This window comes from Saccopteryx leptura, chromosome 13, assembly GCF_036850995.1.
Source record: "Saccopteryx leptura isolate mSacLep1 chromosome 13, mSacLep1_pri_phased_curated, whole genome shotgun sequence".
NCBI classification, from domain to species: Eukaryota; Metazoa; Chordata; class Mammalia; order Chiroptera; family Emballonuridae; genus Saccopteryx; species Saccopteryx leptura.
Genome location: NC_089515.1, coordinates 29,224,951 through 29,448,463, shown reverse-complemented (window position 1 = coordinate 29,448,463; position 223,513 = coordinate 29,224,951). Strand labels below are relative to the sequence as shown.

The 223,513-nt window shown below is 44.4% G+C and overlaps 2 protein-coding genes and 1 non-coding gene across 5 annotated transcripts; 2 read left to right on the top strand and 1 right to left on the bottom strand.

Annotated features, from left to right (window-relative positions):
• Positions 1–92,982: 92,982 nt before the first annotated feature.
• Positions 92,983–196,333, top strand: R3HCC1L (R3H domain and coiled-coil containing 1 like). Of its 2 annotated transcripts, none has more exons than XM_066355300.1 (7): positions 92,983–93,068; positions 157,384–159,179; positions 178,541–178,716; positions 185,386–185,456; positions 186,590–186,685; positions 187,193–187,333; positions 195,552–196,333. In XM_066355300.1, the coding sequence occupies exons 2-7, from the start codon at positions 157,398–157,400 to the stop codon at positions 195,617–195,619; spliced, it is 2,334 nt and encodes a 777-aa protein (XP_066211397.1). In that variant the 5' UTR covers positions 92,983–93,068; positions 157,384–157,397; the 3' UTR covers positions 195,620–196,333. The 2 variants fall into 2 exon arrangements, with proteins under 2 accessions (XP_066211397.1, XP_066211399.1); XM_066355302.1 differs by lacking the exon at positions 92,983–93,068 and adding an exon at positions 93,270–93,395.
• On the top strand, positions 163,145–163,220 carry TRNAP-GGG (transfer RNA proline (anticodon GGG)). The gene has a single exon. It is a non-coding gene; the product is annotated as a tRNA-Pro (tRNA).
• A 2,800-nt stretch (positions 196,334–199,133) lies between the features above and the next one.
• LOXL4 (lysyl oxidase like 4) lies at positions 199,134–221,930 on the bottom strand. 2 transcript variants are annotated; one of them, XM_066355304.1, is made up of 15 exons: positions 221,777–221,930; positions 216,381–216,689; positions 215,625–215,803; positions 214,555–214,760; positions 212,773–212,811; positions 212,399–212,618; positions 211,046–211,229; positions 210,733–210,887; positions 210,034–210,201; positions 208,229–208,391; positions 205,427–205,670; positions 204,110–204,225; positions 203,292–203,428; positions 202,798–202,909; positions 199,134–200,774 (listed from the first exon to the last, which is right to left on the bottom strand). In XM_066355304.1, the coding sequence occupies exons 2-15, from the start codon at positions 216,655–216,657 to the stop codon at positions 200,704–200,706; spliced, it is 2,271 nt and encodes a 756-aa protein (XP_066211401.1). In that variant the 5' UTR covers positions 216,658–216,689; positions 221,777–221,930; the 3' UTR covers positions 199,134–200,703. The 2 variants fall into 2 exon arrangements, with proteins under 2 accessions (XP_066211401.1, XP_066211402.1); XM_066355305.1 differs by lacking the exon at positions 221,777–221,930 and adding an exon at positions 221,371–221,444.
• Positions 221,931–223,513: the final 1,583 nt, after the last annotated feature.

Sequence of the window (223,513 nt, the reverse complement as noted above, 5' to 3'; positions counted from 1 at the left end):
CTCTCCCTAATTTCCTTAGCTGGGGATCACTGAGCACCTCCTTCCCCATCCCCCCGCCCCCACTGTCTCTGCACATCTTGGTTTTTCCCTGGTTTGCCCTAAACTCCACCCTCATCTTGACACCAAATTCCATTAAAGATAGAATGGATTTCTCACAGGTTCAGCTTCCGAGTCTGGAGGGATTGTTGTGCTCTGCCGGACGCAAGGATAAGATGGAGATAAGGAAACCCACTTATGGCTCTTCTAAGGAACACGGGAGATAATGTATGCACAGCACTCAGCAGGGCGCCTGGTACGTAGTGAGTGTTCCACAAATGTCATTCTTCTTTTCCCTCCGATCTCTGTTCCTAACCTGCCACCTCCACCTGCCTGTCCTTCCTTTGAAATACCACTCACTTTCATCTCTTTCTCTTTACTTCCAGACCTTTAGCTCCCGGAAGTTGTATGTCTTCAATGGCAGATCTGTAGCCCCCCCCCCCCACCTTCATATCCTCCTCACCCTGATCTATAGCAATCCTTTCATTTGTGTAGCATTTAACATATTTTGAAAAACATCATAAATGAAGTCTCAGAAAGGTGGCTTGCCCAACATGACACAGCTAATAAAAAGCAGAGCTGGGACCCAGATTTAAGTCTGGGCATTGCCCACTGACCACAAAGTCAAGTAATTGCTTCTTTCTTGGGGATATTCCTGAGGATAGACACCTGGCTTTATATTTCCTATAAATATCTTTAGGGTCTGAGCCACAGGAGGCCCTCACCCAGTGTCAGCTGATTCACTTCTTCCAGGCACCCAAAGAAGGGCAGGATCACCCCGGCCTCGGCCCCGCCTCGGCCCCGCCTCCGTGGTGGGAGGGTCCGGGGGCTTCAGGGTTGCTCTGCTCAGGCCTCTGAGGCAGGACCCAGCCCTGCCCCAGGGCTGTGCACGTGGCCGATGAAGGCTGACCAGAGCAAAGCCAACATTCCATCCTATAGTAAGCAGGGAGAAAATCACAAGGAATTATGGCTTGTTTAAGTGTAGCTCAAACTGGTCGAGAATAAAAGCAACTCTATGCTCATAGCAACAGAAAGGAATTGAGATTTCATGAAAGGAAGGCTTTCTTCTCCGTGAGAGTTGTGAGATGTTAGAACCAGATTCCTGCAGAGGTTGTAGAAACTGCTCCCCTGGAGGTCTTTAAGAGCCGGAGCACAATCCGCTTTTCAGCGCGAGGTGGATGTAATGGTTGCAAGTGCAGAGCTGGGGCACCGGCAAGGGGGCGGGGGTGTAGGAGACCTTGGGAGGCAGGCGGGAGCTCAACAGCAGGGCCAGTGCTTGGGACAGGGAGGGGAGGGCAGGCCCCAGGGACACAGGGGGTCAGGGTCAGGCAGCAAGAACAGAGTTCTGAGAAGAGATCCCACAGGCAGATTGTTGTCTGATCTGTTCAATTCCTGCCAGCTGGCTGGGGCTGCGAGCACTGCGGCTGGCTGGCGTGCCAGCCCGGAGCTCATTCTGGACCCTCGGGGGCCAATGGGACCCTAACAGTCAAAGCTAAGTCGTTTTCCATACACGGAACCTCAGTACAAAGCTAAGCAGGGCACAGAGGCTGGCCCAGCAAATATCAGATACAAATAACTGAGCCCAAAGAGCCTCTTTCATTGTGTTCCTTAAACAGGGGTGATTGGGAAGGACTCCAGGTCCACGGACCACCCCAGGTGAAAGTGCCACATCTTCCTGGAGTACCCACTTTTACTAGATGTGTTAGGGCTGGGAGGCAAGGGAGGGAGTGGTAGGCAATTTCACAGGTAAGAAATTGAAAATGCCCTTTTCATCTCAATAAATCTGGATGTATCATGGAGTCAAATACAAAATGGTGCATGTGTATTTTAGGCAAAGCATGAGCCTTTAAAAGACCTTCTCAGCTTCCTGCTGGGTCAGAGGTCCCCCCCAGCCCATTCCTCACGGGCCCCTGGGGTGAGGGTGTGTGATGACCTCCTCCTGCTTTTAGAGCACTTGAGTAGAAAAGTTTGACCAGGCTGTTTGAGTATTTACACAGCATTGTCTCGTGCACTGTTTCATCGGGTTATTCGGCAAACATTTAAGCACTCTTTGTCGGTCAGACACAATGTCCTTCGTGACAAAGAAGTGAATATTTATATTTTCCCTGTAGTGGAGTTGAGGAAACAGGCCCAGCAAGATGGAGTGACCCCTCCTTGGCAACAAAATTCACAGGTGGCGAAACAGGGTCAGGGCTGTGGGTGCCCTTTTTTTTTTTTTTCTTTTTTTCTTTCTTTTTAAAAAATTGAAGCTGGAAACGGAGAGAGACAGCCAGACAGACTCCCGCATGCGCCCGACCGGGATCCACCTGGCACGCCCACCGGGGGCGACGCTCTGCCCACGCTCTGCCCCTCCGGGACGTCACCCTGCGGCGACCAGAGCCACTCCAGCGCCTGGGGCAGAGGCCAAGGAGCCATCCCCAGCACCCGGGCCATCCTCGCTCCAATGGAGCCTTGGCTGTGGGAGGGGAAGAGAGAGACAGAGAGGAAGGGGGGGGGGTGGAGAAGCAAATGGGCGCCCCTCCCATGTGCCCCGGCTGGGAACCGAACCCGGGTCTCCCGCATGCCAGGCCGACACTCCACCGCTGAGCCAACCGGCCAGGGCCTGTGGGTGCCCTTTTGCAGCGTGCTGGGCTTATTGCATCATGCCTGCGCCCTTCCCCCTCTGCGGTCCCCCCCCACACTCGTTTTCTTCTGCTACACGACATTCATTGCCATGTGCCCCCTCCTAGGAGCCTTCAAGGCAAGAGGGACAGGTCCAGGGCAAACGGGAGGCCAGGACATCCAGCTGGTGCCCTGGCCTTTTCTCCTGCTGGTAGTGTTGACTTGCTCCGCACACATTTATAGATAAGGACGTTAGCACCGGGCCACCAACCTCCCCAGGTCACAGGCAGGGTTGGGCTGGCAGAGCTCTGGCTCAGTGCACAGCCCAGGGGCGTCTGGGATGTGATCAGTTCTCAGCATGGCCAAGGATAGATGGGTCACCAGCCAGCATTTATCCAGGGCTTGTTAGGGGTGGGCTCTGTGTTAGGCCAATGGGGGAACAAAGATGAATAAGACCTTCTCTGCCTTCAAGGAGCATACAGTACAGCAGGGGATCGATGCCCAACTCCTCAGAAAGAGGGAAGCACAGGAACGGGCTGGAGAGATAAGGCCAGTAAGCGATGTCCCTCCTGCATCCTGTTCCCTCCACCTGGGAACAGGGGCAGGGGCCGGGGCAGAAATGTTTCCCTGACTTGCTTCTCTGGCTCCACGTGCTTATTCATGATAAGCTCATTCTCTGTCAACCATTCTCCTTCCTCTGCAGTCCCCCAACCAGAGCCACCAAGGCCTGTGTCACAAGCTGACCCACCTGACCGATGCTTTGCCTGTGCCAACAGCACACACTCAGGCAGTGAGTACCTGTGCTCGGTGCTGTTCACCTGCTTTAACTACGTTATTCATCCCACAAGGGTATGACTCTATTATTGTATCCATTTTAGAGATGAAAGAAGCTGAGGGGATGTGAACAGCAAGTATGTAGCAAAGCTGGAACTGTCACTCAGGTACACTCTGGACAGCCTCTAGCCATCCACACACAGCCTTATTTGGGCCTCACAATGATACCATGATGTAGGTCAGAGATCCCCAAACTTTTTACACAGGGGGCCAGTTCACTGTCCCTCAGACCGTTGGAGGGCCGGACTATAAAAAAAACTATGAACAAATCCCTATGCACATTGCACATATCTTATTTTAAAGTAAAAAGACAAAACGGGAACAAATACAATATTTAAAATAAAGAACAAGTAAATTTAAATCAACAAACTGACCAGTATTTCAATGGGAACTATGCTCCTCTCACTGACCACCAGTGAAAGAGGTGCCCCTTCCGGAAGTGCAGTGGGGGCCGGATAAATGGCCTCAGGGGGCAGCAAGCGGCCCGCGGGCCATAGTTTGGGGACCCCTAATGTAGGTAGATGGGGAAATTGGGGTCCAGATGGATCAAATGCATTGCCACACTCGATGGTAAAGTGGCGGCTGGAATCTAGGTCCAATCCTAGTCTGTTCTGTTACATTTTGTTGCTGGAATCAGAAAATATTTCCTGTATATTTACAGTAACCCTGTACCCAACCAATCTTTGGAGAATTGGGTCTTTGTTCCTTCCGATTGTGTGAAAACACAGACAGAACGGTCACTAGAAAAGCTTGAAAGCCTGCCACCTGGTGGCTTCCCCAGTGGCGGTGGCAGAAACTGGGCCCAGGGCCTGTGAGCACTGGCCTTGGGAGTCCATGACAGGAAGTTCGTAATAGAAGTTGGAACTTACTGTGTGCTAGGCGCTCCACCAAGTTCTTCAAATGTCTCTCCTCTTATATTTTCCCCACATTAACCATGTGAGGTTGGTCCTTTTATCAGCATCCCCATTTCAAAGATGAGGAAGCTGAGGTTCAGAGGTTACGTAACCCATCCAAGCCCTCCCCGTTGTTAAATTTTAAAACGGAGATTAAATCCCAGGTTTGTATGACCCCAGGAGCTGCTTCCACTTCACACTCCTAACACTGCCTCCCGACACCTTATGCCATCAGGCCGCTGCATACCTCGCCCATCTCATCCCACAGCTCATTGCTGGCTTCTGAAGCTCAGAGAGGTCGCCTCCTCAACCATCCATCCAAGGAGCTCCTACGCCAGCCCAGGTCTCCACTGTCCCGTTAACTTACTGCGTCGCCTTCTTAGGGCTTAGCACTCCCTGAGGTAGTCTTATTTAGCTGTGTGTGTGCTTGTTTGGTATCCGTTCCCCACTGGGAATGTCAGCTCCACGGGAACAGAGACTGCTGTACCCGGTACCGCGTACAATGCTTGTGAAGCTACTCCATAAATATTTACTGGGTGAGTGATTGGAGTGGCAGGGGAGAACAGCCCCTTCAACGGGTATTTTATGCGTTTAACTCACAGGACTTCTTATCCCTCCTGTGGTTTCCTGTCATCCTTGCCTCCTTCCTCTTTGGACCACTCCCTTACACATCCCAGACCAGAGGCAAACTTAGGCCAGAGCTAGGACTTGGTTTAATTTGATAGATAAGCATTAAAATGCCAGAACGCATTAAAAACAAGATGCTTTGTATTTCTTGTCCTCGGTATTTGATACAGTTGAAGTGTCTGGGTTTTTCTGGTAGTGGTTGTTGTTAATTCTTGTAATTAGCTCGTACCTTATAGATATTGCACTTGGTCATTTAAAAAGAGGTTTAATTGTTCATTCAGGCCTGGAAACTATTCTGTTCTCCAACTTTATTACTTCCACCACCACATCCAGAACCTGGAAAGGTAGATTAGCATCTCGGGATTATAAACTGCCTGTTCTCACTCAGCCACATTTGGATGTGCTCCAGAAAACAGACTCTGGTTTGTGAATTTGAATTTAGAGTCCTGTACTTGTAATGAGAAGCCCAGACCCAGGCACAATTCCTAAAGATCTGCTGAAAATATACTGCTCACAAAAATTAGGGGATGTTTCAAAATGAATATAAAGTGATTAAAAAAAAAACACTTGATTTTTTTTATTAAACAGGAACATTAGAAAAGCAAATGACAAGTCAAAGAAAGTTGTTTATTATGCAAATGAGATGCAAAACCAACTTGTATTTCTTTTTTTTTTTTTTTCTCCGAAGCAGGAAACGGGAGTTTCCTGCATGAGACAGACTCCCGCATGCGCCTGACCGGGATCCACCCGGCATGCCCACCAGGGGGCGATGCTCTGCCCCTCTGGGGCGTTGCTCTGTTGCATCCAGAGCCATTCTAACACCTGAGGCAGAGGCCACAGAGCCGTCCTCAGTGCCCAGGCCATCTTTGCTCCAATGGAGCCTTGGCTGCGGGAGGGGAAGAGAGAGACAGAGAGGAAGGAGAGGGGGAGGGGTGGAGAAGCAGATGGACGCTTCTCCTGTGTGCCCTGGCCGGGAATCGAACCCGGGACTCCTGCACGCCAGGCTGACGCTCTACCGCTGAGCCAACCGGCCAGGGCCACCAACTTGTATTTCATTGGTGAAAATGCACTGTACAAAAGGCTGAAACGTACCGGAGTATCTGCACGTTCCCTGTCCCCTAATTTTTGTGAGCAGTGTATAAAGCTGAGTACAAATACTTACAGATGAGTTTATAGCCAAAGACATGAGCGACCTCAGAAGGGAAAAACCACAGTGGCTAATGGTCATTAGAGCTTCACTGATGTAATTTCAAAGAGTGGGGACAGCAACAATCCCAATTAAATACAACCAGGAAAATTGAGCTCTGTGCCAACAGCCCCACTGTGGTGATATGGTGGCAGGGCAGCGTTGGGGGTGAGCACGGACTTGGAGCGGGCCCCCTGACCTCTCGTCTGGCCCCGTCTCTGTCTCGCTGTATGTCCTTTCTTCACCGGAAAAATAAGACAGAGCTGGCTGGTCTTTCAGATTCCCTGCAGTTCTGCTGTTCCAGGCCTTTACTGGAGGGTGGGGGGGGGGAAGGACTGAATTCCTACTTGACATCAGGTACTGGCTAGGCATGGCAGCATCCGGTCCTCACAGTGGCCCCACAAGCACGGTCACTATTTGCAGATGAGAAGGGGGGGAAGAGAGGTTAAGTGATATGCCTGAAGTGACACTGCTGGAACATGATGGAGCTTCGCCACGGGCATCTGGCAATTACAAACCGTCTTCACCGGTGCTCCAGAATATCTAATTCCTAGAAGTAGCACTCACCTCCTAAGAAGCAGCACTTGGGTCTGCACAGTGACCGGGGAAAAAGAGGAGCGCAGCTGGGGTTGTCAGATTTCTTGGTTTATTTCAACACCATTCTCTGGCTCCTAATTAGGCAGCTCAGGGGTGAGATGCTAACGTGGATGTAAGTAATGAGCAGCAGACCTTGTGTCACAGGCTGACCCTGGATACAGGACACAGAATGATTCTGTAATTACACCAGCCAGGGTTTATCGGGGACCTCTTCTGTGCCAAATACTGACAACACAACAAAAACAATAGCAACAATAGCAGCAGCAGCAGCAGCAGCAGCTGGGGGCTCAGTGTGCACTAGGCAGAGTGACGGACTCTTCAACCTGTCTCCTGTGGGGGGAGTAAGACCACTCTCCCTTTTTGCTGGTTAGGGAGATCAAGTCTCAGTCTCTAAGAGTTGAAACAAGTACCCCAAGGTCGAATAACCAGGATCACCGCGTTTCTGGTTCTGGATGATGAAGAAGCTGATAACTCACCAAGTAAGCCAAGGAGCCGTATTTTCTGAGTGAACAATTAGAGCACGTGATCTGATGTCTGGTGACATCAGGCTGGTGAGGAGCAGGCTCTTTGAGAAGTGCAGGGGCAGTGGCTATCAGTATGGTTCTCAGCATAGTTCCTTGCCTCTTGGGGCTCCCTCTGTTCCATGCCGACCACTCTACTCTCTGGCTGTCCAAAGCCCTCCCGCAAAGGCTCATCACTCTGACCTCCCTCCTCCAGAGTCTCCTGTGCTCCAAAGTTATGATTTCTAATATATGTATACAATAAAATGGACTGTTCTCAGGTTAAGCAATCCTCCCATTTTGTGGGAGGAGACAGAACAGGAAAGTGATGATTAGTGTAATTCAGGGGTCCCCAAACTTTTTACACAGGGGGCCAGTTCACTGTCCCTCAGACCATTGGAGGGCCGGACTATAAAAAAAAACTATGAACAAATCCCTATGCACACTGCACATATCTTATTTTAAAGTAAAAAAACAAAACGGGAACAAATACAATATTTAAAATAAAGAACAAGTAAATTTAAATCAAGAAACTGACCAGTATTTCAATAGGAACTATGGGCCTGCTTTTGGCTAATGAGTTAGTCAATGTGCTCCTTTCATTGACCACCAATGAAAGAGGTGCCCCTTCCGGAAGTATAGCGGAGGCCGGATAAATGGCCTCAGGGGGCCGCATGTGGCCCGCGGGCCGTAGTTTGGGGACCCCTGGTGTAATTCATACTAAGGTGTGAATGACTAACTTTACATGGAGTTTTTCATTCTTTTAAAAAGAATCTGGTTTATTCACAAACAGCTCTCTCTGATAGAATCCAAGCTGCCTGGCATTCCAGGCTCTGTGGGGGCAGGTGGAGAGAGTACCCCTCCCCAAGGGGCTGTATTCTGAAAGGAGCTTTTTATATCCTCCTCCTTATCTCCGAACCAAGCTTAGTAGCACAGGGGAGCTCTTGGAAAACCCTAAAGGCAAAGCACCTATCCCATTGGCATCGTCTCACCTTTTGAGACCCCTTCTTTGGTGAAAAACCGTTTTAATAAGGCTGTAATTTTGTTACAGAATTTTGTAATTAAATATCCTTAAAAATAATGAGGTTGCAGGCCCCTATCTCCCAATTTATCATAGACTTAATGCCTTAAGTTACACAGTGTTTAATCAAGAAGGTATCCCCATTGTAACTCTGTGCAGGCCTTAGAGATAGGGAGTGCTCTAAATTTATCATGAAGGTTGCTTTCTGCTCTTGAGATGTTATTCTGTTTAACAAGTTGCAAAATAAATGGTGGCTTCTTAGTCAGAAAGAACAGTCTCTCTCTCATTCTGGCCTTCATCCCAGGCCCATGGGCCTCTCTCATCCTCAGGTAAATCCATCTATCAGCTCCCTGCAGGTTCAGAATTGGCTTCTTCTTTGAAGGAGCAAACGTGCTCCCCCTGCTGGCTGAGGGCAGCCAATACAGCAGTGTGTTGCAAAATCACAACAATCTTAGGTTTTCCTTCAAACCACAGGATGAGCACCTACTATGTGCTGAGTGCAGTGTTAAGGGATATAAAGATGAGAAAGACCAGGCCCCTGTCCTTACAGAGCTTACAGAGCTTAGCGTCTTGTACATAATACATAAAACAACCTATTACTTGCCTCCTGAAAAAGTCAGATTTCAGAAAGTAAAACGCAAGAGAATGGTCGATGTAAGGAGTCCTAGAATGTTAGGGTGAAGGAGACCCAAAGAATCACGTACTTGAATCTCCTTTTATAAGCGAGGAGGAAGGAGCTCAGAGAGATCACATGCCCTAGGTGTGCGAGACAGAACGGCGATCTGGGCTCGCCAAGAATTACAGGCTGAGGAGGAGCGCGGGGCCGGTGGGAGGGGCCGGATATGTCAGGGAAATAGAGAAAGAAGTCTGAGTCGCTGCCACAAGAAATCCAGCCTCATTTACAGAGGAAGTGAAATGGTCTGGTTAATTTAATTTCCTAATTAGATGAAAATTCAGCAAAAAGCCTGCATTGTTAGAAATGTTGATTTTAAAACTTCCTGAAATGTTTTCCACTTTTCTGCCTTAATGAGCAAAGTAAGGTAACAGATTGTTCGTTGATCATTCCGGAGCTGGCAGGATCTCGCAATATTTTAGATATAGAGGGTAAACAAGATTAGAGATATAGACCCTTTCAGGGGTTCTTTACATCTTTAGAAGCAACATACGTGCCAGCCATTTCCCCCTTTATCATCAACCACCGTATTCAAATTTATTTATCAGAGTGAGGAAGTTGCATACAGAAAACATATAATTAAGTGAGGATTCTGGCTCACTTTTCTCTGGTTAGCTGAGGCTTTGCTGGGTTGTTTAGAGCGGTCCCTGGCGAGCCTCCTGCACAGCCCTGACCTCACCCTGGCAGGGCTGCAGTGGGCACCGGGGTTCCAGTGAGGAGCCATGCAGAATTTCTGGGCTTGCTTCGGAAAGGTGCAAGTAGGACATTCCACTGATGAGTCTGGCTGGCTTATGCCCAAACTCTCCCTGCTGAGACACCCCCCTTCCCCAGAAATTTTCTGAGCAGTGACTTTGTCTAAATGGGGGCCTCGTGGGATTTGATTCCAGCCTGCGTATGATAACCAGCCTCCCAGATAGCCCTCAATGCTCCCCGCCTCCCAACATTCACACCCTGTGTAGCTCACTCATACATTACACCAGGACTGATCTGTACAACCAATAAAATACGCCAGAAGTGATAGAATGGCACTTCCTAGGTTAGGTGATAAAAAGATGTTGTAGCTTTCATCTTGGTGACTCTCTATCTCAGACCTTTTGCTCTGGGGGACACCAGCTGCCGTGGCCTGAGCATCACTGTGAGGAAACCCAGGATGTGGACAAGGAACTGGGGCCTCCAGTCCACAGCCCTGTGAGTGAGCTCGGAAGCACACCTTCCAGCCGCCACCAAGCGTTCAGGGGACTGCCACTCTGGCCTACATCTGGGCTACAACCTTATGACAGAGCCTGAGCCAGAACTACCCAGATTGCCCACCCTCGGAAACTGTGTGAAGTAATAAACTCTTATTGTTTTAAGTTGCTAATATGTAGGCTAATTTTTTTTGCACAATAATAGAGAACTAATAACATCCAGGGGTTCTCAAACTTTTTATAAAAACCGCCCACTTTTGCAGTGCTGGTCAACCTGGTCCCTACCGTGCAACCAAACAGCGCCGCGATTGGCCCATCATGAAAGCTGGAACGCCCACTAGTGAGCGGTAGGGACCAGGTCGACCAGCACTGCAAAAGTGGGCGGTTTTTATAAAAAGTTTGACAACCCCTGACAGGGAACCCTAAGGCACTGCTCTTTCTAGGAGCCCTATCTGAGTGGCTTGAGGAAGATTGGTATCCTGGAATTTTAAATCCAGAAGGCGCCTGGGAGCTTGGCTAGTCCAGTTCCCTCATTTTACAGATAAAAAAGGAGGATCCAAACAGGAAGGGGCTTTGTGTGGAGCCATGCTGCGGCAAAAACTCGGGTCTCCTGATTTGGGGTATAGCCCCTTCTTCCCCTGTTCCCATTTCCAGCACAAAGTCAGCTTCCCAGTTTATCTTTTATTTACCAAATATATATAAAATACCTACTGTGAGCTAGGTATTGTACAGGCCCGGAACATTGTTGAGGGCCTGGACATATGTGGAATTACTGGTCAAAAGTTATTGGAATGTCACACAATTATTATAATACGTAGATATGTGTTAAGCAAATGAATGATTGAATGTGTAAATGAATGAAAAAGACTGGATTACAATCAAGAGACCCACGTGCTAGTCCTTCCTCTGGTGAATGTCCTGGGTCTCCTTTGTAGTTTTCTGTAAATAAAAGCTCCAGGCTGATGTGCAAGACAAATACTTAGATTAAGATATAGAGTCTTAGGGCCCTGGCCGGTTGGCTCAGTGGTAGAGCGTCGGCCTGGCGTGCAGAAGTCCCAGGTTCGATTCCCGGCCAGGGCACACAGGAGAAGCGCTCATCTGCTTCTCCACCCCTCCCCCTCTCCTTCCTCTCTGTCTCTCTCTTCCCCTCCCGCAGCCGAGGCTCCATTGGAGCAAAGATGGCCTGGGCGCTGGGGATGGCTCCTTGGCCTCTGCCCCAGGCGCTAGAGTGGCTCTGGTCGCAGCAGAGCGATGCCCCAAGATGGGCAGAGCATCGCCCCCTGGTGGGCAGAGCGTGGCCCCTGGTGGGCATGCTGGGTGGATCCTGGTCGGGTGCATGCGGGAGTCTGTCTGACTGTCTCTCCCCGTTTCCAGCTTCAGAAAAATACCAAAAAAAAAAAAAAAAAAAAAAAAAAAGATATAGAGTCTTAGAATTCTAGAACTAGAAAGTCCTTGGCAGGTGAGTCTGGAAATTCTAAAGGAATAGCGGATCTTTCGGACAATCAGATGAATTTATGTTCCCCTTTAACCACATTTATAAAACGTTACAGAAACATTTGGGGGGGTTCCTAGAACATTTGCAGTGCATCTATAGATTTTCTAGGGATCCATAGGCCAAGAACCGCTGATCTGGTCAAACTTCTATTATTTTAGATAAGAAAACTGAGACCCAGAGAAGGGAAATAACTTGCCCTACATCACACAGCAATTCAGTAGTAATACTTCAACCAGGTCTTCTGAGATCCGGTCCAGCTCTTTCCCCCTACATCACACAGCAATTCAGTAGTAATACTACTTCAACCAGGTCTTCTGAGATCTGGTCCAGCTCTTTCCCCCTACATCACACAGCAATTCAGTAGTAATACTACTTCAACCAGGTCTTCTGAGATCCGGTCCAGCTCTTTCCCCCTACATCACACAGCAATTCAGTAGTAATACTACTTCAACCAGGTCTTCTGAGATCCGGTCCAGCTCTCTCCCCCAAAGAGCCCTGACTTACGGGAATCACACCATCATCAGGAAACCAGCCCCAGCCCCTGAAATATAGAACTTCAGGAAATCACACACTGGTATTTGTTTTCTGTTAATATCTCATGGAGACAGACTGAGTGGCTCAAATGACCAACTCTGTCTCCAGCACTAGGCTAAGTGGCATCACTGGATAGTTCTTAAAATTGAGCAATTGGAAAGCACTAGAGACAGGAACAATGGACCCAGTGAGTGTCAAGGATGAGCAAAACTGGAGCAAAGTCTTGTGCCATGGGTGTTCAGCGGCGAAGCCCCAAGGTCAGGCAGTTTCGCTCTGCCCAGTGGCCAGTCCCAGGTGGTCAGGGGGTACCCCTACTATGGAGCAGACAATCCATGTTTAGACAAGACCTGGTTTCTCACGATCACATAAAGAAGCAACTTAGCACAATGTCAAAGAGCAGAGCTCTGGCACCAGCCTGCCTGGGTGCAAAGTCACGTGTTACTGCTTTTTGGCTGGGCCGTCTTGGGCCACTAGCGAACCTCTCTTCCAGGTCTGTGAAATGGGGACTGTGATAACCCTGTCACAGGCTTGTTGTCAGGATCAACTGAGTGTAAAGTGCTCAGAGCAGAGCCTGACTTATAAGTGCCATATAAATGTGATAATTAAGGGCATAAAATGCATATTTTTTCCAGGCATTAGTTTTTGTCTGCCACTAAACTTTTTTTTAAAAAAGGCACAGTCTAAAATTCAACTTTATTGGAGTATAAATTGTCTACAGTAACATGTACCTGTTGAAAGTAGGCGTTCAGACGGATGAGTTCTGACACACTTATATACTTGTGTAACCACCATAACCAACATATATGTTTCCATCTCCCCCTAAAGTTTCCTTGTTCCTCCCCCTTGTCGCCCCTTCAGCCCAGCCCCAAGTAATCATGGTCTTTTGCTACCAAAGGTTATCACGACCCATCTCGATTAGTAAGCAGGTGTGGGCAGCCAAAATATGTGGATACAGTTATTTATATATTGCATATGTCCTGCTGTCAATCTGTGTTGCGCTAGCACTGCTTGATTTCTGTTTTATTTTTTTTTAGATTTAAAAAGATCGAGAGAAATATTAAGCAAAGGTACGAAACGTGAACAATTAGTGAATCTGGCTAAGGAGAGTTGAGAGCTGTCTTATAAAGTTCTGGAAACATTTCTGTAAATGTGACATTATCTCAAAATAAAAAAAAAATCATATACAAATAAAATAAACATAAGTAGCAGCCGGAGACAGAGCTGCGGTTGAATACTTGGAGCACCGTTCTTTGTCGGAGGCCCCTGGAGAGTTTCCCAAGTCTGCCAAAGCCCCAGCCTCCTCCAGCTCAAAGGAACCAGAGCCCCAAGGGTGAGGCTGGGCATCTGTTTGGCACCCAGCGACGGGGGCCAGGGCTCCTCAGGGTCATGGGGCCTTTGCCAGGAGAGCGCCCCTCCAAGCTGGCTGAGTCCACACTGGTTTTGGGGGTAAAATGGGCCAAGCTTGAGTTTGGCGGGCAAAAAGCTGGCTCAAGTTGGCAGGACAGATGGGTTTGTGAGATGCTTTGTATCCATAAAGCGCACAAGGGCTTAAAGCATCCACATCCTTTAAGAATGAGGCAGCTTAAAAGTGAATAAATATGATATAAACATGATATAAAGCATCAGCTAATTATAGCTGCTGCTGCTGCTGCTGCTGCTACCAGCAAGGGTGACTAACTGTCTTAGATGCCTGAGACTGTCCCAGTTTTAGGACTAAAAACCCTGTGCACTGGGAAACCACTCAGTTCTGGGTAAGTGGGGATGGTTGGTCACCCTAGAGCCTATTACTAGTTTTCTCATTGCCAAGATTGCTTCACTCACCACTGTTTAATCTGCTCTGGCTGCTCTAAGAAAATACCATAGACTAGGTGGCTGAAACAACGCATTTATTCTCTCACAGTTCTGGAGGATGAAAGTCCAAGGTCAAAGGGAGAGCTTGCTTTCTGCAGACCTCCTTGCTGTGTTCTCACATGGCCTTTCTTCTGTGTGTGTGTATGGGGGAGGGGGGTTTGTGTCTCCTTCTATAGTGTGTCCGTAAAGTCATGGTGCACTTTTGACCGGTCACATGAAAGCAACAAAAGACACTAGAAATGTGAAATCTGCACCAAATAAAAGGAAAACTCTCCCAGTTTCAGACCTATTCAGTGCAGTTCGATGTGGGCTCATGCACAGATTTTTTAGGGCTCCTTAGGTAGCTATCCCGTATAGCCTCTACAGACTCATCACTGACTGATGGCCTACCAGAACGGGGTTTCTCCACCAAACTGCCGGTTTCCTTCAACTGCTTATCCCACCGAGTAATGTTATTCCTACGTGGTGGCGCTTCATTATAAATGTGCCGATATTCACGTTGCACTTTGGTCACGGATTCTAATATAGCGAGCCACAGAACACACTGAACTTTCCTCTGTACCGTCCACATCTCGACTGGCATGGCCGTGGGTTGCTCCGCTGTATACGCGGTGTTACGTCATCATCTGCGCATGCGCACATGCTGCCACATCATCCTACAGAAACTGGGAGGGTTTCCCTTTTATTTGGTGCAGATTTCACATTTCTATCATCTTTTATTGCTTTCCTGTGACCAGTCAAAAGTGTACCATGACTTTATAGACACACTGTATTATAAGGACACCTATTCCATCAGGTTAGGGCCACACTTCCTTTTATAGAAATTAAATTTAATGGGGTGACATTGAACAATAAGAGTACATAGGTTTCAGGTGAACATCTCTATAGCATTTGAACTGTTGATTGTGTTGTGTACCCATCACCCAAAGTCAAATCATTTTCTGTCACTGTATATATTTGTCCCTCTTTATTCCCATCCCCCATCCTTTCCCCCTGGTAACCACTTTACTTTTATCTGTGTCCATGAGTCTCAGTTTTTTATCCCACCTTATGTGTGAAATCATATAATTCTTAGCTTTTTCTGATTCTCTTATTTCACTCAGTATAATGTTCTTAAGGTCCATCCAGGTTGTCGTAAATGGCACTACGTCATCATTTCTTATGGCTGAGTAGTATTCCACTGTATATATGTACCACATCTTCCTTATCCAACCCTCATCAATGGACACTTTGGTTGTTTCCATGTCTTGCCCACTGTGAATAATGCTGCAATGAACATGGGGGTGCACATGTCTTTGTGTACCAATGTCATTGAGTTTTTTGGATAAATACCCAGTAGAGGGATTGCTGGTAGTTCTTTCTATTCTTAATTTTTTGAAGAACCACCATAGTGGTTGTACCAGTTTACATTCCCACCAGCAGTGAATGAGGGTTCCTTTTTCTCCACAGCCTCTCCAACACTTGTTATTACCTGTCTTGTTGATAATAGGTGTGAGGTGGTATCTCATTGTGGTTTTGATTTGCATTTTCCTAATAGCTAGTGAAGATAAGCATCTTCTTCTTGAGAGAAGGGGCTGTTTAGGTCCTCTCCCCATTTTTTAATTGGACTGTTTGCTTGTTTGTTGCTGAGCTTAGTGAGTTCTTTATATATTTTGAATATTAACCTCTTATCAGAATTGTTGTTTGTAAATATTATCTCCCATTTGATTGGCTTTCTGTTTTATTGTTTCTTTATTTTTTGCTGTGCAGAAACTTTTTAGTTTGATATAGTCCTATTCATTTATTTTTGCTTTATTTTCCTTGCCTTTGAGGTCACATTCTTAAAATGCTCTCTATAGGGTCGCAATCTTATGACCTCACTTAACTTTAATTACTTCTGTGAGGTGAGGGCTTCAGTGCATTCTGAGGGCACCATCCAACATCCAGTGAGACTGGATATAATCACAGTTATAGCAATGTAACCAATCCCTCCCCCTCTCGGCTCTGCCTTCAGCCATACCTGTCTTCTCCTGGGGCAGCCCCCCACCCCTGGCAACCCCTTGCCTTCACTCCCTTCCATTGCTATCCCCTCTGCCTTCAGCTCTTAGCACATTGCCGCTCCCAGGGGGCATTCTGTCTCTTTGAAGATGCCTTCACTCAGTTGTTGGTCTTGGCCAAGAGAGAGCCAGGTGCCTGATTCTCATAGGAGCTGGCTCTGGAGCCCAGAAGGGAGTCCCCAAGAACCTTTTCCTACCAGAAGCCTCTCGCCCTGAGATGATTCCCCAGCCTCCCCATTCTCCTGGGCTCATCATGACAATGGTCATCCCAGCAGCTGCATGAGAGCTGCATGGGGGGGGGGGCTCATGAAGGTTAATGAGGCCCGGGCTGCTGCTCCTACTGGAGGTCACCATCACCTGGAGTGCCCCGGAGCCCCTGTGCTGGCCTCTTCCTGTCGCCAGGACATCATTAGAAATGTTAATTATTAATTATCACTAAAAGCTCTTTTTGCTGCATTGCTGATCTCAGTTGCACTCACTATCTCTCTTTTCTCCCCCCCCCCCCCGTAACTGGACCCTGGTCCCTGCATCTCCCGTTTTTCTTTCAGTCCTTTTTCTCTGACCACCTGTCACCTGCAGGCTGGGAGTTGGGGTATCGTGGGGCAAGGATCAGCCAGCAAGAGGCACCTGGACACACCCTTTTGCTGTGTTATTCTGGTCAGAGCACCCACTTCCTTCTTTCTTTCAAGGCACTGAGGACTTAAGGGGGTGAAAACTGGGCAGAGCCTGAGCAAGAGCTGGGTTCTGATGTGAAGTATACTTGGGGAATCTACAATCTCCCATTCCCTTCATCTTCTCTGTACCTTCACCTGAGGTGCTGAGGCCCAGTTTTGTCGTTGAACTCGGAAAGCCACCTAATGAGATGTAATTTAAGGAATCCCTGGAAGGATCGCTTCTCCAAAAATGTCCCCTTCACTCTACTATGGTGCCATCCTTCTACCTTTGGGGAGGCAGTTTGGGGAAGGGAGATTTCTGGGAAAGTCAGGTGGTTGCTCACGCCCCAGAGTTGTCACTACCGGCTCCTAGAGCTTAGGTCTCCTCTTTCCAGGCCACACGAGTCAGCGAAAAGAAGAGGGTTTTGAAACCAGGAGAATTGACTTTGAATCCCTGCCCTGCCATGTACTTGCTGTGTGGCCTTAGATAAGTTAAGTGACCTCTCTGAGCCTCTTCTTTAAAACATAGTGGTAATCTCTCCTTCTCTGGGTTATTGGGGAATTTAATGAGATCATGGCCTCTATTTCTGAGTTTGACATTTGAAAGGCTTAATAAATGTTCATGTCTTACTTAAAGAAAACAAAAGGAGAAAAGAATCCCGGCTGGATTAACTCAGTTAGTTAGAGCATCTTCCAGATACACCAAGGTTTCAGACAGGGCTGAACCAACCAATGATGCATAAATAAGTGGAACAACAAATTCATGCCTCTCTCTCTCTTTCTCCCTCTCCCCCCGCCCCCTTCCTCTCTTTCTGAGTCAATTTTAAAATAAATAAATAAACAAATAAATAAAGAGGGATGAAAACTCCTGCTTTTCCTATGTGACAGAGCCAGAAGGGTTGAATTTCTGAGCACCTGCTTTGTGCCAGCCACACTTCGATGTACTCTATGCATATTAACTCACTTTCTCCTCACAACAAATCTGTGAGGGAGACACCATTATTATCATCACTAGTTAGGAAGGAGGCAAGTTAGATACAGGAAGTTAAATCGCTTGCCTGAGGTCATGTGCTAGCAAGCAGAAAAGCTAAGAAGTTTCTAGATAGGTTAGGGACTAGAATTGTGTTGTCCAATGATGCAGCCACTTGCCTAGATATGGTTACTGTGCTCTTGCTGTGTGTAGTCAGTCTAAATTGAGATGTAATTTAATTGTAACTTATAACCCCTATTTCAAAGACAGAATAAGGAGAGAGAGAGAGAATGTAAAATAGTTCATTAATAATTTGTAATATCAATTACATGTTAAAATGGTAGTATTTTGGCTATCTATTGAGTTAAATAAGATATGTTATTAAAACTAACTTTACTTTTCTCTATTTTTAATGTGGCTACTAGAAAGTGTTAAATGAGACAGGTAGCTCACATTGTATTTCTGCTAGACTGTGTAGCTTAGAACCTTCGCTCATAACCACCCTCCAGCAGTGAGGACTTGTAAATACACAGCGCTAGGTTATGACATGATGAGAAACTCACCATCGGATCCTAATGACAGATTCATAGGGTTTTGCTAATATTGGTCAATAGAAGAGGTGTCCCTTACTAAGGCATAGACACCTCCGAGAGAAAGGATGCTCTGAGCCTTAACCAAGCTGGGGAAGGAGTGGCCTAGCAGAGACCAAGCCTTTGACCTGGAGCCTTTACCCACCTCCCTGCCACCCAAATTGGAGGCAGCAGAGACAGAAAAGGAGATTGTGTAAGACAAATTATGCTTCTTAGTTCTGCCCCAGGGTGGGGTAAGGCTCACATCTAATTCAGCTGACATCCCCCCCAGCAGCTTAGAGCCCCCAATGGTGGGAGCAGGAGGTCCAGCTGGTGCCTGCACTCCTGGGGGTGACCACTGACCCGCCCTGCCTGCAGGTCCTCGTGTGAGTACCCCCACTCACAACGAGGGAGCTCAGTGCTCCTGGCTGCCCACTGATGACATTTCTACTTTTTCGACAACTCTGCTTTTTACTGAACCTCCCTTCATAGAGTGCTTCACTTCCATAAATTCCTCGTTCTGTTTTCTGGAGCTGCACTTCTCAAAGTTCCAGAAAATGTGACACACAGCCCATTGCCCCCAAAGATCACAGAGTCAGAATCTCCAAGGGTAAGGCCCAGGAATTTCATCTGTCTCTCCCCCTTCGCTCCCCACTGTTTCTGTTCCTTTCTCTCTCTCCCTCTCTTTCTTCCCTTTCCCTTTTCCTCTCTCCACCTCCTCTTCCCCCTACTCCCTGCCTGTCTTTCTCTCTAACACACTCACACACACACTCACACACACACACACACACACACTCACACACACTCACACACACACACACACACTCACACACACACTCACACACACACACACACACACACTCTCTCTCTCTCTCTCACACACACACACACACACACACACACACACACACACACAGCTATAAGAACCAGACTCACAAGCAAGGCTCTCAGCGTGGAGTCACTGTGCCCAACAGTGGGATCAGTTGTGACATATGCTGTCAGTAATTTTTCCTAAAAATAAAATGGCTAAGCTTGCAAATTATTTACCTCTTAAATTAAATTGTGTGGGTTCAAGATTACTCTTAGAATAGTGTCACTTTTACTGCCATGCGTTCCCGGACATTTTCTTAATTAGAAGAGAAGAGTGTGGTGTTACTGCCATGTGGTGAGCAGAGGACACACCCATCCCCTGCCTTATCTCTGCCCAGAGTGGTCCGTAATTGAGGAGAGGGAGGGATGGGTCAACAACTGTGCTAATATTAACACTCACCTGTGACTGACGGTGTGTTAAGAACTCTATGTGTATTATCCCATCTGATCCTTACACTAATCCTTGGAGGTAAGAACCATTATTAGCTCCGTTGTACAAATGAGGAAACCAAAAAGAGAGGTTAGGTAACTTGCTCCAAGTAACCCTGCTGACAAACAGGCAGGTTCCTGAAGAGCTACGCAGGTCTGTCTTTCTTGGTAGACTTTTTTTTTTTTTTTTTTTTTTTTTTTTTTGTATTTTTCTGAAGCTGGAAACGGGGAGAGACAGACAGACTCCCGCATGCGCCGACCGGGATCCACCCGGCACGCCCACCAGGGGGCGACGCTCTGCCCACCAGGGGGCGATGCTCTGCCCCTCCGGGGCGTCGCGCTGTTGCATCCAGAGCCACTCTAGCGCCTGGGGCAGAGGCCAAGGAGCCATCCCCAGCGCCCGGGCCATCTTTGCTCCAATGGAGCCTCGGCTGTGGGAGGGGAAGAGAGAGACAGAGAGGAAGGAGAGGGGGAGGGGTGGAGAAGCAGATGGGCGCTTCTCCTGTGTGCCCTGGCCGGGAATCGAACCCGGGACTTCTGCACGCCAGGCCGACGTTCTACCACTGAGCCAACCAGCCAGGGCCTCTTGGTAGACTTTAATTGTCCTGTGACAGTTAGGGATGCTGGAGAGACTTGTATAATCCTTGTCTAGGAATCCAAATAAGGGAATTCTGCCATGTCTCCGTGAGATGTCCCCAGAATCTTAGAGCACAGGGAACATGGGAAGGCTATTATTACCCTTGGTACTGCAGCCACAGCCACCAATGTGGGGTGCCAGTGAGCCGTGCTGGACCCTTTGGAGAACCTCAGTGAGGACCGCCTAAAACCAAAGCCAGCCAAAAGGCCCACTCCGCCAACTTCCATGCTCAAAAGTTTACCCAATTCTTGGCTTATGTATAACATTTCAATTCAAGGAAAGGTCATACTTGCCAACAAGAAATAGATGAAAGCACAGAAGCCCAAGCATTTCTGTGGGTTTATTTATTCCCATCCCATTCGGGCTTTACTCCTAGTCAGCATCCTCAGACCCGGTGTAGAACGCTCTTCCTCCTGGGGTAGAGGGGACAGGAAGAGAAGCTGTGACATTTCCTCAACGACCAGACACTTGCTGGAACCCAAGTCACCATGACTAATGCAACTTTGATGGTTGTGACAATGACAAGTTATTGTAAGTTCTTTATATTCCTGCAGGCGTGGGTGGGCAGTCTGAAAATGAGAGTGACACGGGAATGTGCCTGTCCCGTGTGTCCCAGCAGATAAACACAGCCTGGAGGTGTCCACTGAGGAAATCCACTCCCGCTTCCACATGACAAGCCAGCACTGCTTGAAGCACCACTCATGTGCCTCTTGGTTCACTCCTACTCCTGGTCCAAAGTTTTCTTGCTCCCTCAAGACTTCTTTATGGACACAATTTTCAGCTTCTGCACCATCTGGCTGCTGTTCTCAGGATGTGCCTCAATTTCTCAATGTCCTTCTTCTTCTCTGGTGCTCAGGGTTGAGTGTGGTGCTCCAAACAGGATTGAGCAGTTCTGTGCTCGCTGAGGCCGTGTTATGATCTAGACCAGACACCCTACCTCCCTTAATGCAGCCAAGATTGTGCTCACTCTATGTATCATGTATCAACCACATAACACAGTTGTTCCAGGCTGAGCTAGCGACCAATTTATAGAATAGCAAACAAATAGGTCATTTTCACGTGGACCACTGCCAAACCAGGTCTACCCCATCCTGTACTTGTGCAATTAATTTTTAACCTAAATGCAGAACTTTTGCATTTCTCTCTTCTCATCCCATCATGTTGGTTTCAGCCCTGTGTTCCTTCCTGTTGAGGTCATTTCTTATTTCCACTCTGTCATCTGTGGTGGTAACTGTGCTTCCCAGCTTTTGTGTCTGCTGCAGACTTGATTAGAACACCTTGTAGGTTGTCTTCTGAGTCACAGGTAACAAAGCCAATGAGGTCAGCGCCAAGGGCAGAGCTCTATGACATGCCACTAGAGACCTCCTTTGGGTTGACACAGAAAAACTAATCAACATTCTTGGACTGTGGTTGCTCATCCAGCTATGACTCCACTTCCTGTCCTCTGACCCAATTCTCATTTCCCCATCACATCCTCAAGGGCACCAGGTAGAGTATTTGTCAAACGCCACGTGGAAATCAAGATGCATTGGGTCCATATCATTGCCTTGATTTGCTGCCTGAATGAGTAGAATTGCTGCTGACATGCGACGAGCAAGACATTTATCTGTCTGGGGGGGTGAAAAAGAAAAATAAGTGTGTTGATGACCGAGAAGATAGGGATCGCTGTAAAAAATGTAGGGAAGCTCTTTTAAACTGAAATGTTAGTATAGAGACCTCTCCTACCAGTATGCACCGTCTTGCTCCCTCAAATGTTCATATTGTTTTATTGTAACAATCTCTCGTGTATGGCAATTATTGCATACATTCTTATCTCTTTCATGACCCTCTGAAGTTTTCTCTTTTTTTTCTTCGCTCAAGCTAGTTTTATATATTTTGTTACCAAATATTTCTAAAACTACACAACTTAAGCCCGAGATTATCTTACGCATAGAATAAGACTATATGAAAAGCACCCAGACCTGAACTTGGCCCAATGTAAGAGCTCAGAAAATATTGGTTCCCATGGTATACCCACAGCATTGTAGCTCAGGGCCTTATGTTCAGTAGGCACTCAGTGAATGTGTGAAGGGATGCCCCCATGTAACTGAACAGCTCTCTCCGATTTCCCTGGCATTCAGACTTACATAGTAAGGCGTGGGAGTGATCACACCAGGAGACCTGGTACTCAGGTTTATAGTTGAGCTGAGTCAAATCAGTGTGTGTTTGACTCATGCCAATTAAGCCAACTTTGCAAGAGGCTGATGGTTAAGCCAGAATGCAGCGTGTTAATTTGCTCTTTGAGGGGAGAGGCGAGTGCTTGGCTGGAGAACGTTGACCAAATAGGCTTGATCCAGTCCTGAGAGCTCAAAGAGGGCCAGAGCAAGAACAGAGGCCAAGCATAAAAGGATCTGAAAGAAGCCAGGACTCCAAAGGAGGTAAAGTTCAGTTGGTCATCTGGACTGAGGGGCAGAGAGAGAGACAGAGCTTCGTGTGGGAGATAAACCAAGGGATCAGATGTCAAATAAGTGCTAGAAAAATCAATGAGTGAGAGTGGGCATGTTCTGAGAGGGTCCGGGGCTGCTGCAGTGACTGTGGATGGTATGCCCAGAGCTTGCTGTGACTGGGGCCAGCTGCATGGGGCTTGGGGGGTTCGCCTGCTTGAAAGACCTAGGTTGGGGCAGGCTATTATGACAGTAAAGCATATCTAAATACACCTTTTTTCCTGCTTTATATTGGAGAAATGCCAATATAATTACACTATCCAAATGCTCCATATATATATATATATATATATATATATATATATATATTTTTTTTTTTTTTTTTTTTTTTTTTTTTTTCCCCTGAAGCTGGAAACGAGGAGGCAGTCAGACAGACTCCCGCATGCGCCCAACCGGGATCCACCCGGCACGCCCACCAGGGGGCGATGCTCTGCCCATCGGGGCGTCGCTCTGTTGTGACCAGAGCCACTTTAGCGCCTGGGGCAGAGGCCATGGAGCCATCCCCAGCGCCCGGGCCATCTTTTGCTTCAATGGAGCCTCGGCTGAGGGGGGGGGGAAGAGAGAGACAGAGAGGAAGGAGAAGGGGGAGGGGTGGAGAAGCAGATGGGCACTTCTCCTGTGTGCCCTGGCCGGGAATCGAACCCGGGACTTCCGCATGCCAGGCCAACGCTCTACCACTGAGCCAACCGGCCAGGGCCCAAATGCTCCTTTTAAGCAAAATCTTTTTCTTTGTTAACCGAACAGTCCTATTATTACAAAAACGCTTGTTCTGTATTCCAGAGGCCCCTTACACGTCCAGGATGGGCTTTGTACTCAAGCAGTCTTGGGTTCAGATCCCAGCTTTGTCACTGATAGCTGTGTGGTCTTGGGTAAGTTATGCAGTTTTGCAAGCCTCAGTTTCCCCTTCTGCACACTGGGAATAATAATAATGTCTACCTTATGGTACTGTTGGGAAATTAGATTTTACATATCTAAAATGCCTGGCAGGCAGTTGTAGTTCACTATAGCTATCGGTAGTAACCGTATACCCTTGGGGAAATGTCACCTAACTCCTCTGAGACTCCTTTTCGTCATGAGCATAATGGCTGTAAGAACTGTGAGAATATGGAACAGAAAATATTTGGTAAAGTGTGGAATACTCAATAAATGTAAAAGTTCATATGACTTCCAGGTTGCTTAGGAAAGCCTTGCTCATCTGTATACCCACTGATCCTAAAGATGTGCCCTGAGTTAGGGATCCAGAGACAGTCTTCAAAGAGGACTGTGATACCTTCAGAACGGTTAGAAGAATGTTGTGAACACTATATGCAACATATGCTCCTGGGGGGTGGAGCCCATTGCTGTAATTATATTTTCAAAGGGTCCACAGTATCCAAATAGTCAAGAAACACTGCCCTGGGGTCGCAAAACTATAGTTTCCCAATATCACAATTATATGTGAGTGTGCGGAATTCCTTCGAGTGTGGAGGAGAGAGAATAGTCAGCACTATGACCATCTGGGACAATTCCAGGTATGGACCCATTTCCCTTGACTTTTTCTCCAGCACCCAGGAATCTGAGGTCCTGCCCTGCTTGCCCCATTTGTTTCTGGAAGCACTGCCTATGCCAGCTATTCATTCAGTCTAAATAGCCCTTCCCACCTGCAAAGACCTTTCATGCCATTCGCAGAGTCATTCTAAACAACCCTGTGAGTTCATTGAGAATTATGACCCCCATTTTGTCAGTAGTGAGAAAGGCTCAGCGGCGCTCAGGACAGGGACCAACAGAGCTGATGTGCAGAGTGAAATCAGCATTATAGGCAGGCAGGAGTTAGAGGGTCTGAGTTATAGACCAGGTCTGCCTTGATATGGCTGATGGAACAGGTCTGTTTGGCTACTACAGAGACTTGGAGAAGCAGCAGAAGGGCAGTTGGGGTGAAGCCCCTTGTCAGATATGTATCTTATCCTGGTCACCTCACTTTTCCCCCTACTCCTGAGGATGGGGAAGTTGGGTTATAGTCTCATTCCAACGACCCGTGGGAGAAGACACTGTAATCTCTCTCTCTCCATTTCTCTCTAACTACATCACACTTGAGGTTACTCCCCAGACCTGAAAAGCCTTAGGGAGGAGGCTTAGACAGCTTCACACTGGGCATCTGGGATGAGCCCCCTCTCTTGCTCTCTCATCCTTCCTCTGGCTTGATGCGACCTTGTATCCCATCAGAGAATCATACTCTTAGACCTGAGTTTAGATGTTGAAGGGAATAAATGGTCTCCTTTGGTATCAGGAAAGAGCATCCTTGCACAGTCCAGCCTACTGGGATATGAGTTCAGAGCTCCACCTCAGCACGGCAATAATAGCTAACACTTATGTAGTACGGTGCCCAGTATTAAATGCATTTAATTCTCCCAACAACCTAGCGAGTAAATCCTATTATAATCCTTTTCAGAGAGAAGGAAACTGAGGCATGAGGAAGGAAAGCAAGTGACCTCCCCAAGGTCACACAGCTAGTAAGGATTCAAATCCAGCAAGTCTGGCCCCATAGTTCATGCGCTTACCCACTGCACCATGTTGCCTCTCTCGGAGGAAAGTACGTTCCCCGGCCCTGCCTCATCTGTGCATATGACTCTATCAGGGTCTTGCTGAAAGGAGGCATGCCTGGGCCAAGGCAGAATTTAAAACGTTGTGGTTTGAATGTTGGATCTGGCCTCAGTTTCCTCCTTTGTAAAGTGGGGTTGTCCATGCCCTATTTACACAATTATTATGTGTATCCAATGGGTCCCAATGCAAGGGCTTTGCAAACACTGAGCATTGCCTAATAAAAGGCATTGCCATTATCATTATTGGTTGAGCGGCTCAAAGTGTCCCAGCTGCCTAGAGGCAATGCTATGATTCTGCTGCAGTTGGTGACTACAGATCTCTCCACCTGATTCTCTAAAGTATCAGCCCCCAACCCACCCTGCTTTCCCCGGTTTTCTCTTAGAGGAGTTTGGAGGAGGCATTTTGTTCTCCAGCCCAGAACGCAACCCAGGTCCCAGGAGAAGGCACGCCGAGACGCTGCCCTGTTTTCCAGCGCATTCATTCGCCCAGGTGTTCTGGTCAGCTCCCAACCCTGGCAGTCAATCATCACCAGCCTCCACCAGCCACGCGCTGCGGTTTTGTCACCCTTGTTCTAATTTGTCCTTTATGCATCCTGCCACATAGCACCATTGTCTGTCATAAATAGGTGCTGTGTTGTACTTCTGAGAAGACCAAAGTCCAAGTTCCGGGACATGGGATACAGGGGAAACGAGTGAAGAAGAAAGGAGAATGGGTGGCCTGTGTCATGTTCCTAAGATTGTCCTTCCTGCCCACTTTCCACTCTTTGCAGCGACATTTTCAATTGAGCACATACTTGTTTGGCTAACAAGTCTAATGGCAACATGAAGGAAGGCTCCAGAATTTGCAGAGGGTCCGCCTTATCCCCAGGCACGTCACTCACTCTGAGCTGGTTTGTGTCTAGAGGGAGAGTGGTTCCATTTGATTGAAGTTTAAAGCAGGGGTCCCCAAACTACGGCCCCGCGGGCTGCATGCGGCCCCCTGAGGCCATTTATCCGGCCCCCGCCGCACTTCTGGAAGGGGCACCTCTTTCATTGGTGGTCAGTGAGAGGAGCATAGTTCCCATGGAAATACTGGTCAGTTTGTTGATTTAAATTTACTTGTTCTTTATTTTAAATATTGTATTTATTTCAGTTTTGTCTTTTTACTTTAAAATAAGATATGTGCAGTGTGCATAGGGATTTGTTCATAGTTTTTTTTATAGTCCGGCCCTCCAACGGTCTGAGGCACAGTGAACTGGCCCCCTGTGAAAAAAGTTTGGGGATCCCTGGTTTAAAGGATGGCAGGAAGAAATAGTTTGGGTGGAGGAGGGGATGTGTAGGAGAGGAAACTGATGGATGGAATAGATCTGGGAGTCAGGCTGGCTTGGCTGGGGGAAGGTGAGCACAACAGAGATAGGAAGACTGATCTGGAACTGGGACTATACAGAATGGGTGTTCCAAGAGCTCCTCATTTTACAGATGGGGAAACTGAGACCCAAATAGGTGAAATGGCTTGGCCAAAGTGGCATAGGCAGCAGCAGAACTAAGACTAGAACAGGTTTTCAAATCAGATCTGAGAATAACTCCCAAATCTGATGCTTATCAACTGTGTGACCTTGGACACATTACTATACCCTCTGAACCTCAATTTTCCCCATCCATAAAATGGGATGATAACATGGACCTCGCAGTACTGTTCTGAGGCCTGAGTGAGGCAACCCAGGTGTACTCCATCCTGTCCTTTCTGTTGCACGAGTGGATCTTCCAGGCTGGGCAGCCTTGGCATTGGAGGGACCAGAGCCTTAAAGAATTTGTAATCCGGGTCATTTTGACAGTGGATTTTGGTGAGTGTTTAGGTAACAGAGAAGATGCAATGCTCAAGGGACAGAGATGGGTCAGAGAAGCAAAAGGTAAATGTGGACCTTCCCTGTTACTGGGTGCACTTTGCTCCCCCTTTTAGGGTCTCCCTCTGGCCAGCATCTTTTTTTAATTAATTTTAATGGGGTGACATTGATAAATCAGGGTACATATGTTCAGAGAAAACATCTCTAGGTTATTTTGACATTTGATTATGCTGCATTCCATCACCCAAAGTCCAATTGTCTTCCGTCACTTTCTAACTGGTTTTCTTTGTGTCTCTCCCTTCCCCAACCCTCCTCCTCCCCCACACCCTGTAACCCCCACACTCTTGTCCATGTCTCTGAGTCTCATTTTTATGTCCCACCTATGTATGGAATCATATAGTTCTTAGTTTTTTCTGATTTACTTATTTCGCTCAGTATAATGTTATCAAGGTCCATCCATGTTGTTGTGAATGATCCGATGTCATCATTTCTTATGGCTGAGTAGTATTCCATAGTATATAGGTACCGAAGCTTTTTAATCCACTCGTCCTCTGACGGACACTTGGGCTATTTCCAGATCTTCGCTATTGTGAACAATGCTGTCTGGCCAGCATCTTGATGACCTCCTCTCCTGTGTACCCTTCCATGACAGTTTCACTTTAGCCACAAAAAAGAAGTACACTCCTCATTATTTTGTTTTTAATGAATAATACACTACAGCTCTTTGATCTTAACTTTAAAATCATACCTCTTTCCCTTTGTCAATTTATTTCATATTCATTCAGTAACTGAGCATCTGCTGTGTGCCAGTCACTGTGCCAGGAGATGGGGATATAGCAGTGAACAAAGTAGTTTAAATTCCCTACCCACCTCCACCCACACCCCTCACTTAATATATCTTTCCATGTTTATCACTTTTCTTTGTTGGCTGGTATTTTTTGTGAGTCAGTGGTCCTCCATATAGAATAGGCCCCATCATGGCTGAAATCCATGGTCTGTTTAGTTATAGACTTGGTTATAAACCAGCATGCAAAGGAAAACAGACAAGTGGCAAAGCAAATAGCACCTCCTCTCCAGGTCACATGCTCCAACCACTGTGCTGCTTCCCAGGATGTGGAGTAGCAATTGGCTGCCCACGTGGCTCTTTCTTCTGTTGTTCTGAAGAGTGACTGAGGCAGCTCTGTGCGCTCCATGGATAACATAGAACCAGGCATGTAGGTGGGGGGATCAGAAAGATTTACCAAAGAAATGTGGGTAGACGGGTAAATGAATGATCATAGCTTCTTGAATTGTCTTGGTGAAGACAGAACCATTGATCTAGTGATCTGCTTTGATGGGGGTATCTGACCACAGCAAGGCTTTAACCAAGAGTAAACCTAATCTTTGGGGGGGGGGGGCAGAGGCGGACAGAACAGAGCGTGAGCTTCTTCCTCCTAAGAACCTCGTTGTTAGCCTTCTCTGCAGCTGCTGAGGTTTACAAAGTCTGTTTAGTAGTGTCTGGGTAGGAAGGTTCTGCCTACCCAGAAATGCTATTCGCGAGAGCAACCCAGAACAAGGGAAAGGAAGGCTGTCTGTTGCTTGTGCAGTAAGCGCCTATAATCTGTTCAGGGAGGCGAACCAGGGCCGTATCCCTCTGAGCAGGAGATTAAAGGCCTGAACTTGTGATTGCTGCTCGGCTGGGGACCTCTGCTGTTCACCAACAGGGAGCCCGGGAGCACAGAGAACACAGCTGCCACTGGAGAAAGTCAGCGTGGGGGACCGCCAGTGGCGGGCTGTTGAAAACAAATGGGGCAAAGAAATGATTCTGATGCTATCGATTGGAGCTGATGTTTGCAGAACAGCCGGAAATGACTTACTTGCCTTCAAAACCAATAGGGAAACTGAAGTCAATGAGCCTAGGATAGACCTTGCTGAACTCTGCAGAGGGTTTTCATATTGCCAGTCCTTCTCTCCTCCCTCCCAGAAATACCCGCACATCAACCCACCCACCACCACATCACCGAAACAGGGCCTCGGAGGTGAGATGTGTACTCCCTGCTGCCCCTTCTCATTCTTCCCACTCTTATCCTCAGATGGCCTCCAGCAGTAATGTCTTTCTCAGCTTCCAACCAGGCTGGCTGCTGCCACCATCACATCTGGCCCCTGATCTCCCCTTGCCACTGTCATCAAAGCTTCTGCTGTGTGCGTGTCAGGATGTGGATGAGTGCCTTCCCTCCTTCAGTTAGCTGAGACAGCACTGGAGCTTTTGTTGTTTACTTAAAAGGAACTCCACTAGTAAATTACCAAAACAAATCAAGAAAACAAAGTACAAAAGCCTAGAAATGGGTGAGTCTGCAGAGTAAGGACCCTTCAACCCAAGATAATTTAAGATTAGCCCAGTGAACATAGCCTACTGGAAGCCCAGGTCCCTTCTTCCCTTCCCTTCCCTTCCCTTCCCTTCCCTTCCCTTCCCTTCCCTTCCCTTCCCTTCCCTTCCCCAAGCCCAGGTCCCTACTTCCCTTCCCTTCCCTTCCCTTCCCTTCCCTTCCCTTCCCTTCCCTTCCCTTCCCTTCCCTTCCTCTTGTCTCTTTTCTTCCTTCCTTCCTCTTTTCATTCTCCTACCCCACCTCACCTTGTATTAGTCTAGGTCCGTGATGGCGAACCTTTTTATAAAAACCGCCCACTTTTGCAGTGCTGGTCAACCTGGTCCCTCCTGCCCACTAGTGGGAGTTCTGGCTTTTTTGGTGGGCGGTAATGGAGCAACCAAACGGCGTCGTGATTGGCCCACCATGAAAACTAGAATGCCCACTAGTGGGCGGGAGGGACCAAGTTGATCAGCACTGCAAAAGTGGGCGGTTTTTATAAAAAGGTTCGCCATCACGGGTCTAGGTCTTCAAAGAAGCAGATGCCAAGATAGGATTAAAAGAGCATCAATTCTATTGGGGAACATCTGAATGAAAGAAAATGGGGAGGGAGCTTTAAAAAGTCTGGAGGAAGCCTGGCCCTGAGTGCAGGAAGGAAGATAGAGCAACAGCATGTTGCCTGTAACATCCTTGAGCAGAGTTGGCTGTCCGAGGAGGGCGCTGTCTCTGGGGCATGGGCCAGCTGAACATCCTAACTGTGCTCTCCCGGGCTAGAGCAGCCCGTAGGAAGCAGGGCTTTGATGGGAACTGGGTGATGGGTTTCAGAGTCTGGCCAATGGTCAGTCCTGTCACTACAGTTGGCAATCTGTCAGGCATGTCCTCATGGCTTCCATGACCTTCTGGTTGGGCATGCTGGCAGCCAAGTCACAGACTGATTCTGCCCTTCAATGGACTCTGACTCCTTCTCTAGTCTTCCTCTTGATATCTATGTGACTTACTTCATGACAGCCTTCTCTGCAATGCTTTTCCTGGCTATCGCATTTAGAATTTCAACTTTCTGTCTGACACCCCCTAGCCTCCTTCCCTGTTTCATTTTTCTCCCTGGCTCTTTTTTTTTTTTTTTTTTTCTGAAGCTGGAAACGGGGAGAGACAATCAGACAGACTCCCGCATGCGCCCGACCGGGATCCACCCGGCACGCCCACCAGGGGGCGACACTCTGCCCACCAGGGGACGACGCTCTGCCCCTCCGGGGCGTCACCCTGCGGCGACCAGAGCCACTCCAGCGCCTGGGGCAGAGGCCAAGGAGCCATCCCCAGCGCCCGGGCCATCTTTGCTCCAATGGAGCCTCGGCTGCGGGAGGGGAAGAGAGAGACAGAGAGGAAGGAGGGGGTGGGGGTGGAGAAGCAAATGGGCTCCTCTCCTATGTGCCCTGGCCAGGAATCGAACCTGGGTCCCCTGCACTCCAGGCCAACGCTCTACCGCTGAGCCAACCGGCCAGGGCCTCTCCCTGGCTCTTATCACTATCGAACCTATTATCTATTTTTCTTACCTTCAATGGACTCTGACTCATGTTTATTGTCTCTCACCCCTACTAGGATATAAGTTTCATGAGGGCAGGGATTTTTGTCTGTCTTGTTTAGTGTTGCACACCCAAAGCCAAACAGTGCCTGGACTTAAAGAATATTTGTTGAATGAATACATGAGTGTCTATTGTTCAAAGCAACTTTGAACTCAGTATCTGCTGCAGCTGTGTGGATTGCGGGGAAAGGGCTGCCTCGTTTTAGAGCTTGAGATCTTCACGTCCCCTCCCAGGTGCTGCAGCTCAGGGATTAGGAGCATGGGGTTTGGCTTTGGACAGACTCAGGTACTGGTCCTAGCTCTATCACCAGCTATGTGACCTTGAGCAAGGCACTTAACTTCTCTGAGCCATAGCTCCCTTGTGGGTGAAAAGAGGACAATGATATACCAATGTTAGGCTGGTTTTAAGGATGAGAGAGTTCTGACTACCCCAACTAGGTCTTGAAGACTTTTTCTACTTAAAAGTCAGCATCATTAATCATTTATCAACAAACTATTTTTCCTTTGAAAAAATCAAAGCTCAGCTCACTTCCCCAGGTCTTTGGAGGGAGTTTCTCATGTTCCCTCCTACTGTCACTCCCTCCTCCCCAAAGAACAGTAAGGTTTTAAGATTTCTACGTTTCTATCATTACTAATGACTATCATTTCCTATGGGCAATTATTTTTTCATACACTATCATATGACTTAAATAATTAGGACTCTGTGATGATAGGGACCATATCTCTAGTTCCTTGCCATTCCCCTGGAGTCTGGCTTTGAGTAGGTGCTCAGTAAATATTTGTTAAATCATCAGAGCCAACTCAAAGAATGGTATCATCATCTGTATTTTACAAATATGGAGACTAAGGTTTGCCCACAGTCACAGAGCAAATAAGTGATAGAGCCAACTCTTAAACCTAGACCTGTCTCATCTCCAAACCTGAGAGTTTTCAATTCTATGGCGCAGTTTACATAATTCCCCAAGGAAGAGCCCAGGATGCAGGTATGGACTCATGATGGTCTAAAGACTCAACCAGCCCCTGGTTATTATAGAAAGTATTGGGGAACTCCAGTTCAGTTTTGGAGGACATCATGGCCTCACGAACGCCTTGCCTTTACCCCTTGACTCTATTGCCAGCACATTATTTTCTAGGTTGAGTGACTCATTCTTGGCTGGCAGATAGACCTCTCCATTTTTTTTTCTTTCTTTTTTTTTTTTTTTAGCTGCTCCAGAATTCTTGACATTGTTGAGTCATTCCTTGGCGGGACATTGCCAGTGATGTGGCATTTGGGACAATTGATGTAGGCCAAATAGCTTAGTTAGCTAGCCTATTGGGTTTCTTTCAACGTGGTGCAGAGTTTAGCCCTGTTTTGGGGAGTCTAGAAAAAGCGGTGGCAGTCCTTCAATCCCACCGAGCTCTTTTAAAGTCGTAAGGGTAGGTGAAGGTAGTTGGAAGGTGGAGGGGCTATATTTGTACCTCTACACATGATGAAGTCTCTTAATGATTCAAGCTGAGATGCTAGTGCTTGAAATAAGACACAGGCATACTCACAAATACACAAACACCCTGTGATGAAAAACCTGGGTCTTTATTGTACAAACAGCTGTGTTTGCCTTTAAATGATGAAATTAAAATACCTACAAGTAGAGTGTGGCATTACTTAGGGTCAGCTCTTTGAGGATCAGAGGAAGAGCTCCTGATAAGATATGGTATTTGAGAGGCACCTCAAAGGCTGTTCTTTCTCAGAATTCACCCACCCCTGTTCTGCTTTAAGGGTTGTGATTTTTCACCATTGGTCATTGATTGGAAGAATGTGTGATATTGGGCTTTTCATTAAAGAGCAAGTATACAAATATGTGGTGAGAAAGTGGTAACCCATTGACACCCTGGTGCACAGTCACACTTCAGTCATGTTAAGTGTCATGCTATCTGGCTGATGGCTTGGATAACCAGGGAGAGTACAGTTAAGAAGAAGATATGATTTGGTTATGGAGTAGGTACTTGTTTTGCCTGCCCAGCATCTCTTTTCTAGACATAGAATCCCACTTTTCCTTTGGGGAATTATCCCTTCTCTAATCTTTGTCCGTGGAGTTTCAGTGGGTGTGTGACCCAGGCTTGGACAATCAGAGCACTGCAATCTCCTGGCCACTCTAATTGGTTCAAGAAGAGGCATGTGACTTGAATCAAGCCAATAGGAGGCCTACCCTACCTGTGCTGGAACTATGCGACCCGAGTTATATTCTTGGGGGTTGCTAAACTATTAGAGTGTACTGTAACAGACCATGTTACATTTCAATTTTTTTTATTTTTTTTATTTTTTTTTATTTTTCCAAAGCTAGAAACGGGGAGAGACAGTCAGACAGACTCCCGCATGCACCCAACCGGGATCCACCCAGCACGCCCACCAGGGGGCGATGCTCTGCCCCTCCGGGGCGTCGCTCTGCTGCGACCAGAGCCACTCCAGCGCCTGGGGCAGAGGCCAAGGAGCCATCCCCAGCACCCGGGCCATCTTTGCTCCCATGGAGCCTTGGCTGCGGGAGGGGAAGAGAGAGACAGAGAGGAAGGAGAGGGGGAGGGGTGGAGAAGCAGATGGGCGCTTCTCCTGTGTGCCCTGGCCGGGAATCGAACCCGGGACTTCTGCACGCCAGGCCGACACTCTACCACTGAGCCAACCGGCCAGGGCCCCATGTTACATTTCAAATGAGCTCAGGACACCTGGTTTCCACACACTGCTGACCCCGGGGCTACTTTTCCACCAGCAGACTCTGGAAGGGTTCTCACGTCTCTATCTTGGAGCAGTGCTTCTGAACAGAGGCAGGGAAAGCTGTCCTCATGGCTGAGGTAAGTTGAACACTAAGGAAAACTGAGCCTCCAGAGTTTCTGGGGGGTGATGGAAAAGGGACTAGCAATCCATGATTATCCTGTTTAGAATTCCTAACCACATTCCACAGGGGGTTTTGTTCAGCCTCTTTCCTTCTCCATCCTGTGGCTCCACCAAATCCTTACTTGGGCACCAATCAGAAGCCGCGTGGTAGAGGTTGAGTCAGTACAGTCTTTTCCTATCTTCAGATCCTGGGCGTCCTGGCTCCAAGGTCTCCTCTGCATGGTGCCACTGTGGGAAAGGGCTGTGTGGCAGATTTAGAAGGTGACATTATGTATTAGGAGGCCTGAATTCTAATTTCAGCTCTTCTAGACCTGTATTCCTTGGCACTGGGAAAGAGTCTTCCCTCTCTGAGACTTAGTGGCTTGTTGATTCTGTAATTCTGGAAACTGATAAAGCAAAACTCCCCTCCTCCTCTTTCTCTCTCATCTGGGAAGGCTGAGCACTTGGCCTCTGTGTCTGGGTCTCGCCTGGTAAGATGCTTACAGTTTCTTTGGGCTGACCCTGCTATTCACACAAATCCTCTCAGCCCCACCTTTCAGTACATGCCTGGATTTTTTAGTTGGGAAATCTAAAGTTGGCAATAACTTTAGAGGAGACCAAAATATTGGGTCACCAGAGACCACAACAGGGGTTTCAATAAGTGAAACTTCAGCATTTAAAATATTCAAGTTCAATTCCCTGACAATAAAGAGTATCTACTTAAACACCCAAAGATAGCATTTACGAAAAAGGCACTTTGCAGGGAAATCAATCTTAATGTTGCTTCACAATTCCAAATCCCTTATGCTCTATTAAGAAGTGGCCCCTTCACCTTGCTTGGGTCTCTATTCACCAGCACTCTCCCCAGGTGGACCCACTTCTGCTTGGGGTTTTTCTTTTTTTTCTGTAGTGACGGTGATGGGAAAACTGGAGGATTAGTTGTGGTATAGCCACCCTTAGCTGAGCACTGATATCAGGAAGGACCCTGGTCATTTGGTGCCCCTCTTCAAGCAATTACAGATGGAAGGAAAGGTAGTAAGATGAGTGTACAACCAACTCGGGGATTTTCCTCTTATGCAGAGAATGGTCTTTTAGAATCCTTTGCTTGCTGCTCATGCACATGTTTCTGAGTTTCTCAAGAAAAAGGAAGAAAAACCTTCTTATTGTTTTTGGATTAAAAAAATTTTTTTTTGTAGTTTACAAGTTAGGAAAATATCAAGTGATAAAGTGAACAATGATATTCCTCTTATCTAAGATCAGTTATTTCATTATAGCAGCATTTATATCCACTTGAAAAATTGTAAGACATACGTATGAGAGGCATATTATTTATCCATTCTATAGATTTTACTTGGTTGTCATGCAGCCTTTGAGTTTCCCTATAATAATTCTGGGGCCTCATTAGGATCTATTGTCCACAGATTGGAAACTGCTGTTCTAGAACAGCAGCAAAAAGTATTGATACCATATATTGAGTGTTTCCTACATGTCTGTCGCTATCCTAAGTGCTTTGCATACATTCCATTTGATTTTCATGACAGCCTTATAAAATAGATACTTATATTATCTCCATTTTGTAGATGAGAAAACATAGGCTTAGAGCAGTAAAGTAATTTACTCAGAGCCACATAGACACTAAGTGGCAGAGTCAGGATTTAGATCCACATATTACTGACTTCAAGCCCATGTTCTTAATCACAGAACTAGGATATGGCATATATTGCTATATATCTTTTGTAACCGACTACTTTGAATTTAGCTCTTTGTATCTTGTGTGGATTCTGGCTCACAGAAAAAGCTCAATAAATGCTTTTTAATTAATTGATTAGCAGTGAGGGTTTAAAAAAATTTTTTTTTAACTCTTATGATTATACTGCTTATTCTCAAATAGTGGCATTTTAACCTTCTTGAGTATAGGCCTTGGGTGGCCTTGGTTGACAAGTATCATTTTAAGTCTTGAATTCCAAAAGAGCAATTAACAGATAGATGTCAGAAAAAGAACTGAACTTGGAGCTCTGACTCTCGATCTAATTAGGGAGTTTGATAAAGATTATTTTATTTTCAAACCATGAGTCATCTATCCTATTTCCCAACGCATTCAGATAGTGTCATCATCATCACCACCACCAACATCATTACCATAACCATTGCCATTTATATATATTTTCAGAGTTCCTTATTCTTACAGGGGAATTTTCTAGATTCTGAAAATAGATGTGTAGAGGTATGATAGAGGTCAGGGATCCCCAAACTACAGCCTGCGGGCCGCATGCGGCCCCCTGAGGCCATTTATCCGGCCCCCGCCTCACTTCCGGAAGGGGCACCTCTTTCATTGGTGATCAGTGAGAAGAGCACATTGACCATCTCATTAGCCAAAAGCAGGCCCATAGTTCCCACTGAAATACTCGTCAGTTTGTTGATTTAAATTTACTTGTTCTTTATTTTAAATATTGTATTTGTTCCCATTTTGTTTTTTTACTTTAAAATAAGATATGTGCAGTGTGCATAGGGATTTGTTCATAGTTTTTTTTATAGTCTGGCCCTCCAATGGTCTGAGGGTCAGTGAACTGGCCCCCTGTGTAAAAAGTTTGGGGACCCCTGATATAGGTCCTGTCCTTGAGGAGCTTACAACCCAATGGGGAAAACAGGCAAAGCTTCCACATGGAGGTACATTTAACCTGGGCCTTCAGAGGGGGGGCAGAGTTAGGACTTGTACTATTCTAGACAGAGGAAACAATGTAAATGAAGGCAGAGAGAGTTGAAAGTACATGTTTAAAGAAATGTAAACAATAAAATGGAGGCTGTTTAAGAGTTGTAACCCATTTGGAATATATTTTACATGGTGTGAGGTAGGGATTTGACTTTATTTTCCATAAGGATGATTAATTGTCTCAACACTATTTAATGGATTGTTAATCCTTTCCCCACTAATTAAAAATAATGTCTCTTTCTTAGACTAAATTTCCTGAAATACTTGGGTCTGTTTCTGGAATCTGTTCTGTGTCATTATCTTCTTTCTCTGTACCTGAGCCAGTACCACATTATTTAAATTCATATAGCTTTGTAATATGACTTGACATCTGGTAAGACAAGTTCCTCTCTTTGTCCTATTTCAAAATAGTTATGACTTTTCTTGCACATTGACTCTTCTGTATGAATTCTAGAAGTTGCTAGTCAAATTCTCTGAAAAATCATAGGGGGCATTATGGAAATGCCATTAGGCATAGAGGGAATGTAATGAACCATGAGGCTGGTAAAGCAGTTTGAAGGTCAACTAATAGAGGCTTAGATTGTCAAACCAAAATGTTCAGAGTCTACAACACTTCTGGGTATTTCTGAAGAAGCTAAGATAACTCTGGCATCCTGGCCCCTCCATTAAGAACCTTGTCTGCAACCCTTTGCACATAGATTGCTACAGGCTGGCCAGAACACCCATGTCCCCAGAGCCCTCTATGTGAGGCTGAAGAGCGATCTCAGGCTGTGTTGGAAGACCAAAGAAAGGCTTGTCCATGTCCTTTATTCAGAACTCAGAAGTGACCTGAATTTGAAACCCCGAAGCAGCTCCTTTCTCTCTGCTTTGGTGTTTTCATTGCCTCTGCCCCTTTTCACAAGCAGCCCTCCCTGGCTGCCATCTGTCACAGTTACAGATGATTGGACAAGGATAAGAAGGGAGAGTCAGCTGCCCATTGTGTCTTCCCCTGAAGACTAATGTCAACCCTGGATCAGAAATCACGGGAAGCAGCCCTGGCCCTTGAGCGAAAGGAGGGAGCAAGAGGGCCCTTCAGACAAGCCTCTGAGGACACGCTGCCCTCTCATCCATCCCATTCCATTAGCCACAAGACAGAGACGTGTGTGCAGGGAGGTGCCTCTCTTCTGTTTGCCTCTCCACTTTTCTTCGGTTTTTATTCATTTCTTCATTCAACAAGTATTTGTTGAATACGTTCTATGTGTCAGATGTTGGGGAAACAATGTGAACAAAATTGACTTGGTTTTTGTCCTCATGGAGTTTATAGTCCAGTGGGGAAGTCAGCCAGCAATAAGCTAGCTAGCATACATATAGGTGTTTTCTTTACTCTTTCTTCCTCCAAGCAGTTTTCCCTCAGGAAGCTTCTGCCAGAGATGAGTAGAGGTAAGTGGGGGTGTTACATCCATATAAAAGGGCATGCCAACCTGGGTGTTAAAGTGGGAGAATAATGAGTAATTTCTATGTGTGAAGGGCAGTCTGAAAGGGTCCTGGAAATCTTACCTAGGTTCACATTTTTCTGACCTTGCCAGGTGATTCTTATCTCCCTTTTTGAGAGTAAGATATACATCCCATGTCTAAATAACCCCTTCCAGAGGTTGAAATAAACGGTAGGGGGATGGGAGAGTTTTTCTGCTCTATGCAAGGGAGAGGAGAATGGTGAATAACTCCACATCCACAAGTGATGGTGAGGAGGACAGGATATTCTGGGAGGGGAAGCCTGACTTCTTAGAGTCACTTGATAAAACATGTTCCCTCAGAGGAGTTCCTGGAGCTGGTGACCATGATATTATGCATATGATTTGCGCCAGCTTTGCAGTCAGACTAATCAGAGAGAAAGAAATACATAAAGGGAAAGAGAAGTGGTGTGGCCTTGAACATAAAGCACAGGTGATCTGGAAAAGCTGGAGGGGAAAAGGAATGATATAGACCCGTGGGCCGCATGCGGCCCCCTGAGGCCATTTATCCGCCCCCGCTGCACTTCTGGAAGGGGCACCTCTTTCATTGGTGGTCAGTGAGAGGAGCATAGTTCCCAGTGAAATACTGGTCAGTTTGTTGATTTAAATTTACTTGTTCTTTATTTTAAATATTGTATTTGTTCCCGTTTTGTTTTTTTACTTTAAAATAAGATATGTGCAGTGTGCATAGGGATTTGTTTATAGTTTTTTTTTATAGTCCGGCCCTCCAACGGTCTGAGGGACAGTGAACTGGCCCCCTGTGTAAAAAGTTTGGGGACCCCTGATATAGACCCAATGGCAAGGAGTACCAAACGGCTCTTGACCAGAGGGAAAAGTATGAAGAACGTTGGATGGAAAGATTTTAATACTTGAATATATGGAATTTGTTTAAGAACAAATAACAAACTAGAAATGAGGCCTTGGAAAAGTCATGGGCCATCAGTTTCTGTATTTATGAATAAATTGTGACTGGAAAGGTGGAATGGAGTGCCAAGAATGATACTTAATGACATCTAAGGTTTTTTCCATCTTTAGTATCATGTGATTCTGTTTTTATCTCTATGGAGCTGATACCATGTTGTATAGACATGTGTAGAGGAAAGGTTTTGTTTTTGTACATTTACTTTTGGGAGTCACTAGATAACTCTTAGCACAGGAATGTGCATAAAATTTTGTTGGATGAATGAAGAAAATATACAACATATGAAAAGTTCCCTTTTTACCAAAGAGCCTACTTCTGGGTTAAAGAGACCAATTAATACACTTGAAATAGTTAAAGAAGTCTACTAGACAATCCATACTTAAGTTTTAAATTCTGATTTAACTCCCTGGTTCCAGAGAGTACTGTGGACAGTTCCATGGTGCTGAAAGAAGAACTATTCTGGGGTGAATGCACTTTCCAATTCAGTTTCTCTTACTCATTCATTCCACAAAACAGCAGCTGGGGGCCTGTAATGCATAGGCAGCTCCAGGTAAAGTAGGCAAGAAGAAGTCTTTGAATATTTTTAAAGTTGAAGATAACAGAGGAAATGAACAAAAACTATTACAACATAGTTTCAATAAGAAAGGAAACACAAGAGAAAGAAAATTTCAGTTTAGAAACTTGAATTCAGAAATATTAGCATGCTGGTTGGTTGGCTCAACTGTAGAGTGTCAACCCAGCATGTGGATGTCCTGGGTTTGATTCCAGTCAGGGCACACAGAAGAAGCAACCATCTGCTTCTTCCCCCCTCCTTCCTCCTTTCTCTCTTTCTCTCTCATTTCCTCTCACAGCCATGGCTTGGTTGGAACAAGTTGACCCCAGCTGATGAGGATGGCTTCATGGCCTCATCTCAGGTGCTACAATACCTGGTTCATGAACAATGGAGCAACAGCCCAAGCATCACCCCATAGGGAGCTTGCCAGGTAGATCCCAGTCAGGGCACATGCAGGAGTCTCTCTGCTTCCCTGTTTCTCACTTAAAAAACAAAAAAGAAATATTATATTAAAAAACTTTTTATTTATTATTTATTTATTTATTTATTTATTTATTTATTTATTTATTTAGTGGCAGACAAGAGTCAGACAGAGGGACAGATAGGGACAGACAGCCAGGAAGGGAGAGAGATGAGAGGCATCAATTCTTCACTGTGGCACTTTAGTTGTTCATTGATTGTTTTCTCATATGTGCCCTGACCAGGGGGCTACAGCAGACTGAGTAACCCCTTGCTCAAGCCAGTGACCGTAGGCTCAAGCTGGTGAGCCTTGCTCAAATCAGATGCGCCTGTGCTCAAGCTGGCAACCCGGGGTCTTGAACCTGGGTCCTGTGCATCTCAGTTTGACGCTCTATCCTCTACACCACCGCCTGGTCAGGCTAGAAAGCTTTTTATACTAGGTACCCTTTATTGAGATTCTACTATAAGCCAGCCTTCGTATATACGATTTTTCTAAGTAATTTTACAAGACAGGAACTCAGAGAAAGTGTGGGTTCGAAATCACATGGCTTACAAGTGGAGCAGGACCAAAGCTTATGTTTGCTTCCCTCCAAAACCTGGGGTCTTTTTAAATCCTCATGACTCCCCCCATAAGTTTACCATGGAAATAAGAAATGTAGTCTGCACACAGTTTGTGTGAGCTTATAGGGGGAAAGACCAGCTCCTCTGTTCCCCTTCCTCTTCTAAGTGTTTCTTTGTTGGCTTGGACCTGGGACAGCGCCAATCAACCGATGGTGAGAGGGAGCAGGGAGTCTCCAGAACTATTTGAGGTGTATTAGGCAGAGATCTTTCAGTAGGATAATATTTTCTCCAACTCAAATAAGCTTAATTTAAAAAGTAGGCAATTTGGTCCTGGCCGGTTGGCTCAGCGGTAGGGCGTCGGCCTGGCGTGTGGTGGACCCTGGTTCGATTCCCGGTCAGGGCACACAGGAGAAGCGCCCATTTGCCTCTCCACCCCCCCTCCTTCCTCTCTGTCTCTCTCTTCCCCTCCCGCAGCCAAGGCTCCATTGGAGCAAAGATGGCCCGGGCGCTGGGGATGGCTCCTTGGCCTCTGCCCCAGGCACTAGAGTGGCTCTGGTCGTGGCAGAGCGACGCCCCGGAGGGGCAGAGCATCGCCCCTGGTGGGTGTACCGGGTGGATCCTGGTCGGGCGCATGCGGGAGTCTGTCTGACTGTCTCTCCCCGTTTCCAGCTTCAGAAAAATACAAAAATAATAATAATAATAAAAAAAATGATAAAAATAAAAAAATAAAAAGTAGGCAATTAACTTACAAGATTAGAAAATCTAGGTATAAATCAACTTCAGATATGCTGATCTTGGAGAGGAGGAGAAAAGGAGAGTCGTGTGTGTGTCACATGATGTTATCCTGACTCTGCCCCTTCCTTCAGCCTTCGTTGGCTGCTTTGCTTTATTCTGGAGGTAGAATCTCATCACGTGATGAAAAGATGGCTACCAGGTATCCCAGAATCACACCTTCTCTGATTCGCAACACCAGCAGAGAAGTGCCTTGTCTGTCCTAATTTCCAGGCATCAGTCACAGAAAGCATTCTTATTGGTCCTGGGTAGGTCGTGTGCACCTGCTCTGATTGATCAGCCTGAGTCTCATGGTTTCACGTGGTGGGGAGGGAGGGCCCGCAATGCATAGGAATGATGGTTCAAGTGCCATCACCTGAAGTGAGGGAGGGCCTTTCTTTGAAGGAAAGATGATGGGGAGTCAGACTGGACAAATAAAAATGTTAAATACTCTGGAGCCTGTAGCAGAAACACACAGCCTGAGGGCGGTAGGCCAGGGGCTCCCTAGATTGGTCTTATCTCCTGAGATGGAGAGGGGAGGCTGCTGACTCAGGCCCAGGGAAGGTGAGCAGCCCTGCTCAGAGGGCTCTTCCAGACTAAAAGCAGTTCTGGTTCCTGGGGTGTTTTTTTTTGTTTGTTTGTTTTTAAATTTTTTTTTTCTTTCATTTTTCTGAAGCTGGAAACAGGGAGAGACAGTCAGACAGACTCCCGCATGCGCCCGACCGGGATCCACCCGGCACGCCCACCAGGGGCGACGCTCTTCCCACCAGGGGGCGATGCTCTGCCCATCCTGGGCGTCGCCATGTTGCGACCAGAGCCACTCTAGCGCCTGAGGCAGAGGCCACAGAGCCATCCCCAGCGCCCAGGCCATCTTTGCTCCAATGGAGCCTTGGCTGCGGGAGGGGAAGAGAGAGACAGAGAGGAAAGCGCGGCGGAGGGGTGGAGAAGCAAATGGGTGCTTCTCCTGTGTGCCCTGGCCGGGAATCGAACCCGGGTCCTCCGCACGCTAGGCCGACGCTCTACCGCTGAGCCAACCGGCCAGGGCTGTTTTTAAATTTTATTTATTCATTTTTTAGAGATCAGAGAGAGAGAGAGAGGAGAGACAGAGAGAGAGAAGGGGGGGAGGAGCTGGAAGCATCAACTCCCATATGTGTCTTGACCAGGCAAGCCCAGGGTTTCGAACCGGCGACCTCAGCATTTCCAGGTCGACGCTTTATCCACTGCGCCACCACAGCTCAGGCCTGGTTCCTGGATTTACCTGCAGAGTTCACCTTCTTAAGGCAGAAGATCAAGCCTATCCACACGAACAGTGACCCTTCTCTCTATGCAGTTCCCCGCCGTTCACCGAAGACTGTCTCCCTGTCTCCTCCTCAGGGCCTAAACCACTCTGGCCGGCAGGAAGGCAGGTGGTACTTCCCTATTTCACAGGTGAGGAAACTGAGGCTCTGAGATGCTAAGTGACCTGCTCAAGGTCACTCGGTGAAGTTGCAGAGCTGTTACTATCAACCAGCTCTCCAGCATACAGAATTAATTAAGGGCCTATGAAAAAAAACTCCAACACGATCAAGATCGGTAAGTGGTGAGGAGCAATCTCATTGGCCAGACAAAAAGCTGCAGAGAGAACAGATCTGCCAGTTGGAAAGGCAAAAACAGGAAGCTTGGCCCAATTGCCCAAGAAGAGAACAAAGAAATAGCCAGAATTTATAGGTGTGAGAGGAGAAAAATCAAAGAAAGAAATGAGATGCACCCTGCAAAACACATAAAAGGAAATAGAAAAACATTCTTTAAAATACACTAGGAACAAGAGGAAGATAAGGGGGAATGTTTCTTCCTAATAGATGATGAGAGAGAGCTGATAATAGATGGTGCCAGAAGTGCATAGGTTTTTAATGCTTCATTTCTCAGGTCGCTGGAACAAACTGCACACAAACTAGAAGGCAAGGAAAATACTGGAGGCGGGGAGGTAGAGGGAAGGCTCCTTCAGGGAATGGAAGATCTGGGGTTACTGGTGACAGGGGACCCTAGAATATCAAGGCTGGAGGGATTCTGATGTCTGCTGGCCCCACCCCTCACTTAACAGACAATGAGGCTGACCATCAGTGATAGGGAGTGAGCTGCCCAAGGTCATTATAAGAACCAGGCTTCTGGCTCTTGGTTCAGTATGTTTCTGTTTTTCTGGCACCTTTGGGAGATGGAGAGAAGGGGAAAGACAGGAGGGGATAAACCAAGACATAAAATCTAGTATGGGAATTAGGCGAATATACTAATAGCCTCGATTGAAGGCAGGGCGAGGGCAGGATTGGGGAGCCTCAGGGGTATACGGTAAGCTGCCTGGACATCGAAGTTCAGGTCTGGCTGTTGCTCTGGCCTCCAGTCTTCTGCCAGTCTGCTTTCTCAGGTTTTCCAGTTGTTAGAATCCCTCAGATCTGCGGTCTCCGGATCCCTGAGCGTTGTCTGGTGCTTGGATGCTGCCTGTCTTGCTTTGTCTCTTGAATCAGCTTTCTTTAGCCATAATAACGCTGTCTAAGAAATCACCCCGACATTCAGAGACTTAAAACAATATGCATTTATTTAGCTAGCTCTGCGTTGATCATTGAAGCTGGGCTCAGCTGAGAGATTTTCCCGTAACGGCTGGATTCTTTCACCTTTGTGGAGTGGTTGGTTTGCTGCTGGCTGATCAAGGCTGTCTGCCCCTGGATGGGTTGGATGACTGGGGTGTACAGAATGACTCAGCTCTCCGCCAAGTGACTAGCAGGCTAGCCCATACATACTCTCATGGCATGGCAGAAGTTCACGGCTAACAACCTCCACCATACAAGGGATGGAAACACACAAGTACCTTGAAAGTTTTTCTTGCAAACACGTTTGCAAACATTTTGTTGGCCAACTCAAATGGCATGGTTGAGTCCAGAATCAGAGTGGACAGGACTGAAAAATTACAGTGTAAAGGGTGTAATTCAGTGAGGTTATCAACTGAAGCCATTAGCGCAGGGGTCCCCACACTTTTTACACAGGGGGCCAGTTCACTGTCCCTCAGACTGTTGGAGAGCTGGACTATAAAAAAACCTATGAACAAATCCCTATGCACACTGCACATATCTTATTTTAAAGTAAAAAAACAAAACAGGAACAAATACAATATTTAAAATAAAAAACAAGTAAATTTAAATCAACAAACTGACCAGTATTTCAATGGGAACTATGGGCCTGCTTTTGGCTAATGAGATGGTCAATGTGCTCCTCTCACTGACCACCAATGAAAGAGGTGCCCCTTCTGGAAGTGCGGCGGGGGCTGGATAAATGGCCTCAGGGGGCCGCATGTGGCCCGTGGGCCGTAGTTTGGGGAACCCTGCATTAGCGTGATTGGTCTACCACCCGGCCTCCATTCCCAGGCTCTGCTGCCTTCCTCTAATTCCCACCACCTTGATCCTGCTGAGTGAGAAGTTTTTCGTAGACAGTTCTCTACTGCCTGGAGTCCCTCAGCCCACTGGCCGGTGAGACAGCAAGCTGAGCCCCACACCTTGCTTCCGCCCTAGTAGACTTTTGCCTTCCCCATCTCATCTGAGTTGCCTTTCCCAGGACAGTGAGGAAGGTACTGCAGGCTCAGAACTGGTCTGCTGCTGCCACAGCTGCAGAAGCAGCACTCCGCAAAACTCTTTAACTGGAAACTCCTGAACCTGCAGGCACTTACCAGCTGTTTCCTTCCAAGGCCTCTCTGCCCATGGACGCGTATCAAGGAGAAGCGAGGAGGCCCTTTCTCCTGTGCCCACGCTGTTCCAGACTCTGTCCTCTGAAGGGCTCTGATGGGTTGAATTCTGGCCCATGGACGCGTATCAAGGAGAAGCGAGGAGGCCCTTTCTCCTGTGCCCACGCTGTTCCAGACTCTGTCCTCTGAAGGGCTCTGATGGGTTGAATTCTGGCCTTCCCAAAATTCATAGATTGAAGTCCGAATCCCCAGTGCCTCATAATGTGACTGTTTTTAGACGCAGGATCTTTAAAGTGGTAACCAAGTTAAAATGAGGTTATTGGAATGGGCCCTAATCCAATTGATGGGTGTCCTTATAAGAAGAAGAAGCCATAATGACAGACAACTGTGAGTGCATAGGGACTGTGTGAAGACACAGCAAGAAGGTGGCTGTCTACACGCCAAGGAGACAGGCCTCGGAAGAAACCAACCCTGCCGATGTCTTAATCTCAGACTTTTGGCTCCAGGACTGTGACAAGACAGATTTCTGCTTTTTAATGCACCCAGTCTGTGGTGCTTTGTTATGGCAGCCCGAGCAAACTGATACAGAGGGAGAAACCCAGTGTTGGATGTTTGACTAAAGACATCGGGAGAGTTGGAGATAATCCTCCCTTCAGCACCGCAGCTCCAGAGCTCAAGACAGGGAAGCACTCAGTGGAGACACTAATCCTGATTTCTGTGAAGCTGCCTTCTGGTTTATATTCTGAAGACTGCACGTGTCCTGACATCTCCTCACTTGATGAGCCCCAGGTCAGAGTGGACCTCTGCTTCCCGCAGACAAGACTAAGTTTCTCTCAGTTCTGGCTTCTCTACCTTCTTGTGTCTGGCCCTGTATCCCCCTTATGTATGATTCTTCCTTATCGACATCAGGCCAGTTCAAGGAGTTCATTTCCTGGCCTGGGACCCTGCTGCAGGGAGACCCGGTCTGGATTTTCATGAATTTAGGATGTCAAAGCCCAGTCTCCCCTTTCTATCATCCTCAATAACATATACTATTCGATTTTTTTTTTTTTGCAAGAAAAAAATTAATGCCCCTATAATTTGAGAAAGGAGGGACAGCATGTTTCATACAAGGCAATAAAGAAGGACCTGTGTTAAGTTCAGAAGCAGAATAGCCAGTTAAAGGAAGCACGCTTTAGTTCGCATGGGATGAACTGGAGGCTGGGAACGCGCCAGGTGGCCATTGCACTGGTGGAGTGAAAGCGCCCTGGGCCAGCAGTCAGACGACCCATACTCAGTGGCTACTGTCCTGTCAGTCAAGCCTTGTACCTAGAGCAGGGTACCATGTGCCACTTTGCCAGGCGCTGGGAGTGCGGAGTTGAATTCGGCAGGCGTGGACCCTGCCTTCACGGGCGTTGACTCTCTCTTGGCGTGACACTGGCTGTTAGTTCACATTTGAGCCTCAGTGTCCCAGCTCTGAAATGAGGAACTTAGACCATGATTTCTGGTGTTCTTTTCTGCTCTAAGCATTCCGTAAGGGCTGCCCTCGGGTATGAGGTGTTGGGGCCTTGATTCTGACAGTAGCACCTCTAAAAATGGCAAGGGAGGAATGAAGCCAGAAACATTTCCAAGAATGACTTGACTCCTTGGCTAAGGGGAAGGAGTGAATCTGAAGAGGCAAAAGCTATTCAGATTTGTAACCTGAAGTTGTCATTGACAAAGAAAATAGGAATTGAAAAAGCCATGAAGGTCACTGCTGGCCCAAATTAGATTATTGTTTTTGGGGTAATAATGCGGGTAAATGGATCAACACGGTGTGTTTCTTTTCTCCAAAGAGGAAAAAGTAAACTTTATAAGTGAAAAGGTGTGCGTGGAGGTGAGGGAAATACTCGGTGGCTACATATGTGTATAGATGGAAAAGTTCTTGAGGTCCTAGTAGAAATCGGTACTGCTGTCGGAGACAGCCACAAATGGCAGTGTGACTGCAGATGGGATTGCACACATAGGGGCTGTTCTCCGTGTGCTGGAGGCCACGGGGCTGGAGAGGAAAATTGCATGCTCATTGCTCCATCCTTGGGGGATTGTGAACCCAAAGCAATATCCTTCTGAACAACATAATGTTTCACCTTTTTAGGGAGCTGAGTGCCTGGTAAACCAGCCAGACCACAGTGGCCACCTTTTAGTCAATGTTATTGTACTACCCTCCATGTTCCAGGCAACAAGCTCAGTGAGGATGCAGAGATGAATAAGAGAAGGTTCCTGTTTATAAAATTAGAGTAGGGGTGGGGTAGGGAAATGGATACATCTAATGCAGGCAGCCTGTGAGTTGTGTTTATAACACTGTTGTATCCAAAGTGCTGGTGATTAATTCTGGTGGCTGAGCTCTGGGAAGACTTCATGGAGGAGGTGGCATTTGAGTCGGGCCTTATGTGTCATCAATATTGGAAGAGGGAAGGTACACGAAGGGACTTGTGGAAGCACTATCTGTAAACTTTGGCAGGAGGAGAAGGTAGAAGGTAGCATGGAATGTTCTAGACCATTAAATTTGGAGGTGACTCTGGTGGGGAGGGGTCTCTCTTAATATGACCTGGATATCTAAGCACCCACACAAGACAGAACCAGATACACTGATTTAATTCAAACCTAAGTGGGGTCACCATCCAAAGGAAAGTAGCTACTTTTAGTAAGGGAGTGGGGGAGAGTCAGAAACAGGGAAACAGGGAAGCAGGGAAGAGGCAGTTACAAGCTGACGGGAGGATGTGGGAGTTTCAGACAAGGCTGCTCTTTAGGAAGGGTGAAACAGACAAATGCGGCAAAGGCCTGGAAGACTCCAGAGCCTGAGGGACCGCACGCTGATGAGCTGCTTGGTCAGTGAAGCAAGAAGAGAGCTGGGATGGCAGCTGAACAGATCCGTGGGGTCAGAGGAGGAGGGAGGCAGGAAGCGGCCTGGGAGTTCCCGGCTCCTACCTGCACCGCCCTGCCTGAGCCTGGGGCCGGAGGTGAGCGGGCTGCAGGCTTGCCAGGCTCTGCAGGGCGGGGCTGCGGACCAGCTGGAGGCCGCTGAGCAGCGTGGGGAGCGATCAGACTACAGAGCGCGCACGCACAGCTGAGCCTCAGCGGCAGTGCGCCTGACCAGATGCAGACTGCTTACGTGGCGGGTATCGCAGACAGGGAACAGGTGCGAGCCCAGACCCCCGTTCTGCTCCCACTGCTTCCTCCCTTGGAGTCTGCCTTCCTTTTCCTCCTCTCTGCCTTTCTTCCCTCTCATCCTCCCTATCACCTCCTGCCTTTCCACAAAAAATGTATTAAGAATTTATTACAGGCCCTTGCCGGGTTGCTCAATGAATAAGAGTGTCGTTCTGCGCACTTAAGTCACAGGTTCGATCCCAGGTCGGGTCACCTATGAGAAGCATCCAATGAGTGCACAACCAAATGGAACAGCTAAGTAGAACAATGAGTTGATGCTTGTCTCTCTCTCTCCCTCTTCCTTCCCCCTTCTCCCTCAAATCAATGGAAAATATTTTTAAAATCAAAAAAGAATTTATTACATGTATACTAAACATTTTTCTGCATCAAGGCTTAGAGAACCTTTTAAAGAGGAAAAACCCAGGCTCAGTTACAGTTATACCCACCTGGCTCCCACCCCAGAACCTACGTGGCCAAGCAGTTTCAATTTTGTTGGCTGCTCTATTCTTGTGCCCACCCCCCCCCAACTGATGGTTTGCCAAATGGGGTTTAGGGTAGGGCTCTCAAGTTCTTGGTAAAGTCTACCCCCTACACAAGCCTGTATTCTTCTCAGCTATAGTTATCTTCCTAATGTCAGTCTTACCTTCTTTCTCTTAGTGTGCTTTCATTTCATTCCTGGCCTTCTTTCAAGGTTCTGAGAGAAAGCTGGTGGGGTCAGCTGGGAGGATTAATAATATTCATGCTACCACTTATCGAACAGTTATTATCACATCAGGCATTAAGTTAAACAAGTAACTTTACTTAATCCTTACAACAACTCAGTAAGGTAGATGTTATTTTCCTCATTTTCCCAGAATACCACACTGAGGCTCAGAGAGGTTAAGTAACCTGCACAATGTCACACAGCTACCTGATTCGGAACCTGCACTAATAAACACCACTTTAGATTGTCTCTTGTGTGGGTTGAAAGACCAGATGGCCCTTTTCCTTCAGACCCATCGCCCCACCCCCTGTGAGTCCAGCCCCCTTTAGTTCCAGCACAGTCCACACCCTTTATGCATCCTGTGTGGCTGTGTTACTGACATAGTGGGGTCATTTTACCACCAGCTTTTCAGAGTGAGGGGAGCAAAGGGAATCTGGCAGTAAAAAGGACAGCTCAGATGCATAGAACACCCAAGGACAAGGGCAAGGGAAGGAGTCAGTTCCATTTTTCAATTCTGGTGACTTTATTGGCAGGACAAGGTAACCAAGCGTTGCCAAAGCTAGTTCATCAACCTCTCCAGCCGGAGCGGACACTCCCATCCTGATCCTGGCTGGTTGCTGTCCCAGGGGCGGCTGCTGGCTCTTGTCGTGAGTCTGTGTGCTACTTCATTTTCCTCCAGGGGTCTGATAGCCTTCCTTGATAATCCAGAGATGACGGTAATTATGATACGTATAGCAGTCTAACGCTTAAAATGCGATTTTCACAGGCACCATCTCATCTCCACCCTAGTAACGAGGCCCTGTTCCAAGAAGTGTTTTGGGGGGAGAGGCCTAGACTACTTTCTGAAATACTGCTCCCCAGCTCTTTTCCTAGAAACAAGTCTTCATCTCTCTCCTTAGACAGGTTTGAACTCCAAACTCTAGTTCTTTCCCAAATATATAGACTCTACTGTTATCTTGAAGGGAAATGGTGCTACTTCTATTGAAGATATGGAGAGACTGAGACCCAGTAAGGGTATGTCTTGAATCCAGGTGCGCAGCTAATAAGGAGAGAAGCCAAGATTCAAGCCTGTGACTCTGTCTACTATACTGCGCGGCCTCCATCCCTTCAGGGGACCTCCTGGGGGCGATGTTTGAAATAGGCCATGATGCATAAGCAGGATTTTGATGGTGAGGGTGGCAGTTTGAAAGGCATTAAGGTGGGACAGTGCATGGCAAGGGTTTTTATGTAGCCGAGGACAGATAGGGGTGGAGGCGTGGTGGGGGTGTGGGGCCCCACTTCAAAGGCCTTCTCTGTCATGTTAATGACTTTGAACCTCATTAAAATGATGGCCAATAGGGAATCATTGGAATTCAGAGGTGGGAAGTAGGACTATCTAATCTGGACTTTAAGAGAGAAATATGTGACACTTCAAGGAAACAGCTGACACCGGTTCTTGGTGAATCCGATGAAAGGAGTGAAGTTGAGTCTAGTGGTTTTGTCCTGTGAGTATATCACTGGAGCTGGGGTGAGTCTGAGGCTTCTAGGTCAGCAGTAGGGGAGGCAGCAGAAGACTCACATGTCCCAGGTGGCCCTCAAAGCTGTCTTTGGAGGGCTGAGTTAGAGAACCTTTATTCCATGGCCTGCTATCTAGGCCACAAGCCAGGGCTTCAGTGCAGCAGCATCCTGTCTACTTGCTCACTTTCTTTCTTTTTCTCTCTCTCTTTTTTTATTCAGTGAGAGGAGGGGAGGCACAGACAGACTCCCGTATGTGCCCCGACCGGGATCCACCTGGCAAGCTCTCTAGGGGATGATGCTCTGCTCATCTGGGGCATTGCTCTGTTGCTCAACAACCAAGCTCTTCTTAGCACCTGAGGCAGAGGCCATGGAGCCATCCTCAGTGCTCAGGGCCAACTTGTTCTAATCAAGCCATGACTGCAGGAGGAGAAGAGAGAGAGACAGAAGTGAGGAGAGAGGTAGAGTAGCAGATGGGCACTTCTTCTGTGTGCCCTGACCGGGAACCAAACCCAGGACCTCCATATACCAGGCCAACACTCTACCACTGAGCCAAATGTCCAGGGCCCTATATATCTTTATCATAGAATCTTCTTGTAGTTTGCAACTGATAGGTGTATGTGTGCATGTGTGTGTGTGTATAGTTTTGCTTCACATCTGTCTCATCCGCTAGATTGTGGGCTTTCTGGGGGCAGCCATGAAGCCTGGGGTGCTCACTGGTATCTCCTGCATCGGGCATATCGGGCATCTCAGGAGGGTGATGCTCCCTGGGGTCAGCATTTCTTGCCTCTGCACCAAATCAGACATCAGCCTACTCTGTGCCAACATATTAGCCTTGGATTTGGGAGTCTGGCAGGGCCAGGGTCTCAGGCATCGGGGGCTGGCAGGGCCACCACAGCCCTGACACAGTGTGAAGGTCCCTCAGGGGCAACTTCAAGGCATTCTAGGTAGATTTACTCATTTAAGAGACTGGTCCTTCTTAAGCACACTTCTGCCACGCTTATCCTCCAACCAACGAAAACCCTTTCTGCAGATTTTCTCCTGTAATATCATCCGATAAGAGCACTATAAGATGTTGTGATTTTTTATATCAAGATTGTAGAGAGGTTCTGAGTTTTCCAGAAACTCTAGAGCCTTCCTCGCCTGTGACACAGAAACCCACGAGGCAGGCAGGGCAAGCCCAGCATCTGCATTTGATAGGGTGGGGGGGGGGCAGAGAGGAAGTAGTGTGCCTTGCCCTTGTCACAGGGTCGTAGAGAGCAAGTCTCTAACCTTGGTTTCCTGACTCCTGGGGCACAGCCCCTTCCCCTGTGCCCATGGTGGCTTCCCTGGAAGTGGCCACCATCAGGACACAGTTCTCCCTTCCTCAGGCTCCCAGCCTAGTTCTGCTTTGGGTCCAGGGCACCTCTTCTTGTTCAACAATAGAACGAGAGACGAAGAGAGGGGTGAATTCCACTTGCAATCTTTTGTCCACCCACCCCAGTGAAACTAACCTCCTTGGTGCACTCCCTGTGTGATGGGCACAGTGCTGGGGCTGCCATCTCTGTTCCTCCAACAATCGCATGAGATAGGGCTGACGCTGGAAACTGGAAACAGGTTACGGAGATGAGAAAGCTGATGCTTAATGGGAGTAAGTGACTTGCCCAAGGTCACACTGTTGGCAGTAGAGCTGCTGATTTGATTCTAAAGGCCAGGGGCTTTCCACATCCTCACATTGCTTCTCATTACCTTGTTCTCTAGGAAGAACCTGAAAGTCAGAACGCAAATGATGGGTAATGGCTGTCTTTTACCGGAGGCAGCAGTCAGCTGTTCTGAGAGGTGTGACTCATGCCTTCATCCTCTAGACGGGTTTGCAGATGAACTGAATGAAGAGGATTCTTCCTCAGTCTGTTACCTAACTCCACCCAGTACAGGGCAGGCTGTCCCCAGTGACCAGAAAGTTTATTTAGAGGCTTCAAGCATCTCTGCCCCCCAGACAGATACAAACAAGTGATGGGGCTGTTTGTCAAGGGGGAAAATCAGGAAAGAAGAACAAAGAGAAGTCAGTGGGAAGCAGAGAGAGGAAATAAGAGTCAAGGGGATGGTGGGCCACGGAGAAAGACAAAATGACTCAAGAAGAGGGATGGGTGCCCTGGGGGAGGGCTTGAGAACAGGACTGGATTGGTGAGCTGCAATTTGTGAAGTTTACAGATAAATCTTGGTCCTTTCAGCAAAGCTTATCTGTAATGGGCTCGGCTTGCTGAGGCCCCGTCTCCTGTAGACATAAATCATTTTCTAATTTATAACATGAATAATTGATTTTGCCTCTGTAGCCTCAACAATAAATCTCCCGATCACACATGCATAAGAAAATAATAATAATGAAAGCGATCAGGATATGCTGCCATCGATTAACTGTGAGAGGGGCCACTTGACTCGCAATTCATGTTTTAAGTATTCTAGGTGGCACCATGCCCACAAGCCACTTCTGCCCCTTGCCCCTGGGCTCTGCCTGTCACTAGTGGGGAGTGGAGGGGAGGGAAAGCAGAGTCTGGCCATGATTGGCCACAGACAGGATCAATTCAAACGTTTCCTCAATGGTTATCATTCATTCATTTAGCAAATATTTAACTGAGCATCTTTTGTCTAGAAGGTCCTGGGACAGGTGTTTTCCAGGGAAAAGCAACACCTGGTATTGGCTTCAAGGAGCCTCTGCTCCAATGAATGAGCAAGGCATGGAACACATGGTTTGGTGTTCAGGAGGAACTGAAGGGGAAAGAGGCCTTCACTGTTCTGTTCCAAGCCAGGAACCTGGAGTCCTCCCCATTCCTCTTTCTCTCTCTTCCTCCCCACCAGGTCCTGCAGATTCTGTCTCCACAAGGCCCTGGAGCCCATCCACTCCTCTCCACTCTCCGCTCCCACCTCCACCCTTTCTCCTGGTGCCACAATAACCTCCTACGTGGTTGCTCTACATCCTTCGTTCCCCCTCTCCTCATCCGTTCTTCTGTAGCCAGGGTTTATCTTTAAACTGGCAAGTGGGCTTTCCCACAGGCCCTTGGGCAAACCTCCCCCTCACCCCTGCCCTTCGCTTCTCCAGCCTCATCTACCAGGATTCCCCTCCACCCTAAGCTTGAGCCATCTTCAACTTTTTAAAGAATTCCAAAGGTGTCCTGTTCCTCTTTCCAGCCTCAGAGCTCTTTATATGTCTGTCTAGAATGCTTCCTCGGCACCGCTGTACCTCGTGTTCCCATCCTGAGGTCCCAGTGGACACGTCACAACTCCCCCAGACTGGATGAGACTCCCTGCTAAGCCCCTCCCACCCTGTACTTCACATCACACATCACTTTGGTCATTTCCTGTTCAGTGTGTTCCCTTTCTGCTGCTGATAAATTTCAGGAGGTCAAGATCTATATCTTTGTTTGCCACTTGTTTCCTCAGAACCTCTCATGTGCCTGGCACATAACAGGTGCTCAATAAATGTTTGTTGCATGAATACATAAATGATGTCCCTGCCTTTGGCCTAGTTCCTCTCTGGATCATCTCACACAGAATGACTTTTTTTTTTTTTTTGGTAAACACCATGGTCTAGTTATTCTTTTGTTTAAAAATCTTCATTAGTTTCCAGTGCCTGTGTATGAAGTCCAAATATTCTAGCCTGGCCCTGACAGTGGCAACCTGTCCTATTCAGTCATCCCAGCTTCATGGAACATGAGTCCTCTCAGTGGGCTCTCAGCTCATTTTCTGAAAAACTTGGCTCAAAAATGCCAACTCTACTACAGCACTTACTTCCTTGTTTAAGCTCGCTGATGGTCCCCCTATGCTATGGGGTGGATGGGGAGATATTAAAGGGTTTTAAGTGGAAGAGTGATATGGCCTGATTTGGGCTTGGGGTTGATTTGTCCCTAAAACTTGGGCGGGGGGGATCTGAGCAGGGAAGGGAGGCAGGCTTTTCGCTCTGAACATGACCCTAGCCCAGCACCTCGGATCCATGGAGCAAGGGCTCACTAAGGCCTTCACAGTGAGCCATCGTCAGACTTAGATTTATACCCGGTCAGTGCCATGCTGCTGCCATTTTGTCCGCTCAGTTATTCTGCTGGTCTGGCCCTTGGGACTGTGGTTTCTTAGCTCCTTGGATCCCTGGCCTGAATCCCAGGGTCTCCCTTACAATGGAACTTAAAAATAGAAGCTGCTTTCATAGTGTAAGGGAGGAGGCAAAGGACCTACGCAGGGTTTGAATAGACAGCCGTGAGAGCTGGAGGGCTCTCCAGGGAGCACGAGGACTAGCCCAGGAGGCTCTGAGTACGAAGAGGGGGCAGAGGCCAGGCCTCCTGGCAGGAAACAAAGAATCCCTGGCGGCATCTGGGACGGCTTGGCTTCCCTCCCCTCACCCGCTCACAACCTCTGTCCCTGTGCCTTTCCTGGCTCTGAGCCTATGCCTTGCCCTGCGCTCCATCCTCATCCCCAGGGAGGGCTGGCAGAGCCATCACACCAGTACAGGAACATTAGAGAGAGCGAAGGAGCCATCCAACCAAAGCGAAACAAGGAGGAAGTTGGGACTGTGGCAGGGGCAGGGAAGGGCAAGGACGAAGACGGGGCCTTGGGTGTCTGAAGTGACCAATGACCATCTGGAGCAACCTGCAGCTCTGACTGGATGGTGATCCCTGGACATTACTGCTCCCCCCACAAAGGCCACTGAAGGTGCCCTAGAAGAACCCCCGTGCCAGGAGGACTGAATCGCCAAGCCCTTGGAAGGCTTCCGATCCTGGCAGTCTGATCTAGACAAGTTCTCTTCCAGAAGCATAGTTTCCTCATATTCACAATGTCAATTTCTTAAAATTGGAGGGTTTTAATATATATATATATATATATATATATATATATATATATATATATATATATATAAAACACCTGAAGTATAATTTCCGTATCACACAAATCTTAATTGTCCAGCTGGTGACGTTTTTCATATGTGTATCCCTGCGTCACCATCACCCAGGTCAAGGTGCAGTGCATGGTCAACACTGCACAGGGCTCCCTGCCCCAGCCATACCCACCGTCCACTCCATCCTAGTCCTGATTTCTATTATTATAGATTCTCCACTGCTATCTCTGACTTCTATTATCATAGATTATGTAGGCATTTTTTTTTTTTGTATTTTTCTGAAGTTGGAAACGGGGAGAGACAGTCAGACAGACTCCCGCATGCGCCCGACCAGGATCCACCCGGCACGCCCACCAGGGGCGACACTCTGCCCACCAGAGGGCGATGCTCTGCCCCTCCAAGGCGTCGCTCTGCCGTGACCAGAGCCACTCTAGCACCTGGGGTAGAGGCCAAGGAGCCATCCCCAGCACCTGGGCCATCTTTGCTCCAATGGAGCCTTGGCTGCGGGAGGGGAAGAGAGAGACAGAGAGGAAGGAAGGGGGGGTGGAGAAGCAAATGGGCGCTTCTCCTATGTGCCCTGGCCGGGAATCAAACCCGGGTCCTCCGCACGCCAGGCTGATGCTCTACCGCTGAGCCAACCGGCCAGGGCTGTAGGCATATTTTTGAAATTTATATAAAATCATCTTGTATGCAGTCTTTGGTGCCTGGGTTCTCTTCCTTGGGGAGAGGGTTTTGTAATGATCCAAAAAAGTAGTTCATATCCTAGTCCCTGTATGGCTTCTCACACACAGTAGGCACTCCAAGGAGGTGTGGGATGGTTTGACTGAGAGAGACCTGGCTTCAATACAATCTCCATACCTTGACAGCTTTGTAGCATTCTGAGCCTCAATCATCCCATCTGTATAAGGGGGTAATAACTGCTACCTCATGGGGCTGTCATGGGCATTAGATGAAAATAAGAAGGCATAGCACCTCCTGAAATGTCCACTGTGTGCCCCCTTCCCACTGTGGTGCTGAAATCAAAGCCTCAGACTTTGTTCTAGAGAGCCAGTTACCTTGCTGTGTTTCAGTGGTTTTCAAATGGCATTTCCTTGGACCTCAGGATCCTGCAGTCATGAATCAGAGGCTGAGGGAGAGGGATAGAAGAACAAAGGAAGAAAGGAGAACGCTTAGCAGATAGGGTTTGACTTTTCTACCCCAGGCCAATGCGAGCAGCTCTGCTGTCATCTTCTTGAGAAGTTGGGGGGATGGCATTTGTAAAAAGAGTGCTGTTTCTAAAAGGGGCTCAAAACTATTCTTCTATTCTATAACCACAGAGTGTTGCCCAACATGCCAGCCAGATGTTGTATAAAGGGGAGAACAAATGAGAACATATCTATGCTAATTGGTTAGACCTTTCTGAAAACCTCTCCAGAAAAATGCCCTACACTTCAGCGCAAGGACACTATAAGAAGCAACCAGAAATGAATAAAGCAATTTCTTTAAAAAAAAATTTTGTTCAACTATCAACTGCTTTTGAGGGACATCTACAGTTCTATTTATTTTATAAACTGTAATGTAATAATAAGATAAAAATTTTAGAAGAATATCTTTTATGATTGCATCACCTTAAGATAGTGGCAATGAAACCCATTTAAAAAAGAACCACAGTGCACCTCTGTTGTTTTTGTCTGCCAACCAAGCAATTGCCCCTTCTCTGCTCCTAGCACCTCATTTTCCCTTTGTGAAGCCATCCCTTTCCCACTCACTCATAGACATGACCCCATGGTTGCTGGCTTGAAGCCCAAGGTTGCTGGCTTAAACCCAAGACCTTGAGAAAGGGGTCACTGGCTTAGCTGGGGCCCTTTGGTCAAAGCACATATGAGAAAGTAATCAATGAACAACTAAGGTGCCGCAACTGAGTTGATGCTTCTCATCTCTCTCCCTTCCTGTCTGTCTCTCTTTCTCGCTAAAAAAAAAAAAAAAAAAGAATGCACATGTGACCCAGGCCTCGTCACACAAGGAATTCCATCCACTTGGCCATGGTGATGTTTAGGAAGGGCATCATACAAGCCAGGCCATTAAGGGCCCATTCTGGAGCTTTTGTTGAAACTGGTAGGAAAGTGAAGTACTCTTTTCCATTGGATTTGAATTTTGAGCTGCTGGGGGCCACTATGTTTGGAAGTTTTGTCTGAGAACAAGAAGAAAACACAGGAAAAGAGCTGAGAAGTAAAAAAAAGGCCAGGTCCTGAATGTATTTCAGCTCCTGGATCCAGCTCTGCCTGAGACAAGAACTAACTGTGGGTGTTTCAATTACCGAGACAATAAATTATTTTCCCTTCTTAAGGATTTCTTTCACCCACCACCAAAAAGGTCCTGTTTAACATACAAGTCAGTCAAAGCTTAATCATGTAAGTGCATTCGCCTTCAAAGCTGTCACCTTGGGAAGCAACACTTATTCCAAACTAATTTTTAAACCTCCTCATTGAGATGATCCTTAGTACCAATGAACAATAAAGCCTATCCTTATTTACACCATCGCAAGGGGGAAGAGGACTGTGTCCGATCACTGAGTTTGTTTACCAGACTTACCTCTGATTGACTATATTTAAAACCCAACTCTACCCTCAGAAGTTGGAGACTTGCTGACTGGGATGCCAGCTGAGAACGGGCTGCAGTCATATCTGTGAATTGGTATGTCGCTTTTCAGGGTGAATGGGGGAAAGTTAATTTGCATAGGTGTATTGTACTATGAATCATCAACCTCATTATCTTTAGTCTTACCTCAAAACTAATAAGCAGTGCTTGTTCCCCAGGCCGCTATTGCTCAGTGAACCATACGGACCTCATCTCCCTCTGGTCCTGCAGAGAGCACTCCTATTCCCATTTCACAAATAAGCAAATCAAGACCAATTTCAGGCCCTGGCCGGTTGGCTCAGCGGTAGAGCGTTGGCCTGGTGTGCGGGGGACCCGGGTTCGATTCCTGGCCAGGGCACATAGGAGAAGTGCCCATTTGCTTCTCCACCCCTTTCCCCTCCTTCCTCTCTGTCTCTCTCTTCCCCTCCTGCAGCCAAGGCTCCATTGGAGCAAAGATGGCCCGGGCGCTGGGGATGGCTCCTTGGCCTCTGCCCCAGGCGCTGGAGTGGCTCTGGTCGCGGCAGAGCGATGCCCCGGAGGGGCAGAGCATCGCCCCCTGGTGGGCAGAGCATGGCCCCTGGTGGGCGTGCCGGGTGGATCCCGGTTGGGCACATGCGGGAGTCTGTCTGACTGTCTCTCCCCGTTTCCAGCTTCAGAAAAATACAAAAAAAAAAAAAAAAAAGACCAATTTCAGTTCAGGATAAGGATTCTTATGAAGCCATGTGTGTATTAGGATCCAGAATACTAAATGGAATCACTCAACAAAGAGACCATCAGGAGGCAGGGTTAGAGCATGGATGTTGGGATCTGGGCAGAGACAGAAGGGGCCAACAGGAAGCAAGATGAGGAACATGGGAGGGGACAATCAAGCACAGACAGTCACTCAGCAGGAGCAGGCTGAGACCAGGTAAGACCAGAGGAGACACCTAGCACAGTCCGTGCTCCCTGCAGGGTTCTTGTCAGAATGTGTATGACCTGAGGAGAGAGCCAGGAGGAACTCCAGGGCTCCCGGCTTCCACGCTCTGCCCAAGAAGAGGCATCCTGCAGAGAGGTTTTACTGCATCCAAGCGATTTAATCCTCCCAAGCAGTTGGGCAGACTAGGGAGATAATAAAGAAAAAAGGTAACACAGTGGATCTGCAAAGCCTTTAAGACACAGCTTTAAAAGGTAATGAGAAAATCAATGGGACTATACAACAGGGTCACCCCAACTGCCAGCAGTGTTGTCATTAATGGGACAGTAGGTGCTCCAGCCATGGCAAGGCTGCTGCTGCGCAGGGCTCCGGAATCAGGGCCCTAGCTCGACCTCTTCAGAGCTCAGATGGCTTCAGGAACTCTCAGACTTCCTCCTTGAATCGGAACACTAGGGGACAGCCTTCTTTTCTTTTATGGGCACACCCTGCTCCCTTCACCCAGGCCAAGTGACTCAATAATAGCTACCATTTATTAATCACTTTCTATGGGCCAGGCTCTAGGCTAGAAGCTCTCTGAATTGTAGCATTTAATCCATATAACAACTCAATAAATTAGCTACTCTTACCATAGTTTCCATTTCATATGTAAGTAAAGTAAGGTCCAGAGAGAGACACGTGTCCTTGATCATTTGCTAGGTGAGAGGTTGGGTGGATTAGTACAGATCGCCTGATCCCTCAGGATAGAGAAGTGAAGTGACTTACTTGCCCTGAGTCACACAGCTGCTGAGTAGAAAATGTGAGATTCCAAAGCAGGCATCCTACCTTTTAGTCCTGTATTCTTTGTCCCCATTATATGAACTGATCATTTCTGTCCACAAAGCGCACACTCCGCTGGCTTTGGACTTTGGAGTCATTCGTTGTAATTAAAGGGATGGTCATTTAGGAATTGTTTCAATTCAATGCCAAATTACTAAAGCCACTCACTGAGTTCCGGGGGAAAGGGATGGCAAGGAGCAAGAAGGTCTGGTTATTGTTCTTAAACATCGATGGCATCTGGCTGGGGAGAGAAAAACACACAGACCTGAAACAGCCTTAGAATAATTCTAAAACAACAAGCAAGTACGTGTGAAGGTGTGTGAGGCCAACCACACATGCTGAACATTAGGGAATTAAAAGTACTGGAAAGAAGCCCTGGCCTCAGTGATAGAGCGTCGGCCTGGCGTGCAGGGGTCCCGGGTTCGATTCCCGGCCAGGGCACACAGGAGAAGCGCCCATCTGCTTCTCCACCCCTCCCCCTCTCCTTCCTCTCTGTCTCTCTCTTCCCCTCCCGCAGCCGAGGCTCCATTGGAGCAAAGATGGACCAGGTGCTGGGGATGGCTCCTTGGCCTCTGCCCCAGGCGCTAGAGTGTCTCTGGTCGCAGCAGAGCGACACCCCGGAGGGGCAGAGCTTCAGAAAAATACAAAAAAAAAAAAAGTACTGGGAAGTAGGCTCAGCGGAGGAGGTTTTATGGCGGTGAAGAGTTTGGAACTGGGCTGGGAATGGAAGGAAAGGTTGAGATGAGAGAACATGAGAGGCGAGGTCTTCTTCGGTGGCAGAAATCGCATGAACAAAGGCTCAGCGGCTGCAAAGTATACTCTGCTGGACCGACAGGAAAGGCGAGTTACTTCCGCTGACGCGGGGAGACGTGGGTTGGAATGGCCGGAGAGTTCGGCTCAGTGTGGAAGGCAGCGTTGAGCCAATGCCGACGGTTAAGCAAGGTAATGCAAGGCGACAGCAGCGGGTTTAGGAAGATGTCACTGACACTGCCATCCTAGAATACTGGAAAGTTGGAGGGCTGAGTTTTCGCTAGGAAAGTAATGAAGGGAGGCTTTCTAGGCATGAAGTGGGAGAGGTAGCGGAGGCTGGAGTGGGGGCTGCAGTGTAAGGGCCGGAGGGGAAGGGTGTCCAGTGGGACTTACGTGTTACAGGCTGCAAAGCCGGGGACGGGGATGGCAAGCTGGGTAGTGTAGAATCGAGTTAAGGGGTGTGGGGTGGAGCGAAGAGAGAGAGAGAGATGGGGAGGAGGTATAGCAGATTAAACGTAAGAAGTCCTAGGGAAAGGAAGACAATTGGGAAACATCTTTCTTCTGAAGATCTTTCCTTTGGACTTGTTATGGGAAGAGAAGTTTCCATAAAAGAAATGTCCCAAATGTTTTCTCTTTGGTCTATCTCTAGTGTGCTTGTTGTGTGAGGGGCATGGAGCAGGGACGGGAGATGGGGTCGGGAGACTGTCAGCTCGGGCCTGGGTCCCTGCTCTGCCTTAACCAGCCTGGAGCACCGGGTCACTTACTATCGGTACAGGGAATAATAAGACCCACCTCACAGTGTGGCTGGGGGATTAGATGAGCGTCATGCAAAGGGCTCACCTGAATGCTTTACACACATATGCTCAATACGTGTTAGATTACAAGCTGACTTTAAAATACCGTACCATTCAAGGTCCCCAACCACCAACCTGGCTCAGAACTTGTGTAGAGTGTTGGAAACGGGTGGAGTTGGAGGAGAGGCTCTCGGATAAGATGCACAGGTGAGCCTGGGGCAGCAGCTTGTCAGAGCTCACCCCTGCGTTTCTCGGAGTGGCCGACAGCCGCCTGCCCGGTTTCCCTGCAGAAACAGCAATGCTCTGGCCCTCTGGGGGCCCAAAGAGCCAAGTTCAGGGGCTAGGCTTGGAGCTAGGTTTTTAATAAGCTCCACAGGTGATTCCAAAATAAACTGAAGTCTGAGAGCCACATTTTATCTGCTAACAGGATTGTCCTTGGCAATATCTCCCACCTATCTGATCACCACCAAGGCGACGGGATCTCACTCCCCCATTGGCCAGCGCACCCATCTTTTTGGAGTAAGTTTCCTGTTAATAAGTTTCCTCCGAGCCTCATGACCTTCTCAGATAAATGACAGGCAAGGCAGGGAAGAAAAAGAAAGTGGAATCTGGCAGCAGGGACATGAGAGAGACTGAGGAAAAGGGAAGGAACCGGAGCCGGGGGCAGAGGGCCGCGGGCCACCCGGGTGAGGAGAAGGCAGCGCCGAGCGGGCTCCCGCCGCAGAGCGGGCGTGCTGGGTTATTACAGGAAAGAAGAATGAGCCTCTATCTCTGCAGAGCAGGGCAAGAGTCATTAGCAGACGTTATTAAAATCCTTTCCTCACCAGTGAAAGACCCTTATCGCTCTTCATCAGCAAAGCTCTCTTTTTTTTTTTTTGGAAAGGAAAATCAACTTAACAGATGGGGACTGTCCTTTTACTTCTCCTGTGAAAGAGACCGAGGCTGTCTCCTGAGAGCCCCCAAACTCGTGCGGAGCTCACAGAGCACCCCCAGAAAAGGCAGGAGAGGGGCTTTGGGCCCTAGATGCCTTGGTATCCTATTCCCAAGGGGGACTTGTCCCCTGCTGCAGGGACCGTGCGGACGGCAGTGGCAGCAACACCCGGGTGTCCTGGGTATCCGTGAGGACCCTGCTGCAGAGGGGCCCTGGCTCCCTAAACAAGAAATCGTTTAGAAGGAGCGCCGCGGCGTGGCGGCAGGGGAGAGGGCCCGGTCTGAGGCACAGCCACCTCCCTGGCCTCCCTGCACTGTCTCTCACCCCCTTCCTTCTGTCCTCTGTCCCATCAGAGGCATCTTTCCAGGGCATGTCACTTCCTTGCTGACAAGAGCTCAGAAATTGCTCACTGCGGCAGGAATCCAATCACACGCACGTAGCCCGGGCCCTTAGCTTGAGGCTCTTCCCAGCGTGGCCCCAAATGACCCTCCAGCCCTCTACCCACCTCACCCTGCCAGGCTGCAGGCAAGCCGCACTCCTCACTACTGTTCCCAAACCCACGCAGCTCTTGCATGCCTCCCTGCTTTTGCTCAATGCGGTTGCTCTGCCTATGACGCCTTTCTCTCTCTTCTCTGCCAAGTGATCTGTTTAATGGCCCAGCTCAAATGTCCCCTCCTCTGGGAAGCCCTCCTTGACCTCTCCAGGCAGAACTAATTATTTCCTCTTCCAGGCTCCCATAGCAGGCCTGCTACTGTTTGAACAGTTATCACACTATATTCTAGTTGATCATAATCCTTGTTTTTATCTGTCCTTTCTCATTACAAGGAAAAGGGGTGGAGGGGATCTTGCTTCTCTGTATCCTCCACGGAACTAGGCAGAATTCTTAACAAAATTCCAGCTAAGTTGTACTGAAGCACTCTGAAGGTCTTTTCTATGCCTTATTTAATGTAATCTTCCAGGACCAGGTGATTAAACGATTTCACAAATGAGGAAACTGAGGCTTGGGGAAAAGAAGTGACCTGTCCAAGGACACGTGCTTAATATATGACAGAGCAGGAATTAGAAACTGGGACTGACCCTGGCTGGTTGGCTCAGCGGTAGAGCGTCGGCCTGGCGTGCGGGGGACCCGGGTTCGATTCCCGGCCAGGGCACATAGGAGGAGCGCCCATTTGCTTCTCCACCCCCCCCCTCCTTCCTCTCTGTCTCTCTCTTCCCCTCCCGCAGCCAAGGCTCCATTGGAGCAAAGATGGCCCGGGCGCTGGGGATGGCTCCTTGGCCTCTGCCCCAGGCTCTAGAGTGGCTCTGGTCGAGGCAGAGCAACGCCCGGAGGGGCAGAGCATCGCCCCTTGGTGGGCAGAGCGTCGCCCCCTGGTGGGCAGAGCGTCACCCCTGGTGGGCGTGCCGGGTGGATCCCGGTCGGGCGCATGCGGGAGTCTGTCTGACTGTCTCTCCCCGTTTCCAGCTTCAGAACTTAAAAAAAAAAAAAAGGAAACCGGGACTGTCTGAGCTCCGTGAAGGTGTGTTAACTGAATGAACCCCACCCACCTTAACCCTGGTGCCAGCAGCCCCTTAGGCGGACTGGCAGAGGGACTTGTGGTACTGCCCAACTCCTGAGCCAGCTCCCATGGATCCATCTCCTTCCCCCTCTCTGTGAGCTCAGGCTTTCTCGGCATCCAGGGCATCGCACTGCTTGCTCTGAAGTCCTTTGTCCATTTTCTCCCAACAAGGTGAGGCCCTAGAGCAGGGTCCCCAAACTATAGCCCGCGGGCCACATGCGGCCCCCTGAGGCCATTTATCCGGCCCCCACCGCACTTCCGGAAGGGGCACCTCTTTCATTGGTGGTCGGTGAGAGGAGCATAGTTCCCATTGAAATACTGGTCAGTTTGTTGATTTAAATTTACTTGTTCTTTATTTTAAATACTGTATTTGTTCTCATTTTGTTTTTTTACTTTAAAATAAGATATGTGCAGTGTGCATAGGGATTTGTTCATAGTTTTTTTTATAGTCTGGCCCTCTAACTGTCTGAGGGACAGTGAACTGGCCCCCTGTGTAAAAAGTTTGGGGACCCCTGCCCTAGAGAAAGGTCACTGCCACCTTCCCAGAACTAGCCCCCATTACTCAACCACTTTCACTATCACTATCCCCAATCCAGCAAATGCTTCAGCCATCACCACCCCAAACCCCTCCCCAGTTCCCTCCTCAAGCGCTGCTCTGCATTCAGCGTGTCAGCTTCTCTCCTCTCCAGCATGCTAGTCCCCGGTGCTTTCCTGGCCTCCAGCTAAGCCCCGGAAGAAGACACAGCACTGTGTCCGTGCTTCTGCCCCCAGGTTTCAGAAAACTCTGGAGGGGGACAGAGCCCTGAGCAGTTGTCACAGCGTCTTCCTTCGCTGGGCCATTCAGGAGTAGCTTCTTTCTTCTTATGCCCCAGTTTTCAAGACCAACTTCAATTTTACAACTTTGTAAGTTTTTCTGAGAAAAGCGGCTGAGTTCTTCCGTCTCTGTAGGTCCCACATTCCCTAGTCCGGAGCTGGGCCCTAGTTGATGACCAGTAAATGGCTTCTTGGAAAACACTAAGAACATTCCATGAATACATTCTCAAATGCAACACCCCCCATCGTAATTAATATATCCCAGGCCGGCATCAGTCTTCTTGTTCCCTCTGGTTCTAAAAAGGATGGTGTCTCTTCTCTGTAAACTCAACCCCACCATCATTGTTGTGGTCACCTCTTTGGCCTGCAACTCTTCAGCTGCTCGAGGTCAGGCCAGGAGCTCCGATGCCCTCCCTTTCATGTGCTTCTGGGGCTCTAGCATACTGAAGGGACCCTGCCTTAAAAGACCAACAGAATTCATCTCATTTCTATATTCGTTTAACAAAAGGTAACTGAAAACTTAACATATACTAGGATCTGCAATAGAGAGGACACGTGGTTCAGGACCACCCAGTAGGATGCAGTCCCTGCTGGGCAAATCACATCGTTTTGTTCTCTGTTGGTTCCCTAGTGCCTAGAACAGGGGTCCCCAAACTTTTTACACAGGGGGCCAGTTCACTGTCCCTCAGACCATTGGAGGGTCAGACTATAAAAAAAACTATGAACAAATCCCTATGTACACTGCACATATCTTATTTTAAAGTAAAAAAACAAAACGGGAACAAATTCAATATTTAAAATAAAGAACAAGTAAATTTAAATCAACAAACTGACCAGTATTTCAATGGGAACTATGCTCCTCTCACTGACCACCAATGAAAGAGGTGCCTCTTCTGGAAGTGCGGCGGGGGCCGGATAAATGGCCTCAGGGGGCCGCATGCGACCTGCGGGCCGTAGTTTGGGGACCCCTGGCCTAGAACAATGCCTGGTACAGAGTCGGCACTCAATAAGTATGTTGGGTGAACAAATGAATGAATGGCTCTAGTGTTTACTAACTTTCTATTCATTACAGATATTTTAATGTACTATTACTATCCTTCAGCCTCTTTTACTCCTGGGACCTCTCTCCACCCTCCCCCTCAACCATCACTCAATTATTTCTCACCTTCTCATCATCCATGGTCCCAGTTCTGTAACACCTCTCTGAGCACCTAAGCTCCCACTCCTTCATTTCCGTTAGCATAGCTCTTCACCTCCCTCTCCTCTCCACCTTCTTTCCACTCTCTCGCCTCCTCCCAATTTCCTTAGTCCCCTGATCTGTTCTGTCTTTGTTCATCTCCCTACAAATCCTGGACCACCATGACCCATTTCAGCAAAGAAGTTGGCCATCTCTTGATGACCCCTGCCTCCTGATCCACCACCTTGCCAATCTTTTGCTCTGAATGTCTGTACTCTCTCTTTCTTTCTTCCTTTCTCTCTCTCTTTCTCTCTCTCTCTCTCTCTCTCTGCAAAGGGAGATTACCCAAGAGCCCTGCAGATCAGCTTTATTACAAATGCATGCTGACTTGCTTCAGCTGTTTGGCAACTCTTTAAAAAAATGTGTATTTAAACAATTTTCTAAAGGGGAAAAAACTCTCTTCACCTTCTCACACCAACTGTTTACATAATTCAGTGACCTTTTATAAACCCCATCATTGTATAAACATCATTTTTCAGGGTAGAAATCAACTTATCCATCCTATTTCATACCCTACCTTGTTCACCTAACATTTTTCTGTGTGCACTTTCTCATGTATTGACAGAGAACTCCTATTTATCATTTGAAATGGTTATATAATATTCCATCACATTAATGTGCCACAGTCTGCTTAGCCATTCCCCAATTGGAGAGCATTTGGGCGCTTTCCAGGATTTTCCTGTTATGAACAGGGCAACAATAAACATCTTTCTGCAAATAGCTTATATTTCCTTTTCAGTTACTTTCATGGTATATATTACCAAAAGAGGGATTATTGGGTCAAAGGCTAGAAACCCTTTTATGGCTTTTGTTGCAAGGTGTCAGACTGCTCTCTAGAAACGCTGTACTCACTGCAGTTCTCCAATCCTTTTATTCATGCATTGTAGTCTCCTAGTGAATTTCTCCAGCAGTTTTTTTTTCCAAATGCTCTGGGCTCTCCTGGGGCACCCGGCCACTCTCACCTCCCAGAAGTGATTTTTCTGAGAAAGTTACAGGCACACGTCCCTGAATTTCCTTAACTTTCTTCCACATCAACATGTTTCTTTTCACCCTAGCTCCCCTCTTTGGCCAATCTCTGATGAAGAGGTGTCCAATTTCCTTGCCGAACAAAACTCTCTGCCTAGGTATTCGACCTCACTCTCCCCTGTCTGTTCAAAACCATGCTGCGTTAGTTATACCACTCTTCGTGTCATCCATCTCTCCGCTTTCTCCTGCTCTTCCCCCACAGCCTGCAAATATCCCCAAGTCTCTTTTCCTAAAAGCAACAAGCAATTTTCCCTTCTACCCCTGAACTACTACTCTCTCTTTTCCTGTCACCATCCATCTTCCTGAAAGAATAGTCTCAACGTCATCTTCTCATCTTCCAGTTCCTTTTTGGTCTGTTGCTCTTCCCCTAAAGACCAACTCTCAACTAAAGCGGCCATCTCAAGACCACATGTAATTTTCTTAATCACACAATGGGCTTTTATCTGTTTTTATCCCCAACACCTTGTTGGCTATTGTATTCTCATTGAAATTTTCTCCTGTTTGGGGTTCCATGGCCGTGCAATGTCCATAGAACCCTTATCTTACCAATGTTGTAGCTCTAGAACAGGGGTCCCCAAATTACAGCCTGCGGGCCGCATGAGGCTCTCTGAGGCCATTTATCCGGCCCCCGCTGCACTTCCGGAAGGGGCACCTCTTTCTTTAATTTTAAGTTTTTTTTTTTTTTATTCATTTTATTTTTAAGAGAGAGAGAGAGAGAGAGAGAGGAGAGACAGAGAGAGAAGGGGGGGAGGAGCTGGAAGCATCAACTCCCATATGTGCCTTGACCAGGCAAGCCCAGGGTTTCGAACCAGCAACCTCAGCATTTCCAGGTCGACGCTTTATCCACTGCGCCACCACAGGTCAGGCAGGGGCACCTCTTTCATTGGTGGTCAGTGAGAGCACGGTGTCGTTCATGTACAGTACTACTTTCGTTTTTTTTTTTACTTTAAAATAAGATATGTGCAGTGTGCATAGGGATTTGTTCATAGTTTTTTTTATAGTCCGGCCCTCCAACAGTCTGAGGGACAGTGAACTGGCCCCCTGTGTAAAAAGTTTGGGGACCCCTACTATGGAAGAATCGATTTTTGAGCCTTTTAGTGAACTTTAAATGATCTCTATCCTCCATTGTATAACAGACAGGAGGGTTGGGTGGAATTGATCCCACCTCCAGCTCTGGTGGTAAGCTATGACTAAGGCCATTAGTATAAACCCAGTCCTCCTATCACAGTGATGGCTCAGGGAAAAGCAAACGAGAACAATAAGTATGTGTTATTTACGTGTGACCTATGGTGATTCAATCAGAGCAAAGCTCAAAACTTTGCATAGTTGAGGGAAGATAGTTTTTTCTTCCTTCTCGAGTATGAATGATAAAACATATAAACCTCATTGCTGTGGGCCACCATCTTACAACCTTGAAGGAATCTAGTTTGAAGATGAGGTCAAAATGCAGAATAGAACAGAGCTTAGAGAACTGAAGCATAATAGATCCAGGTCCCTAATTGAACCATGCCTGAGGCCCACTCCACTTGATTTTTCAGTTGCATGAGTCAATCAATTGCTTGGATTATTTAAATCAGAAAGTATAGGTATTTCTGTTATTTGTAATTGAAACATATAACTACTATAGACTTGCTCACTCTTCTTCCTTTAAACTCTCTATCTCATTGCTTTCACCCATTCCAGTAGTTTCCATGATCACATCTATGTAGGTGATTCCTCTACATGTCTAGCTAACATTTATCTCCTCTCCTCCAACTCCAGCAATGCAAGCTCTTTGTTGAGTGGCTAATGCCTGTATGTGGTCTGTGAAGCTGTAATCTTAGCATTTAACACAACAATCTCCCTCCCCCCAGGAACAGAGAGACAGTCAGAGAGAGTGATAGATAGGGACAGACAGACAGGAACGGAGAGAGATGAGAAGCATCAATCATCAGTTTTTTGTTGCGGCACTTTAGTTGTTCATTGATTGCTTTCTCATATATGCCTTGACTGCGGGCCTTCAGCAGACCAAGTAACCCCTTGCTCGAGCCAGTGACCTTGGGTCCAAGCTGGTGAGCTTTTTTTTTTTTAACTCAAGCCAGATGAGCCCGCGCTCAAGCTGGCGACCTCGGGGTTTCGAACCTAGGTCCTTCCGCATCCCAGTCCAATGCTCTATCCTATGTGCCACCGCCTGGTCAGGCTAACACCACAATTTTTACCACCACCAAATCCACCTTGCTTCCCAACTTCCCCATATTTGATTTATTCAGTTGCCCAAGTTTGAAACTTCCACATACTTCTCTCCTTTATATCCTACAGTCAATCAGTCACCGTGATTTCACTCTTTTGCCTCTGGCTGCATCCTGACCTTCATTACTTCTCTCTCAAATTGATTATCTTCCCAGAAACACCTTTACCAGAAACATTTTCCTAAAACAGCAAGCAATCAAACATTTTAAGGACTTCTTAATATGTTTCAGATTTAACCCAAAATTTTAATCCTAAATCTAAGTCTTCTACAACTGGGTCTTTTCATTGTCTTTTAGTCTTATAATCTCACTACTCTCTCATTGATGCCCAAGCTACAGCCAGACTGGGCTATTTACTATGTCTTCCACACCTTGCTGTCAATTAGTTGAATTCCACCTGGACCACCTTTCCTTCATATTTCATCTATTGAAATCCTACTCGTCAGTTAAGACTCATCTTAAAAGACATCTCAATAATGTATACTCTGACTTTGGTTTCCCTAGATAAATAAGTATTTCCTTTTTTGAACCTGTACAATGTGTCACTCATCAAAATAGAAAAATTGACTTTTATTTTTGTAGCCATTAAGCACACAGCACAGAACCTTGAAAATAGTAGGTACTCAATAAGTGCTCACTAAATTAGTCTGAATCAAGAGCAATTTTATGGAGATAAGATGATACAAGAAGATGCCCGAGAGTCTTATTGTTTTACCTGGATATTCAGTAGAACCTCTTTTTCCTTTTTTATATTCCAGCTAGGGATTTATCAAGTTGACAGATATCTAGTGATAACTACATGCAACTTAACACTGGAATCTGAGAGAAGCTAGCTCTGAAATCTTATATCCTGGGATGACTCAGAGTTGTGGTTCTCAGAGCATTGTCCATATGGATGTGCCTGGAAACTGAGGGTTGATCTTCCTTCTGTTATATAATATTTACAGCAAACTCTGAGCTGTATAGTTATTTAGTCTAGTGGGGAAAAAGCAGTGGACTAAGAGTCCATAGACCTGAGTTCTGCATCTGGATCTTTTATTTTATTTTTATTTTATTTTATTTTTTTTGTATTTTTCTGAAGCTGGAAACAGGGAGAGACAGTCAGACAGACTCCCGCATGCGCCCGACCGGGATCCACCCGGCACGCCCACCAGGGGCGACGCTCTGCCCACCAGGGGGCGATGCTCTGCCCCTCTGGGGGGTCGCTCTGCCTTGACCAGAGCCACTCTAGCGCCTGGGGCAGAGGCCAAGGAGCCATCCCCAGCGCCCGGGCCATCTTTACTCCAATGGAGCCTTGGCCGCGGGAAGGGAAGAGAGAGACAGAGAGGAAGGAGGGGGTGGGGGTGGAGAAGCAAATGGGCGCTTCTCCTATGTGCCCTGGCCGGGAATCAAACCCGGGTCCCCCGCACGCCAGGCCGACGCTCTACCGCTGAGCCAACCGGCCAGGGCTGGATCTTTTATTAACTAGCCGTGTGACATTGAAAAACTTTTTTAGGCCCTGGCTGGTGGCTCAGTGGATAGAGTGTATGCCTGGTGTATAGACATCCTGGGTTCATTTCCCAGTCAGGGCACACAAGAGAGGTGACCATCCGCTTCTCTCCCCCGCCCTCTTCCCCTTCCTTTTCTCTCCCCTTTCCCGCAGCCAGTGGTTCAATAGGCTTGAGCATTGCCCCGGGCACTGAGGCTAGTTTTGTTGGTCCAAGTGCATCAGCTTCAGGCACTAAAAATAGCTCAACTGATTTCAAGCATTGGTCCATGACTGGGATTGCCAGGAAAATCCTAGTCAAGGTGCATATGGGAGTCTGTCTCTCTATCTCCCCTCCTCTCACTTAAAAAATTTAATTAAAAAAAAAAAAGGAAAAAATCTTTTACCCTTTGTGGGACTCTATTGCTTATTTATATGTGAAACAGTACAGTTAGGCTGCAATGTTTCTCAAAGTGCAGTCCTCAGAACACTTGCATCAGATTTACCCAAATGATTTTTAAAAATGAAAACTCCTTGGCCAAACACCAGACCTATTAAAAAAGCATCTTTGGGGATAGGGTTTAGGGGTCTACATTTGAGCAAGGCCCCCAGAGGATTCTTATTCCCACTCAGGTTAAAAACTTTGGAATTTTAAGTTACAAGTTTTCTTCTGTTCTAAGATGTTACTGAATTAAGTAACAATTTGAGTTATTTTGCAGTGATAAGTAGAATAAATGGGTGAAAAATCAATCCAGAGAGTACTTGCCCTAACAAAGTGTCTATAGAAACAAAGGTTAGAGAGCCCTTATTCTATGGCCTGCTAACTATGCCAAAAACCAGGGCTATGCTGCAGCAGCATCCTGTCTGCTTGCTCGCCTTCTTTCTCTCTCTCTCTCTCTCTCTCTCTCTCTCTCTCTTTTTATTCAGTGAGAGGAGGGAAGGCAAGCCCACTAGGGGGTGATGTTCTGTTGCTTAGCAATCAAGCTCTGCCTTAGTGCTGGAGGCAGAGGCCAGGGAGCCATCCTCAGTACCCCAGATCAACTTGCTCCAATTGAGCCATGACTACAGGAGAAGAGAGAGAGAGAAGCAAAAGGGGGAGAGATGGAGAAGCAGATGAGCACTTCTCCTGTGTGCCCTGACCGAGAATCAAACCTGGGTTATCCACATGCTGGGCTGACACTCTACCACTAAGCCATCTGGTCAGGACCTCACCTTCTTTCTTATTCCTCCCTCCTTCTCTCCCTTTCCTTCGTCCTTTTCCTTTCTTTTCATTCCTCTCTTCCCTTCCCCTTCCTATTCCTTTCTCATCCCTCCCTCCCTCCTTCCCTTCCTCCCTCCCTCCCTCCCTTCCTTCTTTCCTTCCTTCCTTCCTTCCTTCCTTTTTTTGTGGGTTTTTTTTTTTTGTATTTTTCTGAAGTTAGAAACGGGGAGGTAGTCAGACAGACTCCCATATGCGCCCGACCGTGATCCACTCAGCACACCCACCAGGGGGCGATGCTCTGCCCATCTGGAGCATCGCTCTGTTGCAACCAGAGCCATTCTAGCGCCTGAGGCAGAGGCCACAGAGCCATCCTCAGCGCCCGGGCCAACCTCGCTCCAATGGAGCCTTGGCTGCGAGAGGGGAAGAGAGAGACAGAGAGCAAGGAGAGGGGGAGGTGTGGAGAAGCAGATGGGCACTTCTCCTGTGTGCCCTGGCTGGGAATAGAACCCAGGACTCCTGCACGCCAGGCCGACGCTTTACCACTGAGCCAACCGGCCAGGGCCTTTTTTTTTTTATTATTATTCTTTCCAAAACCCCATCAGCACCTGGGTAAATACATCATTAACAGTCCATTCATTTTTACTCACCTAATACACTTTTTAAAAGACAAAGTCTTTCCGGCTCTCTCCATCAGATATGAGCATTTCCTGCTCAGAACTCTCACAACACGTTGAACCTCTTTATGCCATTAATCATACTTTGCCATGTAATATTTCTCGGTCTACTCTATTGTATGCCCCTGAGGAAAAAGACTATCTTATTCATTTTTATTCCCCTTTTTACAGTGCCTAGTGTGGTGCTTTGTACCTGTTGATACTATTTTACATTTATGTCACATATACTGGTTTAATAAGTATTTTTACGGACATTTGTGAATAAATAAGTATATGCTGAATGGATTCACGACAAATTTCTCCATCTTCCTTATCCTATTCTTGAGCTTGTCTTATCTGCTGTCCCAGAGGCAGGATTGTACAGTGGCAAGTTCCACTGACCTTGGAACCATAGGCTTGAGTTTAAAATCTTGTCCTACCTCTTCATAGTTGGGTAGTCTTGGACAAGTAGTTAGCCTCTCTGATCCATGACTTTATCTATAAAATACACATACTAATACCTTGTTTTCAGGGTTGGTGATGATTAACTGCAATTACTTGTGAAAACATCTGGCACACAGCAGATAATTTAAAAATACTAGTTAAATGAAGTTCTTCCCTGCCCCCAAACCTTTACCTTCATTAGAATGTCCCTTAGGACACACACTGGCTTGCAAATTCTTTCTCTCCAGATTTGTATGCTGTGTCTTGATGCGGTGCATACAAAGACGTGCAGAATACATTTTGTGGTCTCTTAAAAATAGTCAATGTCATAAGGTGAAACACATATGGAGAACGCTCAAACTGAAATGAACAGACTGTTTTTGTCAGGATTCTTTGTTGCGAGGGCCATAAACCTAATTCAAACAAGCTTAAGGGGAAAATAATGTACTGACTCCCGTAATGAGGAAGATCTAGAGTGGGTCTGGGTTTAAACACAGCTGCATCCAGAAGTAAAAATGCTGCAGTCAGGATGCTGTTTCCTTTCCTCCAGCTCTGGGCCCTGCCCTATGGCTGTGTTCTCAGGCACCATCTCTCCACTGGTGGGAAGGGTGACTACTGGCTTGCAAACCAAAAGGGAGAGAGGCACTTTCTCTCTTGGTGTCCACGTGCAAATCTCACAGCAGGGTTCTCATGGACCCTGCTTCAGTCTTGTGCCCACATCCGGTCAAGTCAGTGAATCCAAAGGATGTGGCCAGCCTGGGTCACATTCCCACCCCTGCGGTCCGTAGGCCAGGACACAGCACAAGAATGAGGGAGAAGTAGCTCCTTCAAAAGAAAGGGTGTTGACAGGAAAAACCAACATGTTCAGTGCACAGGTAGAAAGTACACCATTTCCCATAAAATACTTTATGCTTAAAACTACCTACTTTGCATGAATTAAAAGGGCCAGCTTCATTTATTCATTGATTTTATTTAGTCACTGTTGTGGAGAAAACAAAACCATTTTGAGCGTGGTCTAAACCTCAGGCCCTGAACCAAGGTTTGGGATAAAGCAGTGACTGTGACGAGAACAAACACAGGCTTCCTCTCATAGAGTTTCCAGTCCAACGGGGGCTCTATAACCTCTCACCGCATCCTGCTGCAGTTTCTAAATATTCTTCACTAATTGTGACCCATGGCTTCTGGGAACAATTTCCAGATTTCCTGTATGGTGTATTTACTGGGAGGAGCAGCCCTTCATCTGATGATCACCTCTTTAGCAAGCTCAGTTTGTTGGCTGAACCAGCCTGTCCTGGCAGAGCTCATAGACTCAGAGATGGTGAGATAAGAAAACATGCAAGGCCAGCTCCCTGCAAAAGCTTGCGCTCAGGCCCTGGCCGGTTGGCTCAGCGGTAGAGCGTCGGCCTGGCGTGCGGGGGACCCGGGTTCGATTCCCGGCCAGGGCACATAGAAGAAGCGCCCATTTGCTTCTCCACCCCCCCTCCTTCCTCTCTGTCTCTCTCTTCCCCGCCCGCAGCCAAGGCTCCATTGGAGCAAAGATGGCCCGGGTGCTGGGGATGGCTCCTTGGCCTCTGCCCCAGGTGCTAGAGTGGCTCTGGTCGCGGCAGAGCGACGCCCCGGAGGGGCAGAGCATCGCCCCCTGGTGGGCAGAGCATCGCCCCTGGTGGGTGTGCCGGGTGGATCCCAGTCGGGCGCATGCGGGAGTCTGTCTGACTGTCTCTCCCCATTTCCAGCTTCAGAAAAATGCAAAAAAAAAAAAAAAAAAAAGAAAAAGAAAAAAAGCTTGCGCTCAGTTCTAGAGCATGGAACCAGGGGAAGATTTTCTGTTTCTTGTTTTAGTATTGGTTCTTTAAAAAAATTTAAATTCGGCCTAGCGTGCGGAGGACCCAGGTTCGATTCCCGGCCAGGGCACACAGGAGAAGCGCCCATTTGCTTCTCCTCCCCTCCGCCGCGCCTTCCTCTCTGTCTCTCTCTTCCCCTCCCGCAGCCAAGGCTCCACTGGAGCAAAGATGGCCCGGGCACTGGGGATGGCTCCTTTGCCTCTGCCCCAGGCGCTAGAGTGGCTCTGGTCGCAACATGGCGACGCCCAGGATGGGCAGAGCATCGCCCCCTGGTGGGCAGAGCGTCGTCCCTGGTGGGCGTGCCGGGTGGATCCCGGTCGGGCGCATGCGGGAGTCTGTCTGACTGTCTCTCCCTGTTTCCAGCTTCAGAAAAATGCAAAAAAATAAATAAATAAATAAATAAATAAAAAAATAAAAAATAAAAAAATTTAAATTGTAGTAAAATATAGAAGGTATACAATTTGCCGTTTTAGCCATTTTTAAGTATATAGTTCAATAGCGTTCAGTGCATTCCATTGTGTAAGCAATCTCCAGAACTTCTTCATCTTGCAGAACTAGAGCTCTGTACCCATCAAACAACTCTCCACCCCCCTTCTCTAGCCCCTAGTAACTACCATTCTACTTTCTGTCTATGATTTTTTTTTGTACTTTTCTGAAGCTGGAAACGGGGAGAGACAGTCAGACAGACTCCTGCATGTGCCCCACCGGGATCCACCCGGCACACCCACCAGGGGGCGATGCTCTGCCCACCAGGGGGCGATGCTCTGCCCCTCCAGGGCGTCGCTCTGCCGTGACCAGAGCCACTCCAGTGCCTGGGGCAGAGGCCAAGGAGCCATCCCCAGCGCCCGGGGCCATCTTTGCTCCAATGGAGCCTTGGCTGCGGGAGGGGAAGAGAGAGACAGAGAGGAAGGAGGGGGAGGGGGTGGCGAAGCAAATGGGCGCTTCTCCTATGTGCCCTGGCCGGGAATCGAACCCGGGTCCCCCGCACACCAGGCCGACGCTCTACCGCTGAGCCAACCGGCCAGGGCCCTGTCTATGAATTTGACTACTCTAGGTACTTCATATCAGTGGAATACACAGTAATTGTCCTTTTGTGACTGGCTGATTTCACTTAGCATCATGTCCTCAAGGTCCATCCATGTTGTGGCATGTGTCAGAATGTCTTTTTTTAAGACTTATACTATTCCATTGGGTGTATTTGCCACATTATGTTTATCCATGTATCCATGGATGGACACTTGGGTAGCTTCCACATTTTTGGTTATTGTCAATAATGCTGCTACGAACATGGTGGGGGAGATCAGTTTTGACGGCAGGAAACTGAGTGTTCTGGAGCTTAGCAGAATTCACATGAAGTAGGACCTAAGTAGAACTCTCAACACACCCTGCGTTCTCAAGGGCAGCACAAGGGCTCAGGGCGCCCTCTCCTGGCCTAGGGGGAGAGTGTCCTGGGCCGGAGGAGGTGTGTCCATGTTTCAGGGATAGGATCCAGAAGGAAGGGGAATGCTAAACTTTGTCTTCCTCACAATCTGTCCAGCCCGGGCTCTGATTTCCCACTTTGTTGACCAATCTTCAGAACTCTTGTCAGGTCATTAGAGGTGACCTTCACACGACAGCACTGTACTAATTACGTACTTTAGGAGAGCTCTTTACTCAGTCTTGAAGGCTGGCCTCCTTCCTCCACTGAGCCTTCCATCCAGGCACTCTCAGCAGCTGCTGGCCCCACCCAGCCCACCCCTGCAGAGCTCCGTCCTCTCTCCTCTGCCATTACCCAGTTTCACTTTTCTTTGCCGTCATTGCCTGTGTCAGAGTTGGTAATTTATTTGTTTCTCTGTTGTCTACACCAGGCTGAGGTTTATTTTTTATTTTTATTTTTATTTTTTTGTATTTTTCCGAAGCTGGAAACGGGGAGGCAATCAGACAAACACCCGCATGCGCCCGACCGGGATCCACCTGGCATGCCCACCAGGGGGCGATGCTCTGCCCATCTTGGGGCGTCACTCTGCCGCAATCAGAGCCATTCTAGCACATGAGGCAGAGGCCACAGAGCCATCCTCAGCGCCTGGGCAAACTTTGCTCCAGTGGAGCCTTGACTGCGGGAGGGGAAGAGAGAGACAGAGAGGAAGGAGAGGGGGAGGGGTGGAGAAGCAGATTGGCGCTTCTCCTGTGTGCCCTGGCCGGGAATCGAACCTGGGACTCCTGCACGCCAGACCGACGCTCTACCACTGAGCCAACTGGCCAGGGCCAGGCTGAGGTTTAAAGTCAGCCTTAGGCTGAGGGCCCAGTGCTGTTCCTGGCACTGTAGAGGTAAATGTTCAATGTGGCTTTCTTTGAAGGTGGAAAAGAAGAGTGACACTGATTAAATGGGGAGGGAGTGCTCAGTGGTGCTCAGCATCGGTAGCTTGTTAGCTACCAGTTGAGCCAAATAGAAGTAGAGTGTCCAGGGGACTTTGAAATGGCTGCCGAAGACAAGGGAATTGCTTGTGGGAACTGGGTGACCCAAGAGGGGGTTTCATGGTGCAGTAGATCAATACTGTTCCTTCTAAGGAAACAAACAGAATCAATGCCAGCTGACCCAGGTCTCCAAGCAGCTCTGAAAGCCACAGGGCACATGGATGGATGCTTTACAGACTGCAGCAATGCGTCCTCTGTTTGGGAAACTGGAAGATACTTTACTGTATTTTATACCTGCAATTGTACCTGGGCCACCAAAGGTCCCCTAGACAAACATATAGCAGCAGAGGAGCCTGCAGTGAAGGATTGAAAGAGTCCGGAGATATTGGGGCTGCCGTTCTTGCTGCCCTTCCCTAGTCCTCTGCCCACAGCAGACATTGCCCGTTGACATCCACATGCTTGCTTGACGAGAAGAGAATCAGCCTTAAAATGTTCTCACCAGTATTTCAGGCAGGCCCTGCCCACCATTCATGGCTGAGACTTAATGGGAAAGCTTTCGCCTCTCCTGAGCTAATCCAATATACCTTATTCCAGTAGGATTCCTTTCGATGGCTTTCTGGAAGGCTGCTCTAGAGGCTTTGTGAGCCTGTTTCATTGTTGAATGGCTTGAATTGTTAAACCTCCAATTCAATTAAAACACACTGTGTTTCCACTGCAGGGGCTAGGTGTTACAAAGATGCTTCCTTAAGCAGGTCAGAAATCTTCTCCTTGTGATTTCTTCCATTGGTTCTACATTGCCTCTGGATAGTAAAAATGTCCCTATGTCCTGTGACACAGCCCCTTCACTACCTGAAGATGGCTGTTGTGCCTCCCATACCCTACCCTCCCACCTTAGTCTTGTTTTATTCCAGAGGAAATCTAAGTGTTTGCAGCCATTTCTTTTCTTTTCTTTTTTTTTTTTTTTTTTTTGTATTTTTCTGAAGCTGGAAACGGGGAGAGACAGTCAGACAGACTCCCGCATGCGCCCGACCGGGATCCACCCGGCACGCCCACCAGGGGTGATGCTCTGCCCACCAGGGGGCGATGCTCTGCCCCTCCGGGGCGTCGCTCTGCCGCGACCAGAGCCACTCTAGCGCCTGGGGCAGAGGCCAAGGAGCCATCCCCAGCGCCCGGGCCATCTTTGCTCCAATGGAGCTTTGGCTGCGGGAGGGGAAGAGAGAGACAGAGAGGAAGGGGGGGTGGAGAAGCAAATGGGCGCTTCTCCTATGTGCCCTGGCCAGGAATCGAATTCGGGTCCCCCGCACGCCAGGCCGACGCTCTACCGCTGAGCCAACCGGCCAGGGCCTTCAGCCATTTCTGAATAGTATTTTTTTTTTTTGCAGACTCCTAAACTATCTGGTTAGCCTCCTGTAATTATGCCCCAATCTGTCTACATTCCTTTTAAATTGTATTGCCCAGTATGCACACAATACTTCATAGGTGATTCTACTAATTTAGAATGCAAGCAAACACAAAGGGACACTCAGGTGAGTCTCAGAAGGTGAGAAAGAGCCCATCAAGTTGACAAAGTGCATCCAGGTGTCTCCAGGCATGGTGAACCTCTGTGAAAATGTGAACATGACCTTTTGGGGTAGATCATCTAGTATTGACCAAGTTCTATTATTTTTCATGACTTAACAATTATTCTTAGAATGATAAGAACTCAGAATTCCAAACTTAAAAGGCACAAGCATCCTTCTGATGATTCAATTGCCAGCTACAGCATCCCTTGCAAAAGATTGGAGGTCTCAAGTATCTTTTTTGTTTTTGTTTTTGAAGGCAGGTCATTCCATTCTTTTAACCTTTGTTCAAAAGTTTCTCCTTTACATTTTAACCCCGCCTCATTGTTGTGTTGGTCATTTTTCAGAGTTATTGAGTGTTTCATTGCTCAGCACTATCCGAGGTGTTGTGTGTGCCAGGAGACATGAGTTCTCCGTAGGAACCATCACGGTGCAGGGACAAGGACAAATAAGCTCAGATTTTTGTTTTGAAAGAAACCACACTCCAGTGTTGGGGGAGGGGAGGGAATAAAATAGTACAACAAATGCTCTCATAGAGAATGGGCTAAATATTGTGGAATTATATATATAGGGAAAGGTAGTTACTTCCAATAAAGAGAACAGAGATAACTTGTGTCTAGACCAGGGGTCCCCAAACTACGGCCCGCGGGCCGCATGCGGCCCCCTGAGGCCATTTATCCGGCCCCGCCACACTTCTGGAAGGGGCACCTCTTTCATTGGTGGTCAGTGAGAGGAGCATAGTTCCCATTGAAATACTGGTCAGTTTGTTGATTTAAATTTACTTGTTCTTTATTTTAAATATTGTATTTGTTCCCGTTTTTTTTTTTTTACTTTAAAATAAGATATGTGCAGTGTGCATAGGGATTTGTTCATAGTTTTTTTTTATAGTCCGGCCCTCCAACGGTCTGAGGGACAGTGAACTGGCCCCCTGTGTAAAAAGTTTGGGGACCCCTGTTCTAAACAATAGCCAGAGTTATCTCTTAAAAACAAAATCAGATCACATTATTCTCCTGCTCAAAGCCCTCTGCGACTTTCCAGCACACTGAGATATGAATCCAAGGTCCTTAGAGTGACACGTAGGATCCTACAGGGCCTGGCACCTGGCCACCTCCCATCGCCCACATAAACTCTTGCACTTTCCACTCTGATCACACAGACCTCCTTGGTGCCCCTGGAACCTGCCAGGTTCCTCCATTAGGGCTTCTCTGCTGTGTGTATTTCCTCAGGGCTCCATGACTTGTTCCCTCATTTCATTTGGTCTCTGCTCAAATGTCAGTTGGACAGAGAGACCTAAAATCTACCCCCCCCCCCCCGCTTTGACTTGTCACTCACTATCCTCTTACCCTCACCTTATTTAATCACATTTATTACTGCCTGAAATTATTTTTACATTTATTTATTTTTTTTTAATTTTTTATTTTATTTATTCATTTTTAGAGAGGAAGAGAGAGGATAGAGAGACAGAGAGAGAGAGAAGGGGGGAGGAGCTGGAAGCATCAACTCCCATATGTGCCTTGACCAGGCAAGCCCAGGGTTTCGAACCAGCGACCTCAACATTTCCAGGTTGACGCTTTATCCACTGTGCCACCACAGGTCAGGCTACATTTATTTATTAATTGACAGTGTTTCAGTAGAATGCAAGCTCTATGAAGGCCTGGGTTTTATCTGTTTTTTCCTGCTGTATCCCCAGTGCCAAGAATCGGGCCCCTGGTGCATAATGGATAACAAATAAATATTTGTGGACTGAATGAATGAGTTAATCTTCTTGATAGCCTATTCTTAAATTATAGCAGATGTTAACATTTGGTGTACTTGACTATAGTTTGTAGAAACAAGCTGAATCTCTTTGAAAATGAGCCCAAGTGTGGTACTTCCTACTTTTCAAGATTTGTCCAAGATTTTTGACTGTGGGTCTGAGAACTGCAAATTCTTTCAACTGCCTGGGAGATTTTCAACCTAGGTCTAGGGACCTGGACAAATTGCATGCACTGAAGATTCACACCTAGCCCTAAGGGTTACATTCTCAAGTCAACACTGAAAGCTAAAAGTGGCATATTACCAAACTTTTCTTTGATGCCCTTAGCATGACAACAAATCACTAATTCTTAGTTGTGCACCCAAGGAACTGGTTTGCTTGCAGTAGGAGTCCCGCAGCATGAAAAACATGGATCTCTGAACGTCCAAATCACTCTTAGCTGCTTTTCCTACAGGGTGCATTCTGGAACTGCCTCTAGTGGGTACTGGGTCCAGACTGTCTAATTTTGAATCCTGGGTCCACCACTTACTGCATCAGTTTCTTTATCTATAAAATGCGATCAGAATACTACCTGCCTCGTACAGTTATATTTAGGACCAAATTCATGAATTCATGAAGGTCCTTAGACTAGCACCTAAGGACCTTCATGGAATAAGAAGTATTTCCATCGCTAGAACCAATTACTTTATTATCTCTTATCTCATGTTCATACTGGGGCATATGCTCAGTGGGTGAAAAGCCAGGTAGATTGTTCTAGACCAGTAGTCCCCAACCGGTTTTGGGCCACGGACCGGTTTAATGTCAGAAAATATTTTCATGGACCGGCCTTTAGGGTGGGATGGATAAATGTATCACGTGACTGAGACAAGTGTCAAGAGTGAGTCTTAGGCGGATGTAACAGAGGGAATCTGGTCATTTTTAAAAAATAAAACATAGTTCAGACTTAAATATAAATAAAACAGAAATAATGTAAGTTATTTATTCTTTCTCTGCGGACCGGTACCAAATGGCCCACGGACCGGTACCGGTCTGTGGCCCGGGGTTGGGGACCACTGTTCTAGACTACTTAAATTGTAGTGGCTTGCTCCTTCTGTCTCGCTCTCTTTGTTTCTCTCTTTCCCCAAATGCCAGCAGTTGAATGTGTATGATGTGACCTCATTGCAAATTGCTCAGGTACTTTCCTTCTGCTGGAATTCTACCGCTCCTTAGATTGATTTTCATACAATTTCTAGTTTGAACACCTTTGCAAAGATTAAAGAACGTGAGAGAAAAAAAACCCCACGTGGAATCGTTTGACCTCCTTGCCCAGCTCACGCACACACTGGCCACACTTTCCACAGACAAAGGGTTTGGCCTTTTCTTGACGTTCCTCTTGGAATATCACTATCAAATCCCTTCCGTTGCTTTTAGCTCTTCATGCGGCGCTGGCTTCTCTGGCTTCATCTCTTTGGACACTATTCTTACAGATCCATGCTTTTCCCTTTCTTTTCGCACCGAGAAAGGAAAAACTCAGGGAGAAAAGCAACACTGCAGAAAATTCATGAAATATAGCCAGCCACGGTTTAATTTTTTTTTTTTTTTTTATGTGAAGAACAGAAAAGAGAAAGGAGGCCTGAGGAGCTGGCACGGGGAGAAAGTAGCATTTGCTGTTATATACGGCAGGAGCGCTGTCCTGTCCGAAGTGATGAATTTCCCGAGGCCAGGCCTGCAGGAGACGTGCGGGATCTCGGGAGCAGTCTGCTGAAATGCCAGCTCACTGCTGGGGTAGGAAGCAACTTTTGACCACATTTGGAAAGTTCAGTTATTTCAGGTATTTGTTTTACGTCAAAACCCTGGGACAGGCCCTGGCCAGTTGGCTCAACGGTAGAGCGTCAGCCTAGTGTGCGGGGGACCCGGGTTCGATTCCCAGCCAGGGCACATAGGAGAAGCGCCCATTTGCTTCTCCACCCCCCCTCCTTCCTCTCTGTCTCTCTCTTCCCCTCCCGCAGCCAAGGCTCCATTGGAGCAAAGATGGCCCCGGGCACTGGGGATGGCTCCTTGGCCTCTGCCCCAGGCGCTAGAGTGGCTCTGGTCTCGGCAGAGTGACGTCCCGGAGGGGCAGAGCATCGCCCCCTGGTGGGCAGAGCGTCGCCCCTGGTGGGCGTGCCAGGTGGATCCTGGTCCGGCGCATGCGGGAGTCTGTCTGACTGTCTCTCCCCGTTTCCAGCTTCAGAAAAATACAAAAAAAACACAACAACCCTGGGACAGAATTCCTTGGTTCTAGGCTGATATTGAGAATAGTGAGGGAAACCTTATAGGAGAACTCAACAAGTGTCAGATATTATTGTTAATGTCATCCTTGGACTCAATACTCCATATTCATTCATTCATTCATTCATTCATTCATTCAACAAATGTTTACTGTGTTCATATGTTCCAGGTTTGATGCAAAACACTGAGGATAAAAAGATGAAGTAGATTAGACACAGTCTCTTCCCTTAAGTAGCTTATGTCTAGTAAAAATTAGAGGCACAGATAACTCCCATACAGCAAGGTCAGTGCAGAGGCCAGGTGCCTCCAGAGTGGTCCCCAGGCAGTGACCCCAGGAAGTGCCCGAGAGGATTGAGAAGCTGAGGCAGAGAAGGAAAAGAAACCAAAACAGGGTGTGTTAATGAGCAGGTTATTGCTGTGTGCAGCTGGAGCTCAGTCAAGTAAGGGATTGCTCAGAGCTAGTGCAGAAGCTCTTAGTGTCATCTCATCTGAGGCTGAGAATCTGAGAATTGGCCATGAACTCCCACCTCTGGCCTGCCTTACCTCTGTGTGGCCATAGGTAGTAGAAAGCCATGGGTGTATAGGAAATGATGGAGCCAAACAGATGTAGGCAGAGTACTCTGTCTATTACATGCATTTAGAACAAGCACAGATCAGTATGGGAGGCCCAAAGAGGAGCTCCCACTCAATCTGGTTGGATTCAAGAAGTCTTCCTGGAAGAGGTGAGCATTGAGCAGTGTCCTAAGCAATGCCTTCCTCCAGAACTGTTTAGCAGTAGCATGGGCTGATTACTGGCCCCACTAAAGATGTTGAAATGAGAGTCTGGCTAAGGTTAAATAAATTTCTACTTATCGCCCTGACCATATGGTTTGAGAGGATGAGAGCAGGATAAGAACTCAGATTGCTGACATCCTTGCAGTACTAGCCTCTGCAGAATTGAGGAATGAGACTGAGACAGAGAGAGAGAGAACAGTAAGCAGTGAGCTTGTGTTTGCTTACTGCAAAAAAATCAAATAAATTACAAAGTCCAAGGGCTTTTCTGGGTTCATCCAAAACCTACCCGAGGTTTCTGTCTTTTGTGGGTCAGGGGCTTCTTCAGAACACCATCCTTCCAGAGCTGCCATCTCACAGCCCGGCCCAGCCCCCAGATGCTCGTTGCATCCCCTCCTCCTTCATCAGCAACACCTCCCAATTAGACCAAGGATGTGGTGATCAGGCTGCCCAGAATTACTCACCCCACCTTCAGCTTGCCCTGAGCAGAGTTCAGATTGCACATTTCCCGACACTCAGAGAGACCCATTAATATTTAGCATGTTACATTTCCAAAGCACTTTGCTAACACGAATTGATCTTTCCGGCACCCCCTTGTGAGACAGCTCAGTACTGCTGGCCCGACTGGGGACACCGGGCTTTGGGAAAATAAGTTACTTAGTCAAGGGCCACGACTAATGAGCGAAAGATCCAGAGTAGAACCAAAAGTCAATGACACCAGTTGTCTGAGCCTCCAGACAGAAGTTCAGAGTGGCCCCAGACACCCTCCCTGCCTAGGATGTCCTGGAACGAACCCAGCCTTCTGAAGATTTAAATAGAATGGGTTTGGACTGTTTACAAGTCAGCTACCATGTTTTTGGAAAGCTTATTATATACCTGGAACTGGGCACTTTACATAGGATGTATCATTTAGTTCTCACAATCCTTGCCCACCTTCTGTGATGGAGCTACTTATTACTTATAACATCAGAAAACGGAGGCACAGAAAGTCCAAGCAACTTGCTTAAAGTTGCACAGCTAGTAATCAGAAGAGCTAGAATTTAAAACCAAGCTATTCAGTTTCAGAGGTCTTTAACTATCATGAACCAACATAAGGGGTGGGTAGAGGGATCAGTTCAAATAGAATTACTCTTTGCAAATTTCAGTTTACTCGCAGGTAATTCATCGTGTGCTTAGCAAGATCATTTTTTGGAGGTCAAGGGATTGGGGCTGGGGGGTGCTGTCTGCAAAAGCATTCTTTTTTTTATTTTATTTATTTATTAAATTTAACGCAGTGACATTGATAAATCAGGGTACATATGTTGAGAGAAAACATTTCTAGATTATTTTGACTTTGGTTGTGCTGTATACCCCTCACCCAAAGTTTAATTGTCTTCTGTCACCTTCTATCTGGTTTTCTTTGTGCCCCTCCCCTCCCCCAACCCCTCTCTCCTTCTTCACCCCATCCCTCCTCCCTCCACCCCCCACCCCTGCAAAAGTATTCTTGAAGAATGAGAGTGTAAACTGAAGTTACTGGTTGCTTGATTTCCTCTGATTTTTACCCTTGGCTTCCCATTCCTAGTCCTTCCTAAAAAAGAGAGAAAGAGGACTAGTTTATTCAAAAAACAAGGATAGGGCCCATGTGCCATGAACAGTGCTTAGTTATGACACTTGTCCTCGCGGAGTGGAGACATCCAAATAATTATGATTTGGTGGGAGCCCTATAACCAAGGATTATTAGGAGGAGGAGGCAGAAGTGACGTGTTAGTCCAGGGAAGTTGGAGATGTTTTGTGGAGGTGACGTTAATTGGATCCTGATGGAAGTTGGAAAAGGAGAGAGGGCATTCCAGGCAGAAAAGATAGCATGTGCAAAGGAAGGAAGGTGGAAGTAACATGGTGGTTTGGAGTGAAACAAGAAGTTCTGTCTGCCTTGAGTTGGGCTTCATGAATTTCTTGAGTTAAGTGGGCCTATTTGGCGCCCCGTTGTTCTAGATGAGGGACTGGGTTACACATTCCGGGGTATCCCTGAAAATATAACTTTGCGTGACATATCTAGCCAGATTCTTGATGTTCTGGTTGTTGAATAGATGAGATGATTGTTTAATAAATATTTAGTAATTGTCTACTAAATGTAAGCTACTCTGCTAGGTACTGTGTATAAGGGATCATGACTTTAAGTGCAATGGGGCCATGGAAAGAGTCCAGGACAGAGGGATTGTGTGCAGGGAATAAAACTTTGAAGAACGGCCACTCTGCCTCTACTACTTTCCTAAGGGAAAAAGCATTAGTACTGCAATTTAAAAAATCTTCTTTTTTGCCTACTCACCTCTGTCCCTTATTAGCAAAACTGTATAATATGTATACCCTTTTTCTTATTAGCTCTTTATCGTTTACCAAACTGTTTCCTATCTGTTATATTACTTAATCCTCATGATTACCCAGGGAAGTAGGAGCCTTAGGTCAGTGTCCATTTTTACAGATAAAGAATCCAAGGTTTAGTGAGTCATCCAAGGTTATATCCTTTATAATAGTGGAAAATTTCCAGGTCCTGTTCTCACATTTGTTTCCTTACATACACCACTTTGCCTTCTAAGTCGGCACTCAGCACAACTTCAGATGCATGCCAGAGGCTCCTGAAGGCTTCCCGGGGTGGGAGGTGTGGCCGGTTGCACATCCTGAGGCAGGTGTTAAGGATGTCAAAATTAGGGCATAGACGATGCCATGTCAGCACCTAAAACCCAGTTCTACATATCTGACTGGTTCAGTTGGAGCTAAGTTTTGAGATTCAAAATGGCAGAAGTTACTATTTTTTAGTTATTTCTCTAAGGAGTCAAGTTGTCCTCAAAACATGATGACTATGGGCATAATATCCCCAAGACTAAGCAAGCATCCTGGCATTAGATAGTTTAGCTATACAAGTCCTGACATCAAGAGGTGGACAGAGTAGTCTTGGTGCAGGAAAGCTAATTGGGAGGAGTGTGTGTGTGTGTGTGTGTGTGTGTGTGTGTGTTAGTGGTGGTGGTGGTGTGTTGGCACAGCTAACAGTTGGATAACAGCATCAGATCATGTGACCTCACAACTCAGAAAGTCAACCAAAACAATAGTTGCATCTGTATACTTCTTTTTTTTTTAAGAGAGAGAGAGAGATTGAGAGAGAGAGACAGGAAGAGAGAGAGATAAGAAGCATCAATTCTTTGTTGCAGTACCTTAGTTATTCATTGATTGCTTTCTCATATGTGCCTTGACTGGGGGGGGGGGTGACGCTGCAGCAGAGCCAGTGACCCCTTACTCAAGCCAGCAACCTTGGGCTCAAGCCAGTGACCCTTGGGCGTAAGGGAACAACCATGGGGTCATGTCTATGATCCCACACTCAAGCCAGGGACTCTGAGGTTTGGAACCTGGGTCCTCTGCATCCTAGGCCAACATGCTATCCACTGTGCCACCACTTGGTAGCTTTAACTAGAGTTGGGAGAGTTTTTTGACTCATAATTTAGGCTTGGGAGTCTGGAGTCATTGCTGCTCATAAGTTCTCTCTACTGCTTTTTCTAAATTAAATGGGAGCTTTCTGTTGATATCTTCCCCTCCTATTGTTCTAAAAAGTCTTATATTTCCTCCAGTTGATGACTGAGACCCATACAATTCTAGATAGTAGCACTTTACGAGAGAAAAAAGTTCAATAAAATTTGGAAGCTTCTGTGCTTATTGGATGAAAGTCACACAAAAAATGAAATCTGAAGTTGGAAGGGACAAATGAGGGCCAACATTTCCTAGGGGCAAGTTCCTTCAGTCTCTCTCTCCCGATAACATTTTCTGTTCCCTCTTCTGTGCCATCTGAGTAATTATGGTGTTATATTAGGAGGATGCTAAAACCCCATGGAGACTATGAAATGTCCTCCAGCAGGATTTTCTTCTTATATATGTCTTGTTCAAAGTATACTTTGAAGCTAGGCTGAGATGACCGTGCCCTAATCATTGAGTAGACAGGTGACATGGAATCCCTAAGAGTCTGAGAGCCAGATATCCTCTGTTAATTATCCTAGGACTCCAAAGGGTCACACTCTCAAAGCAGGTGGTATAATTTAGAGACTGAGAGCTCAAACTCTAGAGCCAGACTGTTTTGGTTCAAATCTCAGATTTGTCACTTATTAGCTGCATAGCCTTGGGCCTCAGCTTCCTCCAGTGTAAAATGATGGTAGTAATAGATTGTACCTTGTAGGGTAGTGCAAGGATTGACAATTAAGGCAAGTAAAGGGCTTAGCACAAGTTCCTGACACATATTAAGCATTTGTTAAATGGTAAATGCTATTGTTTATTAAGGGAGAATCTTTTCCTCCTCTAGGGCATTTCTTTCTCCTCCTTATGTCCTTGACTTCTGTGGTCGGGGGTGCAAAGGAAAAACAGCTTGTATGTGGGCATTCATTTTTTTCCCCATATTGCTTATGGCATAACCTTAAAACAATACACTACAGTTCATTTTTATCCGAGAGCTAAGGCCCCTTTAAGCCAGCCATTCCTTATTTATTCTGTTTTATAAAAAAAAAAAAGATCCTTTGGTTTCATGTTCCTTTATTGTATTTTGTAAGGGACCGAGCACATATTGGATACTATGTAAATGTGAAATACTCTAACAATAGTAACTGAGACAGATGAGAAACTCAAGGAAGCCAAGTCACCATTTTGAATCTAGCTTTTTATTGATGGGCTGAGTGATTTGGAAGAGACAATGTGGCTCCAAAGCTAAAGAGCCCCCAGGGATTCAGAGAGCAAAGATTTGAATCTCGTGGCAGCAGCAGGTCTGGTGTCCCCAGGCAGGCGGCTTCCTTCCCCTGGAACTCAAATCTCTCCATCCATACTGGGCTTAATGCCACAGAACCATCTCCCACGGATGTGAAGCCAGGGCTGCCATATGTGGTTGTGCAGACTGTGCACTGTACAAGGATGTCAGCTGAAGGCATAAGTGGGGGCAACATGGAGCCCGTGCTCGCTCACTGATCTGTGCACCCTGATAACGGGCTGTGTTTACCCGGAGGAAGGGGAAGTTTTTTCTAATTTGCGTGAAAGTACCATAAGGGCCAGGTGGAGGCCCTGTATAAGTGAAGCAAGGCGACAGAGATAGAGCATAGAGCTTAGCGTTGAATGGATACATTCATTCACTCAACACAGTTATTGAACACCTACTATGTGCCAGGCTTTATCTAGGGGCTAAAGATATGGAGATGAATATAAACAATTTCTGCCCTTGTGTCCTCTTTCCTTTACCAGCCATTCTCCCCTACATTCGGTCGTCAGTAAGTCCTATTGGCTCTGCGAAATATTTGTCAAATCCACCCACTCTGTTTCAGCATCAGCACGTTGTGTCACTATTTTTTACCTAGACTGCTGCAATAAATGGGCTCCCACTTCTACTCTGGTCCTCCAAACAAAAGCAAGAGTGATGTATTAAAATGTGGCTCAGATAACACTAACCCTTTGCTTGTTCTAATTCAATCTAAGGTCCTCACCTTGGCCTTAAGGCTGTGCACACCTGGTCCTAATCATCTCATGTCATCTGCATCACTTAAGTCACACTCTTACCATTTGTATTTGGGTTCTCCAGAGAAGCAGAACCAATAAGATACATATAACTCCTATATGTGTTTAATATATGTATGTGTATTATATATATATATATATATATATATATATATAATATTTATATCCCTACATATATATATTTTTTTGTATTTTTCTGAAGCTGGAAATGGGGAGAGACAGTCAGACAGACTCCCACATGCGCCCGACTGGGATCCACCCGGCACGCCCACTAGGGGTGATGCTCTGCCCACCAGGGGGCGATGCTCTGCCCCTCCGGGGCGTCGCTCTGCTGCAACCAGAGCCACTCTAGCGCCTGGGGCAGAGGCCAAGGAGCCATCCCCAGAGCCTGGACCATCTTTGCTCCAATGGAGCCTTGGCTGTGGGAGGGGAAGAGAGAGACAGAGAGGAAGGGGGGGGGTGGAGAAGCAAATGGGCGCTTCTCCTATGTGCCCTGGCCAGGAATCGAACCCGGGTCCCCCGCACGCCAGGCCGACGCTCTACCGCTGAGCCAACCGGCCAGGGCTCCCTACATATTTTTATCTAAATAAGATATATATCTTCCCTGGCCAAGTAGCTTGGTTGGTTAGTGTTGTCCCAATATGCAGAGGTTGTGGGTTCGATCCCTGGTCAGGGCATGTACAGGAACAGATTGATGTCTGTCTGTCTGTCTCTCTCTCTAAAATCAATAAATAAATTTTAAAAATTAAAAATAATAATATATATCCTATATAGGTACAATATATCTCCTATATATAGGATGTATATTCTATGTACGAATGTATGTGTATGTATATGTACATTTATATAGCAAGAGATAGTTATTGTGAGGAACTGGCTTATCCAATTATGGAGGCTGAGAAGTCACACAATCTGCTGTCTGCAAGCTGGAGGCCCAGGAAAGCTGACGGTGTAATTCCAGTCAAAGGCCAAAGGCCTGAGAACCAGGGAAGCCAATGGGGTAAATCCTAGTACAAGGAGAAGACCAACAGACAATAGTCTCACCTTCTGTAGACAAGCAAGAAGGACTGAATCCTCCCTTCTCCTGATGTTTATCCTGTTCAGGCCCTCAATGGATTGAATGATGCCCACCTACATCAGAGAGGAGCAATCTACAGCTGACACTTAAACAACACAGGTTAGAACTGCATGGGTCACTTATACATGATTTAAAAATAAATAAATATAGAGTCAGCCCTCTTTATTCCCAAGTTTCATGTCTGTGAATTCAATCAACCACCATAGATCAGAAACAGTGTTTTTGATCCGTGGTTGGGAGTCCATGGGAAGGGGAGATGACTGTATTCATTATTCTATGCCATTTTTTTCTTTTTTTTTTCTTTTTTTTCGATGCCATTTTATATAAGGGACTTAAGCACTCATAGAATTTGGTATCCACAGGAGGTCCTGGAACCAATCCCCCATGGATTCCAAGGGAGATGATTATAGTTGAGTTCTGGTGGAGTCAAAAACTATGTGTGGATTTTCCACTGCACAGGGGTTGGCACCCCTAACCCTTGTATTTTTCAAGGGTCAACTGTATTTTACTGATTCCACTAATTCAAATGCTAATCCCATCTGGAAAATTCTTCAAAGATACACCTAGAAATAATGTTTAGTCTGGGTACCCTGTGGCCCAGCCAAGTTGACACAGAAAATTAATGTCATACTATCTCAGCAAAACTGACTATTCTCTCAAGCAACCTAGCTCTTTTTTGTATAGTGTAAACCCTTTGTCTGAAACACTTTCTCCCTGGTTCTCCTCTTGACTATCATTTTCTTATCCTTTTGTGCTCAGTAGAAAGGTCACCATATCAGAGCGGCCTTTCTGGACCACCTTGTTCAAGTAATGTCCATCACCACTCATTGCGAGGATGTTCTATCTATCACAAAGCACCTGGCTCAATTTGTAAGTATAGAGTTTTTGTTTATTTTCTGTCTTATCTGCTAGATTGTAAGTTCCATAACAGTAGGAACCATGCTGTTTTGTATTCCACTGTATACCCCTTAAACATTGGTAATCTCTGGTGCATAGTAATAAATATTAATAAATATTTGTTGAATGAAGTTGTTATAAGGAATTCGTCTAATAGGGGATCCTATCACCACAATACAATGAAGAGATGTGTGTTACAAAAAAAGCAGTTGTGCCTGGTAAACTGACTCTCAAAAAAGAAATGATCATAGTTTGTCATTTTGATTTCCACTGTGGTGTAAATACTCCCATCACAGCTGATTTCAAGCTGCCAATGATTTACGAACTGACTTGCAAAATTCCTGAGAGCTTAAATTGGCTTTTCAAAGCTGGTACGAGCTGGTTCTGGCATATCAATGGAAGAAAGGTCAACATGGACGCAATAGTATCCAGGAAAGAGGCAATAGTTCATCCTGGGGGAGCTCAGCAAAGACTTCCTGGAGAAGGCATTACTTGATCTGTGTTTTGAATGATGGGTATGCTGGCTCAGGCCCTATACCTCTAGACTGGCTAGTATAGCCATGCTCTCAGTAGCCCACATTCAACTGTTCTTGGCTTGCCTAATCAGCTTACCTTTGCTGGCCTGGGAGTTATTGCCGACTTCAGAAAATCCTTCTCTGTGGCAGGTGTTCTACTGGGTTTGCTTTAAATCCAACAGAGCAGAATAACATAGGGTAGAGTTTCTCAAGGGTGAAAGCGAAGGGTTTTCTAAACTGAGGGACAGCTTATGCAAAAATGAGACAGTGAATACAATACAGTGATTTGGTAAATCTAGATGTATAAGGGAGGGAGTGGAAAGAGATTAGCTCCTGACAGGCTGTGTTTGATAGACAGAGGGTCATAACCCATTCCCAGCCTGGGCTGGGGCAGGTAGCAGAGCGAAAGGGAAAGAGACAGATTACTTTTCCTGTATAAGGCTCATCACAGCTGGTAATTGTGGGGTGTTGTTGTTATTGTTGGTTTCGTTTTTGATACGGAGTCATTTAATATCTGTCTCTTCTAAGAGACTGTAAACTCCACAAGGGAAGGGACTGCCTTATTTGCTATTATTTTCTCGGTATCCAGAACATGCTTGCTACCTATATAGTAGGCAGCGAAATCCATCCTTGTTGAATAATTGAATCACCTGGGGAACTTTAAAAAAGTGCCCGTGCCTACCTACCTCACAGTAGGATATGTTACAATCTCTTTTCTCTGAACCTTTCACCATAGTATGGGGGTTGGGGTATAGTAGGGTTGGCTTCCATATGTTGCAAAAGCCACCCCAAAGGATTCACTTGTATTCCCCTTCCCAAACTTAAGTGGATCCTTTAAAAGGCTTTGCCCAAAGGGTGACATGATTACATTTTTTCTTTACATAATGGGCCTGATGGTACTAAAGGGAGGATTTGATAGAAGTGTTGAGACCAGTGAGGAAGACCATATAGTGATCAAGTAAGAAATCATGAAGGTCTGAGTTAAATTACTGGCAGTGGATGTAAAGAGAGAAGAGGTTCAAGAGATACTTGGGAGATTGTTTCTACAAGATTTAGTGACTACCTGGGCATGGATGGTAGAGGAAGTGAGAGAGAGGGAGGAATCTAGGTTGGAGGTTGGAGTGATTAGGGGGACGGTGTAGTTCGCTTTTGAACTTGCAACATTTGAAATGCATGTGGGGACATGGATGAGAAGGCGGTCAGTCTATGAAGTTGGGAATACAAACAACTGCAATGTCAAGAACTCTGGAAAACACTAATATATAAGAGGTGGGTTAGAACAAGAATCCGTGGAGATTGAGCAAGAAGGAAAACCTGACTAGTGTCAGAAAATAAGTGATAAAGAATGTCCAACAGCGTCAAACGGTGCCGAATGCTTGGCTTAGAAAGGACCTGAAACTACCTCTGAATAATTTAGCAACAAGGACATCAATGGTAACAAGGGCATTTTCTGTGGCCGCCGAAGTTGTAGCGCAGACGACGAAAGAGGAAGTAGGGACGGCGAATTCAGACTACTTTTTCAAGAAACTTGGCTATGAAGAAGAGGAATGGTATGATTGAGTGGGCTGAGGGGAAGGGGAAGGGGAAGGGTTGGGCAGACGCGAGCGTAAACACCTTCCCCAGCTGTCATTTTGCCAGCCCCGCCCCCCACCTCGTGACTGGGAGGCAGGCTGCGCGGCCGGGGACTACAACCCCCAGAAGACCCTGGGCGCTGGGGGCGGAGTCAAGGCCTGGCGAACGCCCCAGCGGCGCAAGCGGAAGAGCAAGAGCTACGAGGAGGCGGTGGAAGTAGAGCAACGGCGCCCCTGGTAACGAGCATCCTGCCTCCCTGCCTTTCCCTCCCTCCCTCCAAACTCCGAGCTGGGACTCGTAGCGTTCACTTTACCCTTCACAGCTGGGCCCAGAGTTCCTTTCTCTTTTGTTTGTTATTGGTATTTTTTGTCTCACGTGACGCGCGGGGCGGGTCCCCGCCTGGGGCAGAGGTTACTGGGAAGCTCTTGCCCTTCGACCCCTGAGGGACTTGGGTTGCGGGGGACCCTCCCGAGTTGTGCTCTGCCAGGGGTTGCGTACCCATTGAGGGCGCTCGCCCCAGATATTCCCCGTGGAGGGGACGTTCCGGTTCTAGGTTTCAACAGGTATTGAGCGGGTCCGTGGCGACTCAGGGGTACAAGGCTGGGGGCCACAGAAGCCACCTCGAAACGACCCCCGAGGCAGCGGGTGACTTCCGGGCCGCGATCTTTGGAGTGAGTCCGCTCCGCTGCCGGGAGCCCCGGGCTATGGGCCGGAGTGAGCAACCTATGCGGGAGGATGCACTTCCTGGTTTGCTTGGGAGGCCCTCGGGAAACCCCAGGGCCGGTTACTGAAGTTTTCTTATCTGTAAAGTCGCCTCTCCCAGTTAAGGGAAGAATCCCGGGACTTGAGCCTGGTGTCCTGGGGGAAGGTGTCTCAGGTCTTGCACTTGCTGCACCTGTGATCGTTCATGGCCCGTTTACCGCAGCCTCGGCTTCCCTGTATGAAAAATGGGGTTAGTAGTCTTTGGCCTGTCTGCCTTCCAGTGTGCTGGGCTTCAGCAGAAACGATACACGTGAGAAAGCATGTTTCAGATGTAACTGTAGCCTTCTCTCTTGAAACACGTGAGAAAGCATGTTTCAGATGTAACTGTAGCCTTCTCTCTTGAAACACGTGAGAAAGCATGTTTCAGATGTAACTGTAGCCTTCTCTCTTGAAACGCGTGAGAAAGCATGTTTCAGATGTAACTGTAGCCTTCTCTCTTGAATTTTAAAGTGACATTCATGTCTTCATGAATTTAAACATGGTCATGATCTTTATGAAGATGACGTGAGTTAGTAAACTGGGGAAATGTCTTTAGAAACGAATAGAAGCCTTACAAGTGTTCTTATGCCATGTTTCCGGTGAAGAGGGGATATCTATCACCTGTGGGGTCAGTTTTGAACTTTGGATTTTAAGGTCCACCAGAATTTGGATATTTCCCTCCTCCCAGCACAGACAGCTGTCCACCCCCCCCCCCCCCCCCCCCTTGTCTCCGAGTATCTCAGATACCGTGCGAAACTAGTGCCAGTCCCCAGCAGGTCTTGTGCCCCGCCCTCCGGTCAGATACTACTGGAGCTAAACCTAGCTCTGATTCGAACACAATCCCACTAACCTCGTGTGCACACTAGCTCAAATATTATGGTAGATTATCTTCACCTAGCCTAGGTGTTATGTGTTAGGAGTCTGTTTTTCCTTCAAGTTAGAATTCAGAATATAAATAGCCGGTATTCCAGCCTGTTTCCTTTTCTGGCAGTTAAACTCTGAGACTCAAAGCAGGTGGCTTTTTGCCTTATTTTTCTTTCCCATGTAGAGAATGGGGATTTTACAATCAAAATTTATGGGTTTGGAGGAATAGGTAGGTAATTTTAACTTGTATTTATTCTGAACTCGGTTGAAAACTATTTGAATTTGTTTCAGAAACAGAGGTTGGTAGATTGATGAATTAGTTGAGTGTACAAAGTTGGACAAATTTGAGTTCAAATCCTGGTGCTGTGACTTACAGTTTATGATTTTTGGCAAGTTAGTTGATTTCTAAGACTGTTTACTAATCTCTAACATGGAGATAATATAGCATTTACCTCACAAGGTGTGTGTAAAGATTAAATGAGATATGAATATAAAGAGCTTATAGTGCCTGCAGTAGGTGCTCATTATTTTGTTGCTATTGTAATTGGTGACATTCATAATGATAAATAATTTTAGATAAAATATTTTCTTTAGACTTTAAAACTTATAGTGAGAATAGTTAGGCTTAACCTGTAAACTTAAAGTACTGTAACCAAGTTTTCAGATTGCAGGGTTTTTTTTTAAGCAATTGAATTTTATGTAAAGATTATATTATGCTACTTTTCACTTTTAGAGGTTTTCAAAATGCTGTTGTGAAAAGATTGTTGGGATGTGATGTTTCATTTATAACCTGTAGTAAAAATGCAGTTTTCTTTCTGCATTTGTAGCTTATAACAGAACAATTATCTATGTTTATGACTTAGATACTAACTATTGATTGACTAGGACAGAGTTTTATAGAGCATTAAAAATTTTTTTTTAATTTATTGATTTTAGAGGAAGGGAAAGAGAGAGAGAGAGAAACATCGATTTGTTATTCTACTTATGTATGCATTCATTAGTTGCTTCTTGTGTGTGCCCTGATGGGATTGAACCTGCAACTTTGTCAAATTGGGATAATGCTTTATAGAGCATTTTTGATTTCCCCACCACACCCCACATTTTTTAAAAAGCCAGACTGTTTGACTCTCTAAGTTTAGTGTAGTGGGTAGGGTCCAAAAACAAACAATTTTATTGTTGAATGTAAAGCTCTTTTAAATTAAAGTATAGTTGACATACAGTATAATATTAGTTGACATACCACATAGTGATTTGACATTTATATACCTTACAAAGTGATCACCATGAAAAGTCCAGTGACCATCTGTCACTGTACAAATTATTGTAATATTATTAACTGTATTCCCTCAGTTGTGCCTTACTTCCTCATGACTTACTTATAAGTCTGTACCTTTCAATCCCTTCACCTTTTTGCCCATTCCCCCACTCCTCTGGCAACTGTCAGTTTTTCTCTTTCAGTTTGTTTGTTCATTTGTTAGTTTCTTTAGATTCCACATATAATTGCAATGATCCAGTATTTGTCTTTCTCTGACTTACTTCACTTAGCATAATACCTTCTAGGTCTATCCATGTTTTTGCAAATTATAAGATTTCATTCTTTTTCATGGCTGATTTATATTCATGTGTGTGTGTATGCACACACAACACACACACATATCTACTTCCTCATTAATTTGTCTATTGATGAACACCTAGGTTGCTTCCATATCATGGCTGTTGTACATAATGCTGCAGTGAACATAGAGGTGCATATATCTTTTTAGAGTTTTGTTTTCTTCAGCTAAGCACCCAGAAGTGGAATTGCTGGGTCCTTCTTTGTTTCTTGTTACAGCCTTATTTTAAAGTCTGTTTTGTCTGATATAAGTATAGCAATCCCAGCTTTTTTTGTTTGTTTATATTTTCATGAAATACCTACCTTTTTCCATTTCTGTACTCAGTCCATGTGTGTCTTTTGATCTGAAGTGTCCTATAGGCAGATATGTCAGGGTCTTGTTATTTTTATTCATTCAAGGATGACCTCAATTTTTGAAGGTGGAAACTCTTAGTGACTAGAGACTGATGCTGATGGTGGCACTGATTTGGGTTGTATATGTAAGGAATGAGAGTTTAGAGATACCTAGGAGAAAAACCTAATAGGAAAAACTGACTTCTTGGTTAAAGCAGAGTCTTCAGATTAAGAAATGAAATATTTATTTTAAATTTCTTCAACCTGCTGACTGCAAGATGTTGGTTGATTCAGATGTTTAGAAAATGTTTCCTTCACTCTCTTTTTTTGATGTGGTATCTCTGGCTCTGCTTTGTCAGTTTCATTCTTACCATTAGTCATGTATCAGCAAGATAAATATTTTTTTTACTACAGATTTGTGTACAAAACTATAGCAGTAATCACTTTCATTAAAATCTACTTTGCTGTGTGTTCTTTTTTCTTTTGTGTTTTAAATATTTTTGTTTTTTGACTTTTTTTACTTAAAAGAAGTTTTTGGAAGGTAGACTCATCCTCAGCTGTAGCATCTAAGTGTGCATAGTGAAGGCTCAGTTAGTGGTTACTGTGCTGAATAGTTCCGAAGAAGGACATTTTGTTGATTGTCCTATGTCCCGAAGGCATGCTCTATCAGGGGTCTCAAACTCAACTCAGCATGTGGGCCGCAGAGCAAGATCACAGCCGTTTGGCGGGCCGCACTAGGTCTACAAAAGGCAACTGTTACGCAACACTTTTCTCACTGCAGTTGAAAACAAAAAAAAAATCAGTACAAAATTGTTCGGCGGGCTGCGAGTTTGAGACCCCTGCTCTAGAGAGACAGGACAGTATTGTGGAAATAACCTAAGCTTTTGGAGTCAGAGAGACCAAGGTTTGAACCCAGGCTCTTCTGCTTGCTAATTTTGTGACATTGGTTCATATAATCATTATTTTCTCATAATCTGTAAAACAGGGATAATAATACCAACCCGCATGACTGAAAATATTAGAGATTGTTTGAATTCAGTACATACTAGCCAGGCTTAGTAAAAGATAGATGGTGGTTTTATTATTACTGTTTTCAACTTTTTATTATATTTTTCTAATAGTCATGGATTTTGGCGATGCATCTTATATCATTTGCCCAGTACTTTACATGATCAGTGTATTCTTTTAGCCAAGGTTAAAGTTGTTGATTGTGACCACAGGACCCTGAAAAACAACAAAGCTAATTGGTCAGTGTGTTTGAATCTATGACCCTGTCCTCATTAGCTCTATGAGCTAACTAGTCACAAAATATCTCACCAGAATGAAGACGACTTTTTTATTGTTGAGTCGGCATTGTTATACTCATTAGATATAAGAGAAGTAAATGAACTAGTGCTGAAAATAAAAGTATAGATTTTTATTTTATTTTGTTTTGTCTTTTATTTTTTTAGCTAGAGAGAGGAAGAGATGGATAGACAGGGACAGACTGAAAGGGAGAGAGATGATAAGCATCAACTCTTAGTTGCAGCTCTCTAGTTGTTTAGTTAGTGATAGAGATGGAGGGAGGGACAGATAGGGACTGTCAGACAGGAAGGGAGAGAGATGAGAAGCATCAATTGTTCTTTGTGGCACCTTAGTTGTTCATTGGTTGCTTTCTCATATGTGCCTTGACCCTGGGGGGCTACAGCAGACCGAGTGACCCCTTCCTTAAGCTAGCAACCTTGGGTTCAAACTGGTGAGCTGTGCTCAAGCCAGATGAGCCTGCGCTCAAGCTGGTGACCTCGGGGTATAGAACCTGGCTCTTCTGCATCCCAGTCCTATGCTCTACCCATTGTGCCACCGCCTGGTCAGGCTCTAGTTGTTTATTGATGGCTTTCTTATATGTGCCTTGACTCGGGGGCTCCAGGTGAGCCAGTGATCCGTTGCTCAAGCTAGTGACCTTGGGTTGAAGCCAGCGACCCTGGGCTTCAAGCCAGTGACCTTTAGGCTCAAGCCAGTGACCTGTGCTCAAGCTGGTGAGCTCCTGCTCAAGCCAAATGAGCCCATGCTCAAGTCACTGAACTCGGAGTTTCGAACTTGGGTCCTCAGTGTCCCAGGTTGAAGCTCTATCCACTGTGCCAGTCACCTGGTCAGGCTTAAAGTATAGATTTGTAATTATAAAGCTGTATAAATATAAGACTAGCCCTCACATTATGTATAAAATTGGTGACCTGCAGGATGACTTTGATGACCACTAACCTGAAGTATAATTTAGTTATTTAGTTGTTGAACTGTATCTGTTGCAGACTTCCCACCCATAGGAGAAGTGAGAAGAATTGGAACGAAGCTATTCATGTCTTGAGAGAGAATCCTAGCTTATGCCAGCAACCACAATAATGTACTCTTAGTTAGTGGGGAAACCAGAGTTTTCCATTAATGTGCCCAGCAGGATGGATGAAGCCCAGGTAATGCCAGAGCTTATTGAATTAGGGAGAAACTCCAGTTGTCAGAGCTTCAGATAGAAGTAGTTATAGGATGTTGGTCAGCAGCAGTAAGACTGCATCTGGAGAGGATTTTTCTCCTCTCTCAGTAAAACATGGACCAGTTGCTCCCAGTCCATGGTGTGCATTTTTCAGTTTCTTGCTAGCCTTCTGTATAGTTTAAAATTCTTCAAATTTACTTTTTGGTTTTAAAATATTTGTTGTTCCTCTTGTATCTTTTTTTTATGTCAAATGTAGCTGGTTTCTGACTAGGGATAAAAGTAGAAAAGCAGAGAATCAATGTTGGAAACAGCAGGTTCTGGTGTCTAGTAAACTTCCCAATTAACAGGTTAACTTGTGAATATAATGGTGTGGTTTTCTGGAATAGTCAAATGGCTAATAGTTCATGCCCATTTAACTGGGGGCAGAGGCAAAAATATGGGCAAAATCCTTGATAATGTGATTTTCCCCTTAGAAAAAAATATAGGTAGTGTCAATATTGGCTTGTAGTTGGGCTCTTTCAAGTTCTTTGCCATGGACTGCCTGAAGAATTTCAAAGAAAGAAAGAAAGCACTTGTATTTAAATACTGACCTCTTAAATTTGTACCAGTAGTCCTGTTTGTGTTTCCTTACCATCTATAAAATAGGGATGTTAATACCAACCCTGCTTGTTTATAAAGATTAGTGGGAAAAGTTAACAAGAATATCTGGGAAAAGGGGTGGGTAACTGTTGGGAAGAGAGAAGAAGGCACATACAATAGGCAGAGAAGAAAGCACATACAACAGGCAGAGAGGGAATCTGTGTATATCAGAGATAGAGGGAAGTGGGAAAGAGTGAGAGAGACAGACAAGCAGAGGTAGAAAGGAGTAATCAGAGATGTAGAGAGAAGGGCCCACTTCGATATGAGGACAGACCGATGCAGAGAGGAGACTGAGAATGTGAGAGGGACCAACCAGGAGGGCATGGCCAAGAAATGGAGAGTTTATTGAGTTTGGTTTTATCTGTTTGGGGAGAACTTGTAAATATTTGTAATTAGCTAGGAAAGGGATGAAAAGCAGGTATGTTTTATGTGGTTTTTATTACGCTAACATTTTTCCTTAAATACTAAACTTATTTTGCACATTCAAATGCAAACACCAAGCCAGCTTATGTGTTACAGACCTGTCAACTACTTACTTGACTCTTTTCAAAGTAGTTTAAACATATTTTTAAAAAAAATGAAAGAAAACTATTATTTTCTTGTTTAGAAATTAAAAAAAAAATCTAATACACGCTTTCTGTAAACAACTTGGAAAATATAGGAAATTTTTGTAAGAACAACAAAAAACACGCACAATATCAACAGGTAACCAAATATACATTTTTATGTTTTTATCCAATCATCTTTTCTAGGTATTTACTAAAATTCTTCTGTTTTTCTAAGGGAATCAAAAGGCTCTGTTTGTAAGTCCAAATGATTTTATAAATTATTTGTGGTTGAGTTAATTTTATATTCTCACTTTGGCGCTTAGGTACTTCTTATAAACTATTTGTATACTTTTTTTATTTCCTCCCTCTGTGGATTAATGATCTTAATATTCATCTTTGTGTCTTAGACATTTAGCAAAGTGTTTTACATACAGGGTGGAGCAAAAGTAGGTTTACAGTTCATGTGGGAAATAATACAATAATTAATAAATTATGTTTTGAGTACTCACAACTGTAAACTTACTTTTGCCCCACCCTGTATTATAGGTACTCAGAACATGTTTGAGATGAATTGTTAAATTCCCTAAGTAGAAACTTTTATTTAAACAGGTCTTCCCAATTTCTCATTGGCAGATTGGATTTTCCTTAAAGTCGTGAAAAGCTTGATTTTAGGGTGTGTGTGTGCATGTGTGTTTAATATGAAGCTACTGAACTAGGAAAGGGTGCTTTTTCTGGTTAGCTTTTGTTGTGTAGCAAGCCACTCTGAAACTTAGTGATGTAAAGCACCGAATTTATTATGCTAGGCATTCTTTTGGCATTCAGATTGGGCAGTGTGGAGATGACTTGTCTGGAAAGACTTGAGAGCTGGTGCTGACTTGCTGGCTGGCAGTTAGAAGCTGGAGTCTTCTTCACGTAAGTGTTTCATGATTGATGTTGGCCATCCCCAGGACACCTCCATACCCCTTTCTCCACATAGACTGATTTGAGCGTCACTACATCATGGTAGCAGCTGTTTTCTAAGAGTAAACATCTCAAGAGAACCAAGTGGAAGCTGTGCTGCCTTTTGTGCCTTAGCGTTGGAGGTCATGTAGGGACTCAAGCTTGCCAAATTCAAGGACAGCAGCGGTTGCACTGAACCCAGTTCTCACAGGAGTGGCAGAGTCACATTATATGACAGACATTATGGGGGGAGGGTAGGTACCAGCTTTGGAAAGACAGTCTGTCACAAACGGTTGCTGCTGAGAAGTAGTAACTTAAACATTAAACTAGTTAAAAATAAGTTAATAAAACATCACTTTTTGAATGTCAGTGGATAAATATCCTTTTGAATCTTAGTAATGCTAATGATGTTAATTCAATTTAAAAACATACTAAATTTTTAAAAACTTTTAAACTCAAAGCTATTTTAAATTATTATCTTGACTTGGGGTCTGAGCAAGATCTTATTTCTCTTTTTAACCCAGTTTACATGTTGGTCATTTTCTATACTTGGCTTTGTCCCATCCCCTTTTAAAATTTAACTTATTTTGTAAATCTGATTCATGTAAATAATATGATACTGTAGAAAGTTTTGGGAATCAGGAAAAAATAAAATCCACCTATAATCTCACCTCTTAGATGTAACCAGTTTGAGGTCTGTAATTCCTTATCCATGCTTTCTAAAATTTAAACTGTTGTGAAAATAGAAAGTTTTTAAGAAGGCTGTGGCAAATTCAGTTGTTAGCTAAGGCCAATCTGCACTGATGGAAGCTTGTTAGTAGTCTGTTCATTGCATGTAATTATAATGATTTATACTTTATTTTTTTTAAGGTGAGAGGAGGGGAAATAGTGAGGCAGACTCCCCATGCACCCCAACCAGGATCTACCTGGCAACCCATCTGGGGCCAATGCCCAAGTACCCAGCTATTTTTAGCTCCTGAGGCTGATGCACTCCAGCGGAACTATCCTCAATGCCTGGGCCACACTTGAACCAGTCGAGCCACTGGCTGCCAGAGGGAGGGGAAGAGGGAGGGGGGGGGGGTGAGAAGCAAATGGTTGGCTCTCCTGTATGCCCTGACCAGAAATCGAACGCGGACATCCGTATGCCAGGCTGATGCTCTATCCACTGAGCCACTGGCCAGGGCCAGATTTATACTTTTGTTCCACAAAAATATTAATGTGTTTAATTAATTACAGAGCATTGCCTCAGACTCTGGTTGGATTATTTTGTAACATATGGAATATGTATCATACTAACCTTTCTAAAGTCTGAAAAAAAAGTTTGAATTCTCTAGCTTATTTGACCCCAAGAGTTTTGGATAAGAGATTTTAGACTGGAATTAATAACCTCGTGCTAGAAAAAGATGAATTTATATTAGCCAATCTTAGTGGTTATAAACATTTTTATCATGAGAATCTTCCCAGAACTTTTGTGCCTTCATTTCCTTTTTTTGTTTTAGGAAAAGACCTGGAAATAAAAGGTTTTTTGTGTGTGTGTGACAGAGAGAGAAAGGGACAGATAGGAACAGACAGACAAGTCTTCATTGCAGCACCTTAGTTGTTCATTGATTACTTCTCATGTGCCTTGACCGGGGGCTACAGCAGAGGGAGCGACCCCTTGCTCAAGCCAGTGACCCCATACTCAAGTGGATGAGCCTGCACTCAAGCAAGATGAGCCTACATTCAAGCCGGCGACCTTGGAATTTTGAACCTGGGTCCTCCATGTCCCAGTCTGACACTCTATCCATTGTGCCACCGCCTGGTCAGGCAAAAGTAGTTTTGATTTGTTTAATGATTGGTAATTCTCTTCAACCATCCCAGGTGTTTCAAACTCGATGTGACTATCTTTCAGTACTGACCTTTCAGACCTCTTAATTTTCCCAGTGTGAGAACCAGTGATTTGTTGAGTACTGGAATTGATGAGCCCCAGAAGCATGACGTTCTTGGTTTTTGCCACCAACTTTGTAAAGGTGATATTGCTATTCTTTCCTCTTTTGCAATAGTGTTTCTTTTTTGTATTGTGGTTCTTGTTTCTTTCCTTGAGTAGCCTGAAATATTTCTTTGCCTCTTACACTGAGTTCAAGATTGAAGAATTTATTTTTCACTTCATAATGTCATATAGTTTTTATTTTATTTTATCTTTTAGTTTTTTCTTTGTTTCCAAGTGAGAGGAGGAAAGATAGACAGACTCCGGCATGTGCTCTGACTGGGATCCACCTGGCAACCCCATGTGGGGCTGATGCTCTGCCCATCTGGGGCCATGCTCGCAATCAAGCTATTTTTAGTGCCAGAGATGGAAGCTCCACACAGCCCTCCTTAGTGCCTGGGGCCAGTGCACTTGAATCAATTGAGCCATGGCTTCAGGAGGAGCAGAGAGAGAGAGAAAAGGAGGGGGTAGAGGGGGAGAAGCAGATGGTCGCCTCTCTTGCGTGCCCTGACCAGGAATTGAACCCGGGATATCCACATGCTGGGCCGACGCTCTGCCACTGAGCCAACCGTTTAGAACCTATATAGTTTTTTTTTTTTTTTTTTCTGAAGCTGGAAACGGGGAGAGACAGTCAGACAGACTCCTGCATGCGCCCGACCGGGATCCACCCGGCACGCCCACCAGGGGCGATGCTCTGCCCACCAGGGGGCGATGCTCTGCCCCTCCGGGGCGTCGCTCTGCCGTGACCAGAGCCACTCTAGCGCCTGGGGCAGAGGCCAAGGAGCCATCCCCAGCGCCCGGGCCATCCTTGCTCCAATGGAGCCTTGGCTGCAGGAGGGGAAGAGAGAGACAGAGAGGAAGGGGGGGGGGTGGAGAAGCAAATGGGCGCTTCTCCTATGTGCCCTGGCCGGGAATCGAACCCGGATCCCCGGCATGCCAGGCCGACGCTCTACCGCTGAGCCAACCGGCCAGGGCTAGAGCCTATTTAGTTTTAATTTTAAAGTATTTTGCCCAAGTAGATACATGAGCAGATTTAATTCAATGTATTATTTGTACATTCCTGATTATTAATGCATCTGTAGGTAAGGTTACACCTACAATCCTTCTAGTATTACAATTACAGGGTGTCCTTGGGTTACAACAGGCTCAACATATGACATTTCAAGTTGACGATTGCTCGCTCCCCTAAAAACTTAAAGAAATTGAAACTTAATGTTTCGGCTTATGCCAGCATCCATCTTACAGACTATGTGGGTGAACTAGTTTGGTTGTGCATAGTAGAAGAATACACAGTGATGCATTTCCTAGAGCATGTAAAGGGATCAGCCCCTATGGCCCAGTATCTCCAGCTCCTTCTGCAGGTTCTCCTTCCTCTCCATCTTCCTCCTCCCAATAGGTCACTCCTACCTTGCAGTGCCCCTTCCAGTGTGAAACCAACCACAGTTATAAAAGGAAGAAACTTTTTTTACACTCATTTTTTTCTGTTACTACAGTACAGTGTACAGTATTTATGTCCTTTCCTTTCTCTGTGGCTTAGTTGTGTTTTCATGTTCTAGATGATGACTTTACAGTTGTGTTGGGATAGGTAAGTGACTTAGACTAGGGTGTGTTTTTACTTACACCAAAATTCAGGATATGTCACTGTTGTAGGAACGGAACTGTGTTGTAACCCGAGGACCTCTTGTACCCAGTTCTCTCTGTTCACTTAATTGGTAATTGTTGACTTTAAATTTTTATTTTTATTTTTAAAGTCTCTGTATTTTGTATGTCTGTATTCTTTTAGTGTGAGAAATATGAAGGTCTTCCAACAAAAAAGGGATAGCAATTTTCCTAGAATTTTTTTTGTCCCTTTCAATTGAAAATGTTTTTGTGTATTTTTAACTGTTGAACAATATATTTTAAGATTAGAAGTTCATATATTGTCATTATTTATATTTTTAAGACAGCATAGTTTAAAACATAGTTTATAAAGTCAAGTAGTAATAACAAAAGGTTTACAACAATATATTTCTTGTCCTATCCCTACCCTCTCTCTATTCCTTTCCCAAAGGTAACCACTATCAGCTCTTTAAGCTGTTTCTTCTAGCATTTATATATCCATATTTTAAAATGTTTATGTAATACTGTTCTTTGATTCACCATTTACTCATTATATATAGAGTTCTATTATGATAGAGAAAGTTTTACTGTTCTTTTTTTTTTTTTAAGTGAGAGGAGGGGAGATAGAGAGACAAGACTCTCTCATGCACCTCAACTGGGATCCACTGGGCTACCTTCATCTGGGGCCAATGCTCGAATTAACCAAGCTATTCTCAGTGCTTGGAGCAGACGCTTGAACCAGTCGAGCCACTGGCTAGGAGAGGAGAAAAGAGAGAGAAGGGGAAGAGGGAGGGAAAGAAGCAGATGGTTGCTTCTCGTGTGCCGACTGGGGATCAACCTAGAATGTCTGCATGCTGGGCCAATGCTCTATCCACTGAGCAAACCAGCCAAGGCCAAGTTTTACTATTCTTAAACCACCATCACCACCACTACTTCTTCCTAGCCTCAATTTAGTTATCATAGAATTAAATCAAATAATGTTGTGTTTACGTTATTATGCCTGTGCAAATTTTGTTTGCTGACAGTAACAAATAGTAGCCTTTCAGTGCAGTTTTTTACAAGGTCAGAGTAATCTGTCAGTTCCCATTTACTTTCCTTTTTAAAAAAATTCTTGAAAACTTCTCTTCTGGAGACCTTCATTTTTTTTTAATCTATGACTACCGTCTCAGCTTGCCGCACAGTTCTTTTCCTGGGATGATTTCCCTTCGTTGTCATTCCTAGACTTTTCTTTCCTTTTGGGTTTGATTCCCAGATTGTTGGAACTCTTATCTTCCTCTTTCTTCTTTTACCATTTTGCTTAGGTAGAGCACGTCCGCTAGTAGTTGTGTCAGATTAAAAAGATGGGGCTATGGCAAAGACATTGGGCTGACAGCCTTAGCCATGCCTGTCTCTGTCACATGGCTTCAGTCTGGATAGGTTGTCTTCTACTTCTGGGGCGCAGTCAGCATCCTGGAATCCTCATTCAGTAATATTCCTTTGCTTCTCTCTTGTGTTGAATATCCTGTGTTCCATATCCCATACCTTTCTTTATTTTGATTTATTTCCTCATTTGGTTTCAAAGGATGATGAGACCATCACTTACTATTTAAAATATCTGATCAGGGACAGTCTCCTTGAACAAAGCAGATTGTTCATCTTACATAGTGTTATTGGGGAGTGTGGAGTTCAGAGATTAGAAGATACTAGGAGGCAGATATGTATTAACATCTATAGATGCCTGGTTACTGGGGAGGCTTGGTGATTGGTTGGTACTCAGAGGTGAATGTATTGAAATGAACCTGTCTCAGACTGGTTGGCTTGTAAAAGAGTGCTGAAGTAAGTTATTCTTATCAACTGAATGGATTTAAAACTGGTTCTCCTGACAACTTTTGTATTATGGCTGTAATCAGTCTTTTCCTTAAAATTGTAAGAACTTGAAATTCTCAATCCTCTAGTAATTTTCTAAGAAAGAGTACATGGGAGGTAATTTTTTGAGCCTTTCCATGTCAAAATGTCTTTTTTTTTCTGTCCATACATTTAATTTAGTTTGGGTTAGTGTAAAATTCTAGGTTGAAAGTACTTATTTTTCTTCAGAATCTGAAGGCATAGTGTTTTTTTCTCCCCCTTGTCTTTTGTTGTTCTTTAGAAGTCATAAGCTAACATGAATCTTCTTTTGTTTGGACCTTGTTGGATCTCTTTTTTTTGTACCCAGTATTCTGAAATTTCACAGTGCTGTGCTTTGGTGTGGGTCTCTGTCTATTTTTATGCTGTGCTAGCTATTTGTAGGTACTTAGAGGGCCCTTTCAGTCTAGAACAATTTGCATTTTTCTGGGAGCTGGTGTATGGGAATGAAGATGGGGGCAATAGATCTCAGTGTTCAAATATGTTCACATAAGCACCCAGTATTAAAGGCCTTAGTACTTAGCCCCCCAGACCAGAGATCATCTATTTTACATTCTGCAGAGATAACCTCAAGTCTTTCAGGGATGAGGAGGGGAATCTAAGTATTTAGCTACTCTTCAAACAGCTTTCATCCATGCCCCTTCCACCCTGCACTTCCAGTGGTGGTGCTGGCGGGGCACTTCCTGACTCTTGTGTGGATGTGTGGCTGTACACTAAGGTGGGTCTCAGCTTTCTCGACTGCTGGATTGGGATTTGGCTCTTCAGGGTCTGCTATGCAGTTAACATCCGAGTATGTTCTAACCTCCAAAGTTTTGTAACTTTCTTTCTTCTCTCATACTCTTTTCATCCTTGTTAATACATGCCTTACAAGAACTTGACTGTTATTTTAGTAGGCTTTTGGAAAGAAGCAAAATTATTTATGTGTATGTCCGTTCCACTCTCTTAACCCACAGGACTGAAATGATTTGATAAGAATAACTGGACAATTTTTATGTGAGCTTATAATTTTAATATATGAAGCAAAGTAATACAGAATATAGTACTCAATACAGTAACAAAATGTAGGTCTGCTGAGAGGGCGCTGTTATGGAAAAGGAAGGATGTCATGCCTTCCTTGATTGTGGGCTATACCTTTAATTTCTAAAAATAATTTTCAGAAAAAAACATAAAAGTGGTTCATCTTCATTATAAGAAAGTGCCTGATCAGGCGGTGGTGCAGTGGATAGAGCGTTGTACTGAGACGCAGAGGACCCAGGTTTGAAACCCCGAGTTCGCTGGCTGAGCACAGGCTCATCTGGCTTGAGCACGGGGTTACTGGCTTGATATGAGAAAGCAATCAATGAATAACTAAGGAGCTGCAACAAAGAATTGATGCTTCTCATGTCTGTCCCTATCTGTCCCTCTTTCTGTCTCAGTCACTCACACACACACATTAACAAATACTGATGTGAAGATGAAAATAAGAATCACTTTAATTCCACTACCCAGAACTAACCACTATTAACTGTATGTTTTCTAATCTTTTCTATGCATTTATCTATGTATTTGTGCACGTATGTTTAAGTGAAACTTACCATGTGTATTATTTTGCTCTTCCCTCATTTTTTCCCACCATAAAAATGTATATGTCTTGAGTCGAGAGTTTTTTGTGCAGAATCTAGAGATAATATTCTCATTAACAGCATCTAACAGATGCCATTTATGAAGATTACATGCCAAGTAATGTGCTAACATTTTTTTTTTTTAATTTATGTTGACATTATTTCAGACCACAGAATGTGCAAGAAATTCACCCAGGTACCTAGGGTATTAACACTTTCTTTGTCTCTGTCTCTCTCATATATCTATACACATATATGTGTATATGTACATATATACATACATACATATATACATATATATCTTGTACAGTTCCTCTTCCCCTGTATACCTAAATATGTACTTGAGAGTGCATTTTCTAAAAACAAGGTCATTCTTTTATCTGACCACGGTGCAGTTGTCAAAATCAGGAAATTAATATTGACTTAATATTATCATCTAATCTATAGGCTTGTTAAAATTTTGCCCATTGTCCCAATAATGTATTTTTATAAAAAAATAAAAATTTGATCATGGAGTGCATTGTTTTTTTATCTCTAGTTTTCGTTAATCTGGAGCATTTCCTCAGTCTTTCTTTGTTCTTTTCATGACAATGACATTTTTGAAGACCGCAGGTCAGTTATTTTGTAGAATGCCTCTAATTTGAGTTTATCTGATATTTTCTCATAATTGAATTCTGGTTATCAATTTCTGGTAGAAGTATCACAGAAGTAATGTTACAACTTTATTAAAGTAGTGTCTGCTAGGTTTTGCGAGGTGGAGGTAATTATTTTTCTTTTCATAGTTTTTTGGTGGTAAAATATGTGTAACAAAACTTACATTTTAATCATTTTTAGTGGGATTAAATACATTCATATTTAATTTGTAATTCTGAAGTATCTTTGACAAAATACTTGACACTGTAAATATTGTTATTTCTTGAACTTGTACTCACTAATTTTAGTATCCGTTAATGATTTCTGCCTGAATCATTTTTATCATGGTTTCTAAATGATGATTTTCTAATTCCATCATTTCTTCTATGCTTATTATAATACTTTATTTTATTATTTTGATGCTGGCCCTGATTTGGCCAGTGGGAAACCCTTCAAATTGATTTGTCTCATTTAGGCTTGATCTTGTTGTTTGAGTACTTTACTTTTTACCACAAGATTTCTAGGCCCATTTCATATTTTGCCAGCCCAAGCCTTAGAATGAGTTATTTCTTCAGGAATCTCTGGTTCCTTTAAATAGAAAATGGCTTTATAAGCCAGAATCTGGACTCTAGATGTCCTCATTGCTGCAGTGTGTCATTGCTTTTAGGCCCTCTCAGCAGCCTTTTAGGTATTGAATACATTTGATAGATGTGTGCCAGTCCACACACATTCATAGACCGTATTTCCCCATGTTAAAGACGCACCTTTTTGGGAAAAATTTGGGGTCTAAAAACTGGGTGTCTTATATAGTGGTTGTAGATTTTTTTACTTGCAATCCCTGCTTTTTCATGTGGATGAGTTGTATGAATTTTATGATGAATAAAACTTGAGTTTATTAACTTTATGTAACACCTTTTTTTTTTTCAAATTTCAGGCCCCAAAATTAAGGTGGGTCTTATACATGGGCACTTCTTATACATGGGGAAATAGAGTACATCTTTATCTGTCCACTGAAAGGAATGAATTTATATTGATACTACTGATTCTAATCCAACATAGAAGAATTTATTTTATCCTTCATTTTGTATAACTCCCTCTCCTTCCAGTGAGAAACCTAGCCCCATTATTCATGTTTTTATTTATTGGCTCAATTCTAGAACATCAGAAAATAGGTTAAGAATTGCTTACTCATACACTATTTAAAAGACACATAGTAAGTAGAGTTCAATTTTGTTGATAACTTTTTCCTTTAGCATATAGTCTAAATCAGGGGTCCCCAAACTTTTTTTTTTTTTTTTTTTTTTGTATTTTTCTGAAGCTGGAAACGGGGAGAGACAGTCAGACAGACTCCCGCATGCGCCCGACCGGGATCCACCTGGCTCGCCCACCAGGGGGCGATGCTCTGCCCCTCTGGGGTGTCGCTCTGTTGTGACCAGAGCCACTCTAGTGCCTGGGGCAGAGGCCAAGGAGCCATCCCCAGCACCCAGGCCATCTTTGCTCCAATGGAGCCTTGCTGGGGGAGGGGAAGAGAGAGACAGAGAGGAAGGAGAGGGGGAGGGGTGGAGAAGCAGATGGGTGCTTCTCCTGTGTGCCCTGGCCGGGAATCGAACCCAGGACCTCCGCACGCCAGGCTGATGCTCTACCACTGAGCCAACCGGCCAGGGCTCCCCAAACTTTTTACACAGGGGGCCAGTTCACTGTCCCTCAGACCATTGGAGGGCTGGACTATAAAAAAAACTATGAACAAATCCCTATGCACACTACACGTATCTTATTTTAAAGTAAAAAAACAAAATGGGAACAAATACAACATTTAAAATAAAGAACAAGTAAATTTAAATCAAGAAACTGACCAGTATTTCAATGGGAACTATGGGTCTGCTTTGGCTAATGAGATGGTCAATGTCCGGTTCCATATTTGTCATTGCCAGCCTGAACAAGTGATATGATGCGCTTCCGGAGCCTCCCGCGTCACCGGAAGTAGTACTGTACGTGAGCGAGGCCGTGCTTTGCGGCGCCACCATATACAGTACTCTCACTGACCACCAATGAAAGAGGTGCCCCTTCCGGAAGTGCAGTGGGGGCCGGATAAATGGCCTCAGGGGACCTCATGCGGTCCGCGGACTGCAGTTTGGGGACCCCTGGCCTAAATCTCCACTGTCCAATAGGGTAGCCAGCCACTAACCACATGAATTGAGATTTGTCATAAGTGTAAAATGTATACTGAATTTTGAAAACTTAGTATGAAATGAGGACTTAGTATTTAATAATTTTATATTTTTTATATGTTGAAATATTTTAGTTATATCAGATAAAACATTAAAAATTAATTTTTATCTATTTTTACTCTATTTTAATGCTTCCACTAGAAAATATTAAATTATATGTGTGGCTCCTATTATGTTTCTGACATTGCTGATATAAAAACCATGTTCAAAAGTTTCTTGGATTAGTTTCTCTTTCCAACGTACTCCCTCCCCCGTGTAGTTATATTAGTCATTTGGAGTATAGTTCCATTCTATTTGTATTCTAAGTTTTTCTCTTTCTTCTAATTGATCTTATTTTTGAGTATGTGAAACATTAATATTGTTCCAAAAGTTAGAATTGTATAGAAATATATACTTAGAGCAGTGTCACTTAGTTTTTATTCTTTCATTTCCACCCTGTATCCTACTGCTCTCTATAGGGACCCATTCTCATCCTCTGAATTAGCCTTCATGTTTTTTGAAAAAGAGATACAGATTTATTTTCTTACTTCCTCTTCTTTTTTACACAACATGTAATATACTATAGATCCTCTTTTGTACTTTGCTTTTTTAACCTTTCAATATATTTTGGAATCTACTCGATTTCATTTCACTCTCCTCCCTCCTTCTTCCCTCCCTCTTCCTTCCCTCTCTCTTTCTCTTCCTCCTAAAAAGGTGCATTGTATTCTATTGTGAGGATGTTGACCATTCTCTTATGCTTTTTCCAATATTTTGCATTTACAAACAGTGCTTCAGTGACTAACCTTGTCCATATACATTGTCATATGTTGAAAGTATATTTTTGGGTAAATTTCTAAAATGGTATGGTTGGGTCCAAAGTTTAAAAGTGTACATAGCTTTTTAAAATATTGCTAAATCCCATTCTGTGGGAGTTGTACAAATTTGAATTTCTATCAGCAATGTATGAGAGTGTTAGTTTCTCCACAACCTTATCATCAGAGTGTGTTGTAATGCTTTTTAGTTTTTGTTGAACTTATAGATAAGAAATGGTATCTCCATATAGTTTTAATATTCCTTTCTCTTAGTAGCAGTGAGTTTAAACATCTTTCCATAAGTATGAAGGTCATTTTAATATTTTTTTGTGTGAATTGTCTTGTATTTTTTGCTCATTTTTCTATCAGGTTTTTAGTTTTTTTCTTCCCTCAGTTTTTAAGTGTTTTAAAAAAATACATTAGGGAAATTAGCTCTTTGTAAATGATACGTGTTACAGTTTGCCAGTGATCTTTGACTTTGTTAGGGTGTATATATATGTGTGTATTTATTTAGACTTTTATATAGTCCAATTTTTCATTGCATGTGAATTTTGGGTAATAATTAGAAAACCTTTCCTTTTACCCAAGGTATAGAGCAGGGGCCCCCAAACTAGGCCCGCGGGCCACATGCGGCCCCCTGAGGCCATCTATCCGGCCCCCGCCGCACTTCCCGGAAGGGGCACCTCTTTCATTGGTTGTCAGTGAGAGGAGCATAGTTCCCATTGAAATACTAGTCAGTTTGTTGATTTAAATTTATTTGTTCTTTATTTTAAATATTGTATTTGTTCCCATTTTGTTTTGTTTTTTTTTTACTTTAAAATAAGATATGTGTAGTGTGCATAGGGATTTATTCATAGTTTTTTTTTTATAGTCCAGCCCTCCAATGGTCTGAGGGACAGTAAACTGGCCCCCTGTGTAAAAAGTTTGGGGACCCCTGGTATAGAGGAAATGACACATTTTCCTCTATTGTATGGTTTTAATTGTTAAATTTGGATCCCGGAATCCTCTGGAGGTTTTTTTTTTTAATGAATATTGTGTGAACTTACTAATCTTTTTATAAATGTTAATTTTTTTTCCAGCATATTTTCTTTAAAAAATACAATTTTGCCACAATGTTTTGAGATGCCACCTTTATCATGTTTTAAGTTTCCATCTAGTTTATTTCTGGACTTTGCACCAGACTGTTCACTCTGGCATCATTATCACAGTTTCAATTATAGTATATCAAGGGCTAGCTTCTAGAATTTTTTTTGTTTTTTGGCTGTTCTTACATGTTCGTTTTTCTGTTGAATTTTAGTAGCAGCTGTCTCCATAAAAATCTTCCTTGTATTCGGATTTTTATTGGGACTACGGTAAGCTCATAAATTAATTTAGGGAGAACTGACATCTCTATGATGTTGACCTGTGTGTTCTATCCAAGCACAAGGAATATCTTTCCACTTGTTCAAATCTACTTTTGTGTCACAGGAATGTTTTTGTTTGTTTGTTTATTATGTATTTTTGCGAAGTGAGAAGAGGGGGGCGTGCAGGGGGAGAGGCAGACAGACAGACTCCTGCATGTGCCCAACCGGGATCTGCTCGGGGCATGCCCACCAGGGTGAGTTTCGGCCCCTCTAGGGCGTTGCTCCACTGCAATCAGAGCTATTCTAGCACCTGAGGTGGAGGCCATGGAACCGTCCTCAGCGCAGGGGCCAACTTTGCTCCAAAGGAGCCTTGGCTGCGGGAGAAGAGAGAGATAGAGCGGAAGGAGGGGGGTAGGGTGGAGAAGCAGATGGGTGCTTCTCTGTGTGCTCTGGCTGGGAATCCAACCGGGACTTCTACACGCCAGGCCGACGCTGTACTGCTGAGCCAACCAGCCAGGGCCCACAGGAATATTTTAAAGTTTCCTTTTTATTGGTTTTGTATACTTCTTGTTAAATTTGCCATTAAAAGAACTTATTAATAAATTTTATAGATCTTTATGTCACTATGTGTAGAGCTACATTATTCTTTTTAATGTCTGTATTGTTTTCCATAGTATAGATGTACCATAATTTATTTACTGTGGCCCATATAGATGGACGTTACACTTATCATTTTTCATTCTATATGATTTTTCAATCTGCATTCACTAAAACAGAACCTTATTGCTTTTTAAAAAAATCTTTGCCTGTTTGATGGGCAATGAAGAATATATTTATTTTTTATTTCTTTACTAACTGATGAGGCTTATTTTTTTATCCATCCATCCAAACATTCATTCAGCATATTCTTACCATGTATCATCCCTGTAAGAACTATAGTATTGACTGGAAGTTGAGTTTCTTTTTGTGTTTCTGATCATTTGTATTATTCTGTTGCACCTTTGTGTGTGTGTGTGTGAGTGCGTGCTGGCAATTACTAGGTGTTTCTGCTCCATCAGACTAGTTCTCAGAAGACTGAGAATGAGAGAAAATGACATTACTTTATTCTGTTTTGTTGATGAGCTTCTAAAAAAGTACTTGTATGTGTATATATTTATTTTCATTGCAGCATCAATGGTAAATCACTTAGTATTCACAAAATGAGATAGTGTGAGGTAAATGCACAGATAGGTATCAAAGAAGTGATAACTACATCTTTTTATAAAATAATAATTATATATTATTTTGCAGATGAGGCTGCTGTTTCTATCAGAAGGGAACTTTTGTACCATTTTCCTTGAGACAGAATCTATATATTTGTTCTAGAATTTTATTTTTCAAAAAATAAATGCCACTTATTTGGTAAGTCAGTTAAGTATACTTAACATATTTTATAGAAATACTGTTCATTTACTCTAAATATTTACTTGCTTATATTTTGTTTCTTCACCATCATTTATTTTCTAACTTGCATGTAAAACAAGTTTGAAAGTGGAAATTTCCTAAAAGGCTATTTGGAAGATTTTCTTGCTTCTATTCACTGTCTTTGTTGCCAAGTGAACAGGGGCTAGTTAAATCCTGAAATTAGTTCTGAAAGTTGGATTACTAGCTTCCCTTTCTTCAGTCTCTTTCCGGTGGAAAAACTGATAATTAACATCCTTCCTTTTAAGCTCTAGCTTCCCTATAGTTCATATAGGGATCAGCAAAGATGCATTGTTATTCTAAGAATTAAAGAATAGATAATAAGTCTTTAGTAAAGCATAAAAAAGCAGGCTGAATCTATCAAAGAACTTGGAAATGAAAAATTAGATATCCAGTGAAATTGATTTCAGTTTTTTTTTTAAATTATTTTTATTTATTTATTTATTTATTTTAGAGGGACAGAGGAGAGTCGGATAGAGGGATAGAGAGGGACCGACAGACAGGAACAGAGAGAGAGATGAGAAGCATCAATCATCAGTTTTTTGTTGCAAAACCATAGTTGTTCATTGATTGCTTTCTCATATGTGCCTTGACCGCGGGCCTTCAGCAGACTGAGTAACCCCCCGCTCGAGCCCGTGACCTTGGGTCCAAGCTGGTGAGCTATTTTGCTCAAGCCAGATGAGCCCATGCTCAAGCTGGTTATCCTGGGGTCTCGAACCTGGGTCCTTCCGCATCCCAGTCCGACACTCTATCCACTGCGCCACCGCCTGGTCAGGCTTGATTTCAGTTTTTTAATATTACTATATAGGTGTTTGTTTCCAATTAAAATTTTAAAGAAGACTTAGTATATTGGTTGGACCTGCTATTTTGTGAGAGGTTTTTCTAACCCACATCCTCTGATCTTCTCAGGCTATTTCAGCTTCTGACTCTCATGTGTAGCCAGTGGCAACTGGGAAGCTGATGTGAAGGCTTTAGTAGTAGCAAGAGGGTCAGTCAGTCACAGCAACTGTCAGAAGATAATTGTATTTGTGTGCTGCTGAAGCATGTGGCAGAAAAAATGAATGGAAACAGTAATGAAATGATATTGGTGATTTGCAGAATTTTCTTTTAAATAGTTTTGCACAACAAGTGTGTAGTAAATGTTGCTGTTGAGAGCTGAGCTTAAAGTATTCTCAAATACAGTGTGTCCATAAAGTCATGGTGCACTTTTGACCAGTCATAGGAAAGCAACGAAAGACGATAGAAATGTGAAATCTGCATCAAATAAAAGGAAAACTCTCCCAGTTTCATACCTATTCAGTGCAGTTCGATGTGGGCTCATGCACAGATTTTTTAGGGCTCCTTAGGTAGCTATCCCGTATAGCCTCTACAGACTCGTCACTGACTGATGGCCTACCAGAATGGGGTTTCTCCACCAAACTGCCGGTTTCCTTCAACTGCTTATCCCACCGAGTAATGTTATTCCTATGTGGTGGTGCTTTGTTATAAACGCGCCGATATTCACGTTGCACTTTGGTCACGGATTCGAATTTAGCGAGCCACAGAACACACTGAACTTTCCTCTGTACCATCCACATCTTGACTGGCATGGCTGTGGGCTGCTCCGCTGTATCCACGGTGTAACGTCATCATCTGCGCATGCTCACATGCTGCCACATCATCCTACAGAAACTGGGAGGGTTTTCCTTTTATTTGGTGCAGATTTCACATTTCTGTTGTCTTTTGTTGCTTTCCTGTGACCGTTCAAAAGTGCACCATGACTTTACGGACACACTGTAGAATCTAAGAATGAGGAGCCTTCACCAGGTGGTGGCGTGGAGGATAGGGTGTCCACTTGGGACGCTGAGGACCCAGGTTCAAAACTCTAATGTCACTAGCTCACCAGCTTGAGCCCAAGGTCACTGGCTTGAGCAAGGGGTCACTGACTGGGCTGAGAATCAATCAGTGAACAACTAAAGTGCCACAAGTATGAGTTGATGCTTCTCATCTCTCTCCCTTTCTCTCTCTTTCTCTCTCTCTCTCTCTCTCTCTCTCTTTCACTATCACTAAAGAAAAAAAATCTGTAGAAATAAAAATCCAAGAATGAGGAGCTATAGGCATAGGAAAAAGGGGAAAGAAGATTCTCCATTGATAGGATTTTTTTGTAGTTTTTTTTTTGTTAGCATCAGAAAGCAGACTTCCGAAGTTCTTAGATGGAATATATGGCTCATGTGAGTAGTGGTGTGGAATTTCGTTGTGCATGATGCTGAAATGGACCAGATCTCAGAGCAAACCAAAGTGAGTTTTAATCTTGGTTATTTAAAATCTCCTTGCACCTGTCTTATTAGGAGTATTATTTTTTTAAGAGGAAACTAATTTGCAACTGGCTATAAAGAGTGACATTGTGTCCAGGAAAATGCTGTACTAACACACTGCACTGTCCCACAAGAGTACTTCTCAAGTCCCTAAACACAGTGCTGACAATCTGTGAGAGCCTGTGAATTGTTGGGTAGCAGTTGGGGGAAGATGGACAGCAGAGTGAGGAGGTTGTCTGTAAGTTATAGAGGAGTTGGGGAGGGGAAGAAATGAAAGAAGAGCCAAGCAACTCAGGTTCTGTGGGCAGTTGGAATGGAATCTTCCCATTGTTAGCTCTGCTAATAGGATGAAATAAACAGCTGGAGTGCATGTAGGGGTTTGGTGGGGTAGAAATAGTGTGTTTTATTTTTCTTTTCAAGGTGTTATTGCTTTATTCTGTCATCAAAACTAAGGTTAGGTGTTCTTTTGATGAGAGTATGGACTGGATAGATTTTAAAAATTTTGAAGAGATTAGAAATACAACTTCATCCCAGGGAATGAGACTATAAAAGTCAAGGTAATAGGAATGGGGTTTAAGGTAGTAAGGCCAGTTACCATATCTAGAGCCAAAATGACTGGGCCTTTATCTCAGACAAATGTATATCCTGTTATTTATTTTTTATTTATTATACATATATATGTGTGTACACACACACACACACACACACACCACTAGCTGTTATTGTTTCAGAGCCATCCAATTACAGCAGTCTTTCATCAGACATCAAGGCAAGAGTTTCTGTATATTATTTGGCTTGTAGGGTAGAATTTAATGTGGGGCATATTTTGGTTCAGTTCTTTCTCTGATTATGAGAATGGTTAGGTAAAGTAAATGTATTTGATGGTTCCCCTAGGTATCATGTCTAATTTTGAATATGGGATTGGACTTGGAGCACATTGTTTTGGAGCCTATCCCTCTTGTTGATCTGGTTTTTGGTAAATATGTTACTGCTAGGTCATTGGTCAAGCAGTATTGGATTAAGAAAGCATAAGTGCTCTCCTGTCACCTCTACACTGATGATCTGTGGTAAAATAAGGTGCCAGGGTAAATGAAAGGGCAAATGGAGTTACGGGAAGGTATGGAGGAGATCTAGAAACACTGTCATAGTATCATTTCTCAGGAATTGTTTGCAGGGTCTACACTTGACTCTCCATTGCCAAAGATATCAAATACCTAAACCTAGTGTGGAAAGCTTCCAGGCTGAAAACAGTGTTTCTAGCAGAATCTTCCACTGCTTCCCGACACTGAACTTCTGACTCTAGCTAGACTAGTTTCTAAAACTGTCTCCAAAGCAACACTTTTAAAAAAAACTTATTTAAGAGAGTGATGAAGGGAGAGGAGAGAGACAAAGTGTGAAACATTGACTCGTTGTTCCACTTAGTCATGCATTCATTGGTGGATTTGTGTATGTGCCCCAGCTGGGATTGAATCCACAACCTTGGCATATCAGGATGATGCTCTGACCAGCTGAGCTATCTGGCCAGGGCCAAAACAACACTTTTTGACTTACCGACTCTTCATATTGTTAAGGCTATTCCTTCTGCTTAGAATGCCTCCCTTCTGCCTGACCAGGCGGTGGTGCAGTGGATAGAGTGTCGGACTGGGACGCGGAGGGCCTAGATTCGAAACCATGAGATTGCCGGCTTGAGTGTAGAATCATAGATATGACCCCATGGTCGCTGGTTTGAGGCCCAAGGTTGCTGGCTTGAGCAAGGAGTCACTTGCTGTGCTGTAGCCCCTTTGTCAAGGCACATAGGAGAAAGCAATCAATGAACAACTAAGGAGACTAAGGAGCTGCAATGAAAAATTGATGCTTCCATCTCTCTCCCTTCCTGTTTGTCCCTATCTATCCCTCTCTCTGTCTCTGCCCTCCCCCCAAAAAAACCAAAAAGAATGCCTCCCTTCAACTATCTGTCTTCTAAAGGCCTAGTTCCTAATGATGTGATCGTAAGGAATACATTGTAGGGTCGAATCTCTGTGTTATACACCTTCAACTAATATAATAGTGTATGCCAATTATACTTTAATAAATTATAAAATAAAAAAGATGAAGGTGTGGTTCCAGTTCTGCCTACGTTATGATACCATCTTCAACCGTTCCAGCCTCTTAGTGATATCTCTGTCTGGGTTTTTAGCGTTTGCTGCTTTTTTCTTTATTTGGCAGTTACATACTATCTTAAAACAACTTTAAAACATAATTTATCTTCTCAATTAAGTAGAGACAACTTAAGTGGGGGCTACATTATTCATGTGGTAGGCCTACTTTACAATCTCCACTGCTCCTTACATACATCTTAGTACAGTATGTGCGCTTAATATTTGTTTGAAATAGGAAATTGTGAGAAAATGCAATTACCTATTGTTAGAGTTTACCAGTCTTTAACATTTATTTTTCTTTTTATATCATAAGAAAAATAGATGAGAATGCAGTTAAAGTACCTCAGCCATGTTTGTTCAGTAGATTATTATTCTTTGAAAGCTTTTTGTAGCACTCTGTATAGGCTTCCTTATCCTTAAAGGAGCATTGCTCTGAAGATACTATATTCTAAGGTAATTATTTGTTATTCTTGAAACTCTAGTAAACTTTTAATCTGCATAGGAGAAGTTCTTATTTATTATTTATTTAATATTTTCTTTGCTTTAAAATGAAACTTAAAGTTTTTTGGCTGCTCTGTTTCTTAACCACTTGCTAGCATATCTGCAAAGAGGGAAGAGATAGATAGAGTTATATCTCTAACATATTATATTCCATTTTGTTGCTATTACTTATTTCTTCTAACTGTGCTATGCTTTATTCCATTTTTTAGAAGGCTTGTATTGTAATTTTTAGTAGTTATGTGCAGGGACTTTGAAATCCTAACCAACACTCAAACTGTAACTTTAAGTTTCAGGTATCTTTTTTTTATTCAGTGAGGGAAAGGGAGACAGAGACAGACTCCCACACGTGTCCTGACTAGGATCCACCGGCATGCCCACTAGGTGGTGATGCTCTGCCCATCTGGGGCGTGCTCCAGTGTTCAGCAACCTTGTTCTTAGCACCTGAGGTGGAGGCCATGGAGCCATCCTCAGTGCTCAGGGCCAACTTGCTCCAGTTGAACCATGGCTACAGGAGGAGAAGAGAGAGAGAGAGAGAGAGAGAGAGAGAAGCCAGAGAGGGAGGTGTGGAGAAGCAAATGGGTGCTTCTCCTGTGCGCCCTGACTGGGAATCAAACCCGGGACCTCCACAGGCTAGGCTGATGCTCTACCACTGAGCCAACCGGCCAGGGCCTAAGTTTCAGATATCTTATCTGTAAAATTGAGGTAATAATAGCTACCTTTTAGTATATAGTTAGAATCAAATTAGATAATATGTATTAAATACTAAGCACAGATTAAGACTGTGCCTGTGGTTTATTAGCTGTAGTCTGGGTATCCAAAAAGGTCAAGTTTAATGTATGTCGTATTTGAGGTATAGCCCCCAAAGCTTTATCGCTTTCAACTCTTATTGTTATTATAGGATGTTAGTATAACCCAGGATAGATCCAGGAGATGAACTAATTTTAAAAAGTCTAGAAACACAGACCAACCTTTATGTATGGAGTAAGGGAAAGAAGTTTTAGGAGGGAGTTTTTTTCTTCTCTTTCCACTCCCTTCCACCCTCCACCCCCACCCCCTATAAAGAGTAGGAAGCAGACTTTTCTCTCTATTTTTCTGTTACACATGATATTGTTATTGTTCCGTTATATTTAAGCTTTGATCTGATTGCCTTTTGAGATGGCCTCTAATAATAGGTGCTGACATTAAACTTGGTGAACCATGGGGTTACCATATCAATGGAGTGTGAAAGAGACTAAGCTCAGACTGTTTCCCAGCTTATAAGGCGTGAAATCAGTTGGTGCCCATGCATGACTCTATAGCCAGTGGGGTATAAAATACGGTGGAGGCATGAATTGTGTTATGTTTTGAGGAAAACTTTTTCATGCCATAGTTTATTTGTTTTGATGCCTCCAAGATCCCACTGGAATCATGTATCCTGTATCTTTCATTGTCTTGACACTCAGATTTTTCATGAAATGTTTCTTTCATTTATGTAAGCTGTATTCTTTGTCTAACTGCATGCAGAGAGGCATACTGTAACTATTAAATTCTGCTTAAGATTACATTTGAGAAAACCATCTGCAGTAGGTATTTGATGTACAAGTTTCTTTTGTTTTTACTTTCAGATTTGAAAGTGCACTCTGCTTTGCAGCCGAGTAAGAATTCTGTATTCAATTTCACTGGTCATTGTTCCCATGTTTACATGTGTCTCTGGAAAAAGGGAAGTACATAGAGAAGGATAATGTTTTGAAATGGTTGGAGGAGTTCTACTAAGAAGTATAGAGATTATTCTTATGGGGAATGGAAGAGAGGGAGTCCTCTCCTGACACCTGCTGAGGTTCTGCACCATATGGCTTCGAGGATGAGGCAAGGTGAATGAGGAAGTTTCAGAGACAATAGTGAATTATTATTGTCAGCACTTTAGAGTCTGGAAGGTTATTGGGAATAAGCATGCCATGAAAACATGAAAGTTCTTTCATTCTAGTTAGTTTTCTTGTTTTATTGCAGCAGTCTTTGAACTCTCTTTGGTTGCTTTGCATTTATACAGACTGGAAGCAAATTGTGAATACTTATGAAATTAATGTATTATTGTGAGGGACCATCCTGCCGACTATCAGGCAGTCTATATAGTAGTTAAAATCAGGGTCTTTGAAAATCTAACCAACACTTAGAAGCTGTGTGATCTTGAGTTATTAAGCTGCATATTTCTCATCTGTAAAATACAGTAGTAATAACTACTGCATAGTGGAATCAAATAAGATAATATATGTAAAACATATAGCACAGCCCTGTCACATCGTAAGCACTCATTAAATGGTAGGTGGTTATTTTTTTCTTTCTTTTCCTATGCTACTAATATTGGTATTACTCTACCACTAATTCACTTTTGCTTATAGGGCCTAAACCTTAATGAAACAGAAAACATAATTAGACATGGTTCACAGCAGCAAATTTTGAAAAAGATGTCATTGTTCTCTTACACACTGCTTAATAGATCTTTCTTAACCAAATAGAAACTCTATAAAAAGACTTTTTTTAATGAAAGGAAAGGATTTTTGTGTTGGCTTTAGATAGACTTGTAAATGAGTATAAAAATTGATTACTCTAAAATGTATTTGGCTAATGCAAATAAGACAGCCTTTCTATGAACTTAGGGAATATATGGAAATAAAGAGTTCAAAAAATTGTCGTTTTTTTTTTCTTAATCACCTAACACGAGTTAATTTTGGAGGGGTGCCCTTTTTTCGGAATTCTTAGGAGAAATGTTTTATCTGGTGCTAAGAGCAGAGTTCTTGTCCAATGTATGAGACACAGTTTTACGGGAATGGGATGGAAAAGTCACCCTGATCATTTATCCTAATGAAGATGAGCATTAGTGTGGATAATACATTTGGTTTTGATATACATTATGTGATTATTTTTGCAGCACAATTAACTTCCTCATTAAAACTTGACTCAGCTAGTACATCCTGGGCACATGGTGGGTAGAAAACTAGTTAAGTAGCTACGATGGTGATAAAACTACTAAGTTACCACTCAAATAGCTGTAAGTCTTAGATATATTCCTTAAGCCAAAATGAGATTATACGACATGATTTTCAAAGGTCTTTTTCACTCTAAATTTTTAAAGATTAGTATGGAGGTTGGCAGTCAGGGAATGTAGCAGTAACACATTTTGACCACCAGAGAGTAGGGTCCAATCAGTCAACTTGTCCCCTGCATTTGACCAGCATGTGGTATCCTTGAAAATGAAAGGGACACATTGCCTCTTCTTTCCATTTCGTTTAAGTTTTGGAGACTCTTGCTTTCTGATACTACTTGTATCAAATAGCTTTCTGCCTTTTTTCTTTATAGCTGTCCAGATTGAACTGGGGCAGATACATAAAGAAGAAGAATAGATAGAGGTTTCTAGTTATCAAGGATTCATCTAATTTTGTTCTATAAGATAATGAGTGGTCCTCAGATGACCCCATGGGCACCTTTGATGGCAAGTACTATGGTATGGACCACATTTAATTATTTATGGCCACCTTCCTCCCCCAAATCACAGGCACAGACATGACACTCGTTCATCATACCCCCCTTTTCCTCTGAAATCTATGGATGAAAATGAAATGTCTGAGAAATACAATATAATGAGCACAGTGCTTGTAATTGAAATCTAGGTTCCAATGTTGCTTTGCTACTTAATATCCATCTAATCATGGACATTACAAACTCAGATACTCAGTTTCCTTATTGGAAAATTTAGGACGTTGTAGTCTGATTTCAGAAATATAATTCTAAGATTCTGTAAAAATTCTTTAATGTTTATGAAGGGCAGTGCTATTCTTGATTTATTATAATTAAGTAGTAAATTGTATAAATAACAGGTAATTTCTTTTTTTGCTAGGAACAGGACTTTAGGTGTTATTGAGGCATACATGTTAAAGTATTAAAGTACACTGTCATTACAAGAAGAATGACAGTTGCCACTCCACTGAGACATTTTTTCTGAGCCCACAAACAAGTACAAACAAATTCTCCATGAGTATTAGGTTCAGAGTGACAGCAAGTTGGTCAGGAGGGGGAGGATTAAGAGCAAAGCCAAACTGATTTGAGTTATAGTTGACTGTGAACCATTTAGAGGGGAAGTCATCTGGGGATACACGAACTTAGAAAAAGAGGGCATGTGGATTCTGGGACTCCACATCACAAAGCTGGAGTCAAGAGTTCATTTCTTCCCAACACAAGAGTGGAAAGAACTTTGATAGAGTTCAGTTATATGAGTCTGAAAGCTGCCTGAGAGCACAGGAAATACAAGGTAGGAACAAAGAGGGCATGGAGTCCAAATAGACAAGCTGAGATGAGTGTCTAGAAGGTAACAGAGCAAATGGATACAGAAGTGTGCTTGTGAAAACAGACAAGGATTAGTACTTACAATTTGATATGTACATGAGACTAGACGCCATCCAGGCAGACTAGATAGAAGCAGCATTTTAGAATTATGCGCAAAAGACAAAATTTTAATCTGTTCTGGTTTTAACCAACCTCTTTGATATTGGTAGGTCTACTTGATATATCCAAGGCTCTACATGTTTGAGGTTAGTGATTATATCACTGACAAACTTTGTGTTTTGTATGTTTCTAATAGTTTCACACTTCACTGGATAAACATATTCACAGATCTGCTCACTACTACTGCAGAGTTCATTTTACAGAACTGGCTAGTAAAAAATTTGGCAGACAAGCTAGCTTTTCAAGTGCTCCTAGGAATGGAGCCCAGCTGTTCCCTTTGGGCTTTGAGCTGTTGGAATTCTTTGGTTTCGTAGCTAGAAAGAATGAAACTAGTTCTTGACAGCAAAACAGAGGTGTTAGAATTTCTGTTTTAGAGGTTTACACTGCAAGTAACTTAACCTGATTGTGTGTCTTAATATTACTGGGCTTCTGACCACTGAAATATGGCTTGGATCGATGGTGGCTTGGAGAAAGTAGAAAGAGGGCTATCCATCATTTAGAGGCTCCATCTGATAATGCTGCTTTCACCAAGCAGCCATCTGTCCATCTATCCATCAGTAGGATGAAATGAGATTTAGCGGAACAGGCAGCTGTAATTCTGAGACACTTTCTAACCAACGATTGCAGTCCTGGCCCGAGTCTGACCACAAAGCACAGCGCTGGGGTTTGGCGGGATGTGGCAGCAAGTGCATTCTCATTCCCGTCACTGGCAGCCTAGAGGGTGTTCAGTATGAAGCCGAAGCACAGCCTTATTTCCCCTACGAAATTGACTCAACTTGGGGTGATGCTCAAACAGTAATTCTCTCAGCTTCATACTGTTTTACAAGTTGAGAAGGCCTTTTTGATTGAGAATTCTTTTGTTTGACTTAGAGAAGAAATAGAATTAAGATGTGATTTCATTTTACTGAAATCCCACTACACAGTTTAACCTTTAACCTGTATCTTATACTGGCAGGATGCTTTGTAAATGTTAATCAGGAAGGCCACCTTTTTCTTAATTGAAGACACTGTGGGTACTTATGCTGGCAATACCTAGTTTGTCATAGTAATGAGGGATGAGACTAAATTAAATTCAAGGATAATTCAGTGATTTTATTTTATACAAATTCTTTTTCCTCTTAAATAGAAATTTTTACCTAGGTTGTTTGGTAGCAGAAATTGATTTTTCTTTCTCTTAACTTCTCTCTATTCTTTGTTAGTGGTGCCAGTATGAAAGGAAAGAAATGTGGCAGGAAAAATGATAAAATGAAGCAAGAAGGTAGATTACCCCTCAACTAGAAAATAAGGCTCTGAGCACTGAATGTTCACTGTTATCTTCCTGGTTCTCGTACTTTTCCAGGGCATGGAGTCTTCTGAGAACCTCTTGGTCAGTATAGTTATGTGCTCATGTTATTCGAGTACCTTCCTTAATCATGGGCAGCTTTGACTTTTTTTTGCAGTAGCCACTTCAGACCTCAACTCCTGCTCTTTGTTCCCAAGCCTTGCTTTTCATTTCAGGTTGGGGGAGGGTCCTGGGAGCCCAATGTACCGGAGATGCCTCGGAAATGAGTGCCTTGGATGAATTCCTGGGCCTATTGATCCACCGGCAGTTTATGCATCCTGACATTCATAATCTCAGTAGGCTGCTGATGTTCCTGATTAATGGGCCCAGGGGCTGTCCATCCGTCACTTCACATTAATTACTGAAGAGGTGTTTTTCCAGTGATTTACCTGACAGCGGGCTGTGATAAATACCCCTAAGCAGAGTGGGCAGAGATTAATCATGGGACCACACCCCTCCCCCACTTACCCTTCACCCTAACCACAGGCCAGCATTGGGACCTGACCAAAGAGTGCCCCTCCCCAGAAGCTATCTATCTTCATAATTGTTTGTGGATGTGTATTTATCAGGGCATGGGACCTGGCAGATAGCATTCTAGAATTTGTGCCAAAGATGATGAAAAATAAATCTTCCCCAGTAGGAAGAGTAACTAGTACGTTATTACATGGGGCAGAGACGTATAAGTAAGCTGCCTTTATGTTACTTTAAAGAAATCTGATAGAAATATTGCCTACCTACTGTGTAGGGATTTAGCACCTGATAGTTGCTCTGAAAGCTTTCAACAGAAGAGAAAGCACAGTGTTTGTCTTTGTGATATTCAGTCTATTTAGAGAGAATCTGTGAATAAGTATGAGATACTAGAGAACATTTCAGGGTACTAATATAATCATGGGAGGTTTGGGATAGAAACCCAGGGTTCCATAGCTTACTTTGTGGCCTTAAAGAGTGAAATATAGTTAAACATTGAAATGTTTGAGTGTTTTCCATGGGTCAGGTACTGTATTCAACTCTGGAAATATAAGGATGAGTGTGATCCAGTGGCACATTGCAGGAAGCAGCAGTCTAGTGCTGCTGGCTTCAGTTTCTCAAGCTAGAAAAGAAGCTTTTCCAGGAAGTTGTTTAAGTACTTTAAATGAATTTAAAATTAATTAATTTAAAATTTAAAGTGACTTAAAAAAATTCCACATAAATTTTTTTCTTTGAATATTTCTTGAGTACTTGTTTTGTTCCTGAAAATACAAGAAGCAAGTGAGAAACAGTAGCTGCCTTTAAGAAACTATAGAGTATGAGATGACATTTATAAATGAAACACTTAAACAAGAATATAAGATAGTATATAATGACAAATGAATACCATAGATAATGAATCCACAAGAAATCACAGAAGGGTGAAATCAAACTGTCTTCAAATAGTTAAAGGGGAAAAAAACTGGGTCTGAGCTAAGTCTTTTGAATGAGTAGTGCCTAGGATCGTTTAAACAGATAATTCAAAGAGGGTATTTCGGAAGTTGTCATGAATAGACCATGAGGCCATTCAGTGCAAAATGGAGGATTTGTGTCTGAGAGTACTAGAAATAAGACTGAGACAGTAGATTGACACCAGATTGTGTAGAACCTTGAATGCCAGGTAAGCTTAGTTTATATCTTTTAGATTTTGGTGAGTCACTAAGGTTTTTGAGCAAGGGATTAGGGGAAAAGGTGTGTTTTAGAAAAAAATTATTATATGTGGATGTTGGGCAAATAAGTTTGTGAAATCTGTATTTTCTGGTTTTCTCACTTTTATTGTTAAAAATGGCTGCTGACTACATGATTGTGTTGCCCTGGTGATACAGCTAATTACCTTCATGCTTGGGAAGGGGCTTGGTTATGCTAATGTGTTCCGGGCAAGGGGTTGTCCCACCGAAAAGTTTTAAGGAGGAGCTGGGAGGCCAGTTTTACAGAGGCCACGTGGTGGTTGGAGAGAAGGCAGCAAGGTGGCGGGGAGCTGAAGGGGAACAGAGGTGGGGGCCTTTGATTCTAGGAAAAACCGGACAGATTCTCCTGGTTGTGGAACTGGAGAACATGTGAATGTGTTTTGGTGCCCTGTGTGTTTGTGTTTACTTGCTTGCCGGTGTGAGCTAGAATAAAAGGATGGCCCACCAGTTCTTGGCTTCGTTTTTTTCATTACCATCTATTCGAATCTAATGTGAACCTGCATGTGCCAGGCAGCTGTGACGGCGGCTGTACAGTGGACATGCTTAATTTCATTTGGACTTGCCACAGTCGTGGCCATTCACATGCGGGTTTTCATTGAATTTGGACAGACAGTAAAGACACAGTGGAGCCAAAAAATGGTGGGCCATTCCTTTATTAAAATCTCACACTGGCGGCCCTGGCCGGTTGGCTCAGTGGTAGAGCATCGGCCTGGCGTGTAGAAGTCCCGGGTTTGATTCCCGGCCAGGGCACACAGGAGAAGCGCCCATTTGCTTCTCTACCCCTTCCCCTCTCCTTCCTCTCTCTCTCTCTCTCTCTTCCCCTCCTGCAGCCGAGGCTCCATTGGAGCAAAGATGGCCTGGGCGCTGGGGATGGCTCCTTGGCCTCTGCAGCAGAGCATCGCCCCCTGGTGGGCAGAGCATCGCCCCCCGGTGGGCGTGCCGGGTGGATCCCGGTTGGGTGCATGCAGGAGTCTGTCTGACTGTCTCTTTCCAGCTTCAGAAAAATACAAAAAAAAAAAAAAAAAATCTCACACTGGCCACGAGCAAACAGGCAGGGAAAACAGTTCCCTTTCACTTAGGGCTCCCAAAGCCCTGACACTTTCTCCAGTTCCACAACCAGGAGAATCTTCAACGGTTCCTCCTAGACTCAAAGGCCCCACCAGACTCAGTGGAGCTCCCAGATCCCCTCAGCTCCAGTTCCACCTCTGCACCCCTCTTCTCTCTGCAAAACTGGCTTCTTTCTGCCTCCTCTTCTCTGCAAAACAAGCTGGGGCCAATCAAAATCCCTTTCCCAGCAAACATCAGCAAAACAATGGCCCCTCCCAAACAAGAAGCAACCCACAGTTTGCAATCAAATGCCCTGCTCTGAGGGCAAGCACACACATGGCTGCCCAGCACCATTTTTTAACAATAAAAATGAGCCAACTCAAAAAATACAAATTTTACAAACTCATTTCCACAACAGGTATCCTAGACTATTCTCAGTGCCCTCTATTTTAAGGTTATGCAGAATAAAACAATCCAGATCAAAAATATAGTTTCATCTGTCTCTGAGTGCAGTGCAAAAAGTTGTGTGGTTTGGTTATATATGGGGTAGATAATAGAGTTGATAGATAAAGGAGACTAAGTTTTACGATCTTCATTCACACAAAGTTGAATAAGTCATGGAAGTTTTGTAATGACTGCAGAATTAAATTAGGAAAGACTATAGCCTCAAGTTTGAAGAAAGAAATTGATTTTTAGTTTTACTAATGTAGCTTCATTAAGGCTGCACTAATTACTCACTGGCTTTAGATAGGTATATTTTAAAGCCAAGAATCAGAAATTAAAGAGGCAGTGCTGTCAGCTATATTTTTGTAGGAATTTGTAGGGAAGGTAGATTACTTTTTTAATTTAAAGAATGAAGATAAGATTTGCATACAGTAAAATTCACCTTTTTTGAAATATATTCTGTGAATTTTGACAAAATGATGCAGTCATATAACTCCCATATAATTAAACTATAGAACGGTTCTATCAATCCAGAAATTCCTCTATGCCCCTTTGTTTTTACCTCCGTACCTGAACCTAAGCTTTCAGCAACTACAAATATATTTTCTGTCCTTAAAGTTTTACCTTTTCCAGAATTTTATTTAAATAGAATTGTATTTCCCTAGTGATAAATGATGTTAGCATTTTTGGGTGTGCTTATTTACCATCTTTATAACTTCTTTGATGAAGTATTATTATTCAAACTGTTGTTTGTTTTGGATATTGAGTTTTGAGAATTTCATTATGTATTCTGGATACTGGATAAAAATCTTTTATCAGTTTTGTAATTTGCAAATATTTTCTCCCATCTGTGGTTTGTCTTTTCATGCTCTTAGCAGTGTCTTTGAAAAGCAGAAGTTCTTAATTTTGTTAAAGTCCAGTTTATTGACTTAGATTTGGAAAATTTTATGGATAATGCTTTTGGTGTTTTGGCTAAGAAATCTTTGCTTAACCTGAAGTCAGAAAGATTTTCTCCTATATTTTCTTTTAGTAGTGTGTAAAGCTAGTAGCCACGGCCACCATCACAGCTGCCTGGCCCATGCAGGTTTACATAGGATTCAGACAGATGGTGTAAAGCCAGGAGCCAGGGCCACTATCACAGCTGCCTGGTCCATGCAGGTTCGCATTGGATTCGGACAGTCGGTAAAGAAACAATGGAGCCAAAAACTGATGGGCCAACATCTTTAATCCTAGCTTGCACCCGGCGGGCAAGTAAAAACACACACTGGGCTCCAAAACCCACTCACATTCAGTGCTCACAAAGCTACTGACTTATCCGAGTTTCCTAGAATCAAAGGTTTCTAGCTCACCAGACTTTATTCACCTCTGTTCCCCATCTCCTTCCTTCTCCCTGCACAAACTGCACAAACTGGCTTCTCACTCAACACTCCGCCATCTTGGCTGCTTCTCCTGGCCTACTCCACGTGGCCTTTCTCTGCTCTCCTCAGCTCTCTCTGCTCTCTAATGCTAATCTCAGGAACCAAGAGTACAAGCTCCTGTTCTGCCCCTATTTTATAGTGTAGAAATCCAAACCTTTAATCCAATATACAAAATAGGGAAGTCTCTAATACAAAGTCACTTATCTGGGGCATGATGGGATTGTACCACCCCACATCAAAAGGGTGGGAAAGGCTTAATCCCAAAACCAAGCCCCAGGCTACAAGGATTCGGCCTGCCCACAGCCCGCCCCCAACATACATTAATATCACCTGGGTGATGGCTTCTATATGGGCAGCACCATCTTTAACAAAGTGAGCATAATATATTTTATCTGCCCAACATAGTGGTATAGAGTAAGGCTGGTAGCAACGGCCACCATCACAGCTGCCTGGCCCGTACAGGTTCACATTTGATTTAGACAGATGATAATGAAACAACAGATGATAATGAAACAACAGAGCCAAGAACTGGTGGGCCATTACCTTTAATCCTAGCTCACACCCGGTGGGCGAGAAATACATACAGTGGGAAAACACTTTCCTTTCCATTTAGGGCTCCCAAAGCCACTGACTTATCTGAGTTTTCCTAGAATCAAAGGTTTCTACCTCACCAGCCTTATTCACCTCTGTTTCCCATCTCCTTCTCTCTGCACAAACTGCAAAAACTAGTTTCTCCTTCAGCACTCCACCATTTTGGCTGCTTCTCTGCAATGCTAATTTCAGGAACCAAGAGAGGGAGAGAGAGAGAGAGAGAGAGAGGGAGGGAGAGAGCGCATGCGCCCCTGGTCTCCCTTATTTTATAGTTTAGAAATTAAAGCCTTTAAGCCAGTATACAAATAAGGAAGTCTCTGATACAAAGCCACTTATCTGAGGCATAAATGGGATTCCTCATAAGAGTGCACTACCCCACATCATGCAACAGTCAAGGGTGTGGGGAAAAGCTTAGTGTTGAGAAGATCTTAGTATTAAAAGGGTGGGAAAGGCTTAGTCTTAAAACTAAGCCTTAGGCTATAAGGACCCTGCCTGCTTACAGCCTGTCCCCCACACCCAATGCAAACTATAAGCGAGCAAACATATACATCATATTTGCAAACTTATTTGATCGACATATAGTTTTAGGTTTTCTATATATGTCTGTGATTCATTTTGACTTACTGTTTGTATCTAATGTGATGAGATATGGATAAAAGTAATCTTTTTGTTGCTGTCACATGAATTTTTAATTGTTTCAGCACCATTAATTATAAAGACTATTCTTTTTCCATCAAGTTTCCTTTATATCTTGTTGAAAATCAGTTGATTATAGATATTAGTCTATTTCTGGACTCTTTTTTTTTTTTGTATTTTTCTGAAGCTGGAAACGGGGGAGACAGTCAGACAGACTCCCACATGCGCCCGACCGGGATCCACCCGGCACGCCCACCAGGGGCGAGGCTCTGCCCACCAGGGGGCAATGCTCTGCCCCTCCGGGGCGTCGCTCTGCCGCGACCAGAGCCACTCTAGCGCCTGGGGCAGAGGCCAAGGAGCCATCCCCAGCGCCCGGGCCATCTTTGCTCCAATGGAGCCTTGGCTGCGGGAGGGGAAGAGAGAGACAGAGAGGAAGGAGGGGGGGTGGAGAAGCAAATGGGCGCTTCTCCTATGTGCCCTGGCCGGGAATCGAACCCGGGTCCCCCGCACACCAGGCCGACGATCTACCGCTGAGCCAACCGGCCAGGGCCTGGGCTCTTTTTTTTTAATACCCATCCTTTCTCCAGTACCACACTGGCTCAATTACTTCATAGTAAGTTTGAGTCAGATACTGAGAGTTCCCCAACTTTATTCTTTTTTAGAATTGTTTTGGCTATTGTAGTTCCTTTGCTTCCCTATATCCATTTTAGAATCAGAGTGATAATTTCTGATTGAAATCTAAAATCATTTTGGGATGGTCTGTGGAGAAGAATCTATGAGTGGGTGAGAATTCTCCTTGTTTCTGTGGTTGTCAAGGGTTCTGTATATTCTCATGGTAGCCCACATTTGGCCTTTAGCAATTTTTAAAACATTTAAATTGAGCCTGACCAGGCAGTGGTGCAGTGGATAGAGCGTTGGACTGGGATGCAGAGGACCCGGGTTTGAGACTCCGAGGTCGCCAGCTTGACCATGGGCTCATCTGGTTTGAGGAAAAGCCCACCAGCTTGAACCCAAGGTCGCTGGCTCCAGCAAGGGGTTACTCGGTCTGCTGAAGGCCTGCGGTCAAGGCACATATGAGAAAGCAATCAATGAACAACTAAGGTGTTGCAACACACAATGAAAAACTAGTGATTGATGCTTCTCATCTCTTTCCATGCCTGTCTGTCTGTCCCTGTCTATCCCTCTCTCTGACTCACTCTCTGTCTCTGTAAAAAATAAATAAATAAATAAAAAACAAAACAAAAAAAACCCCTTTGTATTAAAACATTTAAATTGAGTTCTTATGGCTTGTATGGTGTCCAGCATTCACCACAGGTAACGAAGTGAGCCTGTCTTCTCTCTTTAGATTTTGAGTTAGTTGCTTGTCTGATGATCTCACTTCACTGATGTGTTTAAAAAGTTATGTTTTTTCACATATCCGCCTTTTATTTTGTTTGTTTTAAGGGTGGAAATGGCATTCTTCACCTTATGAAATTAGCTGAATCCAGAAGTCTCAGTTATTTATTTGAGGATGTGATTTTGATATGGGATTTTTGTTGAATAAAATACCTTTTAAATTTGTCTCTTTCAATTTCTATCCCCAAATTGTTTTTGTTTGCTTGTTCATTGATTTATTCATTCTACAAAAATAACGAAACAAGAAGTCTGTGCTGTATGCCTAGGCACTGTGGTAAAGTGTTGGGAATCCAGTGATGAACAAGAAGACATAATCCCCTTTCTACTAAGCAAATAGTGTGCTGGGGATGACTTTAACCAGAATATATAATGAAACTCTCAAAACTTGATATCTAAAACAGGCAACAATTTGAACAATATTTCATCAAAGAAGTTATAATTACAGAAGTAATTAAAATAAAATATAAGAGCTGTTACAGGAGAAGTATATGGCAGAGGTACCTAGTCCTAATCTAGAATGATTAGGAAAGGCTCTCAGAGAAAGAACTATGATGGAGGTTCACATAAAGGTTATACATAAATTAGGTAAAGATGGTTAGGAGGCTGCAGGGGAGTAGACTAAATAGAGGGAAGAGACTGTTTAGAGGCAAAGTTGAAAAATATCCCGCAAAAGAAACAACATGGAGAATTAAAGAATCTGAAAGAAGTTTGACATGGCCATATAGGGTGGGGCGACCTAAATAGGCTTACAGTTGTGAATACATGAAACAGAGTTTATTCTTGTATTAGTATTTATTAATTATTTGTATTATTTTCCTTATGAACTGTAAACTTACTTTTGCCCCACATTGTGTAGCATGTAAGTTACAGAAGTGACAAAAACTAAGAGAAATTGATTATAGCCAGCTTGGGAAGAGTCTTGTTAGATATGTTTAAAAAAGTTGATTTTTCTCACAAGAATGATGAGAAGTCATTGAAAGGTTTGGCAGGGTGTCTGAGCAGCTAATTGTTTTAAAAAGGTGATTCTGGAAGCAAGGTGAAGATGAATGGAAAGGAAGCAAAATAGAGTAGTTCAGTGCGTTCCATAGTAAGTTAGGCACTTGTGTGTATTGGTTTAACTTGGATTATCATTAGATATAGGGAATACTAGACAGATTAAAGAGATACTCAGGTATGAAGGTCAGTGGAACTTGCTGAACATGAAGAGTGAGAGAGAGAGAAGACTTGAAGTGTGTCTAAAATAAAATCTTGCTATGTTTCTACCCAATTTATAATTTCCCTCCCTCCCTCCCTCCCTCCCTTCCTCTCTCCTTCCCTCCCACCCTTCCTTTCTTTCCTTGAGAGAGAGAGTAGAAGAAGAAATGCTTGATTAACTTTAATAACATTTACAGCTTATGATTCAAATTTCATCGAGGTTTTGGGTGGAAGTAAGTCAAGGGAAAGGGAAACTATATAAATAATATGTAAGTCATGGTGAATAAAGTTCTCTTCCATGATCATTTATTTATTTTATTTTATTTTGTTTTGTTTTGTTTTGTTTTACAAGTAAGAGAAGGGAAGATAGAAAAACTACTGCATGTGCCCCACCTGAGATCTATCTGGCGACCCCTTTCTGGGGCCAGTGCTCTGTCCATCTGGGGCCAGTGCTTGCAACCAACCTATTTTTAGCACTAAGCTCCACAGAGGCATCCTCAGCACCTGGGGCCAATGTGCTCAAACTAATTGAGCCATGGTTGCAGGAAGGAGAGAGAGAGAGAGAGAGAGAGAGAGAGAGAGAGAGAGAGAAGGGGAGGGGGAGAGGTGCAGAAACAGATGGTTATTTCTCCTGTGTGCCCTGACCAGGAATTGAACCTGGGACATCCACACTCTGAGCCAGCGCTGTACCACTGAGCCAACTGGGCAGGGCCCCTGATTAGTTTTAAGTATTGAGGAAAACAGAAGACAGTTTGATTCCTTCAATGTTGATGTTTAGCCTGTTGGCACATAAGCAAGTAAAATCCTTGCTCTTTTGAAACAAAAATACAGTAGCATGTACTTGATCTTCTCAAAGAGCTGTTCCATGCAGAGAGAAACTTACTATATTTAATCACATAATTTTTTTGGTTTTCTCAGATGTTTTTACTCACATTTAGTATGGTGGACAATATAGAAACTTTTAGAACTTTCACTATAGAGTTCAAGTCTTGTTACGACTCCAGATGATAGTGTTTTATGTAGAACACAGTAATGGGTGCCAACAGAGTTTTTATGGTTTTGGGAGGATAGAATCTAATTTTCAGAAAAGGGAAAGTTAGTGACCAAAAGCCCACCAATACTATTCAAGATTTCAAAAGTGGTTAAGATGTGAAGGTAGGTATGGAGCTCATGAAGGTAAACAACTTTCCTTTACTTCTTAAAATAATGAATTTAAAAATAAATATGTTTTGTTATAATGTAAAAGTTAGGCAGTTGTGATTTAGAAAATTTAGAACTGTTTTGATGAGGATGTACTATGTGATGCAGAGTTGTGAGCAGTGAAGAGGTTGAATATAAGTCAAAGCTGGGTTTTAATTCTGGCTCCTACACTTACTAGCTAGATCAGGGGTCCCCAAACTTTTTACACAGGGGGCCAGTTCACTGTCCCTCAGACCGTTAGAGGGCCAGACTGTAAAAGAAACTATGAACAAATCCCTATGCACACTGCACATATCTTTTTATTTTTATTTTAATTTTTTTTACTCATTTTAGAGAGGAGAGAGAAAGGGAGAGAGAGAGAGAGAGAGGGAGAGAGAGAGGAGAGAGAGACAGAGAAGGGAGGAGGAGCAGGAAGCATCAACTCCCATATGTGCCTTGACCAGGCAAGCCCAGGGTTTCGAACCTGCGACCTCAGCATTTCCGGGTCGATGCTTTATCCACTGCACCACCACAGGTCAGGCTGCACATATCTTATTTTAAAGTAAAAAAACAAAATAGGAACAAATACAATATTTAAAATAAAGAACAAGTAAATTTAAATCAACAAACTGACCAGTATTTCAATGGGAACTATGGGCCTGCTTTTGGCTAATGAGATGGCCAATGTCCGGTTCCATATTTGTCACTGCTAGCCGTAACAAGTGATATGACGCGCTTCCGGAGCCATGACATGTGCGTCCCACGTCACCAGAAGTAGTACTGTACGTGAGTGTCGCCGCGCTTTGCAGCGCCGCCACATACAGTTCTCTCACTGACCACCAATGAAAGAGGTGCCCCTTCTGGAAGTGCGGCGGGGGGAGGGGGGGGGGGTGGGGGTGGATAAATGGCCTCAGGGGGCCGCAGTTTGGGACCCCTGAGCTAGATGTATGTCCTTGAGTGTTACTTTATCTATAAGACGGTAATAGTAATTATATATGCCTCAAGGACTTGTTATGATAGTTAAATGAGATAATACACGAGCACTTAGCACAGTACTTTATTCATTAACTTCTTTAGGGTAGTACAAATTTAAATTCCAGTGCCATGTACAATTGTTAAAATACAACATCCTACAAGGTTTTCAAATCTCAGGTACATATATAGTCTAAGTGCATTTCAGCATTTCTCATGATTGGAATATGTCTGTATATTAACAATTTGTAAGAATGGGAAGTACTTTAAAAATACAGAGCATCATTTCTTTGGTGGCAGGACGTTGTGGATTTCAAGAATGAACAGGTATGGAAGATAAGCCTTTAATTTGCCTCTGTTTCAACTTTGCTTTCACAAATTGCATATAAGGCTTCTTTCTGTAAATAGATATGTATCAAGTGTCACATATGCAAGAGTCTATGTTAGTAGGAAAATAATGAATTTAATTTAAAAATATCAATAATAAAGAATTTTTAACTTGTATCAAGAATACACATATCTTTCACTTATTCACAATCTCAAATTAAGTAGAAACAGCTGGATTAATATTGCTTTGTGTTAGGAACATTTGTTTTTATATTCCCTTATTTACCAATTATTTACTGAATGCCATCCATGTGCCAGGAATGGTGTAGGACATTGTGAATCTAACCATGAAACTGCATTTCTTGCTTTCAAGGAGCTTAAGGTAAAATTGAGAGTCGAGTAAGATAACAGTTCGGTATGCTACAGGGAGCAGGAAATACCCACCGCACATTTACTGCAGTCAAGTTTGTTGAAATTTACCACATGCCACAGGCATTCAGAGATCATTTAGGGATGCATTTCAAAAGGAACAGTTCTAGACCATCCTTGGCAAGAAGCTTTTCAAATGGCAGTGGAGAGTCTTAGGTTTCGATTCACTGAAGGCCAGGTAGTCTAATCGTAGACAAGGCTAGACCTCTGAAATCCTGATCAGCTTTGTTGACTCACTGGTGTTCCTCTGGCTTTTTACTGTTTTGGAGCAGCTTTTGAAGAGATAAAAAGAGGTAGTTAGGGTTTCTGATCTCCTAGACATAACCTAATTGATGCATATGTTCCTAACTAGCTTTTCCAGAAGATTGTCAAAGGTATTAAAGCAGAGGGCACTAGTCTGGCCTGTGCTAGACTAGTGCGCAGTGGATAGAGCATCGACCTCGAATGCTGAGATCACTGGTTCGAAACCTGGGTACGTCTGGTCAAGACACATTAGGAATTGATGCTTCCTGCTCTTCCCCCCCTCTTTTGCTCTCTCTTTCTCTCTCCTCTCTCTCTAAAAATGAATAATAATAATAAAAAAGCAGAGGGCACTAAAACACTAGTGTGTTCATATTGCCATTAGGCAGTTAGCACAAACACTGGAGTCAGATTATCTGGCTTAGAATCAGCCATGTTCTAGTTCTTTGGCCTTTGACATTTTATTTACTATCCCTGTGCCGTGTCTTTAAAATGGGCCTGGTTATAACTGGTAATAGCACTTTATAGGTTTGGAAGGTTTAAATGAGGATGTTGCTATTTTGAATGTCACTTATTTGGCAAATAATATCTGGTGAGGGACCAAAAATAGGTATCAGAAAGTTCATATATTAAAGTTCATACACTTCGCTGAAATGAAAAGCATCTCATATCCTTACTTAGAAGCCCCTCCCTTTTTAATTTTTATATAATTTGCACACTGGAATTTAACAATTCTTATTAGAATGAGAAAAATGCTTAGAGTAGCAAGAAGTGACAGGTGGTAAAGGAGAAACAATAAAAAACAGGTACTCTGCTGAAAAATAGTACAGTAGTTTGGAGGTTGTGATAGAGTTGTATTGTGTGTTGGGGAGAGCAGCCTCACAGTAAGGCCTTGATGTGTCACTTTATACATGGCCAGTTTAGCAGTTTGAATAGAGCTGTTTGCCTCCTCATTCTGCTTCCCATTAAGGAATGCTTCCTTCATTAACAAATGTTTCCTTCATACCTTTGAGCAAGGTCTACATAAGGTTTTATAAATAACATCTGGTTTAAAACTTTTTTTCCTTCAGTCCAGGTATGTTAAAGAGGAGACCTAGAATAATCTCTTCAACTCTACGTCTAATGTCACAAATGATTGTCTTTATTCTGTTAATTTAAATTACAACATAGATTTTATAAACCTGGTTTCAATAGAAGTGAGAATAAACCTCCAAGTAGATGTAGGAATTATTTTTCATTTTCAAGTATGAAATATGTCATTGTATTAACTAGTGCAAGTTCATTTACGGAAGGATGCATTAAGAAAACTACAGGAGAATCAGTTGTGGTTCATTAGCAGATTTTATAGTTTTTAAAATATAAAGCCATTTCTCTGCTTTTCCAAGTATAATTTTTCATGTTACCATATTACCTACAAGTGCCTCTGTTATGCTGGATCAAGTCTATCTAATTCTAACATGAAGCTCTTCTGCAGAGGAAGGGGATTTCTTGGTTATTCGCAGAATGTACTTGACATTGGGAATGGAGAGCCTTGAATGTGTGGAAATTGAGTATATTCCTCATTTTATTATTTTGATAAAGACTGTTGGTTAGGTGGTATAATCTACCGATGTCTTATTTTCCCTTTTATTTTGCTCTACAACCAAAATCCAAATCATTTAAAATAATATTTTTTATCCCTGTTGTGAAAGTTTTTGATGTTGAATATGTTGTTTTAATATACTGTTATTAAAACAATCAAGTTAACAACTTAGTGAATACTTTGACTTTAAATGATAATCTAAAATTTTTTATTTTAAAAATGTAATATATAAAAGTATTTAAAAAATGTAATATATTTATAAAAATAAGAGCAATGGAAATATTAAGCATTTTATGGAACTTTTTTAGTCGCATTATGTGTATGAATCTTTAAGTACTGTGTCATGATGTGAAATGTATTTTAACTGGAGTGCAAAAAAAATCTTGGAAAAACTGGCTTAGCCAGTCTTTCTATGCAGGATTTTGTACACAAAACAGACAAGTCTCATTCACAAAGCTTTTCAAGAAATACCAAAAGGTTTGGACACGTGCAGAAAAACGTTTATAGTGAACTCTGTGAGTTGAGAATACAGATTTTATAAAGAGATTTATTGTGTAATGCTTTTGTGTTAGGGAAAATACAAAAATCTTATTTTGGGGGTTAGTTTTACACTTTATTAAATTTTTTCTTAAAACTAGATTTCCTCTATTATAGACCTTTGAGCCATTTATTATCTTTAAAAAAGGTAACCTCTTTAAAGAAATCCTCCTTTCCCCCTACTTAGAGACTTCATTTTTCAGGTAGTAGCCCATAAGTGACCAAGATAAAGAACTTTGTAATGTATTTTGTCATCAGAACACTGAGCACTCTGTGAGTGAATTTAAGGACTACATTCACAAGATCCCAAATAGGCCAAAGATATATACTGGCATTGCTAAAGAAACAGAATTTGTATTCTTTAGGCTGATTGAATTCAAATGACTGAAGACCTGATTTTGTACAGGCTTTAATGAATCCTGAACTGTACTAAGGCAGACAACTTTTAAGAAAGATGTTGAATATGTGAGCTTGATTTATGTGTAAATCCTGAGGCTCAGGGTGCCTTAACTGTCCTGAGGAGAATAATCGAGCAATTCAGAGTATCACATTCTACTTAATACTCCCCTTGTGCTTCTAATCAAGATATGACAAAACAGGAATTGATAGAATTTCTAATCTTATAGTTGCTTGTTTTTGTTAAACGATGGTAAATATGCCCTTAGCATAGTTAGCCTCCCCACGCTGTGTTTGCATCCTCAGTTTCTCCCTTCCTGTTGTATCAGTTTTCCTTACTTCAGCTTGCTCTCTGACCCATTCCAGTGAGGTGTTTGTCTCCTTAACCCCACTGAAACTATTGTAATGTCACCTAGAACCTTTGTCCTGTCAAATCCAATAGAAAAAGTCTCAATTCATCCTACTTGACCTTTTAACATTTAATGCAAATGATTACTTTTGCTTTTCAAATATATTTTCTTCACTTGGCTTCTGGGATACTACTTCTGTTTTCCTCCTTAGTCTCCTTTGCAGGCCACATTTCCTATTTGTGACCTTTAAAGGTTTAGTTCCCACATTGCTCAATCCCCTTGGCCTTTATCTTTGTCACTCCCTAGACTGTCTTACCCTATTCCTTGGCTTGAATTTTTATATCCAACTTTTGCACTGCTCCTGAGCTTTAAACTTGTATATCCAGTTACTTCCTTAACAACTGTAAAGGCTATCCAGGCATTCAAATTTAAAATGTCCAAATCACAATTTTAAAAAGTTTTTTTTTCTATTGATTTGAGGGGGAGAATGTAGGAGGGGAGAGAAAGAGAGAGTGAGGAAGAAACATCAACTTGCCATTCCACTCAGTTGTTACATTTAGTTGTGTATTTATAGATTGCTTCTCATATGTGCACTGACTGGGGATCTAACCCACAAAGTCAGCATGCCGGCATGATGCTTTATCCACTGAGCCACCCAGCCAGGGCCAAATCACATATTTTAATTTTTTTAATTTTTTTTTATTTATTTTTTTTATTGGATACAGAGAGAGGAAGGGAGTAAGGGGGAGACAGAAGCATTATTAATCTGTTTCTGTATGTGTCCCAGCCAAGGACTGAACCAGTCACCTCTGCATTGCAAGACAATGCTCCAGCCAAGTGAGCCATCCAGCCAGGACCAAATCACATATTTTAAATTCCTCTTTTTCCATTTCCTTACCCAGTCTTCCCTCTCTTAGTAAATGTAACCAAATCTCTCAGGTTGGTCAGACCAAAACTCTCAGACAAGTCTCTTCCCTTCTTCACATCCTATATATCATATGTAGTTACTCCACCAAGTTTTTGTTAGCTTTGCTTTCAGAATATATCATTAATCTAACCATTACTTGTTACCTCCTCTGTTACTACCCTAAACATGCTTCATGTCTGTTAGTTTTTAGACTCTATATAGATTTCTCTCCTACTGTTACCAGTTATAGTCAATGCCTCACAGTTTTGCTAGAATGATCTTTAGCAAAGGTAAGTCAGATCATGTCATTCTTTTGCTGAAACCTTTCAGTAATTTTCCAGCATATTCAAAATAAAAGCTCTTACCTTTCCCTGCAGCCTCTACTTAATCTGGCCCTTTGCTATTTTACTGACTTCTGTATCCCTTCCTACTTTGTTGTTACCACACCTGTTTTTATGTCATTCTTTGGACATTTCAAGCTTGTCCTGCCTCAGAACTTCTGCACTTGCTCCTATTTTTCCGGGAATTCTCTTTTTCTTAGATAATTTGTGTGACTTGCTGACCCAATTAAAATGTCAGCTCAGGTATTAACTCCTCAATGTGGCCTCCCCCACTTTACTGTATGGTCTTCCCTTCTAAAATAGCCATATACCCCATCACTTTGATCTCTGTCTCTGCTTCATTTTACTCCATTGCCTTTATAACTCTCAAACATTGTATAATTTAATGTATGTTTATTTGTTTATTGTCTCTACCATTATAAGGTAAGCTCCTTGAGGCCAAAGACAGTTTTGTTCATTGCTCTGTTCACAGTGCCTGGATGGGACTTGGCACATAATAGGTATTCAATCAATATTTGTGGATAGAATGAATGAATAAATGTGGTTCTACACCTTAACTGGAGTTTGGGGTGCATCACCTATTAAGAAGTCTCAACTGCCATAATTTAACATACTTAGTGTCATATGTAGTGCTATGGCATTATATAATAGATATAATAAAAAGTAATCCTACACTGAAGAACTTACTGTTTAGAGGAGAACTGGACTTGCAAACACATAACTACAAAGCAGTATGATAACTGATTTAATGAAGTTATATGCGAAGGTATATAGTGGGAACTTATAGGTAGAACCATAATATATCAAGGGAGTTAGTGACAAAGTTATAGAGAAGGTAACCTTTAAGGTGACAATTGAAAGACAAGTACAGACTGTCAGGCAAGTATTCAACTAAGAAATAGTATGCCTTAAACCACAGAGGTATAAGAAGGGAGCTGGGTATGTTTCTAGTCCCACCAGAAGTTGGAATCGATGCAGTATAAAGTCTGATATTAGGAGTGGCTGCAGATGAGACTGAGCATATAGGCAGTTCTGAGGGTGGCAGTGGAGCTAGATCATACAGGGTCAAATATGCTATTCAGAGTTTGTACATGATAAAGAGCCCCTGAATAATTTTTAACGAGGAAGTGAGCAAATCTGATTTGTATTTTACAAAATCACTGGAAGCAGTGTAGAAATAGAATGAACAGGGCTTGGTAATTGATTGAAATGTCAGTGATAATGACTTCCAGGTTTCTGGCTTGAACAACTGGGTTGTTAGCAATACCATTCACCAAAGTATGAAATTAAAGAGAGAACAATGTATCTTTCTGAGAGGATGGCTGGAATTTAAAAGTAGATAGTCATCTTAGTGCTCAGAAATCTATTGGTATATTTGTGTCACATAATATATTTTGAATATTGCAGTTAATTATAAGCGTGCTAAATTTACTTTTCAGATATGTTTATTCCTTTACAGATGGATATATACGCTGCTGAACTTCTGAAGGATGTTGGCATCTCTTAGTTTTGCCAGTTTGTAGATAGACCAATGAGAGTAAGAATGCTTTTGGTAGTAAACAAAGGAAGTTATTTTATTAATATGCAAAGAAATGATTCTGAATATAAGCCCTTCCATAGTTTTTAAAATATATAAAAAGGCCTTTTTTTAGGAAAAAATAAAATTAATTAGAAGAAATAGTCCTAAATTTGTTGGGGGTAACTCTTTCTGTATAGGAATGTTGTCTAATTTGTCTTATTTTCTGATTTATAAACATAAGTAGACTTTACTTCTTTTGATGCTTCTTTAAAACTCATTTTGAATATATAAAATATTTAAATGTTTGTGCAGAGATCAGCTTTTCTATACATTCATGTTTTAGTTGATTTCTTAGTTTGGCATATTTCCTTGTTGCTAAAAGTGGAAAAATCCGAAGCAGGCAAGACAAAAGGGAAAAGCAGACTGTTCCTGTGATATTAAGGATATGGCAAAATTTTAGACTAGCACTATCCCATAGACCTATAATATGAACCACACATGTGGGCTACATGTGTAATTTTAAATTCTCTAGTAGCCACATTTAAAAATAAAAAGATGACATTAATTTTAATATTTTATGTAACCCATTATATTAAAATAGTACCATTTCAACATACAGTAATATAAAAATATCAGTGAGACATTTTATTTTGGGGGGATATGCCAAGTCTTTGAAATTCAGGAGTGTTTTACATACAGCACATTTCAGTTTAGGCAGCCACTTTTCAGGTGTTCAGTACCTGTGTATGGCTAGTGGCTAGTGTATTGGATGATGTCGTTCTAGATCATTCTTGACCAAAAAATAGGGGTTGCTTTAGCATTCTACAACATTTGAAGGTGTTTTTCCAACATAAGTAATTTATGTGCTGCTTGTTTTATTGTCCCGTCCAGTATATTAAAGAGGTCACCCTTTTCTTTGTTAATTTTTCTACTTACAGCGATTTTTGCCCAGTAAAGATCTGTTTATTGGTTTTTATTGTCTTTGCTTTCTCCTACAACAATTTATAGTAATGGCTCTTATACTAAAACAGTAGCAGATCTTTAAATTTAAGTGGGTTTTTTTTTTGGTCTTTTTTTTTTACAGAGACAGAGAAAGAGTCAGAGAGAGGGATAGATAGGGACAGACAGGAACGGAGAGAGATAAGAAGCATCAAGCATTAGTTTTTCGTTGCGACATCTTAGTTGTTCATTGATTGCTTTCTCATATGTGCCTTGACTATGGGGTTACAGCAGACTGAGTTACCTCTTGCTCAAGCCAGCGACCTTGGGTCCAAGCTGGTGAGCTTTGCTCAAACCAGATGAGCCCGCGCTCAAGCTGGCGACCTCGGGGTCTCGAACCTGGGTCCTCCACATCCCAGTCCGATGCTCTAGCCACTACACCACTGCCTGGTCAGGCTTAGTGGTTTTGATTTTAACTTTAAAAAGTACTTGTACCCTGATTAGGCGGTGGTGCAGTGGATAGAGCGTCAGACTGGGACACGGAGGACCTGGGTTTGAAACCCCGAGGTCACTGGCTTGAGCACGGGGTCGCTGGCTTGAGCGTGGAATCACAGACATGATCCCATGGTTGCTGGCTTGAGCCCAAAGGTCGCTGGCTTGAAGCCCAGGTCGCTGGCTTGAGCAAGAGGTCACTTGCTCTGCTGAAGCCCCCCAGTCAAGGCACATATGAGAAAACAATCAATGAACAACTAAGGAGCTGCAACGAAGAATTGATGCTTCTCATCTCTCTCCCTTCCTTTCTGTCCCTATCTGTCCCTTTCTCTGTCTCTCGTTACACAAAAAATACTACATTTATCATAACATTCAAACAATACTGAATGTATAAAAAATTAATAATTCTTAATTCTTTTCACTCATTTTATTACTCTCCCAGATGTAACCACTGTTAAGAGTTTAGGTACTAGCCTTTCTCCCCTTAGGAATATAAATTTATGAAAAATTCTTGTTAAGTAAGAAAATTAGTATTTTGAAAATACCTATTAAAGTGGACCTATTGAAAGTGAGGAGTCAAGTTTTATAGTTATTAATAAAAAATATTTGTTAGGCATACTTTTCTGTAATGAAAACATTTTATCATATATTTAATAAAATTTAGGTTGTAATCCAGCTGTGTTAATTCTTTGAATTAACAAAGAATGATATACTTTCTTGGTATAATTATTCCACTGAAGTTGTGTGATAAGCTGATAGCATCCTTCACTTTGTTTGATTTTTCTTAGAATTTATCATATACACAAGGCTAGTGCATTAGTTTTACCAAAACTATTGAGAGCTTTAGCAGTTTCTCAAGAGATTTTTCTTAATCCCTTGATATTTTTTTCTTGATTCCTATTCTGTCATCATCCTTGTTGGGTTTTCCCTTCTTTAGTCTTTCTCTGGTTTGATTCTGCCAGATCTTTATTCCCCAAGGGTTTTGCTGTGAGATGAGCACCGCCTTCAATATTAGTTTCATATATTTCATGAAATCCTGCATTCTTTTCAAGTTTTGTATTTTCACATTACAGTTGAGTTGCATTGTGTTTGCTTTGTATTATTGGATGTTTACAGCATTAGACTGTTAGAGATTGATGGGCAAAGCCAGGATACATAATTGAAGTAGATGTTAGCGTCAAGTAGAAATGGATTCTGTAGGTAATCAAGGCACATTTTGAATACCTGTATTATTGTTATAAGAGCTTTTGATTCCCTGTGCAAACTTACAACTTAAAGAACTGAACTATTTAAATAATAGCTAACTTTCATCAAGACTTTTACAATGACTGGCAAATTTCTGTACTATTCAATCTATTTAGTGTCCCTGTGAAATAAATTTATTATTATCCTCATGCTCTAAGTAAAATAAAGCTTAGAGCAGTAACTTTTGCCACAGTAATTTGTCAGAGGTCAGGGCTAGTCAAGTAGGAGTCTGGCATTCTATCCCAGGAACTATATATAGCCCTTACTTGACTGCACACTCATATAAACTCACACACTTTTGTACAAAAAGAACAGATTGGATTGTAATTTCTTTTTCACTAAGCATTAAGTTTTGGATATCTAGCCACTGTATGGATGAGCCATAATTTTAAGAAATTGTTTCTGTTTAGATTGTTTATAGTTTTGGTTTTTTATTTTACTAAGGTTGCTGTTCTTAACTACAAGGCTTAGATTTTAATAATCATGTGTGAAATAGAAGTGGAGGCATTGGGCCTGGGAGAGATGAGTTGGGTAAGTTCCACTTCTAAAGCCTTAATCCCAAAGCATTGTACTGTCACTAAAGGGTAGACTAGGGAAAAAAAATTACTCAGTTACAGAAAGAAAATAAGGAAGCTTTCTGTTTTCATCCAGGTTCTGAGTGAAGGGGAAAAAGTCTTCTGACATTTTGTAGCTAATGTTTTACTCTCATGTGAGTTTGAGTTTCATATTTATACTTACTGCATGGTCCAGAAAACCTCAAACTTAGAAACGAACATTAATGTAGAACCACTCCACAGAGGAACACTTGTAGTCTGGCTGTATGGAATTCCCACTGATACCGACAGGCCTCACTGATGTTGAGCTCACTGCTCAGTTACAAAGAAAACATTTGATAATGCCTTAAGGAAAAGTCAGATACACAAGAGACAGCAGAATTAAATTCTCAAGGACTTCAAAAGTAGAATGATTAAATAATAAATACTTAGTATTATAGTAAAAATTAAATTTAATTATAAAATCAATTTTAAAAATAAATGCCACATTTATAATTATAAATATTAAATAATAAAATAGAAATGTTAAAAATGCTTAAAGATAGAGGAAGAAAACATACAAGAACAATAAAACTATTAAAAAATATATAAGACCAAGGAGATCAGGGGCTGGGTAGGAGACAAACAGGACCTTAGTCATTAAAATTTAAAAACTGGGCGACTTCCCTGGCCTCCATCTTTCCTCGGGGCTAGGGAACCTTGCTGGGTGGGATGCACTGTACTCAATAAAGCCTTTTGTTATTCCACACTTTGTGGCTCCAGCCCCTCTTGCTTCCTTCTTGATGGGGGAAAAATACCTTACATTTTGGTGCTGAAAATCTGGGAGGAGTAGAAGTCCGCAAGGACCGCTCCTCTTTCTGTCCCCTCCAAGAAAGAACCAGGATCTCCGACCTTTCACCCACTTCAGCGCACAGTGCGGTAAGTCCCCTGCCTCCAGCCACCTTTGAGTTCTTTGCTCTGAGACTCCCTGTCCGAAACCGTATGTACATCAGGGAAGTCTTTTCCGTTCCAAGTGAGTGTGTGCTTGTGGAGACGTCCGGAGCACATCCACTTTACCTTTTCCGCCCGTGGCCGGACCTTGAGATTTAGGACGCTAATACTCAAATCTGACCACTCCGAGGACTGAGGGCGGCTGTGGGGGCACAGGAATCTCCCTCCCTAAAGAAGAAGAAACTGTTCTTCTTCTCCGCTGTGGCCAGGCCACAGAACCCACTGAATTAGCCTCCTGAAGGGACTTTCAGTGTTAACACCCTCACCAATTTAACTATCGCCGAAAAAGCTGGGAACTGATTGGAGATCTCTTACATTCACGGCTTCTAATTATTCGCGCACCCGTCCTTAATCTCTGTGCCGCCTGATCCACTGCACAGGCCTTTTTCTGGCCAGAGAAACCTCACCTAAAACCTCCACTCCTAATCTTTCCTTCTCCGTGGACTCCCAACCCTCTTTCCCTCTTCTGACCCCCGGGGGCGCCCCTCTCTCGGGACTTTTCTCTGGTCCCTCTGCGGACCTCTTTTGTGCTCAGGTCTCTTCCCTCTGAGAGCCCCCTCCCCTCCCTTCTCAAAAACCTGTTTCTTATTCACCACTAAAAAAAAGAAAAAAAAATTTAAAAACTGATTAGATAAGATAACATGCAGAGTAGGCAAATATGAAGAGAAAAACTGGTGATGTTTAAGATGAATCTGAAGATGTTACCCTGAATAACTAGAACTGGTAAAAGACTCAGAGCTAATACGGCGTTGCCCTTGTAGACCAATACTAAACACACACTTAAACACATAGTAGACACTTGAGAACACCAAATTCATAAGAAAACATCTTGAAAATCATCAGAGAAGAAAGAAAGGTGTCTACTAAAAGTAATAACAAACTTGACAACAGATTTTTAAACAGTAACAATAGAAATAACAATTTATTAAAAGATGAGAGCAATGTAAAGATATTTTCAGATATCCTGGCTGGATGGCTCCATTGGTTAGAGCATCATCCCAATGTTCAGAAAGTTGCTGGTTTGATTTCTAGTCAGGGCAAATATAGGAACAGATCATTGTTCTCTGTCTGTCCTCTCTCTCTTTCTCCTTTTCTCTTTCTAAAATCAATAAATTTATAAAGAAAAAATATATTTTCAGATGAAAACTTAGAGTACATATGGAAGGGATTGCAGAATAAAGGCGTTGTACAATCATTTGGAGACAGATACAAATAATGATTAATGAGATATTTAGACAAGCACTCACATTAAAATGCTAAGAAAGAACTGTGATCAACTTTTTTATACCAACAAATTTGGAAATGCCTGACCAGGCGGTGGCACAGTGGATAAAGCGTCGGACTGGGATGCGGAGGACCCAAGTTCAAGACCCCAAGGTCGCCAGCTTGAGCGTAGGCTCATCTGGTTTGAGGAAAGCTCACCAGGTTGGACCCAAGGTCTCTGGCTCGAGCAAGGGGTTACTCGGTCTGCTGAAGCCCCACACTCAAGGCACATATGAGAAAGCAATCAATGAACAACTAAGGTGTCACAACGAAAAACTAATGATTGATGCTTCTCATCTCTCTCCATTCCTGTCTGTCTGTCCCTATCCACCCCTCTCTCTCCCTCTCTCTGTAAAAACAAAAAAATAAACAAAAAGAATAAATAAATAAATTTGGAAACATCAAAAGAAATTTTCTAGAGCAATTTGTCAAACTGACTCAAGAAGAGAGAAACTTCAGAAGACTTTTAATATGAAAGAAAATAAATCATTTAAAAACATTTTCACCAAAAAATACCATTCCCAGGCGGTGTGCAGATGACTTATACAAAACACTTAAGGAGAAGTAAGTCCAGCCGTACACATACATTTTTAACATATAATGTGTCTTACAGTAACCTGGATAACTCAATCATGTAATTCCTTGTACTAGGAAGGAAAATGATAGACTGATTTTGTATGAATACATGCAAAATCCTCAGTAAACTATTGGCAAGCAAGCCAGACAGTTTTCCTGACATTGGATATTCCATGTTTTCTCATTTATTTGAAGTGTCACATTTATTATAAAATAAATTCCCGTATAAATGTGGGTCCATTTTGATTGTTGGGGGGTATATTTGTGTGCCTCATCTGCCATATTGAATTGAAAATCTAATTGTTGAACCTTGCATTGGCATTTTATTATATGCTTATAAATACCTTTTTTTGTTTTTTGTTTTTTCAAGTGTGAGTTTTGTTTTTTTAATTTTTATTTATTCATTTTAGAGAGGAGAGAGAGAGAAAAAGGGGGGAGGAGCAGGAAGCATCAACTCCCATGTGTGCCTTGACCAGACAAGTGCAGGGTTTTGAACTGGTGACCTCAGCGTTCCAGGTTGACGCTTTATCCACTGCGCCACCACAGGTTAGGCCATAAATACCTTTCTATTGCATAGTTTTGCAATTCAATAGAAGGGGATGTTAGGGTCAGAACTCAGTATATACCTCATTTAAGACATTCCATTCTACAGAATATTTCATAGGTTCAACAAATGTTAAGTTGAAAATAGACATGAAATATATTGTCTACATATTTTTTTTTTTGTATTTTTTGTATTTTTCTGAAGCTGGAAACGGGGAGAGACAGTCAGACAGACTCCCGCATGCGCCCGACCGGGACCCACCCGGCACGCCCACCAGGGGCGATGCTCTGCCCACCAGGGGGCGACGCTTTGCCCCTCTGGGGCGTCGCTCCGCTGCGACCAGAGCCACTCTAGTGCCTGGGGCAGAGGCCAAGGAGCCATCCCCAGCGCCCGGGCCATCTTCGCTCCAATGGAGCCCCGGTTGCAGGAGGGGAAGAGAGAGACAGAGAGGAAGGGGGAAGTGGAGAAGCAAATGGACTCCTCTCCTATGTGCCCTGGCCGGGAATCGAACCCAGGTCCACCGCATGCCAGGCCGACGCTCTACCGCTGAGCCAACCGGCCAGGGCCTGTCTACATATTTTCTACAAAATGTTTTCCTCCCATGCCCTCACATATATGTTTGTTAATTTAATAGGAATTTTTGTGCTATGCCTCCTTCCCAAAGGAATTTCAGATGGCTTTTAAAAGGGACAGCAAATAAATATTACCAGGCATCTGGGATAGATTAATCATTGTGTCTGAACACCAAACTTAATTCTATGTTTTCTGGAAAGGAGCAAAAAAAGACACATTATCCTCTGTTAAAAGGGCCATGTAACATTGAGAGACATGCTTTTCCCCTTTTCATAAACAGGACATTGGATGAGGTGAGAGTTGCTTTCAACTTCAATCTGCAAAAGTTAGGAAATGTTCTTCAGGTGTATCGACCAACTATGAAAGCTAAGATTTCAACATTGAGTCTTAACTTAGGGAATCTTAGCTTCTGTGGTGAGGTAAGAATGTATGGTTTACTTTTGCTTTCTGAAAAATATCGGGTTGACTAGTAAATACGAAGGGACTTGTAGAGTTGGAAAATCATCATTTTGAAACAGTCATAATATATTTCGGATCAGATTAGAATTAGTGGATGCAAAATCTAGGGGTAAATTTTGATAAGGAACAGGATATTTACATGCCTTTTAAATGTTACCCACAGACTGCTTATTAATTGCAAGGGAGAAAATAGTGATTATACAGTAGAGAAATTGGACAGTACCTTGACCTGGTGATCAAAGTTAAGATCACCACTAAAGGAGAGATGAAAATTGTGTGCCTCCAGGTGTGATGCCTTGAGAAGGGCACGTGACCATCTATGTACTGTTGTGGTTAAGAATGCATAACCTCAATCCAATCATTAGGAAATGTCAGACAGACATTAAATGAGGGATGTTCAATTAAAAAGGCATAGGGGTGCCCTAGCCGGTTGGCTCAGTGGTAGAGCGTCGGCCTGGCGTGCAAGAGTCCCGGGTTCAATTTCCGGCCAGGACACACAGGAGAAGCACCCATCTGCTTCTCCACCCCTCCCCCTCTCCTTCCTCTCTGTCTCTCTCTTCCCCTCCCGCAGCCAAGGCTCCATTGGAGCAAAGTTGGCCCAGGCGCTGAGGATGGCTCTGTGGCCTCTGCCTCCGGCACTAGAACGGCTCTGGTTGCAATAGAGCGATGCCCCAGATGGGCAGAGCATCGCCCCCTGGTGGGCGTGCCAGGTGGATCCCGGTCGGGCGCATGCGGGAGTCTGTCTGACTGCCTCCCCATTTCCAACTTCAGAAAAATACAAAAAAAAAAAAAAAAAAAAAAAAAAGGTGTAGGGGTAGTTAGACTTATAAAATATCTATGTCATAAATCAGTGGTCCCCAACCTTTTTTTGGGCCATGGACCAGTTTAATGTCAGAAAATATTTTCATGGATGGGCCTTTAGGGTAGGACGGATAAATGTATCACGTGACCGAGACAAGCGTAAAGAATGAGTCTTAGACGGATGTAACAGAGGGAATCTGGTCATTTTTTAAAAATAAAACATCGTTCAGACTTAAATATAAATAAAAAAGAAATAATGTTATTTATTCTTTCTCTGCGGACCAGTACCAAATGGCCCACAGACCGGTACCAGTCTGCGGCCCAGGGGTTGGGGACCACTGCCATAAATGACAGTGAAAAGCTATGAAAACTTTGTAGAATATAGGAGGCTAACAAGACATAGCCTCAATCTGTATTATTGCCTGATTCTAAACTGCATCCACTCAGTATTGAAGAGGGAAATATACTATAAAGGACATTACTAGGTCTGCTAACAAAATTGGAATACTTATGTTAGATTTGATAAAAGTGTCAATGTTAGATTTGTTGACATTTATAACTTGTAATTATGTAAGAGAATATGCCTATTTATAGGAAATATACTCTGAAGTGTTTATGGGGTAAAAGGCCATGATGTCTGTAATTTGTCCTCAAAAGGTTTAGGGGGAAAATGTGTTATGAAGAGAGAGAGAGAGAGAGAGGAGAGAGGAACACATATGGTTGCAAAAATGATAAAGCAAATGGGGTAATATGTTAAAGTAGGTAAATATTAGGTAAAGGGGTACAGGTGCTTATTGTAGTATTTTTTTTTAATTTTTTAAATTTTTTTTAGAGAGTAGAGGGAGAGACAGAGAGAGAGAGAGAGGAGAGACAGAGAGAGAAGGGGGGGAGGAGCTGGAAGCATCAACTCCCATATGTGCCTTGACCAGGCAAGCCCAGGGTTTTGAACCGGCGACCTCAGCATTTCCAGGTCGATGCTTTATCCACTGCGCCACCACAGGTCAGGCTTCATTGTAGTATTTTTGCTTTTGTAATTTATCTGTAAATTAGAAATTATTTCCAAATGAAAAGTTAAGACAGATATTTTGGGGTTTTTTTATGATGCATTTTAATGAGGTAACAAAGTGATAGAGCTTAGAGAATTTGTTCTGGAAGACTGAGTAGTTAACATGTCCATTCATCAGTTTTTCTCAAATATCAGATGTCTCAAGTGAGCTTTGGTAAGTATTGGGTCAAATCAATTCATGGTTGAATTATCCAGTGAGTGCCTTAAGTACCAATATTCCCTATTGTTGATTGAAGAGGGATATCCATATGTTTTAGATACCAAATGTGGACAGTGTTGACGTTCTGTTTTGAAAATGTAAAAGCCTGATTTGTTTTGTGCTAGTTCACTTACTCAGAGGGATACTTAAAGGAAGTCAGTAATATTTTCTCTCAGGGAGAATTAGAAACTGTAGAAGCATTTGGACAGGTGCTCATGTATGATTTCAGTGTTCAAAAGTATAGTTAGAAAAAATAGTTGGGCCTAAAGTAGTTTAAGATGTATGTTAGCAATTAATTGCCCACCATTGGAAAGGAATCTGAATTTTTATCCCCTTTAGAAAATGTAATTTTGAACAGAATTACATACTGATGCCTGACCCAAGATAAATTAGCTTCAGAATACACCCCAAATAACTGATTCTCTCCTCCAGATAAGAAGCAAATGGAACTGATAAGCCCACTTAGAACATTGTGAAAAAGTTGAAAAATTTAAAATAAAGAAAAGATCAATTGCTTTTAGTAAATATCTGGGTGCAAAATTTTTAATCCAAGACACATTTTAGAAATTGTATATGGCAGGCACTCCTCTCAATGTTAAAGACCTTTCATGCTTACATTTGCAAAAGAAATTTATTTATAAACAAACACAACAAAGCTTTAAACTGAATTGGCATTATCTTGAAAGTGCACAAAATGGGTTTGTTCCTTTTTTTTGTGTCTGAATTATTATGAAAGGACTGTCACGGCCAGTGGTGTGTTAGAACATCTACTTGACTGAGAAGTAGTTGTTAAAATTTTAGGAATTTTGCAAACTGATAATTAAATATAGCTATTATTAAAATTTAAATTATATAGCTTACTAAGAAATAAATGATTTATAAAAGTAATAAATACTTAAAATTTCATCACTTTGTACTTGTTTTTACTACATATTACTGTGATCAGTGACTTTGAATTATTTTTGCATATTGTACCTTTATAGTTGAAATACTGTATCATGATGTGCTGCTGTATATCTTTTCCTACTTCCTGTTCAGTGATATCAAAATGGTAGCTTAAAATTTAACCATGGTGGGAATGTTTACACTGCAGACTTAAGCAAACGCCATAAATCAGGGCTTGATTATTGTTTATTGATTGTCAAGACTTAAGGTGATGGAGAAAATGCTAATAATGCAAACTTAAAAGTGTCATGTCTTTAGCTATTACATTGTGCGTAGCTCAAAAAATTGAGGATGTAGTTTTCCACTTAAAAATTATTTATCACTTTATGCCCTGACCAGTTGGCTCAGCGGTAGAGCATCGGCCTGGCGTGCGGGGGACCCGGGTTTGATTCCCGGCCAGGGCACATAGGAGAGGCGCCCATTTGCTTCTCCACCCCCCCCTTCCTCTCTGTCTCTCTCTTCCCCTCCTGCAGCCAGGGCTCCATTGGAGCGGGGATGGCCCAGGCGCTGGGGATGGCTCCTTGGCCTCTGCCCCAGGCGCTGGAGTGGCTCTGGTTGCGGCGGAGCGACGCCCCAGAGGGGCAGAGCATCGCCCCCTGGTGGGCAGAGCGTCGCCCCTGGTGGGCATGCCGGGTGGATCCCGGTCGGGCGCATGCGGGAGTCTGTCTGACTGTCTCTCCCCGTTTCCAGCTTCAGAAAAATAAAAAATAAAAAAAAAATTATCACTTTACATTGTTGACATCATTGACATAAATAAAAATATCAACCAGTACTCCAAATTAGACTTGGAAAGCCGGTTGCTAAACATTTAGCAGCTTGTGGTCATGGCATAATTGTATTGTGTTTTCATAGGAAATAGAGAATAGTGTAAATTTATTATTCTGTTATTCAGCTTTAGGTTGTATTATGACATTCTCTGGTGTATCAGTCAGTCATTCAGACTGTATTAAAATTATTCTAGATACACAGTTCACTTCCTAAAAATGGTATTGGAGACCTCTAGAAGCATAGTTCTTTTTATATTGTGCTACACTTATTTTCCTACCACTTGGTTCTGGTACTGACTTCTGGAGAAATATAGAAGCATAGAAACATAAAAGAGATTTGTTCTGTAGAGAAACCTATTAGGTATAAAGGTGGCTGGGATGTTTCTATTCAGACCTCTTTGGGCAAGAAGTACACCTTGGTCAGGATTAATTTTAAGCATTCTTAAAACTAAATTCTATGATTCTGTTTCTCATCTACAATAGATGTATATCACAGGCTTCAAATTTAAAATTATGTGCTACAGCTAATGATTTGTAAGTCTCAGTATTTCTTTTTTTTTTTTTGCATTTTTCTGAAGTTGGAAACGGGAGGCAATCTGACAGACTCCTGCATGCGCCGGACCAGGATCCACCCGGCATGCCCACCAGGGGGCGATGCTCTGCCCATGTCGCTCTGTTGCAACCAGAGGTATTTTAGCGCCTGAGGCAGAGGCCATAGAGCCATCCTCAGCGCCTGGGCCATCTTTGCTCCAATGGAGCCTCGGCTGCAGGAGGGGAAGAGAGAGACAGAGAGGAAGGAGAGGGGGAAGGGTGGAGAAGCAGATGGGCGCTTCTCCTGTGTGCCCTGGCTGGAAATCGAACCCGGGACTCCTGCACGCCAGGCCAACGCTCTACCACTGAGCCATCCAGCCAGGGCCTCAGTATTTTTTTTTTCTTGATTAATGCCCACATTTAACCATACATTTTGTGATATATTTTCTAGATTATAATCTAAGACTTGCTTTTCTGAACTTCCACATTGCTATCTTTTGGCTCTTACTGACCTTGTAGATGAAGTAAAAGCCTTTAGATATTTTTGTGTGTGAATTGTATACAAGTCAAGTCTTCTGTGTTATTTATTTATTTATTTAGGTGAGAGAAGGGGAGATAGTGAGGCAGACTCCTTCATGTGCCGTGACCGGGATCCACCTGGCAACCCCATCTTGGGTCAATGCTAGAGTACCAAACTATTTTTAGTGCTTGAGGCTAACACACTTGTACCAACTGAGCTATCACTCAGCACCCATCGCCACATTTGAACCAATGGAGCCACTGGCTGTGGGAGGGAAGAGGTTGAGAAGGAGGAGCAGGAGGGAGAGAGAAGCAGATATTCGCTTCTCCTGTGTGCTCTAACCGGGGATCAAACCCAGAATGTCTGCATGCAGAGCCAGCGCTCTACCCACTGAGCCACCAGTCAGGGCCTAGATTCTTTTTAACCCAAAGCAAGTCTTGATTTTATTTATCCTTATGTCTTTGTGTTACTTTCAGCACAGCATTCCAGACTGTAGAAATGATACTAAACTATAATCTTACAATTTTTGATATTTATTAATCCTATTGTGTCAGTTGTAGATTCGATAAGCACTCAATGTCTATTGTTACATTCAAATTACTATTTAAAATGTTGAATTTCAAAGGGCTATGGGGACATAGTTCTTCTTTAAATAACCTCTAAATTTACTTCTACCCATTATCATTGCTTTTTGTTGTGAGTCCACCTGCCAGTTCTGTTAAGTAGCTCACATTTTACTGTCTTAGATACAGAAGTTCATCATAATGTATTTTTTCAGATGCTTTCCTAACTGAAATTAAGATACACCAAGTTTCTGGCATCTCCTTTAGTGGAATACCCATTAGTACTATCTTTGAAAAGTAAGTGTTTTAAAAAAATTCTGGCATGGCTCAATTTTAAAGTCATATTCTTTCACAAATGAAAAGAGAAAGTCTGTGATGATTCGGTGGGCTAGATAATTAAGATAACAAAAGAGAAAAGGGACAAGAAGTTCACTCAGGACACTTGATGATCAGAGTCATGGTATATGCCCAGACTGAAAAGAAACCGGCCAGTGGCACGAGAGCAGAGCTCCTTGACTGAGGGAGTACTCTGAATCAGGGGAGGTTTCAGGGGGCTGGAATGGAGCAGACAGGTTGGTCAGCCTTTCTTTTTCTTTTATTATTTCTTTCCTTTGAAATGTATGTGGTGAAATATTAACAGTGGGTATTTCAGAGTGTGTATGGCAGGCTTTTTGCTATGTATATCACTTTTTTGAAGATTAAAATAATAATTCAATATGGAATTGTCTAGCACATTTCCTTATATTTTTCAGATAGTAGATGAAGTTTTCTTTGACCTTTGTTAAGTTTTCCTTTGTTGAATTCAGTTGAGCAACTATGATGGAGGTTGTCAGGAAGTTACTAGTGTGAGTTGTCTCATCGCATTCCCTGGCCTTCACCCTCTTCTTCCTACCCAGACCTGTTTTATTGCTGCTGGAAGGAAGAAAAACTTGTAGTAGGTCACTTGATTAAATACATAGTATTAATAGAATAATGGCTTTCTCTCTCTCACAATAGAAAGCCATAATAGAATAATGGCTTTTTCTCTCTTCTTTCTTCCTAGAAGTCATAGTTCAAAAGCAGTTCGTGATTAGTCATCCACATTCAAGTTACTCTTTAAAAAGCTACATTTATATTGAGCACATGTGCTTTTAGGGGTCTTCATTGAGTATACTCTTCAGTATAAATTCAGTATAAATTCTGAACACCTAGAATATGGAGACGGTTGTGTTTTTATGAGTACTTAATATGTGAAAATCACTGTTCTAATAATCTGTTCTAATTTATCCTAAGACAAAACTACTTGTTTTAAAAGTAGAGAGCACTTGGGCCTGACAAGGCGGTGGTGCAGTGGATAGAGCATCGGACTGGTACACAGAGACCCAGGTTTGAAACCCCGAGGTCACCAGCTTGAGCATGGGCTCATCAGCTTGAGTACAGGATCATAGACATGACCCCATGGTCACTGGCTTATGGCTTGAAGCCCAAGGTCACTGGCTTGAGCAAGGGGTCACTTGCTCTGCTGGAGCCCCCCAGTCAAGGCACATATGAGAAAGCAATCAATGAACAACTAAGGAGCTGCAATGAAGTATTGATGCTTCTCATCTCTCTCCCTTCCTGTCTGTCTGTCCCTGTCTGTCCCTCTCTCTGATTATCTCTTTGTCAAATAAATATTATACATAAATAAATAAAAATAAAAGTAGAGAGTACTTGGGACATAGAGGTAAAGGATTTGGGGAATATGAAGGAAGAGTATATATGGATAAAATTCATGGGCTCATGAATTATTTTAGAATTTACTTTTATTAGCTGCTAATCTGATTGAATTAATTATTTTATGGCAAGTTTTCTTCCTTTTAACCTGAAGGTTTCTATAGGATAGCTTAGTAGGCCCTCTACTTACTCTTTAAAGACCTCTTGGTTCAATACACTGTAATTAGTTTCTAGTAATTAAACCATTCTCACTTTTTCTTGCAGATTGAGGTGGTGCCATGCAGCAAGAAACAACGAGATGCAGAGTTCGAGCCAGAAGGCCTGACATGGCACTTTATGTACCTAAAGCTCGAAGGGGTATAGTACTCCTCAAGACTGGGGACGAGGCAAAAAGCTGTGGCCCACCTGACTCTGTGGTGAAAGAAGAACAAAAAGAAGACTTTCTCTCCCAAAAGGAGATCTTTAGGGACAAACCCAAGGGTCAAAAACTAAGTACTTTTCCCGGTAAAAAGGAACACAATCGTAGGGAAGGAAAGAAATCTTCAACAAAATTAAGAAAAGACACAGGCCTTCAAGAAAACAATAAAGATAGGGTGTGTACTAAAAGGGGAGGCACAGAATCCAAAGAAATATCCCTAAATTCTGGATTTGTACCTAGTGTACCTTTACAAAGACATTTTAAACCGAAGAAGGTGGAGTGTTTGGAGGGTGAAACCACAGATGGGACAGGACATGAGAGGTTGCTTCTATCTCAGTCTTGTTCAGAAATCAGTGAGGCTCTGACTCTAAACGAACCATTCCAAAATGTGGACTTCTGCGATTTTAGTAGGCTTGAACTAAGCGGGAAAACATTTGAAAACAGAGAATCAGGAAGCAGAACTGAAACTGATGCCAAGGTTGTAGAGATACTATATCAGTTTCCTGGAGTCCTTAGTTCTGTTTTGAGACCTGAGAGTGTGACTGCACCACTAAAACTAAGCTCAGAGTCTGGAGTTGTGCAACAAGGCATGCCAACATCAGGTGGGATGGTGAAGCTCAGCAGCGGAGGCATCACTACTATTTCTGTTCCTGGAAGTCCAGATGGTGTCACTGATCAAACTTGTGTAGACTCTGAAGCTGAGAATGTTGGTGATACAGCCAACAGTACAGATTTCATCTTGAGTCAGAAAGGTATAGATTCCATCCCTGGGACAAAGGGTGACAGCTCTCTTAAAATGACTTTAGTCAACAAATTAGAGAGCGCAAATGGCATTTTTGATCCAACAATGACTAGAGAGTGTGAGGAGAATGACAGCACTGCTGATGAGTTATGTGTGAAGTATGAATCTACTGATACAGCTGCCCTTGCTCATGAAACAGATATATATAATGGGTTTAAGAGTGTAGGTGACGTTTCAAATAAGGCATGTATGATGGACATTACAGATCTCATGTCTGATCAAATAACTGTAGACAGCCCTTGTGTCATTGCAGTTAGAATAGCTGATGAGGCCTGTAGCAACACGAGTAGTTTCTCAGAATATTTAGAAATGAGTACAAATACAGCCCCTCTTCATGTAGCTAGAAGTGGGACTGACACTGAAAATTTCAGCAACCTGACCACTTGCTCAGATATTAATGCTGAGAATATTTCAGCTAGTTTCACAGAGTCAACCGGAGAGTTGATAGAGAGCTGGTCAGATTGTGCTTCCTCCTCGCCTATAAAGATTGCTGGTAGTAATTGTAACACTTTTTTGGACTCTGAACTCAGTATGTTAAATGGGACAAAAGTACTTTCAGATAGTGCCTTGGGCAATGATCTGAATTGTACTGGTGATATAACAGAGGCATTGCATGAACTGAAAACTGCTGAAGAGTTCAAAACAAAAGAGGAAAGTGATTTAGAAAATAAAGAATTTGGTATATCCTTTTCTGGTATAGAATCAGTTTCTATAGATACATCCATGGAACCAAAGTCTACTAAAACTTCTCCCATGGAGAGAAGTACTTCTACTGAGGAGAGCTGGGAGTCCATGTTTAATGATGATGGTGACTGCCTGGATCCACGTCTTCTACAAGAGGTATGTTTAGAGGAAATGGGTTGATGCTTAGATAATTTGGTAGATTCTTAGAACTTGGGATTTTGGGGGTAATTTTATAGACATTTGTACACATTCACTCATTTACATCCAATGTGAGGGCTCCTCCAATAAACTTATAGGATTGTAGATTGACAAGAGAGTATTTTGTGGCTATTTAAAAAAATAAAACCTACAGAATTGAGCAATATCTATAATAGCCAGGTTCTGAGTGAGCCTAATGAAAAGATTAAAGATGAATTTAATAGATACTCTCTATTGAGAAAGTACAGAGGGAAACTTCTTCAAAGGGGCTTTTCTGTATTGACAAGATGTATTACACAGGCCTATTTGAGGAAAGGAGAAGAATTTATTCATATTTATTTTAATTTTGCAGTAGTTATTCAGATAAGTTTTTAGATACTGTAGCAGGAAAGAAGTAGAGAACAGAAGAGTAAAATAAGGGAAGGCATGGTTGGTTTTTAGGAGTATATGCTGAGTTAAGGAAAAAATGATTGTTGAGTCTATAGAAAATATAAGTGAATGGCTAGAGCTCATCAATACAAAATGTTAGATTTTTAAATTGATTTTATTGGGGTGATATTGGTTACTAAAATGACATAGGTGTCGGTGTACCATTCCATAGTACATCACCTGTACACTGCGCTGTGCCTTCACCAGCCAAGTCAGGTCTCCTTCCATCACCATTTATCCCCTTCAGAGTGTTAGAGTTTTGAAGGCATCTTAACAAATTATTTAGTTCAGTCTTTTCATTTCCTTAATTTAGACATTCAACACTTAAATTTCTTATTGTAAACAAGAACTACTCCTTTTTCATTCCTTATAGTGGGTTTACATAACCTTTGCCTGAAAGGGAAAAAAATTATTTTCTTATTGAATCCCCAGTTTTATAAATGAGGAAATTGAAGCTTAGTGGGTATACCATTAAGAAAGGTGGAATCAGGAGTGTAGTCTAATTCTGTCGTAATCCAATGTTTATGTCCTTTATACCAGACCACTTCCTCACCTATAAAATAGAGTTTTGTTTGAGTGATTTCAAAGAGCCTTTTAAAATACTTTAAATGACGAGTGGTTTGTTTCCAAGAGTTAAACCAGGACTACAGAAAAATGTTCACATGCATGTGAAAGACATTTGAGACTGAAGACATCAGCCCATTGGACAGAATGACTTCAATACCAAGCAGTTTTCTCTCACTCTTAGGAGGTGTTTGCATGCACACCTACCTGTACCACAGTTAGCACTTTTTATGGTTAAGTCAGAAAACACTGTGTCCTGAACAGTCCTTAGAAATATAGAGCAGAAAGTTTCTACAAATGGGCGTTCATGAACCCCCTGAAACTGCAGGAAAATTTTTATATATATGTGCAGTTTTTCATAGTTTTCATCATCTTCTCAGAGGTATTCATTCCCATAGTTTGGTCCCTGGACCAGCAGTATGAGCATCACATGGAAACTGGATAGAAATGAAAACTCTTTAGCCTGACCAGGTGGTGGTACAGTGGATAGAGCATTAGCCTGGGATGCAGAGGACTCAGGTTTGAAACTTTGAGGTTACCTGCTTGAGTGTGGGCTCATCTGACTTGAGTGTGGGGTTACCAGCTTGAATGCAGGATTGCTGGCTTGAGTGTGGTATCATAGACATGACCCCATGATTGCTGGCTTGAGCCCAAAGGTCACTGGTTTGAGCAAGGGTTTGCTAGCTCAGCTGGAGCCCCCCCCACCTCCCATCAAGGCACATAAGAGAAAGCAGTCAGTGCACAACTAAGGGGCTGCAATGAAGAACTGATGCTTCTCATCTCTCTCCCTTCCTGTCTATTTGTCCGTCCATCTCTATCTGCCTCTCTCTCTGTCTCTGTCTCTCTCTGTCGCTAAAAAAAGGGACAAACTCTTTAGCCGAGCAGTGTGTATAGTTACAGATTTTTCAAGGGATTCTGATGCACAAAGTGAGAACCATGGCTCAAAGGTAATATACAAACTTAAATGTATATCAGAAAGTGAATGTGGTAACTAGAAATGTCCATCAGCCTATAATGAGAAGAAACGTTGTTCAGCAGAGATTTTAGACTCAAATTAGGTTCAGAAATACCAATAAAGGGGGAAGTTGGGTGAATGTAGGGAAATTACTAAGGATCCCAGCACTGGAACATGGTCTTAGTCTGAGAAAGAAAGCAGTGTTCATAGAAGTTGGGAAAGGAGCTACCTAAGGGGGTAGAGAGCACAGGTACACATAGGAGGGAGAGTACAGCTTCCTACAAAAGAAGTGCGAGGCACCGAGAGCCTTTTACACTTGGTAGGACTCAAATGAATATTCAGTGAATGGATGTAGGCCATAGAACAGAAGTCGAGCTCTCTTCCTTTGTAGGGTGGCCTCCAGGCACTTTCAGAACCTCTTTGCTGCTACATGTGGATTCTGTGTGGTAGCTTAGGGATATGGCTTTTGAATTGAATGAGGCATGGGGTTCAAACGAGTAGCTGTTTTTTCAGGTCATAACACTGTTAAGGTGCAAAAGGACTTAGGCAACTGCTCAGTATTTCGAGGAGCATGGTACTGTAGCCAAAGAGGATACTACTGTGACTAAAAGCTGGAATGTCAGGAAAATGAAGTATGTCATGTTTTAAGCTGAAGACAGCCAGTGCCTGGGTGTTGTGTTTGGATATCTTTGGGGTTGCTTTGAAGGGAGGGGGTCTATATTGAGGGATGAGGATGCATGAGATCAGGAAAGCAGATGGATTGAGAATGTGGAAGCAGTTCCAACTTTGAATTTTGGTCTCCTGTGCTTTGGGTTTTAGAAGATGTGATAATAATGTTAATAAAAGAAGTCACTGATCCAATAACATTAATAGTCCTTTGGTGACTATTACACTTATCATTTATATTACTCCAAACATACTTTATTAAAGGCTAAACCTGAGTGTCTGCTTATCTTGAAAACCTTCCAAACAGATATTTGGCTCTTTCCCCAGCTGGCCTGTTTCTTTGTTGACAATGACTAGACACATGGAGGTTTGTCATACTTCTAATAGGCAGGGAAGTATGCTGTAGAACAGGGTGTGGCAGCCTTGATATGTGAAGCAGTTTCCTGTGATGTTTGAGCCTCTGAAACGGCCTCAGGAGGGCAGAGAGCCTAGCTGGCTGTGTCATTATTGAGCTCCCAGAACTGCAACTCATGACGAGTCTCTAGATCACGTTTAATCTCCTAAAGCCATGGTATGAGATGCCCAAGGACTTAAATTGATAATTGATAAAGGAAAGGATGTTGGCCTGACCTGTTTTAAGACTCTGAGATCTTTGTCCAAGTACAAAAGAATTATTATTGTCTAGATAAAACTTTCATAGCCTCTGCACCTCTACTGATCAGCAAGCTTTTTGATAGTTGGGTTAGGAAGATACCAGCAATATAACATTGATGTTGATGGACACTGGCATCTGGTCCCTTCTCTTGCCATTTCTGGCCTTGATTTAAAGATAGGGAAAAATAATTTGGTAAGAATCTTTTTGTTACACAGTGTGTAACCATGTATAACAATGTATAACTATGGGAAAGAGAAGAGTAAAGGAACACCATCCACTCCACTCACGTTCATTAGTATACACTCTTATGTTCTCTTTTTTTTAAAGTAGAAAATCCAAAATTGGAAGGGAAAATTCATAATCTACTAAAAACAAATTATATGAAATAGAGAATGAAGTCCTTCATGTCCCACCCCTAGGGACCTCATTAATAGTTGGTAACCCATCAGTTTGCAGTTTAATAGCAAATATTGATCACTGAGTTTGATAAGCTATAAATTACAAAAAGTTAGATATATATTGTTATTATCATGGCTATGTTAAAGGCATTGTGCTACATGCCAGCTTTTTTTTTGCTCTAAAATTGTTTATATTTTATATAGAGAGACGGGATGTGACCATGTGACCAGATAGTCATATAAAAATCTGAAGGAAGCCCTGGGTGGTTGGCTCAGTGGTAGAGTGTCAGCCTGGGGTGTGGAAGTCCCAGGTTCGATTCCTGGCCAGGGCACATAGGAGAAGCACCTATCTACTTCTCCCCCCTCCCCCCTCTCCTTCCTCTATCTCTCTCTCCCCCTCCCGCAGTCAAGGCTCCATTGGAGCAAAGTTGGCCCAGGAGGATGGCTCCATGGCCTCCGCCTCAGGTACTAGAATGGCTTCGACTGCAACGGAGCAACACCCTAGAGGGATCGAGCATTGGCCCCAGGTGGGATGCTGGGTGGATCCCAGTCGGGCGCATGCAGGGGTTTATCTGCCCTCCCCCACTTCTCATTTTGGAAAAATACAAAAAAAGTTAAAAAAATCTCAAGGATAATTACTATAAAACAACCATCTAAGAGATGTCCTAACACTGGATTTGATTGTCTAATAAATGATCAGAGGGCTTAATCCCAAAGGGAAAAACTGATTGATACTGTTTCATGTTGGAAGGCCACAGAACTAAATAAGAGATTGTAATCCCCCACTTCCATTACATTAGTCTGTGTTCCAGATTTCTCTTTATTTCTATTATTTTTATATTTTTTATCAGGAATTTCAGGTTTACAGAAAAAAATTGAATGAAAATTATAGAGATGTCTCATAAATTCTCTCACCCTTTTATTGCTATTTTATTTTCACATTATCTTTTGTTACTAGTTCCAGCTCATGTTAACAGACTTATATTTGATATTTTTATTAAAATATCTGAATTAACATGTTATTGACTGCATAATGGGGTTTTATAGACTCACCTTCCAGATGCTGTATGTTCTAATGTAGTCTCTTGGGACATCCAGAAAGGAATCTGATTGAATTAGATACTCTGTTTATTGCTCATTTCATTAGTGGATAATGATTAGATTTCTGGTTCACACAGAAAGAGGGAACATTAAGTAGATTCCATTGTTCATAGTTGGTGGGGGGTTTTTAACCTATAACTCCTAAAATTAAAAAACTCCCTCTGCGTTTTGTTAGATTTGTTGTGTAATATTTTGTCCCTCTGAAATTATATTCAAACTAGCAACATTTTAATTTCTGATACCTTTTCTCAAAACTAAAGAAAGGTATAAACATTTCTATGCCTACATTGTGGTTCAAAGGAAGGGTTCTTGTCTGCAGCTTCAGAGATCCCTGGTGTGCTTCCTCTGTCTCTGGCGGTGTGTTCATTCCAGTAAGCCCCATGCAGTGTGGTGTGTTGATTAAGGCTGGGCCAGATGGGGTAGGAGCAGTAACATAACTCATAATGTTTATTTACTTCATTTGCTGTTTAGAGATGTTAGTAGGGAGGGGAAGTGGTAGGGTTGGCAAAGAGAACCTGAATTTATATGTATCCTCATCAGGAAAAAAATAGACAGCAACTGTATCCAAATATTAGAAACTCATTTGTGTTAAAAAGCTTCGTTAAAGTTAGAACTATACCTTTTGGGAGACTTAACTGTCACCCACACTTTGATTTGAGTTCCTTTAATCATTTTTATGAGAAATTACTTGTTGGCACTAGGCACCCAGATTACTTCTAGGCATGCTGGACTTCGGGATAGAGTGCGAGGAGAGGAAGAGTGACCAGCTGTAGGGCTGACTGCTGAAGCATCGGATAGCCAGCAGTGTAAATATGTTTAAATTGAGACTTTTTTGTGGTGATGAATTTCAGGTTATAGTGTGGAGAGGTATCAGTTTGCAATAAGGCCTAGATTTGGGACACAGGAAATTTAAGTGCTAATCAGCAACCTTATACAAAAAATCTTTTGTGTGAATTGACAAGAGACTGAGATTGTGAAGGAAAAGCCACAGGGACTGCTGAGGCATACTAAATATACTGGGCTGAAAGCACCAAGACTCTATTTCTGATCCTTTAGATGATGGGTAATATTATTACATTGCCTGCCTGGAACAAGAGTGATTCATTTCTTAAACCAGTGGGTCTGAGTCTGCAGTTTGAAGGTTAGAAGTACGTTATCTATTGCCTGTTGCTGAAAGGGACAGGTAGGCAAGGGCTAATGTTCTATAAAGTAATAAACAAGGAACAATTTGATGTGGGAGAACAAGATTGGGTGTGATATGGGGTTTTAATTTGCTAAAGGAAGCATAGGAAAAAGTGGATCAAGGACTAGAGAAATCAAGCAAAAAGTAGAACAGCAATAAATGCTGGGTTTATAATTTTTCTTAGGTCCGATAGATAGCCATTGTCACTGACTATCATAGCAATACCTGAGTTAAGTTATCAAGGTTAGTTTGGGAAGCTTCTAACCTCTAGCATCCTCCTGTTTGACTTAGTTTTTCTATTTCAGACTAGGTTAGTTATGACTTCATCAATAGTATCTTGCCATCTAGTCTTTCCAATCATGCTAGGAAGAGGAGGACATACGGATATGTCTCCCTGCCTTCTCATTCTTCCTCTTGACTATAAATTTAATCTACTACAGTGTTTTTACTATTCAGGGGATCTGTATAGCATCCTATAAGAATACAACATCGGTCTGCCATGTTAACCTTTCTGTCTGGTCTGAATAGGAGCCATATCTATGTCAATTCAGGATAGTCACTTGGTCGCCTGCCCATTCATGTGTCATTACATTACCATTCATGGGAGAGAACCAGACCTCACCAATTTATCATCTGGGACTAGAGTCAGTAAATGATCATCTGAACCAATTGTTGGGCCACTTTACATGTCTCATTATTGTAGCTTTCTTTTTCCTCACTTCCTTTTGCCTGTCTCCTTTTCTGCTTGTGTCTTCACTTTTCCCCCTTTCTTTTTTACTATGCCTTAATCTAAAGCTATGGCCATGGCTTTCTCATGCTAATGATCATCGGTATTGAGATGTTGCTGATAGCTATTCTAGAGAAATCATTAGATGGCATCTTGCATATGGCATTCTACCCATTCAGTTTTATAAATTTTTTAAGACCAAAGTTTGGTTTTGGCCTTGGTTTCTTGATAAGGTTAATGAAGGCTTAGCCTGTGTATATTAGATAATTTTAGTTGCAGATAGGGAATACCATTGGAGAGATTATTTACTCTTACACTTAATATATAAAATACTAGCATTTAAAAGCCTGAATTTATCCTTCTGTTGAAAAGCACTTATGCCCAAAAGAGTATAGAAGGGGGCTGTAAGCTATAATTTATGCTGTCTATTAAATATGGTAGTATATTTATTTTTATTTAGGGGACTCCTTTTGGATGTTTTTGAACTTAGGACATGAGAAATTTGACAAGGCTTGAAATACTTTTTATTTCTTTTTTAATTCAGTGAGAGGAGGGGCCTCAGAGACAGATTCCCTCATGCGTTCCAACCAGGGTCCACCTGGTAAGCCCATTAGGGGGCGATGCTCTGCCCATCTTGGGCGTTGCTCCGTTGTTAAGCAACCAGGCTCTTAGTGCTGAGGCAGAGGCCATGCAGCCATCCTCAGCACCGGGGAGATGGGTGCTTCCTCTGTGAGTCATGACCGGGAATCAAACCCAGGGCATCCATACACCAGACCAATGCTCTACCACTGAGCCAAGTGGCCAGGGCTGAAATACTTTTTACTTTTAAAATAGTGTTATTTCCCTATCTTCCAAAGATGGGAGGTTAAATTGGTAAAACATTTTAACATTCTAACTTTTACTTGATTCATATTACATATGAAAAATTCTTGGCTCTTTAATATTTATGCAATTAAGTAGTCACAGATAACAGTAGAAGAGAAAAAATAGAACCAAAGGGCTTGAATAGCCTAACCTACATAACTGAGAATTGACTCTATGGGTTAATTCTATAAATAATTATATAAGTAGACCTAGTGACATTTGAAGCAACTGCTATAATATTATACCACTGACTTGTGGTCAAGTCTCTATTGTCCTTTTTCCTGTAACCCTCTCATGCCCCTCATATTTAAATTTCTTATAGCCATAACAATAGTGTAAAGTGGTTTATTATGTTTGTGTTTAAGTAAAAGTACCCACAAAACTGTTTTTATTCCTATCTTCTAAGATCTTAGCTAGGATTATTATATCACAGCCCTTGAACTTGAAGGACTAAAAACTAAAACTTTACCTTGTCTAAGAGATAGAACTATACACATCTTTTTTTAAAAGTGTAATGTTAGCATTGAGAAGGACCTGTAACATAATGCAGTCTAGCCCTCTTTTATTGTAGGTAAGGTAATAAGATGCAAAGAAATTGTTATTTAGGTAAGGTTAGTTGGCACTAGATTCCGAGTCTCCAGGTTTCATTGAACTGAAAATGCCATTGATTGTGAAATAAATACATCTTTATTTTATGTGTCATTAAGAAAGAAAAAATTTAAACTTTCACACAATGCTTACCCTTTAGAGTTTTAATTTTATACACGTTGAAAAATCTTTTTTAGACTTAATTAGACAAGTTTTTAAAATCATATATCATTTCTTTCATAAGGAAAATATAGGTGAAATAAATTGGTTAACAGTTTTCTAAAACTTCATATTTACAGTCCAATTCTTTCTACTAACTTTTTTTTTTTTTTTTTACAGGGACAGAGAGACAGTCAGAGAAAGGGATAGATAGGGACAGACAGATAAGAACGGAGAGAGATGAGAAGCATCAATCATCAGTTTTTCGTTGCGACACCTTAGTTGTTCATTGATTGCTTTCTCATATGTGCCTTGACCGCGGGCCTTCAGCAGACCGAGTAACCCCTTGCTCGAGCCAGTGACCTTGGGTCCAAGCTGGTGAGCTTTTTGTTCAAGCCAGATGAGCTCGTGCTCAAGCTGGTGACCTCGGAGTCTGGAACCTGGGTCCTTCACATCCCAGTTCGACGCTCTATCCACTGTGCCACCGCCTGGTCAGGCTCTACTAACTTCTTAACTCAGTCATTGATCTTGATGCCTTTCCATCCTGTATCAGCTACTGTGTAATCAAGAACTTTGAAGATACAGTATTTTTTAAAAGAATACATAAAAGAAGCAAAAGTCATTGTTGCTGGATTCTTTTCTTTAGTCTTCTATTTTCTTTTTATTGAATTTGTAGTGGTGAGATCGTTGCTGGAATCTTAAGCCACATTTGCACTTTCCTAGAGCTATCCTGTATCTGGGATTCCCCCACAGCGTTACCACAGCTTTCTGCAAGTTTGGTATTGATGCTTTATGCTTATGCCTGTGCATCTTACAGTGTGCACAATTGTAGGGTGCATCCTGATGTCAGAGGTGTGGAAATGTCAAAAAAATGTGCATCTTAGAATCGATGAAATATGATACCTATCCAGCTGCCAAGTGTTGTGATGTAGTGGTGTGGGACGGGTGAGATGACCAAATTTGAGTCAATAGGGAAAGTTTCAAGAGAGAGAAAGACTGAAGGGTCCACAGAAGAGGAAGGATCCGAAGCAGACAGCATTTCAGGCTGTAAGGATAGCTTGTAGAAAGTAGAGAATGTTCACAGATTTAGGTCCTAAATTTGTCACCCTCAGAAGTTTAGATGACCTATTTTGAAATTTTGTTTTCCTTTTATAATTTCTTAATTAAGATTTTTCTGCATGATTTATATAACCAGGGTAATTAATGTTTATTGGTAAAGGGAAAAAAGTCAGTACTGTTTCAAATTTCAGAATGCCTTCTAGAATTATTTTTAAAAATATATGTTACATAAATCAGATCCTTGCTGATGAGAGCTCTGTGCAGAATCAGTCTTGTTAAACATACTTTTGGACAAAGTAATTAAGCTGAAGCATGTACATTTTATTTGTTCCACAAATATTTACTGAATGCCTAGTTTGTGCAAGATAGTATGTGCAGTGAGGGACTGTAGGGATGACATGTCCTTTATAGTTGAATTACAGAATTAGAATGTTAATTAGGAACGGAAACCCCAGCCTTCCTTTCTAGGCTTAGTCCCTGAATTAGTTCGTTAAGGTTGCCAGAACAAAATGCTACCCCAGGCTGGCTGTGGCAGTGAACCACAGAAATTTGTTTCTTACAATTCTGGAAGAATCTTGGAAGCCCAAGATCAAGGTGTCAGCAGGGTTAGTTTCTTCTAAGGCTTCTCTCCTTGATTTGTAGATGGCCATCTTCTCACTGTGTCTGTACATGGCTTGCCTCAGTGTCTGTGTCCACTCAGGTGAGGGCCCTCCCTAATGACTTTATTTTAACTTAATTAATTACCTCTCTTTTCTATCATTTTACCTTTCTTCTGCTTATTACTTTTACATTTCTAAACCTGTATTAACTTAGTTACCTTTTTAAAGACCTTATCTCCAAATATAGTTACATTCTAAGGTCCTGGGCATTAGGACTTGAACAGGAATTTGGTGAGACACAGTTGAGCCATAATACTCCCTCAGGTCCTCACATTATTCAGGGACTACCACACTCCTTGTATGCCTTTGCATACTTTGTTCTTTCTACTTGTAGCACCCTTGTTTGCCTTTTCTATGTATTATTTCTTTACTTGGACAGTGAAGATGAATAAGCAAAGTTTGTTCTACCCACTGGTAGCATTTTTATTCCTAGAACTTTATTACGTATTAAAATTTTTTGTTTAAGTTTTTTCCCAATGTAGGTTAAATATACATTAAATATTTGTTGGGTAGGTGGTTAGGTAGTCATGATAAGTTTGGAAGAAAAGATAGGTCTAGCTGTAATATGTTGTATTGTGTAATGAGTACTGTAAAAGTAGTACAGATGAGCCCTGGACGGTTGGCTCAGCGGTAGAGCGTCGGCCTAGCGTGCGGAGGACCCGGGTTCGATTCCCAGCCAGGGCACACAGGAGAAGCACCCATTTGCTTCTCCACCCCTCCACCGCGCTTTCCTCTCTGTCTCTCTCTTCCCCTCCCGCAGCCAAGGCTCCATTGGAGCAAAGATGGCCCGGGCGCTGGGCATGGCTCTGTAGCCTCTGCCCCAAGCGCTAGAGTGGCTCTGGTCGCAACATGGCGACGCCCAGGATGGGCAGAGCATCGCCCCCTGGTGGGCAGAGCGTCGCCCCTGGTGGGCGTGCCGGGTGGATCCCGGTCGGGCGCATGCGGGAGTCTGTCTGACTGTCTCTCCCTGTTTCCAGCTTCAGAAAAATGAAAAAAAAAAAAAAAAAAGTAGTACAGATGAGATGGATGCTGTAGAAGTATAGAGGAAGAGTCAGATATATATGCTTTGGGGTATTTAGGGAAGGATTCATGGAGGAGGTGGTATTTGAGTATGTCTTTAGAAAATGGTGTGATATTTTGAGATGTACAAACTAACAGGTGTCAGCACTTGCAAAGTAATATTGACCAAAGCAATAGGTAGGAAGAAACAAAATGTGTTTAACCATAGTGGGTATTATTGTTTGGAATGCAGCATATTGTAAGGGATGACGTGTGATGAAGCAGGAAGATAAGTGTATTAGTTTACTATTGCTGCTGCAATAAATGACCAAAACTACCATCTTAAAACAACACATACTTATTATTTTATAGTTCTGTAGGTCAGAAGTCCACAATGGATCTCACTGAACTAAAATGAAGTTGCTCACAGGGCTCAGTTCCTTTCTTGAGGCTCTAGGGAAGACGGTATTGTCTTGCCTTTTTCAGCTTCAAGAGCCCACATTTCCTTGGCTCGTGGCCCCCCTTCCACCTTCAAAGCCAATAATGTCCAGTTGAATCTTTTATCATACAGACTACTGCCTCTGAGTTCTTCTGTTTCTAAAGACCCTTGTGATTACACTGGGCATATCCAGGTAGTTCAGGATAATCTTGGTGTTTTTTTTTGTTTGTTTGTTTTATTTTTCTGAAGCTGGAAACAGGGAGAGACAGTCAGACAGACTCCCGCATGCGCCCGACTGGGATCCACCCGGCACGCCCACCAGGGGCGACGCTCTGCCCATCTTGGGCATCGCTATGTTGCGACCAGAGCCACTCCAGCGCCCGAGGCAGAGGCCACAGAGCCATTCCTAGTGCCTGGGCCATCTTTTGCTCCAATGGAGCCTTAGCTGCGGGAGGGGAAGAGAGAGACAGAGAGGAAGGAGAGGGGTAGGGGTGGAGAAGCAGATGGGCGCTTCTCCTGTGTGCCCTGGCTGGGTATCGAACCTGGGACCTCTGCACGCCAGGCCGACGCTCTACCACTGAGCCAACCAGCCAGGGCAGGATAATCTTGTTTTAAAGTCAGGTGGGTAATAAACCTTAATTCCATCTACCTTAGTTCTCCTTTGGCATATAAAATATTCACAGGTTAAAGGAATTAGGATATGGACATCTCTTGAGAGGCCATTATTCTGCCTACCACAGGTAGGTTGGGACCAAATTACAGGAGTTCAAAATATAGCCATTGCAATTTTAGACAAAAGGAATGACCTGATCAAAGCAGTGCTTTGAGAGTTTAATCTGTATTTGTCTTGCTATATAGAATATAGAACTAGAAAGAAATCAGCAGCCCTGAGTTGTCTTTCCAGTTTTGCCATTGACCCTCCCTCCCTCACTTCTTCCTTTCCTATTTCTCTTTCCCTTCCCTTCCTTCCTTCCTCCCTCCTAAAATAGTTTACATTCATACATCCTTGTTCAGAGACAGTTACTGTATTTTTCGTTCCATAAGACGCACCTGACCATAAGACACACCTAGGGTTTTAAGGAGGAAAATAAGAAAAAAAAATATTCTGAACCAAATGGTGTGTTAAAATATTTAATAAAATACTGTATTTTTCACTCCATAAGATGTATGGGCATTTTCCCCTCCACTTTTTTTGTGGGGGGAAAGTGCATCTTATGGAGCAAAAAATACTGTAGTTGTCCTGACCATGGATATAGCCACTATTTCTGATTCTGTTTACTATAAGATAATTTTATTGTGTTACAGAAGGAATACTAGACTCACAGGAGACCTGTGTTATGATTCAAACTCTATCAGTAATTTCATTTGTATCCTCAGGGATGTTCTTCAACCTCTTTGATGCAATCCTCCATCTTTATAATTGGGATAATTATGATAGTCCATTAGACATGCCCATCTGACAGAGATAGAAAGATAACTGTATTCCAAAATAATGTAGCATATATTATCTTTTTTTGTTTGAAGAAAGTAACTGGCTTGTGATTTAAGAACTTTTTGTTTTCCTTTTGTAACTTGAAGAACCAAGGGTCAAAACAAAAAACAATAAAAAAAAAATAAAGCCTGACCAGGTGGTGGCGCAGTGGCGAGCGTTGGACTGGGATGTGGAGGGCCCAGGCTCGAGACCCCGAGGTCGTCAGCTTGAGCACGGGCTCATCTGGTTTGAGCAAAGCTCACCAGCTTGGACCCAAGGTTGCTGGCTCGAGCAAGGGGTTACTTGGCCTGCTGTAGCCCCACAGTCAAAGGCACATATGAGAAAGCAATCAATGAACAACTAAAGTGCCACAACGAAAAACTGATAATTGATGCTTCTCATCTCTCTCCGTTCCTATCTGTCTGTCCCTATCTGTCCCTCTCTCTGACTCTCTCTCTGTCTCTGTAAAAAAAAAAAAAAAAAGGTAAAAAATAAAAAGCTCAGTGATCTATGCCTTGTCAACCTTATAATCTTTCCACTCTTTTGACCCCTCTACAAATAGGAATCGGGACAATCATAGGAAATTAAGCACTATTTCATAGACTTGTTTTTAAGACCAGATTCCTAGGCTATAAGATAAAACCCTCATTTTGGGGGAAATAATTTCATTGAATGTTTTTGTTTATGTATATGAAGAAATACACAGAATTTACTTAGGCTTTATAAATGGCAGGATAGATCATTGATAAAAATGCTAAAATGTTTTTGATTTATAACTTAAAATTATTTGTTTGCTTTGGATTGTTTGCAGACTTTCCCTTGGTCTATAATAATAGATGAGGATGAATCAAATTCTAAACCTCTCCCCTCTATTGTTGCTCTATCAAATATTTCTCAGCTGTAGAAAGGAAAAAACATATATGTGGGTCTTACAACATGAAGTTTTCATATTGATCTAGCAGGTGTTGCCTCAGTACATGTGACATAGTAAATGTTCCAATTATGTACATTAGAAATATGATATAAGCTATAAATAAATGTAAGCCCTATGTATAATTTAAAATTTTCTAGTAGCCACATTTTAAAAAGTAAAAAACATATGAAATTAATAATATACTTTAATCTAATATAGCCAAAATAATATTTCAACATGTAATCATGATATAAGAACATATTGAGAATTTAAAATTTTTTTGTGTTCTTTGAAATCCAAGGCATATTTTAAACCTTAAAAACACATCTATAGAGCGTCGGCCTAGCGTGCGGAGGACCCGGGTTCGATTCCCGGCCAGGGCACACAGGAGAAGCGCCCATTTGCTTCTCCACCCCTCCGCCGCACTTTCCTCTCTGTCTCTCTCTTCCCCTCCCGCAGCCAAGGCTCCATTGGAGCAAAGATGGCCCGGGCGCTGGGGATGGCTCTGTGGCCTCTGCCCCAGGCGCTAGAGTGGCTCTGGTCGCAATATGGCGACGCCCAGGATGGGCAGAGCATCGCCCCCTGGTGGGCAGAGCGTCGCCCCGTGGTGGGCGTGCCGGGTGGATCCCGGTCGGGCGCATGCGGGAGTCTGTCTGACTGTCTCTCCCCGTTTCCAGCTTCAGAAAAATGAAAAAAAAAAAAAAAAAAAAAAACACATCTACATTCAGACTAGCCAGATGTCAAATACTCATGTACTGGACATTGCAGGTCTTCTGCAAAGGTGTCTACATAATCAGTGCATTGAATCTTAAAGGCTCTATACTGCCATGTCTAGTGCATCTGTGACAGAGGTCCTGTGCTCTCCCCTGACACATAGTCTTGCTGCTTTATACCTTATACCTCTTCCAGCTTTATTCCTTACTCGACTCTTAGACATTCCCTTCTGTGCCACATTGTCCTCTCTCCTTGACTTTGTCAAGGCCCCTTTTCATGTTTTGCTGAGATTTTCAGGAGAGAAAGTAACATTAACTGTGGCTTCCTACCTTTACCATACTTCCACAAAAAAATGTTTTACCAGTAGAAGTGTAAGCTGATCCCAGTAATATTCGAACTTCAGAGAAATGAAACTTTATCATCTTAGGAAAAGAGAGGAATCCCTGATAACAGTAGTCTGAGTTTATGGGTAAAATTGGCCAGATGTATGTAACTTGTAGGCTTTATAGCTATTGTTTCATAAAATATAGAATAAGAATTGTGTTTTTTGCTATTATTAATAGTTTGTATTTAATCAGTGCTAGAAGTTAAAATGCTTAGTAGTTTGCTTAGAAATGGGATATAATTATACAAATTCAATTTTGCTGATTAGTTGAGCAAAGGATCTTAATGACATTTTCTTATTATTATATCATCTTATCTCTTTTTCCTTTCTCTTTGTAATTATTTCTTAGGATTTTTTTTTTTTTGAGAGAGAGAGAGATGGTCAGACAGGAAGGAGAGAGATGAGAAACATCAACTCGTAGTTGTATCACTTTAGTTGTTCATTGATTGCTTCTCATTTGTGCCTTGACTGGGGGGCTCCAACTCAAGCCAGTGACTTTGGGCTTAAGCCAGCGACCATGAGGTCATGTCTATGATCCCATGGTTAAGCTGCAATCCTGCACTCAAGTTGGTGAGCTCACACTCAAGCTGGCAACCTCAGGGTTTCGAACCTGGGACCTCAGCATCCCATGTTGACTCTCTATCCACTGCACCACCACTGGCCGGCAAGATTTATATTTTTTATAGTCTTGTATTGTTTACCTGTCACAATGCACTATTTAGCACCAATTTGTAAATGCATGGACATGCAGTACTTTGTTTTGTTTGTTTTTTGCAAAGTAGATCTGAAAGCCAATGCCAGAAATCCAAAAATGAGATAAAGGAAACAATTTCATTTACAATAGTATAAAAAAATATTTAGGATTAAATTTAACAAAAGACATATAAAACTTGTACTCTGAAAACTGCAAAACATTGGAAGAAATTAAAGAACCACATAAACAGACATTCCAGTGTTCATCTCTTAATAAAATTAATGTACTTCCCAGATTGATTTACACATTCAACACAATCCCAGCTGTCTTTTTTTTGTACAAATGACAAACTAATCCTCAAATTCATATGGAAATACAAGGGATCCAGGATAACTAGTGATTTTGAAAAAGTAGAACGTAGGAAGACTCAAACTTCCTGATTTAAAACCTGTTATAATAAAACTACAGTAATCAAGACTGGCACTGATATAAGGATGGACTTGCAAGTGATTGAAGACTCCCCTTGTTTCTGGTGCTTGAATTATTCTAAATTGATATACCAGGCCACTCTAGGCTTTTAAGCCGTGGCGCAGTGGATAGAGCGTTGGACCTGGGATGCTGAGGACCCCAGTTCAAAACCCCAAGGTCGCTGGCTTGCGGGCTCATCTGGTTTGAGCAAGGCTCACCAGCTTGAGCCCAAGGTCACTGACTTGAGCAAGGGGTTACTCGGTCTGCTGTAGCCCCCGGTCAGGGCACATATGAGAAAGCAATCAATGAACAACTAAGGTGCCACAACAAAGAATTGATGCTTCTCATCTCTCTCCCTTCCTGTTTGTCTGTCCCTGTCTGTCTCTTTCTCTGTCTCTGTCACATATACACAAAAAATAAATAAAAAAGTAAAAATAGGAATTTGTTAAAGGCCCTGGCCAGTTGACTTAGTGATAGAGCATCAGCCTGGTATGTGGATGTCCGGAGCTTGATTCCTGGCAGGGCACATAGGAGAAGCACCCATCTGCTTCTCCACCCCTCCCCCTCTTGCCTCTCTCTCTCTCTTCTTCTCCTCTCCTACAGCCATGACTCAATTAGAGCAAGTTGGCCCCAGGCGCTGAGGATGGCTCCATTGCCTCTGCCTCAGGTGCTAAAAATTGGCGTTAGTTGCAACAGAGCAAGGGCCACAGATGGGTAGAGCATTGCCCCCTAGTGGGCTTGTTGGGTGGATCCTGGTTGGGGCACATGTGGTAGTTTGTCTCTGCCTCCCCTCCTCTCACTAAATAAAAATAAAAAAGAATTTGTTAAAAGTTTAGTTGATAGAATCTTCTTGCCCACTGTGTGGTGGCCACTTCTTTCCATGATCTGCCAAAGGCAAACACTTTATATGTGTCCTGTTTCTCTTTGGAGGGACTTGTCATTCTGTGGATTTTAGTTTTCTTGGTTGTCGTGGATACTCAGCTGTCTGCCTAGTGAACTCAAGAAACGTGATTTTATAGATCAGCTGGTCTTACTGTTATCTTGGTTGTCGTGGATACTCAGCTGTCTGCCTAGTGAACTCAAGAAACGTGATTTTATAGATCAGCTGGTCTTACTGTTATAGTAGAAGGAATATTTTCTTTCTGTTTTCTGCATCTGAAGAGCAGAAATAGCTTGGTCCATATAGATTCAGCACTCATTAAATTTTTTCTAAAGTAGGTTGAATTCATTGAATACTTAAGTGCCAGGTAGTATGCTAAGCACTTACTGCATCATCTCCTTTAATCCACACAACTCTCTGTGAGGTATAAGTATTATTATTATTCCCTTTTCTTTTTCTTTCTTTTTTTTGTGACAGAGACAGAGAGACAGATAGAGGGACAGATAGGGGCAGACAGGAAGGAGAGAGATGAGAAACATCAGTTCTTCATCGCAGCACCTTAGCTGTTCATTGATTGTTTTCTTGTATGTGCCTTGATGGGGGGGGTTGGCTACTGCAGAGCAAATGACCCCTCGCTCAAGCCAGCGACCTTGGGCTCAAGCCAGCGACCATGGGGTCATGTCTGTGATCCCCACTCAAGCCAGTAACCCCGAACTTAAGCTGATGAACCCATGCTCAAGCTGGGTGAGCCTGCACTCAAGCTGGTGACCTCAGGGTTTCGAACCTGGGTCCTCTGCACCCCAGTTTGACGCTCTATCCACTGCACCACCACCTGATCAGAGAGAAAAGGAGAGAGGCGCAGGAAGCATCAACTCCCATATGTGCCTTGACCAGGCAAGCCCAGAGTTTCTCACCAGCGACCTCAGTGCTCCAGGTTGATGCTTTACCCACTGTGCCACCACTAGTCAGGCTCCCATGTTTTTAGATGTAAAACTGAAGCTTAGTAGAGAAAAGAAACTAGAGACACTGCAATAAACTTTTTTGTTGATTTTACTTAAATCACCTTTCCTCTTTCCTACCTTCTGAATAAAATTCTTGAATTCGTTTTTTTGCTTCTCCAAGTAAAGGATTTATATCCTGACATTGCAGGTTCTCATTTCCCCATTTGATGGGTAAAGAGCAAAGTATAAAAGAGAGAAAGCTTGAAGAGATCTACTAGGGCAGCGGTTCTCAACCTGTGGGTCGCGACCCTGGCGGGGTCGCCTAAAGCCATCGGAAAATACATAATGCATATCAGGTATTTACATTCCGAATCATAACTGTAGCAAAATTACAGTTATGAAGTAGCCACCAAAATTATTTTTTGGTTTGGGGTCACCGCAACATGAGGAACTGTATTGCGGGGTCACGGCATTAGAAAGGTTGAGAACCACTGTACTAGGGCATTTGATTAACAGAGAAGACATACTTCGGTTTGAAGGTTTGGGGGTCAGTACTAGCATCTAGGTTCAATAACAGGTGAAAGGACAAAATGACTCTCGTGACTTCATTGCCACCTTCCATTTTTCTTTTTCCCTTCTGCTTCCAGTAGAAAGTAGTTAACGATCTTCAGTTTTTTCATAAGATAGGATTCTAAGGTTTGTTTTGTTTTTTTGAAAAATACAGTAACCTAATTTAATACATAGATATGTATGAGAATCCTGCATACATCAGAGTCAGAAACTTCACAGGCATGAGAGGTTCTTAGAATTCTCAGTATTTTGTATTATTATTAATTTCTTTAACCTGCAATGTGGGAATTCTTTTAGGTAGCTCTCATGCTAGTAATCTTAAATATAATTACTTGTACCACTTAAATTTGCCTTAACAAATTCCTTTGTAAGCTACATTCAACAAAAAGTGGACTAACAGTGTTTTCATTTTTTAAAATTTTGTTTTGTTTTTGTTCAATTCCAAAAAAGAAACTATGAGTCTAATCAATAAGCTCAAATAAAACAAATGTTATTAATTTATCTCTAAAGCTATTTTCTGAAATTCATTTTGTAAGATGTGCCACCACATTAATCATTCTACATTTTCTCACACACTAGTTGATAGATGCAAGTTAAGTTTCCTGCATTGCCTGTCTTTGCTAAAAATTCAGTAACTTTTCAAATATTCCATGTGTATAATATAAACTGGGTGATAGAACCCTGGCCATTATTCTGTTTATGAACAACATTAAGTCAGAGACAATGTTGAAGGTTAAGGAATAGGAACATGGAGACAAGGAGGAGGATTGTTTTGGGAGGATATTTTTTAATGCTCTGACTTGATGCAACAGTCACTAATATGCTTCCTCCTCCTTAGTTATCAGGGAATATGAAGAATACAAAAAGCATCCAGGAGCCTAGATTTGATTATTACAACAGTGAAGTGCCTGATATTGACCTCAGTGATTGTGAATTCCCACATGTCATTGAAATTTATGACTTCCCCCAAGAATTTCGAACTGAAGACCTCCTACGGGTTTTCTGCAGTTATCAGTAAGTATTTGCAAGTGTTGGAGGTGTTAGGGAATGTGGGATGAAGTTTTCTTAAAAATGTCTTCTGAAAAGTTACCTCTTTGTTTTCATATTTCCTGTTATTAACTTTAGCATCAAGTTTGTTTATTGTCTTTTTCAAAGTCCATTAGAAATACTCTATATCAAACCATTCTTTATTTCCCTAGAAATGCTAAATAGTCTGTCTAGATTCCATTTAGCATTTAGGAAGACCAATATTAATGATGACTTTTAAATCTGTCTTCATGATGCATTTAGTTAATTTATATTTATTGTAATTATTGATATACAGTTAACCCTTGAACAAGGTCGGGGTTAGGAGTGCTGACCAACCCACACAGTCAAAATCCACGTATAATTTCTGACTCTCCAAAAACTTAACTATTAATAGCCTGCTATTGACTGGAAGCCTTATTGATGACATAAACAGTTGATTATTTTTTGTATGTTATATATATTATATACTATCTTTTTACAGAAAGTAAGATAGAAAAAAGAAAATGTTAGAAAGAAATTCATAAAGAGACAGTACTATAGTATATTTATTAATACTGTACATGAACAAATTCACGTGTAAGTGGAACTACAAGTTCACAGCCATCCATTTTCAAGGGTTAACTGTATTTGGATGTATGCCTGCCATCTTTTTTTGTGTGTTTACTTGTCCCATCTTTTTCTCCTCTTCTTGCCTTCTTTTGATTAATGAGGTATTTTTTCCTCAGTGTATTTTGGGGGGAAATGACACTCTGTTTCTATTCTTTGGTGGTTACTTTAGGAATTACAGAATGCATGCTTAACTTATCAGTGGCTAAAGTTAGTATTTTCACACTCTCCTCAAACATTGTAAGGGCTTTTAGCTCTATTCCCTAATTCTATTCTTTGTCTCTGCCCTATCCAATTTATATGCTATCGTCTTGAGCATTTTGATTCTTTCTAATTTTCTCTTTTTCCTTTTAAACTGTTTGATGTTATTGTTTATATCATATATTCAGCATTTAGATTTACCCACTTTCTATGTTCTTCATTTATACCTTCTTGCATCTCATATCTTCCATATAATATCTTTTTCTTTCATACATATGGAACATATTATTTAGTATTTACTTTAATTATAGCCTACTGGTAAGAAACTCGATTGTTTTTTATTGTTTAATGGCTTTATTTCAACTTCTTTTTTGAAAGACATTTTTGCTGGATATAGAATTCTAGGTTGGCGTTACTTTTCTATCAGAAACTGGAAGATATTTTACTGTCTCCTGGCTTTCTTTGTGGAGGATAAGAAGTCAGCTGAAAATCTTAACAACTGTTGCTTCTTAATGTAATTTTTCTTTTTCTCTTTGGATGCTGTTAAGGTTTTCTCTTTGTCTTTGGTATTCTACATTCTTAATATGATATGGCTTTGTATTTGTTTATTCTTCTTGAGATTATTTGGGCTTCTTAACTCAGTGAATTAATGTTTTGCATTGATTTTAGAGAGCACTCGGGCATTATCTCTTCAAATACTGCCTTTGTACAGTTTCTCTCTTTACCTTCTCAAAGATTCCAATTAAATGTGCTCACTTGATCTCTCACTTAATTCTCATGTTATCTCTCATTTTTCATCTCTTTGCTTCATTCTATATAATTTCTTTAGCTCTAGTTTCCCATTTACTAATTTTTTTCTTCAGCTGTATTTAATTTGCTATTAAATCTGTCATTGAATTTTTGTGTGTGTGTGTGTCAGACAGAGTCAGAGAGAGGGACAGATAGGGACAGACAGTCAGGAAGGGAGAGAGATGAGAAACATCAATTCTTCGTTGCGGCTCCTTAGTTGTTCATTTATTAATTTCTCATATGTGCCTTGACGGGGGGGGGGGGGGGAGGGTGCTACAGCAGACCGAGTGACCCCTTGCTCGAGCCAGCGACCTTAGGCTCAAGCTGGTGAGCCTTGCTCAAACCAGATGAGCCCGTGACCAAGCTGGTGACCTCGGGGTCTTGAACCTGGGTCCTCCACATCCTGGTTTGACATTTTATTCATTGCGCTACCACCTGGTCAGGCTGCATGGTCAATTTTTAAGTTTCTTGTTTCTCCAAATATTTTCTAGATTAAAAAAATTTTTTTTTTCCTTTTTCTTTTCCAAGTGAGAGGAGGGGAGATAGAGAGACAGACTCCTGCATGGGCCCTGACTGGGATCCGCCCAGCATCCCCCATCTGGGGCCAATGGTCTGCCCATCTGGGGTCATGCTTTCAACCGAGCTATTTTTAGCACCCGAAGTAGAAGCTCCACAGAGCCACCTCAGCGTCCGGGCCTGATGCACTCGAAGCAGTTGAGCCATAACTACAGGAAGGGGAAAAAAGGAGGGATGGAGGGGTGGAGAAGCAGATGGTCACTTCTTCTGTGTGCCCTAACTAGGAATCGAACCTGGGACAGCCTCATGCTGGGCCGACGTTCTACCACTGAGCAAACCAGCTAGAGCCAAAAAATATCTTGAAGTATATTAAACATAGACCTTCTACAGTCTGTTTTTGGTAATTACTTTACTTAATGGCCTTTTAGTTCTGTTTCTGCACATTCTCACTCACACAGTGCCTTGCTTTTTTGGAGATTTAATTCTTTTATTGTGAGCTGGCCATTTTCCTTCAAATTTTATTTATGGAAATTGAGGCCTACAATAAAAGAAGAGGATTTCTCCTGAAAAGATTTGTTTTTATCTGCCAAGCACCAAGGGCACTAATAGTCTAGGAACACTGTAAATTAAATTATTGATCTGAGTTTATTCTGACCATTCAGTTTGAAATAGTCAAGTGGAGAATGATAAAAAATGGTTGTTCAATGTCTTGACTAGTTTATTTTAACAGTACTTATAAGTGTCCACTCTCTTGGCAGTCTTTGATGTAGTGCCAATGCCTTTTTTAAAAGTTTGCTGGTCTACTTGTAAAAGAGTTATTGTATGTCACTGTCATAATGTTCCAGTTTCATTTCTGTACAATGGAGTAAGAACTTTAATGTACCTGCAGTCATCTGAGTGCAGATTGCTTTTAGGGTAAAATGTTTTCTCTGATTTTTATACCTGTTTTGCCCAAACATAATTGTTGGCTTTTTATTGGGTTTTTTAGTGACTTTACCTTTCTCTGGTCTTCCAAAGCATTCAACTGATTTTTTATAGACACACAGCTTTTCTATTTTACACCCATATTTCATTGGTTTAATTTTGTTCAGTTAAATTATGTTGTGAAATATAAATTAAAATAAATGGGGTTGAAAACAATTGTACTGACTCTATCTATGTGTATCATTCCTAAATATATAGGAGAAGGTAAAAGAGTCAGAAGTATTCCTCTGCATCTCTAGCTTATAAGGAAAAAAAAAAGCTTTAGGAATAAAAAAGTTATCCAGAAAGTAAGTTATTTTCTACTGATTTTCAGGGTCTGAAAATAACTCAATACCAAGAAGGATTATATTTTAATGTTCCAATCTTGATAGTAAAAATGAACTATGTCTGTGGTCTGATACTAAAATTTTAAATTCAATTCATTTATCTCTTGGATTTGTAAGATTTTATATCAGAGGATAGCCTCCAACTTTTTTTTTCTTTTCTTTTTTTTTTGTTTTTTTGTATTTTTCTGAAGCTGGAAACGGGGAGAGACAGTCAGACAGACTCCCGCATGCACCCGACCGGGATCCACCCGGCACGCCCACCAGGGGGCGACGCTCTGCCCACCAGGGGGCGATGCTCTGCCCCTCCAGGGCGTCGCTCTGCTGTGACCAGAGCCACTCTAGAGCCTGGGGCAGAGGCCAAGGAGCCATCCCCAGCGCCCAGGCCATCTTTTGCTCCAATGGAGCCTTGGCTGCGGGAGGGGAAGAGAGAGACAGAGAGGAAGGAGAGGAGGAGGGGTGGAGAAGCAGATGGGCGCTTCTCCTGTGTGCTCTGGCCGGGAATCGAACCCAGGACTTCCGCACGGCAGGCCGACGCTCTACCACTGAGTAACTGGCCAGGGCCAACTTTTTTTTTTTTTTCTCTCTCTCTCTTTTTCATTTTCTTTTCTTTTCTTTTTTTTTAAGTGAGAGGAGGGGAGATAGTGAGACAGACTCCCGCATATACCCCAACCGGTATCTACTATAGGGTAACCCTGTGTTGGGCTGATGCTCGAATCAACTGAACTGTTTTTAGCGCTTGAGGCTGATGGACTCAGACCAGCTGAGCTATCCTCAGCACCCAGGCCCACATTCAAACCAATTGAGCCACTGGTTGTGGGAGGGGAAGAGGGAGAAAAGGGAAAAAAGGATGTGGAGAGAAGCAGATGGTCACTTCTCTTATGTGCCCTGACCAGGAATCAAACCCATTACGTCCATACACCAGGCTGATGCTCTGTCCACGGAGCCAACTGGCCAGGGCCCCCCTTAACTTTTTCTTAAGCCAGATAGTAAATAGTTTAGGCAACTCTGCCATTGTTGCACAAAAGCGGCCGTAGATATTATGTAAACAAATGAGCATAGCTGTGTTCAATAAAACTTAATGTATAAAAACAAGTTTCCTGTTTTTTTGGTAAAGTTCCAGAATAGGCAAAGCTAGCTAACAGCTATGTACCTCATTTATATTTGGTTGGGGTATGGATGTGGGCGTCAGTTCTATAAAGGAAAGAAGGGATGTTAACAATCTCTGCAATAGACCGTATTCTAAATATCATATATAGTGGTCAGTCAGTCTAATTCATTACCAGTTATGTTAAGACCTAGTATCCAGAGCCTCTGCCATATAAAATGCATAATGGGTTTAAAAAAAGCCATCAAGATTAAATCACAAGGTAGAACTACCCAGGTTGTCATTATAATTATGACTTTTAAAACCTAGGATCAATTTTGTTGATGTCTAGACTTTCCTGAAGATTAGTTAATTCTAATGAATTATTAACTTCCCTTTGGTTTGTTTCGTTTTAATCTTACCTGTAAAACTTTTTTTTCTTATCAAATCTAAAATCACCCTCAAAAGAGATGGATTTTAAAGTATTATAAACTTCAAAGTCTAAAAGACCCTCCAGAACCCATCTAGATCTTTTTGTTTCCTTTTGTCAATTATCTTATGATAAAGATTTTTTTTTGGGGGGGGGTAGTTTTCTGAAGTGAGAAGCGAGGAGGCAGAGAAATAGACTCCCGCATGCGTCCAACTGGGATCCACCCGGCATGCCTAGTAGGGGGCGATGCTCTGCCCTTCTGAGGCGTTGTTTCATTGCAACCGGAGCCATTCTGGCGCCTGAGGCAGAGGCCATGGAGCCATCCTTATTTCCTGGCCAACTTTGCTCCACTGGAGCCTTGGCTGTGGGAGGGGAAGAGAGAGATAAAGAGAAAGGAGGGGGGGGGGGAGGAGCAGATGGGCGCTTCTCCTGTGTGCCCTGGCCGAGAATCGAACCAGGGACTTCCACACAGCCGGCTGACGCTCTACTGTTAAGCCAACTGGCCAGGGCAATACAGATTTTACTATTGAATTTTTTCAGTCTCTAACCCATGTGTTTATTTTATGCTGTGATTAAACTTCCTTACATTTAGGAAATTATCTAGCCAACCATCAAAGCTTCCTTTATTTCTTTTCTCTCAAAGGAATTTTTTTTCTTCACTGATTGTTAAAGAGGAAAGATTTTTTAGCAGTTATCTTTTTTTTTCTTTATAGTGCTTTATAAAAATAGCAAAGGTCCTGATGCAGAAGTCTGTAGTAATGCCTGAATCAAATAACTACAGGCAACTTTGTGTTTTAATCACCATCTTCATTAATATTAATAATCTTCCTTATGAATATTGCTATTAATAATAAAAACTGAGTGCCATTCATGTACTAAGTACTCAGTGAGTGCTCAACACCATGCTTTGCCTTGTCATGGATGATCTCATTTCAATTTTTACAACTCTGGGAGGACGTGCTAAGCCTGCTTCTACAGATGGGCAAACCTGGCTTCAAGAGAGGTTAAGCCTGCCCAGGACTCAGGATGGGTGGCAGAACCCAAGCCCATCTATATCTGACCCTCGAATACTGCTAGTTCCACAATGCCATATTGAGTCCAAGAGGAGTTTTAGCTGAGAAAAGTAGCTGTCTTGTCACGATCCTGATAGTCCTTGTGCTCTCTACATAGCTCTGCTCCAAAATAAAGGTGTTATTTTAAAGACTAGGTCAGGCTCTGATTACAGTTGTACTTTTTCTTTATTACTTGATTTTTTTTTCTTTGAATGGCCTTCTTCTCCCTCTCTGTCTGTCCTGGAGCCTGCATATGCATTAAATCCAGGTGGCCTTCCCTGCCTACTTCCTCCTCTCTCTCATATTCTTCTACTTCCCTCTGTATCTTCTTCCTACCTCTTCTTGTTCTGTGCCCATAAGAACATTTATAAATAGTACTTAAGTACTTTCCCTCCCCAAGGGACTTGTGAGGATTAATTAGTTGATGTCTATAAAATAACTGGGAACGTAAAATACTCCCAGGTAGGTCTTTATGATGGTATTATTGCTTTTAAAATTCAGTAGCTTCTTCTGCCCTCTAAGCTGTTTTTGTGTCATTATCCCTGTTCCACCTGTGCGTTGTTGAGTGTTTCTCTCTCATTCTGAAATGCTTTATGAGACTTTATTTGAAAGCTGTTTCATAAAGGAAATTTTATGAAATAAAATTGTGGGGTTTTTTTGTTGCAGGAAGAAAGGATTTGATATTAAATGGGTGGATGATACACATGCCCTAGGAATATTCTCCAGTCCGATTACAGGTATTTACCCAGTGGATTTCAGTGTTATTTTTTTATTGTCTATTTTCTTCTGCTATTTGTCCTTATTTCTTTTCTATTCTAGCCAATTGTCATTTTATTCAGCCAGTATGGTAATTGGCAGATACAAGTTTTTGAAGCATGGTTTTTTGTTATCCATATGGAACTCCCTTTTCACCTTAATTCAATGCTATTTGGAGAGAGAGTCAACTCTTTTAAAGGTTATTTGCTGTATAACTGTCAGTTATGATAGTACATAAACAGATTATAGGTAGAGATTTAAGAAGCCTGTGTGACTAAATCTTACAATATTTAAGTTAAGATTTTTTCCCCCAGACAAATGAATTTGCAGTAACCCTTTAACCTACCCATTGAGAGAGAGGGTATATTACCTACTTTCTGAATATATGATTGGATCTTTTCACATATATCGGTGGCCTCATGATAGATGTGATGCAGAGGCATTCAAAGAGATTAGATATTTTAGACCTTGTCTGAACCACCTAGAATGGAGATCTGCATACTTACTCTGTGAAGGGCCTGATAGAAAATATTTTAGGGCATATGGTCTCTGATTTAACTCTGCCGTTGTAGCAAGAAAGCAGCTGTAGACGGTATGCAAACAAATCAGCGTGGCTCTGTTCCAGTAAAACTTTATTTACAAAATCAGGTACTTGACTGGATTTGATCACTGAGCCATAGTTTGTTGATCCCTGATCAAAAATAATTGCTGCCATCTGACCTGTGGTGGCACAGTGCATAAAGCGTCGACCGGGAATGCTGTGGTTGCCGGTTTGAAACCCTGGGCTTGCCTGGTCAAGGCACATACAGCAAGCAACCAGGGAACAACCAAAGTGAAGCAACTATGACTTGATACTTCTCGCTCCACTCTCCTCTCTGTCTCCTTTTTCTGTGAAATCAATAAATAAAATTGAAAATAAATAAATAAATAAATAAAATAATCGCTGCTAAGTAGTGTAGTCTCTTAGAGGGTTTCTAGAGCTTACCATTTCTTTTGCTTGCCATGAAAGAAAATCAAAAGGTGTACCAGGGAATACTTACTAAGAAGCAGCATTAAATTTTCCTGTGCATAACTGGTCTTCATGTCTTCTACTCCTGTTGATTCTTCTTCGCAGCTCGTGATGCTCTGGGCAGTAAACATACTATGGTGAAGGTCCGGCCGCTGTCACAGGCCACGAGAGCAGCCAAGGCCAAAGCTAAAGCTTATGCTGGTGAGCCTGTCCTCTCAGGTTTTTTCATTTTTCTTGTTGACAGTAGTGTTATTGTTTTTCTCAATACTTGTACAGCATCCAGAGTTGTAAAGACATATCACTTTTATTTTTAGCATTAAAGGAAGTTTGTTTTTAAGGAAAAGAATATAGGAAAGGCTGTGCAGGATATGTGGCATCTGAGCAGCCACTTGGAGAGAGTGGGAGGTGCTGACTGCAAGCTCTGCAGCAATCATTTTCTTATGACATCCTTATCTAGTGTACCTCTGTGTTTAGCTGTTTGATACAGTCACTTTAAGAAATTGTGTTAATACAGATAAAGAAGGCTGCGTTGTTTGTGCTTTGCCATGTTAATTTTCTCTGATCATTTATCAGGTTCATATTAATTACTGCTGATGCAGCCCTTGTTAGTCTGTTTTGTATGTAAATTACTGAGTTAAATCACTTATAGGTAGAGTGCTTTTTTCCTCTTCCTCACATCCTCCTACTCCCTCCCTTTCCCTCATTCAGAGTTCCTCCAGCCAGCAAAGGAGCGACCTGAGACTTCCGCAGCCCTGGCGAGAAGGCTAGTCATCAGCGCCCTTGGGGTTCGAAGTAAGCAGAGCAAAACGGAGCGGGAAGCGGAGCTCAAGAAACTACAAGAAGCCAGAGGTGAGTTGAAGTGATATGTCCTTCTCTAGTCCCTTTAGAGTCCCAAATGTATTGTATAATAAATGTGTATTTTCCGATGGCTTTAGGCGACCCCTGTGTTTTGGTTGTTTGACCCCCGCCGGGGTCGTGACCCACAGGTTGAGAACCGCTGCTTTAGAGCTCTCTATATTATAAGATATAGTTTAAAAAAGAAAAAGAATGAAGCTCATTTCGTTCTGTCATTTCCATTTCCTAGAAGCCTCCCAAGTATATTGAAATTGTCTATCTGTTCCACACACCAAGGCGTCTTAATCCATTTACCTGCCATTTACCTACCATTATTGTTTCCTGAGATAGGTTCGGTGTTCTCAGCTCATCCGTGGCTTTTATACAGTTTTTGCTCCAAACTCTGAGAAAAATTTTCCTGTGAAAACATAGTAGTCTTTTAGGTAGAAAACATTATTTGCTGTGGTTTTACTGGGCCATGATTGCCATGGCATTATCAAATGGTTTAGATCTTAGGTAGAAGACAAATTAAGCTACTGACATTGATGATGGTAACTGTAGGAGGTATTTTTTTTTATAAACTCAATCTTGAGTGGCTCCATTAGAGTACATCTAGATTAACCTAGCTTCTGATTATTTTTCAGTACCTAGGAGTTCTCAGGAAATAATTCAAATGATCTACAAGCAGGATTTTTCTTTCCCTATAGTTTGGAGTTGAGGTTAAAATCTCTCTCTTCCCATTATAGGCTGTTGACTTGTCGGTAAAGGTTTGGGATTCCAGCTTTGTATTTAAGTACTTTTTATCAACCTTCAGGCTTTAGACAGTCTCATTGCCTTAGCCCACGATCTGTGGAATCTGCGGAGGCAATTTATTCTGAAAATTCCACTTACTGAAAAGTAACTTCATTTTTCTATTAAATGAATTGAAGTTTCAAACTCCTTGTTTATTGCCAGTCTAACAAGGCCATTAATACTTCTGTCCACTCTGCTTTGGTGATAGCAGGCAGCTTGCAGACTCTCGGCTGCACTGGCCAGATAACCAGTGACAGAGTGTGTCATGGCAGGTGCTAGAGTTTCAGAGTAGAACCCAACTAATTTTTGAAACCATAATGATTATAATGATGCAGTCTTGATTTTTACAATGCATGGTTCACTCAAAGGCCTCTTATAGACTACAGAAATGGTGGGGAGGGGGGGAGATTCATCTGCTTTTTATAGATGGCAATAACAGAATTAGATTAAAGGAGAATGTGCCATGTTCTTAACCCTTTATTAATTGGTTATCTTTGAAGAAAATGATTTCTCTGTGATAACCACAATTATCTCAGAAGATCAATAGAGGGTAATAACAGTGGTATCTATCGGAGATATGACTCTTTTTTCAGTGTGTCATGCTTTCCTGCGTATTTCTACAGATACTGCAGCAACAATTTTGCATGGATATCATCTGAGTATTCCCCTCTACTTCTCTGTAGGCACGGCAGCATGCATGCAGCTCTACTTGACGTATTTGTACCCAGCTATACAAAGGACATTTCAGTGGTGCAATTAAAAGTGAGACTGGTGGCTAAGTAGGTACCCTGTTACTTTTTAAATGAAGGCCTTTAGTTGTGAATAGAGGCCCACTGTGATAATTCCCTACTGTCTGTTGGTGCTGAAGCTGTACAGATTATAGAGGATGCTCCCTTTATTATGCTTCAGAGCTTTCCATTCTTCATACCTGAGAAAACGCATATGGAGAATTCCTGATTTATCTCTTTCTGGCTGCTTTACGTATTGATGTATTGAGCAGATACTCTTGTACCTGCCTGTGTGGACCCCAAGGCTTCCTCACTCAGAGAAAATTTTTTCTGTGGAAATTAAAAGTACTGTTTAAGTGTTCCAGACCTTTTTCCACTAGAGAGGGAGGAATCAGTACAACATAGTGACTTGACATTATAGACTCTGGCATCAGAATACCTGGGTCCACATCTTAGCTCTATTTCCTGGCTGTGTGACCTTGGGCAAATTAGTTCCTCTCTCGAGGCCTCTGTTTCCTCATCCGTAAAATGGAAAGCAAGTGAGATAATTCACAAAAGATACCTGATTATCTTCGGAAATCATAGGAATGCTCTCCCCTCTACAATGTATCTGTAGGCCTATAACTACTATGTGACAAATGTTTGCTGCTGCTGCTGTTTTTATTAGTAATAGTAGGAATATATGGTGAGTCCAGTGCATGTCCTTTGTCATTGCTCTTTTTATTTTAAAATTTCATGTAATATTCTATCAACTACATTTGGCATTCACTGAGCACCTGTCCTGTGCAAAGCATTCTGATTCCTATTTAGGAGTATTAGAGAGATGGTAAGATTATGTTCCTCTCCTTAAGACTTACAATCTAGTGGAGATATCTGCCTTGAGTGAGCAAGAAAATAGGAACTTGTTATTTTAAGCAATTGTTTCTCTTCTCACTTCAGTTCTAAAGATTTTAAGATTAAAAGCCATAGCAAGGTTTTTGTTGATTAAAAGGATTAGAAGGAAACTACAGGTAGTCTGTTAAAATAACTCTGTGATGGATGTGATTATCTCTAGTTTAGAGCTGGCCCAGAGAAGTAATGGGCCCAAAAGTAACCCAGCTGGTAAATTGAGAGGAGACATTTGAACCTAGGCCTCTCTAATTTAACCCATACTCCTTCTTTAATATTGTAATCCCTCTTGAAGGATTTTGGGGCAATTAAAACTTTTTACCCCAGAAAAAAATATTTTAAAAAATTTAAGGTCTTCAGAAAATAAAATATGGCAGGCTTCTTTTTAAGTTCTGTTTCAGTGGTAGCAGCTCTCACCGACAAAATTCTTCCTTAGGTCTAACTTAGATCTGTATGATAGTTTAATCTGGATTCTTCTTCTTTCTCCCTTAGTAGAAATAGGGAACGTCTGGACACCATTCTGTTCTAACAAATTTTAACTATAATGATCAAGGGCAGATCGTTTAGGAGTGGTATAATAGAGTTTTCGCCATTAACTAGCTGTGTAGCATAAGTAAGTCTGTGTGCCCAATTTCCAATAAAGTTACTTATCTAACCTTGAAAAATTTTTTGCATACAACAGAAGTTAATGTGTGTAAAACTATTTACAAAAGTGCTTTACAAATTCAAGATACAGTTATTTATGTGATTCTTGGGAAATTACTGTTCACTATAATGATATGAGCCAGTAATGACAAATATGTACTACATACTGCTGCTTCCCACCCATTACCCATGACAGACAGTGCTAGTCAGTCGTGACATTCTTTCTTGGTGAGTTTTGACTTGACCATTGCCAAATGATCAGAATTAGCATGAGAATTGAGATCTTTGTGCCATCCTGATATAGGTACTTCTGTTAATAATACTATAGAATAATCTCTTAGCCTTTCTTTTTCCCACTTGAAGAGCTCTGCTGTCTGGCACTGTGCCTGGTTTATAAAAAGATACTCAATATCCATGCATGCTTATTGACTGAATACATGAATGACACTGGCTACTTTAATTGTTCTTCATAAATCATGATTCTACTCTGAACCTTGTCAGGTCTCCCATGAATTTCGTTGAAAAATCCAAAGTTGAACACTTATCTGAAACCCTTCTAATTAATGAATTTGTGATTTGGAGTAAACCAAATCCTTTCCTGCTGTAGTTCCAACCGTTCTAGTTTGGTCTTTTTACCTTTTTAGTGAGAAGTCTTTGTTTTAGTCCTTGAAAAGGAAGATCCAAATATAAAGCTACTCTGGAAAGAACTGAGAAAAAGGAAGTATCCAATTTATTTTAAACAAATTATATTGTCTATATGAGGATAAGAACTTTATTTCATAAGCCTTTGAACGTGAGAAAGTATTTTTTAGTCCAGCAGGGTGCATAACAGCTACACTGAGATGGGAAGTGAAAATATAGATCATCCTTGAGTGCTTTTGTTTTTTCAATTTTGATTTTGATTTTTCAATTACAAGTGACATACAATATTATTAGTTTCAGGTGTACAACATAATGATTAGACATTTATATAACTTATGGTGATCACCCAGTAAGACTAGTACCCATCAGACACCATACATAGTTATGTTAATATTGATTACATTCCCTATGCTGTACTTTATCCCTGTGACTGGCAATTTGCACATCTTAATCCCTTCTCCTTTTCACCCATTCCCTAAACCCCCTTCCCATTTGACAACCATCAGAATGTTTTCATTACATCCTGCGTGCTTTTATTGGACTTAATCGTGTGCTTTGACCCAGTGATTCACATTAAATGATAAAACTACATTTTAAAGCCCAGACTCAGGAATGCGTGTAAAATTTCCCTATGTACCACTTATCAAAGCACTTGATTCCACTACCTCTTAGAATAAGCTACCTTTTCAACAACATAGATAGGCCTAGAGGGTATTGTGCTGAGTGAAATAAGTCAGACGGAGGAAGACATGCCATGTGATATAGCTTATTCATGGAATCTAAAAAACAAATGAGCAAGCAGAACAGAAACAGACTCATAGATACAGAGAACATTGGGATGGTGCCATATGAGAAGGGGGTGAGGGTAGTTGGAGCGGTGAAGGGATTAAGAACTATAAATCGGTAGTGACAGAATAGTCACAGGGATGTAAAGTACAACAAAAAGAATATAGTCAATAGTATTTTTTTTAAAGGATAATAAGCTACCTTCCAGTTTTCAGAGTCTGCTTTAATTTTATTTCATAACTTCTTTCCATTTTACTCTTGAGGATAGGTGATTAATTGGCCAGTCCTTACAAGTCCACCTTTTGGGATATAGGCCTGAAAGATTAACTAGGCAATAATTTGATCCCCTAGTTTGATGAATTAAATCTTAAGAACCTAAAAGTATCTCTATAGGATATTTAGTCAACTATAATTTAAAAAAAAAAAGTAATCACAGTTGTTCCCTTCTGAACTCCTTCTCAGGCATTCCCTTATTCTACCTCCAGGGCAGTGCTGCTCTGCCGACGCATACGCTAGGCATCTTCTTGGAGTCGCTTCTCCCCAATGAGAAGTTAGTTCCCTTCATTTCTAACCACATTTTCTTTCATCCTAATATGCTCTTTTTCTCTGAAATGTATTTCCCATATATTTGGTGTCATCTGCTATTTAATAAACTTAAGTTCCTGGCCTAGATTAGAGATAAAAATGTTAACCCTAGGACTAATTGATCATTTCGCCAACTATTGCTAAATAAATAGCCATGTTGTTCTTTGTGGTGACCCTGACTACATTGATAATTAGTCCACTCTCCAGACTTATATTCCCTCCAACACTTAGGTGATCCAGACCATATAGTCCCGGGATATTTATGATTATATAAAAACTTGGTAAGACTAAAATCTAAATCCTTTCTCAAATTAAGAGGTTATTTATGTTACTTCTTGATCTATCAGGTGTCAAACCATAAAAGAAGGCAATTCTATTAATTTGACCAGACTTGTACTTCAAGTTTTCATATTGATTACTTTTTAAAATATATATATATTTAGACAGTTAATTTTAACGGGTGGTATTGATCAATTAGAGTACAGTACATAGATTCAGAGAAAATATCTCCAGGTCATTTTGACATTTGATTATGTTGCATACCCATCACCCAAAGTCAAACTGTCTTCCGTCAACTTCTATTTGGTTTTCTGTGTGCCCCTCCCCACCCCACCCCCTCCCTCCCCCTCCCCCTGGTAACCACCACACTCTTGTCCATGTCTGTGCTGATTATTATTCTGGAGGTAGATACAAGTAGTTTTGTGATGATTTTCTCTATTATTTTCTCAGGTGTAGGAGTAAATTTTAAAAGTTGTAATTTACATTTTAAATGTCAAAATAGGGGAAAGCATGCTGATTTAAGAATTTAGGACCTGGATTCTAGGTTCAGTTTTTCACCAATGATGTAACCTTAGACAAGTTCCTTAACCCCCCTCCAAGCTTCCATTTGTTATTTAAAAGGAAGAAAATATTTTTGTCTCATTCTAACCTATATTTCTCTATTCATGTTCTATATTTCTAAATTTATACCTTAACATTTTCACTGTTTCTTTGTGCTTCTCAGTTTGTCTGCCTGATCTTGCTAGTTATCTCATGGTTACAATCAGAATTTCTTCTACTATTTATATTTGGTAATAAAGGTCTCCAGCCTGACCAGGCGGTGGCGCAGTGGATAGAGCGTCGGACTGGGATGTGGAGGACCCAGGTTCGAGATCCCAAGGTTGCCAGCTTGAGCACGGGCTCATCTGGTTTGAGCAAAGCTCACCAGCTTGGACCCAAGGTCACTTGCTTAAGAAAGGGGTTACTCAGTCTGCTGTAGTCCCCCAGTCAAGACGCATATGAGAAAGCAATCAATGAACAACTTAGGTGTCACAATGAAAAATTGATGATTGGTGCTTCTCATCTCTCTCCATTCCTATCTGTCTGTCCCTATCTGTCCCTCTTTCTGACTCTCTCTCTGTCTCTGTAAAAAAATAAATAATAAAGGTCTCCAGTCTTTAATTATAAATCATTAGGGTAGGAAATGTTTCAGAATTTTGAAATACTCTAGTTTTGGAAAGATAATATGGTTATCTTAATATTTGTTTCCTAACACAAAGTGAGACACACTAACATTGACACTAATGCAGCAGAGTATATGACTAGTCACCCTCAATGGCATATCTAAAGACTACAAGCAGCTTTGTATCATTCAGGTTAGATTTACCACCACATGAGTGTTGGCCCCAACTTTAAATAACCAAAAAAACCACAAAAACACTTTGTTTTCAGAACTGCTCAAAGCAGTTTTAGAATTGTGGATTAGCGGTCACTCTTCCCACATTGCCTTTTTGATTAAGTTTCCGAGCTTATTGAAAACTTTGAGTTCAGGAATCCTTCTTCTGATTCACTTTTTTCTTGGAATCAAGAACCATTGTTTGACTGCTTTTATCTAAGGTTGCCTTTGGAACCCCCTAACTTCCCTGTTTGTGAGAATCAGAACTACAAGCCTCCCTAAGAAATGTTGTATTGTTTCCTAGACAATCCCAGTGCAGTTCAAGCCTGTCTTAAAGCCAAATCACAGGGCAATGAATTAACTAACCTTCAGATGAACAGTTTGGAATTTGCTGACCCCCATTTTTTGCCTCATAACTTTTGCTGCTATATTCTGATCATGCCACAAGATGGTGCCCAAATAGCAGCAAACTTCTTTGTCACATGTACACTGCCAGTCAGCTCCCTGACACAGTTCTCTGCCCTTAAAGTACGGTCAAATATAGTACAAGATTTTTATAAGAGATTCTGCTGATATGGAAAAGATATGTCAAAATAGAAAGTGTTGATTCTAAACTCATCTTGTTTTCACTAATCCCCTGGCTTATGACCAAAAATCTTTACAGACATTATCTGAAATAATAGCCCTTGGAAGGAAGCGTTTGGGCTTCTCATCTACATTTTATGGTGTCATGATAATGGCACACCATGAAATTAGAACTATTGTGGCACCTAATGAAGTGATTGGGCCACCAGGCCATGTGTGGTCCGTGTTTTCTCACCTTTTGTTGAAAGTATTAAATGAAAACCAAGCTTTTATGTTAAAAATTGAAAATGGATTTCCCAGATTTGTGCACTTTTCTTGTTTTTAGAAATAGTCCTTAGTTTTCCACTATACATGGTCATTTTTCCATGTTGGAATTGTATATTCCAAAAGATTTCTGGTTCCTGAAAGGGCTCGGGAAATACTGAGATTCAGCTTGCCCCTGAAATATTTTTCCGTAAGATCCTAATAGGAAGATATGACTAAAGCCCAGGGCCTACCACTTCCATTGAGCAGAAGGTAGAAGAAGAATATTGAGACATATTCTGGGTCACTATTGAAATATTTGTAAAGATCAGTAAACTGGGAATAATGGGCAATTACATGGAAGCACTAAGAGTTGAGAAATAGAATTAAAGTACATATATTATCAGTAAGACCAAAACCTGGGTCCTGTTAGATTCTGACTTATTCCATATACTTTTTATTTGTATTAGCCCCAGGTCTTTCTCTTTCTGTTATATGGTAATAGTAACATCTCCCATTTAACAAAGCACTTGGAAAGTTAGAGATACTAACTCTTAGAATCCAGTTAGAGAAGAACAGGACATTCAACTGTCTTGTAATTAAAGTTCACCTTGTAATTTGGATTAAGGGAAGACCACTGGTTATATGAAGTACACTACCACTTTAACATTGCCCTAATTTACAGAGAGAAAACGGTTGGAAGCCAAGCAACGAGAAGACATCTGGGAAGGCAGAGACCAATCTGCAGTTTGAACATCACTCAATGAAAGGGATAATTCCATGAATTCAGAAAATATTTTCAGTCTTCCGATAAGAGGATCCTTCCAGAGTTCTGTGTACACGTTAATGAAAGAGATAAAGCGGTCAAGACAGGGACTGACTGGTACAGAAAGAAGACCAGACTCTTGTCTGTCTTCATTCTTAAATGCAGTTCTTTGGAATCGCCTTACTGTGTTGGGCATAGAAGCAAGCCATCAGCTAAGAAGAAACTTGGAAAATGTGACTTCCAGACATCCTCTGGACAGGGCAAATCATGTTAGCATGGGTCACACTTCCAAGATGTTTTAAGCAGATACAGAACAGAGGATTCAAACCTGTGATGATGGAAGATTTAGGCCCTGCAAAACCAGGGCGTTCTGTAGTACCTAACAAAGCTGAGAACAGCAATGTTGAGGGGCAGGGGAGGTAGCAGCTCGTACAGACAGAACCGCATCTGGTGTACTTGGGGCTCCCAGAATCTGACTGTCGGTCCCACAGCTGCAGCCTTGGCGAACTGCAGTAGATGTGGAGTTTGACTCCCGAGTTTGTACCGAGGAAGCTGAGTGCCCGGGGCTGTGCCCCTGCTGCACAGCAGCTAGGGACGGGTCAGCTTCATTCCGCATGGGAAGCCCATCGGGAGCCGTGTGCCGGTTCCAGTTCAAGCAGTACTGTTCTGCTGTGAGAGGGAGACATTAAAGTTCATTTTATGACCTGAAGCACTCTGGTATTTGTTAATTTTGTCATCCCCACAAAGAAGTGGGGAGCAGCTTATCGCATCTTCATCCCTCTAGTGCTGCGTGGGTTCAGTGGATCTCGGGATTTTATTGAAATCCACCGAGTAGAGAGGTGATCATCTCCCTGCCCCAGAGTATACTACAAAAGTGCCTCTCCTGGGATTGGTATGTGGCAACCCCTTTTCCCTCCTTGCCCTCCCTGTGCACCCCCACTCCAGCCTCTTGCCTTTTCCCATTTCTGTCAAACCTGATGCCCTGCTGAAAGCATCTGGCACACAGCATGTTCTTGGTGTGATCTTCTCAGCCGGTGCCAGAGGCACTTGGCAAGCAGACCACACCATCCATTGCAATGAAGAGCAGCCAGAATAAAACCAACACCCCTGGGCAGTGAGAGCGTTCCTCCTGGAGGACATGGACCAGTCAGAGCCGTCACTCGGGTTTTATCCATTCCATATCTGCATTCCCAGTGCTTTTGGAAGGTAGTTCTGTGCTGAGAAATGAGAGTGCTAGACTGAGACGCTGAGGAAGCAAGAATTGGGGTTTCATTGTGCTTTCTACTGAGGCAGTAGCCTCATTTTTGTATGATTTAGTCCCTGTGACAATGATGGATTATTAGCATTGCCTAGAACATGGTGAATGGGGCTTTTTTCAAACGGTCCTTAAATGACTCTGGCCTTGGGTCTTAGTCCTGACTCAACTGTCCCTGCTGCTGTTCGGGTCTGGCAGCCCTCTCTCCATTCCTCAGCATCGTTCTTATGTCTTGGTCAGTTCTGAAAGTGTCCCTTGTTCATGTTCATTGCCCCAGTCCAAGTTTAGGAGATAAGTCCTTTCCTTGACCTACTGTCCCACTGCTTAGACCAGTGCCCCCACCCTTTGGCTCACACTGCCCGCTTGTGCTCTGTCTTCCCAGAATCCACTTCTACAAGATAGACAGGTCTGTCTAAGCAGTGTGGCTGCATTTGAAATGAAATGCAAGGAATTGTGGCCAGGCTCGGTGTACTGAGGAATAGCTTCGCTGTGCTGGTTCCTCAAGGCTGAGGGTGACCTTGGACTGCACAGAAGAGAACTGCCCCTATCACTTGCCTTTGAGGGGGCTTCCCTTTCGGACAGCGTGTTAGCTTTTAAAGGCATTGTTACTGGTAACATATTACCCCATGTTTATTGGCTCATTCTCTTGTAGTTCTCATAATTTCTAGAAGTTACTTTTGTTTTCATTCTAATGTTTTGTACTGGGTGACTAGGAGCTTGAGTGTGTGGTTTTTTGTTTTTGTTTTGTTCTGTTTTTGTTGTTGTTATTGTTTTAAAGCTAACAATCAGCCACATCCAACTTTCAGATTTATCCTATAAGCATATTCCGAGAAAGAATTTTTTTTTTTAAGCCAATATTGAAAGCTATGGGGTGCTGCTGTTTCTAACAGTAGAGAATGTGCTTTTTAGTTACTGTTTTCTAGTAGTTGGGCTTGATGTGTACTGGCTGGAGGTAAGAGGACCTGCCATGGCCCAGCGTGGACGGCAGTGAGCTTGTCCAGGTGGGAATCGAATCTTTGGCCACATCTAAACCGTGCCTTCCCAAGCCGCGCCCGCTGGAGAGCACCTGCCGCTGCCACTGGCTCCGCGGTTAGATGTTTGAGAAGACATAATGCACTCTGCTCTGCACATATGTTGCTTCATAATAGAATGTCTGAATTAGGATTGCCTGGAATTGACAGTAGGAGGGTCCATTCCCCTTGAGTTTGGATATACCCTGCATAGAGCAGAGGTTTTTGCAGAATGGAAATAAGTTAGGCTTTGGACGAGTAAGCTGGAGTTCCTAGCACTGTTGTGTCTCTGAGACTAAAGTATGCTGAGGTAAAAATCTTCTGACATATTTGGTTCTGTCTGGAATTTGGTGGCTGGTATTCTGTTAACATTCCTCATCTAGTTACAAGTCATGCCAGCCACCAGTCTTCCCATGCCCTTCCCTTTCAACTCAGAGGTGTAACAGCACAACCCTTGTATAGCTTTTTCCAAGAATTAGAGCTGAACTGGCTGCACCTATCAGACATGTGATGTGGGCAGCAAGACTGAGACCAGAGCCAGTGCTGGCCGCCTGGCCCGCTTTTCTGGCCCTCTCAGAAACTGGATCCAGCCAGAAGCTGTGGGTAACCTCCCTGCCTGAACCCGGTCAGCAGTCCCCGCAGGCTCCCCCTTGCTGCACATTCTTCCACAGACCATTAGCCGCATGTGCGAGGATAATGTTGTTACTGTTTGGGAGATGTTTGCTGGCTGCAGCAGGAAATCAGTCCTTCCCTTGTTTACCTAAATCGCTGTGCCAAAATATAGTGCTCGCTCTGCCTAATGAAGGAGGCGGGGGAGTTGGAGAGAAGGCAGAGGAGGAGGAAGAAAGCACTTCATATTCACAGAGCGTACCCCAGAACACATCCTTTTCCTCTCTTGAGGAGGGGTAGCTCTCGTGATGCGGGGACAGAGCACTATTGTAAATCTGCCCCATCTAGCACCATTCTTTGACTTTGCTGCCTCTGTCATAAAAGTTTACAATCTTTGGACTTCACCCTCTTCCCTTCTACCTTTCATCCCTTAACCTTTCCAACCCATGTTTCAGCACTGAGCATGGGAAGGGATTGGGAAGCAGACAGTAGGCTAATATGTAATCAAAAAAATGTAGGGGGGCTGTGGTGAGTAGTATGTGTGCCCTGTGCATCCTAGTCAGCAGCTCAGCAGGAGTGGAGAGGGTCAAGTTAGTGTACTGGGAACTGCAAAGAATCACGCTGGTCTTGTCTTTGTAACAGTCCGTGGTGAGCAACCTTTATTGGCCTTGCGGTGTCAGACCTCTAAGGATCATCTTTTAAGTGTGTCTAAGTGGACAAAAGATGAAGAATCATGTCCAAGAAGACATGGGATTTTTTTTTGTTGTTGTTGTTTTTGTATTTTTCGGAAGCCAGAAACGGGGAGGCAGTCAGACAGACTCCCGCATGCGCCCAACTGGGATCTACCCGGCATGCCCACCAGGGGGCGATGCTCTGCCCATCTGGGGCATCGCTCTGTTGCGACCAGAGCCACTCTAGCGCCTGAGGCAGAGGCCACAGAGCCATCCTCAGCACCCGGGCAAACTTTGCTCCAATGGAGCCTCGGCTGCGGGAGGGGAAAAGAGAGACAGAGAGGGAGGAGAGGGGGAGGGGTGGAAAAGCAGATGGGCGCTTCTCCTGTGTGCCCTGGCCGGAAATCGAACCCGGGACTCCTGCACACCAGGCCGATGCTCTACCACTGAGCCAACCGGCCAGTGCTGGAAGACATGGGATTTTATACTACCTGAGCAAGAGCATATCACAGTCATATCAAGAAGGGATGGTGGCCTTTCCTAGGTTTAGTTCTTAATTAAGTGTTCCCCCATAGTCTCCTGTCCCCCACTCGACCAGACCTATCTTCTTATTCCTACAGAGATGAGTGGCTTGACTGATGTTCTTTTCCTTGCAAAAACTTATTCGATGCAAAATTCACTTCAGAAACTTGGTTGAGACCTGAAATTGAGGCCAGTCCTGAGATGCACAGTGATCTTGAGTGAACATTTTGTTGCCTGCCAGGTACAGTTTTTCCTTGGCAGAGGCCCTGGCGGAGCCTGGGGCCCATATTAGCCGGCAGGATTTCTGCTGGACCATCTCTTACTGCACTACAGGAAGCTCTATCTGGCCCCTTCTGCATATCTTGCCCCTTTTCAAGCACTCAGCAACTGGTGCTGGTGGCGTAAGCTTCCGGGGATTAGAAACACTCCTGTCAGATAAAGGGAAGGGCACTAAAGAACAGACTCAGAGAGAGTAGACAGATGAGTTCTAACTGAGGACAGATCGAGCAAGGGAATGAATTCACTAGCTGCTCTACCAGTTGTGACTTTGGCACAAGTTGTGTTGCTTTGATCTCCTTGCAGAGACTAATTCCACCTCTTGTGTATTGGTCCTGTCTTCTTCTACTCCAAGACATCTGCAGAGCACCGTTTATGGGGGACTGGGCCATAGCCTTCCCTAAGGAACTGATTACTCCCGAAACAGGAACTTGGGGGCAAAATCCAAGAAAGACTGGGTCTCCTTATGGAAGAGGAGTGTAGCTGAACCAAGCTTAGAGGTCATAGTCCGGAGACCAAAGGCCATTGGGGGACAGGCCTAGAGCCATCCCAAGGCAGCAGAACCATCCTGGTTTGGTATCTTGCCATCAAAAGGCTTCCTGAGCAGTTCCTGGTGCCCCTTGGCACTGGCCCCTTTCCCTCTGAATTAGGGTTCTATGAAGGGCATGGCTCCAATAAGCTGAGGTATCTGGTGTGTGGGCAACAGCTGGGAATGCACAGCGAAGGCTTCAGATGAGGTTGTTCCTGAGACGCTGCTCCTGCTCCAGGGAGAGCTCCGCACTGGCTCGGTACGAATCCCCTGGGGGCCAAAGGAAAACAGGTGAGTAGCCAACCCCACCACAGTCTCGTCTCTTCCCCCGCAGCTGCACGACCACACAGACATTCTGCTCAGCTCATCCTGTGCGTCAGGTCAGTCATGGGCACAGACCCCAGTTTACTCTGTAGAAACAGGCTGACAGATGGGTAGCTTCAGGGACATTGGGAAGAATAGGCTGGTGGATGCAGAAACTTGTGCTGTGTACTCTGCTTTGTCCCCTCCCGATTCAGTCTCTACCCTGACTTGTCCTCTCTGTGCCCCGGAGCTCTGACCCATAGATTGCATCACTCTGGTTTCTGTTTGATTTAGGTCAATGGGAAGCAACAGCAAAAGATGAGAGGGTGAAGGAGAGAATTTGGGGTGTTTTTCCCCTGTTTGGGCAGTGATGGTCCACTAACTCGAGGCCAGGCCCTCCCCTCATCCAAGCTCTGGCTTCACCTGCTTCCAGGATACCCTCCACCCCTTCAAGCCTAAAGGTGAATACAGTTTCTCACTCTTGGCTATCCCTAGATGTCTCAACACTCCTTGTTTCCTTAGTCTTATTTGCACCGCTGTAAATAGTCTGTTCATTAAATAACTGCAGACTCTCATCCAAGTGTGCTGTCTCTTCTGCAATGACCTCACAGGTCAGAACTGCATTGTTTTCTTTTCCCTCCTCACTGTCTGGGTCTCATGCAGCCCACTTCCAGCATTATGATCTGCTGTCTGCATATGCGCAGCCTGGGATTCTAATTCCTGATTCCTCTCACATTCCTGCCTCATTGAATGGCAGCGAAATCTGCTCAGTCACACAAATTCAAACCTTAGATGATTTCTTCTTCCTCTTCTCATTGTCTTCCATCTGTTGCCAGTTATCTTTTGAAACATAAATCTGATGCTTTTCCCCCTTGACTATAATTTATCAATTGTTCCCAGAAGCCCACATAATAATAAAGTCTAGTCTCAGCAAGAACCATCATAACCTCTCTGCAAACAACCTTAGTGAGTTTGAAGTACAATAGAGAACAATTCTGAGGTGGAGATCTCCTCACCGTCTCACAGCTGGAAAGTGGTTAGAGTTGAATTTGGCACCCAGTGAAGCCTTTTGAAGCCAAAGCCTATTCTCTTTCTCCTACTCCTCCCTCTCTGACGTCTGCCCTGCCTTTGAAACCCAGCTCAAATATCACTTCCTCCGGGTTGTCGCTTTCTGTCTCTGCTCAGCACTTAGTTCGTACCAGTTTGGGGTACTCGGGAGTGTGGGGGTGATCTGTTTGCATGTCTCTTCACCCTACATGACAATGAGCTGTCCATCTCACTCCAATTTCTGTTCCTGGTGCCTGGCTCAGTGTTCAGCACAGAAACAGGTCTTAATGTTTGTCGACTGAATGGACAAGTCTGCCCCACCCCACATATACAAGTGTGAGTGTGAACACACTCAGCTCATCGCAAAGCCAAACATTTAAACTTAAAGATGGAGGGTTTGCTACCTTTCTTTATCGATAAGAAGAGCAACTACCTCCTCGCTCTGCCCCCACTGGGTCACTGCTTCCTCTGTTGTCTGAACTGCCAGCCCACATGTGTCCTGAGCCCTGTTCTCCACGGTCCACTTCTTGCAAGCAGTGATCAGAGCTGGAGACAGCGACCCAGATCTGGGGGGTTCTGCTTTACCCTGTGAGGAGTCAGCTTAGGATGGAGGCAACTAAGAAAGGCCGCATGAAAGGGCGGGGAGGTGACTGGAAAAGGGAAATCCCGACCTGGCTTGAAGTAACAGGGAAGGCTGTGGGACAGTTGGGAAACGGAGTTTACAGTCCATACAACCTTAAGGACAGAGGGGAGTAGAAGAAGCAGCTGTTGAGTGAGGCTTGACTGTCTGATCAATTTGTTCTGGAAATCTTCCCGTGAAGATGTCAGATTCAACTCTGTTCCCCACCTAGCCTTTTGCACACACATTCAAGTCACACACGGTCCCTCTGCCGCTCCCCGGGCCCGCACAGGGCTGTCCCGCGGCGGCTCGCAGCTCAGCTACCTGTGTGGCAGTTGTGCAGCCAGACCCGGTGCCCGTCATACTTGCAGCGGCACTGCATCATGTTGTTGGAGAAGTCGGATTCCGCCACCTCGTATTTGGGGTTCACAACCACCTGGAGCGAGAGGAGGGGACAGCCGAACACAGGCGATTTGACTTCTGAGTGAGCTGACAGTGACTGTGATAATCCTTTATATAGTACTTTGTGCAGCCCTACAAGCATGTTTACATTCTTTGCTTCATTAATCCTGACAGTCGCCCCAGGAGGTAGGCACTTTCAGATGGAGACCCAGAAGTCACAACTGAGAAGCTGTGACTACCCACTGCCCACTGAATCAGGACTCAAACCAGGTCCTCTGGATCCCCGATAGCATGCATAGCTCCTTCAATGCCAGACCTGTTGGCGATATGATGCTCTTCCTTCCGACCTCAAGGAAGCTTTTAAAACATCTAGAGGAAATGGGGTCACTGCGGGGAGTCCCCATAGCCCTCCTTACCTGAAAAATATAGTCCCCAGGGCCCACGTCTGTGATATCCACCCACTGGCAATCAATGTCATGCCGGTAAGTGTCCCAGCAGCCAACGGTCACTCCCTGTTCTCCGAAGTTGGCACAGGCATAGCGCCGCTGCAGCCCTGTGAGGAAGGGTACCGAGTTCCTGAGGCCCTGGTGTAGGCGTTAGCAAGCACTCCGCTAGGGCTTTCTGGTACTTGATCGTTCATTCCTCGCCCCAGCCTTACCAGTCACAGCTTACATTCAATCAGATAGGGACCCGACGTCCAGTTACATGACCTGCCTCAGTATCAGAGCCAGAATTCCTACTGACCATGAACCCAGCACTGTAACAAACCCCATCTGTGATCAAGATGATGTCTTTAGAGGCTCTAGTGGAAGTCCTTGTTGGCCTAGGAAATGTGGTTGGAAGATTCCGGTTCTACTGTGCTAATACATTTGTCCATCCCTCTGAGGAGCCAGTGTTTACCATGCCATTCCTAAGGGCTAGGAACGGTCAGTATGCCAATGGCAATCGCACAATCCATGCCCTCAAAAGAATTTAGCAGAGATGAGACAGGTCTGTAACTATTACCCAAAATAGAAAAGTGGTAAGCATTTAAAAACTGGTGCAAAGTATGCTGGGAGTGCAGAAGTAAAGAGCTTCCACCGAAGATTTCAGAAGGTAAGAAATTGATCTTTTGAATTGCCTTCAAGCCAGAGTCTCCAGATGCCAGGGGTTACTGAACAAGGCAGAGGGGACCGTGAGCCCACACAGGGGGGAGGAATATACTACGAGGATGTGCTGACAGGGAGCCACCTACCTGCAGGGCAGTTCGTGTCCTCCAGACAGAAGCTGGCCTTGTGCCCCTCAGCCACCTTCGAGCCATTGAGAGTGAGAAGGTCATAGTGGGTGAAGACCTCAATGCTGTGGTAGTGCCTGCAGAAAGGGCAGAGCTGTCAGTCTGGCAGCAACACGAGAGGGGCCTCTCTGGAGACGGTGGCAGGGAAGACTGAGGCACTAGGCCCCGTCATTACCCAGAGAAGACTGTCATAATATCAGGGCAGTGCCCTTCTCCCAAACCCAAGATTAGTGACCACGGCCTGCTTTCCTGCCTCCCGTGCCCAGCAGCAAGGCGCTGCTGCGCCACTGCCCAGGGTCTCAACCCAGGTGAGCAGGAGTGAAGGCTCTGCCCTGGCAGCCCCCAGCAGGCGGGGGCCTGGCGTCAAGGCCTGAACGGGAGGTGGGGGGAAGGGGCACTTCCAGGGACCAGCCTGGGAGCTGAGCTGCTGAGGACGGTGGGGGGAAGGGGCACTTCCAGGGACCAGCCTGGGAGCTGAGCTGCTGAGGACGGTGCTTACTCTGCTCCCTGTCAGCCGGGAAATTGCTACCATTGTTGCCAGTACCGTCCTAATGACAACTGTGTTCATGCTGTAGGGAAGGGTGCTTATTATCTCAGCACGGCCAAGTCCCAGAGCTGCTGCCCGCTCCTCTCGGCTTTCCCCACCCACGGCTGTGTCCTGAAGGAAAAGCACCGCCTTTCCATTCTGTCTTTGTCACCAGCATTGTCTCTCCCTCTGTCTGGGCCGGGGACTCCTGATAGGAAAGAAGACTCATTGTCTCCTTTTAGGACCCGTGTTCTTGCCCTGCTTTGGGGACCTTGCTTTGCTGCGGCAGAAACCGGCAAGCTTTTCCTGCAGAGCCAGCATCCTGAACAGAGTATCTATTTTGGGTCTCCAGGTTTCTAAGAGTCAGTCCCCACTTTATCTGGCTTTTCAAGTCAAGGCCTAGAGTCCGACATGGAAAAATTGTCCAATATCATTCTAACAGACCAGCTGGGCTGGCAGTGACTGCTCTGTTGGATGTGACTGGGAAATGGACCCCTGAGCACCATCAACATGGGTACCTCAGGGCCAGTGAGAGCAAGGGGCAGGCCAGCTGCTGTTCCTGGGACTCCCCATTGCCTCCCAGAGGCAAGGTCAGTAAGTCCTCTAGGAAGGAAGGCTGTTACCCAGAGCACAGACCCCTCCCGGGAAAGGGTGCCCGAGGCTAGAGGAACATCAGGCTGGTGGCCCCTGGACTCTGCTTTGTGTCCCTATGGCCCCTCTTTTTTATAGCCATGGCACGAGCAGGCACTGACCTGTGGCACTGGTGCCAGATCCAGCTGTGGCGTCCTGTCCTGGGCCGGAAGTCGGCCCGGCCCAGGTTGTGGATCTGCGAGGAGAAGCGCAGCAGGCGCCGGTGTCCGTAGGGCCAGTCCATGCGGTCAGCAGAGCGGGCGAGGCAGTTCTCCTCGTGGGCGCAGTACAGCAGGCTGAGCGGGCGGTCCTCGAGGTAGGCCGTCTCCTGCACCAGCTGGGCGTTCATCACGAGGTCCGGAGCACCTGGACGCAGAGGGCACGGTGGGGATGCAGAGCTTGACCGGCAGCTGTGCTTGCCCTCTGGCATGGGGACAGGCTTGCCCCTAGTCTAAGCTCTTTTGTGGGACCCCAGAAGAGTGGAGAGGTTTAAGAGTCAGGAGATGCGAGTTCCAGTAACAAAGGAGGCAGCTGGTGTCCAGCTGGAGCCATTGGCTTTGGAGCCAGGCCACCTGGGGTCATGTCTTGGCTTCATTTCTGGCCGTACCCTTAACTAGCTCTGAATTGCTTAACCTTTTTGTCTGTCATTTTCCTCATTTGTCAGATGGGGATAATAATAGTGATATTAATGCGATAATACCTGTAAGCTGCTTAGATCATTGTCTGGCCCATGATAAACATGTAATTGATGTAAGTTAGTATTTCTTTTGTAAAAGCTTCTCAGCCTGTAAGTGCCTTTGTGTAGCTTAGCTCATATAACCCCGTTAGGGAGTGCTGCTGGAGTGAACTTGGTTACCTCAACCTAGCCACCTTCTTTCTGTGGGCCTCAGTTCCCTCAGTGTAAGGGACTGGGGAGGGAGTGACTGGGGGGGGGGGTTTGAGGGGTGGGGAGAGAATCTCCAAGCCTTCTCCTGAGCCATCCCTTCTAGCCCTTTCCACTGCAGCTCGTAGGCCTGCGCTTTCTCCACAGGTCCTGTTCTAACCTGATCGCCCGCATGGGTGTTCACACCAGGGCGTCCTGTGCGTTCCCCTGTGAAGCATCCTGGACATGCCTAGTGCTTCTGTGCATACAAATCCAACAGGCTAGAGCCTGTGTCTTGATAAATGCTCAGTGCCTCTCCTGGTTCCTTCCTGGCACAGTGGCTCTTACCCTCCCCAGACACCACTTGCTTCCTGTGCCACTGCTGTCCCTCATGTGTGACAGGACAGAAGTGGGGAGATCCACAGCTGCTGCCACGTGACATCGAGAGGGAAGCTGCCTGTCCTCAGTGCCTGTCCGTGTAAACACAGGGTCCGGGTCAGGTTCTGGGCAGAGGCATCCCCTGGGTGAGCCTATACGCTGGCCACGGTGAGAGGGGGATGCGGCTGGTTGCTCTGTGATGCCTGTACTATCACTGGAAATGTGCTTGAAATTCCTGTGGTTTATTCTGGAGAGAGCCAGCGTGTGCCCACTGACAAACCCTAGGGTTCCCAAAGGAAAGAGAGAGCTTTCGGAGAGAATGAGAACAAAGTATAGGAAAGAAATGAGAGAAATCACAGGACAAACGGGTATGCCACAGAGGCGGCAGGTTGGCTGTGCTAAGCTGTTGTGAAGCCTCAACCGTGTTCAGGAGCAGAGCTGCCGTTCCAGACGGAATATGGATGGGCGCATGTTCCCAGGAAGGGGAGTGGAGAGCCGCCCCGTGTGCCAAGTCTCGGCCTGTTCCCCCGTCCCGTCACCCGCGGGCAGGGTGTGCTCTCAGGCCCCGCACTCTTCCAAGGTGTGCTGGACAGAGAAAGCCCTAAAGCTCACGAACACACAGGGTAAGGATCCGGCATCGAAGCTTGCTTGAGAAGAGGGTCAAGGGGCCACTTGGGTTGGCGCCAGCCTGTAGCCTTTAGACCGGATATATGTAGTTATTTTGGCACAGACCTGGCTGGCGGATGTCAAACAGATGCTGCTGCCCCAGGAATTAGAGTGCGGACAGACCAATGCCTGATAATGGTCTTGGCCTAAAGCCTTTTGGGTAAATCCCACAGCTCAGGAGAATACACAGGGAGCCTGAGGCCATGGTGTCATCACATTTATGTGCCCTCCACAGCAGCTTTCAAACTTTTCCCTCACTACAAACCACAGTAAAAAATATATTTCATGCCATGCCTTGTACACATATACATAATTCCAAGAAAAAAAATGCTACCCTTAGTAAATGTATCTCATTCTGTTTTTTATTGTTCTTTAAAAAATTTTTTTTAACTATAGGTCATGACATGAAAATTGAAAAACACTGTTGTATGTATTTTGGTTTTTTGACAGAGACAGAGAATCAGAGCAAGGGATAGATTAGGACAGACAGGAAGAGAGAGAGATGAGAAACATCAATTCTTTGTTGCGGCCCCTTAGTTGTTCATTGATTGCTTTCTCATATGTGCCTTGACTAGGGGGTTACAGCAGAGTGAATGACCCCTTGCTCAAGCCAGCGACCTTGGGTCCAAGCTGATGAGCTTTGCTCAAACCAGATGAGCCCGTGCTCAAGCTGGCAACCTCGGGGTCTTGAACCTGGGTCCTCCACGTCCCAGTCTGACGCTGTATCCACTGTGCCACCGCCTGGTCAGGCTGATGTACTTTTATTTTCACATATTCTCTGTTTTAATTCTCCCAGTAACTCCATGAGATGGGCAGGGCCAGGTTTGGATCCCTGTGTGAGCTGTGACTTGGCCACACACAGCTGGTAGGTGGCAGAGCTGGTGCTCCAAGTCCAGCCCTGCTTCCGCTCCGCCACCCTGCTGGCCCTGAGCCCTCCCTGAGGAAGTGAGGTATACGCTTGCTTCGCAGGGAGCCCAGGCCTGCCTGCCCCACAGCCCCGTGGGCCCTCACTACTCACTGTCTGTGCAGGAGACTCCGGCGGAGAAGCGGCCCGCGCCCCGGGAGCAGTGCACGGGCCCGTGCCTTTGACACTGCTGCAGGGCCAGCTCGGTGCCTGAGCAGCGCACCCCGCTCATCACCACTTCCCCGGCCCCCGCTGTCCCCTGCCAGTACCAGGTGTCCTAAGGAAACAACCAGCATCATCCAATCAGGGTTGAGAGGAACCTTTGGAATCACCTTCTCTGACTCCCATCTGTGTGACTTGGACCCTGTAAGACTACCCCCACCATGCTGTGCTCAGCCTCAGCCTGAAAATCTTTTTTTTTTTTTTTTCCTGTATTTTTCTGAAGCCGGAAACGGGGAGAGACAGTCAGACAGACTCCCGCATGCGCCCGACCGGGATCCACCCGGCACGCCCACCAGGGGGCGACGCTCTGTCCAGCAGGGGGCGATGCTCTGCCCCTCCAGGGCATCGCTCTGTTGCAACCAGAGCCATTCTAGCACCTGGGGCAGAGGCTGAGGAGCCATCCCCAGCGCCCGGGCCATCTTTGCTCCAATGGAGCCTCGGCTGTGGGAGGGGAAGAGAGAGACAGAGAGGAAGGAGAGGGGGAGGGGTGGAGAAGCAGATGGGCGCTTCTCCTGTGTGCCCTGGCCGGGAATCGAACCTGGGACTTCTGCACGCCAGGCCGATGCTCTACCACTGAGCCAACTGGCCAGGGCAACCTGAAAATCTTGAGTGATGGGACAGCCCATGCCACTTTGGAGTCCTGATAGTAGCCATTTCTTCCATGTATCAAGGCAAAAATACCCTGCCTCTGGCTTCCACTGTCCCATGCGGCCCTGCTCCCACCTTCTCCACAGGGCAGCCTTCAGCAATTTGAAGAGAAGGGTCCTGTTCCCTTCCTGCCCACCAGGTGGCCTGTCCCATTTCCCAACCCCAGATGGTTGGTTGGCCCCCGTTCTCCAGGTGAGGTGTGCCCAGCATTGCCCAACCGGCCACTATGGGCGCAGTTGAAGAGGTGTGTCCATTGCAGTCATGCTCAAAGCCTCTTGGTACCTTTAGACTCTGTCCACTTATTCCTACCAGGACTGCCCCTTGCCTGGTCCCAGCTAGCACCGTTTCTCACCTGGGCTGCTGCAGTAGTTTCCTGAGTGTTTCCCTGGATTCGCATTAGTCCCCACACCAACTGTTTGCCAAAGGCCAGGAGGAAATCCTTTAAAAATCTGCACTGCAGGCTTTGAATGGCTTTGCCCCTGCCTCCTCCACCTCATACTTCACACCACTCATCCCTGATAGCCACACTCCACCCTGGCCCCTAGTTCCTCTACCCAGTCGAGCTTCCCCTGGCCACAGGCCTCTGCACGGGCTGTCTGTTCCTCCCCCACTTCGCCGGCCTAGCTTCTGTTTGTCTCTTCTGTACACACAGCCATGTGCCCATTGTGTGAACAGTACAGTAACGGCTGGCTCAGGGGTCTCCAAACTTTTTACACCGCGGGCCAGTTCACTGTCCCTCAGACCATTGGAGGGCTTCCAAATACAGTGGTCCTCTCACTGACCACCAATGAAAGAGGTGCCCCTTCCAGAAGTGCAGTGGGGGCTGGATAAATGGCCTCAGGGGGCCGCATTGTGGCCCGCGGGCCGTAGTTTGGGGACGCCTGGCCGCTGCTCCGTGAGGCAGGAACTGCGTCTTTACTGCCATATCCCCAGCATGCAGCCTTATATTGGCCCAGTGTCACTCAATAATTAATTGTTGAACAAATAAATGAATGAATGAGTGGTTAGCAGCTTGAGCTAGGAAGTTTTGGAACAAGGCAGGGACCTACCTGGATAGCATGGCTGGCAAAACCCAGACCAAGCTGTCGGCAGGCTACCATGGCTTCATTGAGCCCCCAGTGGTCACTGCACACGGCCCCCCAGCGTCGGACACCGTTCACCTCCACCTGCACCTCCACCACACCTTCCTCGGCGCTGCGCCCGCCAGCCAGGCGCACCTGCGGGGGTCAGAAGTGTGTGAGGGGCGGGGCAGCCTTAGAAGGAGAGAGCTCAGGACTCCCCAGCTCACTAACTGGTGGCCCTGACATGACACTCCCCTCTCTGGGTTTGCCTCCTCCTCTGTAACATGAGGACGTTTTACCAGATAGTCCCTAACGCCCCTGCCTGCTAGAGAAACCTGACTCAAAGCGCTTGTTCCTGCGGCTCCTGTTCAGAGCTTCCCTTCAAATCCTACCATTAATGACTACTTGCCGGCTGCAAGGGATTTCATATTAACTGTCCCCCATAGTGACCCTGTGACCCCGTCTCACAGAAGAGAGAACCAAGATCAGAGACCGGAGACTTGCCCACGGGGGAGACTCGGGAGACGGTGGCTTTCCAGGCTCCGAGGGAAGGCCAGCTGGGGCCCAAAGCAGACGCACTTGCTGCCGCTCATGAACCCGTCCCCTCTGGCTGCACGTGGTGTCCTGGGGCTGGCTCAGGGCTTTCCCCGGCCCCAAGTCTGAGGTCATGCCAGGACCTGAGCTCACCTGGTTCTGAAAGCCCATGTCTGGAACATTGCACCTGACGGCAGCATCATTCTCATGTCGACAACCATTAGGGGACCCTTCCAGGGAAGGGCATTCACTGAGGGTCCGTTCGTATCCCGTGCAGCGCACCTCACTCAGGTGGATGAGCCCCAGCCCTGCAGAGGGAGGGAGAGAAATACCACGTGAGGCTCCATCTCCAGCCCCACAGCTGTGGCTGCCCTTCCACAGAGGGGGATAATTTGTCCTGGTGGGGAAAGACCAGTGGCACATCCAGGCCCTCCCACCCCACCCTACCCCAGGCCTCCGCACTCACCTTGGCCCAGCTGGGCCCCAAAGAGGGCCTCCCGAGCAGAGCCGAAGCCAAGCTGACGACACACGACGCTGGCAGAGATGAGGTTCCACCCGTGATCACAGATTGTACCCCACTGGCGGTTCATGAGCACTTCCACTCGGCCCTCGCCCACCGGGGCCCCCGAGCGGAGGCGCACCTTTAGCTCCTGCTGGGAGAAAACCAGCTTCAGGGAGGGCCAAGGAGGAGGGACAGGGGCTGAGCCACCGTGGGAGCCCTGGCCCAGCCCGGCCCCTTTCAAGCTGGGCAGACACCGACTCTTGACTGCCCATAACTATTACCTCCAATAAGCGGTTTTTCTCAACCTCCCTTTCTTCAATGGCAAAGAGCCACCACGATGAGACAGTAAGAACAAAGTCCAGCTCTAACGAAAGAGCCTTATGAATGGGTCCCTGTGCTTCACTACCCTGCCACCTGGTCACCAGGCAAATCTCTTCCTCTCTCCCAGCCTGTTTCTCCTTTGTCCTTTGGGCTTGAGCTGGATCAGTGCTTCTCAGAGGGATCTGGGAAGTGACTTTAGAGGCGTGCAGGGCCGTGGGATTACTGAAACTGACTCCCGTAGTGGGGAAGCTATTTAGCTGTAATTCTCTTCCACTCCTTCCTATTCCATCCAGGAGACCATTGCATGCGCCCTGCCCTGTCTGTAACACCTCACCAGCACTTGCTCTTTGCTTTTTATAACAAAGGGCCAGGCTCAGGTTCAATATGTGGGTATAGCTACAATGTAATTACTGTTTTTATGTTACCGTCTATTCATAGCAGGTGATGTCAGCTTTCTATTTATGGTAGGGTTATAAACGGTCCCTTTTAAATACATCCAAGGTACTGCTGTCCTGTGCTTGGCTCTCTCCTCCCAGCTGCACGGATTCCTCTTTGATAGGGGCCGCTGTCCCTCCCCTGAGACCTGTCCGGGAGCCCCTCCCCTGAGACCTGTCCGGGAGCCCCTCCCCTGCGGCCTGCCCGGGAGCCCCTCCCCTGAGACCTGTCCGGGAGCCCCTCCCCTGCGGCCTGCCCGGGAGCCCCTCCCCTGAGACCTGTCCGGGAGCCCCTCCCCTGCAGCCTGTCCGGGAGCCCCTCCCCTGAGACCTGTCCGGGAGCCCCTCCCCTGCGGCCTGCCCGGGAGCCCCTCCCCTGAGACCTGTCCGGGAGCCCCTCCCCTGCGGCCTGCCCGGGAGCCCCTCCCCTGAGACCTGTCCAGGAGCCCCTCCCCTTCAGCCTGTCCGGGAGCCCCTCCCCACCAGGCCTTCCCCAGAACGCTGGATCCTGCTGAAAGGGGGCCTGTGCCTCCCTGCCAGGGTGCACTAGCGTGGGACCCACCTCTGCGCGGGACTCCTTGCGTCCGGGTTTGGCCTTCAGAGGGCGGAAGCGGGGCCCTGCCACACAACTGACCACAGCGTGCATGCCACCAGGGCAGGCCGGCTGCAGCCTGCCCCGCGCTGGCGCCACCTGCACCTGGCAGTTGGCTATGTGGGGCTCCGTCCCCAGGCAGTTGACCCGGTGGATCCAGAAGGAATTCTTCTGGGTCAGGCTCTTCAGCCTGGAAGACAGGGGAGACTGCGGGTGGGGGAGGGGTTGAGGGAAGCTCAGGACTCTGGAAGGCCAAGGCCCAGGGGAAGGGAGGGAGGCGGGGCTGGAAGGGGGCCCTTCCTGCCGCACCCCTGTGCATCCTTCCCCAGGGGCATGCTCCTCACCTAAACTTGGGATCCTTCATCTTCAAATTCCAGACTTTCCTGGGTGGGAGAAAGCAGGTGGGGGGTGGAGTGGGTGCAGGCTCCTGCCAGTCACCCTGGCCCCTCGCAGTGGTCTTTAAGTTTGCAGTGGACCCCACATTGTGTAACCCAGTGGTAGTCAACCTGGTCCCTACTGCCCACTAGTGATAGTCAACCTGGTCCCTACCGCCCACGAGTGGGCGCTCCAGCTTTCATGGTGGGCGGTAGCAGAGCAACCAAAGTATAAATAAAAAGATAGATTTAACTATAAGTTGTTTTATACAGATTTATTCTGCCAAACTTAGCGAGAATCTGACATAAAGTACTTGGTAAGTAATTATTATGATATGCTTTACCTTGCTGTAACTCTGCTTTATAAATTTTATAAAGTAAAGTGACTTCCCTACTTTATAAATCACCATTACTGTGGAACCGGTGGGCGGTTAGAAAATGTTACTACAACAGAGAAAAGTGGGCGGGAGGTATAAAAAGGCTGACTACCCCGGGTGTAAATTGTGCACAGATGTCGTCCCCGTGCTGAGCTGCACAGCTGCCCTGAGAGAGTGGCTCACAGCAAACAGTCGTCTGTCTCCATTTCACAGGGAAGGAATGCAGGGCCTCGCGAGCTCCCTTGACTAAATCTCTGTTGCACTGGGCTGCCCCTGGGGCAGGCAGCTCCCAGCTCGGCCTCTCTTTATTCCAGATGAAGGGGCACCTTTAGGGAGCACCTGGAACAAAGTGGCCCTGGCGGAGAGGTCCTCTGGAGACAGGAGGAAGGTGAAGGCGGTGCTGGTGGCAGCTGCCCACCCAGAGGCTATAATCAGGTCTGTCCTCACGGGTGCTCAGTGAGGCAGCCAGACCCAGATGTACAATTTCCAGGTGGCGGGGGGTCAGAGGCCCCCATGCCAGTCACCCCCAAGGATGGAACCAAGTGCCTGGTCTTCAGGACCAGGGTCATCTAAGCCAGAGACACAGGACTGAGTGACTAAAAGTGATTGGGGTGGGCAAGGACAGATGGCCCGGATGAACTGTGGGGTTTCTCCCTGGATGAGACACATACAGTGTTCACTGGCACAGAGCAGGTAGAGCTGTGCCTGGCTGTCATTGGCAGGCTGATGGAATCTTGTGACAGTCCTGTCACATTTCTGACAAAATATTTTGACTCCTCTCCCAAATGCTGCCCTACCTACCCTACACCTTGCTTACGCGCAACCCAACTGAGGCCTGGCTTGAATCAGAGTTGAGGAGATTCACTGGGGCAAAGCTGAGGTCATTTCTTGCTGATTGGATAAGACTCAGGTGCCCTACTGAGCTCCACAGCTAGCCACTGGCAGAGCAGAGACGAGAACTCGGTTCGTCTGTCCTTGTGGGCAGCATTGTAAGTATCTGTAGTAAAGTCTGGTTTTTAAAGCAGGGACACAATTTTACATGCAATTGTTTTTTATCTTAGGAGTATTCTGTACTATAGCCAATTCTTTTTATCGATTAGTTTCTGACCATTTCTAGGCATCTTTCAGGGTGTCAAAGTTCCCCTCACCTTTTTCTTAATTATTCTAAGGGAACTGTAGCCCAGGAAATCCAAGAAGATTCCTTGTTTGTGCCCGTTTCCCTCCCAATCCCCACACCCACTGACTGACCTTCCAGACACACCCAGCCCTGCCAGCATCATTGACCTCTGGGAGGTCCCACACGGGTCCCACACACATTCACCCGCGCGCCCACAAGCCTGCCTCCCCCACGCCCTCCGGCCAGCTGCCCTCCTACCTGTAGTAGTGGCTGTCCACAGACGCCTCGCCAGGGAAGCCCAGCATCCCGCACACCACCCTGCTGTTGCTCTTGGTCCAGCCCTGGTCACACACTTGCCGCCAGTGGCCCTCGTACCTCGCCTCCACGGCTCCCTCAGTCACGGGGCTCCGTCGCTTGGCACTGGCGAGGATGGGCTTGAGCCGCACCATCTCCAGCCGCCGGCCCTGCAGGGTGCGGGGTTCATGGTCACCCTGGGTCCCAGCATTCCTGCCCCCGCTGAGCCCGCTGCCGGTCTCCAAGGGGGAGAGCTTAGAGCACTTCGAAAGCACCCCGCCCAGCCCCCTCTAGACAGGCCAGGAAACTGAGGCCCCGAGAGGAGGAGACATTCGTCCGAGGCCACATGATGAATACGAGGCAGAACCTTGGTTGGCTTGGGGTCCTTTCGTCCACTCCAGAGAGAACCAGGCAGATCTGTGCCCTCCCTGGGGTCAGGCTGGGAGCTCTCAGGACCTGGGCTTCCACCAGGCAAAGAGGGGCCTTCCTCAGCCACCCGAGGGAGAGCCGAGGATGGGCACAGCCCCGCCCACAGGATCCTTTGGCCCATGAGACCCCCACCCACTCTAGCCCCCGGTTGACTCAGACCATGTCGAGACACCCGCCCTAGCTTATGGCATTTAGTGTGCCAGGGCCAGCTGTCCTCAGACAGAGGCTGTCTGGCGGTGGATGGTAAGAGCCAGGTCCTGCCCTGCCTGCTCCTGTTGTTTGCTTGGGCTGTTTTTAGCTCGGGGTTGTTTGTGCCGGGAAGAGGCAGCAATTGTGGCCGGGCCCTGTGGGTGAGGCAGCCCCTTGCCCCCCTGCTGTCTCCCTTCCGGGGAGCAGCTCCAGTGATTCCCAGCAGGCCCAGCCCCTGGTTCCCTAGTCTGCCCGGCCTCAAGCTGGGGCCGTCCGTCCTCTGTGCACCTGCTTCCGAGGATGCACCTCCGCCCACGCTCTGCTCCTTCCCTTCCTCTCCAGGTTCACCATCCAGGAGGCTCTCTGTCCCCCAGTCCAACAGGTGGCTTAGGCCAGGGCCTGAAAAGTCTCCTCACCTGGGGCCCGAGGGCATTGGAGACTCTCTCAGAAAGATAGCCACGCTGGCGCTGGGGGTGGCACACCACTCCGACATCCTCTGAGTGGCTGCAGTCACTGACACCCCAGCCATTAGATGCACACTGGTCCAGGGAGCTTTCTGTGCCCACACAGCGCACATTGTCCAGCCAGATGGGTCCTGTGGGAAAGGGGACAGGCGACACTCAGGGACAGACTCGGAGAGGCAGGTCATGGGCTGTGCCTCCTGGATGGGACCCCACAGTTATCAACTTTCCTCTTAAACCCTGAGCAAAACGTGGGGTGCAGAGAGGACAAGAGTTGGCTCTCTCAGATCTTATTATCTACAGCCCTGCTTGCTGCTTCTTCTTGGCATTAGACCCTATAGAATCTGTTTTTGGAAAATGCCACATAGATCTAATAATTAGACCAATCTGTTCACCCATTCATCCGTCAGTTTTTTCATTCAACATTTGCTAGGCACCCACTGTGCACCCATCAGTGTTCAGGGAAGTTAGCCGAGTGGTTGTGCTACTGGTGGCAGCGGTGACCTCACTGCACGCGAGGATGGGAGGGTGGAGCAGGCGGCTTTGCACCTGGGCACTCGGGAAATGCCTCGTGGAGGAGGGCATTTGAGTTAGGTATTAAAGGGTGGGCAGGTGTCTGATGCGTTCTGTTCGGGCCTCGGTGAGCCCCGCCCCTGAGAGAAGCCCATTACCACTTCTTTGTCATTTTGCTTGGCAGCACCAGTCACTCACCCTCCCCTGGGCCGTACTTGGCACTGTGGGCCCAGGTCAAGGCCGCCTCAAAGCCCAGCTGGCGGCAGGCTACGGTGGCCTCCTGGAGAGTGAAGCTGTCATCACACACGGTGCCCCACTGGCCCTGGTGCAGCACCTCCAGGCGGCCCTCCTCTGGCCTGCTTCCTGGGCCCACCAGCCGCAGCTTGGCGGTGCCTGGTGACTGCAGCCTGCTGGGAGGGGCCTGTCGCAAGAACAGCAGGAGCAGGGAGAGGGTGGCTGGTGGGGACCACATCATGGTGACTTCAAGGGCAGCTGAGGCCAAGGCACCTGGGGAATGAGTAAACATGACAATGATCACCACCTCTGACCTCAGGCCTCTGTTTCTGGCAGAGACAAAGCATGGCAGTGCCTGTGTGTGTGCGTGTGTGTGTATGTGTGTGTGTGCCTCTGTGTGTGTGTGCATGTGTGTGTGCAGGTGTGTGCCTGTGTGTGTGCATGTGTTTGTGTATGTGCAGGTGTGTGCCTGTATGTATGCCTGTGTGCCTGTGCTTGTGCCTGTGTGTTTGTGTGTTTGTGTGATTGTGCATGTGTGTATGTGTGTGCCTGTCTGTACAGGTGTGTGTGTATGTGCAAGTGTGTGCCTGGTGTATGTGCCTGTATGTGCAGGTGTGTGTGTGCAGGTGTGTGCCTGGTGCGTGTGCCTGTATGTGCAGGTGTGTGTGTGTGTGCAGGTGTGTGCCTGTGTGTATGCCTGTGTGCCTGTGTGTGTGCAGGTGTGTGCCTGTGTCTGTGCATGTGTATATGTGTGTGCCTGTCTGCACAGGTGTGTGTGCGTGTGTGCCTGTGTGTGTGCATATGTGTGCGCGCATGTGCATATGCACGTGTGCCTGCGCATGGGCTGCCATCGATTGAGTCTGGGCTCTGAGGTTAGTCAATTTGGTTCAGACCCACCATTCATTTGCCATGTGACCTTGAGGAAGTTTAAGTTTAACCTTACTGAGACTCATTCTCCTCACCTGCAAAGTGGGGATAATAATTTCTATCTTACAGTGTTGTGTTAAGTACAATACTGTACATAAAGTGCGTAGCACAAGCCTACCACGTGGTAAGTGCTCAATAAATAACTACTCTTGATACAATCTTATATGTAAGTAGAGGAGGTGACCAACCTTTGAGCCATGGGGCACTCCCAGGGGTGCCCTCAGGACCAGAAATATCTACCCTCATAGGCAGTTCCCCCTCACCTGCCTTTTGATGTTCCCAGCCCCCTGGCCACCTTCACCCTAGAAGGCATGTGGCATGCGGGAACAGAGAGTCATTTGAGGGCAGTCTAGGCCTGTACCGCTCATTTGCTGTGTGGCTTGGGAAAGTCTCTTAAACTCTCTAGGCCCTAATTCTTTATTTTGAAAGTGAGGAGGTTGAACCAGACACAGGGTATGGCAACAGTAGGTTTACAGTTGTTTGTATGCAAAATAATATAATAATAAGTAATAATACAAGAATAAACTCTATCTGGGATAGCTTATGATGTCCTCAAGACCTAGCTCCAGGTCCGTCTAGGTGTATGATCTGTACGTTGACTCAACAAACATTTGTGGAGCACTTGCTTTGAAGCCAATTAGTAGGCCAGGTGCTGCGACACAGAAGCGAAGATGTCAGACACTATGCATTGCTCTCAGGAGGCCCAGAGCAGAGGAATTAGGAAAGGCTTTCAGAAAAGGGACAGTTAACCTGGACCTTGTCAGATGAAGAACAGTTCTCCCCAAAGGGAAAAATCGGCATGCCAGGCAGAACGGCATGGGGAGAGGAGGAAAGAGAAGAGGTGCGTTTGTGCCAGAGCAGGAGGGACAGGCTGGAGCCGGACGGTCAAGGGCCTTGTGCACCACGAAGCTTCTCCCTCATCCTGCAGGAAGGGGGGAGCCTGGGGAGGTGTTTTAGGCAGTGAGCACCCACCAGAGGACTCCTGTCTTCAGGAGGCTGTAACCAGACGCTCTTTGGGTCCTTAAAGGGGATGAGGTTGGGGGTTTTTCCTCTCTCCCTCATACATTAGCAGCCTTGGTCCCAGGACCAGGGTCGAGGAGGTGCATAGCAGAGAAAGTTACAGCTGCTTGGAGCTGTCAGCGTCTGCAGCCATCCATGCCGAAGTTCCTGCATTGCCAGGCTCCGCTGCTGATGGGAGCTGAGGCCGCCTGGGGCAGTGGATGGAGAAAGTTGGGTTCTTGGCTCCCTGCTCAGTGCTTGCATCATAAGACTACCCCTTCCCGGGGGGTCCTGTGTCACTCCTTTCCCCATAGGCTGGTATCTGGATGAGAATCACTCATTCCTTCCTGTACCCAGCCCCACCGCCTTCAGCTGCCAGTCCTCCTGCTTGGGCCAGCCCAGGACTGGGTAGAATAGGCTCCAAAAAGAGCACCGACAGGCTCAGGCATGAAACTCCACAGAAATAGGGACGTGGTGTTGTGCCCCTAGTGCCCAGAATAGAGCCAGGTATGTGGGCGGCACCAGTAAATATCGTGGTTGCGTGGATTTGAGGTGGCAGGCACAGCCCTTACACATACACGCTGGCAGTCAGACAGCCTGGACAGCCTGGAGTCACATCCTTCTCTGCCAGTGGGTTTCTGGGTGGTGTTGGGCAGGTGATCTAGTTTCTCAGTGCCACAGTTTCCTCTCTGTAAAATGGGAATAGTGGCACCTACCTCATAGGATTCTTGTGATGGTTAAATGAATGAATCCATCTTAAACCCTGAGAAGAGCAAGCTCTCAATTGACAGTTTACCATCAGTAACAGCCAGTGTTAACAGCTTCCCTAGAGCCGTTGGTCTAGGTTGGTCCCAGCTGCTCTTTGGATAAAGACGGAGTAGAGGCCACATCCTAGCTCAGCAGCAAGCCTCTGGTGCCCTTCTTTGCGACGTCCTCCAGCTTGGCCTTCTCCTGAGCCCAGGTTCTCTCTCCCCTTCCTGAAGCCCCGTGTTGCCTCTCCCCGCTTCTCACCACTGAAGTCCCCTCCTCCGACTCCTCCTGTACTTCCTTTCCAGGCTTAAACACTGCTTTTTCACATCACTCCCCACTCAGGAGCCTGTGGGTCTCCCAGCCGGCTGTCACCACAAGCAGAGTGCTCTTCACTGCGTGGGATGACCCCATTCCCTCCTCCATCACCCCTGAGGAGGGGGTAGACAACTAGGGACTGAGCCAAACTTAAGTCACTGTGGGAAGGGACCTTCTGCAGATGACAAGAGAGGATGGGAAGAATTGGGCTCAGGTCCTCCAGCTGTTAGGACACAGTGGTCAGCCTGACCTGTGGTGGCGCAGTGGATAAAGCGTCGACCTGGAAATGCTGAGGTCGCCGGTTCGAAACCCTGGGCTTGCCTGGTCAAGGCACATATGGGAGTTGATGCTTCCAGCTCCTCCCCCCTTCTCTCTCCTCTGTCTCTCTCCTCTCTAAAAATGAAAAAAAAAAAAAAGGCCACAATGGTCAGGTTGGGTCTGACCTGAGAGAGTACCCTTCCCTGTCTCCGGGAGTCAGGATGCTACTCACTCTGCCACCAGACTGTTAATGTGACTTGAGTCAGTGCTTGCTTTCCTCTCTCTGAGAAGGGGTGGCACTGGGGGGGGGGGGGGTGTCTCTCTAAGATGTGCTCTGATTGGCTAAGGAGCATGATGGGCAGGTCTGCCTGTGTGGCTGTGGCTGATGTCCCACAGCATCATGGAGGTCTTATTGGAGTCTATGGACAGTCCGGGGCCAACAGGCTCCCTCCCCTCCAGAGGGCCTCCCTGGAGGCAGGGGTGGGCTCCTGCCACAGGACCCCGGGTGCCAGGCTACGGCAGCTCCCTTCCATGAAAGCTGCCCAGGAGGTGGATGGGCAGTAGTGGGACCAAGTCAGGAACCGGGGGAACCGCTCTCTCCAGCCTTCTGCCTCCTGCAGGTCCCTCCACAGCTATTGCTCACACCAAGCTTGTCTCCTCACATTCCCCAACATAATCCTCAGTTCCCAGCTGCCAAGCCTTTGCTCTCACGGTTCCTTCTTCTGGGAGTATCCTTTCCCTCTATGTCAGACTGATCAAGTCCTACAACACCCAGCTCGAGTGCTGCCCCTCCGTTAAGCCCCCCCCCCCCGTCCCCTCTTCCTGGCACTTGGTGTGTTTGCTTCCTGTCTCCACAACCAGTCTCCGCAGGGTCTCCCCATTCCTGGTACCCCCAGTGCTGAGCACAGAAAAGAGGACCAGGCTGAAAAGCCTCCTTTAGAGAAGGAAACAGCCTCAAAGTGGCAGCTCTTTTCCCGAGTGAAGGAGAAGGAGATAGGGTGAAGGGGAGGGGTTAGCAATAATAATAACAATAATAATATAATATAATATAATATAATATAATATAATATAATATAATATAAAAATATTTATTGGATACTTAGCTCCACTTTACAAACGAGAAGATGAGGCCCAGAGAAGCTACGTAACTTGCCCAGCCTGGGTTCAAACCCAGGCAGCCGGGCCCTAGAAGTCAGGTGCTCAGCCCTGACAGACGGAGGTTGGAGGAGGAGGGGGAGAAGGAAGGGAGGCAGGAAAATGAATGAAATTCCACCCCGTTGCTGGTTAATTTATGACCCGCTGGAGTGTGAGGGCACTGGGGTAGGCGCCAGCAGGAGTACAACCCAACGGCAGACCCAGGACCCTGCCAGCTTGAAGCAGGGAGGCACCTGCTCCAGGTGTTGCTATGGGACTCTGGCATTCGGCCCCCGAGGAAGGGCTGGAAATGTCCAAGGGTGTTCAGGAGAAAGCAGTGAAGGTGCAGTCCTGGTGAACACCAGGCTCCGATCACTGGAAGCCCCTTTTCCCTGCCTCTAAGCCTTGAAACCCCCCCTAGGATGGCTGATTATGGTGACCTGAAGCAGTGCCAGCAAATGGTCCCTGAGCTCTACCTGTCCAGGCACCGGACATGTGGGAGCTGAAGTCCTCACCCCCCCCCTCTGCCTGCCTTCCCCTTCCCCTTGCTCCCTCTCTAATCGGCTCTGACCTCCTTAGTTGGAGAGCCTGCCTCTGCTCTGCGTCTTTGTCCCCCAAGTCACAGAAGTGACATCTGAATCTGCCTTGCCCCTTCTCCTTCCTCGTCCCTGGGTGAGAAGGCAGAGAAATGGTTACTTGCAGCGCACTCACAAACAAGACACGCTGGAGCCCCGAGGCCAGGGCGGGCCTGGGGCCAACCTCCCCAGCTTGGCGACTGCCACTGGAAGCAAGGTGGTGAGCGCCTGGGAGCTGGGCTAACTGTCCACGGGACCCGCAGCCCTCCCGGCGCCCAGCCTTCAGGAGCCCTCGGAGGCTTGCAGACCCACAGAGAGACGGAAGCGGACGGGCAGCAGGACAGCTGCAGACAGACCCAGGGCCAGGGACAGACCCAGGGCCAGGGACAGGCGGGGGCTCACCAGCTGGAGCGCAGACGGTCCGGGGCTGGGCGGGCGCTGCGACGAAGCAGCGCTAACGGGCCTCCTGGGGCGCCTGGGGCCCTTTTATCCTGCTGGGCGCCCCCCACCCAGCGGGCGGGCGCGGAGGAGGCCCCGCAGGCCCCGCCCCGGGCGGCCCTGGAGGAGGCGGGCGGCCCGCCCCGCCCCGCACCCCTGGCCAGGCGCGGGCCCGGGTGGCCGGGTGCCAGCCTGCGTACGCTGTGTCCACGCCCGGCCGGCCTGGGAAATCCCAAAGCCGCGAAGTTGCGGTGGGGGTCACCGGGGAGGGGGAGCTGTTTTCCTTGGAGCGGCAGCGGGAGGGACGGTGGGAGGATCTGAATCCCGTCAGAAGACAGTGGCTCAGCGCCCATAGGCTGCGTCCGCCAGGAGTGCGACTCTGGCCTCGTGAGTCCTTGTCCGAGGCGCAGTTTCCTCCTCTGCAAAACGGGGTGATAGGCCCACCCCCCACAGTTGACCTGGGAATTACATTCAGTGCGTGCCAGGAAGGTGCCCGTGGGGCCTTCATAGGGAAGCGCTTCCCGGTCAATCCCAGGACAAGGCAGACTCTCTTCTGGGGGTGCGGGCAGGGGCTTGTGGGCTCGGTTCCTGTGATCCAGATGCTGTGGGTGCAGGTGTGTTCTCTTTGAAATAACAGGGTCCTTTCCGTTGTCCTGGCCCCTCAAAATTTATTGAGTACTCTGAGTATGAGGCCTCTGTTCTACCCATTGTACAGTTGAGAACACTGAACCCTAAGAGATACAACTTGCTCCCCAAGTCACCAGGAACTTAAATTATTCATTATAGCCCCTTACAGAATGGAGTGAGAAGTTCTGGCCCTTCCAGGGGTCCCCAAACTTTTTACACAGGGGGCCAGTTCACTGTCCCTCAGACCATTGGAGGGCCACCACATACAGTGCTCCTCTCACTGACCACCAATGAAAGAGGTACCCCTTCCGGAAGTGCAGCGGGGGGCCGGATAAATGGCCTCAGGGGGCCGCATGTGGCCTGCGGGCCCTAGTTTGGGGACCCCTGTGTGGGGTGAGGGAAGGCTGTGAAATAAGACAAAAGTAGAAAAGGCTGAAAGAGCAGAGTTCCATCAGCTTAGTTGAGCACCCAGGTGCCAGTCGGTTTCCTTCAAATTCTTTTCCACAGCCCTGGCCCCTCCCAATGCCTCTGTGCCCCCATCTGTAAAACGGGCAGAGTTCTAGCCTTCCAGCTTCCTCCCTAGGATCAGAGCAGTACTATCTGATTCCCCCTCATCGCCCCACCTTGCCTGAGTATCCTTCCAAAGGCTCATTCATTCAGCAATGCTTTATTGATTTTCTCCTATGTGCTAGACAAGGTGCTGGAGTGCTAGACGCTGTGGGGGAGGGGGCTTCCCAGTCTGGGGGGAGGCAGATGTGTAAACACACACAACCGCAGGCAGAGTCTGATAAGAGCTAGGATGACAAGGTAGACCTTTCTGATCCCTGGGTAACACACTGACTTGGCTGCCAGAGGACTGCTATCCTCCATGGCCACCCATGTCTCAGGTGTCCCCCCAGTGCCCCTGTCCTGCCCCAGCCGGGCCCAAAGCATTCCCTGTGATGAATCAACAGGAAAGAATGCTCCCGGCCTCGGGTCAGTAGCAGCAGCACCAGCCCAGCCCCTCCCCCAGGGACAATGAGGCAGCTGTGGGCTGTGGTGCCAGGTATGCCTTGGCCCCCTCCCCATGCCCAG

Bases quoted from the DNA above. Each gene is read 5' to 3' on its own strand.
- R3HCC1L (XM_066355300.1), top strand. From the start codon at position 157,398: ATGCAGCAAGAAACAACGAGATGCAGAGTTCGAGCCAGAAGGCCTGAC. The intron at 159,180-178,540 runs GTATGTTTAGAG...CCTCCTCCTTAG, and splicing joins ATCCACGTCTTCTACAAGAG to TTATCAGGGAATATGAAGAA. The intron at 187,334-195,551 runs GTGAGTTGAAGT...CCTAATTTACAG, and splicing joins GAAACTACAAGAAGCCAGAG to AGAGAAAACGGTTGGAAGCC.
- LOXL4 (XM_066355304.1), bottom strand. From the start codon at position 216,657: ATGATGTGGTCCCCACCAGCCACCCTCTCCCTGCTCCTGCTGTTCTTG. The intron at 210,888-211,045 runs GTGAGTGCGGAG...CTCCCTCTGCAG, and splicing joins TGGGGCCCAGCTGGGCCAAG to GGCTGGGGCTCATCCACCTG. The intron at 202,910-203,291 runs GTAAGGAGGGCT...CTCTCGCTCCAG, and splicing joins CTGGGGACTATATTTTTCAG to GTGGTTGTGAACCCCAAATA.